Source organism: Musa acuminata, chromosome BXJ3-9, assembly GCF_036884655.1.
Source record: "Musa acuminata AAA Group cultivar baxijiao chromosome BXJ3-9, Cavendish_Baxijiao_AAA, whole genome shotgun sequence".
Taxonomy (NCBI): Eukaryota; Viridiplantae; Streptophyta; class Magnoliopsida; order Zingiberales; family Musaceae; genus Musa; species Musa acuminata.
Window position 1 is genome coordinate 182,844 of NC_088357.1, and position 223,452 is coordinate 406,295.

The following is a 223,452-nucleotide window of genomic DNA, read 5'->3' on the forward strand; positions in this document are numbered from 1 at the left end:
AAAGTTAACAGATGTATTTAGCCAGAAGTCTATTAAGAATATATGCAAGGAGCCTTTTAAAGTATGACGAGTGATCGTTGGGTTGAAACTATGATAAATTTTAGGAATGATTATTCATTTCATTCTACCGTTGATAGGTCATAAGATCACTTGTCGAATCATTAGGGCTATGAATATGAAATAATGACTTTATCTAGTGAGCTTCCCTACCAATGTTACATAGTCAATCTCTTGGTACTAAATTGATATCCTTATTAATGTCAAGTTATCAATATCATTGGACTAGGTCCCATCTAACTCTTAACCTAGTGGGTGTGATTGTATCATGTCCGAACCAAAGGTGTGTGTATATATATATATATATATATATATATATATATATATATATATATATATATATATATATATATACATATATATATATATATACATATATATATATGTATATATATATATATATATACATATATATATATGTATATATATATGTATATATATATATATACATATATATATATGTATATATATATATACATATATATATATATATGTATATATGTATATATATACATATATATATATGTATATATATATATATAATTTTTAAATATTTTTAGTATATGATAATTTTTAAAAGATCTTAATAAAAATTAGACTTTTTTTACTTATATTTAACTTAAAAGAAAACACACACACACATATACATCAAGAATATGACTAATTTTTAGGGATATAAATAGGTAATTTTGTTAGAAATTATCAAGGTAAAATTATATATATCTTCAAACTAAGTAATTTTCAAATTTATTCCTCTGCCGTCCTTAACGGCTACGCTGAGGCTCCGTTAAGTATCTTCCGTGACGAGAAGTCCTCCTGGGACCCGGAGCCAACCGTCTGTAACGATAACCGGTCCGATTCCGGTAGGATTTCCCTCCCTTCTCTCTCGCGGTTTTCGTTTCCCACTTCTTTAACCGTGACCGCCGCCCGGGGGGAGGGTGTTGGAGCAGGAGCGAAGCGGAAGACTCGCAGACAAGCCCGGAAGAGAGAGAGAGAGAGAGAAGACCAACCGATGCTCTAAATTTGAAGTAACCCCTTCCCAATCGTCCGCTTCATTAGCTATATTTTTCCCCTGATTTAAGGTGGCCTCAGTGCTCCATTGGCCCCCGGTTCTTCCCTTTCGGTAAGAATCCCTCCCATGCTCCCCCCTGGAATCCTTTTGTTTCAGGGTTTTCTCCAAAAAGGCTTCATGATTTGTTTCTTTTGATCCCAATATGATCACATTAATTTAATTTTTGATGGTCGATCCCAATTTATCCGTGGAAAGACGGTTCCTTTATGGTTCACGATCTGCATCTGTTCTTGTGATCTCTGTCTGATCACTTCGCCAACGTTTACGCGATCAATGTGGTACCTTATTTGTTAGAAAGGCGGTTCCTGGATTTGTTCCTGCTTCTTGTGAAATCAGGTCCCTCCGGGAAGTTTACATCTTTCTTGTAATTCCTCTTTTTGCTTCTCTGAGGTTAGATTTGTTTTTCTCCCTTTCCTCTTTTAACAACTACAAGGATTTGTAGGGTTTGATTTGGATTGGTTATTTCGTTCCTCGTTCTTTTCGGGTGGATCAAAATGAAGAGGAAAATAACTTGTAGGGTTTGACAAGCCCTCGATTTTTCTCCCTTTTTTGGTTTCTTTGTAGTTCGTGCAGCTAAATACAAGGTGACGGTTCTTTTGGTTTTTCTTGCAGAGAAGGGGATGTCAGCCGCCGGGGCCACTCTTGGGCCAATCCGGGAAGATCTTGCATTGTCAACATGCTATTCCAATGGAGCCGGAGGTCCACCTTGTTCACCAGAGTTGATAACGATATACCTTGCAGTTGCAGGTGCCCCTGTTATCCCCATGAGGGTCCTGGAGTCCGACTCCATCGCCTCGGTGAAACTTAAGATCCAGAGCTGCAAGGGATTCGCTGTGAAGAAGCAGAAGCTGGTATTTGATGGCCGGGAGATGGCCCGGAATGATTGTCTCATACGTGATTATGGTGTGTCCGATGGGAAAGTCCTCCATCTTATTATCAAAACATCTGATCTTCGTGTCATTACCGTGAAGACTGCATCCGGAAAGAAATTAAAGTTCCGCGTCGAGCAGGGGCGAACTGTGCATTATGTTAAGAAGCAGGTTGCAAAGAGGAATCCTAGTTTCGTCCATCTTCAAGACCAAAATTTTCTCTTCGAGGGGGAGGCGGCGGAGAAGGTTGAAGACCGGAGAGAGATACACGATATTTGCACAAATAACAATGCATTCCTGCACTTGTTCGTGCGCAGGTCGGCACAAGTCAGGACGAAGCCTATGGAGGACTCTGAGCCGTCTGTTGAAGCACCGGTAACAGTTGATAAGGGATGCGTTGATTGCTCTCAGGCATTTACGAGAAACACTCCATGTAGGGGTGCGTCGATTGAGCCAGTTATTGTCAATCCAAAGGTTGAATTGCCTCTAGTGATAAAGAATCTGCTGCGTGCTGCTCTTTCTGGATTGGAGAAGGGAAACCCACCGATCATGTCTACAGAAGGTACAGGGGGAGCCTATTTTATGCAAGACATCTCGGGCAATGAATTTGTTTCTGTGTTTAAGCCAAGCGACGAGGAACCACTGGCTAAGAACAACCCTCGTGGGCTTCCACTCTCAACTAATGGTGAAGGGTTAAAACGAGGGACGCGGGTAGGAGAAGGTGCCATTAGGGAAGTAGCAGCTTACATTCTTGATCATCCTATCAGTGGCCACCGATCATTCTCCCATGTTGATTTCGGCTTTGCCGGTGTTCCTCCAACCGTTCTTGTTCAATGCATGCACGGAGGTTTTAAACATCCTGCTGGATGTGAACAGGCAGCCATGAATTTTAAGGTTGGATCACTGCAAATGTTTGTCAAGAACTTTGGAAGTTGTGAGGAGATGGGGCCGCGGGTGTTTCCGGTGCAGGAGGTTCACAAGATCTGTGTGTTAGACATCCGATTGGCAAATGCAGATCGGCATGCTGGAAATATCTTAGTCCGCAAAGAGGGAGGAGAAGGACGTATAGTGTTGGTTCCAATCGATCACGGGTACTGCCTTCCTGAGAATGTAAGTTGGTATATTTGTTTGTCTCCTCAGTCCTATTTCTTTCATCGCAGAATTATTTTTCCCAGATTTCTAGCATGATGTTTTTTTTTTTTTTTTTTGCATTTAACAAAGATTATATATTTATTGGTTTATTGATCATGCCATCCTCTAAATCATTTTCAACTTCCTAAGGGATAATGTAGACCATGTGTCATTTAGATGGAACAAGTTTTCTGGAATCTTGGGGACATTGCATGACACTGTTCTTTATGCCAACACTTTTATTATTTTTTTGATGTGAACCACAGAGACAATGCTTTGCTTGTTTTGTTCTTCATTATTCCTTCTCAATGACTTTTGACATTTTATTAGGAGGATAGATCATCACCCTTGAAATATTGTTGTATATGTCCTTTAATAAATACCCTGATGAATATGGATCATCTCTTTATGGTTTTTCTTGCACATTTTTTTTTTTTTTATCAAGTCTACTCTTAGCATCTAGATGATTATCTATGAGTTATCATTCTTCAATGCCTCTGATACAGTTTGAGGATTGCACATTTGAGTGGCTCTACTGGCCTCAGTCTCGCCGACCTTTCGGTTCTGAAACTTTGGAGTACATAAATTCACTGGACGCTGAGCAGGACATTGCTCTGCTAAAGTTCTACGGCTGGGAAATGTCACTCGAGTGCTCTCGCACTCTTCGCATTTCCACCATGCTTTTGAGGAAGGGTGCCAAAAGAGGGCTGACTCCATTTGATATCGGAAGCATTTTATGTAGAGAAACCATCAAGAAGGAATCCAGGATCGAAGAGATAATCCATGAAGCAAAGGATGCTGTTATTCCAGGAACCAGCGAGACTGCATTCTTGGAGTCAATTTCGGAGATCATGGATCGCTATCTTGATCGACTGACCATATAGGCTGGTCAGAATCTATCCTACGTGTGTGTAAGTACGTGTGTGTGTGTGTCTATATATATATAACTGCGGGTGTGTGTGAATGGGTTACCGTCGTTGATAGGTGGATGGGAGTTTGCAAGTGTGTGAAAGACTTGGTTAGATGTAAGGCCCCCCCTCTTCTTATTCTCTCTTTGATGTGGTCATGCTTGAGCATAATCCGCAAGAGGTGAGAGGTTCTCCAGACTTCGAATAACATCTCTCTCTGTTGTTCATGTCTCAAGGTATGTTGTTGGGAGAATGGAACACAGACTCAAAAGACCTTTATAGATCCATGTCACATCTCAATTTCAGAGCATGATGTATAGCCTCTTCATAAATGTTGATGTTTTAATGGATCTGATGTGCTGATAATGCCATTGAGCTGTGCGATTGTCTTTCAGTTATATGATAGTAGACTACATTTATGATGATCAGCAGAATAACATGCAAATTTTTGGTTCATCATTACACAGTCGGAGAGAAATAATAGGCTGGAAAGATAGATTCAAAAGCAGGCATTACAAGTTATACCTACCTACCATGATTTTTATTTTGTTTTTTGGTTCCTAAATAATAGTGGATTGAGTTTTACAGGATCTGCACCTGTTGCACTTATTTAAGCGAAATTAAAACGTCAATCGATCAAAATTGAGATATACAAATATATATAAAGGTATTTAAGCTGGGTTTGATAGGAAATTCAACAAAATATATGTAGTTAGCCAAATTCAAATAGGATGAATTTTCCAGGTATTTCTTGCATCACATTAGAAGAATAGTAGCTAAGCACACACTATAAGGTGGTTTAGAGAGAATCAATGTACATAATCTTACCCATATATAATATTATCATGATTCATGACATTACATATCATGATTCATGTTATCACATGCATCCATAAATAAAAGCATGTGTCAACACACACACACACATAAGAAAATGGGGTGTCTTATTTATGTTATCACACGCATCCATAAATAAAAGCAATGTGTCAACACACACATATACAGCATCTTCTATTACAGAAAACTTCTGCATCAATATATTGCCTCGAGACATTCAGGAGACACTGCAAGCTTTCAGATTACCAACCAGTAAGAGACTAAAAAGAAACAGCAATAAGCAAAAAGTTTGGAATCTGAGGCAGCACCAAACCAGAGTGAAAGTTTCAACTACTGGTTTTTGAATTTCTCGTGTATATATCATTTATATTATCATTTGTTCCCAGTCATAGGCCGAATCAGCCTCCGAAGCCCCACCTAGCAGAATAGAAAAGCGAGGAGGGAGCCATAAGTTTAAGATGCCAAAAAAGAGACAAAGAATAGATATTTAGAAAAAAAGAAAGCAAAGATGCCTTTTAACTATAATGCTCCCATTATATCAGAACAGAAGCATTTTTTATTCATGCCACATTATATGACAAATATATCAGCTGGACCTATTCCACATTTACATGCCATTATGTTCACAATTAGTGATCTCTCTCTAAATTCATTGAAGAAATTATGTTAAGAGATTCCTCAGTTAGCAGGATCAGGTAGACCGTATCCCCAGGGGTTCTTGCTAGCCCAGTTCCACTGATCACGGCACATTTCTTCGATGCTGTACTTTGCTCTGCAGTAGCCATCATTCCAAAATTCAGATAAGAAACTAAGTGCAGCTAACTGGAACTATATAGATTTTTATTAAGAAAAAAAAATGAGCATGCAAGTATTACCGAAAATACATACTTCCAATTTAGTTCCTTCTCTGCTTTGGCAGTGCATGCATAAAGAATTTCAGCATCACCAGGTCGCCTTCCAGCCATGACCAGAGGAATTTTCTGAAAAGAATTATACGAGTCAAAACTATAGTAGAAAAACAAAAGAATGCACAGCAGATACCATGTGGCTTAACTGGTTTCCAAGCAAATATTTGTTGGTAAAACAGTGCATTTTACTTATACCATGAAGTTTAGAATGCTAATTGATATCAAGTCATCTCATGATATTAATCTTGATATCAAGTTATGCATCCCATGTTCAACATGATTGGTCAAGTAAATAGCTGGTTTGTAGTCATCTTAAGAAATCATGATGTCGAAATTGTAGTACCTTGCCTGAAGCCTTCTCAAATGCTGCCACCATTTCCAACACTGATGTTCCATTGCCAGTTCCTAGATTATAAACTTCACAGCCTGCAGCTTACACAACATTGTCAGTTCAAACATGCAAGATCCTCGCTAGCAATCAGAGTAAATGAATTAAACCTGTAAGAAAATGGTGGGATCAACCAGATAAACACTGATGGTTAGGCATCAATAATGAAGTATGGAAAATAAATTGCAAAACACAAGTCTGCTGCTTTTGCTTGAAGAAGCTATCTCTAGCCTGTAATACTAAAATTTCTTCCAACCTAATAAAGCATGCTAAAGAATTGTAGAAGTTCTATATCATGAAATCACATAATCTATTAGAGAAAGAAATATCACTAAATGCCCAAACAAGAAGGGTATAATAAGAGAGCCTCATTATAGAGATCTTAATGCTGACAACAATAGACGAACCTAAACCATATATGACTTCCAACCTATTTTGGCTTATAAGTAGCTATAATTAGTGTCAGGCTAATAAATACACTTCTAAGAATGTTAAACTTTCATTGAACCAAGTTGAAGCATAGCTATGACCAATAGCTGACTGCAATACACCACACAAGGTTCAGAAGATGACTATAATAATTATGAAACCTATTATCGGGCAACCTGAATATAAAGCTGTAAAACCAAATGACTTTGAGTGCCTATCTTCCATTGAACCCAGGTGACATAGAGGTGATCTTTAACAAACCCCACAGGATGATCTGGGTACTAATAACAATCCTGTAGTAGTACATATAGATTGATACAATTGGTACTTGGCAACAATAACCTAAGAAGCACAAACACAGACACAGACACGGCAACACATCATTTTTTTTAAAATTAGGACACAGATGTGGCGAGACACATGTATTTTTTGATATATATAATATTTGATTAATACGTTTCATAGTATTTATACTTTAATTTTATAGACTTAGCAATGTGAACAAATAACTATCATCATATAATTTTAAATGTACTTAGATAGTACAGCTGTAATACAATTAAATTTATCAGAAAACAACATAGATTCAAAATAGAACCTACATGATTTTATTTTTACAGTATATAAAACTATATATTAAATGTAAGTAATTTTTACAGTATATAAAATTACACTTCATACAAGTCTTTGTAGTTAATCTACCAAACAATGATTCAAAAAAAAAAAAAATCCACATGAGCTTGGCACCAAATTATAGCTTATAATATAAGTAGTTTAATTCTACATAGTACCCTTGATATTTCTTTCTAAATTTCTAACATATATCCACATAATTTACTTTATTCTTGACTTGTTACATGGTCAATTAACAACACAAGTTCAGGCTAAGAGTTAGTAACAAATTTACTATCAATCTAATTATCAATATAGGCATGTGTCATTATAGGACTGCTATACATGAAACACTACTATACATCGATATAATTATCAATATAGTTATGTGACCAATGTAGCAAATCATGAATTCTCACACTTTACACTTTACAATGTGACACAGGAAGAAGAGAGAATACGTGTTAACAAAAGAACGGTAGCACCATGCTGTCCTATGCAAGCTGCCAAAACCCACCATTTGCTACAACCATCAACTAGATCCCGCGTGGGCCCTTGTTTGTTGAACCGATCAAAGTCTCTCTAGTTACGAATAAAGATATGTGACCCCTCCGCACTAGTTGCTTTGTAGACTCGAAGGCCACGACATGGGCCCCGCATAAAGCTGCTGCCTCAATACCGTCAGCCCACGTGCGCATCACGAGAAGAAGGATGCGGGAGTGGTGAGGAAGGGTGCAGGAGAGTCACTCCAACATGGATATGCGTGTCCGGAAAACAAATAAATAAACAAAAGAAGACACGTATCGGACACGTGTTCAGCCGTGTTGGCGACGAATCCATGTCCAACATGGATACGCCCACCAAATCAGCATGTCTGTGCTTCATAGACAATAACAATATGTTCATTGGTAGATAATACTGTAGCACTGTAGCACGTTTCGTCCGGTACCGAGCGGTCCACATACTGATATGCCGTCAGATCGGTACGTACCACCCATACCAGGCGGTACCATTCGGTACTGCATACCATGCATATGACAACTATGTACAATAGTCTAAACTCCAAGAAGTAAATTAACTTAACCCACATGGCTGTAATATAAAACTATGTTGTCTACCAAATATATCAAGATGTACTACAAACTTTAATAGCATTGAATACACACCTATGTTGGGGTCCTCAAAGAACTTATGCAGAGCTGCAATATGTCCATCTGCTAAATCAACAACGTGGATGTAATCCCTTACCTGCAGTCATGTTAAGATGTCTATGAAACGAGAAATCGTGATAAAACTTAAATGGTAGAAGACTTTGGTTTTTGAACTCTAAGAAAACCAGTTTATACATTAGATAAACTAATAATGTACACTTCAGGTACTTAGCTGTGTCATGTGCAACAAAAGCAGCAAGAACAGTATGGGAATAAAATGCAAAGCTTATTATTCAGCACATGAAATGATAAGGAAGAGATTTAATGTGATCATTGCTATCTGAAAGCTTATTATGAAATTCTAAGAAAAAGGCTAAAAGAAACCACAATACAAGAATGAGAATGAAATCAAGTATATTGTGCAATCTATTCAAAGAAGCAACAATAAATAATATTGTCAGGGCAAATTCACCAATCGTCTTGCCTATTCCATGTCTCCTCACATCGACCATCCACTTGGCTTGATCATATGTATTATATATAGAAATGATTGTTGGTAACAAAAGTAGCCGTTGGATTATACTAAAATTTATTTATCTAATAACTGGCAGTTTATGCAAATAAATATTTAGAAGGAAAAGACAAACAAAACTTATCAAAATCTGAACTATATGTAAGTCTTCAGTTTCCAAACTGGCATTTCATAGACGTAATAGGCATATTATGCCCACAATAGGCACAAACAAATTTATAAAATTGAATATTGTGCAGATTAACAACAGAATCAGTAGAAGAAACATGGCCAAGTTCTGTTAATTAGTTCTGTTACTTGCTTCAATATAACATGTCCTTGACCAATTCACCAAGCTGGTGCCAAGAGGATCAAATCACAAAAAGATGAATTACATGTCCTTAACCAATTTTCCACTAAAAACCCAAAATAAAAGCATATAATAAATAGTTAAGGAAAAAAAGGATACCCCTGTACCATCCTTCGTTGAATAGTCATTCCCAAATACTGCTAGTGTAGGTCTCCTCCCAACAGAAACTTGCTGGATTAGTGGCATGAGATTATTGGGAATTCCACGAGGATCTTCACCAATATGTCCACTGGAATGAGCTCCGACAGGATTGAAATATCTTAATAGCATTATCTTCCAGTCACTATCTGCACGATGGATATCATGACATATTTCTTCAATCATAAGCTGCAATTGTTGATACAAAAATTGTCAGATCACATCAATAGGTACATGGAAAAAGAGGAGTCAAAGAAAAAAGAAGAAACCTTAGTTCGACCATATGGGTTCATTGCACACAAAGGGGATTCCTCTGTACAGGGTAAATCCTTAGGCCATCCATAAACAGTAGCTGATGATGAGAATACCAGCTGCAAGATTTGACACATCAATCACCCAAAGGCATTCAACACTGATATACATATACACAGAAATAATGACCCAAAAGCCATTTTGGGTCAATTATGTTAAGCTAAAGTTCCATTTTCAAATGCATTTAATAATTTACATAAAAAATCAACTTCATACGAAAAGGTTCAAAAAATATTACGTATTCAATAATATATAAAAAAGAACATCCTAATGCAGTTTATTACATTAAACGTTATTGTAGGACTCAGAAGAACAAATCTGAAGAGATATGCTACTGGGAATACTATCTTTTGTCCAACATGTCCTATAAACTTTCTCATCTTATGTGTCTCTTTCATAACCTTAATATGTGGCCCATTGTAATGTCCCCAAAGGCCAGCTTTATGTAGCAGCCCATAGGAGAAGGGTTTCAGGAGGACCTATTATTGTACTCAAATCAAAGTGGCCTTCCTCAGATGCCAATAGGGCCCTATAAAAGGTCCGTTCACAAACCTTAAGAAGTTATTCGGGTAGAGAGGAGAGGAGCATATATGATTTTCAAAGCCATAGATGCTGAAAAGTTACAAGTTTACAAAGAATGTTATTTTTATTATCCTCAATCTTCTAAAATGCAAAATCTTGGCTAATAAATGAAGTCTATCAAGAAAATACCTTTTTGCATCCATATGCAGCCATTACTTCCAAAAGAGCAATTGTACCAATGATATTATTTTTGTAATAAAGCAAGGGTTTCTGAACACTTTCACCCACTGCCTTCAGACCAGCAAAATGTATAACAGCATCAAACCTGCTGACAAAAACAGCTTAAACCCCTTTTGTTCAACTAATAAGAGCAATAAAGAGGTAAGGAAAAAACTTACTTTGTTGTAGAAAATACTTTCTCCAATGCTTCTATATCCCGAATATCAATCTGCAGAAGCGTCAGCATAATGTAGCAACCACAAGGAAAAAAAGATCTACCATTTCGGCATTCACTATGAAGTACAATCAAAACCAGGATAACAACAGGGTTTTATATATATAAGCACCTTCGCGGAAATGCTATTACAAGTCAAAACCAGAAATTTTGATGAAAACATATGATATAATTCATTTTCATGGAACACTATTAGGGGCCAGGAGTTTATTTAAGAAAACAAATTCCAGAAGCAATGAAAATAACAGTTGAAGAACAAATACAATGGCATCTGACTATTTCATCAGCATCTTTAGAAGTTGTGCAAAGATCATAGAGATTTATCTGATCCTAACGAAGCATATTCCGGTCACACCTTAAGGTCATTCTAAGAATAAAAATGGAAGTACATATAGGGTCAATTTGAAAAACTCAGCAACAAAATCCAAAAGGGTACACCTATTTCACGTTATAGTGAGACATTTTTGTGAATAACTAAAATCTAAATTGAGATTCCTTTTGTCAACAACTGAAAATAATAATCAGTGAATATGGTGGCAAAGACATCTCATCTTCCACTTAAAAGAAGATAGCACCAGGACAACTTCTGCACGAACTGGAAATCTATGCAATCGCAAGTTTACCAATGCATTATAATTCTTTCACTGAAACAAAAAAGAAAAAAAATCACCTCAAACAAAAGAAAGAAACAACAAACAAACTTTGGTATGCTGCAGATAATGACAGCACAATAAGAAGGGTGATGATGAAAAACGTAAAACTACTCAGATTTCCCTATATTTTGCTCTCATGACGGAGAATTTACTTAATTCAGTAAGGGGTTTCTCAAAATGTATGCGTTTTTCTAATGAACTAGTTCTTCTGATTTAAATGATAAAACTCCGACTAAATCAAGACCAAAAAAAAAATCTAATTCCTTTTTGCTTCGTTGAAAAGAAAAAAAATTGGACTCTAATTCACACTGTTATGAGTTCATTTCTCGTTCCCAAGGTTTTCTTAAAAAGAGTTACGTAGATGATTTAGTGTTCCTTGAATCCATGCGTCAATTTGTAACATCACGTTTCCTATTTGATATATTTGGCATCAAATGATGGCTTATGTGACTTGAACCATATGCTATATGATGCAATTGTCTTAGTTGGGGAAAGGACGGCAACAAGAGCAAGCGGCCCCAGAACCCTAATTATACAAATCCACATATCAGAATCTACAGCCACCGACCAAAAGTTCCAAATTGTTGAAGCGAAAAATCACTAAATCTACGAATACGGTAAGCTATGGTTTCATGATGCCTTCAAAACCGAAATAAAACTCAAGCCAAATGCACACTCTTTGACTAAAAAATTTCGATTTTGTCCGATGCCTTTAGGAGGAAACGAAGATGAAAACGAAATCGCCACGATGAAAACTCGCACCTTTTCGACAAAAGATCACTCATAAGTCGCAGAATCCAAGGAATCAATCAGATCCATGAAAAAGAATTCGAGACCCAAAATTCAATCTCGACTCTTTGAACCACAGAACAATATAAATTACCCGGTGAAATGTGAGGTTTTTGCCGAACTCGCCAGCGAGTTGGGCGACGCGCTGGACAGCGAACTCGGAGGAGTTATCGAGGTTGTCGACGACGACGGCGGTGAACCCTTCCAAAAGGAGTTGCAACACGGTGTGGCTCCCGACGTAACCGGCGCCGCCAGTGACCAGGACGCACCTCCCCATGACCGGAGCGAGCGATCGAGGCGGCGGAGGACGAGGCAAAGGGTGGGGTTTTGGGAAGGGAGAGAAGGGAGGAGGAGGCGTGGGCGAGAAACCTGAAGGCTGGGAGAGCGAAGTCGAGGGAATCGGGAGCAGACAATTGAATCGATCGAGGGGGCGATGGTGTGGGTTTACATGTGTTTATATACGCTCGCGGTTTGGTTCGGTTTTAGCCGCCAACATGAGACGAAATGGAATTGGCTATTGGACTGTTAAGTGGAAGAATTAAGTGTTTTAGTGTTTGTCTTACTCGATTCTACCGCCACTCGTTACGTTACCTGCGCATCAATGGTGTCTCCAGAGGATGGTCCCCACGAAAGATCGAATAAACGGGCAGGTACGCTTGAGAAACGAAAAGATATTACGAGACTCAGAGAGAACTAAAAGTGTATGTATATATATATATATACAAACACTAGAGTGGGCAGGACTACCTGCCGTTGGATTGGAAGGATCAGGTGAGCTCCACAGAATCGTCGAATCACAAGGCAGGGGGCTCAACTAGGTTAGGCTTTCGCTTCTATTCTCGGCCTTGCGAAGATGTAGGACTCTCGGACGCTTGGAAGAGGAGAGGCGGCCGGTGGTTTGACGGCACGGCGTGAGGAAGACGTAAGCGAAGGATGCGCGTCAGTCGGGAGAGACGCAGGGCGGATGAGAGATGAGAAGAGCGAAGGAAGCGCGTGGGATTCGGAAAGCGAGCAACGCGGCAACCACGAACGGAGCCGTCCGTATCAGCCGAGAAGACAATAACCATGGGACTTCCCCATCAAGGTAGATATTTTCATCGGTGAGGTCTGCCGCTAAGCTGTTGCCTGTGAGGAAATCAATTTAGTTCAAGGTGGGAATAGGGATCACAGTAAATTCTTTTTTCTCTCTTGCTTTTACTTCTCTTGAATATAGTTTCAAGAACACTTTCTAGGGTTTGAGAGAGACATCTCAATCGAAATTAGGTATCATTTAGTTGGATCTGTGATAATTCGAAAAGAACAAAGTAGTTATCCAAGTCAAATGATATCTACCAGAAAAATATTTTTGTACATCAAGTTTGTGATAATTTGAAGAAGAAAAAAAAAAGTGAACTAAAGAATGATGTCAGATAAGATATTAATTTTTATACAACCTATATGGCATTAGTGGTTAGAAATTATAAATAAAAAAATTAAATACTCTGATAATAGAAAATATATATTATCAACCTCAAATAGTTGAGAGTTTATGGCGTTGATGTTGCTGTACAACATAACATGTTATCATTCCTAAATAGGATGATAAATTTCCTTTTTTTTTTGTGTGTGTGTGTGTGTGTGTGTGTTTATCCTTCCATCATGGCAAGCATATCAATAAATATACTTGTTTAGAAACAGAAGCATGTTCCTTTCCAAAAGATTCAAGGTTAGTAACTTAATTTCCATCTTGCTTTCACAGCTCCATCTGCCTACTCCAACCAACCAGTGTTGAGGAAGACTGGCAGTTCACTTCCCCTCCTGGGCTCTGTGGATGACATAATCTACAGAGTGGAATGGTTGAGGGGCTGACACAGAGAAAAAGCTCCATGTCTTTTTAATCTTTTTAATCTCATCTCTCATGAACCAAGTGGTCAGCTGCAATCCACTGGGAGTTGCAGAATCCACACCCTGATACGCTCAGAAGCTGACAATTTTTTTCCAATATGAATGCCTCCAATCTGAATCGAGGGAGGACTCAGAGTCCACTTCCACATGTTCCACTCCTATGATTTCTCTCTATCCTGACGCATGATTCCACTCCTTTTTTGCACTAATGAAAGCTGACCCGGATGATGAGTTCTAATGCCCATCTTTAGCTATTAACACAATCCTGAGTTTGTAGAATTAGCATCATTTTCTAATCTGCTATATTTTATGATCATTTGCAACATTGAGATTGAGATGTGTCTTGGTGTGATTGTTAACAATCCATCCATGTTTACTTGTCAGGTAGTCCTGAGTTGATAGCATCACCTTCATGTCCTCTTCGGTTGTATTCTGTGGTCATCGGCAACAATGAGATTGAAATGCTTATCCACAGATGTCTGACTGCTAGCTAATATGCAACTTCCTGGCACTTGAAAAGTTACCCATAATTTTCCATGTGTCAGACAAAGCTTGAAGCAAAGACTTGTTTTACAAGTGGAAGGAGAAATGAACCATTTATTTGTCTTTGGACTTGCACAGGTCAGGAACATGATGAAAACTGTGAGTTCAATAATTGTCTCAGACCTTCCCAAACTTCTCCTCTTCCTCCATTGCATATGGTCCACATAAATTTGTTCTCCCCCATTCCCACACGATGCGTCATCTGGATAGGCTTTTGATCGTGACTTGAGATGATAGTGATGCATAACAAAAGCATTGCTTGCTTATGTTAGATTGACATGTCATGGAGTTTTGAATGAAGCAACAAAATGGCCACATCAGTCTGCAGAATTCTGTTTCAAATCTCAATCTCAAAGTCAAATCATAATATCTATCCATCACAAAGTTGGTCCCAAGCAAGTTGAAGGATTCAAGCAACTGCTTTTTTTTGCTTGTGTTGGTGTAAAAAAGAAGAATATTTTTCTCAAGCCATGTCCAATTGAGTATGCTTGGCCTTGTCATGAATCTTAGCATGTGGATTTCTTACCCAGTTATGCTGAGTTTCTTATTCTTATATAGTTTTGGTAAATGGAAAACAGTGTGGCTTTTCATTAACTTTTTCTTCCAAAAATGATGAATATCTCAGTTGGGTGGGTTACCAATAAGTTCAAAAGTTTAAGCCATGCTAAACACTAACATCCTTTCTCATGTGCAAACTAGATTAAGCTTGACACATGGTATGAAACCCAAACAACATAATGCAAGCCAACTTAGAAAGAGAGATATATATTGTATAATAATTAATTAAACACAAGAGGACAGAGAGAGATAGATAGAGTCTATAAGATTCCAAGTCACAACATTATTTAATGTGATCTCCTAAATTTTTAATCAATATCATTCCATTTAAAACCTTATGTTTACACTATCAATTTGTATTCTTTTAAATAAAAAGAGTTTTCAACTTACATGGTGATGATACCGGATATAATATTTCTTATCTTAGGTAAAGAGAGAGAGAGAGAGAGAGAGAGAGAGAATGCCAAAGAATCTTTGACAATGATTTCTGTCATCGTTTCATGAAGACATAAGCTAAAGTTAACGCACTTTTCATTGAGAAATATAACACTCCATTTTTCAGAGTGTAGCCCTTAGCAAACCAATTGGTTACACTCTCTCGTCGACATCGTTCCTTTAATTCTTATACAGAACCACACGCCTACTAGAATTCGTCCTTTCACAAAAAGTCATTCTCCAGTTAACCACCGAACACTATCTCCTATCACCATCCCCTGGTTTGTGCTACCATCTCATCAGGTTCTATCCCACTATCACAGACGCATAAGATCTTCTCAAAGGTACATCGAGTCCCCTTCCATCATCTATTATAACTCAACATACATTGACTCACTTCAACCCTTACTTTAAGCTTTCCTACTGCTTACATCTCTTTTTGTCTTGTATAAAGTAGCTCACCTAGCGGAAAAGCAACCAAATAGTCGCATGAACTCCGTCAGGTCTGTTCCAACCCGAATTAACATGAATGAACGATATATCTGGTGATTAAGAAAGATACCTGTAGTGCAACTTCACACGGTGGTCGGGGAGTCAGAACGGCTCAGCTCGATCCCGAGAACGCGTCCATATGGATTTCAAAGGTGAGAGGGTCGATGTCGGGTCGGGTTGGAGCGTCGTCCACTGGATTGACCCGAGGTAGAGCAGAGACTTGGATCTTTGCTTCAGCACTATTTTCCTGCACAAAAGGTCAATGTCGGAAGGGAGATTCCCGACTCGACCTCTCTAAAACTTAAGTTAGTATGAAGAGTTGAGGGTGTTTTTGGTGTCCGAGATCCAATCCCCTTACATCGACCAAGGGGTCGGTCTTTATAATTGTGACCGAGGGTCGATCATACATAGTCTGTAATGGCCATCGAGGCTCCGAGTAGTCGGCCCGTATACTCCGCACGATGCAAACCGACCTGCACGGTTTTGTGCCACGTTGACACGGACTTAGCTGGATTTGCCTAAGTCGTGCGGCACCCTCGCGCGTCCGTCCGCAAAGGTCAGCCTCCCCGAAGCCTCCCATTGTCCCTTAGGACCACCAAAAGAGAGAACGGGTTAGAGAGAACGCCTCCAACGGGATCCACAAGCAAACATCTCCGAAAAACACTTCATAGACAATGCAAATTACAAACAGACTATTACAAACTCTGAACAGTGGCACAACAAAGGGTAAAATGGTCCATTACAGACCGAAAAGCTCTCGAGCGTGTCCACATGACACAACCTTTATTTACAAGCCTAAAGAGGCCACCAACCCAACTAAAATGGGACTATTAAGCCTTCGGTCGCCCCTTTACATTCTGTACAAGGCATGAACATGCCAAACGACACGGACATACATAAGCATTACATCAAACACCTTGTTTAGAAGTTTGTCCGTGACATTCTCCCCCACTTATCCCTTCGACGTCCTCGTCGAAGCCTTTGTGAACATTGCAACTCTTCGCCTTTGCTGAGTCTTCAATCTTCTGCTCCAGCTGCAATGCGCCTCCTGGCTCCCAGCTGCTCTCCGCTGCTGTTTCTGAGTAGTCGAACCTTTGATCCGCCATGTTGCTTCAACTCACCAATGACTCTGACTCTAGTGTGGGGTTGGCTGAGTTGTGTTGATCCTCGTTGATTCCTGCGGATCCACCAAATGAAGGAAAAGACCATTCTTACTGCGCCAGTTTCTCAAAATTTCCACATGCTGCTTGAACTGGGTGGATGCTTGTTGGAGCTTTAACGAGCATCGCCTCGCAAACTTCTGAAGTTTTGGGTCCTTCCTCCACAAAATCTGCTCATTGACTCTTCTTTCAGTTAGTTGTCACATCCAAGTAGGTTCGCATCACTTCCGCTTTCGATTGGCATTTCGTTGGGAAATGAAGCAGGCAATCTACTCTCAGTAGCACTGATCACCGTTGGTGAGGATTTGACAACTATTGTCTTCCATTATCTTCGAAGGGTCTTTGAACTTGTTCAGAGCTCCTCTGCTGGATAGATAAGAGAACTGGGGTACTCGATTTCGCCCATTCTCTTAAGGATTGAGAAGGCAAAGGTTACTTGACTTCGCCCGCCTCCTCGAGGTTGTACTTCACGCATCGAGCTGGTTACTGGCCTTCGCCTGCTCTTTGCTCACACTTCTGAAGCACTTGAAGTGTTTGCACTCCTTGCGTTGAGTTGGCTACTGTGATTCACCTTCTCAATGCCATTGAACTTCTGGAATGCAGGAAGTTTTCACCCCAACTTGGAGTAATTCTCTGATAGATGAGGTCGCCTCTGGGATTGTACCGTCTTCTCCATCAACCCTGCCGCCTACTCCACTGAGTAGCAAAGGTACAGCACCACGTACTGCTTGCTTCGTTCCTTGGTCGTGCACTCTTGCATGACCCGAAGTCCTTCACTTACGGCTATTTTGATGAGAAACTTGTTGACACCGGTCTTACGAAGTTTCTTGGCCTCTGCCCTTCAGCCTTGTCTCGGTACTTGGAGATTGCCTCTGCATGCTCCACCTCCTCGGCCCCTTTCACGACCAAGTGCTCTCCCTCCGTGAGAGCAAGGGATCAATGACTTTGACGGAAGTCCCGCCTCTGCGATACCATGGCGCTGCCATGCCCATGGCCCTACTATCCGTCGCCTCGCATCTGCATCCCTTTTCTTCATGATAAGTAGATATGTCTCCGTGGCACTCCTCTGAGTCCACCTCCATTCTAACTGATGCTTGATTTTGGGTAGCTAAGTCCCTCTGGACTCGTCGTCGCTTCCTCGCCCCTTTCGACCCCCTACTTCAACACCTCTGTGTTCTCCAAGTAGTCTGTTTGGTCGATGGAAAGACAGACTGCAACTCCCATGCATGGCCTCTACCATCGCGTTGTAGGGTTTGCACCAATTCTGTTCTCCTTAGCTTCCTTGGTAGCAACGTTCGCTTACTCGACCTTGTCCTCTGACTTGTCGGGCTCCCTTAAGCGAATATGAGCTCTAGAGCAGTCCAACTCTCCAGCTGCTTCGATCATACCTCTGCATGATCAAGTCCCTCCCATGGGACTCACTGGTACTTGCATTCGAACTTTTCCCTTGGTGGAACCCAGCCCCCATATGCTGATGACCAAGGTTTTCATCCGATGCAAAATTCGATGCACGCCCGGAAGACCCGCCTCTGCGGTACCATGGCCTTCACTCCTTGAATCCATAGCCCTTCTTGTCGTCGTGTTGTTCACCAAAGCGGAGCTCCCAGTAGCTCCCGATCATACCTCCATATGATCTCATCCCTCACGGGACAATGTCGTGTGTGTCGCATTGCCACGAACTGTTCCACCACAATCCGCTGCACCATGTCGCCTCCTGGTGACATCTCCATTGCATTCTGATCATTGTGGAATAAACTCGAATTGTGAACCCTCCATGTGTGGCCTCTGCCAATACATCGCAGGGTCTCCTCCACCTTCGATTTTGTTCGCTCCTTTGGCAATCGACCTTCATCCACCCACTCTTGGGTCACACCTAGATGAAGCACCGCTCTAGGACAGTCCGTCGCCTAGTAGCTCCCGAAGTCCACCGACTTCACTGTAATTTGTGCACCATTGTCTGGATCCTGGGCCTCTGCCCCTACCAGCACAATCTCTCCCGCTGCGCACCGCTTCCTTCATAGCAACTCGAATGGCAACACTGTGGCATATTCTTCAAGAGTACCCGCCTCTGCGTCCTCTTGCCCCGTGCTAAGGCCTTCTGAACCCAACTTCGCCTCCGCAAATTGAGTCGCCTTAGTTCCTCCATCAAATGCTTCTCCGAGATAAGGTGCATGTGCCCCGAAGCTCCCTTCGTCTTTGGCACCATGCAAGATGAGTCTGCTCCGTCAGAATGAAGGACCCATGGAACAACATGATCTTACTCTTGCCTCTGCAAGAGTTCATGTCCTTGACCTCTGTCTAAGGAAAGCACCGTGCCTCTGCTCCATGTTCCAACTTCTATGCTGGCTCCCTTCAATCAGCTTGAGTACTTCGCCAAGTTACACCCAAGTTGCTCCGCTCCTCGTTTTTGCATTGAGTCGATGGTGGCTCTCGCGCCCACCATTCCACGGGTCAGCCCTCCCTTGAGTCCGATCTCCACATCGACTCCAAGTGTGCCTTCATTTAAGTTGCTTTAGGTCGCTCCCCCACTTGATCTCGCAATGCATCCACCAATGCATTCTCTCAAGCGAGGTCATGCGACGACTCCTCGCCGCTTGCTCAGTCCATCGAGCTTCGTGGAGTTGTTGTTTGTGAGGTACTCCTCCTCAACATGTGAAGTCTATCTCACATGATTCTCCCTCTGGAGAGCCGAGACTTATCCCTCCTGGATAACTATCCCGTTGGAGCAACATCTCTCTTCGTTTCGGAGACCACCATCCCCTTGGACTACTCCGATCTGCTGAACAATCTGTGCATTGTTCTGCCTCTTGCAAACACACTTGCTAGATTGCGCCTCCACGTCAATACAGCCACCGCTGCACCCCTCAAGGCCTAGCAACATGCTGAACTCGTTGCACACTTCAGCCTCCTCCGGACGTATCCTTCGCATGCCGAAGAGAAAGTTTCAATGCTCCATGGCGCCGAGTCTCGACCGCCTTGGGATGGCCATGAACAATCCATCGTCCGCATACAAGCCCATGCATGAGTACCGAATTCTTCGAGTTAGCAATTCCCCTCACCTCTGTGAGCTTTGCACAACTCTTTCGATCGCTGAGCAACTCATTCCACTTTGCATGGTCTCATCCTTTTGCCAAGCGCCTCGCTTGCCTTGAGCACCATCAAGTAAAGTTGTCAACGTTGAGCCGAAGCTCAAACTCAGCCATCCCAACCTTTGTGCGCTCCACATTCTTCCAAGCTTGCCTGTTCTCGTGGTGCCTCTTGCGCGAAGGGTTGGCCATTCCTCTGAATGCCAATGTTAGATGCCCGCTCCTCTGAGCGACTCTTTTCCCTACATCTCTATGCCCGTTTTCCCTCAAACGGTCGCGCGTTGCTGACTACCCTCAACGCAGCCCCGCTAGGTCCCCCACGTTTGCATGTCAAGTGTTTCTATGAGTGCTTGTCCCGCTCTGATACCATATGACACGGACTTAGCTGGATTTGCCTAAGTCGTGCGGCACCCTCGCGCGTCCGTCCGCAAAGGTCAGCCTCCCCGAAGCCTCCCATTGTCCCTTAGGACCACCAAAAGAGAGAACGGGTTAGAGAGAACGCCTCCAACGGGATCCACAAGCAAACATCTCCGAAAAACACTTCATAGACAATGCAAATTACAAACAGACTATTACAAGCTCTGAACAGTGGCACAACAAAGGGTAAAATGGTCCATTACAGACCGAAAAGCTCTCGAGCGTGTCCACATGACACAACCTTTATTTACAAGCCTAAAGAGGCCACCAACCCAACTAAAATGGGACTATTAAGCCTTCGGCCGCCCCTTTACATTCTGTACAAGGCATGAACATGCCAAACGACACGGACATACATAAGCATTACATCAAACACCTTGTTTAGAAGTTTGTCCGTGACAACGTGGCACAGCTTCACACGTTCTCAAGTGGTTTCGTGCTGTGCGGCGCCATCTCATATGGCCCCGAGCAGCATGGGCATGGTTCGTCGTCTCGTATGGGCCCGAGGTGCTAAATCGGCATGCGTACGCCATGTCTATTTCAAGGCTCCACATTGGCTCTGACATGATTACTAACTAGTGATCAGAGGATAGTACCAGAATATACCCCCAAACAAAAGAGAGGTGGATTACTCGGGTATTGTTTGGCCGAGATGCACAACTTGAGCACTATAAGACTGAGATACACTACTCAGGCACTGTTTAATCGAGGTGTATAACTTGGGTACACCTGATTCCGGCCTTGACGAGGAGGGCCTTGGATTTTTGGTCAGACAACTTATTGGCGAGAATCTGATTTAGTAAGACAACTTGTTGGTGGGAATCAGGTTTTGGCAGGATGACATGTTGGTGGGAATCTGGTTTTGGTAGGCATGTTTAATTACCAACAGGATTTGACCTCTTCTAATCCGGGGCTTTTCCCTATTAAGATCGTAAAGACACTAAGAGGGGAGATTGAATTAGTGCTTTTAAAATAAAATTTCAATTTGAAAGTTCTACTAAAAAATACGTATTGAAAATACATTTAACATAGAATGTGAATAATGATAGTGAGCAACTAAATTAGTTAGTAATAGTAATGAAAAATATAAAGAGAAATATAAACCAGATTTATAGTGGTTCGGTCATCCTGACCTACATCCACTTCTGATTCATCTTCCCTTGAAGCTACGAGCTTTTATTACCGATATTATTTTTAATAAGCGAATATCAACTATCATTATTACAATTCTTTCTCCTTTTCACAAACTTAAATAAGAACCTTCACACATCTCTTTTACAAGAAGACCTTACACTCCCCTAGCTTCTAAACTCAAGGAGGAAGAGACTCAATACTTTTTAAGAGAGTTTACATACTTTAAAATCATAAGTTTTCGTACTTCGCCAAGCAAGCATGAGTGGAGTATTTATAGACCCTAAATGACTTCAAAAATAAAGCCAACAATTCAAATCCTTGAGTTTTTGGGATATTGACGGTACTACCGCTTACGTTGTGAGGTACTACCACCTAACAAAGCTTGGGAACCAGGGCTCTGACAGTACCACTACCTATTTGGGAAATACTACCGCTTGACAATGTAGTGGTACCATCACTTGATATCTTAGGAACCCGGGCTTTAGCGATACCACCTCCTGCCTAGGTGGTACCATCGCCCAGCCCAACTCTAAATTACTGAATTAGTCTTTCAATAGGCCCAATTCAGCCCTAGTTCAAGCCTAATGGGCTCTTAATCAAGTTGGCATGATTATGCCCCAAGACTAATTCAATTAGACTCTAAACAACTTCGATCAAGACTTAACAATTACAAGGAGAACTAGACTTATTTTCTTCTTTCTTCCTATCCTTCGTAGGACCACTTGAGCGATTAATTAAGGACAAAGAAGAGAGAGGTGAGAAGATCTATAATCTCTCATGATTGTTGATTCACGTGGTTAAAAGACGATGAGAGAAGATCCGTAATATCTTAATAATGTCTCCTCTTATCTGTATATCCACATATCTACATATCCACGTATCCATACATTAGAATTCTTCCTATCAAGTTTATTTTCAAAATAACTCTATCATAATTAGACTTGCTTTCTATTGATCGATAACTATATCATATCTATGATATATCTTGCCTAATTATATAGGACCATATAATCTTTTTTTTATAATAAACCTTATAGAAATAACTAATAACATTCTTGTTAAATATCATTTTTGAACTATGATATCACTTTCTTAGGGGAGAGAAAACTTTGATATCAAAAGGGAATTATTAAAGATCAATAAATCAATAAATATATCAAAAACGGGATAAAAAAATTTACTTAATTCGACACTTTTGCTAATGTCTATAATAAACATTAAAATCGTCACTATATGAGAAAAACCAAATATACTAAATATCCATATGACGTTTGTAATATCCCATTAGTCCCACATCGGAAGTAGGTAATGAGTATGATTGACTTATATAGGCCTAATGAGTGTACTATGTTAACTTTAACTTAAGCATTTTGATCCATAGTTGCTAGGGTAAGAGGTATTAGTTAATTGACTCATCAAACTCGGACTCAAGTAGGAAATGACTACCCATGGATGGAGTCGCACTATGTTAGGGTTCGATCTGGGTTATGTTGAGCTTAAACATTTTGGTTAACTCTAGCTTAAGTATTTTGATCCATGATAAAGTTTGACCCAAAGTCAAATCCAAAATGTATGTACCAAACCTAAATATCAAAACCTTTACACACTCTATCATCTAAACCCTCCAAAAAAAAAAAAAAAAAAAAAAGCTAAAAGCTAAAAGCACCCAAGTGCTATCTTTATGCCTCTCCGACTTATCTAAATAAATATATAATTTATTTATAAAAATAAATCCTAATCGATCATTAATAATCTTGAAAAACTAGTTTTACAAATCTTCTAAGTAATTTGAATTAGGACATCTAAAATTTTTACCAACCCTAGAAAACATAAAAGAGGGACTACTTTCTATAATATAAATTATATAAATTGTATGTTGATATAGTATATCTAATAAGCTATTTCTCATGGTATGTTTCAATAGGCATTGACTAGATCCTACGTGTTAATTCTCAATTAATCAAAAATAATAGTCACATTGACCAATTAATAGTCATATCATATGGTAATGATTAGATATTTGATGGGATACATAATTTTCAAAACCCAAAGAATAATATCAGGTATCCTCATTCATCACACTTCCTCCATTCTCACCCATCCTAACTCACAAAAAACCTAACTCCATAATTTCATATGAACAAATATTTGATTATACTATAAATATAATTATGATGATTTTATATGTGTTTTCATAATTTAATAATATTATAAAAAAGCGGGTGGAAATTAATATTTTTGGTTTTTTTATATGAATCCGGAATGACATTCTATTTCTTAATCCAGCATCTCTCTCATTTTTTTTATATATATAATCAAGGAATCTATTATAATGTGCATTTATTTAATTTGGTAGGAATATTTATGACACTTTTGTTGGGTAGAAAAATCCCATGTTTATAGAGAGAGGAATAAGGAAGTTAATTTATTTAATTTGGATTATTAGTGTGATAAAGAAAAAAATAATTACAATATAATTATTTTTAACATTGCATGTATGGATCTTCAAATATCAAAATCTTCCTTATACAACCCTTTTTTTATTAATATCCCTTACAAAGATTCCGATTAACCGCTACAATAAGTGGTCCTCAATCACTAATTTGAGCTACTTTTATTTAAGGATTTATATTATATAAAATCCTTAGTATTTGAGAACGAGTATTAATGTCAATTATATTTATGAGGCACGCTTGACAATTTGTGTCCCCCAACCCCCAAGGCTTAATACGCCTTAATCGATTCTAAGGACATATAAGGGAAGAAATCTTGTCGAGAGGAGCCCAAAAATACGGTCAAGAGGACAAAATGTCAATCAATCGGAGTGTATAAGTATGCCATCGATCGGAGATGATGGAGCCGTCCAAGGAACAAGTCAAAAGTCCACCTCCTTTGTGGCCAAGCAGATCTCTCTGTCTCTGTCAACTCGAGATCCAAATCCTCCAAAGCAGCAGCCGCACGAGAAGGTAGCCATGGAACCGGAGAGCACGCCGCAGCTATCGCTAAAGATCTCGAGAAGCAACAGCAGCAGCTGCTGTCAAAGTGGAAGAGCGGAGGAGAAGGAAGGAGATCAAGTAAAGGAGGAGCCGGTGAGCCCCGCGGGGCTGGTGTTCCGGCAGGAGCACACGAACTGCTACATCATCGCTATTCTTGGGTTCGGCAAGCCCCTCGACGTCGCCATCATCAAGGCCGGCCTGGAGGCGACGCTCGCCCGCCACCCCCGCTTCTCCAGCGTCCAGGTAACGCCGTCTATTTTCTCGCTTTGTGTTGACGCACTCTGAGGGCAGTGCTTTTGTTACGACCCGCCTTGCTATTGGATAAGGCAGCAAGCCAGATTGCGGGCCTCATCTTAACACCCAACGGTAAAGGAGGTAGGTCGTGGAGTTGAGTGCATTTGATGATCGTAATGGATCCCATATAATGGATCCATGTCACATCATGTTCATGGGCTTGTCGGATTCGAATCCGTATCGATTACCGGGTTTGGAACTTTCATCAACGACCTAATCCGCGAATTGGAAACGAGCAGGTGAGCAACGACGACCGCGAGGGGACGACGTTGAGGTGGAAACCGACAAAAGTGGACGTCGACGACCACGTCGTCGTTCCCGACCTCCACCCGGAGAGCTCCTCCTCCGACACCGCTTCCCCGGACCAGCTGGTGGAGGACTACGTGGCATCCCTCACCACCGTCCCCATGAACTCCTCCCGCCCCCTCTGGGAGCTGCACCTCCTCAACATCCCCACCTCCGAGGCCGCCGCCGTCGCAGTCTTCCGCATCCACCATTCCCTCGGAGACGGCGCCTCCCTCATCTCCCTTCTCCTCGCCTGCACCCGCCGCACCGCCGACCCCGCCTCCCTCCCCACCCTACCCGAATCCCGACCGCCGCCGCCTCCACCTCCGACCTCCGCGTCCCCCCTCGCTCTGCTCCTCTACATCTGGACCGTTCTCGTCGTTTCATGGAACACGCTGGTCGACTTCGTCGTCCTCGTCGCCACTTCCATATGGTTGAAGGACACCCCGACGGCGTTGAAGGGCGGAGAGGGCGTGGAGTTCCGCTCCAAGCGCGTCGTGCATCGCACCGTGAGTCTCGACGACGTCAAGGACATCAAGAACTCCATGCACTGTGTAAGCTCACCTTCTCCATGCTCTCTGAGACAGCTCCTACCTATCTAAGCTGACAGCTGCTAGTGTTGTGTGTGCCTCGCAGACCGTAAATGATGTACTTGTGGGTGTCACATCTGCCGGAATCTCTCGCTACCTCCACAGAAGGCATGGTAAAACGATCATTCAGCGGTCTATTCATCAATATATTTGGTTTCAGTGTTCTATTCGAAGATTTGTTGTGCATGTTCTAACTAGGTGAGACTAATGATGGGAAGAAGCAGCAGCTCCTCAAGGCGAGCACCCGACTCCGGTCAGCCATGATTATCAACATGAGACCAAAGCTTGAGATTCATGTAAGAGTCTACCTTGAATGATTTGTGATTAATGGGGGGAGATCTCTCCATATGCTTGTGTTGATTGTTTGGACAAGAAGCAGGATTTAGCAGAGATGATGGCGGGCAAAAATTGTGGGGTCAAGTGGGGGAATTTGATCAGCTACGTCATCTTGCCATTTCCGATTGCGATGTACGAAGATCCCCTCGACTACGTCCGCAAGGGAAAGGCAGCTGTGGACAGGAAGAAGAACTCTTTGCAGGCTGTGTTAGCGTATCGATGTGCCACTTTCTTGATCAAAATGTTTGGGGTCAAGGTGAGGTTTATTATACCAAAGAATGGGAATTCATTATACCTGACATAATATCAGAAAAGTAGGTTCCAAATGTTGTGAACGGTAGGTATGCAATGTTCATGGTAGCTGCGCCACCATATCAGGAATATAATTGTTTATGCCTTCACCGCCCTCACCGTGAGACTCCCTTATCGAGATTCTGATTTCAACTATTTTCATGTCCAAATAGTCAGTTCGGGAAACTTTATTAACACCTCACCTCATAGAATGTCTTCAACTCCATGAATCAACAAATGCCACCAACTTCATTCCCCTGTTTCGAACTAGAAAACTTGGTTTCGAATGTTCCAAACAGTATGCATGAGCTATGAGTTCTTCAAATTTTGGGCTTTTATTATGATGATATCAGCAAAAATTGTTGCAATTATAGGATGCTGCTTTGCTTTCGCCGTCCTCGTGGAGTTCGATCCGAAGGTCTTACAAGGGTGTGTGTTGTGCTCTGTGAACTACAGGGAGGAGCCGCAATGACCTATGGACTCATCTCTAACACCACATTTTCTTACTCGAATGTTGTCGGGCCAGTCGACGAAATTAGCTTCTACGGCCACCCGATCCTGTACCTTGCTCCCAGTGTATATGGCCATCCCCATGTAAGTTTGTCTCGTAAACTCATTTCTTGAACTTTGTGGTGGTGTGATGATCGCAAACGCTTCTCACAAACGTATTAGTTTCATTTTCAAGTTTAGCTTCTTCATCTATGAATGCGTCTGAGCTATGGCTTTGTCGTTTTTGTGGTCATCGGTAATTTACAGGCTCTGACGCTGCATTATCAGAGTTACATGAACACGATGAAGATAGTCGTCGCAGTAGATGAGTCGACGATACCATATCCGCACCAGCTATTGGATGACTTGGCCGAATCTCTCAAAGTCATCAAGGAGGCAATTCCTACAAAAAAATCATAATGTACGCACGATGAACTCATGTCACATTGATACTGAATAAACTGCGAACTGTTGTTGTAACATTCATCGATTTTGATACTTGCAAATTGTGCAGTTGCACGAGTGAACTTTTCTGTAAATGGAAAGATGAAAATTTATAAAATAAGGTTAATGGTTAAGGGATATCGTCAAAGATAAAATGTTGACTATAACGAAATCTTCTCACTCGTAGATATGTTAAAATTCATCTAAATTCTATTAATAACACATTATGATTATGAGATATATTATATAGACATGAAAATCATATTTCTTAATAATAACTTCGAGAAGGAGATGTATACGATATAACCTAAGGGATTTACATCCAAAGAAAGTCCAAATAAAATGTGTAAGTTGCTTAAGTCCATCGATGGACTAAAGCAAACTTTCCAAAGTTAGAACATAAGGTTTGATGAGGCGATCAGATCTTATTACTTTGTTAAGAATAAAAATGAGTCTTGTGTGTAAATGAACATAAGTGGAAGCGCTATCACCTTCTTGATGTTATTATGTGTATGATATCTTGATCATTAAGAATAATATATGAATGCTCTCCACAGTAAAGACTTGGTTATCTAGATATTTCTCCATAAAGAATTTAAGGGAAACATCATATATCTTAGGGATTTGGATTTATAAAAATATATCCAAGATGATACTTAGCTTATCCCAATCTAAGTATATAGACACTATTGTCGAAAAGTTTGACATAAAAAATTTCAAGAGATGTCTTATACCGATGAGGTATAAGATATCATTTTCTATAAGTGTGTCCCCAAAGACTCTTAAAGAAAGGACAGATATGGATATGATACTCATGCCTCGACAATATGATCTATCATATATGCTATTTCACATGCTCTAAGTGTTACGAGCAGATATCAAGCGAATCTAGGTTTGGAACATTGGAATGCAGTAAAGTACATCCTTAAGTACTTGAGAAGGACTAAGGATCTTTTATTGGTATATAGAGGAAATAGCCTCAAGGCTGAGGGCTACATGAACTCGAGTTTCTAGTCTAATATCAATGATAGTAAGTATAAGTTAGGGTATGTGTTTACCCTAAATGGAGGAGTAGTATGCTGGAAGAGTTCTTAGCAAGATACTATTACTGATTCAACCACAAAAACATAGTACAAGCAACAAAGGAGAAAGTCTGGATGAGAAAGTTCATAATAAATCTAAGAGTCATACCAAGCAGCAAGGAGTCGATTTTCTTATATTGCATCAATAATGGGATGATTGCTCAAGCAAAAGAACCCAGGTCTCATCAGAAGTCCAAGCATATCCTAAGGAAGTTCCACCTGATCATAGAGATCATGGCCTGTGGAGCTATAGTAGTGAAAAAATTTCTATCCGAACATAATATCGTAAATACACTGATAAACCTATTATCTCATATTGTCTTTGAGGATCACATGGGTTTGATGGGGATCAGACACATATATGATCGGCTTTAGGACAAGTGAGAGATTACTAGTTATAGGTGTCTTGCAAGCTAATCACGTAAGTAATAGCATGTGTGACAAGATACACACTCTTTTTGCTTATTATTATTTATTGATATTTTTCTCATTTTATGTTACGTGTTGCATATATTGTGATATCCAAAAATATGTACAATGAGAATCAAATCATGATGGGATCATAATAATGAGACCAATTTTTATTTAAACACAAACACTAAATAATCCCGATTGTATATTACTCGAAAGAGACATTGAGATAACTAGACATATTAATGTGCTATATACCCATCTATATGATGGAGGAAGCTAGTATCAAAGCTGCTCATATGAGAACACCAGAGATACGGTGTAGGTACTTATTAAAGAATAAGTTCACTAATTGATCAACTCAAAGAATATCGGATGGTTGATGATACCTCATTGTTAGATAGCGATTCCATCGTCCCAGTTGTGTATTTGGTCCTTAAACTTGAGATACCAAGGATGTCCTTATTGGGAAACCTGGGGTAGCATTATATGTGTAGCAAAAGAATATAAAATAAAAATCATAGATTTCTCCCAGAAAATAGTTTCTCGTCATCATGCGAAGATTGATACGTAAAAACCCATAAAACCGAAAACTACATATATATAAAAGATATGTTACTTAGAGAGATTGCATATCCTTAAAAACACATAAATCTGTGAGAGAGTATGAAGGAGGTCAACTGTCCTCCTCTCTAGTGGTGATCCACATAGTAAATGTAGCGAAAACGCTCCTCAGATCGCTATACGATTCTCCTCTCCATGTGCATCACGTGATCGAGAAGGGGCCAACCATTCTTGTTATCCATATGCCCCCTAATTGGAGCTATCAGCTGAGGAGGAGAGGGAGAGGAGTATAGGAGGTGGCCGCTAAAAAGGGTCTAGCCTATGATCCCATTGGTTCCCTCCTATTTATAGAGGTCCCTATCAACATAACCCTAATGAATTCTACCTTATTGGGTACTGAATATCCTTTCAACTATCGAAGCCACTTATATTAGTGAAGCTTTACCCAATAATCTCTAATTTGCTCTTATTGAATCTTATCCATAAGATCCAATAATTCAGAAGTTTTTACAGCTAAAGTGTTAGACGATAAGGCTAAGGATAATATCACATACCTTTTGCTATGTTAATATCTCTAAGTGTATTATTCACAAAAGTTTAAGTTGCAAGTCGAGATGAGGAATAACTTTGGCGGAGAACCACTATTTATAGGAGCCTAAGGTGGTGCTTCCTTTGCCTGATTGTCCATTCGATTCCCAAACACTTTGAAGAGAACGGGGCACGCAGCATCATCTAGCACACCCTAGGACATGTGGCATAATCCTAATAATGTAGCGATCATTTAGATCACTAGGGAGATCACATTGAATCCTCTATAATCTATATAATGGCCACACGATATATGGTAATTGTGCCATATCCCTCTTTCATACCAAATCATATCTGAATCCACCCAAATTCTCCCACCCGCTAGAGAAGGGTGTGTTTGGCATGTGCCTATAACCGACCCTCTGAATTGTTGCACACAAGCCTCATTGGCCCTCTGCACTATTGTGTGCCAACCTCACTAACCCTCTACACCATCATGCTTAGATTCACTAGCCATTTGCACACTACTACACCCAAGCCCCCGACCCTTCATGCACCATCACACCAGACTTCATTGACCCTTTGTGCACCATTATAATTGACCTCTCGACCCTTCATGTACCACCACACTTGATTTCATTGGAACCTTGTGTGCCACTACACTCGACCTCTCTGTCCCTCAGACACCACTACACTGAGTTGTTCCATCCTACCATGCTATCATACCTGACTACATTATCCCCTTATGCTATTGTGTCCAATAATAGTAGCTATCGAGATGCCATGTTGGTGCAACTAAGTCGAGCATTTCATCATCTCTCGTACTGATAATATATATCAATAGAATCATACTTCCTAACCAGCTTGGAAAATGGGGTGCATGTGTTATGACAAAAGTAGCGTGACTGACCCATCAGCACTCTACGCTAGCTCTACCGCTCCTTATGACACCTCTTCTCCACACAACCAAGCTACCAAGTCAACGCATGGCTATGCCAATATCGCGTAAGCAACATGTAAAAAAGCACAATGACCTGATATCAATCGATGGTAGCTCCAATCGATGTAACAAATAGATATAATAGCTCGACATCGGGCGAGTATGATCAAATTCCATACCTTTGTTACCAAACAGACTACATAATGCGCACTCCCCCCAGGTGCTCATACAAGTACGCGCAACACACAAAATAATCTATGTCCGACTTGTCTAATCAGCTTCTAGCTCAGACAATCTAAAAACTACTTTAACAATTAATGGTCAACTATCGGGTATACCACTGATTGTTTAACTATATGAAAGTAGTTTGTTTTAGGTAAATGTTGGATGAACTCCTTTAAAATAAATTTAAAAAATTCTATTACATCAAACGATATATATGATAGAATTTGAACCTAAGACGTGACACTTATGCAATATTGCATTTACCAACTCGTATGTCGGAACATCAAAGCTATGACATATAGGATGAACTTCTTGATAAGCTGATTATACTTTCTATTTTTCTGATCGAATATGTCGATAAGACTTTTGTAGGTCGAACACCCTACAGATCAGGTCCAACACTGCAAGTCGAACACCCTATGATTCTTCATGTACTTGGCCACATAATCATATGTAAGCAAGCAACCAAAAGGAACCTTAAAACTAAAGAAACTAAGATGAGAAAAAGAATAATAGGAGTGACTTGATAATATAGTAAAAGATTAAAATAAAAAAATTATAATTTAATATTTTTAAAGTTTTTTGGTGCATCACTGGATAAATTTTTTTCCCAAGCACAAGAATAGGGTGGTAGGGAAGAGTAGTCCAAGTTTTGTCTTAGACGAGCATCAAAGAAAGGTCAAGTTGAATCTCCAATTACAGGATGTTGGGAACATGTTGCTGGCTTGTCCTCTATTTCTGCAGTGATCCATCCCTTTCCAAGTGTCCTGCTCATTACTAGCTTATGATCTCTTGTGTTGTCCCCTTCTTGGAGAGAAAGAAAAAGAAAAAGAACTCGTTTGCCTCATTTCAATGAATAAAAGGAATATTGGAAAGACTACTACCATGCATAATACAATTTCTACTTCTGCAGTGGAATAACAGTGGAGCAGTAGGTAAAATGAAGTGCTCCCTCTACTGCCTACCACTAAAAAAAGTAGAAAGAGAGCCATTGATCAATCGCATTCTAACCTATCAGGGACATATCTTGGACCAGTGTGACACTGGTAGCATTCGACATTGCATTCAAGCAAGCATGCAGTTGTGCATGGTTTTCACCAAACAGTTGTCTGCTCATTGAACTCTGAGTCCTTTTGTCTTTACATTCCCACCATTAACATCATCAGTTACTGTCAGCAGAGGCTGAGGCCAGCAGCAGCTAAAGAAGGCTTTGATGGTTGCTTGACTCTGCACAAAGCCTAGGATCATGCAACATTTTCCGACACATGGAATGCAATGTAGTTTTAGTGTGCTGCAAGCATCTTCCCTGGCATTCAATGGAAACATGAAGTCCTATCAGATTCCCTTGCATGGATTCTTGCCACTCTTTTCTTCTTCTGCAAATTGCGCTTATATCCTACTTGCATCTAACAAACACTTTCAGCATTCGTTGTATCAAATGTTGGTGAGATATATTTCTGTAATGATCTGAAAAGCATGCTCTATATTGTCCCCTCACACTCCACAGTTATCTGAATCCATATATATCAGCAAACTACTTTTGTTCCCCTGGTTAAGACATTGCATTCCTTGATGTTACTACACTTTGGTCTCCTAAGGAAACCGCTACTTCCTCTTTTCAGCTTTACCTGCTCATCCCAGACAAATCAAGCTGCCCTCTCCTCACTTTCTCTTTTTTTTAGCTTGAATCAACATAACATGCATTGTTTTCCCAAGACTTGTTCCATTTGTGACTTCCTAGATGAAACTAGCCTTCAGCAGTCTTTATTCATTGCTTTTATCATCTTTGTCAAATCATAATTGGTAAATATGCAGCTTGAAGTCCATAATACTTCTTACGGAACGAGAGCTAACCTAGGATTCTACATTATTCCCGGATGACTTAAAACCACCTTATATGAGCAGCTTTAAGCACAGAGTGCAACCAGTTGTGATCCTTTTCTGTGTCTCCTCCTGATGCCTGAGCCTTTATCTTGACAGTAAGCTCAGGGAAGACCAGTTGACTGCATTGTTTTCTTCGAGCAGGGAAGCGAGGATTGCATTGCATGAGACGTTTGTGAGGCAAAAGCAGCACTCAATCTTGGGAGGCTTCACCAGGGATTCCTGAGCAAACAGTGCAGTGTGTCCACTTTAATACACTTGGGAGCTTTCAAGCTTTTATATCCCACAAAAGAAGAGAAAGAGAAGAAGCAGGACTTCACCTTCTTGGATTCTCTCTGAAGCCCCTCTTCTTCTCCCTGAATTTAATCCCTTCTTCTCCTCTTTCTCAGAAGCCCCCTCCATGGCTAGTCCCACTGCAAGAGCCCTTCTCTTGCTCTCCTCTCTCCTGCTTTCCCTCACCCCTCCTTCCACTGCCTCTCTAAGGAAGCAAGCTTCCGTCCTGATCTCCATCAAGCGGTCCTTCCACAGCTCAGAGTCTTTTCTCCCCAGCTGGAACCCGTCCAACCATGCATCGCTTTGCGCATGGGATGGCGTCCGCTGCGACGCGGCCATGCATGTGGTTCTCGCGCTCGATTTGTCCAACTTGAACATCTCCGGCTCCCTCTCCCCGGTGATCGGAGAGCTGAAAGGCCTTACTTACCTCTCGGTCGCCGGAAACAGCCTCTCCGGTCTGTTCCCGTCCAGTGTCGGGAAGCTCGCGGGCCTCAGGCATCTCAACGTCTCCAACAACCAGTTCAACGGCACCTTGAGTTGGAGCTTCTCGTACATGGCGGAACTGGAAGTCTTGGACGCGTACAACAATGACTTCTTCGGGGCTCTTCCTGTCGGCCTCTCCAAGCTCCCGAAGCTCCGGCATTTAGACCTCGGAGGGAACTACTTCTCCGGCACGATCCCCGCGGCCTATGGAGGTTTCAGGGCTTTGAGCTACCTCTCAGTTGCAGGGAATGATCTTGGCGGCTTCATACCTCCCGAGTTGGGTAATGTCACCACGCTGAAGCAGCTCTACTTGGGCTACTACAATGAGTTCGATGGCGGAATTCCGGCCGAACTCGGGAGCTTGATCGATCTCGTCCATCTCGACCTCTCGAGCTGTGGATTGGAGGGGGAGATCCCACCGGAACTGGGAAATCTCAAGAAGCTGGACACGCTCTTCCTGCAGACGAATCAGCTCACCGGCACCATCCCTCCCCACCTCGGCAACTTGAGCAGCTTGCGGTACCTCGACATCTCCAACAACGCACTCACCGGCGAGATCCCGAAGGAGTTCGCGGAGCTGCATCAGCTCAGCTTGCTGCACATGTTCATGAACCGGTTTCATGGCGAGATTCCAAGGTTCGTCGCCGAGCTGCCAAATCTGGAGGTCCTCAAGCTGTGGCAGAACAACTTCACCGGTGCGATCCCGGCCGAGCTAGGGCGAAATGGCAGGCTCCGAGAGGTCGATCTCTCCACCAACAAGCTCACTGGGTCGGTCCCGAGATTCCTCTGCTATGGCAGGAAGCTAGAGATACTGATCCTGCTCAAAAACTTCCTCTTCGGTTCACTGCCGGATGATCTCGGAGATTGCACGACGCTCTTGAGGGTCCGCATGGGGCAGAACTACTTGACTGGCTCTCTTCCAAAGGGTTTCCTCTACCTACCGGAGCTGTCTCTGCTGGAGTTGCAGAACAATTACCTCACCGGAGCAATGGCTGAAGAGACCGCCAAGAAGCCTGCGAAGCTCGTCCAATTGAATCTCTCCAACAACCGCCTCTCCGGGCCCCTTCCGTCCTCTATCGGGAACTTCTCGTCACTGCAGATGCTTCTTCTCAGCGGCAACCAGTTCACCGGGGAGCTGCCGTCTCAGCTGGGTGTTCTTAAGCATGTTCTCAAGATAGACGTGAGCAGGAACAACTTCTCCGGTGGAATTCCACCTGAGATTGGTGATTGCATCTCGGTCACGTACTTGGACCTCAGCCAGAACGAGCTTATCGGACCGATACCAGCTCGACTATCTCAAGCTCGAGTGCTGAGCTATCTAAACCTGTCATGGAATCACCTGAGTGAGAGCATCCCGCAAGATATCGGAAGCATGAAGAGCCTCACTTCTGCAGACTTCTCGCATAATGACTTCTCCGGCAGGATACCGGAAACCGGCCAGTTCGCCTACTTCAATGCTTCGTCCTTCCTCGCCAACCCCCGGCTCTGTCGATCAGCTTCAGATCCATGCAGCTCGTCATCCAAAGACCAGCATCACGGCGTCAAGTCCCAGCTCCCTGGAAAGCTCAAGCTCCTCTTCGCGCTGGGTCTGTTAACATGCTCCTTAGTCTTCGCAATCACGGTGGCCATCAAGACTCAGTCGATGATGAAGAGGAACTCCAGGTCATGGAGGCTGACAGCATTCCAGAAGCTGGAATTCACGAGCGAAAACATCGTCGAGTGTCTCAAAGAGAACTGCGTTATCGGCAGAGGAGGAGCAGGGATCGTGTACAGAGGAACGACGCCCAACGGCGAGAAGGTTGCGGTGAAGAGATTGCTGGGGATCGGCAAGGGTTCCACGCACGACAACGGATTGTCTGCAGAGGTGCAGACTCTAGGCAAGATCAGGCACCGGAACATCGTGCGCTTGCTCGCCTTCTGCTCGAACAAGGAGACGAACCTACTGGTGTACGAGTACATGCACAATGGGAGCTTGGGAGAAGCACTCCACGGGAAGAGAGGTGGGTATCTGAATTGGCCAATGCGGCTTCGAATCGCAACGGAGGCAGCCAGGGGACTGAGCTACCTGCACCACGACTGCTGTCCTCCGATTCTCCACAGAGATGTCAAGTCCAACAACATCTTGCTGGATTTAGATTTCGAAGCTCATGTTGCAGATTTCGGCCTGGCCAAGTACTTGAGGGACACAGGCGCCTCCGAATGCATGTCAGCCATTGCTGGTTCTTACGGCTACATTGCGCCAGGTATCCTCAATCCTTACTGAACCTTGCATCAATCTTAGATGCATGTTTTCAGCTGGCATTACGATCAGATAGATTCATAAGCACAGGAACGGATTCTTTTCTTTGAGGAGAAAGAAGGGCATCTCTGCATCTTCTTTGGTTATTCTTTTGATGAAGAAGATACAATGGATATTGTACAGTGTGGCGTGGTCCAAAGCAATGAGACAGCTGCTTTATCTGCTGCAGTCCTGAGGAGGAGAGCCGCAAGGCCCCAACTCAAAGAAAGCAAGCAGCATCTGCCCTCCTTTCGCTTTATCTTCCTCCCACCCTGCTGCTGCCGCCTTGGAATCCCATGCTCAGTTCGCTTTCAGTACAACTACACTTTATTTTTTTTTTTTTGACCCACCCCCATCATTGTTCCATTTACCAAAACTTTATTCCAAGCTCTCTCTCTCTCTCTCTCTCTCTCTCTCTGTGTATGTAGAAGACAACTAACTCTCTTGAATTATCGCATGCTCATTTCCGTTTGTTCTTGTTGAGCAGAGTATGCATACACGTTGAAGGTGGATGAGAAGAGTGATGTCTACAGCTACGGGGTTGTCCTCTTGGAGCTCATCACCGGCAAGAGGCCCGTGGGGGACTTGGGAGAGGAAGGACTGGATATAGTGCAGTGGGCGAGGATGAACACCAACTGGCACAAAGAAGGGGTGGTCAACATCATGGACCGCAGGCTGATCGATGTCCCCATGGAGGAGGCGATGCAGGTATTCTTCGTCGCCATGCTCTGCGTCCAAGAGCACAGTGTGGAGAGGCCCAAGATGAGGGAGGTCGTCCAAATGCTCGAACAGACAAAGCAGTCACACTATGCTCGGGCACACTGACTTGCCTTGGCCTTCTGTTGACTTGACACTGGTCATGTTCATCATCGCTTCTGGTCAAGATTGGGGTAGATTTGTGTGCATAATCATTTACTTTTGTAACATCCCTAAGGAGACAATTTTCTTTGAGCTCATTTTTACTGACGGGACGAAGCATTTTGCAGCCAAATGACACTACAATATATATATCAAGTATCTGATTTAATTGGACAATTAACTTACGAATTTGATACAACTGGCTAAAATGTTTAATCTCCTATCAATATTACTAGTTAATTGGTTTCACATATTTGATGCAAAACAATCTACATTCAGTCTAATAGTAACACTTGAGCTTCATTATTGAATAATCATCTTTTCACTTGGATCTCTTACCACCAGAGTCAGCTTCATAGCCAAGGCAAGGCAGCAGCTCTTCCTTCATGATATTATATATATATATATATATATATATATATATATATATATATATATATATATATATATATATATATATATATAAGTTAGACATAAATTATTTTGTGTGTTGGGTATGACCTCTTTTATATTATTAAGCAATCGTAGTCTATTTAATAATAGAGGGAGGCACGAGATTCAATCATAATCCTTAAGCCGTTATATCTGTTTGTTAGATTGGTTAGAAACTATTGGACCCTTAAACTTGTTTAACCATACTGCTTACGTGGCCATGTATTAATAAGCAACTTGGTCGTGTGGAGAGTGCTAACGGATCAATCACCTGTCACTTTTGTTAACATAAATAGAATCTAAATTTTCAAGATAATTAATTAATTAATTAATCATGGACGTTATTAAATTTTTTATCTCAATATTTTACTTCAAAATTCATGTCAGACATGGACGACTAGATTTCGGTAACTGACGGCTGAGATGTTGTATCGATGCACATATCGGATCGGTTAGGGTTTGGCTATAAATCGGAAGCGGCCGCGAGGGGTGCGGGGCGTTAGTTTCGTCGTTAGGGTTTCTCGCGGAAGCGAATAGGCCTCCGGTGTCTCGGCACGATGGTGCGCTCTTTCATCTCTTCCCTCAGCTTCGTGCTCTCGTTCGATTTCTTTCTGCTCCTATAGTTGCTTCTGTCTTGACATCGTTGTTACACTTGGTTTGATCTCGATCTTGGGCACTCCATACGAAGCTTGCTTTTCTCTTAGGTCTGTGATCTGTTTTTGGTGAGGACGGTGTACCGATAGATGCTTAGGATAGCAGGAGTTCACAAGAAAATGACAAGGACATGTTGATTGTGTTAAGAAAGAGGCGTGAGAATTCTTCGTTTGATGTAGCTTTTGTGATTGGATGCTGCGGTAAAAGAAAACTAGGGGCTTGACAGAAGATATTCTTAGGAAATTAATATTATGTTTTAGCTTCATACTTTTAAAAAGTTGCTGAATTTTAGATTCAGTAAAGCTGAATCCGGGTGAGTATCATAGATATCTAAGAGATCGAGCCTCTGCATTTTTCCTGAGATAGTGAGCCTCTGCAATTGCAAGAATCTTCTTTAACCACACATTTTCCTATGTATGAAACTTCCATGGTAATTGTTGGAGCTTTTGAAAAACTATATGAATATTAGTTACTTTAGACATCCTGACTCTGATTCTGATCATTTGATCCTGTAGAAGCCAAAGTTTTGAAGTGGCATCACTAGAGGGGAATATGTTGGATTTTGAGAGTCTAGACAAAATGTAGGAATTCAAGGCAAATTAAGCTGTTTTCCTTCACATTTTTTCTATCAATCATTTGTCTTTTTCTTTTTTTAAAAGGATTCCTTTCATTACATTAAAGAGTATATAAAAGATGTTTACACATGGACTCGTACCTGAGACCCAATAATCATGCAATAGTGAACTAACCATTAGGATCTCCCAGCGGAAACTTTTTTATAATTAGTCTATAAGCCATATGTTACTTATTGTCTGTTCACATAGTTCTTGTAGTGGCCATTTCTAGTCATGTGGGTTCTACACCTTTTCTGGTGATTGGTATCAGGTAGTACCTGGAATGGACTAGAAAATTATGACTGAATATTTGAAAGTTGATATTTTTTCTCCTGATGGTTTGACTTGTTTTTGTTCGACTTGAGTGCAGACTAAGCGCACCAAGAAGGCTGGAATTGTTGGAAAATATGGTATGCTACACCCGGATCTTTCTTAATGATTCCTTTTACCCCCCCAGGAGACATATTGTGAATCTGCATTTCTTGGCTTCAGGTACCAGATATGGTGCTAGTTTGCGCAAACAAATTAAGAAAATGGAAGTTTCACAACATGCAAAGTATTTCTGCGAGTTCTGTGGAAAGGTATGACTTCTTTTAATTTTGGTTCATTTCACATACTAGTCATAAAATAATTGAGTTGATTAAACTCTACATTGATCCTCTCCGAGACACATCAATGAAATTTAAATTCGTAGACATTTTTTTTTTCTTATTTGGATTATGTAATTCAGTACATGTCATGTCCTCCAAATTTCATGCTAGAAGATAAGTTTTGGCTTAGCTTGTGTTATGTTGTCTTAAGACCTACTTGTTTCCATTTAGCTGGTTGATGTGGTTTGTTCATGGATTGTGATTATTGGATATATTATGTGGGACATTGTTATCATGAAGAGTTTTCTCAAAAGTATGGTTCCTTGACTATTGTGGTGCCTAGTTTGATCAGCCTAACATCTTATATGGAGATGTTCACTTTATGGTTAACATTGTATGAATTTGTGTGAATCAATATGTTAGGATATTTCTTTTCTGCCCTACAATTCGTGTGATAATTTGATGCCCTTCTTGGCTTGGATATGCTTGCACCTACAATTTGTTTGTGCTCTTGTGATATTAATGTAGATGCATCCATAGTGGATCGAGTATATTTGAGTGCGCCTAATTATTTTGTATAAATTGATAATGTTATTATTGGCTTCAAGCAAGTTTATCTTCTCTGATAATATAGACTAAGTTGCATCATCAGTTTCCTGTAATAGTGTTTAATTTTGTCTTCTACACTCTCTTCCATGAATTTTATAGCTCCTGCTGACCGACCTTAGTATCTTCACACTCTTTTCTGAATTTTCAGTATGCTGTGAAAAGAAAAGCAGTGGGGATCTGGGGATGCAAGGATTGTGGGAAGGTCAAGGCTGGTGGGGCCTATACCTTGAAGTAAGTGTTATATTGTGTCATTGTAGTAGCTAATTGTCTATGCTATTCTTCTCATTCGGAACTTGGACCCATGATTGATTGTAGCACCGCTAGTGCTGTCACTGTGAGGAGCACCATTCGTCGGTTGAGGGAACAAACAGAAGCGTGATACACAAAAAAAACAGGTGTAGAAATGCGTGCTTGACAAAGTTAAATAGTTTGTGGCTTAGCCATATTCTTGAGGAGGGTTGGTTGATGCTTTGGACAGTATATGTATGTAGTCGAATTTGTCTTATCATCGAGGCATTCGAATTGCGAGGTTGCTTTGCTGCTTCATTTGTAGTAAGGGCAGGGCTTGTTTCTTTCTTGTGGCTCTTTTCCTCTCTTCTGCTTAAGAGAACAATTGTGTGTTACTACTTTTGCATCGTTGTATTTGCATCTCCAAACTTTGGTACTTTATGGGGGTTAAAAAGTGATGTTGAGGCGTTTGAATTGCGAGGTTGCTTTGCTCTTTCCTGATGACGTATTGTTGACAGTCTTGCACGTGTCATTATATTCCATGTCGCATCGTATTGACGGGTTAAAAAGTGTTATACTTGATTGGAGCAATAAAACTAACATTCTACGGTTCCATAACAGCGAGTCTGTCCTTCTGCCATCCATTAATCAACTTTGCGACTGAGATGCACAATAGAAATTTAACGAAATATAAAAAAAGTTAATCTAATAGACAGGTAAGAGTAGGCAAGCGAGCCATCAGTAATTAATGCAACTGAAGATAACGACATTTACAAGACCATATTAATTACTTACAGCAAAAGATAACAAAAATTCAACAAGGACTAATGTTGATGAATTTGGGAACTTGAAATAACTGAAAACATCATTAGAATGTTATGTTGATGACATTTGCAAAACATGATAATGCCAAGATTCCTAAGTTGACTCTGATCTGATAGAATTCCACACTTCTTTCAGCCTTGGAACCAGTAGCCTTTTTTTTGCTCAATTCTGCACAAGAGAACAAACAAAAAACTCTATTTCGCATGCTTTCTTCTGCTTCTTGTAGTTTTCTTTTCAATGGTAGTAAATACCCAGAGATTCAGTTTGGGATATTGCTTCATCATAAAAAAATAAAAAGAATTATGTGCAATTTTCAGATGTCAGGCATCATCTTGCCAGAAGCCAATTGCTTATGAAAATTAGAAACTTAATGTGTGGCATGATCTTTCATCAAAAGCAAAAAATAAAATCCTTCGTTTCGATCCACAAAATCAAAGACATTGATAAGGAGAATAATATCAACATTGACAACAGAAGGAAGAAAAGCAAAGGACCACCTGCACAACATATTTGAGAGGATCAAAATCACCACCCAGGGACATTTACATAATATTATTTACATGATAAGTTAGATAAACCATACAGCTAAGTTCTTTCTGGACTCTCTAAGTCAATATGTAACCTAGATGCCTCACGGGGCAAAATTATTTAGCAACTCCATGTTAATTTAAACTTGACTTCATAACCTTAGTGTAGTATCTGCCGTTTTGGCTGTTCCAATTTTCACCTTCTGAGCCAGGAATTCATCACAATCGGCCCCTTTGACCGTGAATTCCATCAGAAGATCCTCAAATAGTTTCTTTAGAGAGCTCTTGAATGCCGCTGAGCAACTCTTGTCACCCTCATCAACGTCCTGCACGCCTTCACCAACAATGCATCCAACTTGAGCACCATCCATGTATGCTTTGCATGCCACAAGGATGATACGCCCATGACTACGGAAATGTCCGGCTACAAAGTCTTCAAAATGCTGTAAGAAAAAACACGGTTGAAACCTGAGACTATGAAATTCATCCAAAAAGATCTGCAAGAACTTTGAAAATCACCAAGAAAACTAAAAGAGCTATGTCGATTATTCTAGTTGTATTCAGGATGCTACTAAGGGATATGCTTTGCAAACTGTAAAATCAATATAAAGATGCACGATCCATACCATTGGAGGCCTCCTAAGCGAATATAACATTGTCCTGCATGACAAGAGAAAAGTATCTTCGTTATAAGCCAGAGATTTCTTCTCCCCATAATCTGTATTGGCTGTTTGTGCATATCCTGGCTCATTAAAGAATGGCTTGGCATTGAGAACTAGAGCCTGAATAGAGACCAAGACCTGAAGCATTGTTGAATTTGATGGATTCCACTTTTCACATCCACTGCCAGACCATGTATTGAGAAGGCTAAGGCAAACCTTCCCACAAGCATACAAATTTGGATTTAGTCTGAGCCCACCAGAGTGATAATGAACCAGCTGCATGATAGTAGGAAAAAATTAATCTATTTCCTTGACTTGTGAAATAAATGGTAACCATTAATTGTTTCACACATAAGTATAGTAAAAATAGTTACACACCGGAGGTACTCGGGGATAATTCGGAGGAAAGAAAAAGTCGAAGAAGAAAAGGCCATCATGATATGGAGTTCCAGCTGGTCCAACAATAACGGCCCTTAGAATTTCCATCCTTTCCTCATAAATTCTAACATATATTGTCTCTGTTTAGGACATGAGAACCAAAATGTTTACAATCTTAAATGGAATAAGAATGAAAAAGGAAGCAAGTTTGATGAGCCAGAGTATCACTTATATTTGCTTTCTAATTCTGGCAAAGAAAAAGCACTGTGTCATCTAGAAGTTCTACCATACCATCATCTTATAACAACACGTACAAGCATGGAAAATGATGCAGATGACATGCATATTATGCAACAAGATTAATCTTATAGAAAAATAAACAAAAGGAGTGCAAAATGAATTTCTCCAAAAAAAAATGTTCGCTATTTGTCGCTGGAAGTGACTAAAGTACTTCCAAGATCAAAAAATTCATCTAACTAGAGCCACTAAATGCAAGAAGATGGAAACTATCAGATAACAGGCTTAATAATGGTGAATAGTGAGAATAAATATTTTCAGCTTAAAGTTCTAAACATACAGATACTAGCAATGAGATTATAACAGAATCAGGGTTTGTTGTACTAATACGTACCACCCGGGTCGATACATACTGGTCCAATAGGGGACCGATACACAGACCGCCCTATATCGAGCGATACCATTACATGACTGCATATCGGGCGATATGGGGTCTGTACCGGTCGATAACGATCGAAATCTGACATTTACCGATTGGTACAGGTCAGTAATGGTCAGATTTCTATCGTTACTGACCAAGGGCTAAGATTGCCTTATTTTAAATAGTCAAATTGACCATTTGAATCATTAGAAAGGGTTTTGAAACCCTTTCCTACCCCATCTTTCAACTCATTTCACTCTATCAATCTCTTCAACTCTCTTAAACTCCTCTTCACTCGCATCTCTCTCTCATTCTCACATTTTCACTCTCCTAAAACTCAATAAAGTTATGGTTTGTGGATTGGATCAAAATTGATAGGTTAATTTGGAAGGATTAAGAGGAAGAACACTCTAATCAAGGTATGCATTCTCTTTCTAGATTTTTATTTATTTATGAGATGACTAAGCCTATTCTATGTGGTTGATGATTTAAAGTCTACTATGTTGTTTAACAGTAGAATAGTATTAATAAGGAGTAATAAGGCCTTTAATATTATGGTTAGTGTGTTTAATGCTGATTTTTTCGAAATTAGACACTTCATGGGTTAAATCTTTATATTCCATGCATAGTAATTTATATGTTTGTGATGGCATAATAGGTCTAACTAGGTTTTAATTAAGATTTTTAATATTATGATTAGTGGTTTTAATGATGATTTAATCAAAATTTGATTAATATTAGGTCAATTCAATATCTTTAATACCTATTAGGATATTTGACATGTCGGTGAAAGAGGACTAATTAGGAATTAATTAACTATGTTAATATTGTGATTAGTATATTTAATTACGTTTATATCGAAATTTGACTCATATTGAATCAATTAAATGTCTTTAATGCCTTTGACATGTTTATAATGATGAAAAAGGAATAATTATAGGGTAATTAATTATGTTAATGGTATGATTAGTGTATTTAATGATGATTTCATAATCTACATTAGATCACATTTAGGTATTTAATTAATAATAGTAAAATAGAGTTAATTAGGGTTTAATTAAGTGAACAGTGAGAATAAATCTTTCCAACTTAAAGTTCTAAACATACAGATACTATCAATGGGATTATAATAGAACAAGGGTTTGTTTTACCGATACGTACCGCTCGATATGGGCGGTACATACCAGTCCAATGGGGGACCGATACACGGACTGCCCTATATTGAGCGGTACCATTACATGACCCTATATTGGGCGATACAGGGTCAGTACCGGTTGGTAACGATCGAAATCCGATTGTTACCAACTAGTACAGGTCAGTAATGGTCAGATTTCGATCGTTACTGACCAAGGGCTAAGATTGCCCTATTTCAAACGATCAAATTGATCATTTGAACCATTGGAAAGGGTTTTTAAACCCTTTCCTCTCTCACTCTTTCAACTTATTTCACTCTATCAATTTCTTCAACCCTCTCAAACTCCTTCTCACTCACATCTATCTCATTCTCATATTTTACTCTCCTAAACTCAATAAAACTATGATTTGTGGATTGGATCAAATTTGATAAGCTAATTTGGGAGGATTAAGAGGAAAAACACTCTAGAGATATGTATTATCTTTCTAGATTTTATTGATTTATAAGATGACTAAGCCTATTATATGTGGTTGATGACTTAATGTCTAATATGTTATTTAATAGTAGAATAGTATTAATTAAGGAGTAATAAGGCCTTTAATGTTATGATTAGTGTGTTTAATGCTGATTTTTTCGAAATTAGACACTTAATGGGTCAAATCTTTGTATTCGATACATATTAAGGTGATTTATATGTTTGTGATGGTATAATAGGTCTAATTAGGTTTTACTTAAGATTTTTAATGTTGTGATTAGTGGTTTTAATGATGATTTAATCAAATTTTGACTAATATTAGATCAATTCAATGTCTTTAATACATATTAGGGTATTTGACATGTTAGGACTAATTGGGGATTAATTATGTTACTGCTGTGATTAGTGTATTTAATTACGTTGATATCGAAATTTGACTCATTGAATCAATTAAAAGTCTTTAATGCCTATTAGAGTGTTTTTTTATTACTATATTAGTATATTTAATTAAAAATTTAATGATATTAAATTAATTCTACATATTTAATGCCGAATAGGTTGATTGACATGCTTATAGTGATAAAGTATAGTTCATTATGTATAATCGCACCTTATTATTTTAAATTAGGGCTAATCATAGTTTGCTTATTTGATTCAATTTTGGTAGGAGCATGACACCAAAGGAACAGACACATGGTGACCATTGGGATCATGCCCGAAAGATAAATGGGAACCGTCATTGTTGGTAATGCATTTATTACGATTACTTCGGCAAGGGTGGAGGAATCACTCAGGTTAAGATGTATTTGACCGATAGATATCCCAATGTTACAAAATGAAAGAAGGTTCCGACGATGGTCCGTAAATCCTTTCAAGACAAGTTACTCCTCAAAGTCCAGAACGTACCACAAAGCTACTCCTCAAAGTTCGAAACATACCACAAAGCTATCCCTCAAAGTCAGAAAAAAAAAATATATCACTATTCTTTCTTAATTTAGATTATTTTTGCTAAAATTATACAATTTATATTTATTTTCAACTTCAAAACTCTAATCTAACTTTTTTTCAGGTATTTTTGGAGCTATTTTCGATGATTTTGGGCATACCATCGGTACACCTTGGCATACCGATATACAATATGTCGGTATGCCTCGATACATATCGTACCAACAGTTAGTCGGTACACCAGTATAGGCTGGTAAGGTGAACCTTGGACAGAACATTGTTATTTGGGGATAACAGAGGTAGTTGTTTAGATACTTCAACTTATTAGGGTTAACGATACTTTTCATAAGACAAGAAAAGTAAAGAAGTTAGATTCCCCCCCCCCCCCTAGTCCTTTTCTTTCCAAAATCTATGTCACATGAAACCTGTCCTAGTCAAAACAAGTACTCTATTATTGGTAAAATGGATGGACTTGTCACTGAGTACAGAACAGGACAAACTGGTATATTCACAATGCTGTAAAAATGATATCCAACCAGATTTACACCAACAAAATCATAGAAATCCAGAATTTACTATATTGTGCAAAACATGTAACAAACTCACCAGGTAGATCTTTTTCTAAGACCTTCCACTCATGCTGAATCCTCTTTGCCCAATCTTTTGAAGGCTGTTAATATCAGGATAAGTTATCAAGAGATCTAGAACTACAAATTAAAAAAAAACACACACAAATGATGATAGAACCACACTATTTCACTAACTTTCTTAACAGTTGGAGCAATTTTGAGATGCCCTGGTCTGGTGAAATGATGATCTGAGTGGTCGCGAACAGTATCAAATTGTTTAAACAATCTATATTTCGTATCAATTTCATCTTCAAGCACTAGTGTCTGCTTGTTCTTGCTTGGCTCTTCGGCTGCAGAATTCTTCAACCATGGTACAGTTGCCTCAATGCCAGTTGGCAGGTCCAAATCATCGAATTTTGCAGCCAAATTGAAATTGAAAACATTCTCAATCACTTCAGCACCAGATTCATAATCATCATAGTCATCTTCATCATAAGCATACTCATTTTCAGGATCATCAAAATACTTGAGATCAAGCGGTCCTGAATCATAGATTTTTAAACTATCCAGTGGAGCAGCATGTTCAGAGCCATTATTTGCACTTGAACTCAGAAGATCATTGGATAAGGCATCCTATTTGAAGACAAAAGAAGTAAATCGTTTCTTATCTAGATTATTACATAATGTATGAAGGAAAACTACATGTTCATGTATAAATAAATTCTTTATGCAGGCATGAATAACTTTTTTTGTACCTTTACTTGCTTTTGCCAGCTTTTATCATGTCTAACAGGTTGTTTGTTCTTGTAATCTGAAGTACTATCGCCAAGTATCATGAGATCATCAGGGTCATCATCTCCATCAAGCTCAATTACATCATGAGGAACAACCTTAAAAGCAGACATGATTAAAACCTCAACAAGCATTTAAGCTATCCTTTATCAATCCACTTTCTTAACAGTTGCTATTCATAAAGATGGCCTCTATGAAAGACAGATCTAGAGGTAACTAAAAAATTAACAGTTAATTAAGTGATGAAACTGCAGCATGTTTTATGTACTTTGTGTAGCACATAGAGAAATTTTATGAACAACAAACACCAAAATCAAGAAAAAGAAAGAAATGATTGTGATTCAAAAGGGGAGAGTCACATAACAAAAAATCACATAGCAATCATTTATTTAGGATGTTAGTTATTGTATACATCACAACAATACAATTCTTATTCCATGAAATAAAAAAGGCACAAATATAGATTACCACACAAAAGCTAAATTCAAAACCAGATATCTAATATAATGGTTCTGCAAAGCAAGCCTTACATTAGCCTTGCATGGCAATTGGCCAATTAGGGTCCAGGAAGTGGAGCCCAGACACAAATCCAATTGTGCGTGCAAAAGCTAAATTCAAACTCAGAAATCTAATGTAATGGTTCTGCAATGCAGGCCTTACATTAGCCTTGCATGGCGAATAGCCAATCAGGATCCAGGAAGTCGAACCCATAGACTAAGACAATCGTGCACGCACACAAGGCTTGCACACCTAATGCTTCTAAGCATCCACATAAATCTATTTATGAAAGGCCAAAACAGCTTGACCCCTTAAAACAAACATGAATGCAAACTTAGATACCAAATACAGAAAAAATGAATGAGAACCACATCCTAGAGCTAACCTTTATGGCAAACGAAACAGAGCATTTAATTGTTTCACAAGCAGCCAATTTCATTTGATCAGAAACTACTTCTTCATTATCATAGTACCTTTGAAGCACACATACAGATCAGATCTCAGTTCAATGACAAACCCGAGAACAGCTATTTCTCATATTTAATATAATAACAAACATTCATTTCTTCAAGCAGGATTCAATGCATATCCAACCAAGAAAGCACTAAATAAATTATGAAGTCGGCAAGCAAGAAGGATGGCATAATCACCAAGAAAGCACTAAAATTATCTACAAGTTCCACATGCAAGGAAGAAGAATAATCAGCATAGCAGGGAGCTTTCCAAGATAAACACAACTAGATTACTGTGCTACTACTAAACTCATTCTAAGTCATGCTTCTGCACTCTTAGGGCTTTTCTAATTCCAACCAGGATCCGACGTCGACAAGACTAATAACCGGGTGACACAATCAAGAAAGAGGCACATCAAAACCTGAATCCGCCCATGAAGATCGGACTTTTACCCAAGCCATCAACATCTCCTTACGCGATCATTCAAATAGAAGGGAGGTTTCGGGCGATCGAGACAACAGAATTGGACAACGAAAGAAACAAAAGACAGGGGAGGGAGATCCCTGCACCTGGCTCCGCTTCCGCTTCGGCTGGCTGGGCGTCCAGGCCGACGACGACGGCGGGACCTCCACGATATCCGGATCCTGGTACGACGAGCTCCCGGCGAAGAGTGGAAGTCTGCAACAAGGTCGACATACCGTGATCGAAAGGCAGGACCAGGAGGGAGGGGGGAGGGGGGAGGGGGGAGGGGGGAGGGGGGGAAGGAAGAAGAGAGGGGAGAGCGGAAGAAGGGCGCACTCGGGGCCGATGATGGCATACGTGGCGGCAGGAGGAGGCGGCGGCTGCTCCATCGAGGCCAATGCCGATGGCGTCGAACGGCGCCGATTCCACCAGGGGTTTAGCGATCGTGGAGAGAAGGAGGGGATATAAGAGAGGAAGACAGCGAAAGGAGGAATTGGGGGTAGAAATAATTGCTGGTATCATCGAACGCGTCAGAGAGACTTAACGGCGCAACTGGGAGCGGCGAGGGAGGGAAAAAGGAAGGGGGTCAAGGGGATCGTCTACAACGACCGTTGCGATAGAATTTTGATCCGACTGTTCTTTTATTCCAGCGAAGGTAGGCCCCGGTATACTGACGGTGAGATTGGGGTTGATGAACATTCTGATTGGAAATGGTACCTGCAGGGGATCCTAAACGAAGTAACAAAGGTTTCGGCTTTCCAGGTTTGGAAGGACTCTCCCCTTCCTTTTGTTCTGTGGTGTTGGTGTTGGTGTTGGTGTTGGGTGTTGATATTGGACTATTAGGAGTGAGTGTATTAGTGCACTTTCCTTTGGAATATTTTCATGTATATATGTATGGATAAGTATGTGTTTATTCTACCAAACTAAAGTTAAACATATACATCCTTTTATTTGGTCTCCATTAGTTAGACGACTATATATATATATATATATATATATATAGTCAATTCCATTTCAACATGAAAATACTCATATTGGATCCATTGTGATGTGGAACTCAGTGAATCCGGTGTTTCGCAAGTGAAACAGTCTCAGAAACAGTTAGAAACCGATGTCATGCAATAGAGTGACTAGATTGATGACTAGGAAATGCAAAGAGGTTTTTATCCAAGCATACATATTTTTATGGTCTCACAGAGACTCTTTAAGCTACTGAGTGAAGTCAAGGTTTGGCCCTCAATTAGACTCCAGGTTGTTTGATGAACGAGGTATTGCTCGAAAGAAGAAAGTGATGATGCAGTCTTCAAGCAAAGCTCTTCAGGGGTCAAACCTCAGCAAATAGGTTCAGTCACAAATCTAGCGAGCAATCATGCAAAGACACAGAAATCAAAACACCCACAAGTGTCATAAACATTACTGTAATCATACAAGTCATTGGAACAACTATACAAGTGCCTTTAGGACACTAATCAACACCCCCCCCCCCCCCCCCCCCCCCTACTGATACCAAATTATTCCAGGCTTTCGTTCACCTGAATCATTCATTTGGCTTAGTTGAGAAACTGGCTGCAATCAGTTCCATTTTGGTTGAAGCCAGATATGAGTTCTGGGAAAAAGTTTTCCAAGCGTGATTTTGAATCCAGTGGAACAAGTTTTGCAGGCAACCCTTCCCATGCTTGCAAGCGTGACCAACCTGTGCACCTTCCAAATAAGCCTTGCAGAGATTGAGAATATGATGTGACCTTTGTGCAAAATGCTCCTCGACGAGTGCCTCAAAATGCTGCATTTGCAAGAAATCAACGAGGCAGGTAACTTCCAGGCATAAGCATACACTATTTGTTGATGAAATCTACAAGTCGGTAGTAGTACAGTCATGTTGGAGATGCCAGGTTACCTTAGGTGGCTTGCGTAATATGTATAACATTGATTTGCATGACTGTAGGAAACCATTCTCGTGATGGAGTTCCTATCACCATCAACTTTTCCAATTTCTTCATCAAAGCCAGCCTCATTGAAATATGGCTTCTCATTCAGAACAAGTGCTTGGAGAGAGATCAGGGCTTGAAGCACCGTGGAACTCTCAGGATTCCATACTTCAGTATACCAGTCCCCATCCATGTATTTTGAAGGCTTAATCAAACCTTTCCTGATTCATACAGGTTTGGGTTTAGTCGCAGTCCACCAGATTTATAGTGAACAACCTGCTCAAGAAATTGATGATTACTCATTTACCGCAAAGGGCCCCATCAAAGATTTAGCACAAAAATTTATAATACATAAAATATTCTATGCGCTTAAGACCGAATAATGTTCCTCTAATTTTTCCAAATTATATATTTGATTCATTAAACAGTCTTATAAGCAATGTGGAATTTCCAACTAATGCAAGTACCTGATCAATCGTGAATGCTTGAAGTTGAATTTGCCCATGTATGTTCAAGGCAATTTGATCTATGCAATATTTAGGTCATTATTAAGCATAAAAAAGGTAAGGTACTAATAATATAATACTCACAGGTTCATGAGGATAATCCGGAGGAAAGAAAATATCAAAGAAGAATAGACCATCGTGGTATGGAGTTCCAGGTGATCCAAGAATTGCTGCTCTCATAAGTTCCCTTCTTTCCTCATATACCCTAACATAGATAGCATCTGCAGATGTGCAAATTGGACATGCAAATTATGAAACAATGATCAGCATGCATACAAACAGTTATTAATGCCAGACATATATAATCAAAATAGAAAGCAAACTTCTAGTCCATCTCATACTCTATAAACAGTGTGTTGTGAAATGTATGCTATATTGCATTCCTCCCTGGTTATATAATTAAAGCAAATTCAATGACACACAATGTTAAATTTTGAAGTTCTAAAATATTTGAAGATAATAGGTACATGTACAATTATTTAAAAAAAAAAGACAGTATACGAGGAGTGAGAAGTTTCTTCCACAGTATCATCAAGGGCTGATTTTATGAAAGATGATGAGATCCCAAAAGAGCAAACCTAGTATGCAACTGATTCATTAAATAATGAAAAGAATGGACAGACATGCATTATCGACGAAACAGAATATCAAGAATGAAAAGTTAACCTGGTAGATCCCATTTCAGGAAGCTCCATTCTTGTTGTACTTTCTTGAACCAACCTCTTTTCACCTGAAATGAAACTAAGATAAATCATACAAAATTACTACACTAGTAGGATGGTCAAGTTTGATTTACATCAACCAATTTGTTACCTGAGACAGCATTATACCATCACCAATGCCATTGATAAAATGATGATCTGAGAAGTCATTAACAACATTGAATTGCTTAAATTTTATTGGCTTATCCTCTTCAGGTAAAATGATGGGTTCATCACCCTGTTTAAACTCTCTGGTTTCTCGCCTCAAAATTTCCAGCTGTTCATCATGTAGACCCAACTGAATTGAAATTCTTTCTTCAAAAGCTGGTACTGAGAGACTTCAAGCTTCTGCCAAAACAAAAAGGATTTTGGGATTCAGAAGACATTTAGGTTTAAGTATTTATGGTCACCAAAGTAACAAAATTTAACTGAGTCACCCAGCAAAGTTGAATCCGGAGAACCAAATAGGTTTCTAGTAACACGTGCTAGAAACCCGAAAGTTGCTTATAGAAACAAAGGAGTAATGGACTTCGACACAGTTGTTGTGCAATCTTCATTGCTGTTGTTTTCAACATTCTAGAAAAAACAAAATCTAAAAAGTTCAGTATAATTCTCTGTGAGAGTTGTGCATTTATTTAGAAATAAAAAGAAACAAAGAAACACACACACAAATGATCACATGTATATATGCAAAAAAGGGGTTCAAACCTTTTTTTTCTTATGACTTGATAGTTTCTGCTGATCAGGTGTCTCTTTGATAACATTTGCAGGGAAAGTTTCCTCATTAGATCACAGCATTGAAGCAGGACTTAGAATCATATCCAGTCCAAATATTTCGAAAGGTGGGATCTGACATATATTGTATGTAGAATAATCATTTTGTTTGACTAAAACCATCACATATGCTGACAAGAACAAGAGATGAAACATTAAACGTAAAGACAGTTATGGAGAGACTGTTGATGTCCTGAATAACTATAATGTCGTTTAATGTTTGGAAGTGTTAGTAATTAGTCTCTCACTAACAAAAGCAAATAAAGCATAAAAGCCCTACATCAACTTTATGAAGTCAATAATATATTAGATGTAAGGTCTGAAAAATAAAACCAAAGAAAATACACGAAATGAAGATCTACAACTCAATGGTGAGATTATCTACATCCTAGAGACAGTAAGATGTCATTCTAGAAAATGTTACAGAACACAGCCCTTAAATCTTCCCAATCTTCAATGTATACGAACCTTGCACCACAAACCTATGTTTCTAGCGTTGAAAAAGAAACTTGGAGTTAAGATTTCAATTCTGTGGCACAACCTTGGGTCACTAATATGCCAATGGCACATGTCAACTGAGAAAGATTAATGTGGGCAGTGTCAGGCAACACAGGCTTGCCCTATGTTGGCAGGCCTCCATGTCTATGTCATGTTGGTGTATGATCAACACATGCAACCTCGCATGATAGTCACTCTCATTAAAGTGGGAGGAAGAAAATGGAACAAAGGAGAAAGCATACTAGGGTTGATAACTTTAACACACTTCACTCTTTGCTGTCACATGCAACCTCGCATGCTAGTCACTCTCATTAAAGTGGGAGGAGAAAAATGGAACAAAGGAGAAAGTATGCTAGGGTTGATAATTTGAACAAACTTCACTCTTCGCTGTACCAAATTTGACTTTGCAACATATAGTAATCTGGTGAGCAAGACACAATCATACTAAAGCGACACTCTGAGTTCCAACTAAAAGAAGCTGGTATGACTTTGAAATAGTTAGTGCCCAAAAACAGATGAGATAAGTGGATTACAGAGCGAGAAATAAGGTTGGGCAGCATGTAGGTAGATTACGTACCTTGGAGACATGACCACTAGCCCATCTCACCTCAACACATTTATCCTTGTAGCCAATAACATTACCTATACATGACAAATAATGTTGAAAATCATCACTATCCCTTCCACCAATGAGTTCTCCAATAGCATCTTCTCCAAAAAAATAGTTGTTTCCTGGGGTAGGTAGATTACGCCTAGGGTCTTGGTCATTACTTTGCATATCAGGACCATTTACTTCCACATTCTCGGTAGGTGATATATATCTAAGCACAATATCACCAACACAATAGGAGAAACTTGGATGCTCAATCAGTTCAAAAACACTAACTGTCTCCTCGATGGATTCACAAGAAAAATCAACAGTTTCTTTAATATTAGGAACTGTCCATTTTACTTTAACTGTCCGCTCATATGGATCCACAATTTTCATGATACCAAGCCTTTGGATCCTTGGAGCACATACATCTTCTCATGTCACCTTCGCCAAGACAAACTGTTCGGGCCAAAAATCATGATCGCCAACATCACTCACAGGAGACAAACTTTGTGGATCTAAGCCAAATGACCTTTCACTATTTTGCCACAAGACATCAACCTTGCTCTTGGTTTTTGTGATCATATACATCTCTTGACTTCTCATTCCTGAATCCTTCTGCATTTCGGTAGAACAGATGGGTGCTATTTGCAGAGGCAGTTTATTTTCAGCAGTTTTATGCAGATCATCCAAGAAATCAGCTAAAAGTTTACACCAATCACCTATTTGCCAATTAGTATATGAAAAATATGACAACAAAGCAAGGCCCTTTGGAGATTGGAAATGAGGAGGAGGTGATGAATGGATGCCCTGTCCAATAATCACAGAAGATATCCAACTAACATATACAAACCCTACTTCAACATGGATGATAGTACCTTCATCTCGATTTCCCTTCCTTATTCCACAAAACCATGATGCAAATCCAGAAACATGTTGACGATTGACCTTGACACATTGTCCTGGATAATACTGAAACAGTGTATCTTCATATCTTGGAGAAACAGGAACCAAAATTTCAGAATCCCTGACCAATATTTCATACTCTTCCCCATCATCAACGAGAACATTAACCACATCGGAGACCCTGTCCACCCTTCCAAGCCACAGGCCATGAACTACGTAGTCCCAGGATGCAAAGGATTTGAATCTAGTGAGTTTCTTGCTGTCTCTGTCAGTTAATTACCCCACCAGAAACTCTCTCCAGTTCTACAACCATAACAACATCCATAACCTGACCTAACTGGCCTGAGGGATCTGTCACCAATTTTTCCAATGCTCTCATCAAGACTTGACAGGATGTTCTGAGCATGTCCACCATATGTAGATTCACTGCCATCTATGTCTTCGCCATCACTGATTTCACTGAAGATCTCACTGTCTGAGTCAATAACAGGTACATCCATTGTTTTAGATACCTGTGGCAAGTTATTTTGATTGATTTTAGCATCAAAATCATTTCTGAGCCAGAAAGCAAAAGTCGAGGAAAGCTAATCATCCCACCCTCTTTAATCAACGAGGGATGCAATCTCTTGCAACCTAGTAAGACATTACTTTAAAGACACAGCCAATCTTTGGGTAACAAGACAATCCTGTACCACACATGTATGATAAACACTTCCTAGCATGAAACGTATGTTGAACATTAAAGGAATGACACCATGGGGAGCAAACTTTAATCTTGTTAAAGCCTCATAATCTAGTAGCATGTTACCAATAATTTCTAAGAAAAGTTCTTTAATGTGCTAGGAACTGCAAAAGAAGATTTGCTCAGCAGAAAGAAGCAGTTTCGATGATACCCAGTAGCCTGAATATGAGAAGAAGAAAAGAGTAAACTTCAAGGATAGCAATATCATTCAGAATTGAGCAAAATGGCCTTTCTTCAACAGAAAACAGCATGAGTGTTACCCCCAGTTCAGAAACTATCAGTCGAACCAACTAAATTCTAAATCATCTATAATAAGCTCTCTTTTCTCTTTTGTGACAAAACAAAGGTAATAATTAGCAGAAAACCAGCAGAACTAAAAAAAGGAAATGAATTTCTTTTTACCCAAACACAAGGACACATCACTGCCCTATCGGAAGCATGAATTCGGCATGAATCTCGAATTCCCCACACAAACATGCTGATCTATCCCGGAAAGGGGAAAAAAAATCCATCTTTTATCCATAAAACTTCAAACAGGCGAAACGGGAACAGATACGAACCTTAAATTCTCCACAGAAACAAAGCCAATCCCAAGAAGACGATTCTCTTCGGAAATCCCATAAGAAAACAGCGGCAACATCTCCAGAAGGAAGAGAACCCAAAAGCCATCACCTCCCCAAACGGATCAAGAACATCAAATGCATAAAAAAAAAAAATCCAAGCCAGGTAACATACTACAGCACCTCAAATCCCATCCCCAGAAGTGCCAGAGGAAGAGGAGGAGCCAAGAAGAGAACTTTTCGGTTCCTTCCGATGACGCGGGCCGATCCCTCGCCGAACGCCACCTAAGCCTATTCTGCATCATTTGTTACGAGATTCACAGGTTCCCGACATGTTCGGTGCCTTCCTCCGAAAGCCATGTCAAGATTTGAAGTGCCATGTTGGTTTCTGCAGCCTCATAAACAGTGCCTCCAAACCCATCACACTTATAATTTTATCATCCCAAGGGGTTCCAAAGCAAAACAAAGACATAATAAGCTCATTCCTTGTTGCTTGGGCCAGACGATCCACATAGCGATCGACACACCTCGCAGCTACCAGTCGCCCTCTGCATCGTTGACAAAGTAGCCAACACCTGCATTACATAATTCACCATCAAATGATCCATCACGCTCTACACCGAACCTATAAACACTCACAGTCGAAACAGTCTATCAGTGGTAGCACTATCAACATTGAGAATAGTCATCTAAACCTATATTTCTTTTGAAACCACACCACACCACACTGGATGTTATTCATGAGCTGCACAAGAATAAATAGGTTACTAAGATTATGCTGCACAAGAACAATCGAGTATGGGGATATAGAATCCCCTTACCTAATGCCACATTGACTCCTAAACCAATTATATTCAACTCTATTAATCAAGCAAGAAAAAGTCAAAGAAACAATATTAAAAAAATTAATATTGATAAGAGTGTTGACCGACCAATCTATTCTATCATAAGCTTTAGATATATCCACAGGGCCAAACATTCTACTATGAGAATTGGATATGATATGTGCCACTTCTTCATCATAAATATTTCTATTAGACATAAATGAATGATGCATCAAATCATCGAGGAAAGGTTTCAACCTATTGGCTAAGATTAAATATCCTGCAATATTATGCAATCAAAGTTAAAACTCCAAACTCTCCGAGCAACGACGAAATAGAAAATTGAAGGCTGCTTGGAGCATTGAGATTCATGAGCTCCACCAGTTCCAGAAGTCAAATGGGCACCTATTCATGTAGTTCATCTTCTGAAACTTGTGCCCACTAGTTTATGAGGTGAATAGGTTACAGGATTATCAAACTAATGCAATCAAGCTAGCATTCTTCCGGACCAGCAGCTACTTTGTGCTTGCCAATTCCACTGGTTAGGTTGACAAAGTGAATGCTAATTAAGTTTCTGCTGTTGCAGAATTATAAAGTATCTCCACAGGAAGCAACCTATTCACATCTCTAAGTCTTCCTCTAACATATCCAAGTCTTCCTCTAACAACAATAACACATCTAAGCAGAAGCACACAAAAAGCATTCTGGTTTGCATTCTTCTCTCCACCATCAATCTGTCTTCCTCTAACAACAATAACACATCTAAGCTGAAGCACACAAAAAGCATTCTGGTTTGCATTCTTCTCTCCACCATCAATCCTTCTCTTTCTTAAATCTCTCCTTCAATCATGTCACCCCTCCTAAACTGTGATTATTTCTTGATAATCTCTTAATCATCATGTATAGTTTTATGCACCTGCTATCTTTTATTTCTTTCATTTGATTGCCAACTATTAGAATAACAATTTAATAGTCATGCATATGGTTTGATTCCTTCCTGTTCTTTAGTCTTCGATGATAACAATTTAATAGCCACTACTGATCTCATTCCCACCAAATCCAATACAAAAATGAGGGAAGAGGCCAAAAATCTTCCTACACAACACAACATAGGAAAGACCAACATGCTCCCCACACATCCTTATTCTCATGCTATGCCTCTCCTTCTTTCCTTGGATCTCCTGTTCCTCCTGGTATCTGTCCCGGCCGCCTTCGTCGCCGCACAGCCGTCGGATGCCAACACATGGTCGCAGCCGGACGTCACCATCTCCTTCCGGCCCGGGGTGGCGGTGGTTATCGGCATCTTTGCCATCATGTTCTCGGTCACCTTCCTCCTGCTTGTATATGCCAAGTTTTGCCACTCTGCGGCCTCGGAGTTCTTCGGCACGGCGTCCGCCGGCCATGGCGAGTTCCTCCTCCCTCAGCATCGGTTCTCCGGCATAGACAAGGCCGCCGTCGAGTCGCTTCCCTTATTCCGGTTCTCGACGCTGCGCGGAGCCCGGGACGGCCTCGAGTGCGCCGTCTGCCTGTCGAGGTTCGGAGACGCGGACGTCCTCCGCCTGCTGCCGCGGTGCAAACACGCGTTCCATGTCGACTGCGTTGACCGTTGGCTCGAGGCTCACTCCACGTGCCCGCTGTGCCGATGCAAGGTCGACGCGGAGGACGCCGAGCTCTTCAAGTGCTCCACCAGCTCCCGCTTCCTGTTCTCCTCCGACCGCCATGAGGACGGCCTCCCCGACCTCGAGCTGTTCATGGAGAGACAACGCTTCGACGACGGCGACCACCGCTGCTCATCAAGATTCAGCATAGGAAGCAGCTTCAGGAAGATCAGCAGGAGCACCAAGGAGAAGGAAGATCTCAGGACGCTGGAAGAAGGCACCAACGATGCTCAACCCCTCCACAGATTCAAGCACAAGATCATAGTCTCCGACGTCATGTTCAAGCGCCGGTGGAGCGACGTGAACGCGTCGGATTTGCTGTCGCTGAGTGCCGACATGTTGGACATGGTGTCCAGCAAAAGATTCACCGATCCGGACGCCAACATGGAGCCTTTTGGAGATGCAATAGCTGGAGAGAGCGCAGAAGGGAAGATCGCAACGAATGAGAAGATTCTGAAGATTAAGAAGGAGATGGAGAAGAAGAGATTGCTCGAGAACAAAGCCAGACGAATCAACAGCAGCAACTCAGTTGCCATGCCGAGCAATACTTGTGCTAACTCGAGAGATGTGCTCTCATCAGGGGAAAGATCGATGTCGGAGATCACTAACCTCCCCAGATTCAGGATGATAAGGGATGCAGGAAGCAGTGGATGCGCAGGGGCGAAAGATGAGAAGCTGAGGAGGATTTGGCTGCCGATTGCGAGGCGGACGGTGCAGTGGTTTGCCGGCAGAGAGAGGAGATCACAGACACAGTACAGTAGGACAAAGGAAGTTGCAAATGTGTGATGCAGCGTGGGTTTCAGATTGTTTGATCTGGTAATGGATATAATCTTAATCACAAATGCACAGTTAGGCTGAGTTCTTCTTTGTATGGTTTGTCTGATTTATGATTTCTTTCTTTTGGTTTCTTTTCAATGATCGAAATGGTTTTGTATCATCACAGGAACTCTGATTTGTAAGCTTGAAACTGGAGACTTAAAATCATAAGATTTACAAGTTCAAAAAAACAATGAGCTAATAATTCTTGTGTTTTTTGTTGAGAATAATAACCATATCATTATTCTGTTCTGCAATACTGGTCTTGTCTTAGGACACCGAACACACCAAGGTAAAGAATTGGCCCCTACATAGGCCTTCACAGTGAGAGATCAAACTGCATTTAGGATGGGGCTACAATTAGGAAGCAGTAAGAAAGGTCCATCTGTGTAATTTGCAGAAAGAGAAGTAATATCCACATCAGAAGCTTGGGAATTGTTTGGAATAAATAGTCAAGGATCAGTATCAGGAGATCCAAATAGGACAAGTAAGTTCCCAAAGGCTAAAAGAAAGCAGAGGCGAGAGGGAGAATGAGGATGATGGGTATCGTCGACATGAGACGAGACTGTAAAAGGCTTTCGTTACCTAAGTGCCAGCGCACCCCACTGCAACGGGTATGGGATCTTTATCCTACAAGCGCTCCCACATGTTAATATGCATGTAGGTGCAAGCAAGACATCAGAGAGGAAGAAAGAGGTACCACCAGGGAGCAGAGGAGATCACTCGGGGCGATGCCGGTTTGCGCCGCTTGCAGTGAGCAAGTGGGCGTAAGCCCATACATACGATAAGGATCGAGAAGAGCGAGAAAACCCTCTCTAATGCGGGCCATCCTCTTTAACTTGTAGATGCTTCATATACTGCTACCAAGTTTTGTTGGATTAGAAAGAGAATTGGAGGGAGAAAAAGATTGGGAGATCGTTTGTTGTTCATTTGTACATGTGATAATGCAATGAACAAAATGAGCATCGGAACACCAACCTCCACACATTGATTGCAATGTTTCTTGTTGCTAGAACAATTCATTATTGTCTCTACTATCCACTCATTTAAAGATATTTCGGGAGCATTTTAAGATCATTAACGACCTATGAAATTTGGTATTTGACGAAGACAAAGAAGAATACGAAGGATATTACACGTACAACCAAAGAAGTTCATAGCTTAAGTGATGATGACATAACATTCTTTACAAAAATAAATTAAAAAATTCATTAAAAAAACAAAACAAAATTTTTAAGATAAGAATCTTAAAATAAAATTGAACTTAAAAAAGATATAATTATTTGTTATGAATGTAAAAGGCTATGGCATTTCAAAATTGAGTATCTACCATTGAAGAAGAAGTTGTTAGCAAAAAAAAAAAAAAAAACACTCAAAGTAACTTGTGATGAATTAAGTGCATCAGAAAAGTAAACTAACGAAGACGAAGTAACAAACTACGCATTGATGACTTTCAGCAATGAGGTATGTGATTCAACGGAAATTTCTTTATCTTATAATGAATTGCTTGTTGCATTTTATGACTTATATGATGAACTCAAAACGATGGTAAGAAATATAAATTGCTAAAAAAGATCATGTATCTCTCTATCATGAACTTGATAAATTGAAAATTAAGTATGACAATTGCTTATTAACATCTTGTACTAAATGTAAAGAGTTAGTTAGATTCATTCAAAAAGGAACATATATTGTTACAACAAACATTAAAAAAATTTAAAATTAGAAATAAATCATTAAATATGATTCTTGTTAACAAAGGTTATGCACATAAAAAAGAAAGAATCGGCTTTGTGAGTAGTAACACTCAATAAAAGCCAACTCCATCCACATTATATGTTTCTCCTAAAATTAACTGTATTTTTTATGGAAGATATGGTTATTATGCTTATACATGTTCATTTAAAAAATATAACTCTCGTAAATTAGTTTAGGTTCCTAAAGGAATTATAAATTATTTAATGTAAAAAATCAAGAAAGATAGATCTAATGAAGGACCCAAAATTAAATGGGTACATAAAGCAACTATTTTCTTGTAGGTATGTCTTCAATCGAAAGCTTGGGCAAAAAATGATATCTTGATAGTAGATGCTCAAGGCACAAGACCGGAGATCCAACACATTTATCAAAGTTCATTAGCCAAGATGAAGAGTATGTCAAAGACAACAACAAAAGAAAAATTATCGATAAAAGAAAAATAGGCAACAAATCAAATCTTTTGATTAAAAATATTTTGTTAGTAGATTGCTTAAAACATAACTTACTAAACATTAGTCAATTGTGTGATAAGAAATATAATATTAAATTTGAATCTAATGCTTGCATTATAGAGATACTATATAAAAATAATGTGTATACTATTGATCTAGATAATTTTCATGATGAAACTTATTTTTCGATTTTAAACGATGATGCTTAGCTTTGACATTGGAGATTAGATCATGCAAATATGAAATTGATCTCACAAATTACAACTAAAGAACTTATAAGAGAAATGACTATAATTAAATTTGTCAAAGATAAAATTTGTGATGTATACTAGTTAAACAAATAAAGAGTAACTTTAAACCTAAATATCAAATGAGTACTTCTAGACCGTTATAAATAATTCATATGAATTTGTTTGGACCAATTGATATCACAAGTTTATGAGATAATAAATATATTTTTGTGATTATTGATGATTATAGTAGATATACTTGGACATACTTCTTAACACATAAAAATGATTGTTTTAAATATTTTATAAAATTTTCCAAACAAATTCAAAATAAAAAAAGCTTTATGATTTCTTTTATTTGTAGTGATCATGACGGTGAATTTAAAAATCATGATTTAAAAAAAAATTATTATTCAAATAGGTATGATCATAATTTCTCTACTTCATAAAATCAATAACAAAATGGAGTTGTTGAGAAAAAAAAAAAAAAGTTTACAAGAGATAACAAAAATCATACTTAATAAAATATAGTTTACCCAAATATTTTTGGACGAAAACCGTTAACACGACATACTATGTTATGAACAAAATTATCATAACACCACTGTTATCTAACATTCTTTATAAATTATAGAATAATAAAAGATTTAATATTTAATATTTTAATTTTTTTTATTATAAACTATCACCCCTTTTCTGGTTGGATTGGCTTATTTCTTCATCTTTCGTCGTAACTATCACCCCTTTTCTTCCCGAATGTAAAATATGGCAGATCCTAACATCAAATACAGGACAAAAAATTTGGAGTACGAATGTAATATGTACCTTAATGTATTGCAAACCCAACTACTGGTGCTGGTGGTTTGACGTTGGCGTTGAATTCTGTAAACAATACTCTGTGGTTTCTCTGCAACTCATCACTTTACAGTCAATTTTCACAACATAAAACAGAACGTTGGACAAATTATTCGTCCCATTTCCAGGACGAATCATTTGGCCGTCCAATACCATCACAATTGGCAATCAAATGTATCTAACTCACCAGATGGCAGAATAGAACAATCGTTGCCAAGCCGATTAAATTCTTTTCAGAATTATTGGACTACAAACTTTCTACTTCCCATTGGTGCAAAAGTTTTGAGTTCTTTAACGCAGAATATATATATACAGGTGTAGCAGATGATTTTTGTTACATCAAATTTTCTAATTTTTTTATTTTTCAGGAAAAGAACATGAAACATAATGGACGAGTGCAACTTAATTGAAGGAATATGCAACATATCTGGGTGATTACATGGACCATTCGTTCCTTATATGGGGCATCCAAACACATTAAACATCTAAAATAACCGAAAACATGCTACATTATATGTTCCATTGATGCAGAGGAAATAGGAAAAAGTCGGACATAACATTGTTAACCATACGACTTCGGAAACACACACATCAGTTGCAAAGTATACACACACGCATGTGCCAGACAAAAGTACTGAAACACACAACACCCTAGCACTCTTAACCGAGACTCGTCATAGGCAGGCAAATGCTGGGTGTGTACTACTTTTTACCTCGAAGCTTCACTCCAAGCACCCTTTCTAGTTTGGTAATTATCTGTTGATTTGGAAGAGCCTTTCCTGACTCATATTCTTGGATCACTTGGGGCTTCTCATTAATTAGCTGAGGCATTATGGATGTCTTAGATGTAATTTACAATAATTAACTTGACCAACAATCCAACTGAAAGACAAGTTACCTGTCCAAGTTGAGCCTGGGTTAACTTCTTACCCAGTCGAGCTTGCATAATGTTCTTCTTCAGTTCGCTTGACACTCGCTCATCTTGTGAAATAGATGAAAGAATAAATATGAGGGTTATGTCATAACAAGAGAAGGTAGAATACTTAACCAGCAAAATAATTGTGCAATATCAAGAACTGAATAAATTACTATCGAAGAAGTCAATGCAGATAGATCCATTGCAGCTTGGATCATATATAAAGATGACATGAATAAAACCCCGGCTGCTAAAGCCCCCCAAGCCAAACTCTGCCAAACCTAATTGATAAGACCAACTACAATGTGGCAACTAGTAAAAACATAAATGAGACTTAATGATTGCTTCTCTTCCATTTTTGAAGGAAGAAAAACAAATCTTGTCAAGCTTAAATATATTTGAATTCAGTAATATAATTGGACCAGATTAGATCAATACGACCATTTAAAAATATTTAAAAATATTTGAATCTGCAGCATTTACATCAGAATAAGCATTCAATATGATAGATTTAAAGCTTACTTCAGGTTAATTTTCTCAGTTGATAGATCATCTTCAAGACCACATTAATTATTAATGCTCCCACTCCCCTACCCCCTCCTCCAAAAACAATAAATAATAAATATAAATATAAACAAAAGTGATATCTGCAAATATGAGGAACTAATGCTAATACTGGCAGAAAATGGCTAGGACTGAGATGCAAAGTGATTAAATGTGTCTTTTTTCTTCATGTTCCCTTGCTGATAGAAGTAAACTTTTGCAACTATTTGAAAGTTAAGAAATTTAATTTTAGAAGAGAATTTCTTTGGCAAGATACTTTTGAGTTGTGTTACACCCATAGGAATATTCTAACTTCATTATCCAAAATCCAGGACTAGACCCTTTGCGAAATGGATATTTTCACACAAATAAAAAAGGCAAATCACCTTTCCCTAAAAGACTAAAAAGTATCATTAAGTGTTCCACCGACATAGAAGTATATGACTTTTCTTCCAGAAGAAAATATACAGCATGACCAAAAAAAAATTATATATGCTGGCAACATAAAATTTCTCTTAGGCATATTTAAAGAAGCAAACAACTGCAACTGTTCAGGTGCTTCTAGGATGAGCCGATATATAGGAATATATATATACATCATTCATTGAGCACTCAAACATCATATGAGAAACGAGGAAACAAAAAAAATCGATAATTAAAAAGAAATAAAATACATGGCATCTTCTTGATAGGTTCTTTATGTATTGGCCCTGATCCATGACATGAACAAAATTTTGCAAATATACAATCAAATTCAAATGTCTATAGACAAAGATCCTAACATTTGCAATCAAACATAATCGTAAATAGAATAACATGAACATATTAAAAGATATTACAAGCCAAAAATCAACTTAGCAAGTAAAAGAATCGCCTATTTCGAAGAAAGATAATCCATGACATGAACAGGACTTGGGGTATTTACAAGCAAAACACAATTGCATATAGAAAATATCCTAATCTGTATAGTTAGGATCAAATCAAAACCTAAATACTAAATAGAAATATACTACTCACGAGTAAGATTCTCAGTCTCCTCGTCGAGCTTCCTCGTATTCAGAGAAGTGCTGCTAGAAGCGGCCTTGTTCGTACCAGCGGTAGCTGCAAAACACAAAAAAACAAAAAGGATCAAAGAACCCAATAAAAAAAGCATAGATCAGATCTCTAAAAGAAAACAAGAACCCTAGGATGAATCAACGGATTACACTTCTTGACGGTTTCGATCTCGGCTCCACTGCGTCGGGCGGCGTTGACGGCCTTCTCGTCCTTCTTGGCAGCGGCGGTGGGCGCCTTCTTGCGGATCACAATGGGCTCCCAGTCTTGCGTGATGGGACCGTTCCCTGCCATCGAGATCGACGATTTCTGCTTCGGATTAGGGTTTCAGAGGCGAAAAACAGAACCGGGAGGAAATGATCTTTCTGCGAGGAAACGGACGAATCAACGGAGGAATATATATATACATAAATAAAAATCACCACGTCAGGAATTTGATTGGATCAGTTATTGTGGGCCAAACTTGGGTAAGTTGATTGGGCAAAGTCTTTCGGCCCAAAGTGGGTTAACTTATTACGTTCGGTACAATTAGTTTAATTAGATTGGGTTCATGGTGAGCCAAATTGGGTTATCCGAGCAATGGTTCGAAAGAAAGATTCCGGGTTTAGTAATCGTGACGGTAGGTTCTGGAACCAACGGTTTTGATTTTATCAAATTTAAAATCTGAATCGGTTCTAGATTAATGGATTTCGATTCCTAAATTAATTCTAGTTTCAAATTGGAACCTAATTTTTTTTAATTTCATAAACAATTTATAGCAATCTAATGATTGGATTTTATTTATAAAAAATACTTTTAAATCAAATAAAAGTGCTATATATTTTGCTTGTTCCTTTGATTGCTAGATTAAATAAATATTTATTGCCCTCTCAAATAATCTATTATCTCTTTTGTTGTCCAATCATCAATATATTTATTGTCCAATTATCTTTTTTTTTTTCTGTTCCCATTGCTTTCCACTTCGTTTAGATCTCCCTCACCTCTGTCTTCAACCTCTTTTGTCTCTGTCTCCACCTTCGTCCGGTGCTATGGCTTTCGCCACTTCCTTTTCCTCGACAAACTAGTCAAGGAGAGCGAGCTATTCTATACTTTCGTAATGTTGTGCTTCACATGGGAGGTAACATACAATGTATGATGGTACTCGTCGGAATCAGAACGAGTGTTGTTCGTGATTGGTGATAGACAGCGACATGGTGGCATGCACCAAGCGCCAATTCCATAGTCGAACAAACCTGAGAAGAAGAAGAAGAAGAAGAAGAAGAGTCGAGTCAGTTTCACTGATCTCTAACATGCGGTCCTGAATCCATTTACCCTTCTGCTCGGATTAGAGATCGTAATCTATAAGAAATTGTAATTATACATACCAAGCGGCCTTTGAAGCTGAAGGAAGAAAGCCTCTCGACGCTGAAAAAGCCGAGCACCTCCTGGTAGAACTTCACCGACTGGCTTACCGATCGTTACATGGACGCATCGACGATGTTGCCTCCTCTTGAACCATCTCGAATCCCATGGATCGATCCTCTCCTTTCACAATGTAATCTCCAGACTCAAGACTTGGTGAATTCACAAGTTAAGCTGAACTCCCACTCGTCAGTGCTATTCCTTCACCCGCACGGCTCCTACTTTTTGGCTACACTTTCGAGCTTCCCAAGACAGACCACGTTTAGCTCGTGGTTGACTGAGAAGTATGTGGTTTCCATGTTGCTGCTGACTACATTTCCGGGTCTCTAAACGCGTATAGCCTTTCGTATTCCGAAACCAAATAAGAAAAACATTATGCTTCTTCCTTTGTTGTTTTAATAGATTACTCAAGGCAGAAGACCTTCCTGGCTTGTCGTCGTGAACATGAACAAGTAAAAAACGTCCCATGCGCATGTCACTGAGAATATAAAATACATGGAATTTATTTATGATGGATCACGGTCCGCTACTACAAATAATTTTCTTAAGTGGCCGAATGTTCATCAGAAAAAGACATGGGAAGCAGCTAATCAACAAGATTTGCATGCCTTTGTGGACCAGGATATTAGTTCTCTCACAAATCTTTGTTCACTATGTAGTGAGAAAATTAGGAGTGAAATTTTGGTTTCAGAAAAAGGTAGAATTTTTATGATGAAAGGCCAATGAACGAGCTCCTTTATGGAAGCAAACACAAAAATAATTGAGGCATAGAACAAGTGGTTTTGATGTTTTGTATAATTTGAAAAAAAATATTTCTTTTTGTAAATATCAAAATTATGAAGTATCTATCTTTTTTAGAGCACATAAAAAGAAAAAAAGAAGAAGAAGCAATAATGAGTTTGATGGAAAAATAAAATAAAATCAAAATAGTGGTCTCCCAATAATGAAATCAAAATTCCGATCAACGTCGACGCCAGGGTTATGAAATCCTCACTCATCGATACTCCGTCCATCCAACACAAGTGAGTGAGCATATAGTAGTAGTAATCAGAACACAGAGATATCCATTCACATGAGCAGTAGCAGCATCCACCAACCTTCCAACTCGACAACCGGAAGGAGAGGAGATTAATGTGGTGGACCACGTACCGTTTCATTATCAAATCGTTCCACGTACTTGGTCTTCTCGACATGCCCATCCAGAAAACGCTGGGAAGCTGCTACCGGACGTGAAAGGTGGTGTCAATCCATTTCACAGCGTCTAACACACACACACACACACACACACACACATATATGAATAAATAATGCGGATAGGGAGATATTAGGAAGTAATGTCACACCTGCTTGTCCGTAGTCAGCCACGAGCTAAACGTGGTCTTCGCATGCAAGCGCCAAAAGGAGCGAAATCATAGATATATACAGGTACCGCGTTTGAAAGAACGCACGAGAGAACAGCGCAGGAGGAGAGAGTTCAGTTTCACCTCTATATAAGAAATCCAAATCTCCACATCGCCTTGTCACTTGTGAACTCTTGAGTCTCGAGATAGATATACGTGGTGAGAGAAGGAGATCGATCGATGGGTGTGGAGATGGTCCAAGAGGAGGCAATGTCGTCGATGCCGCCATTGATGTCGCTGAACCATGTGTCATTCATGTGCCGATCGGTAAGCCAGTCGGTGAAGTTCTACCAGGAGGTGCTCGGCTTTGTCAGCATCAAGAGGCCTTCTTCCTTCAGCTTCAAAGGCGCTTGGTATGCATAATTTGAACTACTTGTTATAGATTACCCATCTCTAGACGAGTAAATGGATGCAGGAGCCGCATGCTGAGATCAGTGAAACTAACTGGACCCTTCTTCTTCTTCTTCTTCTTCTTCTTCTTCTTCTCAGGTTGTTCAACTACGGAATTGGCATTCATTTGCTGCAGTGCAACACCTCGGAGGAGAACCTCCCCAAGAGAAAGGGAGTGATCAACCCCAAGGACAACCACATCTCCTTCCAGTGCTCCAACATGAAGCTCTTGATGCTGAAGCTGAAGAAGATGGGCGTGGAGTACGTGACCGCCAAGGTGGAGGAGGAAGGCATTCAGGTTGACCAGCTCTTCTTCCACGACCCAGATGGAAACATGATCGAGATCTGCAACTGCGACAACCTCCCCGTACTCCCCCTCTCGCCATGCCGTCTCAGACGATAAACAACCTTCCCTCCTCCTCCTCCTCCACAACACAACCAGTCCATCTTCTTCGTCTTCTTCTTCTCTTTTCACTATCATTCATGTTACTTCACTCGCTGTGGATGGATGACTCGGCGTTTTTAATTACTAGTGTATTTTGTACCTGCAAAGTCTGCAATAAAGCATTACATGTCTTTACGACAGCATATCCACTTCCAAACATAACTAAACGAAAAATAGAACTTAACGAAAGTGCTTTCCAGGCAAAGATGCTTGAGAAACAAAAGTGAAACATGGATCTCGTGCAGACATGAGTCTCTTCGAAAATACTTGCTACCAATTAGGTATGGTATGATTCTGTTTGAAAATAGCAGTAGCTTAGCTTGGCAAGTCTAAAGCAGACGGACGAGCGCTCCATTAATCCTTTCCTTTGGTGCATCTTTTTCTACTTCTTGTTGCAAATTATTTACTTCTATTCGATACTTTTTATTCTTCTTATAATTTGCTTCGAACCTTTTAGATTGGTGTCGAGGCAGCTTTAAATCAGAAGAAGCATTCATTATATTCTGACACAGCAAACTGTTCCCAAGTGAAAAGAAATATTTCTTTTCAAGACGCTCTTTCCATTAGCAAATATTTATATGCGAAAAGAAATTAAAAATTAATTTTATATTAATAAATATGAAGGAAATAGAATCAATTATATCCCAGCTTAGTCTATAATCTAATAACTTTAAGTTTTCCGATTGAATCAAAAATTTAAACTAAATAAAAAATGGTTTAATTAAAATTATTTAATATATATTAATTATGATTAATTTAGCTCATTATATCCTAGCTTATCCATAATATAATAACTTAAGTTTATCGATTGAATCAAAATTTGAAACTAAATAAAAAATAATTTAATTAAAAATACTCAATATATGTTAATTCTAATTAATTTAGCTCATTCATCATTAATAAATTTTTAACAAGGTATCAGAATCAAGGTTTTTAAATATAAGGAGTGAGTAAAAAAAAAAAGATCTGAATGATGATAGTGTCATAAGTACCGTCGACTAATAAGTCGATACGATTTATCCACTGCTAAACGTGCAAGCTTGCTTCTTTCTATCAGACATGGGAGACTTGGTAAGATGAAATCGCATAGGTAGCCCGGTCGGAAGTTGTCATGTCGGTGAGAACCCGGTTCAGGGTGACTGAGTAGGTGGTCTGGGATCTTCCTTGTTGCAAGGTTCGCTCTCCAAGATGAGTCGTTCGAGCATCCTCGAGAGATGGTCCGTCTCATGGTTACGTAGTCATGTCCTAATAACGGGGTCAGCTCCTGACCACTAGCGATCCTGCATGATAGGATAGTATCAGTGGTTGCTCGATGGGGCCCCTCCGATGCTTAAGTCAACGAAGGGAAGAAGACAATAGTATAAAATATAAAATTGAGTTAGTGTGTAGAGAGTTATCGCCCTCCCTTCCAACATGAGCTAATGGGTTTCTTTATATGCTTGATCCCTAGGCCTTCTTACTGACTGATTCGAGATAAGATTCGGTGAACTGCCTGATCATTCTATGATTTTAGCAAGATAGGGCAGTTACACTAGTCATTGATGTGGTGCATATCGGGATGCACTTCGGTGTCCTTTTGGGACTCGTGACTTCGAGCCCTGCTTAGGGGTTGACCTCGATGGTAGATGAGTTAGCATGGGGCAAAATCATCCCTATCATTTGACCCCCTTCGGAAGGGCATCCTTTGGAGCCTTTCTCCGGAGGGCACACTTCTGTTGGGCACGTGTTCTAATGGAAGTATGCTAGCTATGGTATTGCATTGGTCCGATTGAGGTATGGTGCTAGGGTCTTTATGTCGAGTGCACAGCATGTAAGCTTGGCCTAGGTGCATTCCTTGGGTCTTCACACCGAGGTGTATAGCTCGGGAGCGAGTCCTTGTTAACTCTTACTCATCTGAGATGTCACTCTCGGGTCTTCAAACCGAGTACATGGCTAGGGAGCATAGGGACTCATCCTAAGTGTTGGCCTTAGGTCTTCAGGTCGAGGTGCACATCTTGGGAGTGCAGGGACTCATCCTAGGTGCACCCCTCGGGGCTCCACACCGAGATACATAGCTCAGGAGTGAGTTCTTTTTAACTCTTACTCGTTTGAGGTATTACTCTTGGGTCTTCAAACCAAGTTCATAGCTAGGAAGCACAAAGACCCATCCTAGGTGCTAGCCTTGAGTCTTTAGGTCAAGGTGCACGTCTAGGGAGCACAGGGACTCGTCTTAGGTGTAGCCCTCAGGGCTTCACACCGAGGTGCATGGCTCGGAAGCGAGTCCTTTTTAACTCTTACTCTTCCAATGTGTCACTTTCAGGTCTTCAAACCGAGTGTATGACTAGGAGCGCAAGGACTCATCCTAGATACGGGCCTCGGGTCTTTAGGCCGAGGTGCATGTCTAGGGAGTGTAGGGACTCATCCTAGGTGTTGGCCTTGGGTCTTCATACAAAGGCTCACTACTCGGGAGTTGGACTCGCCAAGGGGTTCGACTGCGTAGGAGCGATTGATTAGACCTGCCATGATACCTGATCAGTGGTGGCGAATGATGTTATGGTGGGTGGCACCCGTCGCTATTAAGGTGCTTTACCCAGGATGTGATGCGTCGTCTTGCCCTTAGGACCTATATTACTTATGGTGCTTATATATGAGGGAAGCCTCTTGTTTTCTAGAAGTTGAGTGTGTTTAGGGGCCGTGTTCTTTTTTAGGTTCCGTTGTCACATGGTGATTGGGGGCACAACTTTCATGATGGGTCTGAATTTGGCCGCCATGGGTTGAGGAACGGATTCACCTTGACTTCTGCAGTGGCATTTTGTCAATAGTGGATGCCGAGGTATGGCGCTATCAAGGTTCGAGCCGTTGAGCTGCTCTTGGACCTGCGAACAAAGAAAATAGAAACTTGAAGAAAATTACCAAAGCGAAGACGTCGAGCTTGTCCGGGGTCGAAGTCAGCTGCGTAATTTTATCTTTCTTTTTGGGCTCTAAGCAGTAGACCTGAGTTTTTTTAAACAATTTAAATTTTTAGAAAAGAAATGACAATCTTGTCAATCCTTTGAGTTGAAATGATGAGAATGTGGCGTCAATTTAAAAGAAAGAAGGAAGATTAAGCACAAGAGTGGCAGCAATATGTGTCCAATATTGAAAGAGTAAACAGTACGTTAGGTTTTGGAGATCATTGAGCAGCTAACGAAAGAAGAGCAAGACCCCCTCGTTGATCTCAAACCTGGGTGGCCTTTGGGGGTTTCCATCTCCTGTCGAAGCATTCGTTCCACCAAATAGATGCTGACAGTGAAATATTATCTGTAAAAAGTGTTGAACAATTAGTCTGATTACTGCCCACTATTACGATCGCTGATCAAACCATTGTCGTAAAACTTTAATCTTTCAAAATGATCCTAAATTTTGTCCCCGTAATTCTTTTTTTCTTTCACTTTATTCATTCATAATTAAGATACGATAAACATGTCTACTCACACATCAGATGTGGAGCAGATAAAAAAGGGTCGGAGCCATCTTTTATCTTACCTTTAGCATCCAACTTTTCCCAAACGGTAACACACCCGAAACAAATAGCTCCTCTTTGTGCTCTCGTTCCGACGAAAAGAAATGACAACGTTTGAGTAGAGTGTACCAACGTCTTATGAGAAGCACAGTTATCTCATCTCGAAACAAGGAAATCATGCAAAAATTACCCAAGCAAACTGAAACGGATGACTTACATGTATGTTACCTTTGAAATAATAATTATTACAAGACTGAAATAATTCATCATTCACATAACATTAATAGAGAACTATTCGTTGTCTACAGAGAATTATTTTTTTCTGCAAAAATAATTCCAACACGTCCAAACTCCATTTGGATCCTCGAAATTAAAGAAAATTTAGGAGAAGATTTACAGTTATATGCCAGATAACATCCACCCAACTACAACCAACTTACTTTTGAGTGGATTGGATGGCAATGATAATCTGGGGCAGGAGTAGAGCAAGTAGTGATTTCAAATGATGCATCAAGGCTTGTGGATGTGCAATCTACCACTTCAACAGATGTGTGTCCTCTGGAATCATATACCTGACAAGACAATCATTCATGTACCAAGCTCACAATAAGAAACACCGAGGGAACAAATATGATTGTGAATAGATTGAAACTAAGCAATCTGCATACCAGCTCTACGATTATGACATAGAGATGCCTCTGTATCCCTCCCTCTCTAGCTGTTCTGCTAGTGAAACATCACCTGTCCTTACAATCATGCCATCCTCCTGAACATGAAAAACACAAAAAAGACACCTGGAATCTTTAGAAACAAATGATGCACAAAGTTCCAGATACAATCTTGAAGTGGCCAAGACCAGAAGAGAATCGAGTCCTGTGAATTAGGTAGTTCACAAGTATACTATGTCATTTTGTTGGTTCTGCCTACCACTACTGATGCCAAGACAATTCAGTGGTAAGATGAAAACTCAAAAAGTCTCAAACAACTAAAAAGCCAAAGAAACAAAGCATGTCCAATAGTAAATGTCTCATATTTGTAGTTTACGTCCTGTTGATGACCTTCATTTAGTTAAATTTCATATTTAATTGGCAAACAAACACATTTACCAAAAAATTTTAAAGAAGGAAAGTGAAATTATCACTAACATAGGTTAAGACAAGTAGCAAGCCTCACACATATCATGTGCACTATAACATCACAAATAGAGTATATAATCCATAATAACCTATAAGATCACAAACCTCAGAGATATCACGTAGAAAGCCTCAGACAAGCAGAATTTAGACGACAAACACCCAGCGATTTAAAAAGGCGCTTGGGCGAGGCGAGGCCCGAGCGCCTCGCTAAACTTCCAGGCGGTGCGCTTCAAAGAGGCGCCACCTTGGCGCTCGCCCGAGCCCAAGCACTGGGCGCTTCGGGCGAGCGCTTGGGTTAAACCAGGCGACCGAACCAGGATTTTAGGTCTGGTTCGGTCTCCGGTGGTTAGTTGGTTCAATCGAACTAACTAAAACCGATATCAGCGACAACCCAACCCTAACCCTCATTGCCGCTCCTGATCCCGCTGCTCGCCGTTGTCGTCGCTCGCAACCGCTGCAGCTGTCGCCGCTCCCGCTCCTGCTCCCGCTGCCGCTGCCTCCTTACACTCCCGCTCCCGCTGTCTCCTTACATTCCCGCTGCCGCTGCCTCCTTACACTCTCGCTCCTGCTGCCGCTGCCTCCTTACAGTCCCGCTGTCGCTGCCTCCTTACACTCCCGCTCCCGCTGCCACTGCCGCTGTCGCTTCCTCTTTTCTCAATCAGCACCCCCTTACACTCTTCCTTCTTCTCCTTCTGTATATTGTTAACAATATACAGTACACTGTTAACAGTATACAACAGTATATATTTAATATACTGTATCTTAGATTTTCTTAATTTAATAGCATATTTTTATTTAAAATTTTAAATAATTATATTTATTAATTATATTATATATTTTTATATTTTAGCATCTCGCTTCGCTTGGGCGAGCACCTAGCGCCTCGGGCGTTTTTGGACCTTAGCGCCTTTTGGCACCTAGCGCTTTTTAAATCACTACAAACACCATAATAATCTAATTCTTGTAATGATGCGGATAACTAACAAGAATACTGATATAAATAATACCAAAAAATTGAATAGGATCACTGAAAGAAAAGATATAGACTACATATAAGCAGCTCTTTGACTGTTATCCTTATGAGATATGAGGCTCCTACCATTATATGAACATAGCTCGGTTTGATACACTCCAGAAGGCGTTGATAATGTGTGATAATCAAGACAGAATTATTCGGTGTTAACAGCCCATTAACTGCTTTTGCTACATCTTGAAGTGCATCGACATCTAACCCTGAATCAATTTCATCTAGAATAGCCAAATCTGCCTCAAGAACCTGAAAAAACAAAAAGATCAGACGATAGTGATGATAATGAGAATATTTCTGAAGACGAAAAGCTAAAATGAATATCGACATAAGCAAGAAATGTCACATTTATTTGCCAATGCAAAAATCATTTCAGAATGGACTACATTCTAGTTTCCCATTGTCTTTTCCAAATATGGTTTAAGTGATCAAAACATAACATCATGAGGAAAAGGAAGAGGAAAAAATGAGGACAATAAGAAGAGAAAGAAACAGAGAGAGAAAAGAAAAAGAAAAAGAAAGAAAAGGAGAAAGAGAAACAAAAAATAATATCTTGGCCATGTCAGTCTTTCAATTAGTCACCTAGGCCCTGTTCGAATCATTCAAGTCTTTAATGATTTATTGATAGGAGACGGATGCAAAGGGTAAGTGGGCTATATCAAAATAGCTCACATACTTTTAGGGAATATTTGCAAAAGCCCCAAAGTTCCAATGGTGCTTCTCTAATTTTGGTGTGTTTTGCACCTAGAATTCCTCACAGTGGCATCCTTGACATGAGCATTATAATATGTGACCAATGAAATGCTTATTTTGGATGTCATATGTGATGCTACAATCTTCATATTTAATTATTTGTGGTGATACAAATTCATGTTTTATAGGTGTTTTCATAAATATGTATCTTAAATTCCCAAAGGAATTAAAAGGTAAAGAGGTTCAATTCATGGTAAAACTGAAAATTAATGACTAATTCTGAACTATACTATACAAGTAAAAAGGACAAGGCCATGTTTTAGTTTATTCCAGTTTTAGTAATTCTGAACTATACTGTACTAATTTTGAACTATACTGATCATTGCAATTCCAGTTTAAGTTGATTACAAATCTGAATTTAATTTTGAACTCAAACCAGATATCTGTTTCTCCATCTATTTGGAGCAAGAGAAGTTGGCTTAGTTAAGGGATAAGAAGGCCATGTTTTCCACACAAGCTTCATGCACAGTATCAGGAGAACTTTGGAAATAATCTAAACGTCCAAGTAAATTGTCAATGACCATCAAATGAAAAAAAAAAACAAACCATGATTTTATGGCTCATGACAAAGCTTGTTCAGAAATTTATGGAGACATTGATGCCTTGGGACAATCTTTGCAAGAGAAGCAATTCAGCATTAGAATACTTGCAATTTAGACGAAGGTTCACCTTACCGGTCCAAGCCAACATGCCGATTGGCGACACAGCATGTATTGGTCTGTACCAATTGACCAGCACATGGTAAACTGGTAAATACCAGTGTTTTGAAGAGGAAGAAAAAAAAGAGAAGAAGGGATTGCGGAGGAAGGAGAAAGAAAGCGGGAGGAAGAGGAAGAGAAGAGACCTTACATGAGACGTGATAGTGCAGTGAGGTCGTAGCAAGCAGAGGTCACCATCGATCGTAGCATCGAAGGCGATGCTCGCAAGCCCTACGAAGATGAAGGCGATGCTAGTGAGCATTGTGGGGGCGGCACTTTTATATGGTGAACCGGAGCGGGGTAGGTCCGCATACCGATCAATGCTCAGACAGGTACGTGCCGCCCATTTCATACTGGTCCGGGCGAAACAATGAATGTTAAACTACATAGTTCTACGTTGTTTTAAATGTATGCATACTAGTAAAGATAACAATCAGAAAAAAATTGTTAAGCAAAATCTTTAGCCAAGTAAAATCTTGAAAAAATGGTTCCATGAATAAGCCTCTTTGTTATCACATGTATCTGATTTGTCAAAACACAAGCTTTTGGTGCAAAAGAAAAAGAAGTTTGAAGACATAAGAAATTCAATTTTCTTGATAAGCTTTAAAGAATTCAGCAGCTTCATTATGATAAGAAGATTATGAAGATCAGCATGACACCAGAATAAAAAGAGACAAATCATCATTTATAATGGGACAACAATCTGCCAGTCCCTCATTATGGACTTATCAAACCAATACTGTGACTTGTTGGAAATTTTATCAAGCATATACTGTGTTTACTTAACCTTTGGTATTTAAAACCAATAGAACCTAAAAAGGGTAAAGTAGACAGGTGCTTTCATAGATTTATATGCCATACATCAGAAAAGTAGGAATACATACTGCAAGTTGCAGGATTTCATTCCGTTTCTTTTCACCACCACTGAAGCCTTCATTTACATTTCTGTCAAGAAATTTTGGATTCATATTCAAAGAAGCGACCTTAGGAGTCACCAAACTGTAGAACTGCAAGGTTAGAATATAAATGACATCCTTAGCCAATGGTGAGTTAAACAACATAGAGAATGCAGAAAACCAAATCATATAAGCAATAGTGATATCTATCTATAAAGGAGTCTTTTTTATGATATACATAGCTAATACAACAAAATTAAAGGTACACAATAAAAGTAATGCAAGATGGTGGACAACCTTCAGTGATCATGTATCCTGTCATATATGGCGTTGGGGTCTTCAAATGAAGCCTGCGATCAGAAAGTCACCAACGGAGCCATACAATCATTCCAGTAATGTGTCATGGCTTGGTGTACTCTGCTTTGGCACTGGAACAAGCAACTGTCTCTTGCTTTTTGTTCTGATAATGGCAAAGTGAAAATTATTGATAGTGGAGGACGAGGTGTCCAATACCCATACATGTCCCGCATGCGAGACACAGTATACCAACATACCAGTCAGTAGAGAGAAAGAGAGGACAGGATGGGGAAGGAGAGGAGGAAAAGGGGATGGAGAGGAGAAGAGGATGAGGAGGAGAAGTAACTTTTGACAATCAACAACTGTCCAGATCTAAAAAATTAAAAAAAAAAAAGAACAGTTTCAAATTATCCCAGTCCATTTGCCATGGACTAGTAAGATACTGGAAGATACTCATCGATTGGGCCAGGCTTTTTGAACCTTGTTGGAGGATCTCAATCTGAATATGGAAGTTGTGACAGTTAAATAATATTATTTCTATTGAATAACAAGAGAGACACAAAAGGACAGCTCTTGACAACCTTCCCCCCCCATTCTCCTAGAGAACAGAGTGGCTCTAACCTAGCTCCTCTTCCCCAACCATATTCCTCCAAGGGCTCTCCAGGTGAGATGGTGGCTGCTCCTAAGCTAGATAATGCTCTTGCTCCATTAAATATGAAAGGGTCATGACTCCTTCACCTCCTTTGACAACTGTGCCCTTGGAACCTTCCCCCCCCATTCCTTCGACCCTAGAGAACAGAGTGGCTCTAACCTTGCTCCTCTTCCCTACCCATAGTCATCTGAGGGCTCTCCAGGTGAGATGGTGGCTGCTCCTAAGCTAGATAATGCTCTTGCTCCTTTAAATACAAAAGGGTCAGGCCAAAGCCTGATGAAGAGTCCTATTTCCTGGGCTGGGCTATTTCAGAAGGCGCATGGCACTGGCTCTTGGAGGGTGGATCAATTTGTGGAAAACAAGCTGAGGAAAATTCATGAGTTCACACCTGGTGTTAGATCTGGATACTATGGTGATCTCGGAAGCATGACAATAATGGAAACAAAGCTTTTACGAGAAGTTAATGTCACATACTCCTTCATTGGGCTTTCCTAGTAGGTTTGCTGGTTTGTGTTCTCCCATTAACATTATAGACATAGTTTATTTGGAATCGGAAGAGAAGATGAGCAAGACTCTCATTGGGGGACCATGGCTTGTTTGGGGTGTGGCCTTATTTATATTTCCACGGAAACCTAGTTTTAACCCTTAACAGAAACCATTGTCATGTGTCGACCAAGAGATGCAATTTATATATTTCCATAGCTCTTCTTACTATGGCGTTGTTCACTGAAATGGAGCTCCCAGTAGCTCCCAACCATACCTCCGTATGATTAAGTCCGTCATGGGACTTTTCTCGTGTGTGTCGCATTGCTTCGAACTGTTCCACCATGATCCGTTGCACCATGTTGTCTCTTGGTGGCATCTCCATTGCATTTTGATCTTTATGGGATGAACTCAGATTGTAATCTCTTTATATGTGGCTTCTGTCAGCATATCGTAGGGCCTCCGCTACCTTCGATTGTGTTCGCTCCTTTGGCAATCAACCTTCGTCCACTTGCTCTCGGGTTACACTCGGACGAAGTGTAGCTCTGGGATAGTCTATCGCCTAACAGCTCTCGAAGTTCATCAACTTCATTAAAATTAATGTGCCATTGTCTGGATTCTGGGCCCTTGCCTCTAACATTATCTCCATTATGCACCGCTTCCTTCGCTATAACTCGAATGGTAGCACTGCAGCATATTCTTTAAAAGTACCCGCCTCCGCGTCCTCTTGCCCAGTGCCAAGGTATTTTGACCCAAACTTCGTATTCGTAAGTTGAGTCGCCTTAATTCCTCCATTAAATGCTTCGTCGAGATAAGGTGCATGTGCCTCGAAGCTTCCTTCGACCTTGGCACCTGCAAGATGAGTCCGCTCTACTAGAATGAGGGACCCATGGAACGACATGATCTTGCTCTTGTATCTACAAGAGTTCATGTCTTTGACATATATCCAAGGGAAGCTTCATACATCCATTCTATGTTTTGTCTTCTATGTCGACTCCTTTCATATAGCTTGAGCACTTCACAAAGTTCTACCCAAGTTGCTCCACTTGTCGATTTGCATCGAGTTAATGGTGGCCCTCGTGCCCATCATTCCATGGGTCAACCCTCCGTTAAATTTGATCTCCACATTGGCTCTAAGTGTGCCTATGTTTGGTGTTACATAGGGTCGCTCCCCCATTTGATCTTGCAATGAGTCCACCAACAAATCACCTCGTACGAGATCATACGACGACTCCTCACCGCTCGTTTAGTCCGTTGAGCTTTATGGAGCTATCGTTTTGAGGTACTCCTCAACATGTGCAGTCCATTGCACATGATTCTCCTTCTGGAGACAACTCCTCGTCTTGCCTCACCTTGCCCAAGTGCCTAGGCGAATGCCCGAGCACCTATTAAAAACACTGCAACATATTACCTAGATCTTGGGTTTCAGTATAAATATAGTGTTGCCACTAGATCAGATATATTGCACACTCAAAGGAATGTCATGCATCGACTCCTACCAAAAAGCGACAAGGCAGTTAATGCTATAGCGTCAATATAGTAATACACATTTTCATCGATTATGAATTCGAATGGTCTTTAATGATTTGTTTGTCTAAGAATTATATTTATTTGCAACCGAGTGATAACTACAATTTGGAGGATCCACACACAATCATTGTGCTTTCACAAACGTCATCATCAAGCATAATTGGTCAAACATTTGATTTGATTCACACTATGATCAACAACAGACTATCATATAAACAAGCTTGTATATTTGCACTACAACATGCATGATATAATGTGTCAAACTCAATAAGAAACCATAAAAGCCAGAGATTGATCCTTTTGACCTCCAGTTATACAACAAAGATTTTCAATCAATATTGGAATGGATCGAAGCAGCAAATAATAGGCAGAACAAGCAGGAGACCCCATATCCATCTCATTTCTTCACTATAGCCATAAAATAGGAACATCCCCAGCAAGAGAAAGATTGCCCTTAGCTAGGACATGAAGGTCACACATCGAGGAGTCAATCTAGGAGGGACTATGGCACCCAACAATCATAGATATCTACCCAGCGTGTGAAGGGGAAAAGGTAGGCAGCAACAATCAATCTGTTGGAAAGGAATGGCGAGCAACAGTCTATGTTCGATGACGAGAAACATTCAATTTGGTGATGAGACACCTCCTTCACAATAAGCACTCCATGAGGTCCATAAAGACAGTTGTGACATTAAAAGTAATGCCTCAACCGATGATGGCAACAATAGCCATTTGATTGTTTTGGCTACTCAATCTCAGAATGAAGCATCAATGAAGGAACAACACTTTACATATGTCATCCAAGATTTAGATCATGGAGCTCAAGGATCCACACATATCATTTATTGTCAAAAGGATAGAGAAAGACAATCGACAATATTAAGCAAATGTTGACACCGATAAGAGCTCGGCGTATTCATACCCTTCGTATCATCAAGGATCCTACACCACTAGAGGTACAGTGACAATGGATATTTTTTCGAGTCTAATCATTTTTACAATATAGAGTAAATGGTTAGTGGCGATGGTTGAACTCCCAATGCACTCCAACCTCCACAATCCTATGTGCCATAGTCATGATTGCCTTAGAAGGTTCCTCGGACACATGTTGTCAATGATGATGCAATGATTGTTACCACGACGTTGTATCAAATTATCAATAACATAATTTACCAATACAATATGTAGTGTAAACAGTCCCAAAATTGGATTCGACAAACCTACCATATTGATATACAAATTCATAACATCAAGGATCCCGATCCACCGACGGAGGAATCCTATGGTTCATTTTAAGTAGAGGCAAGTATAGGTATATATAAACATTATCTCAAATTCTCGATAGTTTATTTTGTTAAAATCCTAAAGTGTCAACACTTAATCCAACATCTCAACTTGTATCTTTGTATCTTGGTAGGTGATTCAAGATCAATGGAAGCAACTTCCTTCAATGAAAGATCATACAATAAAGTTGCTCCTCGAAGAATCATAAATTAAGTATCTCATCCTCACAACCTAGAATTTCTATTTATTTATGCCTTATACACTTTATTTGAATTCAAATACAATCAAAGTACCATTATATTAGCACAAAAATCACTAAAATAGGGGTTTTTTATTTTCAGGTTTTTATTCAGCTTTTTTTGGGACCATGGGGATGTACCAATGTATCGACATTCGGTACATTGGTACCAATACATACTGATCTGCCTAGGGACTGATACCAACGGTCAATCTTGTACGATGGTCCTTGAACAGAACCAATATAACTGTTTCATAATCTCGACATAGAAAGAAAACTAAACAGCCATCACGTTGTTATCGAAAACTGACTGATGCTCTATAAGAACCATTAAACCATTCAATAGGAGATGGAATTAGCATTTCTCCCAATTGCATGCCTTACCTCTTCAATGGAAGAGGTGACAGAACAATCCCTGGATCACAAAATTTGAATTTGTGTCGAAAAAGAGAACTTGAACCATGAAATGAAAATAACTTCTACAATGCATCAAAATTCATCAGAAATTCAGGTCACCATTTGTAGTTTAAATTGATATGTAATGCATGACTCTAATATTGCATAAGAATTATGGCACAGTACGTGTGATCTTGATGATTGATGCATTCTTAGAACATATTTCTTTTCACACTTCCGAGTGTAAGTGAACAAAATTTTTATGCATCTTCTAATATTTCTTCCAGAGTCCTATTCTACATTAATTGGTTACTTTCAAATATTTTCTTAAACATTTGGTTCAATTGATTAACCCACTGTTTTTGGCAAGATTGAGCTGGCTGAAATCGAGCTCAACTACAATGACATCGAAACCACTTTTATCCAGCTTACTAAATTGACGAAGCATCTCCATATATGTTTGTTCAAAAAATTTAACCAAAATAATATTTGAAATATCAACCAACATACATTGGACAGCCATTGTCAAATACATAGAAATGCACAACTTCTTTGGTCAACTATTTATTTGTGAAAATATATAAGAGACATTTCTATTTTTCTGCAAGCAAATAAGCAAAACTATTAATAAGCATATTATCTCCGATGAAAGCTGCAAATTAAGATAATAGCTGTGAAATAAAATCACAAAGCATCAAGATGTGTGCCAATCAGAGTTGTTACCCTCTGTTCTCTACAAGATATGGCATACAGTGTTTCAAAACGGAAAGAATGATCAAGAAGTACATCAACAGCATGATAGCTTACAACCCAAAGAACAGACGTTCAAAATTCACACACCTCGAGAGGTTCTACCGGTGGTAGCCCATGGTTTTTTCTTCGAGCATTGAATGCCATGAGGAGAAAGTCAAAGTTGCTTACACCTGGTATCTCCACAGGGGTCTGAAAACTCATGAAAAGCCCAACATGGGACCTTTCTTCTGGTTCCATTTCAAGCAAGTTCTGGTCTTTGAAAAGCACACTACCTCCAGTTACATCATAATCTTGATGGCCAACGAGAACCTGCAATAAGCAAACCATTACCATGAAAAGTAAAAGGCAACATAAAGATCACAGCTAGCCAATCTGCTCATGTACTGTAGAATCATTTCTATGTCCTAAGTATAGCCAATCTGCTTGACATAAGTGTAGAATCATTTCTCATGCAGCGGACTTAACAAAGCAAATTCAAGGAGCACTTATTCCCCAAAGAAAAAAGTGGGGCACAATGATTTTTATTAATAAAATGTCTTGTTTTCTATGTCCTGAATATAGGAGAATAGTAAAAAAAACAAAACCAAGCAATCAAAGTCAATAGTCATTGCTTACTGTATTTTGCAGTTATGGAAAATAAACTAGTGCTCACAGCACAAACTAACATCCAGCTTAATTTAGAAGAGTTTTTACATTAACTGCTACATCGATCCTCAACAAGGGTTTGTAATACCGTACCGTACCACCCGGGATGGGTGGTATATACCGGTCCACCAGCAGACCGACACGTGGACCGCTCGCTATTGGGCGATATCAGCCATCTGGCCCCGTATCAGGCGATACATGGCCATAGTGGGCGGTAGCGATCGAAATTTCGACCGTTATCGAATGGTAACAGTCATCCAACGGTCAATTTGACCATTTGAGGCCTCCTCAAGAGTTTTTAAACCCTTTCCTCTCCCCTATTTCAATCTATTTCACTCCCATACTCCCTTAAACTTTTTCATTTTTTCTCACATTCTATCTCTTATTCTAATATTTTCTCTCTCTTAAACTCAACAATGTAATGATTTGTGAATTGAATCAAATTTAGGAGACTAATTTGGGAGGATTAAGAGGAAGAACGATTCAAAATGAATCGAAATTGTGAATCTTGCACAAGGCTATTCCTCAATGCCCGAAAAAGATATATAATACTATTCTTACCTAATTTACATTAGTTTTGTTAAAACTATACTAAATGTATATTTATTTCTAACTTAAAAACTCTATCCTAACATTTTTTTCTATTTTTCAGATATTTTCAAAGGGTTTTATGCCTCTTTCAGGTGTACCACTCGGTACGCCCTGACGTACCACTCGATACACTATTGTACCATACCATATCGAGCAAAGCTCGGTACACTAGTATAGTACGAGATTAAGAACCTTGTCCTCAACATAACTTACATCAACTCATGTTACTGCTTTTGAAGATTTTGACACTTGTTTAATCCTTATCACTAGCTACAGATAAAACAACAACAATAACAGCAACAAGATGTAAATAGTACAAGTTTGATTGATCTATTTACCTAGATAAGCTCAAAGTTCCGTGTCTAGGAATCCAAAATTTTAGTATGAAAAGAATCCTACTCTACTTCAGAATGACCTCATTAAACAATACATTGGCTAAATCAAGATATTTCTATATGATATAAACAATTTATACGAGAACAACAACAAAAGTTGAGAGAGACATCAGGGTCACCTTTGAAAACGTGCTCTTTCCGGATCCATTCTTCCCCATAATCGCGTGAACCTGACTAGAAATTCCTTCAGTCAATAAACTAAAACCCAAACAAGAAGACAAATCGGAGGATGACGAGGTAGAAAGGGAGAACGACCAACCTCGCCCCCGTGGATGGTTAGATTGACACCCCGCAAGATCTCCTGCCCGGACTCCTTGATGACGGCCTTCAAATCCTTCACCTCCAGTAGGACCCTCGGGGGACCGTTCCTGGAGGAGGCATCGCCCGTGGCCGGGGAGTCGACGGTAAGCGTCGCCTTCGCCCGCGTAGGGGCGTGAAGGCGGGGAAGGCGGGACCGGAACCGCCAGGGATTGAGAGGTTCCGAGACATGAGTTCGGAAGGGCGTCGCGGGAAAGCGTCGAGATGAGAGGGAAGTAGGCAAGGACGAGGAGGAGAAGGGAATGGTGGAGGAATAGGTGAGAAGAGCCATGGCGGAAGGAAACTTCCAATTTGGGTTCGCCTTCGGTGGTAACGCTTTTATTCTTTGAGACTATGTTATCGCCTTCGGTGGTAGACCTTTTCATCTTTTAATATATTATTATTATTATTATTATTATTATTATTATAGTAATAGTTATTGGTAAAAGATAGACTGTTTAGGTTTGAGAAATAAATATATAATTCAAAAATATTTTATTATATTATATAGATGAGTTGTTTTATTTGATTTTTATGCTAATTTAATAACTTTAACTCTAGAAAATTTGGCCGGTTAATCAAAAGAGCACTAATTTAATTTTGCTTGACCTTAGACCAAATGTAACTCTTGATTTAGAATATTAATTACTATATTCGAAGCACATATTAGTACAAACTTGATTTTGTAGCATTGTTATGGTTTACTTCAGTACTTTTTTTTTCAATAAATGATAATTTTAAAATATTAAATTTACATTGTTATTGAATTTAGAGTATTACTTAGAAGTTTCATTATTGATAAAGTTCAAATAAATTAAAATAGAATTTCTTCTAAAAGACTAAACAGTTGATCAATAAATTGTAAATCGTAAAAATTGTTTATTAATTGATTAAGAAATTAAATTTAATCTAAAAAATACAGTTATTAAATATTCATCCAAATATTCTACCCATTCGACATATCTATTGGGCTTCTACTTCAATGGCTCCTCCTTTCCTTCTCCAGATCATGAAAAATGAACAGCTTCTACTTCAATGGCTCCTCCTTTCCTTCTCTAGATCATGAAAAATGAACAGTTTCTACTTCCTTTCCTTCTCCAGATCATGAAAAATAAACAGTTTCTACTTCCTTTCCTTCTCCAGATCATGAAAAATGAACAGCTACTACATCCTTTCCTTCTCCAGATCATGAAAAATGAACAGCTTCTACTTCGTTTCCTTCTCCAGATCATGAAAAATGAACAGCTTCTACTCCCTTCTCCATATTATGAAAAATGAACAGCTTCTACTTCAATGGCTCCTCCTTTCCTTCTCCCGATCATGAAAAATGAACAGCTTCTACTTCGATGGCTCCTTTCCTTCTCCATATCATGAAAAATGAACAAAAACTAAATGAGACAGCATCACAATTCAAATACTTAACGAGACAAACACAACCTATATTAGCAAAGTCTTTCAATCATCAATGATATGAGACTAGTCTGTAGCTCATCTTCATTTTCATCCCACACAAATATTTTCTGACATAAAATAGACTTCAACAGCCAACATAACCTTCCCGAAAAGTCCTTCATAAATCCAGCTTCTATAATGCTATTTTCTCAATGCAACGGAGCATTGAGATTAATGAACAGAGGAAATTATGACAATTGTTCTTCCCTTCTGCTGGAATCCACGTGACAAAAACAGACGAAAATTGACTTTAAACTCGGTCTAAAAAAAGGATGAAGCCATAATTGTTCCAGTTGTTAAGTAAGCAGAGTGACAGATTCAATTTCATTTGGTACACAAGGATTGTATCATCATCATACCTTCTACATGTTTCTCAGTGCCAAGAAACTAGACAGGCACTAAAGAGATAACCCAAAATTATCTGGAACAGCAACTGAGCCAATTCCATGCTCAGGAATCAGACAGGATTTTATCAACCATCAAAGAACAACACAAAGTGAATTTATTTTTCGTCATTTGCCACATACTGTAGCTTCTTGGTCATCATTCACTGAGAAGAGATCAAGATATGATCCAAATAGGGCGACAAGAGGTAAACAAATGACTTGTTATACAGGAAAACATAGCTATAAGCAAAACCTAACACCACCGACTTGTCGAGTCCCAGCAGACACATTAACTGAGGATGACCGTCAGGTGAGCATAATAAACCTATTAAAAGAATTAAAATCATATTGCAAAAGTATGTGCCTCAGACAAGATGGCAAAATCCAGCTTGCTCTGTGGTGGAACTTAAACCATGGTCAGACAGCTAATGAAGTGTAGCTTCAAATGTGGAGCTGACCAGGACCTGAACTTGATTCATTTCCTTTTAAGGAGAGATTGGCAAACTGAGAATCAAGGTCCCTACTTTTACTGCGTCTGTGAGTAGGAGGTGGCTGCTGCTGCTGCTGCTGTTGTTGACGATGATACAAAGTTCGAAGACGTGCAGCCTCTTGGCCCAATGTCTCATGCTGAACTGTGAAATTCAAAAGCAACATTAGACAATTTGAATTTAGTATGAGACTGTTCTGAACAGATAAGGAATTTTCACATAATGATTTGAGTGGAGCAAAACCAAATATTTCTCATAACAAACTTTTTGCGGTAAATGTAACTAGCGGCGACTTAGGAAGTGCTTATAAGTTTTAGTTTCCCACATTAAGAGAACAAGAGCTGGTTTTGCTTTTTGGACAATAGCACTGAAGCAGCAAGAGTAGCCCTAGTCAAATTAAATTGTCTTGACGGTGGTGCTGTACATCTCTCATCACTATCTAATTCATTGTCAATTTTCCCAGCAATACATGATATATAGAGTTTGCTAATAGTTGCTATTCAATTTATGTTAATGCTTTAATTTCAAAATTTAGGTTACAAAGGATTCAGAGCTAATTAATTCATCAGAATAAGAGTGTTCAAACAAACACATTGTACATTCTAGTTAAATTAAGAGTCTCTCAGTTCAATAATATTAAGTAATTTGTAAAATATTGCCTCAAAAATATTTGTAAATCAACTCATTTTAAAAGCATGACTGAGTATACTAGGTTAGCAGACCCAAGCACATCTAATGTGGCAACTAAAATATCACCTGGTAGATGAAAAGTTACCAACTGTTGATAGCTTACAAGCCAGGTCCAATATCAACATTTTGGAAGTGCTTTACTTTATAGTAAAGTCTTCCACAAAATTAAATTATGTCATCACATGCAAAATTCTTATCAGAAGAAGTCATCTCCAACAAAAGTCCTCTAGAAAATCTCATCCCTTTCCATAAGCCAGTAGCATTTACATTTTGGGTTGAATTGAAAAACGAGCAGTCAATATGGCCTGACTTGATACCTAACTCATCAAAAGAAAGTCCATATCTAACGTCAGGAGTGTTACCTAGTCTAATTCATGGACATTCTGTGGTATTGAATGCCATTGATGAGTTACATATCAAGTCGGTGTTTCTGATCTTCCACTTTGACCAATAGGAATTCACTTGGCACTAGCAGCTCTATTGGGAAGTTTCTAATCTCAGCAGGTGATCAAAGCCTATAATGATTTACTTGACTCGACAGCATACATCTTTACAACTAAAGGAACATATTACCCAAGGAAACCCTAAGGAAAAATATGTACGACAAGAATATACTGATTTTCTTGTATCTTAATCTAAGTACTTACGGCATTTCACAAGATGCTCATGTACAAGGCAATCCAGTTGTTGCTTCAGGGCTTTGTTCTCCAAGTTCAGTATAAGGTTCTGCTGATCCAAAAACTGCAGTTGAGCTGAAAGTTCCAGTCCTTCTGCCTGTAAAGTGTGATATATGAGAAAAGGATCAGATGCTTGTTAAAACATTCTACATTTTCTTACGAAAAATATAAAGGCTTCTGCTTAAAACTTGCCTGTAATGCCTGAACATTTCTCTCCAGCTCAGCAATGTACTGAAGCTTGCGTACTCGAGATCTTTGAGCAAATTGCCTATGATAAAGAGAGTGAATATATAGATCAAATCATAATAATTTAGCCTTATTTATATAGTTTATTAAAAAAATAATAACATTACATTAGTCAACATATTTCTAAATTAATTACATATTATTCAACTCCTATAATTATCGTCAGTGATGGTTGATGAGAGCATATATTGATAAAACCTTGAAGAAGTATATGTAACAAGAGTATTTTATTTAGAAAATAAATCCATAAATTAGTGATTTAAGATGATATCATCCACATAAAACAAGATCCACTCAAATAGGGATAGAATGCATGTCCAGTTGAAGTGCATGAATCAGTTCTCAGGGGAGCTGACACATCCTTTTCAATTTCAGAATAAGCATGAGCACAAAAGTCAAATGCTGATGCTACAGCATCAACAAATATTTAAACATCATGGATATGCTAATGAGGTATGTCCCTTGCATGAATCAGTTCCCATTATGGATCTGAGTATTAGACATTTAAGAAAAAACATGTATAAAAGGTGTGTTGTTGAGATACGAATGTTAAGGTGGATGCATGGAGTTACTTAAAAAGATAGGAAAAGAAATATTTTTATTCATGAACAATTTGATATTTCTTCAATAAAGAATAAAAAGAGAGAGAATAGATAAAGATGATAAAAACATTTGCTTAGGAGACCTATAAAAATGGTAGTTACAAGGGATGAGATGATTAATGTTAGTGGTATGAAGAAAAGTGGCAATGAAAGTTACGGATACAGATCTTTATATTTATCTCTTGTAGATGATGCCTTAATGTCATCCCTCTCCGCCTCAATGGCTGCGCTCTTTAGCATGATTAGCGAGGAGAGGTTGGCATTGTAATTGTAAATATAACAAGAGTGGGACTAACCCTAACCCTAGGCTCCTTTCATTATATTAAATTATCCTCACACATCATCCTTTTGTAGGTCCAAAGGTTTACCAACCTTGAATCCGCATTGGGGTATTAACCTATAATAAGAAAACTATCAAGAACCTAACTTGAAATTAGATATATAACAAATATGTAATATTTAATTATATATTATATGTCAAAAATGCACAATTATACATCTTTATAGAACAACAAATCATGGTTCATGATTTTTATTACATGATATAAAACTAAATAATTAATCATTTAACCAAGGTTTGAAATTTTGTACCGTATCGATGTATCAAGCTTTGCTCGGTATGGTACGATATGTCGTATTGAGCAGTATATATATATATATATATATATATATATATAATCAATATATAAAAATAATTTAAAAAATAATTTAAAAAAAGGCATATGGAGCCTCGGTGACATCGCCTCCTCCTCTTCTCCTCATCGCCTCGTCTATGGCGACAAAGGCGACGAAGATGTCAAAGGCCGCAGACATCTCCGGCCTTCAACAAAGAACGCGACGAAGGCCGCAGAGTCGCAGACTAGGTGATGAAGGAGACTGCCTCTTCCGCTGCTCTAATCGTTGCCTCCCCTAATCCCCACGCCTTCATATCCTCCTCTTTACGACTCTCCTCGCTATTACCTCCTGGATCGGGATCGTCGAGGGAGGGCGGCGCCGGATCAAGATCGAGAAAGGGCATGAAAACAAGTTTGCGCCGAGGTTCTCTCGATTCTCCCTCTTCTTCGAATGCCCTCTCTTTCTTCTTCCTTCTTCGACACTTCTCCCTTAGCCTCGCTGCAGCCAGGCTGCAACTAAGCTGCTACATCGAGCGGATCACCCGATAGCGGGCGGTACGTGAACAGATACGTACCGCCCAATACAGGCGGCATGATTCAAAATCGCAAACCTTTAACTATAGTGAACCTCATAATATAAGCTATATAAACATTCATTATATCACATGTCAAATAAAATAAAATTATTTTTTAAAAATAAGATTCATCGTATTCAAACAATATACTAAATGTATGATGTTAAATGTATGCTTTGTAAAAATTCAATACCATAACAACATCAAGTTTCTAGACACTAAGTCATAACTTGATATATTTGTACATGGCGTGAAAATTAATAATTAATTATATTGGATGTCATAACACATTAATTAATAATTAACCATATTGGATATCTTAACACAAAATTAATATTGGATGTCATCCTCTCCTCTAGTCATGCTCTTTATCATGATAAAAAAGGAGAGGCTAGTAGTTGTGAATTCAAGGAGGGGGGGCTAACCCTACTGGCCAACCCTAGGTTCCTCTCATTATATTAAATTACAAAATTACCCTAATTAAAATTAGTGCTTTACAATAAACAAAAGTGGCCCTATGATGACTAGCAAGCAACTTCTATGCATAAAACAACCCTCTAGTCTCGTCTTTCTCATGGTAACACTCTCCCTTTTTTCCACATATTATTGCTCTCCATTTTTCTCCTCCCCTCCGCCACTGTCATCCTCCACTGAGCCTTCTTGATGGCCCCCCTCTCTCACCCTCCTTCTCGATAGCTCCCCTCATGCTATTGTCACCTTCTCCTTCATCGTCATCGCTTGCCAAGGCTCCCTAAACCCCGACAGTACCCCTCCCTCCCCCTCCTCCTCCTTGATAGCTCCTCTTCGAATATCCTTACCTCTTCCACCTTCGTTGTCACACCTCCTCGATAGCTATACCTCTATTCTCCTTCTCTTTGCCACTTCCCCCCTCTCCTTCCCTCTTATTGTCACCCCCCCCACCCCGCCCACCCCTTTTTTTTTTCTCCTCTATGATAGCTCCCTCTCTCCTTAATCATACATAATTTTTTAAAATTTAATATTATTGAGCTCCTCACTTCACTTGAGCAAGCGCCTAGCACCTTGGGCTTTTTGATACCTTGGTGACTTTCAGTGCTTATCACCTTTGACTATACTGCACCTTATATGTATCAATATCGAACCATAAGTTTAAATGATGGAATTCAATAGACCGGTAATAACTGGTTGATAGGTTCTGGTAAGATTGGTATTTAAATCCTTGATGAATGTAAAACAATTTATTAATGGAAAAATTATAATTATGAAGCTTTACAATCCATATTAGAACAAATTAATGATAAGTCTGATGTCATATTATGCAGAAAAACCTTATTGGGGACCTGTAGATGACATCTTAATCAATTCAGGTGTTCTTTTATTTTTCTATATTATTTTAATGGCAGTAATTTTCTTCTGAACTAACAGATATTGGCAAGAGCATGAATGCTTTTTTAAAATAAATATATCATAAGCATGAGAAATATAAGGATCATAACTCAACTGTTTAGCTCGCCTTGCTTCCATCTCAGATTGACTGTGCTTAGCCTGAGGGCCTTCCTTGGTATCAGAAGAGCCTACCTGATCTTGACTACATTCCTCTTTGACTTGGCCTTCCATGAGAGTAGATGATAAAGCATCAGACTTCTTTGTAGCAGAAGATGAACCTGGAAGTACAAGCTTGTCCTTTGCTGATGGAAGACTGTTGCTTGGATAGGTAGCCATTTTCTTGCTAAACTCTAAGCCTCTACTTCGAGTTCCTCCTGTTGAATTTGCATCATTATAATAAGATGCAAGCTGCATGTCTTTGAGGTAATCAAATTCCTGAGGTCCCCATGAAGGCACTGCTGCTGAAGTACGATACTTGTGGTCATCCTGGGCTAAACTGTCTCCATTCCATGAAATACTAGATGTGTCCAGGTATGTAAAAGAGTCACTAGATGACCGCCGATGAGATCCTTTCCGCACAGGCATCTCAGACTCATTAAGAAGGTCATCAAGCCAAGAGGGCTGCTCCTCAAGAAGAAAACTCTCAGATGCAGTACGCTGGTGCGTTCTTAACCCCTCCCTAGATATTGAATTTTCTTTAGTACCTACAAAATCTGCAGATGTTGATGTAGTAAAAATGGGACATTTTGGAGGAAGGAAGGAATGCCATCCACCAGACTGCAAGTTTCCAAAGTTGGGTGGACCTTGTGGGTTTGACATCGTGCAATCCAAGTCTGTTACCATTACAACTGTGTCATACATGTTCAAAGATTTAGAAGAACAAGAATTTGATGAACAGGAAACAAACTCAAGGAAATGTTGACTAACTATAAACTGCTGGAATCGATCAATTCATCCGGATACACTGTAACAAAATCGACAAAACTAGAACGAACAAGATCAAATCTTTATCACCACGAGAGGATATAAAATTAGACATACGAGGTCTGCGTTTGAAAATTCACAGATCTTAACCTAAACTTCATCGAAATCAAGGACATTTAGATTGACAAAGACCATCATTCACGCATAGTTTGAAACGCATTAAAAGCTAGAATTTTGAGACAATATATATGCCCAAACCTGAGAATCCATTTAGGGATCGACAAATATCCGGCGATTCGAAAACAGGGAAAATAGCACGATAGTTGGAGAATTGCAAGAAGAAGAAAAAGAAAAACCAAGAAATATAAGAAATTGGAGGATGCACGTACCAAATGCGAATTAAGTCCCTCACGTTTTAATATAATCTTTGGCTTGGGAGAAGAAGGAAGGAGGGGATTGGATCGGAGTAGGGGAAGAGGCAATCGGTGCCAAAATCCACAACAAGGAAAATAACAAGAGAGGAAGGAAATCAAAACAAAAGAAGGAAGGAAATGAAGCTACTTTGGACGAATTGGTCGCCTGTCGCCGTGTTTTCCTTGACGTGGATTGCGATAAACATCCTAATTAATAAACAATACCAGCTCAGCTCGCCTTATTCTTTTCCTCCCTCGATCTGAATTGGATCTCTCTGTGTACCGGAGTTTTAGAAGACTATATATAACGGCATAACGCTTGTCGCTCAGAACCGTTACGACAAGTCGTGGAGATGATGGGCCGGCGGGGGCTCCAACCAACCTTCATCCCGTTTTGTAAATAAAATGGATTATATATATACATATATATGTATATATATACATATATGTATGATTAGTGTAAGATAGTTTATTTAAACCTGGTTTGACTTAATGTTTAATGACTGATTAGTGTAAGATGGCATATCTGCAACTAGGAGATACTAAAGGACAAGGGACACTAGTTTGGCATATCTGCAACATAGTCTTCTTCCCATCTCATGACATTAAATGGTTGCCTAAGTTGAATCTCCAAAATTAAGGAGCGATACATCAATTAGAAAGTAATTAGTTTGACTGAGTTTAATTTTCCTCCCCCCGGATGATACGGATCGCCCTATCTCCTCTCTCACCCATGATTGATAGTGACGGGAATACCCATATGGTAAAGGGCATGAGAGCGACGAAGATGACTGCTAGGGTTTGACGAGAATGAGGCTTTCATTGGCAATTGACGATGGGTGGTAATTCAAGGTAGTTTCTATGTTATGCACGTGATTTTTATTTAAAAAATAAAATAAAATTATGTTACATTATCTATCGTTGATGTTGAATATGTAATGGTAAATGCTGATGAATAATTTGATTTTATTAGAAGAGAATTAAACATGTTGAATCCCATGAATTCTTGATTGTTTTTTTAGAAATTCATTCAAATGGATCATTATCTTGATTTCTCATTGTTTATGTATTGTATATCGGATCATCAAATTGATCTCTTGTAACTTGAATTTATTTTTTATATTAATATCCTTATGTGATATCAAAATAGTTGTATAATTGACACATTAATATAAATGAAGAGAAATAGCACTATGAATCTATGATATCTTTCTCTTTTTTTTTTTATGATGACAAAGGGGGAGAGAGAAATAGTAGCTTACATATTTCAAAGAGAAGTAAAAACTTATATATTTTTCCATTTTATTGATGATAAATGGAGAGAAGTCGACTGTACTTTTTGATGACATGAAAAAAATATGATGTTTTAACTTATGATATTTTAACTTATAATGATAACATTTTTTTATGTAATAATTATTTTGATATTTTAATTAAAATGATACAAGTCACTATGATTTATGATTAAGATTGTTTCGACTTGAATTCAACAACTAGCATTAGAGTGTTATCGTTCTTTTTTGAATTCGAGTTTGTTATATTTTAAAATAGCATATAGACAAAGGGAGTCTGCTTAAAGCTTCGTCATCAATTAGTTATCATCATTAAAAAGAGAAAGATTATTGAATTTTAAATTTTAATGATGAAATCAATTAATAAGTTTATGGACTATAAGTATTTGACATAAGTGACGCAGGAGAAACTTTAATTATGGAAAAGCAAATCATTGAAGCAAAAGAATCAGACGTTAGACCAGAGAGCATCATGTCAAAGTTTGGGCATTGAGCCAGAAGGATTGAGCATTGTGCCAAGAAGATCGGATGTTGTGGGAAGTTAACATGCCGAAGGAAAAGATGATGTATTGGAGGTTCGGACAAAATGCCATATGAATATATAACATGCCGAACAATGTAAGTTTCATGATTGTAATTGTTAAATCTTGATCGAAGTTATTTAGAATATAATTGAGTTGGTTTTGGAGCGTAACCATACCAACTTAGTTAGGAGCTTTAGGGCCTGAATCAAGATCGAATTAGGCCAGTTTGAAGGCCAATTCAATGACCTGGGGTTGGGCCATGCGGTGGTACTACTTATAAGTTGGAAATTATAGATTATACTTTTCTAGAAATTTCGATGGTACTACCACTTAGGTCAACGGTAGAACCGCCCAAGCAAGTGGTGGTACCGCTAGAGCCCTAGTTCCCAGGCTTTGTCAGGTAATAGTATCACCCAACGCAAGCGGTAGTATCGCCAATACTCTGAAAACTCAAGGATTTAAATTTTTAGATCTATTTTTGAAGTAATTTTTAGATACTTGCTTTGTAAAGCACAAAAAAAACTTATGATTTTAAGTGTGTAAATTATCTTGAAAAGTGTTGAATCTCTTCCTCCTTAAATTTAGAAATCATTCTAAGAGAGGTGTGAGGTTTCCTTATAAAAGAAAGGTACGAAGGTTTTCTCCTAAGCCTGTGAAAAGGAGAAAGAGTTATAACAAGGGTAATTGATATTCGCTCATTGAAAAGAAGATTGATAGTGAAAGACGATGACCTCAAGGAAGAGGAATCGAGAGTAAACGTAGGTCGAGATGATCAAACTACTATAAATTTGGTTTGCATTTCTCTTTATGTTTTTTCTTACTATTACTAACTGATTTAGTTGCTCACTATCCTTATTTACATTCTAAGCTCACTATCTTTATGGTTTGTATTTTTCGATCGAACTTTCAAATGAGAATTTTATTTCGAAAGCACTAATTCACCCTCCTCCCCCCTCTCTCTCTGTCTCTCTCTTAGTATCTTTACGATCCTAACATTCATATGTTATTATGCTTGTATCATGAGCAATTAAAGATATGTGATAGTTTAGGGCAAAGGGAGTGATTGAAAAAGCGAAGGCACTACTAAGGCTTGGACCAATGGTGATAATTGAGAATGATTATTTAAAAAATATTATGTGAAATTAAGATACTATTTAGTAAAAATTTAAAGTTAATTTTTTTAAGGAATTCATATATATATATATATATATATATATATATATATATATATATATATATATATATATATATATATATATATATAGAGAGAGAGAGAGAGAGAGAGAGAGAGAGAGAGAGATGGGATGGGATGCACAGTTTTAGAGAAGCCGCCCCAACCAAGTACTATTATAGTTAAATGACTTCACATTTAATATAGCCATAGCTAATGCTCACCGACATTCTTACAAAGCCTCTTCATCGGAATTTGGGAATCATTCCCAAATAGATGGGAATGGTTCGTTGCTTACGAATGTGAAGCATCCCATCTAACCACCGTAATCAATTAGACCACCAACAAAGAAAGTTCATGTCTACATATGTTTTATTAATAGAAGAGAGACACTTTTTTTATCTCTCTTGTCTTTGTTGGTAAGCATCCTACTCCTCTTATAAAGTGTTCCTATAATTTAGGATGATCTTTAAAAGAAAAAAACTAGGCATCCATTTTAGAAGAAAGCTCGCTAATGTGTAGAGACCTCAATGGCCAAGGGAAGACAGATCCATTATAATATCATCGCAGGTAAGTTCAATGGCATCCAATAACATTTTTATAGCAAATATATTCGAACTGCTTGACCCCTCTAGATGTACGTACAATGGCCAAGAAATAATGATCTCCTTCACTTTAAACCATTCTAAAACTTTCCATTGTGTTCTAGCGGTTTCACCTCAGATTGACCGTCACTTCAAGGAGAGAGTCATCAGCGCAGGCCAGGGAAGGGAGAACTGTTTGTCCATCTGATTGCCAAAGTAGGAATTCTTACTGTTAATCGCAATGAATTGGCAGGCAATGCAACATTCGAGCACTATGATTGTTCAAATTTACCCCCTCATATTCAAGCCGGTCAGTCATCAGTCCACTTACGTGTCAAAAATAAAAATCTAAAGGAGATATCAAAATGCTATTTATTTGTGATCTTACAGCCCTCACTTGCATTCGGGAAGACGAAATCCACTATTCATTTTGACCCATGCATGGTTGACCCGCAAGAGAAGTTGCCATGCACCCGTGACTGTAGATATTAATGGGGGTGTCGATTTCTGCCACCTTACATTCGTCCTCTAATGCAATCGAATCGCATTATATTATTTCGTTGGATAACAAATCTTATCTACGTGACGCTCGACCACTTGTTCCTCTTCTATGATCCCACTTGTACAGTTAGTTGCAGACGAAAAGAAGAAGAGTGTATATGAGCTAGAAAATGGAGAACAGCAAACATGCAACAACATCACATGAGGACTTCCTCCTCTATCATTCGAGAACCTTCTCAAGTTTCCTACAATAAAATCAAAAGATCTCAGCCGTCAATCTAAAGAAAGCTACAGGGAGGAGGAGTTCACGGGTGCACAACTATGCCATTTTTTTAAGAGCAGTTGTGGGTGTGCGTGTATATTTGAGGGTCGCCTCACGAGGGCCAGAAGAAGAACAAGTCACGGGCGAGCCAGAGGATGAATATATATATAGATATAGAGATGGGAAGCAAACAAAAGGAAGACAGCCAGGTCAGCATGTGCCAACCAAGGGTGGGGCCCCCTGATATTTTCACCCCTCCACTCTCAGCCACTAGTTCTTTTTGATTCATTTTTGCACTACCCCCTCCGGTCGACTTGCGCTTCGCCACTCGCAACGCGGCAACTGCAGCTCTGCCACTGGTTTTTTTTGCTTTAAGCTTCTCACTCCAGTCGGTGGCGGGGATCCAATCACACCAAATGTTTTCAGCTCTCATTAATAATCTTAGAAAATAGATTTGTGGCAGAGGGAGGCATCAAGGAATATTAAGTGGCGGTGGTGGTGGTGGTGGTGGTGCTACAGCTACCAGTAAGCACTGCTCATTATCTAGCTAATCAGCTCATGAGCCAGGGCTACGACATAAGCTGTGGCCCCCAATTAAATATCAGCCACCAAGTCCTCATGTGAGACCGTGGGGCCATCATCATCCATGACAGCCACAGTGGTGTGCATCTCTCCTACCCTAAACCCCCCAAGCTACCCTCCTCAATTCTTCAAATCCCCACGCCTCCCTTCCATTGCCAACTTTCTTTGTGTCATCACCATTGTCCACCTCCATGGATCACACAGACGATGACAATAAACATGAACGCATTTCCAGGACAGGGACTTGGAAAATGACCTAGTAAAACTACCCTAGTATTCAAGGGGCAGAATGGTCTTCGAGTATCTTGCACTGCCATGCTTATGGAAGAAGGTAAGGTGGGGAGTGTCTTTGGCAAGTGGGTTTGAGGCTTAGAGGAGACGTGGGAGAGCTCTCATGAAGCCACAAGCCGGCTGTGAGATAGAGGCCACGGGCATCAGCTACCAGATCTCCATCTCGAAGAGATGTCACCCCTTGAAGAAGATATGGAGTAGAGATGGAGAGGAGGGTGGTGGTGCGTCGAGTCACCGCCCTGCATCATGCAGCGAGGAAGACAATGCACAAGTTGTTGATGCAGCGGATGAGAAGCCCTGCAACGAGTGCGAAGTCCGGAATGTGCTGCAGAACGTCAGCTGCCGCGCCAAGCAGTCGGAGATCCTGGCGATCGTCGGCCCGAGCGGCGCCGGCAAGTCCACATTGCTCGAGATCCTCGCCGGGAAGATAAGCCCGTCGACGCCGCCGACCATCCTGATCAACCAGCGGCCGGTGGACAAGTCCAATTTCCGGAGGATCTCCGGCTACGTGACTCAAAAGGACACTCTGTTCCCCCTGCTGACGGTGCGGGAGACGCTCATGTTCAGCGCCCGCCTCCGCCTCGGCTGCGGCGGCGGCAGCGGCCTCTCCCAGTCTCAGCTGAGCTCCCGGGTGGAGTCCCTCCTCCGGGAGCTCGGGTTGGGGCGCGTCGCCGACGCTCGTGTGGGTGACGACGCCCGCATCCGGGGTATCTCCGGCGGCGAGCGCCGGAGGGTCTCCATCGGAGTTGAGGTAGTCCACGACCCGAGAGTGCTGATCCTAGACGAGCCCACGTCCGGGCTCGATAGCACGTCGGCGCTGCAGATCGTCGACATGCTCAAGGACATGGCCGAGACCCGCGGCCGCACCATCATCCTCAGCATCCACCAGCCCGGGTTTCGCATTCTGAAGCTCTTCGGCTGCGTCCTCCTCCTCGCCGATGGCACCGTTCTCCACCACGGCACCATCGACCAACTCCACTCCCATCTCCGTTCCGTCGATCTCGAGCTACCCCGGCACGCCAACGTCCTCGAATTCGCCATGGACTCCATCGACACCCTCCGCCGCTGGCAATTAGAGCATCACCAGCAACAACCACCGCCGGCAAGAGCACCACCACCCCAGTTTCCCAAGAAATTAGTTGACGGAGCCGACGGCAAGATAGACAGGTGCACCCTGCAGCAGCTCTTTCAGCAGCACAAGGTGGTCGACGAGGAGTCGCTCGCGGGGCTCGACCCCGACGAGCTGTCGTACGAGTACGCTAACTCGAGGCCCCGAGAGATCGCCATCCTTACCCACCGCTTCTTGAAGAACGTAATGCGGACCAAGCAACTGTTTGCGTTTCGGACGATCCAAATGCTCGTCTCCGGCCTCGTCCTCGGCTCGATATTCTACCGTCTCAAGGACGAAAACATCAGAGAACGAGTGGGTCTCTTCGCCTTTATCTTGACATTCCTGCTCTCTTGCACCACGGAAGCGCTGCCGATCTTCCTCCAGGAAAGAGAGATTCTAATGAAGGAGACATCGAGTGGCAGCTACCGAGTCTCCTCTTATGTGATCGCCAACGGGCTCGTCTTCCTTCCGTTCCTCTTCATCCTGGCCGTACTCTTCTCCGTCCCGGTCTACTGGCTCGCAGGGCTCCGGCCGAGCTGCTCAGCCTTCATGTACTTCTTGCTGTTAATATGGCTAATCCTGTACACCGCGAACTCGGTGGTAGTCTGCTTCAGCGCTCTTGCCCCCAACTTCATCATCGGAAACTCCATTATCTCAGGAATCATGGGCACCTTCTTCCTTTTCTCCGGCTACTTCATATCGAAGCAGTGGATGCCGAGCTACTGGGTGTTCATGCACTACGTTTCCCTGTTCAAGTATCCGTTCGAGGGATTCCTCATCAACGAGTTCTCCGGCTCCGGCAAGTGCTTGGAGTACGGGTTTGGGGTGTGCCTGCTGAGAGGGGATGATGTGCTGAGGAAGGAAGGATTGAAGGAGGAGTGCAGGTGGAAGAATGTGATGATGATGGTGTGCTTCATCTTGGCTTACAGGTTCTTCTCCTACCTCATACTGAGGGTCAGGTGCAGGTGTGCTCAGAGAGGTGGGCTCAAAGGAGCCTTGGCCTGAGATTAAGTCATCATGTAATGCACGCCTCACACTCACGCTTTCTTGTGTCCTTGTTGTATTAGTCATACTGTTGTTTCCAGCAATAATGGTGATCCCATTATGTGAATGTCATTTGGTCAATATAGTTCTGTACTGACAGACAATATGACTTTCTTCTTTTACTTCCCTTTTGGTACATATACAGTTTCTTTACATTATAATGTTTGCATTTGTACTCACTGTCTTTCCAATGAGGATACATACGAGTATATTTGCATGTCAACTTCTTTCGTTGAAAGAAAATAAATCAAATTTAAAGACAAATTAAAGAAGACCAAAGTGATCTATCGTAAATATTAAAGGAGACTTTACGGTAAATGATGAAGATGAGATCTAATTTGATAACCTTACGAGATAACTTAATTGATATTTTCATAAAAAATGATGGGATCTGATTTGAGAACCTTGTTATCAAAGGTCAAAAACATCACGAGATAACTCAATTGATATTTTCGTGATAAACTTGACATCAAATTCAAAATCCTTACAAACTAACTTAATTGATATTTTCATTAAAAAAATTATAGGATGTTGTTTCTATTCCGTAAACCTTTATAAGTGTGTATGATATATCATCACCCAATCAATATATCACTTTTTTTTTCAAGATGGTTAATATATATAGTTTATTTTTAAAAATAATATTATTTTTCTATCACAGTATAATGTGTGTGTGTAAAAATTATACATTCATTTGATGAACAAATAATATTGACTTGAGGTTTACTTGCTTTTATTTTATTTATAAATTATTTGTTCATCAAATAAATGTAAAAATTACCTTCTTATATGGTGATATCGAGAAGAGAAGTATATTACCCACCCAAATGAATTTGTTGTGCCAAAAAAACAAAAAGCATGTTAGTCTTATCACTTTTTCGACTTAAGTAAGCACCCAATCTCATAATTATCTCTATTGTAAAAGATATTAGTGATAGGTGCCCTATAAACTAATCACATGGGTGATGACACGTGTGACATAATATATACTTTTTAAATTATATATTTGGTATTTTTTTTATTTTATATTATTTGTTATATACATTGTGACATCTATGGATCTGTATAATGGGAATCAGATCGTGATGAGATTACAATAATGAGATTGATTCACTATTAAACACAGACCATAAATAATCTCGGTCATAAGTTACTCTAGAGTGATATCGAGATAACCAAATAGATTGATGTGTTGTATACTCATCCATATGATTGAGGTAGCTAGTCTCATAATTGCTTGCATCGGGACACTACGGATATAGTGCATGTGCTCATTGAAGAATGAGTTCACTGATTGATTCGCTCACGAAATATTGGATGGTTGATGATACCTCATTATTAGACAATGATTTTGTCGTCTCAGTGATGTATCTAGTTCTTAGACTTGAGATACTAAGAATGTCTTGTATGAGTACTTCACTCATTGATACCAGACTTATAGACCTAGAAGTTCCAAATTTAGCATAATCGGTCATCAAGAGTGGCAACCAATCTTGCGAGAGCTATTGAGTGTCGATAGAGGATCATCCACTCTCGATGTCATAAGATGAATATCTTATGTGTTCTTGCTCAAATAAATCTCTAGTCATGGTCATTCGCATTGAGAAAGAAAAAGTTCTCTAGAAGAATTCGATTAGAACGAGACTCGAGTAGAAACTGTATGTACCTAACAACACCATATTCGGAATACGATTTCTAAGATATTAGATAGATGAGGGTCTATAGATATATGGTAACTAAGGACAGATAGATCTAATGGATTGGATTTCCCTGTATCATCTATGAACTGTGGCATAGTAGTCTAGTACGTATGTAGTCGATGAGTTAAACGAATTATTATTATTATAAAGATAATAATTTACTAAGCCAGAAAGAATTTTAACACGTATAACTCATGGTCAACTCTATATTGAGCCTAAAGAATTAAATATATATGATAGATATTATGATTAAAGGGTAAGACAAAAAAAAAAACAAAAATCAAGATAATGGATGAGGCGACCAAGAGGGAGAGGGATATGCAAGAGGATACCGGGTGGAGGAAAGGACATGATGCCAAGAAGAAGACAAATGAAAGGAGGAAAACTTTCATTTAATCAAAAAACAAAAAACACATTATCCACTAAACACACATCTAATCAAATTCTAATTTTTAATTTTACACAATTCAATTAATACATTAATGATGTCTACAACCATCAATGGACAACCAACAAGACGCTTTTATCAACTCATGAAAGAGAAATATTGGAGGAGAATTAAAACCTTTTATAAGATTGTCGAGACTTGAGAGATTAAAAATGATGACTTCCGGGAGATCCTCGCTCAACTTGGTATCATATAAACAATCTGTATAATTGAATACTGCTGAATCTGCATCATATCATAGGGATAATAAATCATGCTTGTTGCATCCAAGGATGGCACCTGCACAGAAGAATCCTGGTCTATGAAGGCAAGAAAGCAGCTGTAGTATAGCATTGCCGTGATCCAGTATTATCTGAACTAGTAACATTCTTAGCACGTTTACAGGATTCCATGAGCTCAGCTAATGATGGAAGAGGTCGGGGGACTGGAACATTCATTGATCTATAGAGATTTCTCAAGCTTGGGTTAAAACTTGACGATGATCCAATACACAGCATGTCCCTTCTAACATCAAGCTGTTCGTCCAACTTATCAAGATTAGGTAATGTACCCATTTTATCATCCTCTGGTTCTGTGATATTCCATATGTCACTTTTGACATCAACTCCTGATTTCACAATACAAGGTTCACAGATGCTTAAAGCCTTCTTTGAATATCCATTAGATGACTCAACTCTTCTATTAACAGTGTCATCTGATTGGTTCGAAAAACTCTGTTCAACAATTTGCTCCTCCATTGAATATGATACACTATCAGTAATTGCAATCTCTGCAGACGATACTTTTACTGAACATGTAATCTCACATCCGAGGCAAGATGATGGTTGTTCTATCAGTGTATCATGTTTTGCAGCAAAACTTTCTACTTCTATCTCAACAATACTATTCTCATCAATTCTAATTATGTCAAGTTCTTTATGTCCAAGCCTTGCTCTTCCAAATAATGTAAATGGTTGTGTTCTGGATGGTGGAGATAAGTCCAGTTCTACTTCAAACTGGCTTTGAGATGAAGTTTCTGGCTGCAACTGATTGATCTCAGAAGTTGATACTTTAGTGATAAAAATGGAGGCATCATTATTCTTGAGAACCTCTGAAGCTGAGGGAGGTGGTGAAGGAATGGACTTCACATGACAGCCTTTGAATAACTTCCATAATGGATCATCAGAACTTATATGAGTTTTATAGCAATGGTTCTTAACATAATCTAGGTCCATAGCTCGGGAAGGGGGTGTTGTTGAAATAACCCACTTGGGCTGGAGAAACTGCAAGGCCCATTCTAATTCTTCTCGAGATGAATGCATGGAGTGACATACATGCCAAACCCCAAACTCATCCCTCTCAGCTTCTGCTGGACATTTTTTCCGTTTTTGAGATTTGTAGCGGTTAGGATCGATAGCATACCACTGTACAGAGGGACGAATAAAAAGAGGCTCTGGTTGAAAACTAGCACGTGCATTTGCAAGCTCTTCACTTGCTTTATCATATAGTTTAGATAAAGGAAGCACCTGTTGGGCACAAAAATTCAAGAAGAAATTATGAGAAAAATTGGATAACCTAGTGAAAGTGTGGCCACACAGCTTAAAAACACAAGGTGCAATAAGTCTATGTCAGAATAAAATCCAAATGGAAACATATTCTTTGTTCTCACACCTTATAGCTTGAAGACTTGTCTTTTACTTCTACTGCAAAATAATAATAATGATAAGAGGTTTGAGATGAACATTAAAGAGTCCAAAGAATAAGCATGTGAAGAAAGTTGTGTAATGGTGTAACATCTGAGACACTTTTCACGTTCATGCGTCACAAAGGAAAGGCATTATTAACATGCTACCTGGTAGATAACGGTATCTGATATAGGGACACTAAACCTATGGACTCTATTTTGATAAGTCTATATTGATACTTGCATGAATTTTTTAGAGAATTGGACCATTCCATAGTGAATTGGACTTGAGGATTTCCAAATCCTCTGCTTGTCTTAAATATGGCCAAAGATTTGTAACTATTCTACTTCACTACTGAAGCTGATGCTATTAGGATCCTTACAAATGACTTCGGTCTTATAGAGGTGAAACTTTAGATTTGAATCCATGGAAATCTAATTTCCAATCTTTGTTTGAAATTTTTAATTCTGTACATTTATGGGTGTATTTGCTTGATCTTCCATTTTAAAACACTAAAAAACTGAATTCATTTTTAGTCTTGCTTTTATCTTTGGGAGCCTCTTCGATTGGAGTCTAGATCCTTCGATGGAAAGGAGAATATTTGCATGAATTTGTGTGAAAATAGACCTATCTAAGCTCCAATGATAATATTCCTGATCTTTTAACTGTGGTTGCATTGGACATAGAATTAATGCCTGATCTAACAGGAATCATGTGATGAATTTTCCTATGAGAGAGAGATGAGGATTCAATCCCCTTCTGAGTAACCCCATTCTAAGGTGGATGGCTCAGTTAGAGATGATGAAGGGGTTCAGATCTCTAAAAAGGACCATCTTTTAGGTCCTTGGATTCCTATTCAGAGGAGAAAACCAATTAAGCGATACAAACCTAGGATGCTGGGATCATTGATGTTGGAGAAGACAATGGAGAGGGTGACAAGGATTCCTTCGATTTCTGTCTTCCCTTGCTGACAAGGTTGCTACTGTCATCGATGTTGGACAGAATAAATTATTTTTGAAGGAAAAAAATGGGACTATCTATGCTAAGGGAAAAGGATGATCATGCCAAGATCAGGGTAAACACTTGGCATGGTAAAGAAGTCATAACTGTTGAATAGCAGTCGGTGTTGATACATCAAGACATACTGAGTTTGGAATAAAAGGATGAAAAAAGGTTGAAAAATAAAAATAAAGGCCACGTCGCGTCACCTTTTTCGATGACGTCGCCAAATTATATATATATATATATATATATATATATATATATATATATACATACATATATATATATATACATATACATATATATATATATATCGTACCGTACCGAGCGAATGTCGAAACGCTGGTACGGTACGATATTTCAAACCTTAATTAAAACCTCATCACTATTCAAATAAGACAACTTTATCCAACAAGTCTTGATTGACAATCTTCCTATACTTCAACAAGAGTTAATCCTTAATGGATCTATGAGATCTTATCATGATTTATAGAATGAAAAGGATGTTACTAATTGGTGTGGTTTCTCTTAAAGATTACTGCGTAACATTACCACTAAGGAGACTAGTTCCATGATTAGATATTCTGCCATCAAAGAGATTTGGAATGCTCTTAACTCTTTAGGTTTATGTAAGAGTTTTGGCCTCGAAAAGTACATGATTAAAATCTACAAATATTATTGGGATATCATAAGGGCTTATATGTTCATTACTTTTAGACACAATGTAGTCAAAGGCAAGGTCCGCCATACCGTACCGTACCGGAGTTTCGACCCGGGCTCGGTACGGTACGGTACCGGCGTACCGAGCGGTACACCCTGGTGTACCGATACTGTAGCAGTGCTACAGTGTAGCACTGTAGTACTGTAGCGGTACAGGGCGGTCCGCGTATCGAGTACCTGGCGGACCGGTACGTACCGCCCGGTACGGTCGGTATGCTTCGGTACGGCAGACACTGGTCAAAGGTGCCAAAACACTCGAGGCACTAAGCACTGACCTAGGGGCTCGCCTAAGCGAAGCAAGGCAATCCTGAATATTATAATTTAAATATTATATGTCATGATGAATAAAAATAAACTAAAACAAAAATAACATATCAAAGTTGCATTAATTTAAAGTATCAAATTACATCATCCATATCTAATAATAAAAATGACAAAAAAATAAGTTTATCTCGCAAAAATGATGAATATTTCTTCCACCAGTCATTCGTTTGAATCATTTATATCATTCAATGAAATCGGATCAATGCTATCTCGCAAAAATAACGAATCTTTAATGCTTAATTATATTTTATGTATGCAAGATTATATAAGTGTTGATGCTACAACCTATTTCTTTTCTTTGTATGAATCTGTCATAGCATATGAATTAAAGATCTATTTAGTTGCACCAATATCTAAAACAGAATAAATTAGTTAAAATCAAGGTTTGCCGTACCGGACTGTACCGCCCGGTACGGGCGGTACGTACCGGTCCGACAGGCTAGCGGTACGCGGACCGCCCTGTACCGGTCCGACAGGCTAGTGCTACAGTGCTCGGTACACCTGGGTGTACCGAGCGGTATACCGTACCGTACCGGTACCGAGCCCGGGTCGAAACGCCGGTACGGTACGGTACGGCGAACCTTGGTTAAAACTAATATATATATACTTACATTCTCGAAGACACTCCAATTTGCTCATAGCTACAATGCCATAAATCAAACTCAAAGTTTTTATAACTAATTGTTGCAAGTTTGGCATAGAATTTTTAAATAAGCCCCGCAACTCGGTTACAAATTTAAGTTCGACGATTAATAATAACATACTTTGATGTTAATTATATTAAGTTACAAATACATGAAGACTTAATAACCTTTGATTGAATTATCATAGGAATTCCAAGACCCTCAACATTCTAATACAAATGAAAGATAACTCATTTGTGATGTTGTCTTGAACTTCAATATTGAAAACTAATCTTGCAATGTATTGATATAACTCAGATACAATTTCTATATCAAACTCAATAGAAGAGTTTCTGTAAAAGAATTATGGGTTTAAATAGTGTCCTGCTATATGTAGAGGATAACAAAGACATTTTCATCTTTTATCGATGACTACAAAGAATATCTTTATTCCTTTTTCCATTTCTACCAAAAGATTCTTGAATGATTTTTTTGGCTCTATACATAACCTCATAAATAAATTTCATCATTAGCATTTTCTCATTATCTATGAGTCGAAGAACACGAATAAAAGGACCCATTACTTTTAATGCAAAGTCATACGATTACAAAATAAAGGCATCAGGATATTATTACTTGTCCTTTTGCCTTTTTTTTCTTTTGTCCATTTACTTGTTACTCATTCTCTTACCTTATATCTCTTTGCTCATTTATTTATCACCCATTTATTTGAGGTAAATATATTTTTAAGATTGTGTTTTTGCCTATGAATATAATGCAATGTTAGGAATGAAGTGGCAAATTATATGACACCATATCTCATCAATTCCTTGTTACCTGTAAATTCTCTCATCATGTTCAAATCCCTAATATGATGAACCTGTAAAATCAATATAATGTGTCACGCATGGAGTCCAATACATGTGCAACCTTTTTGCTTATAGTAATTTTCCTAAAAAAGAGGAAAATAAAATTGATAGTTATTTAAAAATCTAAAATAACATAATTAAAATGTTTAAAAAAAAATCATATCGGCTAAGACATAATCGCTTATATCATACTAAAATGTTAAGGGTTTTTTTAGAATTCCTATGACAATTTAATAGTGAGCTACTAAATCTCCATGTATTTATAAATTAATATAATTAACATCAAAATATGTTATTATTAATAGTTGAACTTAAATTTGCAATTGAGTGGTGAAGCCTATTTGGAAATTCTGCACCAAACTTGCAACAATTAACTATAAAAATTCTAAGTTTGAGTTGTACGGCTACAGGTTGTAAGCAAAATTAGAGTGTCTTCGAGAATGTAAATATATAAGAATAATTCAATTTCAACAAATTAATATTTTTTTTAGCTACTGATACAACTATATGGATCTTTAATTTATATGATATGACAGATTCATACAAAGAAAAAAAATCGATTAGAGCATCAACATCCACATAATCTTATATACATAAAGTATAATCAAGCATTAAAGACTTGTTATAATTTGCGAGACAATATTAATCTGATTTCATTAGATGATATAAATAATTCAAGCAAATGGTTGATTGGAGAAATAGATGCAAATTTGAAAAATGCTGAACATGAAATCGTTTTTTATGATGATAATTTGAAATGGGGAGATGTAGCAAACGCTTCAGGTGTTGGTGAAATAAAGACATATACAAAACAACTCGTGAGAACAATGATGAATGCAAAAGCCTAAATTTCATCGCATGTAATTATAGAACAGGAAATTTATTATGATAAAGATGAATAAGAGGAATATAAATCACATGAAAAGGAAGACAATGATAAGATTAAAAATGATAAAAGTGAATTTTAATGATCTTTGTTGTTAATCTTATTTTATTTTATCATTTTTGTTATTAAATATGAATAATGTAATTTAATAGTTTAAATGAATGCAACTTTGATGTATTATTTTTATTTTAGTTTATTTTTATCTATCATAATATATATTTTATATTATAATATTTGGGATCACCCAACAATTCGAGTATTTTTACACCTTGATGCATTTGACTACACTGGTTAAGATCAGAATGTTAAGGTAGATTTGTTAAAATATTAGAAATAATAGGAAAAAAAATATTTTCATTCATGAACAATTAGGTATCACCTCGATAAAGGATAAAATGAGCAAAAATCATTTAAGGTTATTTGTACATGTGCTCAATAAACCTACAAATATGATATTAGTGGTATAGGAGAGGTAAATAAAGAAATAAAAAGACCTTAATAGAAATTATAAATACAGACTTAAATACTTATAACATAACTAAAGATATATAGCTTTTTACATATCTGATAAGTCAATATAATCGGAGGTTTTAGATTTATTTTTTTGTATAATGCCAAAAGAGTGTAGGGCCTTTATAAACAAACATTGTATTTAAAAATTAGATATTTTTCGCATTTGGGTGGCTCTTGGCTCAGGGAAAGAGATTGTTTAACTTGGAACAATGGCCCAATCCTAAGAGCCCTTATTGTTTATAGTCTTTAGTTGATCTAGAAAGCTTCTAATGATTTGTGCTTTAGAAAAATCAAAGCACAATGAGTATGATGATAAACTATGATACTCTACAAAAGTACGAAGAAAACCAAAGTATGGTATGTCACTTTCTAGTGTACTAGACTAAACCAACTAATGATCGATGCAAGCTCAATTCAGATGGAGCCTTCAGTGAACAATCCCAAGAGAGGTGTTAGGTCTCTAATATAGTCAAATTAAGGTAATTGCATTATGGTTGCTTGCAAATACATCCATCAAGGAGGAATGCATATATAATGAATTGATGGTCTAATTTAACATATCTCAATAGCGACAAAAGATTTATGTTATAGTCCTGTTGTCATATGATCCAATTTAACATATCTCAATGGCAGCAAAAGATCCATGTTAGATCATGATGTTGTTGTATGGTCCAATTGGCCTTACTAGAACAAATTCACAAATTGAAAATTGAAGTGGATGAAAAAAAAAAGACTTACAATACTATATTTTATGCAACTTTTGTAATTTCCTATTGTATCATTGATTTACCTTATCAAGTTATCTAGGGAAAATTCATTGTTCAAGTGAAATTGTTGGATTACAAACCACAAAATAATCAAGAATTTAATAGGCTATGGCGAGAAAATAAAGAAACTTAATAATGTAATTGCTTTATAACTGACCCATTAGACTCAGATTTGATCAAATTAATTTTTTTTTAAATTAAGTGTTCCAAATTATGCACAATCAAAATTTGAATCATTTACATGCATACTTCCACCTATGATCCCACATGTAGACCTCATACCAATGTTTTCCTCATTCTTCACCCGTACATCACTTGCCTTCATCTTATGATACCTCATATGCTAGTTCGTATATATGAATTATCATATGTTTTAAAATAAGTCATATGTGTCCAGTGAAGCATGTATGGACTATATATCTGCATTAAGTGGCATCAGGAAGTGACCCATAATCAAAGACCAAACTTGATGATGAAGATTTTGGTAATTGTTCCTTATAAACAATTAGCAAAAGAATGGGATTTAAAGAATCTTTTAAAGAGTGATAAAAAGATAGAACCCTGACCTGAAAACGAGAAGAAGCATCTTCTGTAAGAATTTCTGGTGCAGCAAGAAAAAGGGCCTGAAAACAGTCAGAATTTTCTGACTTGTCAACAAAAATATTGGATCCAAACGTTTTGGATACTTCAACTAAAATCTCTTCCCGGCCTAGAAGATCACATGAAAGATAAACCACTGGTGCATTAGGATGTTTCCATATACAACTTATTACCTGCAAAAATCAGGTTATCTGAAAACTATTAATAGTGGCACTGCTTGTATATGCCAGACCATTCATGAGATAAACAAAATGACTCAAAAAACCTGCTGGATGGCAGATTGCTTGTTTGGCATCTTGAGACAACATCTACTAAAAGTGCAATCCAGAAATAGATAATCCAGATGGCACAGAGTTTCTCTTCCTTTCTTGACTATATACTTCAACGGTAAATTTTGCAGACAATCAGGGGTAAGCCTGCAATCTCCTGTGTGCAATAGATTACCAAATCTGCCTTCAAACAGAAACATGACAGCTCCTGTTACAAACCCCCAAACAAGAACTGAGATGTTGGGCAGATCCTTTGTTAATGATGATACTGTACGGATATAAAATACTAACAAATGTATTAAAGTGGATATTAACCAGAAATAACTGTTTCTAGCAGTGTTGCATGCACGCAAACAAGTAAAGGATTCAAAAAGAATATTGCATTATTTGAGAAGGGAAGATAGAAAGTCAAAAGTATAGAGTTTAATCAGACAAAATCAAGAGTATGCAATCGACAATACTGTAATCTGTCACAGGATACTAGGTACTTTGACAAATACCAACACCTAAAACATTCTTCAACCATAAAGCAAATCTGGTCCCAATTTAGGTTAGAAAGTTCAAGATGATTGCAGTAAAAAATGGTTAGTTCAACCATTAAAAAGACACAAGACAATTAACGATCTTTTGAAGACAATCGTAAACAACTTACTGAGATCCTAGATTGAGCAAGTGCTACTTCCAACTTATCATAAAACACGTTGTATTCTATCTCTGCCATTTCTCTATACTGCTCCTTGTTCAACCATCAAGGAAGTTTGTTCCTAATATATGCTAGTATCTTTAAGATGTTCAAGTTATCAGTGTTTTCAACTTTTTCTTTTCTTTTCTTTTCTATCTCTTGGCCAAACAAGATTTTAGAACATAAAATTATTGCCGTCCATTTCCCAATAAAGAGGAGACCCCTTTCTTACACATGTTTAATTTGGCCCTTGTCGGAAGAAAATTTGGTATAAGCTTTTCTCGAAAAAAATTTGTCGAGAGGAGACTGTCAGTTCAACCAACAAAGAATCACGAGGTAATTAAAAGAGACTATCACACCAAAACACATTTGGAAATACGAAAAACAAAACACCAAGACTTCGCTAAACAATAGTATTAAGGGCTTGGAAGAAAAAAGGAGATCGTGCACATACCTGGACAGTGATTGGCATCGAATGCGGTGACCGAGAAAGCGCCGTCAGGATCATCAACAACGACCGACTCGCCGACCTCGATTTCCACAAAAAGCGAATCATCAAGCTACAAACGAAAGACGAACCAAAACCCATAAGTCAAACAGCAAGCACGCCAAGAGAAACTGCAGAGATCAACGGATCAAAAGAAAGGAAAGGGAGGAAGACCCGAGGGAAGTAATGCAAGGCAAGGTTCTTCGTGAGGCGAGTGGCGTAGATGGGGCGGGAGGCGCGGACGACGATGCCGGTGAGGTGGTCCTTGTGGGCGTGCGTCAGGAAGTGGTGACGCTTCCGCAGGGATGTCGGTGTCCATGTGTCCACAGAGAAGGGGAGCCCTACCGGCATCTCGATCGGCATCTCGATCCCTCTCTCTCTATCTAAGCCCTAAACTTCGATACGGATCAAAACTACGGTGGATTATATATCGGGTTTCTGCTGTGGCTCCTTGCCGCGGAAGGAACGGACGGGAGAGAGGAAGGATGGCAAGAGAGTGCGAATTTACAGAGTGATATCCTTTTTCCCTCCTCGTCGAGTTTGGATGTGGTTTAAGCTGACCATGTTTGGATTATGGATCCCGGTTGATCCCAATCCCTGCAGACCGATGCCCATCTATATGGATCGTTTAGGAAAAGAAAACAGAAAGAGGTGGCGGTCCGCCCATCCTTATAATAAGACAGAATTAATATTTTTATTGTATATATCAAATAGCTTATCATCCTTTTCGTATGCCACTGATAATATTATGAAATATTTTCTTAAAGAAATCATGTTTTCTGGTACGAAATCATATTTAGATTTGACTAACAAGCTCATATCATATATTCAGAGATAGAGAGGCGAATATGGTCATCTCTCGATCCCCGTTCGCGCCCGAACTCCGCTAAGAACGGGTCCAGTAGAGACGGGTCGGACCAAATTGCGGGCTTCACTACGTCACCGCCAGTACTCCACCGAACGTCCCTAAACCCTGTTTCCCGCCATCACAACACCGGTTGGGCGCCAAGCCTCTTCCTCTGCCTCCCAATTCGATACCCTAACCCGGCTCTTTCGGACGGACCCCGGGCGGCAGCGAGGAGCCGTACGAGGCTGATCGAGAGAAAGATGCGAGGAGGGACGGTGCAGGTCATCTGGCACGACACCCAGCCGGTCCTCACCCTAGATTTTCACTCCCCCACCGGTCTTCTCGCCACTGGCGGCGCCGACCACGACATCAAGGTTCCGATCTCGTATTGTTTCTGGGCTTTCTTTCTTGGGATCTGAAAGGATGGAGTTTTGTTCGATTCTCGCGGAATATTCGATTGTACTGCTTTCTTAAGTCTGAAAAGAGTCGGGTTTCGATCTTTTGATACAATTGTAGCACTTCCTTTGCAAAGAGTTCGAGGTTTTAGTGTTTAGAAATATACGTTAGAATTACATCTGCGTAATGATTTACTAGCTTATTTGTGGTTAGTCTTCAGTTTGGTAGATCTAATACGCTATTCTAACCCTATAGTAGTCATAATAAACTAGTGGTAGTTGTTTCCTCGCATCCTTGCCATTTAAGCTCGTACTTTTCACACTTTTAAAGTTAGTTTTTCCCCTTCAGCTTGAAAGTTTGCAAGTTTTACTGTGAATATGGATAGAAAAGCTATTAGGTTAGTGTTTGCCTCGCAACAGGTAATAACCCTCCCTAATCTGCATGATTATTCATGGGTTGGGGCAACACACCCAGTCATCGTTTAGAAGACAGGCAAGATTTATTTATACTGTTGTTGATAGCATGACTTGTTACTCGCTAGCTAGCTTTTCAGAACACTAATATCATCACCAAGTTTCTCTCTAATCTTCTCTAGAGTACTCAGACTCCAAAGAGATTTACGACGGTATCCACAATATGATGATCACTGTACCTTTTTGGGCTTGTCGTATCACACCATGTTGTTATACCCTTGCAAAGTCTGTTGAGTAGTATTTTTATTTTATTTTTCTGAATTTTCTGAACTATTGTTTAATTTATCACATTTTGTTTGCAGCTTTGGCTGATAAGATCAGATGAATCACAAAGGAGTCATCCAACAGTTTTGTATCAAAATAGCCTTTCTTACCATAGTTCTGGCGTGAATATCTTGCGCTTCTCTCCTTCTGGTAAGAATATCGTTTATGATATTCCTGTTATTGAAACTACATAGGCATCCTTAGAATGCTTGATGCATACCTTTTTTTTTTTTTTTCAAATTTCTGGATAGGATCCATCAAGTGAAACTGCTTCTGATGCTTTATGATCAGTAGCTTCCAGTTTCTCATAATGACACAGGATAACTGGGAGCCAATTCTTCTATGAGCTTGAAGATTTATTTATAGTTCACCAAATATTTGTTTTCAGTTGGACACATGTTTACTTTTCTCATAGTGTTTGCTTCCACTAATTAAAGGCTATTTGTCTTTATTTCTGTCATATTTTAAGATGATTTGTTCATGCTGGAGGTCGAACTTTTCTTAATTGACAAATATTTCCTGGTCCATATTGTGTATGTGTTTTCGGCCATACATTTTACAGTATTGCTAAGGTCAGACAGCTACTAATTGTATTCTTGATTTATAAGTTTGTTTCTCCATTTCTCCAGCCTTCTCTTCAGCAATTGAAATATGAAAGTAACAACTTTATGACCTTTAACATACTTGATCTACCTGAAACTTTTGAATTTATCTTGTTTGTAATTATCTTCATGACACCCTGGGAAATGTGTGCTTATTCCACAAGAAAGAAAATTAGAAAATTTTGTATTCAACAAAATAAGGGCTCAATGGTCTCAGAACTCAAACTAGTTATTATTGTCGTTGTTCATTTATTGCCCTAACTATTTTAATTGAATGAATCACTTGGGTCCTTGATTATTTATGCCATCATCATTCCACAGATTTTGATATCCTTGCCAAATGACTCCTAAAATACTAAAATTTTCTCTAGGGCATTGTCTCATCAACTTTTTTTATCCTGTAATATTTTTCCAAAGGGAAAAGAAATGGTACTTTATTTGTAGTGTTCTTTATGTCTCTATTACTTTTACAAGTTGTGCTTGGAGTTCCGTTCCTCAGAACTTTTAGAATACTGGTTAGCCTTTGCGATCTAGAAGACCAGGGTTTGAATGATTAAAGTAACCTCTATGCTTGTGGTGGTATAACTGTGTACATTGGTGACCCTCCCTAGATCCAGTATTAACAGGAGCTTGTGTATTGGGCTGCTGTTTAACTTTTATAGAGTACTGCAAGTATCCTTATAGGTTGTTGGTGCAATGTTTCATGGTACATCTGATATTTAAGATTTTGAGTGTGACATTTAGCTTGGAGATCTGATTGGAATAAGATTTTGATATAAATAAAAAATGTCACTTAACAAAGTTGAAAGACCTACATGATGGCATATTTTTTATTATTCAAACTTTGACCTCTTACATTTCTCTCTCTTGTTGTCCATTATATTCCATGTACTTGATTCCTGCAACTGATATCACAAATTCCTTGTACTTGATGCCTGATAACAGCCATAAATTTTGGTTTTTTGATTTCTTTTTGTGTGTCTGTGCAGGAGATCACCTTGCATCAGGTGCTGATGGTATGCATATTGATAGTCCAATTAGTTGGTTGATTCATGTTAGCTGATTCTTTGTTGTGACATTATCATTATAGATTTATTTAATTGATTCTTCTAATTTGTAGGTGGTGAACTAGTTATTTGGAAGCTACACTTGACAGATGATGGTCAAACTTGGAAAGTATTAAAGACATTATTGTAGGTCTTTCCATAAACAATTTTGATACAATATTGTTTACTAGTGGCCCTGATTTTATTATCTTGATTAGATTTCATCGCAAAGATGTTCTTGACCTCCAATGGTCTTCTGATGGTGCGTACATGATTTCTGGTTCAGTTGATAATTCTTGCATAATATGGGATGTTACTAAAGGTATGCCACCTTTTAGTTGCCTAAATTTTTTCACTTCATTGTCTGGGTGGGCATTGGGTTAAACCTATGCATCAACAATTCAGGCTCGGTCCATCAGATTTTGGATGCTCATTTGCATTATGTTCAAGGGGTTGCTTGGGATCCTTTGGGTCAGTATGTTGCTTCCCTTAGCTCTGATCGGACATGTCGGATTTATGTTAATAAGCCTCAGAGTAAACATAAGGGCAATGAGAAACTGAATTATGTTTGCCAGCACGTTCTCACAAAATCAGACTCACAGAGGTTGGATGACTCCAAGGTTAGTAACTTGGAAAATGTTGCTTGTTTCCTTATTTTATCATTGACATGACCCTGCTAATACATATCACTTTATTTTCAGTCAGTGTCATCAAAACCACATCTATTCCATGATGAGACATTGCCATCCTTCTTCAGGAGATTGGCATGGTCACCAGATGGAACATTTTTACTAGTGCCAGCAGGTATGGATGTAAGCATACCACTTATGGAATAATTTTTGTGATGGTAGTTTCTCTCCTTGTTTCTACATATTTTTTCAATTTCCTTAGTTTTTATGCTGTCTTTTTCCATTATCTTACATTCAGCTAATCCATTGAAATTCTTTGAATGAAATTTTAATAACTAGTCGTCCAGAATTAGAAACCACCAATGCCTGACCATTCCAACCCACCTTTTTTTTTGACAGTCAGATTACTGGTTTCTTATAACATTAGTCTATAGATAGTGATTTGTGAATATCTGCTAAGCTGTTCCATTATGCTAATAGTTTTTGTCCCTACCCTGTTTTAGAAGTCTTTCCAGAACAGTACTTAGCCTTCTTGCTTTTCATCAATTTTCTTTCTTTGCCTCGTATGTTGAATTATTGTCACACCACTCAAAATTCCCATTTGTGGGCCAGATGTGGGACTGGCCATCCATATCCATCAAATAATAGGCTCCGTTGGGCAGTACAGTTTGAATCTCAAAAGAACCTTCCAAAGTTGGATCCATTGTACCAAGAGGTAGGATAGTTTTCAATTAAAAATTCTCCTTCAGCGGATTTAGGCTTGACTCTGTTGTTGTAGGGAAATGAATGTGAGAGACGAACCAGAGTTGACGTTTTGCTAAAAAATGTTTAAAGGTCATTTGAAGTTCTATCATTGTTGGTTTTTCATTGCTAAATTTTAGGCAGTCGCAAAAAATTGATTTCATGAGAAATTGCCTGGCCCTAAAATCTCAAGCCATATGGCCTTGCACTAGTCTTTTTTCGATGTTCATCTAATTGTTCTTGTTCTGTCACATTTTAAACGCATACTATTCTTCAGTTCAAGCCTCAGAATTCATGTTCTGCTATGTCAACAAAATATTTGCATTGAGAGTTTGGTCAATGTTCGTACAAATATTATAGTCAAGATGTTTATACTTAGGTGCATGCTTTCCGAAGCATTTGGCTCTGCGAAGCATTTGACATTGAGTTCTTGGTAGAGTTTCTCAGACATAAGATCTCCTTTTAATCTCTTTCTATCATTTGTGAGCCAAATGACTGTAAACAGAAAAGGTTGAAGCTAAGGGATGTCTCTATACGTATTATTTCTTTGCCTTTTTGCTCTGTAGAAAGGGAACTTTACATAGTTATGTAGAAGGTGGTTTTGAACAAAACTTCTTATATTCGACCCGTGGTTGTTTTAAGTGCTGACAACTTTTAATTTCATTTGTTTGCTGAAACAAAGACTTTGGACTTTTGTTGAGCCTGGCACCACATTGGAGACACCAAACTTCTTGAAGTTGATTCTTTCCCATCAGTTATGACATATTTATTAATAGCCATGGATTTGTGACCCTGTCCGTCTAGTGAAATCATCCATCATGATGTCTCCTCAAACTCTTCCCAGTTGTCATCTCAATTGAGCTATCCAGTTTTCTCTTGTTGCTTTGTTACATATGGTTTAGAAGGAGAGACTGGATATTTATTTAATTAAATGGATTGATGTATCAAATTTTGTGCAAAACAGCTGTGTAATTATCTACAAATAAACTCTTCACATCTGAGAAGTGAAATCCATCTTGCCATAACTTGTTTGGTAATTCATTGGCATTCATGGGCATACATATGGCCCCTATATATCCACTATAGGTATACTGGCTATGATAAAAAAGGAAGATTTACTGTCGAGCTTCCCTGCAATGCAGGATACGAGGGTTCAATTTGAGGCATTACAATATTCCATGACTCAATTGCCGGTCACCCGATTGCAAAGAAACAACTGTTATACCAAGACTCACCTTGTGGGTAGGCTATCTGGGGTTCAATTCTGCTGATTGTATCTCATAATAAATGAAATTAGACATAAATCTATATAAAGTTAAATCTTTTAAGTTTGACAATTGTTTTTGTTTTTTTTTCTCCAGTCCTTTTTGCAACTTTTCTTATAGGCTTTTTTTCTTTCTTCTATTGTTGCACACAGAATTGCAATTTTCATCAAGGAATATGATCATGTTTGTTATAAAATTAAACTAATTTGAAAGTTTGATTGTAGCAATGGCTACTTTTATAGTAAATAAAATCACATAATACTTTCTATTTGGTGCATGCAAGTTGCAAGACAATACCTGTTTGAGATGTAATGTGCATGCTGTAATTTGCAATAAGTAAAACATGATACCTAACAATGTAAATATTCCTGTAGTAATTTTTTACGGAAACCCTAAAGTTCAGTTATTTTATCAATATTCTTATATATTTTGAAGCTTTTAGGTTGAGATGTCTCCAGTTTATATTTAGTTTCTCCATTTTGTGAATGTTTCAAGTGTCTAGCATGTCCTTGTGCTATGTATGCTTTTACTCTTTGCTTGGTTTTTTGAACTCTCTCTAGCTAGAGTATGGGATTAACGGTGCATTGTTTGGGTAATTTATTCTTTTCTTTTTCCATTTCTATTTTTCCTTTGGTTACTGATTGATCATGGAAAATACAACAAATCCACCAGTTCTGTGCAAAATTTTCTGATTATTGCTGTTATTTTTTCATATTTAGGTACATATAAATATTCATGTTCATCTGAAACTGTCAATACTGCATATATTTTCTCAAGGATTGTTTGGGCATTTTATTGTTTTCTTTTTTCATTTATTTATTTTTCCTTTGGTTACTGATTGGTCATGAAAAATCTAAAAAATCCACCATTTCTGTGCAACATTTTCTGACTATTGCTGGTTATTTTTTCGTATTTAGGTACATATAGATATTCGTTTTCATCCGAAACTGTCAATACTGCATATATTCTCTCAAGGAGAGATCTTTCAAGGTACGATAGCTAAATTTTTTGGAAGATTATATCAATCCTGACGACTGTCATTATGGATACTTAAATAGAACTGTGCCTACTGCTCCAACCAAAGCATTCTGCAACTGATATGGTTAAGCTGCACTTCTCAAATTTTTAAAAATGTAAAAAAAATGTAAAAAAAATGTGAAATTTGTATTCATAGAAAATCAATATGTACCTACATCCTTGATAGTCCATTTAGTTCTAAATTACCCTGGTATTGTAGCTCCATGTTCTTACTTTCATGGTTACATTGTAAAAATGTTGTGATTAAAAGAACTTTTGAAGTTGAAGTAGATGTTTCTCTAGTTGTGACAACCACTTTGGTTTTACAGACCTGCTGTGCAACTCCCAGGGGCTAACAAACCAATAGTTGCTGTGAGATTCTGCCCTGTTCTTTTTGCTCTACGAGGTTCTAATTCAGGTTGGTGTCTTGTGTAGCTAATATGCTGTTGTACAAAATCATATCAGGGCCTAATTTGCTTTCAGTATCTGCAGCTGGTTTCTTTAAACTTCCATATAGGGTTATTTTTGCTCTGGCAACCTTGAACTCTCTGTACATTTATGACACTGAAAGCTTGCCTCCAATTGCGATATTTGCTGGACTACACTATGCAGCCATTACAGATATTTCATGGTTGGTGTCATTTAAATGTTCTTTATATTTAGCAAACTTTCTTGGGATTAAAAATCCCTAGAATCATCTATTTTTTAGTGTTACTTTCAAGAACTCTTGTGGTTCTCCAGTTCCTTATCAAAATACTTTATTTGCAAGGTCGTCTGATGCAAAGTATTTGTCATTGTCCTCACGAGATGGATACTGTACAATTATAGAATTCGAGGACCATGAACTCGGAGAACCTATTTCTCCCTCAGGTATGTCAATTAATAATTTCTTTGTTGGCTAGTGCTTCATTTTAACGTGCAAACTGCACTTGACTAGAATTAATATCTTCTGCTACACTATTATATGCATGGTTTTATTTAATATAAAATGTTTAACTGGTTCTCCATTTCTGACGTTGGCAACTTTAGTGAGAACGGGAACGCCTTTGAAATTTCCTCTCATTACAAGGTTTCATTGTGATAATTGCTTATTTTTTGCGTGAGTAACTTCTAACAAACCATGATCACAGAGTAAGATTCCTGACTAATTAACTTGCCTAATTAACGAACCATGATAGGCCCTTCTATTGCCTAATTAACGAGTTGGGGCACAAAGTTTTTCCCTTTTATTGCCTAACTTTGGGTTTCTTTTGGTTGATGTGTCATTCTATTTCTTCCTTTTTGTTGTTTACTGCCGATGGTGCCAGGCTTTAAGTTATAATACAGACAAGTATTCTGGCATGTGCCATTGGGGTGACCGGTCAGCACACCTGATCAGTGGGTACTCGAATCCTCTTTGAAAAGCATATGCAATCTCATGACAACCATGGTGAATGGGCGTTAACTTTTTTTTTTTCTGATGCATCTAGAAATGGGATTCATAATAGCTGATTGACGGGTTGGATAGGTTTGTTTTTGAAGGACTTACTAACTCTAACTGGTGATAAAGCCATGTTAGTTTGCATATTTTGCAGCTTTCCTTTTGTCATTGAACTTGTGCAGAAGATGGACCTGAACCCAGGCTTATATTATGTGGATCTTAATTATGATTACTATAGAAATCTATATCTCTGCTCATGGTTTTTCATGATGAAATATCATCACAATTGTGTAGAAGCATCTAAGGCCTCAGAAGGGAAGGCCGATTTGTCCAATGTGGAAACTGAGGTGACAGACCACATGGAAATTGACAAGAAGAATGCTGCTAAAGTTAACAGTGAAACAGTTACAAAGATCAAGGAAGGGAGACTGCCAATATCGACCGTCACCAAGAACTCGGATGCAAATAAATCTACCAAGAAGCGCATAACTCCTACAGCCATCAACTAAATGGCAAAGATGTTGTTTCAGAATATCTGTAGGTTAGAAAGTGTTGTTGCTGTTTGTTGCAGGGTATATCCTTGTATAAATATAGAAGGCGATTCTTGTTCCATTGTCTGAGCTTTTTGGTACTCGTCTTTGTTAGCTATGTTGCATTGTTCTGCTAATGCCATGTTTTTTGAAGGATAGTTTTGCATCAATCTTATTAATCTTTGGCTGATATTTGTATATAATACATATACATTATATGTAATGATTACAGTTCAATGGGAGGGACAACGTGATTGGGTGTACCTTTGCACATGAAACTCCGCGAGTCTGTACCATAGGTCGGCCGTTCCATTTTGGATTGAGAAAAAAAGAAGATAATTTACTGAATAAGTATAATCATTCTTTGTTACATGATATTTTCTTATGTCTCTATCCGATCCTACTTTCTTTTTTTTTTCCTCTTTCCTTCTTTGCCTCTTGGCTCTCCTCCTCCATGTCTGTTTTTTCATTTTTTTTCTCACAATTTATCTAAAAGATATCTCGTTACACTAAAAAATAAATAGATTTTTATTTCTTTTTCAATATGTCCAATTTTTTTGTAAAAAAAATATTGATGAGTTTCTTTGTTATATTCATTTCGGTTTCTCTAATCCTCATTTGATCGGTCTCATCCTTTGTCATATTGATCTCTTTTTTTTAATTTAGTTTCTGAATTTTTCGAAACTAAATTTTTCTTTTAGTCCTTCTTTTAATCTATCTTTATTTGAAGACATGTTATGAAGTTGTATATGAAGATCCGTTTAGTTTTTGTTCATGAACTAAAATGGAGCTCATTATTTCATCAATAGATAATGTACTTATATTTTTATCTTCTTCTATAGTCATAAAAATCATATTAAATTTTGAAGATAAATTTTGTAAAACCTTTTCTATGGTAGTTTGATGGTTTAGATTTTTAGTATAAGATCTTATATGATTCATAATAGAAGATACTTTTGAAAAAAAATTAATAATAGATTCATAATCTTTTATCACGAGAGTTTCAAATTCATGTTGAAGAATTTGAAGCCTTAAGTTTTTATATTGATTATGCCTCCAAACATACTTTTTAATATTTTTCAGTCAAACCAAGAGTATTTCAATCTATAGTACTTTAGTTTAATCAAGAACATCTATTTATATTAATAAAAAAATGGAATATAAGTTTTTTTTTAAATAAAGATGCTAAAATATTCATAAGAATATCTAAGAAGTTTCTATATTAGAAAATTTAAGATAGAAATGCAATATTTTATGAAAGTTTCATATGATTTAGATCGTATATCATGACTTTTATTTTCTGTATAAAATTTTTACCATGGGTTGTCAACTTACTTAGAAGGTCAAATATAAAAAAAAAAACATTGCATGAATCAATCTTAATAAGGTGAAAACAAAAAAAAGGAGAAAATAAGAAAATGGCACACTATTCAAATTCTAAAAATTTTAAAAATAAAAATTGTGTAAATTAGAAAACAGTGACTTACGTCCATCTTAATTTTTATAAAAATTTTAAATGATTTGGATCAGTTCTCATGTAAAATACACTATTTTTGGTTTGACCTTCTATATTAATTTTTCTAATTTAGAGAATCTATAAGGTATTTTTTCTGAATTTTTTTACATTTGAATAGTGTATCAGTTTCTTATTTTCTTCATATTTTTTTTCTATTTCCACTGAATTATGATGGATCCATACAATGTTTTCTAACATTTAACATTTAATCTTTTTAAAATATACTATGTTTGGTTTGACCCTAGAAGTCGACGATGGCGACAATGTTGTAACTTGATGGCGACAATGTTGGAAGTCAACGATGAGAATATCGAATTTAGCGACAGCAATACTAGAAGTCAGACGATAAGAGGTGCTGGAACTGGATAGTTAGATGCATTGGAACTCAATGGTGTCACTATATCTCGATGCTTCCTGTTGGTAATCGAAATCCTAAACCCCTAAGCATGGGAATCAGAGATGAAACGATGATTGTGAATGAATACGATATATAAATCGATTTACGTTATATATATATATATATGTCACTTCAAAGAATGGCGTAGTACAATTAATTCACAACCTTACATGTTAAACACACAATTACTGTAACGCGCACTTGGTCGGCAGCTATTTAATCTCCCACCTCCTCGGACGACCCTCCACCTCTCGCAGACCGTCGACCAATTAAGTACTCCTCCGTTCGAAAGAAGCCGTCGGAAGGAGATCTCGAGCTGGAATTAGGGCTTTTAATGAAGGGAGTGAACTTTGGGAGTAAACGAGAATCTGGTTTGAATCCCGTCTCTGGCTCGATTTGCACCTGTGAGTTTTGCGATCTAGTGGAGGTCTTATTCTTTGATCCAAATTCGTACTTCTTTTGTCGGCCAAGATCAAGTTTGAAGCTTTTCAATGAGAAAAATATCATCTTTCTTCTTTGTTGCTCCTGGATATTGGTTTGGCATCAATCGCTTGTAATTTGGTTGCCGTTTTGCTGATCTTGGATGGGACTGACGGATTTCTTACTTCCTGAGGTTCGTCTTGATATGCTACTGAAAGGTGGGATGGTTTTTCGCAGGAGGAATTCTTTGACTTAAATTACCGGTGCATGAAATGGAGAGTGGTGGTTTTAGTAGGAGGATGTCGGTTCGATTGACCCCTAGAATTGCGAGCAGACCTAGGGTTTCTGTTCGCAGGAAGTCGTGGGTGGCGCCGAGACCTTCAATCAGTGATCTCGTAGTAGCCTTCTGTCTGGCCTCTCTCGTTCTCGTCGTTGGATGTATTGTCTATCTCTATGTTCTCCAATACTTTGACAGTGAGAATTCTGTTGCTGGATTAATTGGTGACGCTAATGTTTGTAATGTCTTTGATGGTAGTTGGGTGCCGGATAGTTCGTACCCTCTGTACAATAGTTCGGAATGTCCATTTGCTGAAAGGGGGTTTAACTGCTTGGCAAATGGGAGGAAGGATATCGACTATCTTAAGTGGAGGTGGCAGCCACGGCAATGTGATGTACCTAAATTCAATGTGCATGACATCTTGGAAAGGCTGAGAGGGAAAAGGGTAGTCTTTGTGGGTGATTCAATGAGTCGCACACAGTGGGAGTCTCTAATATGCATGCTCATGACTGGAGTGCAGGATCCCAAGACTGTTTATGAAGTCAATAGTAATCAGATCTCGAAAACGATTCGCTTCTTAGGTGTCCAGTTCCAATCGTTCAATTTGAGCATAGAGTTTTTCCGCTCGGTGTTTCTTGTACAGCAAAGCTTGCCACCTAGACATGGGCCAAAACGGGTTCGGACAGCACTACAGCTGGACAAGATGGATGACATAAGCAGGAAGTGGGTTGATTCAGATGTACTTATATTCAACTCTGGTCATTGGTGGACTTCAAGCAAACTCTTTGACATGTAAATCATTTAAATTTTCCCTTCATGTCCATAAGTTATAGTTGTATTAGACATGTAAATTAGTGTTGTATTCAGAACAACATTAAAGCTTTTTAACAATGAAAGTCGAAGAATGTCTATGATATCTCTGTCATCTCCATCTTATAGCTTTCATAAATTCATTGTCATCATAGTTTAGCAAAATTAACTCCTTCCATACGCTGGAATTTTGGTGGCCTTAAATGATGCAGAGTAATTTGGACTTCAAAGGGAATTTTTATGTGCAATCTCTACTCACTATGCGCTTTGAGTTCAAGTAATATCATTATACAGTTAATGCATATTGGCATTTAGAACAAATCTTCTGTCCTTTTCTTGTGTTAATACTGGATTTTGAATGGTCTTTTTCTCAGGGGTTGCTATTTCCAGATTGGTGGAACCCTGAAGCTTGGAATGTCCATCAATTCTGCATTTAGAGTTGCTTTAAACACCTGGGCTTCTTGGGTCGAGACAATGGTTGACACAAATAGAACTCATGTCTTCTTTCGGACTTATGAGCCCTCCCATTGGAGGTATCTATTTATGCCTCATTTGATTAAGCAGTCGAGCCTAATAGCTGGCTTGGCTGCATTTCCTAATGAACTAGAAATGATTTCCTTTGGTAATTTTTAATTTCAGCATTTTGCATGAGCAAGTACCTATACTAGTATATTTTCAAGTTTTGTTTGATATAGGTTACTGGTCAGATGGAGTTTGTGAAATACGTGGACTTTTATTTTTCTTGCTGAATTAGTTAACCATTTCTACTTCATATTCCCTCCTATATTCGTATGTTATTCTGTAGACATGAACAGTCACTTTCTTTTTGGAAATTTCCTTCAGGAAAATTTATGTACTTCACAGAATGCAATTGGGGCCTCTAGTGGAATTTGATATATTGCTCACAGAAAGTAAGAAAGGACAATCTTGAATAGGTTTGATGGTTAGAGATGTTAAATTGAGAGCTTTTTAGCATCTTCAAGTGTAATTTAATCAGATTGAATCTGGCATAATTTTATTTTGACAAGTAGATCTAAAAATTTTCCAAGTTCACGTTAGAGATATAATTAAATAAGAAAATATAATGTTAAGAATTATCATCATGGTTCTAGTGAGGCAGTATTCTATTAGAAAAACAACAAGCAACAAATTCATAATGAAGATAAAGAAGATACATATTACCAAGAGAATCATGATAATCTTGGAGTAGGGGAGAGGAAAGAGTCCTAGTCTAATGAGACAAAAGCAACATGAAAGAGAATAATATAGGGGTACTGGTGGATGACAGTGCATCATTCAATACATGATCATTAATTTAATCCATATAACAGCAAAAATAATTTTTTTCTCAATCAATACTAGTAACAATAACTTGAATTCTACGGCTCTTTTTATTGTAATTGGATCTTATTTTGTCACCTACCAATTAATTAAAGTTTGACTCTTGTCAAATAATAATATAAGAATCTTTTCTTACCTAAATTTAATTATTTAAAAGTTCAGTACAGCTAGAGATATAAATCAAAAGATTATAACAAAAAATATCTATAATGATCGTCCTCCATTGAAAACTAAGTACCTAAGTCCTAGTGCTACTAAGATCAATCCTCTCATTCCTCCTTGGCTGATAACCCTTTTTTGAAAGCTTAATAGGCCAATGACATCGAGTGTAGGTTTGATCAACCTATTTCCAAATGAGAGTAGGACTGACTAGGCCAAGCCTACTCTTTCTATGGGTCCTCCTCATGCCTTGAAATGGGAAAAAATCTACCTTTTCTTGTTTTAGCTTATAATCATAGTTTGAGTAGAATGTTCTGAGTTTGATAAAGTAAAGCTCATGACCTCTTTAAATTGATGTAGAAATCCTTTCGGCTTTGGAATTCACCTTGTGGTACACCTTGCGATCCATCCCAAATCATCTCTAGAGTTGTCTTAGTCAAAGACACTTGACAAAGGGAACCATTAGCTACAACGATGTCCTCTTTGTTTGTCAGTAAATTGACACAAGACAGACAAGTATGACAGTACAAACTACACTTTAATCTTATATTAAATTTGTCACAAATTTAGAGAGGTATTAATCCAAACAGCGGCTAAAGTTTTGAGATAAGTTGAAAAGACGAGGGCCAAAAACTGTGAAATTAGTTAAAAGCTAAAAAAATGCTTGTCATAGAGAAAAGAGAGATGTCTAAGGTCATTGAGCATAAAGAAACAAAATTTTATTCATAAAAATTTTAGCCATGCATGTAAGTATTTATATATAAAATGTTGTGAATAGTTTTCTGGTGATTACCAAGCTGGAGGCTAGGGTGGAAACCTAGGTTTTATTTTGTGATTCCCATGTGCTAATGTGAGTTCCTTGCTGATTTTGTGGTCTATAAGAAGACCAGCAGGGCATCAGAATTTGCTTCAGCAAGGTTCCCTACAATGGTCAATTTAGCAGATGGTCAAAATATAATAAACAAGTTAAAGAAGGAGAGGAAAATAGAGAGATTCAAAGGTCACATTCTATCCTTTATATGGTCATGGTTACTCTTAAGGGAATTTTAAATAGGTGTTGGATTCAGCCAACCAAGAGTTGACACGTGTGGATGGGGATAATGATCAAAGGTCTGCATCCAAGATCTCAAGCTCAACACCATATGCATTGCATGGATGCCATATGGTAGCCCATACTGTCCCTCCAACGCCTATGATGGAATTAGGTCACATACTTCTGCATTCAAGATAAGGCTTTTAATCAATTACGTGAATCTCACAATAGCAAAAATTTTTACTAGCTTGATTTGGGACAGTATAATTTAAACTATATATTCTTTGTAGTAAGTTCTTTAAGTTATAATGAATTTCAGGATAATATTTTTTTTGAAGCTAATAGAATCTTGATTTGATCCATAAATATGATATTAGATTTTTTTAGCTTGACATAGAGATTATCAAAATCTTACATTCCCAAGAAAAGTTGTCCTTTGAAAGATTTTTTGTTCACATGGCAACCATTTTAATCGGTTTGAACAAGTCACTGCCCAGATATGAATGCTTCACTGAAATAAACCATATTAATCCTGAGATTAAGTATTAAAACATAATAATCTTGGGATCGAGTGTTATTTTTCATCTATCTGCCATGACAGTTCTAGTCTTCTAGATACCTTGATTATTACTAATCTAACAAAGAAGATAAATATTTTCAATTAGTGAGTTCATCCATGCATAAGCATGGTAAGTTTGACAACATAAGGTATATTAGTTGTTAATAGATTGGTGCAATTCCATATTGGCAATTGTAGCTTATCCTCGCTGAAATTTAGAGTTGGGGTGTGCTTATTCATTCGGTAATGATTTCATTGACATTTCTTTTTTTTGAATTGTTGTCATGCTCTACCATCTAAAAAGTAATGTAAAACATTTGATTGTAGATATTGTAGCAAATAGTAGTAGTGTCATACTTGAAGTCATGCTGAAAAGACATATAGGTAGCTTTTGAGCAAGTTCACATACAAATTCTGGTTGATTATATTACTTAAATATAGGTTGGCTCACATCGGTCAGATCATGGTTTGGCCACTCTCAAAATGACAACATGTTGTTTTTTAAGAAAAAAAAAAGTAATAAACCTTCAGTTAAGAGATATCTTGGCCAATTGGAATATGCTGGCACAATCAAAATGTACCATACAGAAACATATTGGCAAACACAACACTAGCAAGGTCCTAGCTTGCACCATGCCAATTCGTGTTGGAGGTTGCCAATGTATGGCTAGGATAGCATTTGTCTTGTGCTGGTTGGCAATAGTGTCTTCTTACCTAGATGACACAGAATTGTAATGTCCCATAAAGGTGCTAGCATGCCATGTGTTGTAGAACAATAATCCTTGATTTTGGATTCTGTTATAACCTATCAGACTTGTCTAGTATTAACAAAACTTGACTGTCTTACAGCTGATTTCTTGAGGATCATGGCTGATTTGGCAGACCTCAAATAGATAAAAGAAGGAGAAAGAAAAAGAATTGGTATTCATGATTAGATCTTACCAAAACTACCAAATTGGCTGAGCCCATAAAGCATGGGTTCAAAATAATTGTTGGTGTATGCATATTTTTAGATGAGCAATATTAAATGTTGAAAAATATAGTCATACTTCATTATAAAGTTTTGAAAGAAGTCTAGATATGCAATTTTAGCATTATCATTGTTGATCTTCATTGTACATGTATGATTTTGGTATAAAATAATTCATGCCGTTGCTGTAAGCAAAAACTTATGTTCCATTCTTGCTGTCTGCTTATCAGATCAAACTCATATATCCATCTGGGGCCCATGTTGCAACTAAGTTACCTAAACATGGAAGTAAATTCAGGCATCCTAGATATATGATATTATTCTGTACTAATTCATCTTGGTTATCCTTGGTCCTTCTGGTTTAACATTTGGTGTTGGCAAAGCTACTTTTCTGCCCAAGACATTTGCCCCATTGAACTTGCGCTACTGTTTTTGTGGAGATCAGAATGCTTTTGAGTTCCCCTTCACTCTTGAAATATATTTGTTGGTTTTTATTTCACTCCTCAATCAGAATTCAACCTCCATAAAGCATGCAATTGTTGGTTGTATCTAGTGCACAAGTTTTCATAAATCCCTGAAATCGTGGCCACAGTTTTCTATAAAGAGTAGGAAGACGACCATGGCTTTGTAAACCAGTAGGTTGTTACCCATGGTTCTCGGTACTTTTTGTGTCCATCTAAGATTTAAAGGAATTACTGCAATGGAGTTCAACCAGTTGAAAGTAATAATTTCTTCTGGTGTTCATTCCTCGAACTTGACATGAACCACATTTCCTTCTTTTTGACAATGCTACTGGATACTATGTCCCATCGTGTCAATCACGTTTTCTATATTTAGATGTACATTTAAAGGTGCATCATTGATTTTCCTTGTATTGTTCTCAAAATTTACAATTTAAAATCTGCACATTTGGTGTTACAGTGGCTCAAACGAGAAGGTCTGTGAAGTAACACAGCAGCCTTTGTCTGAGGCTGAAGTGAATGACAAAAGTGAGTTTGCAGATATCATAGCTGAGGTAGTAGAAAGGATGACAGTCCCTATCGCTGTTCTTAATGTAACTTCAATGGGGGCTTTTAGGAGTGATGCCCATATTGGCACTTGGAGCCACGCTTCTACTATTGTCGATTGCAGCCATTGGTGTCTCCCTGGAGTCCCAGATGCTTGGAATGAACTTGTATTCTCCTGTTTGCTCAAAAAGGGTGAGTTTCTCGCATGCTGCAATTTGAGTTTTTGGTTCCTGTTATATCATTTTAGTTAATATGTGTCCCCATATTCTACTTAAGGATGTACATATAATCAAGGTATGCAATTTCGTACCGTACCGGAGTTTCAATGTTCATTTGGTAAAGTACGAAATTGTATACCGAGTGGTATACCGTTCGGTATATATATATATATATATATATATATTTCGTTCCGTCCGATAATGGGCGGTTCGTGTACTAGTAAGCTGACGGACCGGTACATACCGTCTGTACCAGACGATATTATTCGAAATTGCATACCTTGCATATAATTATATTTTATGAAGGGCTTATTTGTAAAAATCAGAATCCTAAGATTTCTTGCAAGAAGGAATTCTAGGGTTTCTTAAGTAGTATAATCTATAAATATGACACGGAACCAATCTTATCTATCTCTTATTTAAATAAATTTGATTACTTTAGAGGTTATTTTTGCATATCATAAGTTGCCACATGGTAGCATACTGAATAATTCTGATCTAGTAACCTAGTTTACACAAGGAAGAAGAAAATGTGAGAAGAATTTGAAAAAAGTCATATTATGATTGTGACTGAAGATTCCAAATCCTGATGGAAGATTTTATGAAAATTAATATCTACGAGGATAAAAGTATATTAATCAAGAATGTTATTTTTTCGAAGGGAAAATCAAATCATATATTTGATGTGATGTAATTATAAATTTTTCTCTTTTTCTTTTCTTGTACTTGGCCTGTAAAAAGGGACTAGAATATTATAATGCATCAATGAGAGATAAATCAATGAATCATGTTTTTTCCCCACCTTATGTGTTAGTAGTGTGAGATCACAATTATCTTTCCTTTGGTATGATTTCATCGTCCAATTGTGAGACGTGCGGAGGTGCGAGGCCTTCATCCTAGGAGTTTTGCTCCTTGAGCCAAAGCAAGTCCGGTTGTTATCCTTTTTTTATAATTATTTTCCTATTATTATCTCTTTTCTTTTCTCTCTCTCTACCTCTCTATCATCAAAAGGAAATCCATTGCTACTCGTCCTACATCAAAATATCATTGTGTGAGCTATCTCTATGCCTTAAAAGAGGAATCCACTAGTTGATGGATTTGTATTAGGAACCCGAGAACAGCTTTGGAGGGAGGATAAGATCATATTCTATAATAAGTTTTTTATTAATCATCAGAGCATGTAGGTCATAAGCCTATCATAGAAATATATGAGTTGATCCATGAATATTTTTTATGGATCCATGATTTGATGAACATCCTGGATCTAGATATATTCATAAATCATTATTTAGAATACTTTGAGAAATTTATATTATGTCTGGTTTGAATTTTGAATGATGTCATAAAGATATTTGTTTATAAGATCTTGTTCAGATTTTTGAGTGTATGATAGATTGAAAAGTAAAAAAAAGGAGAGAAAGGATCTGTCGTAGCGAGCTAAACATGCAACATATGAGTGGCTTGCGGTGGCAATCTAGAACAATGGAAAAAAAAAACCCAAATTGTTGCAGCAAGCTGAGGCCATGGCTTGCTGTCAACACTTGCAACATCCATGCAGCATATTAGTATGGGAAAGAAGGAAAAAAAATAAAGTAAAAAGAGAGGGTCATGGGCATGCTTGAAGACAAAAAAAAAAAAAAAAAACAAACATGCATTGCTGTCATCCAACCAAAGTTTGTGGGCAACCAAGGGAAAAAAAACATAAAGGAAATAAAAGAGAAAATAAGGAGAGAAAAGAAAAGTAGAAAAGGAAGGATAATTTACTAGGAAAGTTCCCACTATTGGCTTTTTACCAGATGACGCCACAAAAACTTTTTTACTTGAAGGCATCCTTATTTTCCTATTTGGATGGAAATATCCTCACTATTTAGGATAAATGACATCGGGTCCAACTTAGAATTCATGATTTGGTTCTTTTTTGTTAAACCGGTTTGGTGCGTTCTTAATAATTGAACTGATTTAGTCTATATATGTGCACCCCAAATTACCCTTATCCTCCTTCACCTCCACCTCCACCTCCACCCGTCCTCGCCCACCTTGGCCTCCTCACTCTCCTCTTCCTTCTCCTCGTCCTCTGCTGCATCCTCCTCTCTCTCTCTCTCCCCCGCCTCCCTCCCTCCCCATCCCCCCCCCCCCCCCCCCCCCTCCTCTTCCTCTTCTTCCAAAAAAAATATTTCTATAAAATTCAAAATTTTAATTCTTTTAAAATCCTCCAAAAATGGAAACAGTACATGGATAAATATCACAATTATATGTGGGTACAAATATATAAGTTTAAAGTGTTTTAGACCAAGGTTCAACTTCTCATGCCTATCGACGAATGTACAGCACATACCGCCTTGTATTGGCATGTCGTGTGTCGACATGGTGATGGCAACAAAAAATCTCCAAAAAACCTTGAAAATACCTGAAAAGTAGGAAAAACATATATTAGGGTTTTTAATTTGGAACTAAATGAAAGTTTAGTTTAATTTCATAAAAAATAATTTAAATTAGGAAGGGATAGCGGCATATATCTTTTTCAGGCTTTAAGTAGCTTTGCGGTACGTTTCAAACCTTTTTTCCAGTGATATTAAATTTTCTACAAAGATATGACTTAAATTGTTAGATTACGAGTTTGAAACTTTAAGATTCAATAAAAATACGACTTAAATTGTTAGATTATGAGTCAAAACTTTAAGATTCAAATAAATCAAGCAATAAATGGATTGGTTTATGGATATACTTGGTTCTACTGCCAAAATGAATAGTGGGACTCGACAAGCAATGGATCGGGGTCCTTGATCTTATATATTTGTATATTAATATGGTATGTTCGTCGGACCCAATCCTGAAATTGCTTCCATTACATGATATATTGACAGACCGTATGCTATTGGTGCATCAATGTGGTGATGATTGTAACCTAATTGTTGTGAACTAAATGTGTTCGAGGCGACTCCTCAAGCAAGTATGATTGTGGCATGTATTGGTACAAATGTTGGAGAACGCTGAAACTTCTACTTTTGCCATTGTCCTGTTGCTTCATATTATAAAACCGATCTACCTCGAAAAAGGACCAACTATCATCATACTGTTGGCTGTAAGATAATCCATAATATAGGAATACGATGAGCTCCACTTTATGTCTACATTGTATAGGGTCTATCGCATTTGCTCAAAATCATCAATTGCCTTTCCCTTCCCTTTTCGTGTGTAAATATGATGACTACCTCGATTTTCATAATATGAATCTTAGGTGGCATGCATAAAATGTTGCTCGGTATATGTATTAATCTAAAATTGAGTAGATCGACTCCCCATCATCGTCACCATTGATGGTTGAGATACTACTGTCCATGTCGCTGGTATATCTACAGATTGGGCGGGTTGTTGAATGTCATTGAGAAGGTGTCTCGTCACCCGACTCAGATTCTTTCTAATGGTTCGGCTGATGCTATTGCCTTCCCCTTTGCTTTTGCACATTAGGCGGACGACTATGACTATTGGGTGTCATGACCTCGAGTAGTCTGACTCGAGGATGTTCAGCTCCTTCCATCACGTTTTGACCAAAGGGGATCTTCTTCCTACTAGGGATGTTGTTCTGCTTCTTATATTGTCTCGGTGATAAAACGAGAAGGACGTAGATGATCTTCTACCTCATCAAGTAAAGGATCCCCTTGGTTCTTTGCTGCTTCGATCCATTCCAACATTGATTACGAATCTTCGTTGTGGCATTAAAGCTTTGTTGTTGGGCTGGTTGGTACGTAGCACCCGTTTCATATAATTTTAAGCGGTTTGGCAGTCCTTGGTGGATTCTACAACAGTAACAATAATAATAACAAATTGTAATGTCCTAACTGTTTGAGGCTGACTAGATTTTTTCTACCATTCAATTCTGTACCAAAGTCTCTTGTTTAATTATGAGGATTCTACCTCCTTTTGTTGTTTCACTTAAATTTTTCTTAGTCCTCTTCTATTTTTCTCGTGCTGCTAATATACCATCTTAGATAATTATCCTTGTTTTATTTTCTATTGAAATTACACCTAAGCACGCACGAATGAGATATTCTTTTTCTTAGTAACTTTGCTGGTTCACTTCAGCATTTCCATCTCAGCTACATAAGGGTTTTTTCACATGATGTTCACTAATTATCCAGTACTTGGATCCGATTGGTAAACTTTTTTGTTTAATTAAAGGGGGCACCTGATTATCATATAACCATCAATAATTCTCGCAGCTTTAACCACTAATTTTTTTTACTTTATGAAAAATATGTTCATCAATTTCTTCATTTTGTTAAATAACATATCAAAGATACCTAAAACTTTTACTCACAAAATCTTATTGTCCATTCATTCTAATTTTACATCATCAATTCTTTTCTTAGTATTACCAAATTTACATTTCATATATTTAATCTCGGTCCTACTTAATCTATTATCTTTATCTTCTAGGGTCTGTTTCCTTAAACTCAAGTTTAAATTTTAAATTTAACTTAATATAAACGCATATCAATTAGAATTTTATTGCCAACAAAAATAAAAACAATATTGTCAGCAAATAATATACATCATAGGAGTCTATATGTTATATGGCGTGCATATTTATCCATTACTAAATAAGGTTGGGACTTAAAACTGATCTTAATAACAACTACATATAAGTTGATAATGATTAATGTCTAGGTAGCACAGTGGCTTCGTGGTGTTGACTATGATTTTGTTATTAGTGCTACTAAACCGTGTAGGTCATTTGCTAACTAATTGTGATGCTTAAAAGTTCTTGATTATTTTATATGTGCAGGCTGGAGAAAGTTGGAAAAATGATGTTCCAGATCATGATCTTTTCTTTTTTTCCTTGTTATAATTTGTTATTCTTTTTGGAAGTGCAAGGTTGTCTCTGAGATGAAGCAGAATGCCAGGGAAAGTGGTTCTCATCCATTCTTTAACTGTTACTTTTATTTGTAGCATATTGTTCGTTTCTTTTCTCAAAGGAAGAGGTAATGATTATCTTGGAACATGTGTGTGATGACACTTGATGTTTTACCATTGAGAATGTGAGTTTTGGTTTTACATGTAATTCCTATGGTAAACCATAGTAGTAATGAGAACATGTTTCAATTTCTTCTGAAAGGCTAATTTCTCTCTCTTCCTATGTTATAACTTCTTTTTCTATAATTACTTATTTACGTTATCTGTTTCATAGAAGATGAAAACTACAAACCTGTAGCTGTTATGCCTATTTGCTTATTTTTCTTTTGGACTTGCAACTCCAACAATGATACAATTTACTAAGCTAGAAACGAGCAAATTGGATTTGAAGAACTTTTAATACAGGTATTTTTTTCTTTTTTCTTTGTTAGGATGTCCATGAAGTAGCAGAAGTCTCCAAATACTTGTGCGTCTTTGCTTTTTAGATCCTGTTGGTTGTTGGAAACCCTATGCATATACGTAATGGTTGGCCAAGGCCCAATGATGTGATTTGCATTATGTCGTATCTGCCTGTTCTCGTAGAGATGTATTGCAATAAGTTCTCTTTTTGTTCTATCAGCTCTATGGTATGATTCATTCACCTGAGAGGCCAAGCAGCATTACGAGAACGATGTTTCATGTTGTTGAAGTCGGTTTCTGTGAAATGTTTGAGCTGCTTTTCTCTTTGCTTTCTTGGGAATCTAATTGCCATGCCTCTTTCAAACTCGTGTCTGAGACCATTGCTGCTGAGTTTATCGTTACTTATCGTCTCTATCAGACGTTATGAGTTGGGTTAGGAGACGTGAAACGCTTTTGTGTTATTAAGTTGACTGTGTCTGCATAACAAATGATTCATCAACCAATATATCTACTTCATCTTAGTTTAGTTATCATTGATATATGAAGTTTAACAAAAAATAGATAAATAATAAATACAAGAAAAAAATAGGTCCAATTCAAGGCAGATGCAGTTTTAGCTGTAGCTGTAGCTGTAGCTGTTTACCAATATGTGGTTGCAGAGGAATAAGAAAATAATCAGTAGTCAAGCAGAGAATGAAGTGGTGGCACTCAGAATTATTGAACATGTTCTATTGATTGAACATGTTATTGTGTAGGAATCCAATTTCACTCCCCCCCCCCCCCCCCCCACACCCCCCATAATGAAGGCCGTACGAAGGAAAGAATGCAAAGAACTGAAGAAGAAGAAGAAGAAGAAGAATGACGGCAAGACTGAGCAATTCTGTTAAGTCGATGGAGCCGCTGGAGTTCCCTTTGTGTTGGCTCTCACGTGGTGGTGGTGAAAGGTGGCTTGCCCCAGTTTTGCTTGCAGCACGTCCTTCCACCGGCAGAATCGCTCGAAGTAGATGTGCCGCCTTGGATCGGTCACGTTGCGATTCCAGTGCTCGTCGGAGAAGTTGGCGCTCTCGGCCGATCCAAGCTGTCGTGCACTCTCTGTCCCGTCGCATGTGTCTCGTCGTTAGCGAAATTATAAATAAATTTCTAAAAATATTTTAAAGGATCAACGTAGTTTACCATCGCTCGCTCAATAGGAAGATTGAATTTGTTTAATGAACGACACTGAATCTATTTCCAAATCACCTTATAGAATAGAATTGAATGGTTAAAGACGTAATTATGATAACTCTTTGACAAATGATTCATTCGTCTTAGTTTTTTTACTATGAGAAGTATCAATCCTATTTCTAAAGATAAATGATTGAATGATATGATTATGCATAGACTATAGAGAGTCGAATATTGTGACTATTAAGAATAAATACTCACTCCCTAAAATTCATGACTTGTCTAATTAAGTGCAAGGTGCATTAGTATTTTTCAAAAATTGATTTGAAATCAGGGTATCATCAATTGAAAATCAAGAATGAAGATATTTCTAAGATCGACTTCAAGATCAGATATGGATACTTGAAATTTTTAATGATGCCATTTGGTCTAACAAATGCACCAACCGCTTTTATAGACTTAATGAAAAATATGAAGTATCTAGATATATTTATGATAATTTTTTTATTGATAATATTTTGATATACTCAGGAGTAATATGTAGAATATTTAAAAGCAAATTTGAGTTTCTTGAATGAAAAATAATTGTATGCAAAGCTTAAGAAGTGTGAATTTTAGCTAAAGAAGATAATATTCTTTAAATTTAATGTATCTAGGAAAAGAATCTTATTTGATCTATCTGAGATAGAAGCAATTAATAATTGACTTGGATTGACTAATGTAATTTAGGTAAGGAGATTACTTGGGATAACATGTTATTATAGAAATTATATGCAAAAATTATCCAAGTTAGTATCACCCCTCACCCAATTAGTAAAAATAAATATTAAATTAGAATGAACTTAGGCTTGTGAAAATAGTTTCCAAGGATTAAAAAAAAAAAAGATTTTAGCTCCAATTCTAGTTGTCTCATTTAGACAAGGAGGATTCAAGTGATACATCCAAAAATGGTATATGATGTATTTTGATGTAAAATGATAGAGTTATAGTTTATGCCTTAACACAACTAAAACATTATGAGAAGAATTATCCAATTCATGATTTAGAATTAGTAGGGTGGATTTGCCCTAAAAATTTGACGATATTATCTTTATGGGATGAAATGTGAAATATACATTGATCATAAAAACTTGAAATATTTCTTTGCTTAAAATTATCTAAATATGAGATAAGGAAGATGGTTGAAGTTAGAAAAAGATTATGATTATGTGATTAACTATCATCTTGGGAAAGAAAATGCAATTGTTGATGCATTGAGTATAAAGTCAGCAAATTTAGTTGCTTTATCAATAGTTCAAAGACTATATAGAAATATAAAAATTTAAATATGAGATGATCTTTAAAAGTTTAATTGGGAGATTAGTAGTGCTATCATTGTAGCCAACCCTTTTGGAAAAAATTAAAGAATTATAAGTTAATGACCCTTATTTGAATAAATTGAAATATGATATTGAGGTAAAAAAAAAAGATTTTTACACTAAAGAAGAGGTAATTAGATTTCGAGATAGATTATATGTACTAGAGAAGGTTGGCCTAAAACATAAAGTTTTAATAAAGAGACACTCATCTCTATACTCAATGGACCTTGGAGCAATCAAGATGTCAAGGAATTTGAAAGAAAACTATTGGTGGCTAGGAATGAAAAAAAGATATGATCCAACTTGTTAAGAAGTGTCTAATCAAACTGAACATCATATGCCAATAGGTACCTTGAGACTATTGCAAATACCCTATCCTAATAGAAATGAGAATAAGTCGATATGGATTTTATTATCGATTTACCTAAGACAGGGAAAGGGACATGATGGTATTTGAGTTATTGTGGATAGATGACCAAGACAATTCATCTCCTATCTATTTGTGCTAACTACTTTATGGACCAATATTCTCAATTATATATCTAGAAGATAATTAAACTATTTAGTGTGTTGATATCCATTGTGTTAAATAGAGATTTCATATTCAAATAGCGAGCAGCATTGAGTGATTTTTTTTTCTTCGTCGAGAAACATCGAGCATCGAGTGACAAATGATGTCACAAAATGAACCGTGGAGTCGAGTAATATCGGAAGATAGAGTAGTGTAAAGTAGTATCAGCGTACTTAGAGTTCTGACAAATGAAATAAGGATCGTGGAAATAAAACTATGATTAGTAATTAAATGATTATAAATAATAAAATTATATTTTATTATTTTTATAAGGGCTACCAATAAAAAACTTAAAAAATATTGATTATATTTCAGCATGAACAAAATATGCTCATCCCTTGTACACAGTAGGGATGCATTAGGTGAAGAAGGTCTATCATATGGAATAAGAGCAAGACAATGAAATTGATCCATCAGTCATGTTTTAGTCGATCTATAGGGTGGTAAACAATGTTAATCTTGGCTTAAAATGATCTCATATGAGGTAGACATTTCAGATTATGTCAAAGACAAATAGATTATGGTTTAATATACAATGTGTCAATTTAATATCATATAAGTAAATTTTTTATCACTTAATCAATTAGCACTTGCAAGGGAATAATCTCATGGATTAACCGTCGAAGGGCCACCGAAAACTCAAGATACTTTGTCAAAAGAGTAGAACAATAGGACAAACGAGAAGTTGTTCGTCATGTGGGCCAAAACAAATCTAACCTTTCTTAAAACCAAATCTAAGAGAATAGATAGATACATGCGATCCCAGTTATGCCGACCAGTGATTTAGCGTCGAGGAATCGGGCCTATGTTACTCTTGTTGCTACCCTCCAAAAGATAACCCTTCTTAAGCTGGCTTATGGCTTCTGTCGTGCTATGTTGCTTTCAGAATGACCCACCCTCATCTTTGTTTTCTTTTCCTAGGGAGGGGGGCAAAGCATCTATCTTGAGGCTACCTGCAAACCCAGGAGTCTTGTCTCTTTGCTCTTTTGCAGCTCCTCTATCTGATGCTTTAATCTTCTTGAAAGACTGGTTTCCGTTGTATTCCAAAGCTAAACAAGAAAGGTAAAGACAAAACACTTACTTGTCTCTAGAAGTAAGAGCAGCAGGGAGATTACTACCGAGACTCCAAATCGAACACAAATGTAAAGCTAGATTAGCAACCTTGGCAGAACGAATCTTTCAAATTTGAATGTGGTTTCTGCTTCTGCCTCATCCTTCCTGCTCAATTCTTCGATATCTGCTTTAGGCCCTTCCTTGGTTATCTAAAGATATGACTTGGGATTCGTCGCAGGTCTTTTTGACTTGGAAATTAAAGTTCTCTAACATTCTCATTTAGAGCAACAACGCCTACATTTTGTCTTTCCTTTTTTCCGAGGATGTTTATCAACGAAAGAATCCTAATTCCACTAGCTTTTCCTCCACTTTTTCCGGTTCCACCTTGTGCAACCGTTGATTTTTCTTGCAGTTATCATGGATACAATAATTGAAGAAGCTTTATTGTAGAAATGAAATAGCTTTAGCTTGAATATATTAACATGTTTCCTCTCCTATTTATACAGATTAGGACGAAGGATACTGTGTACCAGGCAATCCATCTAGTTTTTGGTAGAAAGTCTCATCATTGTTTAGAAGATAACTTCATAATGATTCTCTAAATGCAAATAAAGACCCACTGTCATCGTCTCGTATGAGATATATAATATTCAACAATAAGGTTGCTCCTTTTGCACAAGTTGGATTACAGCTTTTGTTTTTGGAGCAATATCAGATGCTACGTACGTCATTCGATTAGAAGATAACTTGAGCAATGGCAACTCGGATTACAGCTTTTGTTTTTGGAGCAATATCAGATGCTGCATCATTCAAATTAGCGAGGCACAGAGGTCTGTGAAGTTTCAGCAGAGACAAAAGCATGGAGAAAGATGCGAGATCAGCTCCTGTAAATTACAACAAAACAAGGCAGAATAGCTTTAGGATCGAACACGAATAGCTCATCCAAATTTGAGTAGATTCCTGCCATGCCAGCTGCTGAATCATACTCCTCCAAATCATCCTGTTTCCTCTTCACCCTGCCAGCTATAACTCTGCACACCAGCATCGCAGTCTTATCCGATACGTTGTCAGCGGCATCGTGTGCTCTCCCACTGGTAGCCATCGTTCCGATTCTTCCATGTGAATCGATCTTGAATCCATCCCTTACAATGCTGCACAAGCTGCACTTGGGGATAGAGTTGCACAAGTTAGTGGCCCCATCAAGGCCGATGGAGCACATAAAAGTGGTGCAGTGGAACCTCAGGAGCTCATTTCCATCTGCAGTGCACCTCGGGTGCTTCCTTGCTAGCTTGCTGGCCTTGATCTTTATGGAGTCCCGGTAATCTTCAAATCTTGTCAGTGTTCTGTTGGTATTGTGGACCTTTAGGATCCTGTCGATTTTGCAAACTGGTGTTTGCTTCTTTAGCCAACTCGATTGGAATATGATCTCAACTATGTTTCTGCTAGTGTCTTCAGGTCCCAATTCTGATACTGAGGGGGCCAAAATGGTAGAAAGATCAAATAAATACCAAGTTGATTTCATAGCCAAAAGTAAATATACATGGATAATATGCCTGGATTGGTCACAGGTGGATGAAGCGAAGAAAATTAGAAATATACATGGATACTTTGCTTTCCAGGAGAATAGTTGAGATGCTAGGGAAGAAAGGAAATCGAACCTAAATAGGTATAAGGGCATTGCCAGTAAGTTGATCAAATTCCATGAACAGAGAACTAGCAACATTCTAGCAGTCGAGGCCAGAACCTCAGAATTCGAATCGAGTTATTAGCAAAGATTTAGTATGCTGTGTTTGTGAGATATGCTGTATATCTCCTATGTTAAGAATTCAAAAGCACATTTTCATGACAAGCATGGCAACCCCAGAAACTCATATAAAAGTATGGCAGGTAGCTCATAGATTTTTTATGTTCGGAAATAACATTTTGCTTCTTCTTAAATCATCAGTCATCAATTTCCAAACAGACTTTTGAGATCACATGGATCTTAAATTTGTGTAGCAACAAAAAAAGGTGCAATTTCCAAAAGACTTTTATAAGATTCACAGCTAATTTTGAGCAAAGAGGGATGAGGAGGCTTGAGAAGGACAACAAAAGAAACACTGCTAAATAAAGAAAAGGAACAAAGGAAAGAGAGAATGTAGTGATTAAATGATGCAAACTAAGAAGGGGAAGAGAACATTCTACCTGCATGCCTCACCGCCTGGTGAATCTCCAGACTCTCAGCTTTCACAAAAATCTCTCCACAGTCAGGGCAGGTACAGATTGTCGTCCCCAGAGAGGAATCCCTTGACAGCATACTTATGGGATCGACCACCATGTGACACTCATAACAGCCATAAAGCCTCCTACGATGCATTCGCCTGAAAGAGCCACCAACAGAAGAAGTAGAAGAAGAGGAGGCAGCCACAGAAGCAGCAGAATGAGAGGAGGGCTTGGAAACAACTCCATTGATCTCACTCAAGGGCTGTTTCTTGGTTCCTTCACCACCATTACCATTACCACTACCACTACCACCACCTGATGCTGCAGCATTTTTCTTGCAAGGCTCAGCTAAGACCGTCTCTGGCCTCTGCATGTCCCTCAGCTTGCAAATAGACCCAGAGCATCCCATCCGCATGCTGTGCCCATTGTTCCTTTCTCCTGGTTGGTGATGCTTGCATGTGAAGAAGCTTCTAAGTGCTCCCTTAGCAAACGGGCTCTGTGCTTCCTGTTGGAGGCTTCTCTCTTCTTCCTTTCGGGTCTGCTTCTCCCTGGCTCTCCTGGCTTCTGCTGCCATTAGAGAAGGGGAAGCTCGAGTTATTCTTCCGCAAAATAAGTGCTGGTGGTGGCCTGCTGATGCCTTTGTAGTGGATGGTGGAGTGATGTCAGGGAGGAGGAGGGGCTTCGATGCAAGGAGTGATGGGTGCTACTATTTTTTTAATGGTGAAGCTTCAAAGGAGGTAATTTCTACAGTTTTCTTCGAGCTGCTTACATAACTTTCTGCAGGTTGACACTAGGAAACTGCATCCAACTCAGGGATCCAAAATGGAACAGGGAATGGTCCTCATGGGACCTGCTTTGCCTGTTAAAGTTCATGTGCTTACTCATTGCAGGCATCACCAGGGGGTAGCACAGGGAATAAAGCAGGCAGGGAGAAAGCTTTTCTTTCAGAAAAATTCTACCTCTTTAGAAACCTGGAATCAATTCCCGAGGTGCCACTTGGTGTTTAGCTACTCAATTCAAAGCGACAACTTGCCGTCCTTAATTCAGCAGTCATAATGTATGTTTCCTTGAGGATATGTATGATCTTTAGATCCTTGATGTCGTGCAAAAGCAGTCAATGGCTTCTTCAAACTTTCTTTTAACTTGCTTTTTTGTTGCTTGTAATAGGCAACAAGATTTGATGCACTGATTGGTCCGCGGGTGTGGTGGTTATTTTGTTTTCTTTCTTTCTTTATTTTTTTCTTTTTTCGTCCTGATTTTTTTTATATTAAAAATATTTTAGTAGATAATTATATTTCCATCCTGATTTTATTTTAGTAGATAATTGCCCTCTCTTGGCTTGAAGGATAAGCTAGTAAGATGATAGCCATGAATACCCAATCCATCTAGGTAGGTCCTCAGGAAGGGAAGTGTGACAGTATCCCTCCCAAGCAATGTAGTGCTTGACATTAGAAGAATGACTATTTTGCCCAAAAAAATAATAGCAATTTAATTTTACCCAGATTACCTTAGGTATCCAAGAGACACTAAGAGAGTGGCGAAAGAAGATAATCCTACCAGTCTGAGATTAAAAGGATCCCTGCCAGCAGGCAAGTCTATCATTGACAAGCTGGATAATATAGTAGTGGGATGATAACTGGACAATCTTCTTGATGGAACCTCTCCTCAGCAGTAGTACGGCCAGACTGTACAGAGACTTGGGATTTAGTTGTTTCCCACTTGATAAACCTCGATCAGGTACTTCCAATCAGTTCATTCTTGTGTTAAAATGTTGAATACATAGGAAAAGTCATTGATGATGTTGAAAAAACTTAGCAGTCAAGAGAATGACAGTACCTTAGACATGATAGACATCAGAAGATTCGAACGATGATGCCGATGTTGGAATTATAAGAGACGCATCCTGCTTCACACCATGGATGCCCTGAAATGATGTTCTTACGGATCACAATTTTCTGGTGTCAGTGAACATGTTTAGCTCATGGCCAATATATTCTCTGGAAAGGAAGAAAAATGCAACAAAATAGAACCTTTTCAATGTTCAAAAAGTTTGTAGGACAACTCCAACTGACGAAGGCTACTCAAGAGAATGTTGGCAACCACACATGTGAAGTACCAAAACTTTTTTCTTATGCAAGTCAAAATCTTTGGGCATGATTGACAACTATACCCATTCGTTCGCATCATTTCTCGAGTGGCTATTAACCTACAATGGTAAGAGATATTAGAAACTAAATAGCAGAAAAAATAGCATTATTTCTAGTGGTCATATAGATGAAATTATTAGTGCAAACAAAATATTCAGCAAGAGTATGATTTGCCTGTCTACTTGTTCCACGAGCCATCACCATGATATACCCTTTATCCTTTCCACACCTCAGAAGATTCAAGCGTCCTGTAGATATATAAAATTCTATACTTGTTGAAAGAAAAAAATTTTCCACTAAGACCTACTTGGTTTGACTTAAAAATTCTGTACCTTTCTGAGAGCTTTTGGGTAAAGCATTGTTCCAGAATGCAGGCTTTCTAAACATGTCTATTCTTCCCAGAAACTAACAAATGCAATCCACAATATTCAGGATGGCAAGGAGATATAGATATCATTGAGTCCTAACTTGGACCCAGCTTTTTCCAGCATCCTTAATATTCATTCTTCTGCTTAACTCTCTAAACTTAGCTGAAACATCCGAAAAACCCTGGCTAGCATAAATATTAGGCAATGTAATGTACCCTGATGTATCACATGATATAGATTGAAACAAGTCAACCTGAGCAAGCTTGCCAAGTTCTGAATTTTGATGAATCTGACAACTGCTAAGCAAAGAGTTATGTGCAGTTTCATCATGCCGATAAGGCATCACAGAAATCATCTCCCTAGCCTCTTCAAACAATCCGGCTCTGCATAAAATGTCTATCATGCAATGATAATGCTCTATCCATGGTTTCAAGCCATGCCGATCTTCCATGGACTTGAAAATCCTGCATGAATCTGCAACCAGGCCGGCATGTCTGCAGGCTGAAAGAACACTCAGGAAAGTGATCTCATTTGGTTCCACCCCTGCTTTTATCATCTCCCGGAAAAGCTTCAGTGCTTCTGTTGCCTTCCCATTACTCCCACATCCAGTTATTATCCCAGTCCAGCAGACAGTATCCTTTTCAACTTCAGACTCAAATACCTTGAAGCCATCATCAATCTCACCACATTTCGAGTACATATCAATTAACGAAGTAACAGTGATGCTTTCTGATTCAAACCCTCCCTTAACAATATATGCATGAACCTGTTTTCCACCTTGAACCCACGGAATAACCGAACAAGCTTTAAGAATGTTTGATACCAGAAAGTGGTCCACCTTGATTTTCAAGCGAATCACTTCTCTAAACACATTAAATACCAACTCATTTGACCCTTCTCGCAAACAGCTGGTGATTAGTCCAGTCCATGCAATTACATCCTTGTGAGAGAGATCGTGAAACAATCTAAATGCATCTACTAAATTCCCACATCTTGAATAAAGATCTACCAGATTGCTGCCAACAATATGGTTTCTGTGGAATCCACTAATAATGATCAAACTGTGGACTTGAAGACCAATTCGCATATTATGTAAGTTAATGCAAAGCTGTAGAGCACTTGAAAAGGTAAAATGATCAAGCTGAGTGCCTGATCTGTAGATCTCTGACATCAGATCAAGTGCATGTGCAGTGTATCCGTTACCAACAAATCCAGAAAACATGGAATTTAGTAGGGGTAATCTGTCAGTAAGACCTTTGTAGTTCATGCACTCGTCATATTGCTTTATTGCCTCATTTATTTGGCCACATTTGGAGTACATATCAATCAGCGAGGAGAGAATAAAGCATCTGAAGAGAAAACCAGATTTAATGATGTAGTTATGAATCTGCTTTCCCATTTTCAAAAAAGTTAAGACCCCACATATTTTTAGAGCACAGGGAATCGTATAATGGTCAAGCTTAAAACCCTTTGAGTGCATCAAATAAACATAATCTAATGCTTTTGGGCTTTCCATTTCTGCAAACCCAGAGATCATGGTGTTGTATGAGATGGCATCCGGTTTAGAAAACTGATAAAATAGGTTCTCTGCCTCGAATGCGCTGCCTTTTCTGAAATACCCAGCAATCATCGTATTCCATGAGGTAGAGTTGGCCTGAGAGAGCTCATCAAACACAAATCGGGCTTCACTGAAACTCCCACATTTGATATACATATCAACAACAGCGTTCATCAGGACCACATCTGATTGCAATCGATTGTTCAAAACATGTCTGTGGATCCACCTGCCCAACTCATGATTGCCAACAACGGCACAAGCTTTCAAGGCGGCGGAATAAGTATAGCCATTGGGTTCTTCAGATCCGTGATTCAACATCCGGGTAAAAGTTTCGATAGCCAAGTCAGGATGGCCAGCACGAGTTTGTGCTGAAATCAAGGTGGTCCAAGAGACCACATTCCGGTGAGGCATTTCACCGAACAGCCTCTGTGCGCCATCAAGGAACCCAGAGGCCCCGTACATATCGATGAGATGATTCGCGATAAGGACGTCGGGACAGAGGCCCCGTTTCAATAGCTGCGAGTGGATCGACATACCTTCCTGAATGGCCAGGACTCGACCACAGTGGCGTAAAGCGCTTGTGATTGCGTCAACGTCCAAGACCCGTCCAAAGAACCCGAGAGGGCGGGTGGCCGAAGAGCTCCATGTCCTGGCTGCATTCAAGGCATTTGGTACTCCGATCGAACGCATCTCCCAACTTCCACGCCCCGACGACTTCGTGGGCACGTCTTTTCTCTATGGGCAACGCGAGGGGCGACACCATGGACGGACGACGTCCAAGATGAAGTCTCGAGACGACATCAACTTGGATCTCTCGCTCGCCATGTCTCGTTCCGTTGGGCGCGAACACAGTATATATTTAATTCAATAGCTGATTTTGTAAAGGAAACCAGTTATTTCTTGGGTCATCGGTAATATTGTGCATCGTATTTAAACCCCTATGAAATAGTTTGATGTCTATTATTTTTATCATATATTTAGTATAGAATTGTTGTACGTAGCCCGAGAAGTGGGTATAGCAGTTGGCTTTCAATTTGGCGACTATTAAAATAATAATAATAATAATAATAATAATAATAATAATAATAATAATAATAATAATAATAATAATAATAATAATAATAACAATATGCACCACTGGTGTCCAACAGCCCGTTCCGTCGTCTCCTCCCCCCTTTGTCGACGAACAAATGGCGTTGGACTCCGCGAAGAGATCACTGGAGGCGGCGGCCGAAGAGATCCTCCCGACCCCCGCCCTCGACGCCCTCCCTTCCAAGTTCTACGACGCCTTCATCCTCCGCGGCCTCCGCGTCGACCTCGTCGAGCCCGGCCACCTTCTCTGCTCCATGACCGTCCCTCCACGTCTCCTCGTGAGCCACCCCTCCCTTCGTTTCCTCCTTTTCCGTTGCAATCTTCTCCTATTTTGATCCGATGCGCTTTCCCACGTCTCTGCAGAACACGGGAAACTTCCTGCACGGCGGCGCCACCGCGTCCCTGGTGGATCTGGTCGGCTCCGCTGCCTTCTATACTGCCGGAGCTCAGTCGAGGGGTGTGCCTATGGAGATCGGAATCTCCTACTTGGATGCCGCCTTTGCCAACGTAAGTTCGTCGATCGCAAGCTTAATTTGTTCGTTTTTTATGAGAATTTTGGTACTTGATGGTGTTATAACTCTTCTCTTGTGATTGATTCCTTCTTTATGGGAAGGATCCCTTCAGTTTGGGGTTGAAATTTCTTTTTCCTCCTGGATTGTTTTGTGCCTTTGTTGCAGTATGTGCTCAACTGTAAATCTTTATGAGAAGGCTACAGTATAGACTGTGTGATGAGAGGACTCTCTGTTTAACAAATTCTTGGGACTTGCTTTGCTTGAATTTTTATTATATGTGGTTAAAAGATAAAAGGAAAAAAAAATTTCTGAAAGCAAGTATTATCGTTGCTCCTTTAATACAACAGGTTCAACGGCAACCTGAAAGACTAGGGTTTGAGTCATAGAAAAAACTTCTTTGGATGTTTTAAAGGTAAGACTACAACCATGTCGAGATCTTATATTAGTGGGAGCCTCGGACACGTACTCAAATAAGTATCTATAGTCAGATAAAAAAAATCCTTGTCTGCCGTAAGGAGTAGAAAGTGTTGAATTGAGGAATAGGTTATGAAAATGATTGATTTTATTCATGAAGGAGATAAAATCAATCATTTAATCATGAATTGAGGAATAGGTTAGGAATAGGTTATGAATTGATGGAGAGATTTTTCTTAATCATGCACTCAAATCATTTAATCATATTAGTTCTTTAAATATGAGATTGATTTGAGTATGAGATTGATTCTCAAATCTGTGATTGATTGAGGATATAAGGAAGCAGGGATGATGTTCCATATGTGCCTTTATCATGATCTTTTATCATGCCCCCACAAGATTGAGTTTCTGTCAAAGATACCAATCTTAGATCGATGTAACTAAAATATCTTATGGGCGAGAGGCTTTGAAGGAGTCTGCTAGTTGATCATAAGTTGATGTCTGACAACTTGACCTCTGATGAAGTGGAAGTCAATGACAATGTCTTTCATACATGAGCGGAACACTAGATTGGTACTGAGGAAGATGGCAGGCGGATGTTGTGATTTGGTTGAAGTCCGTCGGCTTGATTTCTGGAGCACTGTGAGCAACGGGATGGTCGTCAGAATTGGCAACACTATACACCTCTGAGGATAAGGGGGCTGAGAGGAGGCAGCGAGTGCTCGGCCTCAAAGATTGAGCGCTGGAGAACTCGACGAAGATCGAGCACTATGCAACCTGGGCACTAGAGAACTCGACGGAGATTGGCCCACGACCGGAGGATGGTAGTAGCAACAGGAGGATAGCAGTAGAGGAGGTCGCCAAAGGAGTAGCACCAGCGAGAGGCTGGCGGAGGGCCACAGCGAAGCGAGGTTGTTGGCGCAGGGAGGTTGTTGAAGCAAGTGGCTGTAGAGAAAGTCGTCGGTGTAGTGTCACGAACTTAGTTGGTTTTGCCTAAGTCGTGCGGCACCCTTACATGTCCGTCCGCAAAGGTCAACATCTCCGAAACCTCCTATGGTTCCTTAGAACCTACAAAAGAGAAAATATGTTAAAGAAAACGTTTCACTCGGGATCCACAAGCAACCATTTCAGTAAACACTTTATAGCCAATGAAAATTATGACCATAGGCTTCGTAAGTTCTAAACGGTCACACAACAAAAGGTCCAAGATGATACACTATATACTGATATGCTCACAAGTGCCCACATGACAATCTTCATTTACAAGCCTAAAGTGGCTACCAAAGCCAACAAAAAATGGGGCTGCCAAGCCTATTGTCAGCTCTCTACATGTTCTGCAAACTGTAAAGCATGAACAAAATTGAAAGGCATGGATATACATAAGCATCACATCAAACATCCCCGTTTACAACTTTGCCCATGACAGTAGGGAGGAGAGGGAAAGATGACTGTGAAATTGAAACTTGGAACCGGGTTTGGGGTGGAGGATAGAGTGGCGGTCGACGAGGCAGAGGTGCCAAGGCCTGAAGCAAAAAGATGGGAGGAGGAGGGTGCGGTCGACGCCGAGGATGAGGCGGCCAATGCAGCACTCGATGTAGAGATGAGCACTCTAGAAGAGAGCGCTTGGGGCAGAGAGCGGTAGTCAACGGAGTTGAAACGTCGGAGAAGATGTTGACTTAGGGAGGAGGAGGCTGTCGGCTGCAAAAAGGTAGATCAGGGGAGAAGAGGTGGGCGCACGACTCACTTGAAGTCCACCAATGAGGAAGATCAGCGACGGTCAAGCAGTAGTGGTGAGGAGTTGCAATGAAGATTAAGGGTAGCTTTCAGTGTCCAGATATTTAAAAACCTAGTAGATGGTAAAACCATAATCATCTGATTTACTTGAGAACCAACGGCTGTGTCCTTGAGGTCCATAAGGTGTGCTTTTTTGGACTTAAATTCAACTCTGAGTTTTTCGAAAAGAATATGCTCCATTATTTTCAATCATATAAGGAGAAGCATTTTTGCTATGTATGATTAGATGTGTGCTCTTGAAGTTGAAACTCAGTATTAGTAAGAGGGGTATTCTGTCAAATTTGATCAAAAAAGCTTAATTGTTTAATTTAAATGAAATTCCTTCACGATTTTGTATCACGTGAATGACTCTCAACATTCTTGATTTCAGTCTTCTACCTCCTGATTATTTTTTTCTTGGATTAAACTATTCTATTTTGGAAGGAACTATGCTGGATTTGTTACTAGTTGCAGCAAGTTTAGATTTCTACCTTGGCTTTGAACTCTTTATGTGATTTATGTGCTTTAGTAATTGATGCAAAATGTCTGGTTGGTTGGTTGGTTGGTTACCAGGAAGAAATTGAGATCGAGGCCAAGATTTTGCGAGCTGGGAAGGCCGTTGGGGTAGTCAATGTAGAGCTTCGAAAGAAGAAGACAAGAAAGATCGTGGCAAATGCACGTTATACCAAGTATCTTGCTCCATCAAGTAATTTATGAGGTGTTTTAACTAATCTTTCTTTTGATACTAGTATCGTCACCTAAATGCTGGTAACAATTACATTGTTGTAGGGTTTAACATCCCATGTTCTAAGTACGTTGTTGTGTAGGAATAAAGTAATATATGATTTAGTGTCTAAAGACTGTACGAATAAAGTAGGTTATGATTTAATGTCTAAAGACTTGATATTGTCATGATATTATTAGTATTTTTTTCATACATTTAATGAGTTATTTGACTATGGTGAATCTTGTGTTTTTTTTCATTTTATTTGACATGTGCTATGTTGAAGGCTTGCATGACTTGGGTTGTGAGGTTTAACATAGTTTAATAATTAATTATATAGTTTTATGTCATGTATCAAAAACCATGAATCATGATTTGATTCTTCTTAAAGATGTATAGTAGTATAGTGATTGAGCATTATATATTTATTATATAAATTTAATGTCAAACTAGATTCTTAATAGTTCTCTTACCATAGGCTTATATCCTATTTGCAGATTCCAAAGATAGTGAATCTTCAAACCTGTAAAGGGTTGACATTTAAGTCTACCAAGACACAGGCTATGAGATTTTTTTTTTTTTTTGATAATAGTCTTAGTAAGAGAATTAGAAAGATCATTTTTATTAAAATGGATTGATTTTCATGAATATTATATAAATAATAGTGGTGTACTATTATCCTATTAGAAATGTACTTTAAGAACATTGTCCATTCGATGGCGTTGGTTCCCTAAGCTTAGTATATACTTGAGTTTCATAGTTATTTTTATTTCCTATATGAATGATGGAGTACAGTAAAAGAATATGAAAGAAAAGAAAAGAGAAAGTGTGACTTGTGAAATGTGATATGATTCTTGTTATGGTTATGTAATATGCATTAAATATGTTATGCTCTTTATTAGAATATTATTATTTTATGACATGCAAGTAGAGTAAATGTTTGAATAAGTATGTATTATGAATGATTGATATGTTAGCTTTTTTACATATGATTAATACATATTAATTATGAATTATTTATTGTGATACTCTTATTAATCTGTTAATCTTCTTTGTTGATGCTCTAAGCATGCATGCCATAGATACTTATATTTATTAATATGGGAACAGCATATTAATGCTTGTGGTCATTATTGTAAAATAAAATTCAGTGGATGTTTTCAAGGAAACAAAACTATTAAGTTTCTGCAATTGCAAGTTTTGGTTCACCTCTCTAATAGCTACAAAATTAATGTAAAACTTTTTTAGTTGCAAAATGGACACCAAACATGGCTTGTAAAGCAAATTTGGAGTGATAGATAGTATACTAAGCACAACATGTGATAGATCGCAATTCATGAGAAAGAAAGTATTTCCTATTCGTTTAAACTCGCTTGCATTCATTTCGGTGCACTGTTTGGCTCTATGTTGTTGCACATCATCCCAAGCAAGCAAACAAGAGAAGGTTGTCGAACTTGTATTCTTCTTACAAAGGATTGTGAAGGGAGTTGCAAACTTTGACCGTAAAATCATAAGCTCCTAAAATTCATAAAAAAAATAATAATAATCTTAAGATACATAAATGTACCTGTAAGAATTTACAAATAAATTTTTAAGAATTAGTGACTCTCATATATTTGTAATTTAATAATTACCTTTTTGTTAAAGTGAATGTATAAATAAATTATAATGTATCTTATTTAAATAAATAATAAATTTATTGTTTTATTTTTTTTTTTCCAGGTTTACATTGATGACTCAAATTGACCGAGCTCTATGGATTTATTACTTGTGAGCCGACGATGAATAGTTGACATGGGGATAATTTAAAAGACCCATTCGACAAAAAATTTACCTAATGGGATACTTTGAAGAATAGTGAAAAAGATGACATATCTTGTATCAAGGATAAGATCAATTGATAGAAGAGTATACAAACGAGTTTTGACAATAAACAACGACACTTGGAATATTCCTCGGCAGTCAATTAATGATAAAGTTTACCGCTAGTTTGCATGCCTAGATCAACATTGAATTGAGCGTTTTCAAGGTTCATAATATCTCAAGTGCTTATTAGACAACTATAACAATCAAAAGAAAGAACTGAACTCACAGAGAGAGAACTATAGCGAAGGCCGAAGAGGACTCCTCTAAGACCAAGAAAAAATTCGGAAATAACAAGAATCCTTCTTGCTCAAAGAAAAGAAAAGGAACCACTTATATGATTATTGTAAAATTATAGGACATATAAGCGAGAAGTGCTGGAAAGTTCACTCTAAACTCTTTTCAAAATAGTTAAAGAAAATAACCAAAGTCGATGGGCGCTAATTGATCATGTGGATCCAAGTCTATAACATATGGTGAGGTCAAAGGCCACAGACTCGAGATTATCATTGAATCTAAAGGTTTGCGTAAGAGTTATTCAACTAAGCAAGAAGTCATTGATACTATAATCAACAATGACAGTTAAAAGAACTCCATCTCAATAAGCTTGATCCAAAAGCTTAGCCTACAAACCACACCTCATTCGAACTCATATCAGTTAGGTTGGATCAGAAAAGACATGGGATGAAGATATATCGACATTGCAAATTTTGCTTCACCATCACCAGCAAATACATCGATGATGTATTGTATGAAGTGGTACTCTCTAATATATGTTTAAGTAATCTTCAAAAGTTTGTACTAATAATATGAGTTCCTAATGGATAGGTTAAATTTCATTGTTAAGGGAGAAAAGAGTGGATATGTAATCGATCTCATGACAATCAGCCTAGTAAGAAGGATAGAGAAGGCATGCCAAAAATTGTTGCTAATCATCCAACTTGTCAAGGTAGGAATATAGGCCTAGCTTTATTAGCAACATGTAAGAAAGAGGATGATAGAAAGTTACAGAAACTCATCAATAGGTATCCAAACTATTTTACTAGAAATAACTCATCAGTAGAGCACAAAATATAGCTCATCTCTGATGCACCACTACTGAATCTCAACAAGTATAGGAACTCAGTTTTGGAGGTTGAAGAAATTAGCAACAAGTGGCAGAGTCAATCGAGAACAGTGTCATCAAGCCGAGTTGGTCCCGTTGGTATGATTCTAAGATGGATGGAGGATAGCTCATGTATAATAACCTAGCTATGATTCTAAGATGATTAGTACCATCTTTTTATTTTTTAAAAAAAATATAATTAATTATCAAAATTAAATATTTTTTAATAGGTTCTATGATGGAGTGTAACTTTATCAAAATTCAGTAAAACAACTCAAACTTCTACCAAACTATCTAGTCAAGATTGGAAGATACTTGATAATAATTTTTTTTTTAATTTTTGGAGAAATTTATGATAATTAATGGAATTTGGCTGGACGTAGGACTGTAAGATCCTATCCTAATTTTAACTCAAATAAAATATGATTCTAACTTAATTAAAATCCACTTGCACAACTCAACTAAAACATGATTATAATAAGGATTTTAAGATCAATTGTGCAATGACAACTTTATATTCAAAATTACAATAGTTTACAATGTTTCATAGTATTATGTCAAATTTGATGAAAACTTGTATAAGTATATTATACATAAAAAATCCACCTCTTACAGCCGATAATAAAAAAGTTATGAACAAAATCCACCTATTGAGTGATGAGTGGTAAGCAACGTCTATGACGAACCGACGAAGAGTGACATCAACGCATCTAGGATTCCACTGGTGAAATAAAAGGCCGTGGAAATAAGGATATGATTGATAATTAAGGAATATAAATAAAAAAATATTAAATAATATTTCACTATTTACTGTCCTAGTAATTTTGATTTTATTCTTTTTTTCTTTCAATAACCTCTACGATCACCACATACACACCCTATCGCTCTGTCGATGCTCGCCTAGCCCACGTTCCTTACCACCCTCAAGCTCACGCTTATCGTTGGGCGTTGCTCCCTAGCCCGCGCTCCCTACTATTGTTGCTCCCATAACCTATGCTCCTTGTCGTTAATGCTCCCCTGGCCCACGCTTCCTATTATCCATCGTCTCTCCAGACCCATGCTCTATCAGTTCACACTTTGATATCATTCGATGTTGTCCAATCCCGCTCATTATCACTAAGTAGAAAGATAAGGAAGAAAAGGAGGAGGAGGAGGAGGAGGAGAAGGGGGGGGGGGGGGGGGGGGTGGTTGGGGAAGGATAAAAAAGAAAAAAAAATATTTATTTTAAAAATATTTAAATTTATAAAATAAAATGATAAAATAAGAAAGTGGGATTGTAAATAGTAATATCTTTCATTATTTTCGTAGGGATTGTCACTGGGATTCGTAGAAATGAGCTCTTTTGTTTGTTCTGCTTTATCTTTTTTGTCTGATTCCGTTCTTTGAAGTCTTGCATCGGCTATCATTTGGAGGTTCGACCTGTTCGCTTTCCAAGTAGTGCAGCACACGCAGGTCACCGCCAGGCTCGGGTTAAAGGGGCGTTTACCTGGTACTTGACTCGGGGGAGACCCCCCGGGAGAAAGCAATCCGACGCGAGCGGCTCTTTTTCAAGGCGATAAAGCGCATCTTTCCTTCTTATCGTCGTCTCTTGGTGTTCCTTCTTGCTCCGGGGCATAAGGTAAGAGATGAGATGAAGTCACGCTTTCTTGTTTTCTTTCTCCTTGTTATCTGATTGGGTAGATGAATGGCTCCGGCTGGGAATTTGTAGCTTGCCTGTTGGGTTTAGGGTTTTAGAGAAAGAGTAGGTATGAGGGAGGGAAATAAATCGATCGAGTGCTTCTTTTTAAACTTTAGGTCACTCAAATGGTAATAATAGTTTCTGTTTGTTTGTTTTATTCTGGGTTCTTATTACTATGGGAGATTTGGTTACTTAACGTAACGTTTGAGGCTTAAACCTCGATTTCTAGGAGCTCCTGATTTATCTGGATGAAAGAAGTAAAACATGTTGTTTAGTTTTGGATTGTATTGTCGAACTCAGTATCGGAGAGCATACATCTTGCAAAAGTTTAGGCAGGTATGGATCTTTGTTTTGCTAACAAATATAATATTCATAAGATTTCAAGTAGTTCGATTTCTGAACTGGGTTTTATTATCTGATATGAGGTGGTATTAACTCACAGAATGGAGCTCAATTTTTTAAAGGAGGGTGGAGAGTAGAGTGTGGTGCATATTGTAGCAACCTTTGTTTCTTGTTCTCTATCACATGTTGTTTGAGGTCGCCTTTATCTCATGTTAAATATTGAATGAGAAAGATGTATTTATTTCTCCATTGTTATAGTTCAAAATCCATTTTAATATGTCCATAATCTGATTCATTTGATTTTTGCAGTCATTTTATGGCTTCCATTGCATGTAATGCTGGAAGCTCTTTTAACTTATTGAACAGAGAAGCATTCAAGGTATCTCTTAAGAATCACATCCAAGGAAGCTTGAAAAATAATCTCTCTTTGCAAGACTTTCGTACATGGAACACATTTTCACTTTCATCATTTAGAACTAAGGGGCCTTTCCTGTCCTCGTCTTTGAGCTCATTTCGAAGGGTTTTGAGGGCTCCTACTTGTTCCAATGCAGATCCAGGGCAATCCATATTGACTACCAATAATAATGGCGATGCAAATTCTTCAGGTAATATCACTACCATAAACACCAATAATGTTGGTGTTTATGCTGCAACAATAAACTTGATTTAAGACTTTGAACATGTTAATATATGATGCAGGATGTGCATCTATTATCTATTTAACAATAATAGTATTGACATTTATACAGGAAATTGGGTATGTTTTTAAGGAAGCTACAATACTTATTAGTCTATTTTATTTTTAAAAATGAGAAAAAATTTCTGGAGAATTGCCTCTTAAAACCCGTTGTAGAAAATAAACATGTGGCTTCATCATTACCATGGATATGTCTCAAAGCAACATCAAACTTCTGTATGCTTTCGTAATTTGTGTATTTGGTTGTTGTCGATGAATATAAGAAACTAGTATGCCTTTAGATGAGGATTGCTTGTTGAGTAATCAAGAGTTGTTATTCACATTTTTTTAGAAAATGGCAGCAGCAATTAATAAGATTTTTGGAATTTGGTAGTTAAAGGTTGGGAAGCACAGATACAGTGATTTGGGTGCGTCGGACATGAATTCGTCTTTGACATGATCGAACATGTGTCAGACATGTGTCTTTTTTATTTTTATTTTTTTAATTCGTCGGATACGCTATTTGCGTGTCAGACTTGGTGGTCATGTGCGGAGGTGTCAGGAACCTCCGGAATCCTTTCTCATGGATTCAAGGAGGATCTCGACATTAAATACCACTTGTCCTGATCGAACCCTAGTACATCATGGGCTTCCCTTCCAAATCAGCTTGGCTTCCCTTTGTTGCTGTTGTGCGTTGTCAGACCATCTGCCCCTAGTGCCCCTCTGTAGAGTCACGCTCTGTCGTCGTGCGTCGTGGGACCATCCGCCCTAAGCGCCCCTATGTAGAGGTAGAGTTGTGCACAGTCGTTGGACCATTTGCCCCAAGTGCCCCTCTGTAGAGGCGGAGTCGCGCATTGCCATTGGACCATCCGCCTCAAGAGCCCCTCTGTAGAGGCAAAGTCGTGCAGTGCACTATTAGACCATCTGCCCCGAGTGCTTCTCTGTAGAGGCAGAGTCGCACATTGTCATCATCCCTTTGTAGAGCCTCTTCCTCAACCATGCGGCATCGCAAGCCGAAGGTATACCGTATACTAATGTTTAGCTTTTTTTACCATCAAAAACATTTTTAACATATTATTATTATTTATTCTTTTTGTTTTATTTAATCTGGGATGTTTATTGCTTCTGATTAAACTGTTAACATATTATTGGCATATTTCATTTTTTATTCTTTTAATCTGATTTTTTACTGATTCTGAATCCCTGATTAAATTGCTATAATAATTTGAATAATCTGTTAATTGAATAAACTGTACTTTCTATAATAATTTGAATAAATTGTAAAATATAATAATTTGAGTAATATATAAAGCTCATGTAAATAAAATAATATATATATATATATATATATATATTAAAAAATATGTGTCCTCGTCGTGTTCGTATCCTAATTTATTTTGAATGATTTGTTGCCATTTTCATGTCATGTCATGTTTGTGTCTCGTGTCCGTGTTATATGCTTCTTAGGTTAAAGGTCCCAGGCATTGAAAAAATGGGAGCTCCTGCTAATGCGAACACACTGTGCAAAGTATTAAATGGAAAATTTTATTTCCAGTTGACCTGATTATCATGCAGTGTATATTCGAATGAGCAGGAAGACAAGATGCATGGAAATGGACTTTTATATATCCAAAAATGCATCCAATATTATGCATATCGAAATGCAAACAGATAAGCTATCTGTTAATGCTTGTTCTTCTTTGAGAACTAAGAGAAATTATGTTTTTACTAAAACCGTGACAATGCAGTCAGTATTTATAATGCAAGTGCCATGTGCGAAATCTGAAACTTCAAGATGAAATTGTAAACTTAGGATAACAAACCTGTGGCCGAAGCAAAGTGAATCTATTTTCTGAAGAAAAAGGAATTTAACATTCTTTCATCTGCTTGCATTCCTATTCATGTTTTTAACAGCTGAGATGCTTTTATGGACATGTTCTGGACATAAATTATATTACAAATACATGCAAGCACATTAGGGATAAAAAATTTATTGCAATATTTATTTCCAATTTATTTACTTTATGTTTTATTGCAGAAAGGAGGCTGGTTGTATTGGTTATTGGCGGTGGCGGAAGAGAACATTCTCTTTGCTATGCCTTGAAGCGATCTCCATCCTGTGGTGAAGTCTTTTGTGCCCCTGGTAATGCAGGGATTGCTCACTCTGGGGATGCTACTTGCATATCAGACTTAAACATCTTGGACAATGTGGCTGTGATCTCATGTTGCCATACAAGGGGAGTTGAGCTAGTTGTGGTGGGCCCAGAAGCTCCTCTTGTGGCTGGACTTGTTGATGATCTTACAAAGGCTGGAATCCCAACTTTTGGCCCTTCAGCTGCGGCTGCAGCACTGGAGGGGTCGAAAGACTTCACAAAGAAGTTGTGTGACAAATATGGAATCCCCACTGCAAAGGTTAATAGTTACTTAGATTTTGAATACCATTTCCCTGTCTAATGGTGTAATGTCTCGTGAAAAATGATAACCATTTTTACTAATAGATAAAAATGTTACCAAGTTATATATAGTTGATCTTGAGTCCTCTTAAGACGATTGAATCCTTAATACTCACGTAATGCTATCACTTTAAAATCCATCATGGCAGCCCCATATTGACTAGATCTGTTGAACATTATATATAACACTTAACAATTTAGAAACCAAAATTCATTTGATTTGTATATATTTTGTGTTTATCAAATAACCCAAAGTGAGCATCTCTTGATGAAATTATGAACGGTTGACCTTGATCTGAATATTATTAGATGACTGCAAACAAAAACCAACTGTTTTTTACTTCTTTATTTTTAATCAAATTAATATATACCTATACTGTAAAATTACTTATTTTTCTTTCCACTTGGTGCATGAGAATACTTCAAAGCATGAAATTTCATGTCTCTATCATTTTTAAATGTTCTATATCATGTTCAATGAAGTTGGTTTTCAAATTGAATCTGATGATTGATCTTGAGGATCGAGATCTTAATCCTCCTATTGGGATTCTATCACAACTCTCTCTCTCTCTATATATTCATCTATATGCATGTGTACATAGCTGTTGCATATATATGCATGTCCAAGCTTTGGGGAGTTTTGTGCATGTTACAGTGCTGATGACTATGCTAGAAATGAAATGTTTCATTCATAAGAAATCCTGCAGAATGCTTATTCTTCATACTATCATAGACAGCGGATAACCTTTTCTAGAGTATCACCTCATGGTCCCAAGTTATTCTACCATATTTTAATTTTTTTTGTTTCTTTCTTTCAGAGTTCCATTTTGATGGAGACAATGGGTAATTTTCATATTCATATATCTGTGTTAAGTTCATTTTCAATGTTATTGCTCTTTCTTAACTTTTAAATACTGTCTTTCTTGGATTAAGGTGGAACCTCAGAACTTTCTTGGGTTAGTGATGTGTGCTTATTTTTAGGTACACATTATCAATGTTGCTTGGTTTGTTTGCAGTACAAGACCTTTGCAGACCCATTGGAAGCTAAAGAGTATGTTAAAGAGCAAGGAACACCCATTGTTGTTAAGGCTGATGGATTGGCTGCTGGGAAGGGAGTTATTGTGGCAATGAACATACAAGAGGCATTTGATGCAATAGACTCTATGTTGGTGGCCAATACTTTTGGTTCTGCTGGTTCACGAATTATTATTGAGGAATTCCTCGAGGGCGAAGAAGCTTCTTTCTTTGCTCTGGTGGATGGTGAAACTGCCTTACCTCTTGAGTCAGCCCAAGATCACAAAAGAGTTGGTGATGGTGATACTGGTCCAAATACGGGTGGAATGGGTGCATATTCCCCTGCTCCAGTCTTAACAAGTGAGCTACAGTCTTTGGTGATGGAATCAATAATTCATCCTACAGTGAAGGGAATGGCAGCAGAAGGTTGCAAATTTGTTGGTGTGCTGTATGCTGGGATTATGATTGAGAAGAAAAGTGGCTTGCCCAAGCTTATTGAGTACAATGTGCGTTTTGGAGACCCAGAGTGTCAGGTTCGTAGCTGCTGGAAATTTTCTGAAGTATTTCTAGTTTCATTATTTGGATATATGGTATCATGCTCATGCAGCATGCGTTTTGTTAGCTATGTTATATTGTTTTAGTCTGATGTCTTCCAAAGATTACAATTTGTTAAATATGTTATTTAAGTATCTACAAATGTTTTGATTGTGATTTATTAGTGATGGTGTCATGAGTACCGTTGACTGATGAGTCGGCACGGTTGGTCCACTGCCGAAGGTGCAGGCTCATCTAGATGCCTCTACCTGGTTGATGTGGAAGACTTAGTGAGGTGAGATCGTATAGGCTGCTCGGTTGGAAGCTATTCTATTGGTGAGGACCCGGTTCGGGGTGGCTGGGTAGGCGGAGTGGGATCTTTCTAGTTGCAAGGTTCCTCCTTGGGGCTGGGTCGTCCAGGTGCCCTTGGGCGGCTAGCTATCCTGCATAACAGGCCGGCGCCGGGGGTTGCCCAGTGCGACCCCTCCGATGCTTAAGTTAACGAAGGGGAGAAGACAACAATATCATCTGTGTAAATGAGAGAGTAGAGAGAGAGAGAGAGAGAGCCTCTCCCTCAGCGTGAGTTAATGGATTCCTTTTTATACCTGATCCCTGGGCTTTTTTACTGGCTGTCGTAGGATAAGATCACGTTAACCGCATGATTATTCTGGTCTCTGATCTTGATAAGGTTGGGCGATTATTGTCAATCATTGATGCAGGGCATATTGGGATGCACTACGGCGCTTTTTCGGGGCTGGTAACTTGGAGTCCTGCTTAGGTGTTGGCCTCGATGGCAGATGAGCTGGCATGGGGCAAAATCGTCCTTATCATTTGCCCCCCTTGAAAGGGCGTCCTTCAGGGCCTTTCTCTGGAGGGCGCATTTGCATGCTCTTCTGTTGGGTGCGTGCTTTGATGGAAGTCTGTTGGCTGGCGTGTCGAGATCGCATCGATCGGACCATGATACGGTCCTAGGGTCTTCATGTTGAGTGCACGACTAGGGAGCGTGTAAGCTCGGCCTAGGTGCATCCCTTGGGTCTTCATGTCGAAGTGCACAACTAGGGAGTGCGTAGGCTCGGCCTAGGTGTAGCCCTCGAGACTTCACGTCGAGGTGCATGGCTCGAGAGCGAGTCTTTTTTAACTCTTACTCATTCGATATGCAGGTCTCGGGTCTTCATGCCAAGGTGCATGACTAGGGAGCGTGTAGGCTCAACCTAAGTGCAGCCCTCGGGTCTTCATGTCGAGATGCACGGTTAAGGAGCGCATAGGCTCGGTCTAGGTGTAGCCCTCGGGGTTTCACGCCGAGGTGCATGGCTCGGGAGTGAGTCCTTTTTAACTTTTACTTATCCGAGGTGCCACCCTTGGGTCTTTATACTGAGGTGCTCGGCTAGGGAGTGCGTAGGCTCGACCTAGGTACAGCCTTCGGGGCTTCTCGCTGAGGTGCACGGCTAGAGAGCGCGTAGGCTCAGCCTAGGTGCAGCCCTTGGGGCTTCTCGCCGAGGTGCACGGCTAGGGAACTCGTAGGCTCAGCCTAGGTGTAGCCCTCGGGTATCCATGTCGATGTGCATGGCTAGGGAGCTCATAGCCTGGGATAGGATTAGGTTAACCGCCTGATCATTTTGATCTCTGATCTTGATAAGGTAGGGTGGTTATTGACAGTCATTGATGCGGGGCACATCGGGACGCATTGCGGCGCTATTTCGGGGTTGGTGACTTAGAGCCCTATTTAGGTGTCGGTCTCGGTGACAGATGAGCTGGCATGGGGCAAAATCGTTCGTATCAATTAGATACAATTTTTGTGCACTATAAAACTTGATGTTCCCAAGCTTAATTATGAGTAGTAATTGGGATATTATATAGATTCCTAAACTGAATAAGTCTCTTCAATTTTTTTTTTTCATTTTGTTCCGGTGAGCTTTTCTGGCTGATATTGCATTTATATGTTTTTAGATTGAATTAGTTGTTGATGTAGAAGTTAGATTCCAGCCTCTTCCTCACTAATGGTGTTTTACTACAGCAAAATCGTGTTAGTGACATTCTTTAAATCTACTTGGATATTCTTAAATTACTAAAAGCCTCCTTGATGGAATTTCTTGGATAGGTTCTCATGATGCGTTTGGAGTCCGACCTGGCACAAGTACTGCTTGCTGCTTGTCGAGGAGAGCTGGGTGGGGTGTCACTTAGTTGGTCACCTGGATCAGCTATGGTAATTGTGATGGCAAGCAATGGTTATCCAGGGTCTTATGAGAAGGGAACCATCATTAAAAATCTTGAAGAGGCTGAGCTTATTGGCCCAATGGTTAAGATATTTCATGCAGGAACAGCACTAGACTCAGAGGGCAACTTCATTGCCAACGGTGGGCGTGTGCTTGGCGTCACTGCAAAAGGAAAGGATTTAGCAGAAGCCAGAGATAAAGCTTACAAAGCATCTGAAGTAATCGACTGGCCTGAGGGGTTCTTCCGACGGGATATAGGTTGGCGAGCACTTTCTCCTATATACACAAAGACTAGTTGATTAGCAGATGATGCTCAGAGATTTGGGACTGATGGTTAATGTCACAGGAAAGTGTTCTGAACTTTTTTGTTTTTTGTTTTTTTCTCAATAATGTTGTCAACCTGAAATTAGACGACAACATGCAAATGTTTGTTTGACATGGTTAGATGAAATCCAAAGTTGTGGGAGGGAGGAAACTCTATTTATATTTTGTGTGACATGACATTGTGATCTGTTCCCAATCGCTGGCTTCTGTGGTTCCCTTTTTACGGGTCAAGTATGTATAACAAAAAGATACAGAGAGAGGAATAAGTCCTATGTTCAAGTGTTTATCCATTAGGATTTGTAAGGTGTGGCTAACATAAGTAGCAAAGTATTCTCCAGCGAGTCCGAAGCTATTCTGTTGCTCCTGAGCTTCTACTTGAACGGTGTCGTCGCATCTTTTCTCACACCATAAAGCAGGTTCAGTTGTAGACTTGCTGTTTCCTTTTTGATACTATATTAATATATTTATACATAATAAACTTGGATGGGAAAAGGGAAATCTTGGAATATGTTGCATGTGATTTTTCCTAGCAGAGATGTTATTGTTGGGATGGTCCCACACGTGTCAAGATTTAAATAAATAAATAAATAAATAAATTCTAATCCTAACTTATGATGCAAGACAAAAAATAATAAGAAAAACAAAATGGGAGAAGGTTGGAGAAATCATAGGTTTCCTTTATAGAACAAGAAACTCACACGAGGATGATTGGTGTAGATTTTTGAGTCTCCACTCACTATATATAGATCATTAGATAGATTGTTATATATCTTTGAGAAATCTTCACCTACTCTAATTCATCTACATCTCTTTATGCGGGTCAAACTTTTCTAACTCAAATGTCTCGAACACATTTTGTTTTGTGTCTCCGTTGTGACAAATTTCTCTTTACATGAGTTAGATTTTCTCTATATGCATCTCCGGTACATTTGGTCTTGTACCTTTATCATGACATATTTTTCTTCACACGGATTAAGTTTTTTTAACTCATGCATCTCAAACACATTTTATCTTCTGTCTTAAACAAAAATTAATGAAATACAAATATTGCTTATCAGTTGACTCAAGCAATATCACCATTTGAGCCTACTACTATCCATAATTGTTTTAGGTCACCTATTTGATCTTTTAATAGGCTCAATTTTAACTGACTTCAATTTTAACCATATATCATTTTAAATTGATCTAAAATGATTTCAGTAAAAACCTTGACTCATCAATCACTCATCCGACACTTTCTAAAGGTTTTGATATGTTGTTCGCTGTTTCAACATCTCCTTTGATCTTTCAGCAACGCAGCATTTGTGTTCATGAAGAAAAGTTTACACAGCACTTTAACGCTAATCTGTCGTCGAGAATGTATCGAATAATTTATTACAGCATTATTACATAGTCATTTAGTTCCATGCATGCTAATACCCAACTATGCACTGGCTTTCACTTTACGACTGTGACTTCACCTAGCATTTATTAATTCCAATATCCAAAACACAAACAGCAAAAGCTCGTATCATTAGCACAGGAATGCTGTATAAACTGTTTCTCAAGAACACAGATGCTCCGTAACACCATTTCATTTATTGTCAATTGTTAAGATAAAAGACAATCTCATAGCAAGACTGGAAAGTCAATGTAACTAAAGCATGATAGATAGCATGTCTTCTACGGGCACTTGGGACGACCGCCATGGGTTTTCATGTTAGCATAGCAAGGACAGACTTCCCTGTTGCCGTCGGTGCCCGGTGGAACGCAGTTACAGCGGCTACAGCATGTGTTGCACGCCCTGTTGCACAAATTCGGCCTACTTGACTTGCTGCAGCGGTACGCACACTTGGAACCACAGTCTGCGCAATAAGAATAATCTTATCAGATAGATGCCTTCAAACAAGGTTACATATATCATCATAAATTTTGACTTACCAATTTTTTGTGCATCAACTACATGTTGTCCATTGAAGGTGTAAAGCTGCAGATCATGGAGAATTACTTAACAGGAATATACAAAACGGAGACCTCTGATGCTAGTAAATTGCAATGAGAAAGCAGAAGCAACATGGCATTGGAGTGCATGCATCTTAACATGTAGATAGATTCCACAAAATAACAAAATTATGCAGACTCACCTCCACCATAACCAGTAGGAGAAACACCACAAGCAGGATCCTCGACTTGGCCATGAGGGAGGGGAGCTATGTCGAGAAGAATGAGGAGAAGAGCGTGCTATAATATGAGACTTATGTTGATCAGAATGAGGAGAAGCGTGCCCCTTTTATAGGTCTGCATCTTGTTAGTGTTTCTTTTTTCATTTGGAAACTCATTTTTTTTGGTTGCAAATATTCTTTCTTTAATAATAAGGCAATGAAGTTTTTAATTGTTGGAAACTTTAATTGTTGGAATTTATATAATTGGTGTTTTTATCTTATTTTAGGAAACTTTAATTGTTGGAATTTATATTTACTATGATTTTAATTCAAGATGGACGTATATAAAGATTTGAGATTTTTCAACCAAATTGATTACTTTCTCCATAAGAAAATTTCTCATTCCTTTTCTCTGTTGCCATAATGTCTCTTCTCTCATTCTCGTGAATATGCATCACAACTTCAGCTATCTAATTCATGCACAAAGGAGACATTATAGTGCATAACATAATTAATGTTTGTTATGAAATAATTTTAATTGATAACATACCTTGATTCATTAATAAATATTTTATTGGATCTCCCGAGGAAACCAAATTTCTAAAAAAACAATCTCCATAAAATTATCATCTCTCTCCTTTCCGCTTATATTTTGATGCGTATTATTAATGAAAATAATATAAAATGAGAGATATATACTTGGTTAATCAAAATTTAAAAAATATTTGAAATTAATCTTAATCCCCATAAAATACACTTTCAAAATGAACTCGTAAAAGTTTCTCGGGTTCATTATGCATCATTATCATGGAATAGATACTATGATTTTAATTCAAGATGGACGTATATAAAGACTTGAGATTTTTCAACCAAATTGATGACTTTCTCCATAAGAAAATTTCTCATTCCTTTTCTCTTGCCATAATGTCTCTTCTCTCATTCTCGTGAATATGCATCACAACTTTAGCTATCTAATTCATGCACAAAGGAAACATTATAGTGCATAACATAAATCATTCGAATTAATGATTGTTATAAAATAATTTTAATTGATAACATACCTTGATTCATTAATAAATATTTTATTGGATCTCCCGAGGAAACCAAATTTTTAAAAATACAATCTCGATAAAATTCTCATCTCTCTCCTTTCCGCTTATATTTTGATGCATATTATTAATAAAAATAATATAAAATGAGAGATATATACTTGGTTAATCAAAATTTTAAAAATATTTGATATTAATCTTAATCCCCATAAAATACACTTTCAAAATGAACTCGTAAAAGTTTCTCGGGTTCATTATGCATCATCATCATGGAATAGATGCTATGATTTTAATTGAAGATGGACGAATATAAAGACTTAGGATTTTTCAACCAAATTGATAACTTTCTCCATAAGAAAATTTCTCATTCCTTTTCTCTTGCCATAATGTCTCTTCTCTCGTTCTCGTGAATATGCATCACAACTTCAGCTTTCTAATTCATGCACAAAGGAAACATTATAGTACATAACATAAATCATTTGAATTAATGATTGTTATAAAATAATTTTAATTGATAACATATCTTGATTCATTAATAAATATTTTATTGGATCTCCCGAGGACACCAAATTTCTAAAAAGACAATCTCGATAAAATTCTCATCTCTCTCCTTTCCGCTTATATTTTGATGCGTATTATTAATGAAAATAATATAAAATGAGAGATATATACTTGGTTAATCAAAATTTCAAAAATATTTGACATTAATCTTAATCCTCATAAAATACACTTTCAAAATGAACTCGTAAAAGTCTCTCGGGTTCATTATGCATCATCATCATGGAATAGATGCTATAATTTTAATTCAAGATGGACGTATATAAAGACTTGGAATTTTTCAACCAAATTGATGACTTTCTCCATAAGAAAATTTCTCATTCCTTTTCTCTTGCCATAATGTCTCTCTCATTCTCGTGAATATGCATCACAACTTTAGTTGTCTAATTCATGCACAAAGAAAACATTATAGTGCATAACATAAATTATTCGAATTAATGATTGTTATAAAATAATTTTAATTGATAACATACCTTGATTCATTAATAAATATTTTATTGGATCTCCCGAGGAAACCAAATTTCTAAAAAGACAATCTCGATAAAATTCTCATCTCTCTCCTTTCCGCTTATATTTTGATGCGTATTATTAATGAAAATAATATAAAATGAGAGATATATACTTGGTTAATCAAAATTTAAAAAATATTTGAAATTAATCTTAATCCCCATAAAATACACTTTCAAAATGAACTCGTAAAAATTTCTCGGGTTCATTATGCATCATCATCATGGAATAGATACTATGATTTTAATTCAAGATGGATGTATATAAAGACTTGGGATTTTTCAACCAAATTGATGACTTTCTCCGTAAGAAAATTTCTCATTCCTTTTCTCTTACCATAATGTCTCTTCTCTCATTCTCGTGAATATGCATCACAACTTTAGCTATATAATTCATGCACAAAGGAAACATTATAGTGCATAACATAAATCATTCGAATTAATGATTGTTATAAAATAATTTTAATTGATAACATACCTTGATTCATTAATAAATATTTTATTGGATCTCCCGAGGAAACCAAATTTTTAAAAATACAATCTCGATAAAATTCTCATCTCTCTCCTTTCCGCTTATATTTTGATGCATATTATTAATGAAAATAATATAAAATGAGAGATATATACTTGGTTAATCAAAATTTAAAAAATATTTGACATTAATCTTAATCCCCATAAAATACACTTTCAAAATGAACTCGTAAAAGTTTCTCGAGTTCATTATGCATCATTATCATGGAATTGATGCTATGATTTTAATTGAAGATGGACGAATATAAAGACTTACGATTTTTCAACCAAATTGATAACTTTCTCCATAAGAAAATTTCTCATTCCTTTTCTCTTGCCATAATGTCTCTTCTCTCGTTCTCGTGAATATGCATCACAACTTCAGCTTTCTAATTCATGCACAAAGGAAACATTATAGTACATAACATAAATCATTTGAATTAATGATTGTTATAAAATAATTTTAATTGATAACATACCTTGATTCATTAATAAATATTTTATTGGATCTCCCGAGGAAACCAAATTTCTAAAAAGACAATCTCGATAAAATTCTCATCTCTCTCCTTTCCGCTTATATTTTGATGCGTATTATTAATGAAAATAATATAAAATGAGAGATATATACTTGGTTAATCAAAATTTTAAAAATATTTGTCATTAGTCTTAATCCCCATAAAATACACTTTCAAAATGAACTCGTAAAAGTTTCTCGGGTTCATTATGCATAATCATCATGGAATAGATGCTATGATTTTAATTCAAGATGGACGTATATAAAGACTTAGGATTTTTCAACCAAATTGATGACTTTCTCCATAAGAAAATTTCTCGTTCCTTTTCTCTAATGCCATAATGTCTCTTCTCTCATTCTCGGAATATGCATCACAACTTCAGCTGTCCAATTCATGCACAAAGGAAACATTATAGTGCATAACATAAATCATTCGAATTAATGATTGTTATAAAATAATCTTAATTGATAACATACCTTGATTCATTAATAAATATTTTATTGGATCTCCCGAGGAAACCAAATTTCTAAAAAGACAATCTCGATAAAATTCTCATCTCTCTCCTTTCTGCTTATATTTTGATGTGTATTATTAATAAACATAATATAAAATAAGAGATATATACTTGGTTAATCAAAATTTAAAAAATATTTGACATTAATCTTAATCCCCATAAAATACACTTTCAAAATGAATTCGTAAAAGTTTCTCGGGTTCATTATGTATTATCATCATGGAATAGATGCTATGATTTTAATTCAAGATGGACGTATATAAAGACTTGTGATTTTTCAACCAAATTGATGACTTTCTCCATAAGAAAATTTCCCATTCCTTTTCTCTGTTGCCATAATGTCTCTTCTCTCATTCTTGTGAATATGCATCACAACTTCAGCTGTCTAATTCATGCACAAAGGAAATATTACAGTGCATAACATAAATCATTCGAATTAATGATTGTTATAAAATAATTTTAATTGATAACATACCTTGATTCATTAATAAATATTTTATTGGATCTCCCGAGGAAACCAAATTTCTACAAGGACAATCATGATAAAATTCTCATCTCTCTCCTTTATGCTTATATTTTGATACGTATTATTAATGAAAATAATATAAAATGAGTGATATATACTTGGCCAATCACATTTCAAATTTTAAAAAGATTTAACATTCATCTCAATCCCATAAAATGCACTTTCAAAGTGAACTCACGAAAGTTTTTCGGGTTCATTATACATTATCGTGAAATAGATGCTAACCTATAGAAGGTTAGGACGATCGTTAATATATGACCTTGTAAGTCAGTCTAGGAGGTCCAATAGCTTATAGGTAAGGTGACGACCCTCAATCACTCCCTATCTCGAATGAGGGATAGGTGTCTACTCTTCTTTTAGATGCTAAAGAACCCAAAGAGGTTTGTATGGACAGAAGAATGCTAGATGGCATTCAACAGTCTTAATGATCATTTGGTCGAGCTGTCGCAGCTCAAGTCTCAGAACCCTCGCGAGTTGCCAAGCCTATGCTTGAATACGACTAAGCTTGCCACTAGTTTGGTCATAATTCAAGAAGAGGAGGGAGCCCAGATGTCGATCTACTATATCAACTATGTACTCACTAGGGCTAAGCTATGGTATCCCAGTAATGGTGGTGAGAAAGTTGAGCTAACTTATTTCCAAGCACATATAGTGCAAGTGATTACAAATCAGCTACTTGGATAGATTTGGTCCAACCCACTATGTCAAGCAGGCTATTGAAATGGATGATCGAGCTCGACAAGTTTGGCCTCCTATATTCTCCAAGGATAATGATAAAGGCTCAAGCTCTAGAGGGCTTCATCGTTGAGCTTATTCCACCTACCCAACTGATGAACCTACTCACCTGACCATAATCCTCTTCATCGATGGGTTGACAACCATCGAAGGGGGTGGAACTGGACTTGTTTTCAAAAGCCCTAATGTGTTGGTCTATGAGTAAGTCCTCTACTTCGGGTTTAAGATATCAAAAAATGAAGCAGAGTACAAGGCTCTCTTGTCTAGCCTTTGATTGATAAGGGAGCTCATTGTTTTGAGATTAGCATTCTATAGTGATTACCAACTAGTGGTAAACCAAGTCAAGCTAGACTTTAAGGCTCTAGAAATGGCAATTGTGGAGTACCTCACCAAGGTTCGAAAATGAGCTACTCATTACTTAAAGCTTGAAATCTTCCATCTGCCTCAAGAGGAGAACACCCGAGCCAATGCGTGTTGGCAAGGTTGACCTCGGCTTGAACAATGAAGGACAGACACATGCAAGTTGAGATATTATAAGTGAGAAGCATCAACATCTTACAAGTCTCCCAAGCCAGAGGTGGGTCATATTGGATGAATAACATTCTGTGATACAAAAGAGATGACACCCTCTAGACCGATCAAGCCTCGACAATGTGAATTAAGTACCACTAGGCATGGTACTACATAATAAATGACCGATTGTATCATAGGTGCTTCAATCAAATGCTTCTTAAATGTCTATCCCCTTGAGAGCCCAAAAGTATCTGGGTCAAGATGCATGAGGGGGTTTGTGGCAAGCACATTGAAGGTTGGATGCTTGCCTACAAAGTCCTACGATAAGGATACTATTAATCAACACTACCGAGGATGTAATGGCCTATGCTCAGAAGTGTGATAGGTGTCAGAGGTATGTTCGAATCTAGCATTAGTTGGTGGTATATCTCAGCTCAATCGACTATAAATAGCCCTTCGTTCAGTGAGGAATGAACCACCTCAATCCCTTCCCACTAGCCTCAAGGCAACGCTAATTCATAATAGTCAGGGTGAACTACTTTAGTAAATAGGTTAAGGTCGAAGTACTCATCTCTACTTTCGAGAGATAAGTCGAAGGGTTCATTTTGAGGAATATTATTACCTGGTTCAGAATCCTAAGAGCCATTGTCACTGACAATGGATATTCAACAATCTCAAGTTCAAGGAATATTATCGATCCTTTGGCATCCAATTGAGATTCAACTCAATATTCCACTAATAGACCAATAACTTGGCTGATGTGATAAATCAGACCATATTATAGGGGCTCAAGAAACAAGTGATAGGCGTGAAGGGCACTTGGGTCAAGGAGTTGCTTAGGTTCCTGTTGGCCTCATAAATGATGATGAAGTTTAGGTTGGGCAAATTGCATGCAACCTAGCATTCGACACAAAGGCCTTCCTACCCGCCAAGATGAAGTTCTTGACCCCTCGAGTTAAAAGCTTTGACAATACCACATCCAAGGAGGGACTTCGTGTAAGACTAGACCTCATTGATAAAGTTTAAGTTGATAGTCATTTGAAGATGCTTAACTACAAAAAGGTCATCACACAACTCCATGATAATGACATCCAGCCTTGGTCCTCTAAAAGGTTGAGATAAATAACTCGATGCATTCCCCATGAAAAGTTAGCCCCCAGTTAGGAAGGACCTTATCAAGTCATCAAAGTAGTTTGAGATGGGACCTACCATCTTATAACGATGGAGGGGTTGCTACTACCACTACATATATCCAACCTTAGAAAGTTCTAACCTTAGCTCAAGAAGTGTCGACGTGAGTTGCTTGACCAAGGAGACATACCGAGAAGATGTGCCGACAACCAACTTTGAAGAATGTCCAACATGAAGTTCTATAAATCAATTGATTAGTATAGATTTGAAGATGGGGAATGACTCTAGGCTATCATTGAAGGGGATCTCTAATACTCCTCAACCTCCAACTCTAGGTGTCTCGCATTGAATCTACTAGTCATAAATGTCCTGCAAGCTAATCATACGAGTGATGACACATGTGACATGATACACACTCTTTTTACTTATAATTATTTATTAGCATTTTTTCTCACTTTATGTTACTAGTTGCATATATTGTGATGTTCATAGATCTATGCAATAAGACTCAGATCATGATGAGATCATGATAATGAAACTGGTTCACCTTTAAACATAAACCATAAATGATCTTGGTCATAGGTTATTCGAGAGGGACATCGAGATAACCAGATAGACTGGTACACTATATACCCGTCCATATGATAGAGGTGACTGATCTCATAGTTGCTTATGTGAGGACACTAGGGATATCATGTAGATGCTCATTGGAGAATGAGTTTACTGATTGATCCACTAACGGAATGTTGGATGGTTGATGATACCTCATTATCAGACAACAATTTTATCGTCTCAATTGTGAATCTAGTCGTTAGATTTGAAACACCAAAGATGTCCTATATGAGTACTCCATTTTTTGATATCGAACTTATAGGTCTAGAAGTTCCAAATCTAGTACAACCGATCATCGGGAGTGGTAGCCAACCTTATAATGGCTATTGAGTGTCAATAGGGGATCATCCACTCTTAGTGTCATGAGAGGAATATTCTATATGTTCTTGCTCAGACAATTCCCTAGTTAGGGTCATTCGGATTGAGAAAAAATGAGTTATCTGGGAGAATCCGATTAAAGCGAGGCTCAAGTAGAAACCGTATGGGCATGATAGTGTCATGCCTGGAATACGGTCTTTAGAATATTAGATGAATGAGGGACTATAGATATATGATAACTGAAGATAGACATGTCTAATGGATTGAATTTTCATGTATCGTCTGTGGATTGCGACGTAGTGGCATAGTACATCCACAGTCGATGAGTCGAGTGAATTATTATATAAAAAATAATTCACTGAACCAAAAGGAGTTCTGACATATATGACTTATGGCTAGCTCTATATTGAGCCTAGAGAGTCACACACATATGGTAGGTGTTACGACAAGTAGAGGTTCGAATATGAGATATCCACTAGAGCCCCTATTTTATTATATATCAGTAAGCCCTTGAATCATTGAATCCTATGGATGAGATCCAATAAGAGCCAACGAGAGATTATTGGATAGAGATTCATTAATCTAAGTGAATTGGGTAGTTGGATGAAGATCCAATACCCAATAGGGCAAGATCTATTTGAGTAAGTTTATAAGAACCTCTATAAATAGGAGGGAATCAAAGGGTCATAAACTAAACTCTTTTGGCTACCACCTCCTATACTTCTCTCTCCCTATCCTCTTTAGCCAACAACCCTTATTTGGGGTGTGTGGACAACAAGAAGGGCCAGCCCCTTCTTGATCGTATGGTGCACGTGGAAAAGAGGATTATATAATGATTTGATGAGTGTCTTCGTAGCCCAAGCTATATGGATCATCGCTAGAGAGGAGGACAGTTGACCTTCTTCATCCTCTCTCATAGATTTGTAAGTTTTCAAGGATATACGATCTCCCTAGATAACACATCCCTTAACACATGTGGTTTTTTTATTTTGTGGGTTTTTTCATATTTCCACAAAAAACTATTTTTTGTGGAAATATGATATTTTTATTTTCTGTTATTTCATTATGCATATGATGTTGCCCTAGGTTTCCCAACAGAATCAAACTAGGGCAAGAAGATACCCATACTTGAAAAACTCCCTCGAATGTACTAGCCCCTTCTTGAAGTCGATTGAGGACTTGCACCTCTCGATCACCTTATTCTCCCTCTTTGGTAGCAAGGCTGCCTCGGCCACCATTGCTCGAACAATTCAATGACCCAAAGCTTATACTCCTAGATTTATTGATCATAGTCCTTGAGTCACTCCTTTAGTTCCTTTATTATTGCTTGGTGTTGGAGCAGCCTATCCTCCATGGTGTGTTACTACCCCAACACCACCTTTAGCTTGGTTGCTTGAGAGGCTTTAGCCTAACGGAGCTTTGCGATACCCGCAAAGCTTTTGCTCGATGTGACACTTTATAGTTTTTCTTGCCAACGAGTGCATGTCTAAATAGTTTATTGACGTCCTATGGAAAATATGCCCGAGATGTCTCCTTAGAGTAAAGCATAGAAAATACACCCGAGACATCTTCCTCGATCTAAGTATGAAAAATGTACCTAAGATGCCTACCTTGGGCTAAGCAATAAAAATGTGCTCATGACACCTCCCTCAAGCTAAATATGGAAAATACACTTAAGATGTCTCCTGTAGGCTAAGCATAGAAAATGTGCTTGAGATGTCTCCCTCAAGCTGAGCAAGGAAAATGCGTCTAAGATGTCTCTCTCAAGCTAAGTATAGAAAATATGCCTAAGATATCTCTCTCAAGCTAAGAAAAATGCTTATGAGATGTCTTCCTCGAGCCAAACATGAAAAATGCACCTTGGCCTACATATGGAAAATGAGTGAGACTCCTCCCTTAATCTAAGTATGGAAAATACACTCAAAATGCCTCCCTCAAGACTAAGCATGAAAAATATTCTCAAGACATCTCCCTCGAGTTAAGAATGAAAAATACACCCAATACGCCTCCCTTGAGCCACTCAAGACTCTTCCCTGAGATAAGCATGAAAAATGTGCTCAAGACACCTCCCTTAGGCTAAGCATGAAAAATGCACTCGAGATATCTCCCTCAGGCTAGGCATGTCAAGTGTGCCTAAGACACTTCTCTTAGGCTAAATGTAATAATGTGCCTAAAGTTTTCACCTTCGGTTTAGTGAGACACTACACTCGAGGCACCCTCCAAGGATGGGAAACCTAAATCCTAACACATAAAAACAACACCTAAGAGATCCATTCGACATGCCTCAAGTTGGAGTTGGGTGTGCCTTGACGCCTACAAGAAAACCTCACAAACATTTTAGGTGATATGAGGGGGTGGGGAGGGAGCTTTTATCTGACCCTTTTTGAGAATATCCTTCGAGCATATAATATATATCAGTATGGGTGTATAATGCAGTATCATGTATGTCAAATATAGTGTTATTTATCCTTAATCTTTTTCTTTCCTTAATAAAGTTGAAATTGGTAGCTTTTTGTTTATTCTATGATCGAACTTTCAGTAAACAAGTTGATAATGATTTTCATATTAAGATTTATAGCGATGCATGATTTTTTATTTATGTCTTAGTATGAAGTCAACTAAATGTTATGCCTTACCTAAATAGGCTCATTAGAATGAACCAAAGATCTAAATAGCCCTCACCGCAATGTTTATAAATTTTATATTGCTATCGTGAATTAATGAAGCAATCAATTCAACTACTCGAAGTCACAATGCTGGAAAAGATGGGCCTTCTTTTTTCTGGGAGGATATTTTCTCCTTTGAGTTATCTTACATTTTGAGCTGTAACCTCCTTTTGTGAATCTTTATATCTTAATAGATTTATTTTGTGAATCTTTATATCTTAATAGATTTATTTTGGACAAAAAAAGAAAAAGAATCCACCGACCTATTGAGATCCAATTTCCTATGTGGTTCTTAAAATATTAATGACAATAATCAAAATTATTATTATTATTATTATTATTATTATTGTTATTATTATTATTATGAATTAATTAATTAATTAATTAATTTGAATCGAAACCGGACTCTAATAACTAATTATTTTAAACATTAAAAAAATTAAGTAAAATCCATACATTTCCCGTTCCAATCAAATTATTTATTTTTAATTATATGGTATGTTCTAAAAATGCGAGGGCGTCATTGGGACATGATCTGTAACAAAATTTTGGACCCGACAACAATCACAAGGATTGAACCAAGTTGCTAGATCTTACTGAGACCACAATGTCACTGTGAAATCAAAAACCAGTTCATTTTCATCAGTAATTTTAAACTAATTCGACAAATCTAAATGCCTAATCATATCAAATTATCTCAAATTTGACTTGTTTGTAAAATGAATTCATTAAACGGATGGCAAAGCAGCAAACTGAGTGAAACATAAAACACAAAAAAAATTCAGGTCTAATATGATTATGCGAATATTATGACTATGAGAATATTAAGCTACATTCACATTCAAAATTGTCACGTATGGTCCATTCACATTCCAACACACAATTATCATCATATAAACAAATTTGACTTGTAACTTTAGCCAAAGCACATGATCATTTTTGCTCAAAGATATAAACAATCGATTAAAAAGCCGAAGAACAAGAAAACATGATCAAGAAAAACAAATCAAAGGAAAATTGAACTCTCAATAAGATACCCAAAGCCTTCCACAAATGTCAAGCCCCAAAAGAGGATTTTCTCTTCAGCACAGAACCCATTCGACAACTTAGTTTCCGCTCTTGCCGAAGCTCTCACTCAGAAGAAGACACACAACCCAACTGCAAATCCCCCATCCACACAAGATTATCAATGCAAATTAATGAATGAACAAACGACTTCAAGCATGAGCATGAGACCAACCTGTACCTATGTATAAAAGGTCTAACCCAAGTAAATACTTGTTCAAGGATGCAATCCCGTAAAAGGTTCCATCTTGATCGGTAGAACTAAAGAGATTAAAGCGTATATTGTAAAGGATATGTTATAGGTGATCCATGACATTTTCACCTAATAATAAAAGCATGAACATGGTTGCTTTCCCTTTTACATAAGGGAGTGACATAGAGATGTATCATGATCAATCACATGAAGGAGTGCTCCACCAAAGCCACAAAAGCCAACTAAATTGTTTCAGAAATTAGCAGATATGATCATCAGTATTTAGCTTAGATGACAACTCCCCGACATTGAAGTCGGGCATCACATAGATAATACTGGAGATAAAAATGACAAATGTTTAGGTAAAAAGAAAGAAAAATTAAACAATCAAACAACCAAGATAGACTCCGTATCAAATTAGCCATCAATCTCCAAGAACATTTCGCTTCTTGGCAGTGTTCATATACGGCCTTATGACCCATTCGTTCTGGGCTTCACTTTGATCAACTGTCCCTAGCTTGATCTGGCACCAAAGTGAAGATAAGAACATGCAAGTATCATCAGATAAGAGATACACACATACATATATCCATGCTATGCTTAGAAGACTTGTACTTCATTAGAACTCGAACAAAGTTGAGTAAAAAAGGACTGTATGATCACCTGATAAAGCCGTAATTCAAACCGAGGACCAACCTCCTTTAGCTCAACAGACTTAGGACCACCACGTTTTTCATATACATGATGCCTAGGTCAAATAACACAAGAAAATAAAATGTCAACATAAAGTGCATGCTGATAAAATCGTGATCAAATAAATGTGAAGATTTTGTTATGACGGTATACTCCCAACTCCATCAGAGCACAGTGTAAGTTATCCACCAAAAATGTGTTTCAAGTAGAGGTCAAATAATTAGTTGGGATGTCTGTTCATGGCAAGCAATAGATACCTACAACATCTAATGATCAAAAAAATAAATATTGCAAAATCCTCATTTCCTTTTAGGAGTGAACTAAAGTCACAATTAGCAAAAGCAAGCCAATATTGCAGATAAATCCTTCAATCCAAAGCGCAATTCTGGATGTTGGTTACCAAGATGTTGATGCTGAAATGTAGTAGTTCTGTGTGGTAGATCTGAAATGTAGTGTATAATGAGAAGAGGTGGGATATTAGACCATAAGTGGCAGTGAAGCATTGACAGCCATATTATTACAAGAGACGGATTTTAGATTTTAGACACATTGTAGATCATGGCGCCAATCATGGTTCATCTTACCGATCTATACCGATGTACCAACCAACCATCAGTATGGTACATACAAACCATATCGATGTACCAACACACGATATGATGGGACATACTGGCAAACTAATACATAACACCCTTACTGGTCCCCTATCGGACCAGTACAAACCGCTCGTATCGAGAAATACGCCATAGTATGGCAAAAGTTGACGCCAATAATTTATGGCTAATGAGAACATAGTTTCCATTTATCATCAGGGATAAGAAGTCAAGAGGCTTTCAGAAGGAGGATTAGGGAATAAATACAAATTTATCACGAGAATTTGAGGAAGCTATAATTTACATGCATGTCCACATCTAATTCAGCTCCTAGAATCACTAACTTGGGTGTACCAAGGAAGAAAAGACAACTAGTCATGGGCACAGAGGAGAAAATATCCATAGAACCATGATATAATAATAATCACAAAAATTCAAGACAAAATTAACTGCTAATAATATATTATGATCATTTTACAAAGGGAATCCAATAATAGTGAGATATTCTGCCATACCATATACAAGGAAACTATGGCCTTCACCTCATCTTTTTTAGGTTAACATTGTTCCAATTCCATGTTATTTTGGTGTGCATTTGTATTGTTTTCTATTTTGATGTTTAATCAGAATCATGTTGACATGGATGAGTTAATTGTTATCACTTGCCAGAATATCAGTAACCTTGTTTAAATAAGAATATAAGTTAGTCGTTATCATTTACAATAATATTCTATTTTGATGTTAAATCAGAATCATGTTGCTTAAATAGAGTGTCAGTTAAATAGGATAATTGAATTTAGAAATAACATGAAATTATTATATTTGATCCAAAGCCACTTGCAAACCAAAACTTGATCCAGCTTTCCGCATTAGTCTTTGAAAAGCCTGTACTGAATCAAAAAGACAACTTTTTTTTATGTGTTTCCACCTTTTATTCCTACGGAAGAAGTTATCTGCTAAAACACAATTATTATCATATGGACTACCATTTAAATTTGTATCGGCCATTATCCAATTTGATGTAAAATTGAACACCACATATTATTCACAAACATGCATGAATTTTGATCCATATCAAATTAAGAAATAAAAAAGAAAAAGAAATTTTCTTTTTTATTGTTGGAAATTAGCAGTCAAAGCACAACCAATGGATAAAAGTTGGTGAATACAGAACACCAGAAACTGATTAAAATGAATGAAAAGAGAAAAAGTAAAAAATTATCTAAAATCCTTGTGAACTTTAACAACTCCTTTTACTGCCTAAAGGTCCCACTAATATCATACAGTTCATCCTTGTGTTTGATCCCAAAATATAAAAAAAAAAATGAGCTCATTCTTTAAGCTAATTTATCATGAATTAAGATGCTGATTCTTACAAAGACAAAATGATCTAGTCTCCTTCGACTACTTATCATGCTTACCCTAGTAATCAAGACAAACCTCACTAAGCAACTAAAAGATTCTAAAGAGGTAAAATCAATAAGAACAAACATGTACCAATAGAAACTCTAAATCAATCCTTATCTACACTTTTACTCCATTAAGACTGCATTTAGAGTGTCTCAATATTATATCATAAATATGAAAACAAAAATCACCACATATATCCAGCAATTGTAATCAGAAAGTCGTACCCCTATCTGCAAACTGAGAGATTAAAAATCTACTCTAGATCCACATGGAACATAGTGAGATAAACAGTGTTGTTCTGTCAAAAGGGGGGTCAGATTTATGACCCATATATTGCCCTTCAGCAGGATATACAGTTTACTCGTCTGCAAGGTTTGCTGTACCACCCGAATAAGTACTGTATGGGCGGTATGTACTAGTTTGTCAGGCAATCAAGAAGATCGCCTGAGTCCCCATCAGCACGCCCCGGCACACCATGTGTTGGTATGCCAGTATAGAGCAGGACATTCCGAACTGCCAACCGCACGGGAAGCCGAACCTTGCTTGAATGTATTTGATGTAATATCCATTTGACCATTACATCAAATGCAGTTCTTAAAAAACATATGCCTAAACATCCAGGAGTCAGATAATGTGATAACATCATGTGTCTAAACATCCATGATCAGATAAATATCAAAATCTGTGACAAAGTATGAAAAGAAAGGCATCTACCTGAAGGAGATGTAATCAGACTGGTTGGCAAATGTGATTATGCGTTTGGAGTCAGGCTTAGGCACTGGAAAGAGATGCTTAAGGATATTTGCAGTCCTTTGGCCAAGCTACAAGCAAATGTACAAATAAAGCGTGTTCAAGACAAATTCAGAAAAGAAGTATTTTAATTGTTAAAACAAATAGAAGTCAAAAGACGAAGAAAAATGTAAGTTGTAAGATCGACTATACTCAGAAGTCAGAACAATAAAATTTCAATAAAATGCACAAAGAAAGAACACATTTTTGGGTAAGTACAAAAATGTAAGTTAGCAAATTCCTGGTCACAAAAGTACCATTTTTTCCCACATTACATTTAAGAGCCTACATGGAATTTTCAGATGGGATAGATGCCTACATGGAAACCCTGCCTTAATGAGAAATGGCTGCAGGCCGCAAGAAGCATGTGGAATAAACATGAACCAAATTCCTTCAGAAAACGAAGTGAGTAGTAACCAAAATATTTTGAAGTATGTGATCAAAAGATGTCCTCATTACTCAATATTATGGGATGACCAGTTGATCTACCACTTCATTGCGGCGGATGTTAATTAATGCTTCATGCATGTATAATATCAATAAGATTTGATGATCATATAATATAATTAAAATATGATCACGTTGGCAAGAAGTTGTCCTATCTTCCTTTAGGCTAAGAAGCAGACACGGACACGAGATACAGACATGATGACACATGAATATATATATATATATATATATATATATATTCGATTAACATGAGTTTTATAGTATTTATATTTAAACAATATTTTAACAATTTAATCAGAATAAACTAAAAAGAAACTAGGAAGGAGCAGAATCTTGATATATTACTCAAATTGTTATAACAATTTCAACAGAAGCAGTAAAAAATTAGATTAAATAAATAAAAATAAAAAACTAAAATACATTAATAATATGTTAACAATTTAAACAAAAGCAGTAAAAAATGCAGATTAAAAAATAAAAAACTAAAATAGGTTAATAATATGTTTATAATCAAAATAGGTGTTTTCAGTAGTAAAAAATCTAAACAGTAATTTATCTTGCGACAGCTAAGAAAGAAGCGCCACCACTAAGGAAGAAGCTTCACGCAACGATAGTGCACAATGGCATCGAGGCGCTCGGTACGAAAGGCCGTTGAAGAAGAAGCTTTGATGACGGCAGAAGGGCAATTAGGCGGAGGGCCCAAGAGTGTGCAGCAACCACCGGGTCGCAAGTGGGGTGCTCGGGGCAGGTGAGGATGTTCTGTTGGGGCGCAGGCTTCGTTGGACCCCGATGGTGGACTAAGGGCGCTCGAGATGGGGCAAAGGCTTTGCTTTTGAGCAGGATGTAGGGTTCACGACAATGAGGACGCGGGTGAGGAAGCAAGTGAGAAGAAGAGAAATTGATGAGGAACAAGGTTTGGACAAGGCAGGACGCAATCGATGAGGAAGAAATCGTCCTTAAATTCATGAGGAAAAAGCATTCCAGAGGCTTCACGATGCCTCCACACGTGAGCACTAAGAAATCCCAACTCCAACACACAAACATCGTATCTAACAAAATTAAAAAAATAAAAAAAGACATGACTAGAAACATGTCTAACATGTGTCCAACCGTGTCAGTGATGAATCCGTGTTCGACATGTGTCAGACTTGGGTACGCCACCCAAACCACTATATTCGTGCTTCCTTGCCTTAAGTATTCGGCAAACTATTCTAGATTGGTAAAGGGTCCAATAGATCCAATCTAATATAACTTGAGAGACTTCAATCAAAGTAGACTTTAAGATTGTACTTTGTACCAGACCCATCTTGGAACTCTATCGAACCGATACTTACTGGTGTTTCAACAAGGAAGAAAAAGACAGTGAAGAGGAAGGGGTGATGGAGGAACAAGAAGGAAGGAAGAAGGAAGATGGAAGATGGAAGAAGAGGAAGCGATGGAGGAAGAAGGAAGATGAAGAAGAAAGAAGAGTAGAAGCAGCGGTAACAAGAAAGCGACAGCAACAGCAACGACAGTAGCAAACAGAAGTAGCAGCGACAACGGCAGTGGCATTGTACGCGAGAAGAGGGCTCATGTTCACAAGCCCTAATTTGCTTTTTTCTTTCTTTTCTAAAGTTGAGTTGGATAGGAGCCCATCACTTTCTCAATTTTTTTGTTATGTTAACCGGACTGCCTGAAATGGGGGTGGTCTGCATATCAGCCCATGCTCGAACCGATACATACCGCCCTAACTATACCGTTTCAGGTGGTACAACAATCCTTGCTAATATCTATTACAATTTGTGAACTTTATAAGATGTAAAGGAAGAATTGTTGGGTAAACAATTAATAAATGAAAAGACGCTAATTACTAGTCTAGAAAAAGCCAAAAAAAATCCAAGACTTCATTCTAGATGTCTCTCATGCAAAATATTGTTCTTCACAAATGCATCATGCATATAGATGAGAGGTCAAGGTCACTACCAACTTAGTCTACAAAAAGCATCGCAATATCATCATGATGCACACTAATGTCGATACACTTGTATATCCATGTGCACACCCAACTTTATAACCATGCAACTCATCTAATTCTAAATAAATAAATAAAAGATTTGGGATAGTTCCTAATCCTATACATCTATCATTCTCTATGATAGTATCTTTTTTTCTTAAGAGACTATGGTTTATACTCTATACCTTCTTTATGCTCTCCCATCACCTTTTCTCTCTATATTTTACAAGATGATGGATGAAATATTGACAAATTCAAATGTGATGATTGCAACAAAAACAAACAGTGCAAACAATTCTTCATCTATTTCATGATCATGGTCACATACTTTTTTTTTCCCTCTATGATGGCTTTTCCACTTCTTCGCATTCCCCTCCTCCTCCCATCTTTTTCTCCTAGTGATATTTTGAAATCAACTAAAATCAGACAACTCCAACTGACTTAAACCGATTGTAGTCATTTCCAACGTTGCTAACTATACAGTGAAGAAACTGATCCAAATTGGATCAATCTTGCCTGTGATATCAATATCCAAGTATATGATAATAAAATCGACCAATGCCACAAACTATGCCTAAAACCTTAGAACTAGTTGACCACTAAAGTCAAAGACATTAACTTATCCAGGGTCACAGGTTCTGAGGTCCTTCCATTTCCACACATAGTTCCCAGCTTTATAATAAAGAACAAAAGATAGGACATGAATGTACCACCAACCAAGCAAAACACTCTTCTAGCAAATAAATTTAGCTACACAATAAAAAGGCATACCTTACTCGTAAAATTGTCAAGAATTAGGTGCGGATAAGCCTCAGACATTGTTCCCACTGCCTTTTTATCTTTAATATCATGCCTCGTCACCTGAAGATAATAAGAAAATATATGGGTGTACCAACAATCTTCAAATAACTAGAAAAGAAAAATACTTCTACATACCACATTGAGCAAGCCAAAGTATGCAGTAGGACCAAATGGCAAATGGCAAACAATCAAACCATCTGGTTGACCCCGATGTTCATGCACCAAAACAACATCCGTGAATTCGTGTGCACGACAAGATTCAATAATTTCCGAGATCACCTGTGACAGAATACGTTATCTTTATAAGTTGACATAAAAGAAAACAGCTATGCCAAAGATATCATTAGCGGGTGCAACCCATCAAGATATCAGCAACTAACATATTACATAAGCAGTGTGGAAGAGAAGGAACATAAGAATTAGTACGTGCATGAATAAACACACAAATAAATCTGTGCAACCATAAAGTGGACATTCTCTAAGAAATTAAAATATTAATATAAAGATGTCTAAGTCAAAGGATTTATAAGATTTTAGCATTACTGTAATCCATCCAAACAACAACCCCAGCACTACAAAAGTAAATGTGCTGATCCATGACAACCTACACCTATACAGGCTCAACTTGCTGAGGGGTAATAGGGTTTAATTAAGCTTGGGTAAGTTTGCCTATAAGGTAAAGACTCTAGAAATTCAAGCCTGCAAAATTAGGCATGAATTACCTAAATCATTAGCTTTGCCATTAATAAAGTAATAGTACCACAATGTATTAAGAAAAGAACAAAAAACACACCTGACCACCACGATTCATTCTTGTCGAGTTGGGAATGACAATTTTGAGTTCCTATAAGAACAACAATACCAAGTTAAACTTGCAGATATATGATTAGTACTTCAACAGAACCACAAAAATATGCAGCTACTTACTTTGACAAACTGAGTAAGAGGTTGGCTTGGATTACGAGATGTTGTCAACAAAATCCTTGGATCCTTTTCTGATGCAGTGGCGTACTCATCGTCGATGTGCGTTCTTGGTACTAGGCAAAGACAGACAAAACAACGAGGAGCTTTGAACGACCACGCACTTATAGAAGCATTCTAAATAGATAAGTGATAGACGAAAAAATATGACAAAAAATCCAATAAAGATAATAAAAATAAAAACATAGTACCAGCGGTGTATTCATCTTCGAGGTCGATCTCTTGGCGGAGAGCGGCCTCCTCGTTCCTCAGCTCGGTCGGGATGGGCTTCCCCTCTGCGATGTAATCGGCGCTTTAGGATTAGGAAAGAAGGGCTTCACATATCTAAGACAGGGAACGAGAAAGAACAATAACCTTCGAGGGCTTCTCGGATCTTCCGCTTCTTCTCGTAGTACTCGCGTTCCTTCCCCTCCAAGCTCTTGCGGTAGAGATATTCTCTCCGCAGCCTCGTGTTCCGCCGCAACATCTCGCTCCCCGTAAGGGCACTTCGAAGGAGAAGACTTGAGCCGGTATTGCGTGCGTCGGGGCGGGGCGGGGCGGGGCGCGTCGAGACAGAGGCGGCGGCTAAAGGAGTCCGTAGGGCTTGAGCAGGTCAAATATAACATTTATTTTGCCTTAAAAAGTGACCGATTAATTTTATAATAAAAAATCATATGAGAAAACAATTTTACCTATAAAAATCTTTGCCGATTGGTTGTTATCATATAATGAATGCCCCTCTATCAAAGAAAATACGCAGAGCACCCTTTGATCCGATTTACCCAATAGATATAATTGGTCACTGTCGTGAGAACTTATTAAAGAGCGATTCACTAAGTCTAACTTAATGGGCTTTTTGTATACAACTGTTTCACTTGTCAAAAAATAATAATAATAATTCTAATATGCTCAAATGTTTAACAAAACTCTTAAAGTAGTTCAAATAGTCGTCAATTTAAATGTATCTTTTATCAAATCGAACTTATTTATATCATATCTTTTTTCGATCAGCAAAGATAGACGTGAGTTATATAATCTTTTGCGGTGCTGCAGTCGTAAATTTACCATGTCACACGTGATTACAAAATTAAATTGAATATGTGTCATATTTAACTATAAAAACATCTAAAAATAATAAAATTTAAAATGATTTTATGTAATTTTTGTTATCATATTTTTTTATTGAACAGGATAAACCTTATGATATTATACATCTTGTGAATAATATTACCCTAGATTGGAGAACTGAGTATAATAATATAAATTTTATTTAATTCATATTAGTTTTTAATGAAAATATTTATTCTATCATCGTAGAAGAAGATTAAAATGTGATAATAAGGTTCAAGTGGAAGGAAAGGAAGTAGTTAAAATATTAAATATGATAAATAAAATTTATTGATTATGTAATGTTTATTCTTGATTTAAAGTAAAATCTCATTAGTAAAGGACAACTAATGAGAAAAGGATATTATAGTATCATTGTAGTATTTTTTATAATAAAAAATACTTGATTTATGATCAGAAAATTAAAAAATTGATAGCAAAGGATGACAAAAAGAAAAAGTATTTCACTTATTATTTTTAAATTTCTTCTTACGTGCATTCACTATTTACTGATGAATCGATATGGTATAAAAGTTATGATCTGAATTTTTATGAGTTTATGTAATTTATCTCACATGATAGATATGAGATGAAATGTCATGGCACAGGTTATGATAATTGTTGTTGATAAGAAGCATGCACAAGAAAAGAATAAGACTGGATGATAACAAGCTTGCAACTGAGAAATCACAAGAAGAGGAAAAGTCAGCATTATAGACAAGGATAATAAGGAATGTGCAATTATGACTCAAAAGAAAAGGAATAGGATAAAGAGATGACTTTCGAAGAATATGAAAAAATCAACAAAGAGAAGTAAAAGACCTTACAATGAAATCCTAGGAGAAAAAGGTTGAAATTGATAAGTTATTAAGTTGGGTTCTCATAGGGATTCAAGGAAAAGGAAGAAAAACACTTATCTTGATGAAAGAAGCAAAAAGCCATTGAGCATCAATAAGTTCTTAAAACCAACTAAAAGAAATTTTAGATACATCAAGGGAACTTTCAATTATAGCATTCGTTATAAGCAAGTAAAAGATTTTAAGTTGTATTCTTATAACGATAGTAATTGGGATGGTTGGACAGATAATAAAAAAAATATTTTCAGATTTGTACTTAACCGAGATGGAATATGTTGCGACTACAAGTATGACATGTGAAACAATTTGGCCTTAAAGAATTCTAACACTAAACATATAGAAGTTCGATATCATTTCATCTATGAACGGGTTAATAAAAGAAAATTTTAAATAGACTACTACGGTACTAAAGATTAACTTACCTATATCTTTATAAAAGTTTTGATGAAAGAAAATTTTTGTTTTGTTGGAAGACTAACTTCAAGTTATAAATATTTTGAATTAAGAGGGTGTGATAAGATTAATTCAAATAATCAAGATTAGATAAAATAAAAGATTAAAATTGGATTAAAATAAATAGATGAGGGTGAAAATATTTATTAGGATATGATGATTTTTTATTATTTTTAACATTTTATATTTTATCTTTTGATTAATATAAATAGATATTTTTGAATCAATCTAAATGACTAGAAATACTCCTAGTTCTTTTATTATTCATGATGATGATTGGATGTATTTGCGCAGAAGGATAAAATCAAATTGTACCGATATCAATGGAAACCAGAATTTATTTTGCCAGTAGGAGGATGATTTTATTTATTACGACAAGGATATGAGCTGCTATACATATTACTTATCCTATGCAATCCTCACCTGCAAATCATGTTATGTGAACTATATAGAACGCAGGAACATGAGATGTGTCGAAGCTCCTTAGACGCCAGAACCGTTTGATTTGGTGCTGTTGGTCTGAGGGCTACTCGAAGCATTACTCCTCCTGCTCTGGGAGCTCTGTTTCGATGATAACTCGTAGAAGAACCTAATGTCCTCTGGGGTTTCAGCAAGTAATATCGACCTTGGAATAGGAGGCATGCTAGCATCAAGAAAGCCCTCCAGAACTTGAACCACCTGCCCCATTGTAGGCCTGCAACTCTCACCATCCTGAATGCACCAACAAGCCAGCTTACACGCTCTTTCAACCTCTTCCAAGTTAGCTTCGCCTCCCAGCCTGGGATCCAACAAGCTTTCGACGCCGTCCGCGACGAGCCTGGTAGCCACCAGTTTAGGGAAATAACCAGCAATCCCGCCCTCTGTTTGCTCTAAGTTTCTCCTTCCTGATATAATCTCAAACAGCATCATCCCGTAGCTGTATACATCAGCTTTCGCGGTGATGGCCACGCCGGTAATCCATTCCGGCGCAAGGTAGCCTCTGGTTCCTCTCATCGTCGTCAGAACTCGGCTGAAGTCCCGTCCCACAAGCTTCGCGAGACCGAAATCCGCCACTTTCGGGACGAAGGAAGCATCCAGCACTATGTTCTCTGGCTTGATGTCACAATGTATGATGCAGTCTCTGCATTGCTCATGGAGATAAGCTAATCCTCTCGCAGTACCCACAGCGATTTGGTATCTTGTTTTCCAATCCAGAGCTGTGGAATCGCTATGGAAGAGCTGAGTGTCGAGAGAACCTTTTGGCATGAACTCGTAGACTAGTAACTTCCTTGATCCTTCAGAGCAAAACCCGAGAAGGCGAACGAGGTTAACATGCTGAATTGTCCCGATCGTGCTGACCTCCGTTCGGAATTGCTTCTCTCCTTGGTGAAGGCCTTCTAGCTTCTTCACAGCGATCACAGTGGAGTCAGGCAACGATCCTTTGAAGACCGATCCGAAGCCTCCTCCCCCAAGTTTGTGCGAGAAGTTGTTTGTGGCACGCTGCAGCTCCCTGTAATCGAAAGGCACCATAGTGCCTCCCACAGCCTTTGACTTACGGATCATCCGCCTGCTTCGACGCCTCCACTGTATGATAGCCAAACAAGCGACGACGACCACCACGACTCCAACGATGATCCAAGTTACGACTCCCTTCTTGCTTCTGGAACTCTGCAGCTCTGAGGCAGCCAGACGAAGGTACAGGGTGCTACCATCTGATCCATACTGATCTTGCAGATTAAGCAAGGCGCCATGCCACACAAAGCACCCGGTAGCATTGTAGGAATAAGCAGTACAAGAACAGTTGTTCAAGCAAGCCAATTCACAATCTTCATCACTCCCAACCGTGGCCAGAATCTGAGAGTTGTCGGGTGGCTTTATATTCGACAACGGAGAGAACACATCATCTGTCTCAGAATTGCCCGAGCTATCTCGACCACAATTCAGCTGAGTTTTCCTCTCACACCCCCCGCTTTGATCACCCAAATCCCACTCGGTTTGGTTCTTCACACTGAAACCTTCGATGCACTTGCAAAATGGCTTGGTGATGTCGTTGCAGCTTCCGAAAGGCCCACAAATAGCATACACTAAGCATTGCTGTCTTGGCTGAGACCAGAAGAGCATCCATGATTTCAGATTCTCCATCCACGTCAACTGTTGGATCTGACCTGTAGCATAATCTAATACGAACCTGGAGATGATGCTGTCATTCTTAACGGTGTAGTTGAAGTAGGTCTCCGTGCTACTGTTAACAAATTGGAAGTCATAAATGTAATTTTTGGTCATCTCAGGAACTAAGTTGAAAATATGGCCATTCCAAACTCCACTAGTCCAATATATCTGAGACATGTTCCATAATATGTAGTATTGGCTGGTTCCATTTGGGTCGATCTCGAGGGAGAAGATCCCAGGAGCAGGATCAGCTTTGTTCTTCCAGGCTGTGAGATGCTGCAGCTGGTTGGTCGCCTTGTTCAACCCAAGCTTGTCTCTGGGGAGCCAAGTGTCGCTGGGATGATCAAAGCTTTGCCAGAAGACCTGGGAGGAGTTGGTCTCGTCCCTCAGCTGAAGGTTCCCATCATCAAGGATCACAGCCACCGTGGAGTTGGAGGGAATTCTGGTACCGGTGGACCAAATAATTCCTTTGGACTGATCGAGGAGGACCAGGTTGCCATCATCGGAGATCTTGAGCTCTGACGTGCTTGGGTCTGTGACTGGGATCTCTCGGTTGGCCACCCATACTGCAGTGAGCAGGGAGATCTTGTTGTACCAGATGCCAACATAGTAGTTCTTGGAAGAGGTACTCGGAGCGAAGAAGCCAAGCACGAATTGGCCCCCTGCTGAGGTAATATTCTGGCGTCCTGAGAGAGAGCGATTGGGGGAGATGGTATCGGATGCGTAGGAAGGAGAGGCTTGGTGGAGTGCTAAGAAGGAGATGACGAGAAGAGACAGATACAGGGGGATGGCGCATGCAGACCTCGAAAGAGCCATGGCTGCAAAGCTAACGGGCATCACACACTCCAGTAACGAATGAGGTAGGGAGAGGGCATTACAACTCATGGGGGAACTCTCCGTGACCTTAATCTGGGAATTGAAGTCGAAACGGTCAAAGCACCCATTTCCACCACATCATTTTTCCAAGTCCTCAAAGACTTTGTGTGGAATGGACTTCAAAGGCGTCTTTGACGGGCGGCTACACAGTCACGGCACAAACCAAAAGCTGTAATTTTAGATGATGAGATAGTGATAGTGCCCAATTTCTCTCTCTCATGATCCATGATCTGGACTAATTCGCCTTCCAAATCACATGCTAACAGTGATTCTAATTACAGAAGCCCACCTGTGATTAACACCAACGCACATCATCTTCAAGGCATCTTCGAAGACTTAGCGTGGAACGGAGAAACGCGATAAGAAGTCAACGAGGAGGACTCGGTCTAAAACACTGATTCCGCATACCTTCTTATTTGGGTCGAAACGAGAATAGTCAAGAAATTGTTTAATGATTTTTTATTTTATGTGTGTGGATTAAGAAGTAGAAGATTTTTATGGCAATTCAAAATCATTGTCCACAAACGAAGTAGGCACAGTTGAAGATTCTCTTTGAGGTTGAATTATAAATATATCAACAAAAACTTTAGTCACATCTGATGTCAGAATTCAACGTATCTCCTTTTTTGTGTTCTTTGATCGCTAGATTAAAGACGAGTTTTCCATCAGATATAGATTTAAATGCAGGCCAAATGATTCTTTTATATCACGTGAGCAGTTTTACGCTGCTATTTTGATGATTAAAACCATATCATATCATATCTGGATGGATGGATGACGCACATGATTCTTGGTGTAAATGGCGTTTTAAGTTTGAGTTACTTGTAACAGTAACAGTCTAATATAAACTGTGTAAAGATCTTAGTTTCTTTTTCTTAAGAATTTTGTTAATTTAGATTACAGCTTCAAATCAGCTAAAAGATTTGGTACTTTTTTTATACCTTTATGTCATTATTTTTTTATTTTTAAAATTTTGAATAATATTTTATTAAATTTACCTAGTTCATTAAGAGTTGGATAGGGATTTATTTGAGATTTATTTATTATGTCTAAATCCTAATAAACTCAAGGGTGATATCTATAAATCTGTACAATGAGAATATAATATCACGATAATGAGATCGAGTTGTCTTTAAACAAAGATAATAAATAATCTCAATCATAGGTTACTCGAGAGAGATATTGAGATAATCGGACAGATTAGTGTGTTGTATACTTATCCATATGATAAAAGCAATTGGTCTTATAGCACATCATGATGTTATCGCGATAATAAGACCAAGTCGTCTTTAAACAAAATCCAAAATAATCTCAGTCATAGATTGCTTGAGAGGAATAACGAGATAATCGGATAGATTAGTGTGTTGTATACCCGTCCATATGAAAAAAACGATTGATCATATAACAAGCTCATGTTGGGACACTAGGGATACAATGTATATACTCATTAGAGAATAAGTTCATTGATCGAATATTGGATGATTAATAATACCTTATTTTTAGACAATAACTCTATCATCCCAATGATTAATAATTTATTTGGTTCTTAGACTTGATACATCAATGATGTTCCATATGAATATTGATACTAAATTTATAAGTTTAAAAATTTCAGATCTAACACAATCGATCATCGGACCAATTTTACGAAGATAATTAAGTATTGATAAAAGATCGTTCACCCTAATATTAAATTAATTACAAAGCGGACAAAAAAAAAATCCAAACAGGTGTAACAAAACGTCCAATTTGTTGCCTGAAAACTATATAACATGACGACAGCATCATTCTAACCTTATATAATAAACCTGTTCATGTTCTGGAAAATAAACTACATGACTGCAGTATCCTGCTTTTTCTTATACACATAAGCTTGCGAGAAGTAAACGTAGAGAACTAGCTCGATCATGCTGAGCCCCGCAAGAAGCCAATAGAAGTAATCGAGATGAGCACGGTTCAGATTGTTGGAAAACCAGCTCTCTCCACCTCTGCTCGTCGTTTTGTTGATCACAGAGATCAGGAATCCACTGATGAAGCTGCCGATGCCGAAGATGCTCATGTAGAGAGCCAGCCCCAGGCTCCTCAATGCATCAGGGACTTGGTCGTAGAAGAACTCCTGCAGGCCAACCATGGTGAAGACATCTGCAACCCCGAAAAGAACATACTGAGGCACCAGCCACCACAAGCTCATCGGAATCCTAGCGTTGGGCTGATCCACCAGACCGAACTCTCGAGCAGTTTTGAGCCGCTTCATCTCCACCAGAGCCGCTATCACCATGGAGATGAGAGACAGAGCCATCCCGGCGCCAATCCTCTGCAGCATGGTGATGCCGGAAGGAAGCCCGGAGAACTTCCGAGCCACAGGGACGAGGATGCGATCGTAGATGGGGATGGAGACAATGATGGAGGTGCTGATAAAACTCTGAAGCGCCGCCGGCGGCACCTGAAGCTTGGAGCTGATCCTCCTGTCCAATGTACCGCCTTGCTTGGTGAACAGAGTTGAGGACTGCGCGAACACAACGGCGTAGATCAAACACGTCGTCCATATAGGGAACAGTCGAACCAGCCCCTTCGTCTCCTCCACACGTTCGATGCTGCCCAGAAATCATTAGTCTTCGCTAATCTACCACCAGAGGATACTAGTATCAACAGGTTTCAGAATAATACTCTTACTCGGATTGCAGTTCGGTAATGGGAAGTTTTCCCAGCCTCTTTCTTGTCAATGCGACGAGCGTTTTGCCGATCCGAGCGAAGGGGTTCTCCTCTTGCAAGAGGCAGAAGCGGTAAGTCCTGGTTCCGAGCACGAACAACACGAGGGCAAACAGCATAACGATGCAGGGGATTCCGAACCCAAGGCCCCAGCCGATGTTGTCCTGGACGTAGCTGAGGATGACGAGGGTGACCACGACGCCGCAGCAAATTCCGAAGTACCACCAGTTGAAGAAGGAGCTCCTGGCGACGCGTTCCTGGGGGTCGTTCTGGTCGAACTGGTCCGCGCCGAAGGCTTGGACGCAGGGCTTGTGGCCTCCTTGGGCGATTGCCACCAGGTAGAGGGAGACGTAGAACAAGGCCACTTGGAGCGGAGGAGGTGGGCAAGCCGTTCCACATTTCGCCGGATGGACGATACGTAGCATAGATGACAGCGTCAGCGTGCCTAGACCCTGTTAAAGAACCAAGAAAATAGTTACGCTTACAAGCGAAAGAAAGGCCAAGAAATCATGAGAAGTGCGTCTGCGTCCAAATGAAGACAAGCAAGGCAATCAATCCGCATGTCTTTTATATTACAAAGATCTTTCGTTATATTATCAAAATATTTTTTTAATAATTTTATATAATACGTTGTATAATTATTATATATTCTACATATATATAATTCAATTCATCGATTTAACCAATAACCCACTGATAGATTTTATGTTCGATATGATGACCCAGTTGAATAGCTTTTTATTAACTTGGGTCATCTATTGAAGAGGTGGGCCGTGGGCTGCTTTGGCGTACATCCATACGAAAACACGTGCTGTGTCTCAAATCAGACAACGACGCGAGTTGTCGTACACCTATGGTTCGACAATGTGATCCGATGCTTGTATTTCTTTCACTTTTTTACAATCAAGCAACCGTTTTAACTCTCATCAAATTGAAGAGTAGTGGATGGAACTGTAATGACTTATTTGTTTTATATGCCATCCGTCATCTCAAGTGAGCTCCGTCATCCCATCACATATCAGTCAATATGAAATCGACGGATGCTGCTCGAGCAGATATTGTTTTACTAAACAGAGGCTTCGAATGGTAATAAATTATATTTATTAATATTATTTTATTTTGAATTAAATATATACTCATCTAACTTAGTACATGCATGAAAGAAGAATAAGTGGTATATCAATGAAAAATTTCGAAACAATTCAGGCGTCTATCAAGTGAATTATGTAAGATGGACGGAATTCATGAGGTTGTATCAATTATTCTTACTGTATGGTAATAAATCAAAGGTTTTGTCGGACATACACTTCCATCTGATAAATTTAAATTGGCCTAAAATTTTAAATCTATCTATTTTGAAATAGGCGGAAGCACGGAGTAGTCAATTAATTTCCAATCCGATAGGGTGAATTTTGAAACGTCCTAACTGTTACCGTTTCTATTTTTGTACTACTCTCACAAGGAGCGCATGCGTCCAGGCATTGCCACTTAGGAGAACCGACGGATGCTTGACTACTTTTCACCATGGTCGAGGACTCGCACGACGGAAAGAAGGATTTCGAATTTAGGGGTAAGAAGAAGGAGAAGGATTCCTACGATTCGCACCTCGAAAAAGGCACAGCGAGGGCAAGAAGAAGAAGAGGGGTAGAAGCACGCACGTACCAGGATGTAGAGTAGAGTGGCGATGACGATGGTTCGGTAGCGCCCCAGGTAGGAATCGGCGACGAAGGCCCCCAAGAGCGGCAGCATCGACGCCACGCCGTTCCACGCGTTGAGCGCCGCCGCCGCCATCGCCGTCGACTCTCCGAGCGGGCCGGTGAGGTAGGATATCAGGTTAGATGATATCCCGTAGAAGGCGAATCTCTCGGCTATCTCCACCACTGCATACCTCCGATCCAGATCAAACGGACGACATAGATCGAGGAAGAGGAAGGGGAAGAGGGGAATTAATACCTATGATGAAGAGAGCGGAGGTCCAGCCGCCGGAGGTGGATCTGTTAGCGGGGCGGCCGCGGTAGTCGACGATGTCCACCATGAGATCTGAGGGGCGGTGACGCAGGGTAAGGAGAGGATCCGTGTTGCCCATCGCACCCCTTCGCTTGATCGCTTTAATCTCCGTTCCTCGGGCACGCCACCACTTCCGTTGGCTCTCTCTACGGGAGGCGATAAATTAGGCCGAAGTATGTAATGATGTGATAATCGCAGCGATGTCAATGAATAGTGAGTGTCATTAAAATATCTCTTGCTCTGAGATTCGTGCACCACGTTCTCACCCGGCCTCTTCGGCAACCATCCATCAGCCAGACTTGGTTAAAGCCACCGTACAAGGCTAAGTTTCCACTAGTTGATAACAAAATTTTATCGGATGAAGAATCATTTTTCTTAGTGTCAGCTTGCTTAGTTATTTACTGTAGATAGAATAGTAATATGATTGAATCTGATTTTTAACATTTATCTTTTGATAAAAAATAAAAAAGTTTCTCACTCAAATTTAAATTTATTTTTTTTATCAGAACTATTAGAAGAAAAATAATAATTCTAAAATATCATACTGTGCACCTTGCCAAGCAAATCGACCCATTAAAAGCTTAAGTAGCAAACACAAATAGAAGCCTTTGGGTACAATATTTAAGTTGATTTTTTAAAATTTTTATGTCAATGTGATCCTCTAATTAGAATTATGTAGGGATCAAATTATTTGATCATCTATCATATGTCACTCAAGCTTAATTGATAGAGTATCTAATCTTAAGTTTTTATAGTTTTATAGCTCTCTTTTTAATTATATTTTCGATCTCTTCTTTCCTCTTGAATTTAATTATGATATTAAATGTTATGAGGTAAAAGGTCTCTTGTTAAAGAGTATGTACGAAGATGTTCTCTTAAGCTTAGAAAAGTTAAAGTTGTAATAATGATAATTGATCTTCGATCATTAGAAAGATTGTTAGTGAAAACTAATGATCTGAAATTAGAAGAAGTCATAGAATCACTATAAATTGATTTATATATATTTTTTTTATACTTATGATCATTCACTTTACTTGTAAATTTTAGTCACACTTCATGTTTGGTTGATCATGTTTCTAATATATATTTTTTAATCAAATTTTAACATTGATTAAAATTTGTTATATCACTAATTCACCCCCCAACTCCTCCATTTAGAACTACGAAGATCCTAACAATTAATGGTTCTAAAGTGACGACAACTTTTAAAGAATAGATGGATTCTAAAAGGTAAATATTTTATATTATGCTTTAGATTGAAATAAGTTTAATTGAATTTCTATATATGAAATCACTTTTGACATTTGACATACTTTGAAAATTACCAATCAAGGCATCAATTTACTTAAGCATTTTATGATAATACCAAAAGAATCCATCGATAAATATTTACTCAATTCTCAGATATTATCAGCTCTTAGCATATCTTCTTCTAATGATAATCTATTAAAGAAAATCCTTTAAATCATTTTCAAGGAATTAGGATGCAAGGATAACTATAATTAGAGATACAAATGAACTAAGTGATCTTTCTTGAAGAACTCAAAGGTTACTAATGACTTATGAGATAATATGTAAAGTATATGAAAAAGAATAAAAGAACTTATCAAGAAAGGAATGTCAAATGAAGAAAGGTTGATAGGTTGGCGGTGGAATAGCAAATTGTTGAAGAAGAAATGACAAATTATACTTTTGAGGTAACTAATTCCTTGAAAACTCATGAAGAATTATCTAAAACATTTTATGAATTATATGATGAATTTAAAAAGATTAATAAAATATAGTTTATTGAAAAAGGATCATGCTTTACTTATTAATGAGTTTGATATACTAAAAAAATGCTCATGACAAATGTAACTTAAAATATTTTATTCCTTGCACTAGATGTGAAAACTCAAAATCCTCCTATCTTGAACTTAAAAAGGAAAATAAGTTCCTAAATTATAGTACAAACAAAGAATCTCTTTGATGGCCAATAAAGATAAATTCAAATCGAACAAAAATAGATTCATCGCAAACAAACATAGGTCAAATAGAAATACGAAAATATCTAATAAGTTTTAAAAGCAAGCTCTAGTGCAAACAAAGAACCTTTTTCATCGCCAACAAAGACAATATTAAAATCAAACAGAAATAGCAAACAAATATAGGTCAAACAGAAATAGAAAAAGATCTTAGCACTGAAGAAACACCTCTTGAGTTGCCAACACAATATCTTGTAGCTGACCTCCTCCTTTCACATTCAGAAGGTGAACAAGACTCTCATCGCATAGCAACTTATGTTGTCGATGTAGACTTTCCCGCTTCTGTTTTAGCCTATATTCTTCTATAACACATAGCAAATGATTCTGTTTTAGGCCTTAGCATTGAGGAAGTACATTCTCAATCTTACCTTTCTCTCTGTGACTCTGCTAATGGCAAATTACCTACCTATCAAACCTCAGAAACAGTTTAATCTTTTGAGCTCAACTCCATTCTTTGGACTACACCTCGAATCAAAGGTTGTGCGCGCAAGCCAGACAATAACTTCAATGCACCAATAGACAGCTTATTCTTTTGCCCAAACTTCCCTTTCAGACACACCCAATTGTAGCTTTAGATCCTATCCTACCTACTACTGAAGATTATCTTGATCCTGTTGACTCTCAAACTACAATCATCGCTTCAATGCTAGTATTTTATTCTGATTCTTTGAAATGATTAAACTCGTTCGTACTCCTTTTAAAGATTAATTCAGACTCCAGAATTCACATAGTAACTCCCCTAGTGCAACAAATCATTGAACAATTGAACTTAATGCGCATGTTCCAGAGGATAGGAATGTCACAGTAAAACTTTACTGGAATTGAATCTTTTCTCTTACCTCTTATTACCAATATCTATATGAAACTCCCTATTTTGATTCCTCTTCTCGACGAACCGAAGGAGATTCTATTGAACTCGTCGACTCTCTTGCACTTCAACGATACTATATGCCTCGGAGGCTTGATTATATAGCAAATTTTTCTTGATTAACTTGGCTCAATCAAGTCTTGGGGATCTAATTTTTCAGATGATTTTGTATGATCGATACGTACCGATCCGATGATAAATCGATACGCGGACCGTATATTACCGGACGGACCGTGTTATAGTACTACAATGTTATACTGTAGTAGTATTATAGTGCTACGGTAAGATAAAGAAATATTTAAAATCTACTATGAATAGAATGAGTTTTTTCTTTTTCTTTCCCTTCCTAGCATTAAGAGTTTGTCATTTGGCTTGAATTTTTCCACCTAAATAATTAATTACAGAATGGACAAGAAAAATCCAAAGAACTGTAACAATGCGTCCAATTTATTGAAGCCCCGGAAACTATATTACATGCCGGCAGCATCATTCTTACCTTATATAATCGACCTGGAAAATAAACTACATGACTGCAGTATCCTGCTTTTTCTTATACACGTAAGCTTGCGTAAAGTACACGTAGAGAACTAGCTCGATCATGCTGAGCCCCGCAAGAAGCCAATAGAAGTAATCGAGATGAGCACGGTTCAGATTGTTGGAAAACCAGCTCTCTCCACCTCTGCTCGTCGTTTTGTTGATCACAGAGATCAGGAATCCACTGATGAAGCTGCCGATGCCGAAGATGCTAATATAGAGAGCCAGCCCCAGGCTCCTCAATGCATCAGGGACTTGGTCGTAGAAGAACTCCTGCAGGCCAACCATGGTGAAGACATCTGCAACCCCGAAAAGAACATACTGAGGCACCAGCCACCACAAGCTCATCGGAATCCTAGCGTTGGGCTGATCCACCAGACCGAACTCTCGAGCAGTTTTGAGCCGCTTCATCTCCACCAGAGCCGCTATCACCATGGAGATGAGAGACAGAGCCATCCCGGTGCCAATCCTCTGCAGCATGGTGATGCCGGAAGGAAGCCCGGAGAACTTCCGAGCCACGGGGACGAGGATGCGATCGTAGATGGGGATGGAGACGATGATGGAGGCGCTGATAAAACTCTGCAGCGCCGCCGGCGGCACCTGAAGCTTGGAGCTGATCCTCCTGTCCAATGTACCGCCTTGCTTGGTGAACAGAGTTGAGGACTGCGCGAACACAACGGCGTAGATCAAACACGTCGTCCATATGGGGAACAGTCGAAACAACCCCTTCGTCTCCTCCACACGTTCGACGCTGCCCAGAAATCATTAGTCTTCGCTAATCTACCACCAGAGGATACTAGTATCAACAGGTTTCAGAATAATACTCTTACTCGGATTGCAGTTCGGTAATGGGAAGTTTTCCCAGCCTCTTTCTTGCCAATGCGACGAGCGTTCTGCCGATCCGAGCGAAGGGGCTCTCCTCTTGCAAGAGGCAGAAGCGGTAAGTCCTGGTTCCGAGCACGAACAACACGAGGGCAAACAGCATAACGATGCAGGGGATTCCGAACCCAAGGCCCCAGCCGATGTTGTCCTGGACGTAGCTGAGGATGACGAGGGTGACCACGACGCCGCAGCAAATTCCGAAGTACCACCAGTTGAAGAAGGAGCTCCTGGCGACGCGTTCCTGGGGGTCGTTCTGGTCGAACTGGTCCGCGCCGAAGGCTTGGACGCAGGGCTTGTGGCCTCCTTGGGCGATTGCCACCAGGTAGAGGGAGACGTAGAACAAGGCCACTTGGAGCCGAGGAGGTGGGCAAGCCGTTCCACATTTCGCCGGATGGAAGATACGTAGCATAGATGACAGTGTCAGCGTGCCTAGACCCTGTTAAAAGAACCAAGAAGATAGTTACACTTACAAGCGATAGAAAGGCCAAGAAATCATGAGAAGTGCGTCTGCGTCCAAATGAAGACAAGCAAGGCAATCAATCTGCACGTCTTTTATATTACAAAGATCTTTCGTTCTATTATCAAAATATTTTTTATATAATTTTATATAATATGTTGTATAATTTTTATATATTCTATGAATATATATATATATATTAAAAATTCAATTCATTAATTTAACCAATAACCCACTGATATGAGATTTGATGTTCGATATGATGACCCAGTCGAATAGCTTTTTATTAAACTTGAGTCATCTATTGAAGAGGTGGGCCCTGGGCTGCTTTGGCGTACATCCATTCGAAAACGGGTGCTGTGTCTCAAATCAGACAACAACGTGAGTTGTCGTACACGACGTCCTTTTGTTCGACAATGTGATCAGATGCTTGTATTTCTTTCACTTTTTTACAATCAAGCAACCGTTTTAACTCTCAACAAATTGAAGAGTAGTGGATGGAACTGTAATGACTTATTTGTTTTATATGCCATCCGTCATCTCAAGTGAGCTCCGTCATCCCATCACATATCAGTCAATATGAAATCGACGGTTGCTGCTGGAGCAGATATTATTATACTAAACAGAGGCTTCGAATGGTAATAAATTATATTTATTAATCTTATTTTATTTTGAATTAAATATATACTCATCTAACTTAGTACATGCATGAAAGAAAAATAAGTCGTATATCAATGAAAATTTTTGAAACAATTCAGGCGTCTATCAAGTGAACTATGTAAGATGGATGGAATTCATGAGGTTGTATCAATTATTCTTACTGTACGGTAATAAATCAAAGGTTTTGTAGGACATACACATCCATCTGATCAATTTAAATTGCCCTAAAATTTTAAATCAATATATTTTGAAATAGGCGGAAGCACGGAGTAGTTAATTAATTTCCAATCCGATGGGGTGAATTTTGAAACGTCCTAACTGTTACCGTTTCTATTTTTGTACTACTCTCACAAGGAGCGAATGCGTCCAGGCATTGCCACTTAGGAGAACCAACGGATACGTGTACTCCTTTTCGCCATGGTCGAGGACTCGCACGACGGAAAGAAGGATTTCGAATTTAGGCATAAGAAGAAGGAGAAGGATTCCTACGATTAGCACCTCGAAAAAGGCACAGCGAGGGCAAGAAGAAGAAGAGGGGTAGACGCACGCACGCACCAGGATGTAGAGGAGAGAGGCGATGACGATGGTTCGGTAGCGCCCCAGGTAGGAATCGGCGACGAAGGCCCCCAAGAGTGGCAGCATCGACGCCACGCCGTTCCACGCGTTGAGCGCCGCCGCCGCCATCGCCATCGACTCTCCTAGCGGGCCGGTGAGGTAGGATATCAGGTTGGATGATATCCCGTAGAATGCGAATCTCTCGGCTATCTCCACCCCTGCATACCTCCGATCCAGATCAAACGGACGACAGAGATCGAGGAGGAGGAAGGGGAAGAGGGGAATTAATACCTATGATGAAGAGAGCGGAGGTCCAGCCGCCGGAGGTGGATCTGTTAGCGGGGCGGCCGCGGTAGTCGACGATGTCCACCATGAGATCTGCGGGCGGTGACGCAGGGCAAGGAGTGGATCTGTGTTGCCCATCGCATCCCTTCCCTTGCTCGCTTTAATCTCTCCTCCCTTCCTCGCCCATACCACGCTTGCACGCCACCACTTCCGCTAGCTCTCTGGACGCGATAAATTAGGCATGTGATAACCGCAGCGATGCCGCAGTGAGCGTCAAAAAAAATATCCCTGAGATTCGTGTACTACGTCACACATCCATTCGCGTAACCGGACGTGGTGCCGCACGGCACTGAGGGAAGTGACGCTCACTCGTCGGATGACATCATACTATTCATTTTTAATCAAATGACTTTTTTTTAATTTATGCTAATTTTATTTTATTTTTAATATTTTTTATTCGATTTAAATTAATATATCGATTTAGACTAATAAATTGATTTAAACTAACAAACAGAATTTGGTCAACTCTTCTCATTTTACCTTTTATATCCTCTCATTTTATCATCGCCGCCTCCTCTCCATTAGTTTGCTCCCTCTCCCGTGGCTTCATCCTCCTCCTTCGACATCGTTGCCTCCTCCCCCTCTTGTTGGCTTCCTCCTCTCTCTTTTCCTTTGCATTCTCTTCTCATTTTTCTTTTCCTCCTGCACCATCTCCTTCTCCTCCCACTCAACTATCTCCTCTTCTGGTTAGATTACATAGCACTTTATAATTAAATAAGATATATAATAAAATTAATTAGATTTTGATGATAGATATTAGTCAATAAAAAAAAACTATATTATAATAGGATTGTCTAGGAAGAGATGAGGAGTGTCTAGTTCTCCTTGCAGATCGACGTCATTATGATATTCGGATCTGGAAGACAGTGCCTTTACAGATCAAACAAAGATCTTTTTCAAATGATATCAAAAGGTACGCATCGTAAATCTGATATAATATTATTTGATTTCAATCCTAACATGAAAGTTTTTCGCGTAACTTATGACATATTACAGATTTTATGCTAACATTTGGTATCAGAGCCTAGGTTCATTAGATCAAATATGTTAGATCTGTTATTTTGTTTACGATGCTTCAATGACTCGTATATTTTGTGGATCTATATTTCTATCTATTCTGTCTTTTCGCTTATTTACGGGTGAATGTTAGATTTTTTGTAATGCGATCTTCGATAATCGTGAACCAGCGATGGTTGCTATGCAGCACCACTACTGATGGCAGTCATAGCAACCTCGTTGTATACGATCACTACGACAGATCTATTGGCAAATGGTAAGTTTAGTTTTACGATGATATAAACTTATGAAAAATGGTTATTTTGTAATTGTATAAATTCTCCCACTAATAGATTTATAAATGGTGGTTGATGATATTTTTTGAGTTGGACTTGAGTTTTCATGAATTAACGAGTGATGTGGTGTATGATTATAAAATGCAAAGGTTTTATAAATGTGAATGATGTTCGAATACTTTTTTAATAACCTTAAATGTTAGTTTAGATCTTGGATTTAGATTATAGATGAATTATAATATTCTTAATTTAAGATAAGTTCACGCCTCTTGAATGTGTTCATTTGGGGGGTGTGACATCAGCACCTTAGAATCCCTCGGGTGGCATAGGGCTAGATGGAGCTCTCGGATAATAGGGAAGCTGCCCCTTACTACACTCGCTGTCCATCACTCACCGCTCACTCTCATGACCAAAAATGGCCAATTTTGGGTTATTTTTCGCATGATACAATAGCCACAATGAGCGTCGTGAAACATTAACCATCTCAGCACCCTGTAACCCCCAGGTGACATAGAGCTAGATGGGGCTCTCAGATGACAGGGATGGTTCTACTCCTTGCTTCGCTTGCTATTTGCTGCTCGATGCTAGCTCATGTGACAAAAAATGACCATTTTTTGGGTCATTTTCGCTTGCTACGATGATTGTGGTGATCGACACGTCAGCCATCTTAGCACCCTAGAACCCCCCAGGTGGCATAGGATTGGATGGGGCTCTTGAATAACTGAGAAGGTGCTGCCCCTTGCTTTGCTCGTTCTCCGTTGCTTGTTGCTCACTTATGCGGCCAAAAATGGCTAGTTTTGGCTTATTTTTTAGTTGTTTTTAAGTGCTACGTTAATTGTGGTGAGTGGCACAAAATGTTAGCCATCTTAGCACCCTAGAAGCCCCCCGATGACATAGGGCTGGATGAAGATTTTGGATAATAGGGAAGGTGCTGCCCCTTCGCTTACTCGCGCGATAAAAAATGGCTTATTTTTATGTCGTTTTCGTGTGTGCGATGACTATAGTGAGTGACACGAAACATCAACTATATCAGCACCCTAGAACCCCTTAGGTGGCATAGGGATGGATGGGGCACTCGGATAACTGGGAAGGTGCTACCCCTTACTTCGCTTGTTGTTCAATGCTCACTCATGTGGCCAAAAATATGAGTTTTGGCCTTTTGGGGCCTTTTGGGGCCTTTTTTGTGTGCTGCGATGACTGTTGTGAGCGACACAAAATATCAACCATCTCCACACCCTAAAACCCCTCAAATATCATAAGGCTAGATGGGGCTCTCAGATAACAAGGTGCGGCCCCATGTTTCGCTCGTTGTCTGTCACTCATCACTTGTTAAGCGATTAAAAAATGGCTAGTTTTGGCCTATTTTTAGGCCGTTTTCACATGCTGTGATGACCGTGGTAAACGATATGAAACATTAGCAATCTCAACACCCTAGAACCCCTATGTTGGCACAAGGCTAGATGGGGCTCTGGGATAATAGGGAAGGTTTTGCCCCTTGATTCGTTCACAATCCACCGCTCGTCGATCGCTCGCACGGCCAAAAATGGCCAGTTTTGGCCTATTTTTGGATTGTTTTTTGCTTATCGTGGTGATCGCGGTGAGTAGCGCAAAACGTTAGACATCTCAGCACCCTAGAACCCACTAGATGGCACAAGGCTGGATGGGGCTCTCAAATAATAGGGAAGGTTCCACCCCTTGCTTCACTCACTATCTACTGCTCATTGCTTGCTCACAAAGCCAAAAATGGCTAGTTTTGGCCTATTTTTGTGTGCTGCAGCAACCATAATCAATAGTGCAAAATGTCAACCATCTCAGCACCATAGAATCCCTCCCAAGTGACACAAGGCAGGATAGGGCTCTCAAATAATAGGGAAGGTGCTGCCCCTTTCTTCGCTGACTATCCGTTGCTCGTCGCTCGCTCATACGACTAAAAATGACCTATTTAGGCTTATTTTTGGGCTAGTTTTGCATGTTGCAGTGACCTTAGGGAGCGATATGAAATATCAATTATCTCAATGCCTTGGAACCCCCCGGGTGGCACAAGGCTGGATGGGGCTCTCGGATAACAAGGAAGGTGCTGCCCCTTTGCTTGCATGGCCAAAAATGGCTAGTTTTGGTTTATTTTTGGGCCATTTTCATTTGCTGTGGTAACGATGGTGATGGCATGAAATGTTAGCTATCTCAATACTCTGAAACCCCCCGCATGACATAGGGTTGGATAGGGCTCTTGGATAATAAGGAAGATCCCGCCCCTTGCTTTATTCAGGCTCCCCTATATATATCATTTTGAAAGATTACGCTAAACTTGAATTTAAATAATCATATATTATTTTAAATGCTTATAATGAATTCAAGTTATTTGAATCAATTTTTATTTTTATTGTTCCATAAAAAAAATGTCTAGATGATTACATTTTACACAAGAAACATGATTCTTCTAGAGCGTTCTCTATGCTGTTTTTTAATTTTGCGCTTATCCCTCAATGCAGTTAAGGATCCTGCTTCATCACCTTTCCGATACTTTCTTGTGGGATTACTTTTAATGACCGCGGTAACTTAAGCATGCAGTTCTTACTTTTCTCTCTCTCTCTCTCTCTCTCTCTCTCTCTCTCTCGCTCATTTGATGGAAACTCATGCAGTTCTTGTCTGCAACTGATAGAGTGGGCTATAAGATCACTGGTAAATAAACATGCAGAAGAAGCAATCGGGCAATTTAAAATCTTATTACAAGACTATATTTTTGCAAGCTTGAACTGATATACACAAAAACGGTTCCACTGCTTGAAAAGGCTAATATAACAACACTTCGAATGCTATCTCTTTACTCTATTATATGATATGTTAAGGCCCATCACCAATTCCCCAGAAATGTTCCAACGTAATGGACACCAAACACTCGCAGCTAATGGCACCAGAAAGGATGCGCTGGTGATCTCCATGGCCTCAAATCTTTTCCTAATTCCATTCGATGAAAGCTTGGCTAACAACTCTCACTGGTTATACTGTCACAACCAGTGGTACTCAAATCATCACAAATCTTTTCCTAATTCCATTCGATGAAAGCTTGGCTAACAACTCTCACTGGTTATACTGTCACAACCAGTGGTACTCAAATCATCACGACTGATATTAGGGCCCGTGATTCCGAAAATGATGCATGCAATGGCATCCTTGTATAGTGTTGCCAATAAATTATTGAAGCAAATGTGACAGGACGACTTGAATGCCAATAAAATAATTAAAGGCCTAAAGGAATGGATTAATTTTAATCGACTGGAAGAAGGCATAAAAGAACATTTATATATTTACTTATCTGAAACGTATGGCATGTGTTGGTAGTACTGCATTTTCTTGTTTTGTTTGAAATCTTATTTCATTCACACTCTTTTCACTACAAATACTGGTTGACCAAAGATCCCAAATGGTTCTATTGTAAGTTTTGAAAGAATAAAATGAATGATCAAAAGAAATAAGATGGAAAAAAAAATGGATGTCATCGATGAATAAAGTGAAACAAAAAGAAGAAGTATTATCTTTTTTCTGCTTAGCTAAGTTGATAGATCTTTCTGCTCGAATTGTTATGCTTGTTTTCGTTCTAAATGATGATGCCAGGAGGCTGAGTTTTGTTTGCAAGATTGATTTTTTTTAATCTAATGTTCTTATGTCCTATATATATATATATATATATATATATATATATATATATATATTATATAGTCCCTCACCAGAAGCAACCTTTGTCTTGTTTGTGAAGTAAGACATTACACCTAACTTTATATAAATAGTAGTCCTCGTTTGCCTTCAGATTAAGTTATATATCTAATTCTCATTATGAACTCAGATATTAATGCATCTCTTGTTTTTGGGTACTGTTTCGAGTAAAAATCTGCTATACGATGTCACCGTTGATGTGGACGGGCTGACTCCTCTATCATGAAACTAAATATGACCGACAGGAAGACCTTCATCTATAAAGTCAGTGTGGGAAAAGAGTGGCTTCATTTAAACAAGCCAAGACATTGTCTCTTTCTCATCGACAGCAAAAGAGTCTCTCCCCAACCACTCTGCTGGTGAAGCTCAACTAAGAGGGGATTGCAACCATTAGAAATGACAAAGTTTGCATAAGCTAATGCAACACCGAACGGGTAACGCCGAGCGAGGAGTTGCTTGTTATTCCGATTTGGATCACAACTTACGGTCAACATCTGTGTAAATTGTTGCTTTGAGATTCGAAACGTTTTGCACCGTGTGGACTTTTCCCACCGGTCAATTTAATACACCATCCAACGAACCTGAGGGACCAGCTCTGCTTTCATATTCAATCCAACAAAAAGGTTGCAATGAGACCAGTGAAGGGGGGGGGCGGGGTGGGTGGGGTTTTTTTTGTGAGGGGAGGGACCAGTTATGCTTCCAGGTTCATCGCTTATCATGGTTCACAGAAGAGGAACCATGAAGAATAACTATAATAATAGTAAATATATCCATGAAGAATAACTATAACAATAATAATAGTAATATCCATGAAGAATAACTATAATAATAGTAAGCCTTATGTTCAAAAGCTTGTTTATATCCCTGAAGAATAACTATAATAATAGTAAATAGAAGGAAGAATATTCTCTTTCGAGCTAATCTACATCTCACACATACATTATTTTTCTTAAGCAACATAGACCAAGGTATTATTATATATAGTGATAGTGAATATTCCAACATCAACCCGAGTTGTCGGTGGACAATCGACGTTGAATATAACCCTACATCTGTTTGACACAAAAGAAATTTGACATGGCAAACGGTGCCCCGCCTACCGGCTCGGTGTTGCATGAGACTATATGAGTCGGTACCCTACCACAGGAACCCGAACAGGCCGACCCGTATCGCAGGGGATGTACGGGTCAATCGCCTCCATGACTATGCCATGAGAGGTATTGGTAGTCATTATTAACCATCGTACCCTTGGGCCATTTCCATAGGTATAAATATTGGTCCCCCATTTCGGGACGAGGGATGAACTTTTCACACATTTTTAATTACTAACTTAAGCATCGAAGGGGTCAAGTTAGGAATCCCCCCCGGATATCAACATGTTGTGCAAAATCTTGACATAAATCTTGACCTCACTCTCCCACATATTCGAACAACTTTGCACTTTTAGGATGAGACCAAGTCATATCGATCCTCAGGCCTTGGCATAAAGGTATATAATATTTTTGGGGCTAGAAAAAGGGTCGAACATCGTAAGAGCGTCTACTGATGAATCCTCTCAATGAGCACTTCAACAAGGAGGCTCCACCCCCACACCATGCCTTTGGCTAAGGGGGGCAACTACCTATCCTCATGCAAGTAGATGGGACCACCTCAACCCAGACCTCGGGCTCTCCCATCCAAGAGCCAACGAAGGGCAATTGGTCGTCCTCATTGGTCATCCTCATCGAGACCTTTCTGAGTCTCACCCAACAGCTGCATAACTTGGCTGGGATGATGCAAACTATCGCTCTCCTTTTATCTCAGTTGGCCTAGCAGGCAGCACCCCCTCCGCAATTACAACTAGTGGTCCAACCTCTGCTCATCACCATGCCCCTAGGGCCACCTCGACGGATCAGCGCCTAACACCCCAAGATTGCCCCCAATCAGCCGGGGGCAACCCGAGGATATGTGATCTCCGATGGTGGAATATAGTGCTCCCCCACATCGCTGTGCTATCTCAACCCTTCCCGAGACAAACACACAGTTGGCAAATTCAATTGATGACTCGCTCAAGGCCCAACTATAGCTAGTAAATTGGCACTATAGTGCAAAGGGAATTCCAACAAACCAAGGGAAAGGCTAGTGATCTACCTCGGGTAGCTCCCCCTTCGTCTAAGATATCGAGGAGGAGCCATCCCAACCAGCTTCCGCCTATTGACGTTAGAAGCTTTTGATAGTCACTCGGACCCGAGAGAAGACATCATGGCTTTTGAGGCCTAGATGGCGTTGTACGATACGTCTAATGTCCAAATGTGTCTAGCATTCCTGACATGGCATTGTACGATACATAAATCGAGCATGACTCGGTCCCATCTCGTAGTCAATCCCCTTATCTGACCTCACTCTGTCACTTATTCGCATGACCTTGCGTCTTCGAGACGGGACTAAGCTGGGCCGACCCTAGGCCACGACACAAAGGTGCATAACAGAATTTTAAAGATCAACTTTTGCAATGTTTTGAAACTTGAATTCCTCGTGTCCTAAGCTAAGTTATGTTTGTTTTATCTATTCAATTAAGAAATTGTCACTCTCGAATATTTTTTGAATATGTTTGTTTACGTTGATTGATTCACTTTCAGATTGAACCTCACGTTGTAAAAACAAGGTGGCTATTACTACTCCTCTGGCGTTTTAAAAAACAATAAATTAGTAACGAAGAGATACTTAATAAAATAGGTGTCAAGCGAACTAACGGAACTTTTGAGCTACCGGTCGGATGAGCAATCGTTACCACTTGACTTGAACGAGCTACAGATGTTACAAAAAACACATGAGCAGAGAGACCAACTACTACTTGTGGTCATATTCAAAACATGTCCGAGATTTTATACCTAAAGAGATAGGCGATGAACATAACCCTTTTCTTATATCAAGATTTTGATTACAAATAAAAATAATCAAGAGAATTAATGATAAAATATATAAGATGAATTCCTGGAGAAAAGAAAAAGAAAAAAACTCTTGGTCTTCGTTTTTAGCATCACTGTTTTGGTTTTTGCCCCGTATAGTAGTAGTCTACCTGAAGCCATGGGAACACCTCCCGATCAATTTTAACATGACCATGATCATGATGGACGCTACGCAAAAATCGGATTACGCGGACCCGCGATCTTTCTTCATCCCCCTTATTAGGTTGCGGCGGACTGTTAGGCGTCGGTTTTCGTTCATATTTTATAGGTTCAGCATAATTCTGCTTGTTATCGGAAACATGGGAAACATTTCCTATCGGGATCAGATTTCCAAGCATAATAATAACCTCAAAAGTCGCCATCCAACGAGTAAAAACATAATAATATACACACATATATGATACTTAAAACATGTCGATTGTAGTCCACGCCAACAAGTCGCCCAAATTTCCCTTCTTCTACTTTGATCTATCGCTTAACACCGTACCGAAAACAATGAAACCCCCTCCTCCATCAGCCGCCGCCCTGCAGCAGAAGCTCCGGGGTCACCTTTCCGGTGCCATCTCTTTCCTCCTCGTCTTCTCCCTTGGCTACATCCTCGGCTTCCTCTCTGCCCCCTCCAACTCCTCTCCGCTCGCCCCGCTCTCGCCCACGGCGCCGACGAAGACGGCGGAGCGGATAGTGAAAGCGCCGCCTCCTCCTCCTCCGCCGCATGATCTCCTAAGATTCCGAACCCAGTGTGCGGACCCCATTCCCCAGTCCGAGGTGCTTAAGACGATTCTGGAGAGGGTACACGACGGGAAGTCGCCCTTCGACGGCTTCCCGTCGCCGGAAACGTCGGAGCACCTCCTACCCCCGGCGGCGCGGCCCCGAGGGTGGGGCTCCACCATGCCGGTGTTCCGCGACTTGATCGAGTCCATCCGACCCCTCACCATCATCGAGCTCGGCACCTTCCTCGGGGCGTCGGCGCTCCATATGGCGACCGTGGCCGCCAATCTGTCGCTCCCTGCCGTCATCCTCTGCGTGGACGACTTCCGGGGGTGGCCGGGCGCCCGGGCCCGCTTCCCTCGCGACCTGCCACGTCCGCGCCACGGCGATGCGCTGCTGCTCCACCAGTTCATGGCCGGAGTGGCGGCGGCAGGCACAGCGGCTGCGGGGCGAGTGATACCGGTGCCGTTCTCCACCGCGTCGGCACTGGCGGCTCTGTGCGAGTGGGGGGTGTACGGAGACCTGATCGAGGTGGACGCGGGGCACGACTTCCACTCAGCCTGGGCGGACATCAACATGGCCTGGGCGGTTCTCCGACCAGGCGGCGTCCTCTTCGGCCACGATTACCACACGGCTGCCGACGATCACGGCGTCCGCCGCGCCGTCACGCTTTTCGCCGGCGTTAAGGGCGTGCAGGTCCGGCCCCACGGTCAGCACTGGGTCCTCTCCCCGAAGCCACCCATCTCTTATTAATCTGCTTCTACTGCTTTCTTTTTTGCTATCTTCTCCTCAAAAGAAGATAAAAATTTGTGTGATAAAAAGAGTGTATGATTTGCTGCTGATCAACACCATATGTTTATGTATAATGATAATAATAATAATAATAATAATGTGAAGTTCTACAATTGAATGAGATGTGATTAGATCAAAGAGCTCCTTATATTTTTATTTTGATGATGTAACGCTTGTAGAGGTCGGTTGATGTATGGTATGAGCACATGAATTTGGACGGATTAAGAAACATAATCCCTCCTCTTCGTTTTACTTCCACCTCTAATCCCTCTTCCTTTTACTTCATTATTTGGTAAGCTTATCTTTAAAGCGAAGAATTACTCGACTCGAAACTAGTTTTGGTGGCGACTTCCTTCCGATCACCCACGTTACGTGCATTTGGATCTCCACGTACTACGGTTAGTGTTAAGGTACATTAAACTATTCTTCCCCACGCAACGGGTCACACAGAGAACGTAATGTGATGGTGATAGCATGACTACTTCATCGACACGCTAATGATGGTGCGCAACCGAATCGTCTATCTAATTCACACGGAGACAATGGATGAATTCTTTCTACATTTATTCTATGTACTGTATGTACTATACTATATAGAAGGATATATTTGCATGTTCTTATTGGAGTCATATCTTAAATATTACATACGATAGGATTAACATATAAGTGAAAACCATAAAAGTAGTGTTCATTTTTCACCAGACGGCGGTGGTGTCGATTGGGCCCGAGTTGGGTCTCAACTCTCGATTATACCAATATTGGCATGATTAGATCATCCCACAAATCATAAGATCATCTAACCACTTGTTTTTTAGCTTAGCCCATGTTATAAAGATTTGACATTCCCTCGAATTTCCATCGGATTAGTTCAAATATGTATACCATGAAAAATAATAGTCTAAGGGATTACCCTTAACATCATCTAATACAGTCTCATTTCCTGCCTTTCAAATCAGCTAAAGACAATAGATTATGTATGAAGGGTAATCCTTCATAATCTAGTTCAGTCACTCACCTTTTTTTTTTTTTTTTATCAAAATATAAAAAACTAATATCAACCTCCTCGTTAGGCCCTCCCCGACTCCACATTTTCCATGCAAAAAAGGTACTGTATGATGCTGCTCTTAAGAATGACCCCCCCACCTAACTAAATTGAAAATTTGCTATCTATTAATAACATTCATAAGTTTCCAAGATATTTAAGTTAAAAAGTACTATCATAATTGTACGTATATAAAAGACAACTTAATTTTTTTGACCTCAATCACATGTCTTGTCATCGTATTATCTTGGGTCTTATAGTTGTCATTCATTTAGTTGTGAATATTGTCATTCATTTGATTGTGGATAGGTCACTAGTTTTTAATAAGGATCTCGTGAGCTAGCCAAAGTGTAATAAGCCATGTCTCATACTCGTCCTTATTATTGGTAACTTTGAAGCTGAAGTAGAGGGTGTGCTTGCAGGTATGCTTGTTGGGTCCTTGTAGAATAAAACATATTTCTGATTTGCATTGAGCTTTGATTATTATCCTTGGAGTGTAGTGGTGTTGAATTCTTCGAGCCTAACTAACCACTTTAATAACCTTCTTCAGACATCCAAAGAATTAGCCGAAGAGGTTGGTTGATCATCACATAGATGGTATGTACTTGAAAGTATGGTCCAAGTTTTCAAACCGGTATTAGGGCATAGTTCATATACAACAACTCGTCCTCACTCAACATATGATTGACATGTTAGATTGGATTCTAGACACCTTCTACTTCTCAAAATAAAATCAAATTAATTGTGGAAGAGGTGATAGCCGAGTAGAGATAAAGTTGTGAATGATGAACTCTATGAACCTTTTCGATTGGACTTTGAAGGTAGATTGAATTATATTTTGGCACATGCTAAATCTCTTGAGAGTCTTGTAAGTCTCAGCCAAGTTGGTGAAGAGCATGTCGTCTATATAAACCTTCATATTTTGTCTAATATATGACTTAAACATTTTATTTATCATTCGTTGGTAGGTGGCTTTGACATTCTTCAACCCTTCGACATGATACGATAGCAATATATGTTATTTACTATGACATATATTGCTCAAGGGCATGGCGAAGTTTGGAGTGCACTAGCTAAAGTGGTATTAACCAATTGGTCGATCCGAGATAATGGGTAAAATATTGGAGTGCACGAGCTAAAATATTTTGGCCTTCTGGCTGCATATGTAACTCAAGGGCATGGCGAAGGCCATGGTTGAGGCTCGAGTTCACAAATAAATTGATTTCAGATTTCAGATGTTTCTTTGCCCATAAGCATGGGAAAGCTATGCTACTTTTCAGTTCACAGATTCCTGCATCAGCATCTCGAGTTGAGGCAGCTCGAGTTCTCACCATCCAATGTAACCAGCGAATTCGGAAGAGGTGAGTTGATTTAGATATGAGATATAATATCAGCCAAATTTTGGTACATCAGACAACAAAACATTAGTTAGCGAGATGAGTAAGAACATGGTGCAAAAGCGGGGAATAAAAAATCAAAAGTTATCGAAATAACTTTATCCTTTGTTTCTTTTTATTGTTGCACAGTAGCTTGTGAGGTTATAGCCAACATTCTCAAAGAGGGGACGCAAGGACCAGAGGCGAGGAGTATGTTGGCTATATCCTTCTCCTTTTTTTCTCCAAAAAGTTATCTTTATCGTTGGTCGTTTTTACCACGAACAAGGACGATAGACACGTAGGGACAAATCCAACGAGAGCCAATGGGGTCTCTCATGATAGGGACAGGTCCGAGGGACTAGAGGAGAGGTAGGACGACGGTGCTAGTCACCTATGCCACGAGAGAGAATGATAAGAGTGAGACACATAGGAAGGACCAATGAGGTCTACGAAAGCGAGGGTGGAGGTAACGATGAATCAAGTGAAGATAAAAGTAAAATGATATTATATATATCTATGATTTAAATTTGTAGAATAAGATTTCAAACCACAACTTTTTAAATGAAAAAGATAATTCAAGTTGACGTTAAAATATATGGCGAGACAGATCCACAGATCCTACCATCAATAGCCTGCATCTCTCTCTCTCACACTCACCACGTGAGAAGTAGTAGGGCTGTCACGGCCGATGCCGGTGGCGGCCACTGCTTGTCGGGTGGTTGGTAGACTGCGGTCTGACGATGAGTAGCTGCAGATGGTGTGCCCCTCGGCCTGCTGGTCTCTGCTTCGTGGTTTCCTCCGCATGCAGCTTCGCGAAGCTAGACGGGGATATCAGTATTAATTCCAACCAAGCCGTAGACGATCGACACTGCAAGGTGATCCAGAGTCTTGAATGAGAATGAGCTGGTGTGATCCAAATCAACATCTTTTTGACAATTGAGTTCGAAGGGAATATCAACATTTTGGAGTGAAATTTAGGTATTTTCTAGGGAAAGAGGTTCACAAAATCTCCCGTGTCGTACATTTAAGGATTAACAAAGAATGAGACTGCATATTATTTTGGCAGAAAATGAAGTAGAAAGTTGTTGTTTTCGGTAAAGGCGCAAGTCTGCTTCTATAAACATAAATAAGAAAAACTCCAACATTTAGGATTGCTGCGAAATCTAGGTCATACCAGAAGCTTTTTGCTTGGTACAAAGAAAGGTTCACAAAAATCGTGTCCGTCGAGGGACCTTCAATAACGGCCGGCACAAAAAATTTTTGGATACTATTTCAGCTAATAATAGCAAAGTATCCATTTTTCACATAAGAATATTCAAGGAATCACATATTAACCATGACAAGCAGTCGAGCACACAAAAACACAAAACAAAACTCAACAAGACTCCTAAGATTCAGCAATGCATTATTCTTCCATGCGCTCTCCCTCAGGCTGTGATTGAGAAACCTTGACTTTAATCTTTGCAAGAGTAAATTGTGAATCCTGCTGCAGGGCAACAGGTGCTTTGACCAAATCAATACTGTTCTCCAACTCCTTAATTGCTGCCTGCTGCTCAAATGCCTTTTTACCCTTCATCCTACAAGATATGAAAATGACAGATCAGAAATATGAATTGCAGATTGAAAGAGGAAAAAAATCATGCATGCATCAACTGCCAACAAAAATCAGATGCTGCCTCTGCAGCAGATACCAACCTCATTTTGTGGTGTCTAACCTCCCTATCCACTCTGATTTTGTCAATCTTCTTTATAGCCTTCAGTGTCATCTCTGTAACATTTCTATCATATCTTTCAGGCCTGTTACGTCTCCTTTCAAACTCGAATGTTGAGTCCTTGATAATGATAAAGAGTCATTGATAGTGAATCATGTAATATATTTTTCTCAATGTAAAGAAACAAACACACTATTATAATAGGATTGTCTAGGAAGAGATGAGGAGTGTCTAGTTCTCCTTGCAGATCGACGTCATTATGATATTCGGATCTGGAAGACAGTGCCTTTACAGATCAAACAAAGATCTTTTTCAAATGATATCAAAAGGTACGCATCGTAAATCTGATATAATATTATTTGATTTCAATCCTAACATGAAAGTTTTTCGCGTAACTTATGACATATTACAGATTTTATGCTAACATTTGGTATCAGAGCCTAGGTTCATTAGATCAAATATGTTAGATCTGTTATTTTGTTTACGATGCTTCAATGACTCGTATATTTTGTGGATCTATATTTCTATCTATTCTGTCTTTTCGCTTATTTACGGGTGAATGTTAGATTTTTTGTAATGCGATCTTCGATAATCGTGAACCAGCGATGGTTGCTATGCAGCACCACTACTGATGGCAGTCATAGCAACCTCGTTGTATACGATCACTACGACAGATCTATTGGCAAATGGTAAGTTTAGTTTTACGATGATATAAACTTATGAAAAATGGTTATTTTGTAATTGTATAAATTCTCCCACTAATAGATTTATAAATGGTGGTTGATGATATTTTTTGAGTTGGACTTGAGTTTTCATGAATTAACGAGTGATGTGGTGTATGATTATAAAATGCAAAGGTTTTATAAATGTGAATGATGTTCGAATACTTTTTTAATAACCTTAAATGTTAGTTTAGATCTTGGATTTAGATTATAGATGAATTATAATATTCTTAATTTAAGATAAGTTCACGCCTCTTGAATGTGTTCATTTGGGGGGTGTGACATCAGCACCTTAGAATCCCTCGGGTGGCATAGGGCTAGATGGAGCTCTCGGATAATAGGGAAGCTGCCCCTTACTACACTCGCTGTCCATCACTCACCGCTCACTCTCATGACCAAAAATGGCCAATTTTGGGTTATTTTTCGCATGATACAATAGCCACAATGAGCGTCGTGAAACATTAACCATCTCAGCACCCTGTAACCCCCAGGTGACATAGAGCTAGATGGGGCTCTCAGATGACAGGGATGGTTCTACTCCTTGCTTCGCTTGCTATTTGCTGCTCGATGCTAGCTCATGTGACAAAAAATGACCATTTTTTGGGTCATTTTCGCTTGCTACGATGATTGTGGTGATCGACACGTCAGCCATCTTAGCACCCTAGAACCCCCCAGGTGGCATAGGATTGGATGGGGCTCTTGAATAACTGAGAAGGTGCTGCCCCTTGCTTTGCTCGTTCTCCGTTGCTTGTTGCTCACTTATGCGGCCAAAAATGGCTAGTTTTGGCTTATTTTTTAGTTGTTTTTAAGTGCTACGTTAATTGTGGTGAGTGGCACAAAATGTTAGCCATCTTAGCACCCTAGAAGCCCCCCGATGACATAGGGCTGGATGAAGATTTTGGATAATAGGGAAGGTGCTGCCCCTTCGCTTACTCGCGCGATAAAAAATGGCTTATTTTTATGTCGTTTTCGTGTGTGCGATGACTATAGTGAGTGACACGAAACATCAACTATATCAGCACCCTAGAACCCCTTAGGTGGCATAGGGATGGATGGGGCACTCGGATAACTGGGAAGGTGCTACCCCTTACTTCGCTTGTTGTTCAATGCTCACTCATGTGGCCAAAAATATGAGTTTTGGCCTTTTGGGGCCTTTTGGGGCCTTTTTTGTGTGCTGCGATGACTGTTGTGAGCGACACAAAATATCAACCATCTCCACACCCTAAAACCCCTCAAATATCATAAGGCTAGATGGGGCTCTCAGATAACAAGGTGCGGCCCCATGTTTCGCTCGTTGTCTGTCACTCATCACTTGTTAAGCGATTAAAAAATGGCTAGTTTTGGCCTATTTTTAGGCCGTTTTCACATGCTGTGATGACCGTGGTAAACGATATGAAACATTAGCAATCTCAACACCCTAGAACCCCTATGTTGGCACAAGGCTAGATGGGGCTCTGGGATAATAGGGAAGGTTTTGCCCCTTGATTCGTTCACAATCCACCGCTCGTCGATCGCTCGCACGGCCAAAAATGGCCAGTTTTGGCCTATTTTTGGATTGTTTTTTGCTTATCGTGGTGATCGCGGTGAGTAGCGCAAAACGTTAGACATCTCAGCACCCTAGAACCCACTAGATGGCACAAGGCTGGATGGGGCTCTCAAATAATAGGGAAGGTTCCACCCCTTGCTTCACTCACTATCTACTGCTCATTGCTTGCTCACAAAGCCAAAAATGGCTAGTTTTGGCCTATTTTTGTGTGCTGCAGCAACCATAATCAATAGTGCAAAATGTCAACCATCTCAGCACCATAGAATCCCTCCCAAGTGACACAAGGCAGGATAGGGCTCTCAAATAATAGGGAAGGTGCTGCCCCTTTCTTCGCTGACTATCCGTTGCTCGTCGCTCGCTCATACGACTAAAAATGACCTATTTAGGCTTATTTTTGGGCTAGTTTTGCATGTTGCAGTGACCTTAGGGAGCGATATGAAATATCAATTATCTCAATGCCTTGGAACCCCCCGGGTGGCACAAGGCTGGATGGGGCTCTCGGATAACAAGGAAGGTGCTGCCCCTTTGCTTGCATGGCCAAAAATGGCTAGTTTTGGTTTATTTTTGGGCCATTTTCATTTGCTGTGGTAACGATGGTGATGGCATGAAATGTTAGCTATCTCAATACTCTGAAACCCCCCGCATGACATAGGGTTGGATAGGGCTCTTGGATAATAAGGAAGATCCCGCCCCTTGCTTTATTCAGGCTCCCCTATATATATCATTTTGAAAGATTACGCTAAACTTGAATTTAAATAATCATATATTATTTTAAATGCTTATAATGAATTCAAGTTATTTGAATCAATTTTTATTTTTATTGTTCCATAAAAAAAATGTCTAGATGATTACATTTTACACAAGAAACATGATTCTTCTAGAGCGTTCTCTATGCTGTTTTTTAATTTTGCGCTTATCCCTCAATGCAGTTAAGGATCCTGCTTCATCACCTTTCCGATACTTTCTTGTGGGATTACTTTTAATGACCGCGGTAACTTAAGCATGCAGTTCTTACTTTTCTCTCTCTCTCTCTCTCTCTCTCTCTCTCTCTCTCGCTCATTTGATGGAAACTCATGCAGTTCTTGTCTGCAACTGATAGAGTGGGCTATAAGATCACTGGTAAATAAACATGCAGAAGAAGCAATCGGGCAATTTAAAATCTTATTACAAGACTATATTTTTGCAAGCTTGAACTGATATACACAAAAACGGTTCCACTGCTTGAAAAGGCTAATATAACAACACTTCGAATGCTATCTCTTTACTCTATTATATGATATGTTAAGGCCCATCACCAATTCCCCAGAAATGTTCCAACGTAATGGACACCAAACACTCGCAGCTAATGGCACCAGAAAGGATGCGCTGGTGATCTCCATGGCCTCAAATCTTTTCCTAATTCCATTCGATGAAAGCTTGGCTAACAACTCTCACTGGTTATACTGTCACAACCAGTGGTACTCAAATCATCACAAATCTTTTCCTAATTCCATTCGATGAAAGCTTGGCTAACAACTCTCACTGGTTATACTGTCACAACCAGTGGTACTCAAATCATCACGACTGATATTAGGGCCCGTGATTCCGAAAATGATGCATGCAATGGCATCCTTGTATAGTGTTGCCAATAAATTATTGAAGCAAATGTGACAGGACGACTTGAATGCCAATAAAATAATTAAAGGCCTAAAGGAATGGATTAATTTTAATCGACTGGAAGAAGGCATAAAAGAACATTTATATATTTACTTATCTGAAACGTATGGCATGTGTTGGTAGTACTGCATTTTCTTGTTTTGTTTGAAATCTTATTTCATTCACACTCTTTTCACTACAAATACTGGTTGACCAAAGATCCCAAATGGTTCTATTGTAAGTTTTGAAAGAATAAAATGAATGATCAAAAGAAATAAGATGGAAAAAAAAATGGATGTCATCGATGAATAAAGTGAAACAAAAAGAAGAAGTATTATCTTTTTTCTGCTTAGCTAAGTTGATAGATCTTTCTGCTCGAATTGTTATGCTTGTTTTCGTTCTAAATGATGATGCCAGGAGGCTGAGTTTTGTTTGCAAGATTGATTTTTTTTAATCTAATGTTCTTATGTCCTATATATATATATATATATATATATATATATATATATATATATTATATAGTCCCTCACCAGAAGCAACCTTTGTCTTGTTTGTGAAGTAAGACATTACACCTAACTTTATATAAATAGTAGTCCTCGTTTGCCTTCAGATTAAGTTATATATCTAATTCTCATTATGAACTCAGATATTAATGCATCTCTTGTTTTTGGGTACTGTTTCGAGTAAAAATCTGCTATACGATGTCACCGTTGATGTGGACGGGCTGACTCCTCTATCATGAAACTAAATATGACCGACAGGAAGACCTTCATCTATAAAGTCAGTGTGGGAAAAGAGTGGCTTCATTTAAACAAGCCAAGACATTGTCTCTTTCTCATCGACAGCAAAAGAGTCTCTCCCCAACCACTCTGCTGGTGAAGCTCAACTAAGAGGGGATTGCAACCATTAGAAATGACAAAGTTTGCATAAGCTAATGCAACACCGAACGGGTAACGCCGAGCGAGGAGTTGCTTGTTATTCCGATTTGGATCACAACTTACGGTCAACATCTGTGTAAATTGTTGCTTTGAGATTCGAAACGTTTTGCACCGTGTGGACTTTTCCCACCGGTCAATTTAATACACCATCCAACGAACCTGAGGGACCAGCTCTGCTTTCATATTCAATCCAACAAAAAGGTTGCAATGAGACCAGTGAAGGGGGGGGGCGGGGTGGGTGGGGTTTTTTTTGTGAGGGGAGGGACCAGTTATGCTTCCAGGTTCATCGCTTATCATGGTTCACAGAAGAGGAACCATGAAGAATAACTATAATAATAGTAAATATATCCATGAAGAATAACTATAACAATAATAATAGTAATATCCATGAAGAATAACTATAATAATAGTAAGCCTTATGTTCAAAAGCTTGTTTATATCCCTGAAGAATAACTATAATAATAGTAAATAGAAGGAAGAATATTCTCTTTCGAGCTAATCTACATCTCACACATACATTATTTTTCTTAAGCAACATAGACCAAGGTATTATTATATATAGTGATAGTGAATATTCCAACATCAACCCGAGTTGTCGGTGGACAATCGACGTTGAATATAACCCTACATCTGTTTGACACAAAAGAAATTTGACATGGCAAACGGTGCCCCGCCTACCGGCTCGGTGTTGCATGAGACTATATGAGTCGGTACCCTACCACAGGAACCCGAACAGGCCGACCCGTATCGCAGGGGATGTACGGGTCAATCGCCTCCATGACTATGCCATGAGAGGTATTGGTAGTCATTATTAACCATCGTACCCTTGGGCCATTTCCATAGGTATAAATATTGGTCCCCCATTTCGGGACGAGGGATGAACTTTTCACACATTTTTAATTACTAACTTAAGCATCGAAGGGGTCAAGTTAGGAATCCCCCCCGGATATCAACATGTTGTGCAAAATCTTGACATAAATCTTGACCTCACTCTCCCACATATTCGAACAACTTTGCACTTTTAGGATGAGACCAAGTCATATCGATCCTCAGGCCTTGGCATAAAGGTATATAATATTTTTGGGGCTAGAAAAAGGGTCGAACATCGTAAGAGCGTCTACTGATGAATCCTCTCAATGAGCACTTCAACAAGGAGGCTCCACCCCCACACCATGCCTTTGGCTAAGGGGGGCAACTACCTATCCTCATGCAAGTAGATGGGACCACCTCAACCCAGACCTCGGGCTCTCCCATCCAAGAGCCAACGAAGGGCAATTGGTCGTCCTCATTGGTCATCCTCATCGAGACCTTTCTGAGTCTCACCCAACAGCTGCATAACTTGGCTGGGATGATGCAAACTATCGCTCTCCTTTTATCTCAGTTGGCCTAGCAGGCAGCACCCCCTCCGCAATTACAACTAGTGGTCCAACCTCTGCTCATCACCATGCCCCTAGGGCCACCTCGACGGATCAGCGCCTAACACCCCAAGATTGCCCCCAATCAGCCGGGGGCAACCCGAGGATATGTGATCTCCGATGGTGGAATATAGTGCTCCCCCACATCGCTGTGCTATCTCAACCCTTCCCGAGACAAACACACAGTTGGCAAATTCAATTGATGACTCGCTCAAGGCCCAACTATAGCTAGTAAATTGGCACTATAGTGCAAAGGGAATTCCAACAAACCAAGGGAAAGGCTAGTGATCTACCTCGGGTAGCTCCCCCTTCGTCTAAGATATCGAGGAGGAGCCATCCCAACCAGCTTCCGCCTATTGACGTTAGAAGCTTTTGATAGTCACTCGGACCCGAGAGAAGACATCATGGCTTTTGAGGCCTAGATGGCGTTGTACGATACGTCTAATGTCCAAATGTGTCTAGCATTCCTGACATGGCATTGTACGATACATAAATCGAGCATGACTCGGTCCCATCTCGTAGTCAATCCCCTTATCTGACCTCACTCTGTCACTTATTCGCATGACCTTGCGTCTTCGAGACGGGACTAAGCTGGGCCGACCCTAGGCCACGACACAAAGGTGCATAACAGAATTTTAAAGATCAACTTTTGCAATGTTTTGAAACTTGAATTCCTCGTGTCCTAAGCTAAGTTATGTTTGTTTTATCTATTCAATTAAGAAATTGTCACTCTCGAATATTTTTTGAATATGTTTGTTTACGTTGATTGATTCACTTTCAGATTGAACCTCACGTTGTAAAAACAAGGTGGCTATTACTACTCCTCTGGCGTTTTAAAAAACAATAAATTAGTAACGAAGAGATACTTAATAAAATAGGTGTCAAGCGAACTAACGGAACTTTTGAGCTACCGGTCGGATGAGCAATCGTTACCACTTGACTTGAACGAGCTACAGATGTTACAAAAAACACATGAGCAGAGAGACCAACTACTACTTGTGGTCATATTCAAAACATGTCCGAGATTTTATACCTAAAGAGATAGGCGATGAACATAACCCTTTTCTTATATCAAGATTTTGATTACAAATAAAAATAATCAAGAGAATTAATGATAAAATATATAAGATGAATTCCTGGAGAAAAGAAAAAGAAAAAAACTCTTGGTCTTCGTTTTTAGCATCACTGTTTTGGTTTTTGCCCCGTATAGTAGTAGTCTACCTGAAGCCATGGGAACACCTCCCGATCAATTTTAACATGACCATGATCATGATGGACGCTACGCAAAAATCGGATTACGCGGACCCGCGATCTTTCTTCATCCCCCTTATTAGGTTGCGGCGGACTGTTAGGCGTCGGTTTTCGTTCATATTTTATAGGTTCAGCATAATTCTGCTTGTTATCGGAAACATGGGAAACATTTCCTATCGGGATCAGATTTCCAAGCATAATAATAACCTCAAAAGTCGCCATCCAACGAGTAAAAACATAATAATATACACACATATATGATACTTAAAACATGTCGATTGTAGTCCACGCCAACAAGTCGCCCAAATTTCCCTTCTTCTACTTTGATCTATCGCTTAACACCGTACCGAAAACAATGAAACCCCCTCCTCCATCAGCCGCCGCCCTGCAGCAGAAGCTCCGGGGTCACCTTTCCGGTGCCATCTCTTTCCTCCTCGTCTTCTCCCTTGGCTACATCCTCGGCTTCCTCTCTGCCCCCTCCAACTCCTCTCCGCTCGCCCCGCTCTCGCCCACGGCGCCGACGAAGACGGCGGAGCGGATAGTGAAAGCGCCGCCTCCTCCTCCTCCGCCGCATGATCTCCTAAGATTCCGAACCCAGTGTGCGGACCCCATTCCCCAGTCCGAGGTGCTTAAGACGATTCTGGAGAGGGTACACGACGGGAAGTCGCCCTTCGACGGCTTCCCGTCGCCGGAAACGTCGGAGCACCTCCTACCCCCGGCGGCGCGGCCCCGAGGGTGGGGCTCCACCATGCCGGTGTTCCGCGACTTGATCGAGTCCATCCGACCCCTCACCATCATCGAGCTCGGCACCTTCCTCGGGGCGTCGGCGCTCCATATGGCGACCGTGGCCGCCAATCTGTCGCTCCCTGCCGTCATCCTCTGCGTGGACGACTTCCGGGGGTGGCCGGGCGCCCGGGCCCGCTTCCCTCGCGACCTGCCACGTCCGCGCCACGGCGATGCGCTGCTGCTCCACCAGTTCATGGCCGGAGTGGCGGCGGCAGGCACAGCGGCTGCGGGGCGAGTGATACCGGTGCCGTTCTCCACCGCGTCGGCACTGGCGGCTCTGTGCGAGTGGGGGGTGTACGGAGACCTGATCGAGGTGGACGCGGGGCACGACTTCCACTCAGCCTGGGCGGACATCAACATGGCCTGGGCGGTTCTCCGACCAGGCGGCGTCCTCTTCGGCCACGATTACCACACGGCTGCCGACGATCACGGCGTCCGCCGCGCCGTCACGCTTTTCGCCGGCGTTAAGGGCGTGCAGGTCCGGCCCCACGGTCAGCACTGGGTCCTCTCCCCGAAGCCACCCATCTCTTATTAATCTGCTTCTACTGCTTTCTTTTTTGCTATCTTCTCCTCAAAAGAAGATAAAAATTTGTGTGATAAAAAGAGTGTATGATTTGCTGCTGATCAACACCATATGTTTATGTATAATGATAATAATAATAATAATAATAATGTGAAGTTCTACAATTGAATGAGATGTGATTAGATCAAAGAGCTCCTTATATTTTTATTTTGATGATGTAACGCTTGTAGAGGTCGGTTGATGTATGGTATGAGCACATGAATTTGGACGGATTAAGAAACATAATCCCTCCTCTTCGTTTTACTTCCACCTCTAATCCCTCTTCCTTTTACTTCATTATTTGGTAAGCTTATCTTTAAAGCGAAGAATTACTCGACTCGAAACTAGTTTTGGTGGCGACTTCCTTCCGATCACCCACGTTACGTGCATTTGGATCTCCACGTACTACGGTTAGTGTTAAGGTACATTAAACTATTCTTCCCCACGCAACGGGTCACACAGAGAACGTAATGTGATGGTGATAGCATGACTACTTCATCGACACGCTAATGATGGTGCGCAACCGAATCGTCTATCTAATTCACACGGAGACAATGGATGAATTCTTTCTACATTTATTCTATGTACTGTATGTACTATACTATATAGAAGGATATATTTGCATGTTCTTATTGGAGTCATATCTTAAATATTACATACGATAGGATTAACATATAAGTGAAAACCATAAAAGTAGTGTTCATTTTTCACCAGACGGCGGTGGTGTCGATTGGGCCCGAGTTGGGTCTCAACTCTCGATTATACCAATATTGGCATGATTAGATCATCCCACAAATCATAAGATCATCTAACCACTTGTTTTTTAGCTTAGCCCATGTTATAAAGATTTGACATTCCCTCGAATTTCCATCGGATTAGTTCAAATATGTATACCATGAAAAATAATAGTCTAAGGGATTACCCTTAACATCATCTAATACAGTCTCATTTCCTGCCTTTCAAATCAGCTAAAGACAATAGATTATGTATGAAGGGTAATCCTTCATAATCTAGTTCAGTCACTCACCTTTTTTTTTTTTTTTTATCAAAATATAAAAAACTAATATCAACCTCCTCGTTAGGCCCTCCCCGACTCCACATTTTCCATGCAAAAAAGGTACTGTATGATGCTGCTCTTAAGAATGACCCCCCCACCTAACTAAATTGAAAATTTGCTATCTATTAATAACATTCATAAGTTTCCAAGATATTTAAGTTAAAAAGTACTATCATAATTGTACGTATATAAAAGACAACTTAATTTTTTTGACCTCAATCACATGTCTTGTCATCGTATTATCTTGGGTCTTATAGTTGTCATTCATTTAGTTGTGAATATTGTCATTCATTTGATTGTGGATAGGTCACTAGTTTTTAATAAGGATCTCGTGAGCTAGCCAAAGTGTAATAAGCCATGTCTCATACTCGTCCTTATTATTGGTAACTTTGAAGCTGAAGTAGAGGGTGTGCTTGCAGGTATGCTTGT

General features: G+C 38.7%; 24 protein-coding genes, 2 long non-coding RNA genes and 1 pseudogene across 52 annotated transcripts; 14 read left to right on the forward strand and 13 right to left on the reverse strand.

Annotated features, from left to right (window-relative positions):
* The first annotated feature begins 1,106 nt into the window (after positions 1-1,106).
* Positions 1,107-4,044, forward strand: LOC135648858 (phosphatidylinositol 4-kinase gamma 4-like). 2 transcript variants are annotated; one of them, XM_065166836.1, is made up of 3 exons: positions 1,107-1,180; positions 1,742-3,108; positions 3,636-4,044. In XM_065166836.1, the coding sequence occupies exons 2-3, from the start codon at positions 1,750-1,752 to the stop codon at positions 4,011-4,013; spliced, it is 1,737 nt and encodes a 578-aa protein (XP_065022908.1). In that variant the 5' UTR covers positions 1,107-1,180; positions 1,742-1,749; the 3' UTR covers positions 4,014-4,044. The 2 variants fall into 2 exon arrangements, with proteins under 2 accessions (XP_065022908.1, XP_065022909.1); XM_065166837.1 differs by lacking the exon at positions 1,107-1,180 and adding an exon at positions 1,581-1,642.
* Positions 4,045-5,360: 1,316 nt separating this feature from the next.
* Positions 5,361-12,678, reverse strand: LOC135583907 (UDP-glucose 4-epimerase GEPI48-like). 2 transcript variants are annotated; one of them, XM_065169475.1, is made up of 9 exons: positions 12,206-12,678; positions 10,614-10,663; positions 10,405-10,540; positions 9,651-9,752; positions 9,343-9,570; positions 8,378-8,459; positions 6,126-6,208; positions 5,750-5,854; positions 5,361-5,646 (listed from the first exon to the last, which is right to left on the reverse strand). In XM_065169475.1, the coding sequence occupies exons 1-9, from the start codon at positions 12,386-12,388 to the stop codon at positions 5,614-5,616; spliced, it is 1,002 nt and encodes a 333-aa protein (XP_065025547.1). In that variant the 5' UTR covers positions 12,389-12,678; the 3' UTR covers positions 5,361-5,613. The 2 variants fall into 2 exon arrangements, with proteins under 2 accessions (XP_065025547.1, XP_065025546.1); XM_065169474.1 differs by having other exon boundaries at positions 5,763-5,854; positions 12,206-12,604.
* Positions 12,679-12,862: 184 nt separating this feature from the next.
* On the forward strand, positions 12,863-15,063 carry LOC108951273 (uncharacterized). The gene is made up of 2 exons (XR_001975693.2): positions 12,863-13,195; positions 14,380-15,063. It is a non-coding gene; the product is annotated as an uncharacterized LOC108951273 (long non-coding RNA).
* A 9,473-nt stretch (positions 15,064-24,536) lies between these two features.
* Positions 24,537-27,583, forward strand: LOC135585553 (wax ester synthase/diacylglycerol acyltransferase 11-like). Of its 2 annotated transcripts, XM_065166291.1 has the most exons (7): positions 24,543-25,059; positions 25,350-25,949; positions 26,032-26,098; positions 26,184-26,281; positions 26,365-26,577; positions 27,069-27,206; positions 27,369-27,583. In XM_065166291.1, exons 1-7 carry the CDS (start codon positions 24,655-24,657, stop codon positions 27,519-27,521), a joined length of 1,674 nt encoding a protein of 557 aa, XP_065022363.1. In that variant the 5' UTR covers positions 24,543-24,654; the 3' UTR covers positions 27,522-27,583. The 2 variants fall into 2 exon arrangements, with proteins under 2 accessions (XP_065022364.1, XP_065022363.1); XM_065166292.1 differs by lacking the exon at positions 27,369-27,583 and having other exon boundaries at positions 24,537-25,059; positions 26,987-27,192.
* Positions 27,584-33,443: 5,860 nt separating this feature from the next.
* On the forward strand, positions 33,444-37,201 carry LOC135649553 (leucine-rich repeat receptor-like serine/threonine-protein kinase BAM3). Its single transcript, XM_065168029.1, has 2 exons — positions 33,444-36,175; positions 36,698-37,201. The coding sequence occupies exons 1-2, from the start codon at positions 33,577-33,579 to the stop codon at positions 37,033-37,035; spliced, it is 2,937 nt and encodes a 978-aa protein (XP_065024101.1). The 5' UTR covers positions 33,444-33,576; the 3' UTR covers positions 37,036-37,201.
* A 744-nt stretch (positions 37,202-37,945) lies between these two features.
* Positions 37,946-40,675, forward strand: LOC103996556 (large ribosomal subunit protein eL43z). The gene is made up of 5 exons (XM_009417472.3): positions 37,946-38,060; positions 39,139-39,178; positions 39,261-39,349; positions 40,116-40,198; positions 40,283-40,675. Exons 1-5 carry the CDS (start codon positions 38,058-38,060, stop codon positions 40,344-40,346), a joined length of 279 nt encoding a protein of 92 aa, XP_009415747.1. The 5' UTR covers positions 37,946-38,057; the 3' UTR covers positions 40,347-40,675.
* An 822-nt stretch (positions 40,676-41,497) lies between these two features.
* LOC135649887 (putative ubiquitin-conjugating enzyme E2 38) lies at positions 41,498-49,101 on the reverse strand. 2 transcript variants are annotated; one of them, XM_065168819.1, is made up of 8 exons: positions 48,932-49,101; positions 48,682-48,790; positions 47,125-47,259; positions 46,565-47,002; positions 46,407-46,470; positions 42,588-42,727; positions 42,174-42,485; positions 41,498-41,990 (listed from the first exon to the last, which is right to left on the reverse strand). In XM_065168819.1, the coding sequence occupies exons 1-8, from the start codon at positions 48,961-48,963 to the stop codon at positions 41,700-41,702; spliced, it is 1,521 nt and encodes a 506-aa protein (XP_065024891.1). In that variant the 5' UTR covers positions 48,964-49,101; the 3' UTR covers positions 41,498-41,699. The 2 variants fall into 2 exon arrangements, with proteins under 2 accessions (XP_065024891.1, XP_065024890.1); XM_065168818.1 differs by having other exon boundaries at positions 48,911-49,100.
* An 855-nt stretch (positions 49,102-49,956) lies between these two features.
* Positions 49,957-56,539, reverse strand: LOC103996675 (probable ubiquitin-conjugating enzyme E2 24; annotated as a pseudogene).
* Positions 56,540-57,640: 1,101 nt separating this feature from the next.
* On the forward strand, positions 57,641-59,127 carry LOC103996558 (E3 ubiquitin-protein ligase ATL42-like). Its single transcript, XM_009417476.3, has one exon. It carries the CDS (start codon positions 57,673-57,675, stop codon positions 59,044-59,046), a length of 1,374 nt encoding a protein of 457 aa, XP_009415751.2. The 5' UTR covers positions 57,641-57,672; the 3' UTR covers positions 59,047-59,127.
* A 3,735-nt stretch (positions 59,128-62,862) lies between these two features.
* On the reverse strand, positions 62,863-65,262 carry LOC103996559 (multiprotein-bridging factor 1a). Its single transcript, XM_009417477.3, has 4 exons — positions 65,036-65,262; positions 64,848-64,931; positions 63,270-63,352; positions 62,863-63,193 (listed from the first exon to the last, which is right to left on the reverse strand). The coding sequence occupies exons 1-4, from the start codon at positions 65,175-65,177 to the stop codon at positions 63,074-63,076; spliced, it is 429 nt and encodes a 142-aa protein (XP_009415752.1). The 5' UTR covers positions 65,178-65,262; the 3' UTR covers positions 62,863-63,073.
* A 2,495-nt stretch (positions 65,263-67,757) lies between these two features.
* Positions 67,758-68,661, forward strand: LOC135648721 (glyoxylase I 4-like). The gene is made up of 2 exons (XM_065166630.1): positions 67,758-68,037; positions 68,174-68,661. The coding sequence occupies exons 1-2, from the start codon at positions 67,865-67,867 to the stop codon at positions 68,475-68,477; spliced, it is 477 nt and encodes a 158-aa protein (XP_065022702.1). The 5' UTR covers positions 67,758-67,864; the 3' UTR covers positions 68,478-68,661.
* Positions 68,662-72,200: 3,539 nt separating this feature from the next.
* On the reverse strand, positions 72,201-84,414 carry LOC135650283 (ABC transporter I family member 6, chloroplastic-like). The gene is made up of 7 exons (XM_065169574.1): positions 84,034-84,414; positions 83,894-83,944; positions 82,231-82,452; positions 76,499-76,621; positions 74,236-74,412; positions 72,669-72,766; positions 72,201-72,572 (listed from the first exon to the last, which is right to left on the reverse strand). Exons 1-6 carry the CDS (start codon positions 84,361-84,363, stop codon positions 72,680-72,682), a joined length of 990 nt encoding a protein of 329 aa, XP_065025646.1. The 5' UTR covers positions 84,364-84,414; the 3' UTR covers positions 72,201-72,572; positions 72,669-72,679.
* A 1,588-nt stretch (positions 84,415-86,002) lies between these two features.
* Positions 86,003-92,770, reverse strand: LOC135585641 (uncharacterized protein At4g06598-like). 4 transcript variants are annotated; one of them, XM_065166428.1, is made up of 5 exons: positions 92,652-92,770; positions 91,282-91,999; positions 87,953-88,032; positions 87,735-87,857; positions 86,003-86,541 (listed from the first exon to the last, which is right to left on the reverse strand). In XM_065166428.1, the coding sequence occupies exons 1-5, from the start codon at positions 92,707-92,709 to the stop codon at positions 86,351-86,353; spliced, it is 1,170 nt and encodes a 389-aa protein (XP_065022500.1). In that variant the 5' UTR covers positions 92,710-92,770; the 3' UTR covers positions 86,003-86,350. The 4 variants fall into 4 exon arrangements, with proteins under 4 accessions (XP_065022500.1, XP_065022499.1, XP_065022502.1 ...); XM_065166427.1 differs by having other exon boundaries at positions 91,282-92,014; positions 92,652-92,767; XM_065166430.1 differs by having other exon boundaries at positions 92,480-92,762.
* A 4,860-nt stretch (positions 92,771-97,630) lies between these two features.
* LOC135649340 (ABC transporter G family member 5-like) lies at positions 97,631-100,003 on the forward strand. Its single transcript, XM_065167605.1, has one exon. The coding sequence runs from the start codon at positions 97,814-97,816 to the stop codon at positions 99,824-99,826; it is 2,013 nt and encodes a 670-aa protein (XP_065023677.1). The 5' UTR covers positions 97,631-97,813; the 3' UTR covers positions 99,827-100,003.
* Positions 100,004-101,928: 1,925 nt separating this feature from the next.
* LOC135649469 (uncharacterized) lies at positions 101,929-112,009 on the reverse strand. 2 transcript variants are annotated; one of them, XM_065167846.1, is made up of 5 exons: positions 111,594-112,009; positions 111,387-111,492; positions 110,247-110,407; positions 109,948-110,154; positions 101,929-103,518 (listed from the first exon to the last, which is right to left on the reverse strand). In XM_065167846.1, exons 1-5 carry the CDS (start codon positions 111,780-111,782, stop codon positions 102,313-102,315), a joined length of 1,869 nt encoding a protein of 622 aa, XP_065023918.1. In that variant the 5' UTR covers positions 111,783-112,009; the 3' UTR covers positions 101,929-102,312. The 2 variants fall into 2 exon arrangements, with proteins under 2 accessions (XP_065023918.1, XP_065023917.1); XM_065167845.1 differs by having other exon boundaries at positions 110,247-110,458.
* A 361-nt stretch (positions 112,010-112,370) lies between these two features.
* On the forward strand, positions 112,371-120,803 carry LOC135581392 (chromatin assembly factor 1 subunit FAS2 homolog). Of its 2 annotated transcripts, none has more exons than XM_065167778.1 (12): positions 112,371-112,640; positions 113,438-113,549; positions 114,991-115,017; positions 115,122-115,194; positions 115,266-115,369; positions 115,453-115,667; positions 115,749-115,851; positions 118,600-118,672; positions 119,029-119,117; positions 119,183-119,330; positions 119,469-119,569; positions 120,414-120,803. In XM_065167778.1, the coding sequence occupies exons 1-12, from the start codon at positions 112,527-112,529 to the stop codon at positions 120,626-120,628; spliced, it is 1,374 nt and encodes a 457-aa protein (XP_065023850.1). In that variant the 5' UTR covers positions 112,371-112,526; the 3' UTR covers positions 120,629-120,803. The 2 variants fall into 2 exon arrangements, with proteins under 2 accessions (XP_065023850.1, XP_065023849.1); XM_065167777.1 differs by having other exon boundaries at positions 112,390-112,640; positions 119,192-119,330.
* A 1,959-nt stretch (positions 120,804-122,762) lies between these two features.
* On the forward strand, positions 122,763-134,846 carry LOC135648749 (protein trichome berefringence-like 7). Of its 4 annotated transcripts, none has more exons than XM_065166672.1 (5): positions 122,763-122,966; positions 123,220-124,051; positions 124,444-124,602; positions 129,053-129,330; positions 134,143-134,498. In XM_065166672.1, exons 2-5 carry the CDS (start codon positions 123,255-123,257, stop codon positions 134,163-134,165), a joined length of 1,257 nt encoding a protein of 418 aa, XP_065022744.1. In that variant the 5' UTR covers positions 122,763-122,966; positions 123,220-123,254; the 3' UTR covers positions 134,166-134,498. The 4 variants fall into 4 exon arrangements, with proteins under 4 accessions (XP_065022744.1, XP_065022745.1, XP_065022746.1 ...); XM_065166673.1 differs by having other exon boundaries at positions 122,763-122,933; XM_065166674.1 differs by lacking the exon at positions 134,143-134,498 and adding an exon at positions 134,702-134,846 and having other exon boundaries at positions 122,763-124,051.
* Positions 134,847-139,402: 4,556 nt separating this feature from the next.
* Positions 139,403-145,780, reverse strand: LOC135581643 (pentatricopeptide repeat-containing protein At4g08210-like). 13 transcript variants are annotated; one of them, XM_065165805.1, is made up of 6 exons: positions 143,497-143,577; positions 143,339-143,412; positions 143,048-143,223; positions 141,000-142,954; positions 140,054-140,285; positions 139,403-139,975 (listed from the first exon to the last, which is right to left on the reverse strand). In XM_065165805.1, exons 4-6 carry the CDS (start codon positions 141,589-141,591, stop codon positions 139,693-139,695), a joined length of 1,107 nt encoding a protein of 368 aa, XP_065021877.1. In that variant the 5' UTR covers positions 141,592-142,954; positions 143,048-143,223; positions 143,339-143,412; positions 143,497-143,577; the 3' UTR covers positions 139,403-139,692. The 13 variants fall into 13 exon arrangements, with proteins under 13 accessions (XP_065021877.1, XP_065021876.1, XP_065021875.1 ...); XM_065165804.1 differs by having other exon boundaries at positions 139,414-140,285; XM_065165803.1 differs by lacking the exons at positions 139,403-139,975; positions 140,054-140,285 and having other exon boundaries at positions 141,446-141,581; positions 142,854-142,941; positions 143,497-145,780.
* A 22-nt stretch (positions 145,781-145,802) lies between these two features.
* LOC135586402 (uncharacterized) lies at positions 145,803-149,847 on the forward strand. 2 transcript variants are annotated; one of them, XM_065165807.1, is made up of 4 exons: positions 145,803-145,941; positions 146,242-146,460; positions 146,546-146,689; positions 149,455-149,847. In XM_065165807.1, the coding sequence occupies exons 2-4, from the start codon at positions 146,281-146,283 to the stop codon at positions 149,596-149,598; spliced, it is 468 nt and encodes a 155-aa protein (XP_065021879.1). In that variant the 5' UTR covers positions 145,803-145,941; positions 146,242-146,280; the 3' UTR covers positions 149,599-149,847. The 2 variants fall into 2 exon arrangements, with proteins under 2 accessions (XP_065021879.1, XP_065021878.1); XM_065165806.1 differs by having other exon boundaries at positions 145,810-145,925.
* Positions 149,848-153,918: 4,071 nt separating this feature from the next.
* On the forward strand, positions 153,919-161,967 carry LOC103996571 (phosphoribosylamine--glycine ligase). 2 transcript variants are annotated; one of them, XM_018831076.2, is made up of 6 exons: positions 154,271-154,587; positions 154,694-154,788; positions 154,903-155,198; positions 157,308-157,681; positions 158,739-159,269; positions 161,369-161,967. In XM_018831076.2, the coding sequence occupies exons 1-6, from the start codon at positions 154,516-154,518 to the stop codon at positions 161,780-161,782; spliced, it is 1,782 nt and encodes a 593-aa protein (XP_018686621.2). In that variant the 5' UTR covers positions 154,271-154,515; the 3' UTR covers positions 161,783-161,967. The 2 variants fall into 2 exon arrangements, with proteins under 2 accessions (XP_009415770.2, XP_018686621.2); XM_009417495.3 differs by lacking the exons at positions 154,271-154,587; positions 154,694-154,788 and adding an exon at positions 153,919-154,191.
* Positions 161,968-163,469: 1,502 nt separating this feature from the next.
* Positions 163,470-163,984, reverse strand: LOC135649964 (gibberellin-regulated protein 2-like). The gene is made up of 3 exons (XM_065168971.1): positions 163,931-163,984; positions 163,728-163,773; positions 163,470-163,651 (listed from the first exon to the last, which is right to left on the reverse strand). The coding sequence occupies exons 1-3, from the start codon at positions 163,982-163,984 to the stop codon at positions 163,470-163,472; spliced, it is 282 nt and encodes a 93-aa protein (XP_065025043.1).
* An 11,591-nt stretch (positions 163,985-175,575) lies between these two features.
* On the reverse strand, positions 175,576-183,627 carry LOC135649209 (uncharacterized). Its single transcript, XM_065167393.1, has 9 exons — positions 183,424-183,627; positions 183,261-183,344; positions 183,016-183,125; positions 182,882-182,932; positions 182,224-182,367; positions 182,059-182,148; positions 178,770-178,876; positions 176,023-176,107; positions 175,576-175,882 (listed from the first exon to the last, which is right to left on the reverse strand). The coding sequence occupies exons 1-9, from the start codon at positions 183,533-183,535 to the stop codon at positions 175,784-175,786; spliced, it is 882 nt and encodes a 293-aa protein (XP_065023465.1). The 5' UTR covers positions 183,536-183,627; the 3' UTR covers positions 175,576-175,783.
* Positions 183,628-185,764: 2,137 nt separating this feature from the next.
* Positions 185,765-188,474, reverse strand: LOC103996573 (G-type lectin S-receptor-like serine/threonine-protein kinase At2g19130). The gene has a single exon (XM_009417497.3). It carries the CDS (start codon positions 188,448-188,450, stop codon positions 185,949-185,951), a length of 2,502 nt encoding a protein of 833 aa, XP_009415772.3. The 5' UTR covers positions 188,451-188,474; the 3' UTR covers positions 185,765-185,948.
* A 1,657-nt stretch (positions 188,475-190,131) lies between these two features.
* On the reverse strand, positions 190,132-199,701 carry LOC108951266 (uncharacterized). The gene is made up of 8 exons (XM_065168475.1): positions 199,477-199,701; positions 199,186-199,403; positions 197,462-197,949; positions 196,648-197,382; positions 193,152-193,231; positions 192,861-193,078; positions 191,163-191,650; positions 190,132-191,083 (listed from the first exon to the last, which is right to left on the reverse strand). The coding sequence occupies exons 1-8, from the start codon at positions 199,556-199,558 to the stop codon at positions 190,321-190,323; spliced, it is 3,072 nt and encodes a 1,023-aa protein (XP_065024547.1). The 5' UTR covers positions 199,559-199,701; the 3' UTR covers positions 190,132-190,320.
* An 8,176-nt stretch (positions 199,702-207,877) lies between these two features.
* On the forward strand, positions 207,878-209,094 carry LOC135650152 (uncharacterized). Its single transcript, XM_065169334.1, has one exon. It carries the CDS (start codon positions 207,893-207,895, stop codon positions 208,940-208,942), a length of 1,050 nt encoding a protein of 349 aa, XP_065025406.1. The 5' UTR covers positions 207,878-207,892; the 3' UTR covers positions 208,943-209,094.
* Positions 209,095-212,647: 3,553 nt separating this feature from the next.
* LOC135648426 (uncharacterized) lies at positions 212,648-213,294 on the reverse strand. Its single transcript, XR_010500961.1, has 2 exons — positions 213,095-213,294; positions 212,648-212,976 (listed from the first exon to the last, which is right to left on the reverse strand). It is a non-coding gene; the product is annotated as an uncharacterized LOC135648426 (long non-coding RNA).
* Positions 213,295-220,874: 7,580 nt separating this feature from the next.
* Positions 220,875-222,091, forward strand: LOC135650162 (uncharacterized). Its single transcript, XM_065169350.1, has one exon. It carries the CDS (start codon positions 220,890-220,892, stop codon positions 221,937-221,939), a length of 1,050 nt encoding a protein of 349 aa, XP_065025422.1. The 5' UTR covers positions 220,875-220,889; the 3' UTR covers positions 221,940-222,091.
* Positions 222,092-223,452: the final 1,361 nt, after the last annotated feature.

Coding starts and splice junctions, on each gene's coding strand:
- LOC135648858 (XM_065166836.1), top strand. CDS start 1,750: ATGTCAGCCGCCGGGGCCACTCTTGGGCCAATCCGGGAAGATCTTGCA. Junction 3,109..3,635: donor GGTACTGCCTTCCTGAGAAT/GTAAGTTGGTAT, acceptor CCTCTGATACAG/TTTGAGGATTGCACATTTGA.
- LOC135583907 (XM_065169474.1), bottom strand. CDS start 12,388: ATGGGGAGGTGCGTCCTGGTCACTGGCGGCGCCGGTTACGTCGGGAGC. Junction 9,571..9,650: donor ACCCATATGGTCGAACTAAG/GTTTCTTCTTTT, acceptor CAACAATTGCAG/CTTATGATTGAAGAAATATG. Junction 5,855..6,125: donor TTGAGAAGGCTTCAGGCAAG/GTACTACAATTT, acceptor AATTCTTTTCAG/AAAATTCCTCTGGTCATGGC.
- LOC135585553 (XM_065166291.1), top strand. CDS start 24,655: ATGCCATCGATCGGAGATGATGGAGCCGTCCAAGGAACAAGTCAAAAG. Junction 26,282..26,364: donor GACCAAAGCTTGAGATTCAT/GTAAGAGTCTAC, acceptor GACAAGAAGCAG/GATTTAGCAGAGATGATGGC. Junction 26,578..27,068: donor TCAAAATGTTTGGGGTCAAG/GTGAGGTTTATT, acceptor TGTGAACTACAG/GGAGGAGCCGCAATGACCTA.
- LOC135649553 (XM_065168029.1), top strand. CDS start 33,577: ATGGCTAGTCCCACTGCAAGAGCCCTTCTCTTGCTCTCCTCTCTCCTG. Junction 36,176..36,697: donor TTACGGCTACATTGCGCCAG/GTATCCTCAATC, acceptor CTTGTTGAGCAG/AGTATGCATACACGTTGAAG.
- LOC103996556 (XM_009417472.3), top strand. Junction 39,179..39,260: donor TGGAATTGTTGGAAAATATG/GTATGCTACACC, acceptor TCTTGGCTTCAG/GTACCAGATATGGTGCTAGT. Junction 39,350..40,115: donor TCTGCGAGTTCTGTGGAAAG/GTATGACTTCTT, acceptor CTGAATTTTCAG/TATGCTGTGAAAAGAAAAGC.
- LOC135649887 (XM_065168818.1), bottom strand. CDS start 48,963: ATGGAGCAGCCGCCGCCTCCTCCTGCCGCCACGTATGCCATCATCGGC. Junction 48,791..48,910: donor TATGCCATCATCGGCCCCGA/GTGCGCCCTTCT, acceptor ACCTTGTTGCAG/ACTTCCACTCTTCGCCGGGA. Junction 47,260..48,681: donor CGAAGCGGAAGCGGAGCCAG/GTGCAGGGATCT, acceptor TCTGCTTTTAAG/GTTGTTCCTCATGATGTAAT.
- LOC103996558 (XM_009417476.3), top strand. CDS start 57,673: ATGAGGGAAGAGGCCAAAAATCTTCCTACACAACACAACATAGGAAAG.
- LOC103996559 (XM_009417477.3), bottom strand. CDS start 65,177: ATGGCAGGGAACGGTCCCATCACGCAAGACTGGGAGCCCATTGTGATC. Junction 63,353..64,847: donor GGAGACTGAGAATCTTACTC/GTGAGTAGTATA, acceptor CTATTTCACAAG/ATGAGCGAGTGTCAAGCGAA. Junction 63,194..63,269: donor CCCAGGCTCAACTTGGACAG/GTAACTTGTCTT, acceptor ATAATGCCTCAG/CTAATTAATGAGAAGCCCCA.
- LOC135648721 (XM_065166630.1), top strand. CDS start 67,865: ATGGGTGTGGAGATGGTCCAAGAGGAGGCAATGTCGTCGATGCCGCCA. Junction 68,038..68,173: donor TTCAGCTTCAAAGGCGCTTG/GTATGCATAATT, acceptor TCTTCTTCTCAG/GTTGTTCAACTACGGAATTG.
- LOC135650283 (XM_065169574.1), bottom strand. CDS start 84,363: ATGGCTCTTCTCACCTATTCCTCCACCATTCCCTTCTCCTCCTCGTCC. Junction 76,622..82,230: donor CACCGGTAGAACCTCTCGAG/GTGTGTGAATTT, acceptor CTAACCTTGCAG/TTCTACAGTTTGGTGACTCC. Junction 72,767..74,235: donor CGAGCTATGTTCATATAATG/GTAGGAGCCTCA, acceptor TTTCATGTTCAG/GAGGATGGCATGATTGTAAG.
- LOC135585641 (XM_065166427.1), bottom strand. CDS start 92,709: ATGTTTATCGCAATCCACGTCAAGGAAAACACGGCGACAGGCGACCAA. Junction 87,858..87,952: donor TGTTCAGGCATTACAGGCAA/GTTTTAAGCAGA, acceptor CTTTACAGGCAG/AAGGACTGGAACTTTCAGCT. Junction 86,542..87,734: donor TGAGCATCTTGTGAAATGCC/GTAAGTACTTAG, acceptor TGAATTTCACAG/TTCAGCATGAGACATTGGGC.
- LOC135649340 (XM_065167605.1), top strand. CDS start 97,814: ATGAAGCCACAAGCCGGCTGTGAGATAGAGGCCACGGGCATCAGCTAC.
- LOC135649469 (XM_065167845.1), bottom strand. CDS start 111,782: ATGCCGATCGAGATGCCGGTAGGGCTCCCCTTCTCTGTGGACACATGG. Junction 111,493..111,593: donor CCTTGCATTACTTCCCTCGG/GTCTTCCTCCCT, acceptor TTTCGTTTGTAG/CTTGATGATTCGCTTTTTGT. Junction 103,519..109,947: donor ATGCTTCTTCTCGTTTTCAG/GTCAGGGTTCTA, acceptor TGTGCCCAACAG/GTGCTTCCTTTATCTAAACT.
- LOC135581392 (XM_065167778.1), top strand. CDS start 112,527: ATGCGAGGAGGGACGGTGCAGGTCATCTGGCACGACACCCAGCCGGTC. Junction 115,195..115,265: donor AAAGTATTAAAGACATTATT/GTAGGTCTTTCC, acceptor TATCTTGATTAG/ATTTCATCGCAAAGATGTTC. Junction 119,570..120,413: donor AGAACCTATTTCTCCCTCAG/GTATGTCAATTA, acceptor ACAATTGTGTAG/AAGCATCTAAGGCCTCAGAA.
- LOC135648749 (XM_065166672.1), top strand. CDS start 123,255: ATGGAGAGTGGTGGTTTTAGTAGGAGGATGTCGGTTCGATTGACCCCT. Junction 124,052..124,443: donor TCAAGCAAACTCTTTGACAT/GTAAATCATTTA, acceptor TCTTTTTCTCAG/GGGTTGCTATTTCCAGATTG. Junction 124,603..129,052: donor TATGAGCCCTCCCATTGGAG/GTATCTATTTAT, acceptor TTGGTGTTACAG/TGGCTCAAACGAGAAGGTCT.
- LOC135581643 (XM_065165803.1), bottom strand. CDS start 145,780: ATGCGTTCGATCGGAGTACCAAATGCCTTGAATGCAGCCAGGACATGG.
- LOC135586402 (XM_065165806.1), top strand. CDS start 145,872: ATGAAGTCTCGAGACGACATCAACTTGGATCTCTCGCTCGCCATGTCT. Junction 145,926..146,241: donor CGCTCGCCATGTCTCGTTCC/GTTGGGCGCGAA, acceptor GGTGTCCAACAG/CCCGTTCCGTCGTCTCCTCC. Junction 146,461..146,545: donor CCGTCCCTCCACGTCTCCTC/GTGAGCCACCCC, acceptor ACGTCTCTGCAG/AACACGGGAAACTTCCTGCA.
- LOC103996571 (XM_018831076.2), top strand. CDS start 154,516: ATGTTGTTTAGTTTTGGATTGTATTGTCGAACTCAGTATCGGAGAGCA. Junction 157,682..158,738: donor ATGGAATCCCCACTGCAAAG/GTTAATAGTTAC, acceptor GTTTGTTTGCAG/TACAAGACCTTTGCAGACCC. Junction 159,270..161,368: donor TTGGAGACCCAGAGTGTCAG/GTTCGTAGCTGC, acceptor TTTCTTGGATAG/GTTCTCATGATGCGTTTGGA.
- LOC135649964 (XM_065168971.1), bottom strand. CDS start 163,984: ATGGCCAAGTCGAGGATCCTGCTTGTGGTGTTTCTCCTACTGGTTATG. Junction 163,774..163,930: donor TCCTACTGGTTATGGTGGAG/GTGAGTCTGCAT, acceptor CATGATCTGCAG/CTTTACACCTTCAATGGACA. Junction 163,652..163,727: donor AGTTGATGCACAAAAAATTG/GTAAGTCAAAAT, acceptor CTTATTGCGCAG/ACTGTGGTTCCAAGTGTGCG.
- LOC135649209 (XM_065167393.1), bottom strand. CDS start 183,535: ATGTTGCGGCGGAACACGAGGCTGCGGAGAGAATATCTCTACCGCAAG. Junction 183,126..183,260: donor CGAAGATGAATACACCGCTG/GTACTATGTTTT, acceptor GTCTTTGCCTAG/TACCAAGAACGCACATCGAC. Junction 175,883..176,022: donor TTGAATTACGGCTTTATCAG/GTGATCATACAG, acceptor CTTTGGTGCCAG/ATCAAGCTAGGGACAGTTGA.
- LOC103996573 (XM_009417497.3), bottom strand. CDS start 188,450: ATGCCCGTTAGCTTTGCAGCCATGGCTCTTTCGAGGTCTGCATGCGCC.
- LOC108951266 (XM_065168475.1), bottom strand. CDS start 199,558: ATGGTGGACATCGTCGACTACCGCGGCCGCCCCGCTAACAGATCCACC. Junction 197,383..197,461: donor ATTACCGAACTGCAATCCGA/GTAAGAGTATTA, acceptor ATTTCTGGGCAG/CGTCGAACGTGTGGAGGAGA. Junction 191,084..191,162: donor ATTACCGAACTGCAATCCGA/GTAAGAGTATTA, acceptor ATTTCTGGGCAG/CATCGAACGTGTGGAGGAGA.
- LOC135650152 (XM_065169334.1), top strand. CDS start 207,893: ATGTCGATTGTAGTCCACGCCAACAAGTCGCCCAAATTTCCCTTCTTC.
- LOC135650162 (XM_065169350.1), top strand. CDS start 220,890: ATGTCGATTGTAGTCCACGCCAACAAGTCGCCCAAATTTCCCTTCTTC.